At 46.4% G+C, this 281610-nt stretch overlaps 73 non-coding genes across 73 annotated transcripts; 2 read left to right on the top strand and 71 right to left on the bottom strand.

Annotated features, from left to right (window-relative positions):
- Window positions 1-1027: 1027 nt before the first annotated feature.
- Window positions 1028-1099, bottom strand: trnag-ucc (transfer RNA glycine (anticodon UCC)). Its single transcript has one exon. It is a non-coding gene; the product is annotated as a tRNA-Gly (tRNA).
- A 1613-nt stretch (window positions 1100-2712) lies between these two features.
- On the bottom strand, window positions 2713-2784 carry trnag-ucc (transfer RNA glycine (anticodon UCC)). Its single transcript has one exon. It is a non-coding gene; the product is annotated as a tRNA-Gly (tRNA).
- Window positions 2785-4397: 1613 nt separating this feature from the next.
- trnag-ucc (transfer RNA glycine (anticodon UCC)) lies at window positions 4398-4469 on the bottom strand. Its single transcript has one exon. It is a non-coding gene; the product is annotated as a tRNA-Gly (tRNA).
- A 1613-nt stretch (window positions 4470-6082) lies between these two features.
- On the bottom strand, window positions 6083-6154 carry trnag-ucc (transfer RNA glycine (anticodon UCC)). Its single transcript has one exon. It is a non-coding gene; the product is annotated as a tRNA-Gly (tRNA).
- A 1613-nt stretch (window positions 6155-7767) lies between these two features.
- On the bottom strand, window positions 7768-7839 carry trnag-ucc (transfer RNA glycine (anticodon UCC)). Its single transcript has one exon. It is a non-coding gene; the product is annotated as a tRNA-Gly (tRNA).
- Window positions 7840-8467: 628 nt separating this feature from the next.
- Window positions 8468-8582, bottom strand: LOC127980531 (U5 spliceosomal RNA). Its single transcript, XR_008159550.1, has one exon. It is a non-coding gene; the product is annotated as a U5 spliceosomal RNA (small nuclear RNA).
- Window positions 8583-9799: 1217 nt separating this feature from the next.
- On the bottom strand, window positions 9800-9871 carry trnag-ucc (transfer RNA glycine (anticodon UCC)). Its single transcript has one exon. It is a non-coding gene; the product is annotated as a tRNA-Gly (tRNA).
- A 1599-nt stretch (window positions 9872-11470) lies between these two features.
- On the bottom strand, window positions 11471-11542 carry trnag-ucc (transfer RNA glycine (anticodon UCC)). The gene has a single exon. It is a non-coding gene; the product is annotated as a tRNA-Gly (tRNA).
- Window positions 11543-13144: 1602 nt separating this feature from the next.
- On the bottom strand, window positions 13145-13216 carry trnag-ucc (transfer RNA glycine (anticodon UCC)). Its single transcript has one exon. It is a non-coding gene; the product is annotated as a tRNA-Gly (tRNA).
- A 1598-nt stretch (window positions 13217-14814) lies between these two features.
- On the bottom strand, window positions 14815-14886 carry trnag-ucc (transfer RNA glycine (anticodon UCC)). The gene has a single exon. It is a non-coding gene; the product is annotated as a tRNA-Gly (tRNA).
- Window positions 14887-16499: 1613 nt separating this feature from the next.
- On the bottom strand, window positions 16500-16571 carry trnag-ucc (transfer RNA glycine (anticodon UCC)). Its single transcript has one exon. It is a non-coding gene; the product is annotated as a tRNA-Gly (tRNA).
- Window positions 16572-18182: 1611 nt separating this feature from the next.
- Window positions 18183-18254, bottom strand: trnag-ucc (transfer RNA glycine (anticodon UCC)). The gene has a single exon. It is a non-coding gene; the product is annotated as a tRNA-Gly (tRNA).
- Window positions 18255-19867: 1613 nt separating this feature from the next.
- On the bottom strand, window positions 19868-19939 carry trnag-ucc (transfer RNA glycine (anticodon UCC)). Its single transcript has one exon. It is a non-coding gene; the product is annotated as a tRNA-Gly (tRNA).
- A 1613-nt stretch (window positions 19940-21552) lies between these two features.
- Window positions 21553-21624, bottom strand: trnag-ucc (transfer RNA glycine (anticodon UCC)). Its single transcript has one exon. It is a non-coding gene; the product is annotated as a tRNA-Gly (tRNA).
- Window positions 21625-22252: 628 nt separating this feature from the next.
- LOC127980532 (U5 spliceosomal RNA) lies at window positions 22253-22367 on the bottom strand. Its single transcript, XR_008159551.1, has one exon. It is a non-coding gene; the product is annotated as a U5 spliceosomal RNA (small nuclear RNA).
- A 1221-nt stretch (window positions 22368-23588) lies between these two features.
- On the bottom strand, window positions 23589-23660 carry trnag-ucc (transfer RNA glycine (anticodon UCC)). Its single transcript has one exon. It is a non-coding gene; the product is annotated as a tRNA-Gly (tRNA).
- Window positions 23661-25258: 1598 nt separating this feature from the next.
- Window positions 25259-25330, bottom strand: trnag-ucc (transfer RNA glycine (anticodon UCC)). The gene has a single exon. It is a non-coding gene; the product is annotated as a tRNA-Gly (tRNA).
- A 1603-nt stretch (window positions 25331-26933) lies between these two features.
- trnag-ucc (transfer RNA glycine (anticodon UCC)) lies at window positions 26934-27005 on the bottom strand. The gene has a single exon. It is a non-coding gene; the product is annotated as a tRNA-Gly (tRNA).
- A 1599-nt stretch (window positions 27006-28604) lies between these two features.
- On the bottom strand, window positions 28605-28676 carry trnag-ucc (transfer RNA glycine (anticodon UCC)). Its single transcript has one exon. It is a non-coding gene; the product is annotated as a tRNA-Gly (tRNA).
- Window positions 28677-30278: 1602 nt separating this feature from the next.
- On the bottom strand, window positions 30279-30350 carry trnag-ucc (transfer RNA glycine (anticodon UCC)). Its single transcript has one exon. It is a non-coding gene; the product is annotated as a tRNA-Gly (tRNA).
- A 5545-nt stretch (window positions 30351-35895) lies between these two features.
- Window positions 35896-35967, bottom strand: trnag-ucc (transfer RNA glycine (anticodon UCC)). Its single transcript has one exon. It is a non-coding gene; the product is annotated as a tRNA-Gly (tRNA).
- Window positions 35968-37405: 1438 nt separating this feature from the next.
- trnad-guc (transfer RNA aspartic acid (anticodon GUC)) lies at window positions 37406-37477 on the top strand. The gene has a single exon. It is a non-coding gene; the product is annotated as a tRNA-Asp (tRNA).
- A 449-nt stretch (window positions 37478-37926) lies between these two features.
- Window positions 37927-37998, bottom strand: trnag-ccc (transfer RNA glycine (anticodon CCC)). Its single transcript has one exon. It is a non-coding gene; the product is annotated as a tRNA-Gly (tRNA).
- A 1269-nt stretch (window positions 37999-39267) lies between these two features.
- Window positions 39268-39339, bottom strand: trnag-ucc (transfer RNA glycine (anticodon UCC)). The gene has a single exon. It is a non-coding gene; the product is annotated as a tRNA-Gly (tRNA).
- A 3302-nt stretch (window positions 39340-42641) lies between these two features.
- On the bottom strand, window positions 42642-42713 carry trnag-ucc (transfer RNA glycine (anticodon UCC)). The gene has a single exon. It is a non-coding gene; the product is annotated as a tRNA-Gly (tRNA).
- A 4428-nt stretch (window positions 42714-47141) lies between these two features.
- Window positions 47142-47213, bottom strand: trnag-ucc (transfer RNA glycine (anticodon UCC)). Its single transcript has one exon. It is a non-coding gene; the product is annotated as a tRNA-Gly (tRNA).
- A 4428-nt stretch (window positions 47214-51641) lies between these two features.
- trnag-ucc (transfer RNA glycine (anticodon UCC)) lies at window positions 51642-51713 on the bottom strand. Its single transcript has one exon. It is a non-coding gene; the product is annotated as a tRNA-Gly (tRNA).
- Window positions 51714-57272: 5559 nt separating this feature from the next.
- Window positions 57273-57344, bottom strand: trnag-ucc (transfer RNA glycine (anticodon UCC)). Its single transcript has one exon. It is a non-coding gene; the product is annotated as a tRNA-Gly (tRNA).
- A 1604-nt stretch (window positions 57345-58948) lies between these two features.
- On the bottom strand, window positions 58949-59020 carry trnag-ucc (transfer RNA glycine (anticodon UCC)). Its single transcript has one exon. It is a non-coding gene; the product is annotated as a tRNA-Gly (tRNA).
- Window positions 59021-60635: 1615 nt separating this feature from the next.
- On the bottom strand, window positions 60636-60707 carry trnag-ucc (transfer RNA glycine (anticodon UCC)). The gene has a single exon. It is a non-coding gene; the product is annotated as a tRNA-Gly (tRNA).
- A 6121-nt stretch (window positions 60708-66828) lies between these two features.
- trnag-ucc (transfer RNA glycine (anticodon UCC)) lies at window positions 66829-66900 on the bottom strand. Its single transcript has one exon. It is a non-coding gene; the product is annotated as a tRNA-Gly (tRNA).
- Window positions 66901-68512: 1612 nt separating this feature from the next.
- On the bottom strand, window positions 68513-68584 carry trnag-ucc (transfer RNA glycine (anticodon UCC)). The gene has a single exon. It is a non-coding gene; the product is annotated as a tRNA-Gly (tRNA).
- A 1615-nt stretch (window positions 68585-70199) lies between these two features.
- Window positions 70200-70271, bottom strand: trnag-ucc (transfer RNA glycine (anticodon UCC)). Its single transcript has one exon. It is a non-coding gene; the product is annotated as a tRNA-Gly (tRNA).
- A 1616-nt stretch (window positions 70272-71887) lies between these two features.
- On the bottom strand, window positions 71888-71959 carry trnag-ucc (transfer RNA glycine (anticodon UCC)). Its single transcript has one exon. It is a non-coding gene; the product is annotated as a tRNA-Gly (tRNA).
- Window positions 71960-78077: 6118 nt separating this feature from the next.
- trnag-ucc (transfer RNA glycine (anticodon UCC)) lies at window positions 78078-78149 on the bottom strand. The gene has a single exon. It is a non-coding gene; the product is annotated as a tRNA-Gly (tRNA).
- A 7257-nt stretch (window positions 78150-85406) lies between these two features.
- trnag-ucc (transfer RNA glycine (anticodon UCC)) lies at window positions 85407-85478 on the bottom strand. The gene has a single exon. It is a non-coding gene; the product is annotated as a tRNA-Gly (tRNA).
- A 13978-nt stretch (window positions 85479-99456) lies between these two features.
- trnag-ucc (transfer RNA glycine (anticodon UCC)) lies at window positions 99457-99528 on the bottom strand. The gene has a single exon. It is a non-coding gene; the product is annotated as a tRNA-Gly (tRNA).
- A 2980-nt stretch (window positions 99529-102508) lies between these two features.
- On the bottom strand, window positions 102509-102580 carry trnag-ucc (transfer RNA glycine (anticodon UCC)). The gene has a single exon. It is a non-coding gene; the product is annotated as a tRNA-Gly (tRNA).
- A 1616-nt stretch (window positions 102581-104196) lies between these two features.
- On the bottom strand, window positions 104197-104268 carry trnag-ucc (transfer RNA glycine (anticodon UCC)). The gene has a single exon. It is a non-coding gene; the product is annotated as a tRNA-Gly (tRNA).
- Window positions 104269-105876: 1608 nt separating this feature from the next.
- On the bottom strand, window positions 105877-105948 carry trnag-ucc (transfer RNA glycine (anticodon UCC)). Its single transcript has one exon. It is a non-coding gene; the product is annotated as a tRNA-Gly (tRNA).
- A 1605-nt stretch (window positions 105949-107553) lies between these two features.
- trnag-ucc (transfer RNA glycine (anticodon UCC)) lies at window positions 107554-107625 on the bottom strand. The gene has a single exon. It is a non-coding gene; the product is annotated as a tRNA-Gly (tRNA).
- A 2563-nt stretch (window positions 107626-110188) lies between these two features.
- Window positions 110189-110260, top strand: trnan-guu (transfer RNA asparagine (anticodon GUU)). The gene has a single exon. It is a non-coding gene; the product is annotated as a tRNA-Asn (tRNA).
- A 4053-nt stretch (window positions 110261-114313) lies between these two features.
- trnag-ucc (transfer RNA glycine (anticodon UCC)) lies at window positions 114314-114385 on the bottom strand. Its single transcript has one exon. It is a non-coding gene; the product is annotated as a tRNA-Gly (tRNA).
- A 2755-nt stretch (window positions 114386-117140) lies between these two features.
- trnag-ucc (transfer RNA glycine (anticodon UCC)) lies at window positions 117141-117212 on the bottom strand. The gene has a single exon. It is a non-coding gene; the product is annotated as a tRNA-Gly (tRNA).
- Window positions 117213-119965: 2753 nt separating this feature from the next.
- trnag-ucc (transfer RNA glycine (anticodon UCC)) lies at window positions 119966-120037 on the bottom strand. The gene has a single exon. It is a non-coding gene; the product is annotated as a tRNA-Gly (tRNA).
- Window positions 120038-121646: 1609 nt separating this feature from the next.
- trnag-ucc (transfer RNA glycine (anticodon UCC)) lies at window positions 121647-121718 on the bottom strand. The gene has a single exon. It is a non-coding gene; the product is annotated as a tRNA-Gly (tRNA).
- Window positions 121719-134828: 13110 nt separating this feature from the next.
- trnag-ucc (transfer RNA glycine (anticodon UCC)) lies at window positions 134829-134900 on the bottom strand. Its single transcript has one exon. It is a non-coding gene; the product is annotated as a tRNA-Gly (tRNA).
- A 1614-nt stretch (window positions 134901-136514) lies between these two features.
- trnag-ucc (transfer RNA glycine (anticodon UCC)) lies at window positions 136515-136586 on the bottom strand. Its single transcript has one exon. It is a non-coding gene; the product is annotated as a tRNA-Gly (tRNA).
- A 2749-nt stretch (window positions 136587-139335) lies between these two features.
- trnag-ucc (transfer RNA glycine (anticodon UCC)) lies at window positions 139336-139407 on the bottom strand. Its single transcript has one exon. It is a non-coding gene; the product is annotated as a tRNA-Gly (tRNA).
- Window positions 139408-141023: 1616 nt separating this feature from the next.
- On the bottom strand, window positions 141024-141095 carry trnag-ucc (transfer RNA glycine (anticodon UCC)). Its single transcript has one exon. It is a non-coding gene; the product is annotated as a tRNA-Gly (tRNA).
- Window positions 141096-143844: 2749 nt separating this feature from the next.
- Window positions 143845-143916, bottom strand: trnag-ucc (transfer RNA glycine (anticodon UCC)). The gene has a single exon. It is a non-coding gene; the product is annotated as a tRNA-Gly (tRNA).
- Window positions 143917-146660: 2744 nt separating this feature from the next.
- Window positions 146661-146732, bottom strand: trnag-ucc (transfer RNA glycine (anticodon UCC)). Its single transcript has one exon. It is a non-coding gene; the product is annotated as a tRNA-Gly (tRNA).
- An 8374-nt stretch (window positions 146733-155106) lies between these two features.
- trnag-ucc (transfer RNA glycine (anticodon UCC)) lies at window positions 155107-155178 on the bottom strand. Its single transcript has one exon. It is a non-coding gene; the product is annotated as a tRNA-Gly (tRNA).
- A 6127-nt stretch (window positions 155179-161305) lies between these two features.
- On the bottom strand, window positions 161306-161377 carry trnag-ucc (transfer RNA glycine (anticodon UCC)). Its single transcript has one exon. It is a non-coding gene; the product is annotated as a tRNA-Gly (tRNA).
- Window positions 161378-170861: 9484 nt separating this feature from the next.
- trnag-ucc (transfer RNA glycine (anticodon UCC)) lies at window positions 170862-170933 on the bottom strand. The gene has a single exon. It is a non-coding gene; the product is annotated as a tRNA-Gly (tRNA).
- A 1614-nt stretch (window positions 170934-172547) lies between these two features.
- trnag-ucc (transfer RNA glycine (anticodon UCC)) lies at window positions 172548-172619 on the bottom strand. Its single transcript has one exon. It is a non-coding gene; the product is annotated as a tRNA-Gly (tRNA).
- Window positions 172620-175908: 3289 nt separating this feature from the next.
- trnag-ucc (transfer RNA glycine (anticodon UCC)) lies at window positions 175909-175980 on the bottom strand. Its single transcript has one exon. It is a non-coding gene; the product is annotated as a tRNA-Gly (tRNA).
- Window positions 175981-177586: 1606 nt separating this feature from the next.
- On the bottom strand, window positions 177587-177658 carry trnag-ucc (transfer RNA glycine (anticodon UCC)). Its single transcript has one exon. It is a non-coding gene; the product is annotated as a tRNA-Gly (tRNA).
- A 1606-nt stretch (window positions 177659-179264) lies between these two features.
- trnag-ucc (transfer RNA glycine (anticodon UCC)) lies at window positions 179265-179336 on the bottom strand. Its single transcript has one exon. It is a non-coding gene; the product is annotated as a tRNA-Gly (tRNA).
- Window positions 179337-182627: 3291 nt separating this feature from the next.
- Window positions 182628-182699, bottom strand: trnag-ucc (transfer RNA glycine (anticodon UCC)). The gene has a single exon. It is a non-coding gene; the product is annotated as a tRNA-Gly (tRNA).
- Window positions 182700-184314: 1615 nt separating this feature from the next.
- Window positions 184315-184386, bottom strand: trnag-ucc (transfer RNA glycine (anticodon UCC)). The gene has a single exon. It is a non-coding gene; the product is annotated as a tRNA-Gly (tRNA).
- Window positions 184387-185992: 1606 nt separating this feature from the next.
- Window positions 185993-186064, bottom strand: trnag-ucc (transfer RNA glycine (anticodon UCC)). The gene has a single exon. It is a non-coding gene; the product is annotated as a tRNA-Gly (tRNA).
- Window positions 186065-187680: 1616 nt separating this feature from the next.
- On the bottom strand, window positions 187681-187752 carry trnag-ucc (transfer RNA glycine (anticodon UCC)). Its single transcript has one exon. It is a non-coding gene; the product is annotated as a tRNA-Gly (tRNA).
- Window positions 187753-190501: 2749 nt separating this feature from the next.
- trnag-ucc (transfer RNA glycine (anticodon UCC)) lies at window positions 190502-190573 on the bottom strand. Its single transcript has one exon. It is a non-coding gene; the product is annotated as a tRNA-Gly (tRNA).
- A 2739-nt stretch (window positions 190574-193312) lies between these two features.
- trnag-ucc (transfer RNA glycine (anticodon UCC)) lies at window positions 193313-193384 on the bottom strand. Its single transcript has one exon. It is a non-coding gene; the product is annotated as a tRNA-Gly (tRNA).
- A 1612-nt stretch (window positions 193385-194996) lies between these two features.
- Window positions 194997-195068, bottom strand: trnag-ucc (transfer RNA glycine (anticodon UCC)). Its single transcript has one exon. It is a non-coding gene; the product is annotated as a tRNA-Gly (tRNA).
- A 5554-nt stretch (window positions 195069-200622) lies between these two features.
- trnag-ucc (transfer RNA glycine (anticodon UCC)) lies at window positions 200623-200694 on the bottom strand. The gene has a single exon. It is a non-coding gene; the product is annotated as a tRNA-Gly (tRNA).
- A 6163-nt stretch (window positions 200695-206857) lies between these two features.
- On the bottom strand, window positions 206858-206929 carry trnag-ucc (transfer RNA glycine (anticodon UCC)). Its single transcript has one exon. It is a non-coding gene; the product is annotated as a tRNA-Gly (tRNA).
- A 1613-nt stretch (window positions 206930-208542) lies between these two features.
- Window positions 208543-208614, bottom strand: trnag-ucc (transfer RNA glycine (anticodon UCC)). Its single transcript has one exon. It is a non-coding gene; the product is annotated as a tRNA-Gly (tRNA).
- A 2741-nt stretch (window positions 208615-211355) lies between these two features.
- On the bottom strand, window positions 211356-211427 carry trnag-ucc (transfer RNA glycine (anticodon UCC)). The gene has a single exon. It is a non-coding gene; the product is annotated as a tRNA-Gly (tRNA).
- A 1612-nt stretch (window positions 211428-213039) lies between these two features.
- Window positions 213040-213111, bottom strand: trnag-ucc (transfer RNA glycine (anticodon UCC)). The gene has a single exon. It is a non-coding gene; the product is annotated as a tRNA-Gly (tRNA).
- A 6163-nt stretch (window positions 213112-219274) lies between these two features.
- Window positions 219275-219346, bottom strand: trnag-ucc (transfer RNA glycine (anticodon UCC)). The gene has a single exon. It is a non-coding gene; the product is annotated as a tRNA-Gly (tRNA).
- Window positions 219347-222087: 2741 nt separating this feature from the next.
- Window positions 222088-222159, bottom strand: trnag-ucc (transfer RNA glycine (anticodon UCC)). The gene has a single exon. It is a non-coding gene; the product is annotated as a tRNA-Gly (tRNA).
- Between the last annotated feature and the right edge of the window lie 59451 nt (window positions 222160-281610).

Genomic DNA, 281610 nt, shown 5'->3' on the forward strand with positions numbered 1-281610 from the left:
TCATGCCTCTATCTGAAAAGTTGGATAAAATCTTATATGAAAAAAAAAGTCTTTTAAAGAAATCCCTTATTCCGAGGTCACCGTAGCCACCAGATCCAGTCTGTATCCGCTTCAGTCACCCGGATCCAGTCCGTATCCAGAGAAGATGGTGGATCAACACCTAGAAAGGACCTCTATGGCCCAGAAACACAGCGGAGACCGTGACAACTAGATGAGCCGCAGATACAAATCCCTTGTAAAGACCACCTGGACAAGACCACAGGAAACAGATGATTCTTCTGCACAGTCTGACATTCCTGCAGCCTGGAGCTGATCTACTGGTTTCGTCTGACAAGGGGAGAACTGTCTCCCCGACTGAGCCTGGTTTCTCACCGGGTTTTTTCTCCATCCTTTCACCGATCGAGTTTTGGTTTCTTGCCTCTGTCGCTTCTGGCAGGCGGAGCTGGGGACACTTCATGTACAGCGATATCGTTGACTTGATTGCAAATTATTGCACAGATACTATTTAAACTGAACTTAGCTGAATGATGTCATCAAAGAGTTCAATAACGAAATGCCTTTAACTGTCATTTTGCTTTTTGACGCACTGTGTTCCTAATTAATGTTGTTCAGTTGCATTGACGCAATACTTTTTGTTTAAAGCGCAATTTAAAAAAAAAAAAAAAAAAAAAGAGTCCAAACAATGACCCCTGCTACGGGTAGTGTTCCAATTGTTATGCGACTTCAGCAAATGATGGGTCCATCAGAAATTTTACGGTGCTAGGGCTGGGTCTGCGTCAGAAGAAGCCATGCATTGTTTAGTTATGTCAGTGCAGTGCCGTCAGTTGGGGGAGAAACGGCAGCATGCACGGCTCCTCGTTAGTATAGTGGACAGTATCTCCGCCTGTCACGCGGAAGACCGGGGTTCGATTCCCCGACGGGGAGAGCTGGTTCTTTTCGTCTTCCGAATGATCCATCCAAAATGTTTGGTTGGAGTCGCAGGTCACAGAAGGAGTTCTGCTTCGACGTCAGCCCGAGCCAAAGGACATGCGTTGGCCGGGAATCGAACCCGGGTCAACTGCTTGGAAGGCAGCTATGCTCACCACTATACCACCAACGCAGGCGGAAGTCAGTAGCTTTATTGACGCACTGTGTTCCTAATAAATGTTGTTCAGTTGCATTGACACAATACTTTTTGTTTAAAGCGCAATTAAAAAAAAAAAAAAAAAAAAAAAGAGTCCAAACAATGACCCCTGCTACCGGTAGTGTTGCAAGTGTTATGCGACTTCAGCTAATGATGGGTCCATCCGAAATTATTCCATCCAAAAGTTTTGGGTGGAGGCACAGGTCACAGAGGGAGTTCTGCTTCGACGTCAGCCCGAGCCAAAGGATATGCGTTGGCCGGGAATCGAATCCGGGTCAACTGCTTGGAAGGCAGCTATGCTCACCACTATACCACCAACGCAGTCAGCAGTCAGCAACTTGCGCCGTCACTAAGAAGGCTCGAAGTGCACGAGTCGCCGATAGGGCTAGAGGAGCAGATGAGATCTTTGTTTGGACCCGTCACTAAAGAGAGCCTTCAAGAATTTGCATCCCGTCACGTACAAGAAAGCGCTGCCTTCCCATCCGGCTAAATAAACACGAAGTGGTCAAACGCAGAGAGTGCCTATAATAACCAAAAGCCCAATCAAGGCAATCTCTTTCTCATGCCTCTATCTGAAAAGTTGGATAAAATCTTATATGAAAAAAAAAGTCTTTTAAAGAAATCCCTTATTCCGAGGTCACCGTAGCCACCAGATCCAGTCTGTATCCGCTTCAGTCACCCGGATCCAGTCCGTATCCAGAGAAGATGGTGGATCAACACCTAGAAAGGACCTCTATGGCCCAGAAACACAGCGGAGACCGTGACAACTAGATGAGCCGCAGATACAAATCCCTTGTAAAGACCACCTGGACAAGACCACAGGAAACAGATGATTCTTCTGCACAGTCTGACATTCCTGCAGCCTGGAGCTGATCTACTGGTTTCGTCTGACAAGGGGAGAACTTTCTCCCCGACTGAGCCTGGTTTCTCACCGGGTTTTTTCTCCATCCTTTCACCGATCGAGTTTTGGTTTCTTGCCTCTGTCGCTTCTGGCAGGCGGAGCTGGGGACACTTCAAGTACAGCGATATCGTTGACTTGATTGCAAATTATTGCACAGATACTATTTAAACTGAACTTAGCTGAATGATGTCATCAAAGAGTTCAATAACGAAATGCCTTTAACTGTCATTTTGCTTTTTGACGCACTGTGTTCCTAATTAATGTTGTTCAGTTGCATTGACGCAATACTTTTTGTTTAAAGCGCAATTTAAAAAAAAAAAAAAAAAAAAAAAGAGTCCAAACAATGACCCCTGCTACGGGTAGTGTTCCAAGTGTTATGCGACTTCAGCTAATGATGGGTCCATCAGAAATTTTACGGTGCTAGGGCTGGGACTGCGTCAGAAGAAGCCATGCATTGTTTAGTTATGTCAGTGCAGTGCCGTCAGTTGGGGGAGAAACGGCAGCATGCACGGCTCCTCGTTAGTATAGTGGACAGTATCTCCGCCTGTCACGCGGAAGACCGGGGTTCGATTCCCCGACGGGGAGAGCTGGTTCTTTTCGTCTTCCGAATGATCCATCCAAAATGTTTGGTTGGAGTCGCAGGTCACAGAAGGAGTTCTGCTTCGACGTCAGCCCGAGCCAAAGGACATGCGTTGGCCGGGAATCGAACCCGGGTCAACTGCTTGGAAGGCAGCTATGCTCACCACTATACCACCAACGCAGGCGGAAGTCAGTAGCTTTATTGACGCACTGTGTTCCTAATAAATGTTGTTCAGTTGCATTGACACAATACTTTTTGTTTAAAGCGCAATTAAAAAAAAAAAAAAAAAAAAAAAGAGTCCAAACAATGACCCCTGCTACCGGTAGTGTTGCAAGTGTTATGCGACTTCAGCTAATGATGGGTCCATCCGAAATTATTCCATCCAAAAGTTTTGGGTGGAGGCACAGGTCACAGAGGGAGTTCTGCTTCGACGTCAGCCCGAGCCAAAGGATATGCGTTGGCCGGGAATCGAATCCGGGTCAACTGCTTGGAAGGCAGCTATGCTCACCACTATACCACCAACGCAGTCAGCAGTCAGCAACTTGCGCCGTCACTAAGAAGGCTCGAAGTGCACGAGTCGCCGATAGGGCTAGAGGAGCAGATGAGATCTTTGTTTGGACCCGTCACTAAAGAGAGCCTTCAAGAATTTGCATCCCGTCACGTACAAGAAAGCGCTGCCTTCCCATCCGGCTAAATAAACACGAAGTGGTCAAACGCAGAGAGTGCCTATAATAACCAAAAGCCCAATCAAGGCAATCTCTTTCTCATGCCTCTATCTGAAAAGTTGGATAAAATCTTATATGAAAAAAAAAGTCTTTTAAAGAAATCCCTTATTCCGAGGTCACCGTAGCCACCAGATCCAGTCTGTATCCGCTTCAGTCACCCGGATCCAGTCCGTATCCAGAGAAGATGGTGGATCAACACCTAGAAAGGACCTCTATGGCCCAGAAACACAGCGGAGACCGTGACAACTAGATGAGCCGCAGATACAAATCCCTTGTAAAGACCACCTGGACAAGACCACAGGAAACAGATGATTCTTCTGCACAGTCTAACATTCCTGCAGCCTGGAGCTGATCTACTGGTTTCGTCTGACAAGGGGAGAACTTTCTCCCCGACTGAGCCTGGTTTCTCACCGGGTTTTTTCTCCATCCTTTCACCGATCGAGTTTTGGTTTCTTGCCTCTGTCGCTTCTGGCAGGCGGAGCTGGGGACACTTCAAGTACAGCGATATCGTTGACTTGATTGCAAATTATTGCACAGATACTATTTAAACTGAACTTAGCTGAATGATGTCATCAAAGAGTTCAATAACGAAATGCCTTTAACTGTCATTTTGCTTTTTGACGCACTGTGTTCCTAATTAATGTTGTTCAGTTGCATTGACGCAATACTTTTTGTTTAAAGCGCAATTTAAAAAAAAAAAAAAAAAAAAAAAGAGTCCAAACAATGACCCCTGCTACGGGTAGTGTTCCAAGTGTTATGCGACTTCAGCTAATGATGGGTCCATCAGAAATTTTACGGTGCTAGGGCTGGGACTGCGTCAGAAGAAGCCATGCATTGTTTAGTTATGTCAGTGCAGTGCCGTCAGTTGGGGGAGAAACGGCAGCATGCACGGCTCCTCGTTAGTATAGTGGACAGTATCTCCGCCTGTCACGCGGAAGACCGGGGTTCGATTCCCCGACGGGGAGAGCTGGTTCTTTTCGTCTTCCGAATGATCCATCCAAAATGTTTGGTTGGAGTCGCAGGTCACAGAAGGAGTTCTGCTTCGACGTCAGCCCGAGCCAAAGGACATGCGTTGGCCGGGAATCGAACCCGGGTCAACTGCTTGGAAGGCAGCTATGCTCACCACTATACCACCAACGCAGGCGGAAGTCAGTAGCTTTATTGACGCACTGTGTTCCTAATAAATGTTGTTCAGTTGCATTGACACAATACTTTTTGTTTAAAGCGCAATTAAAAAAAAAAAAAAAAAAAAAAAGAGTCCAAACAATGACCCCTGCTACCGGTAGTGTTGCAAGTGTTATGCGACTTCAGCTAATGATGGGTCCATCCGAAATTATTCCATCCAAAAGTTTTGGGTGGAGGCACAGGTCACAGAGGGAGTTCTGCTTCGACGTCAGCCCGAGCCAAAGGATATGCGTTGGCCGGGAATCGAATCCGGGTCAACTGCTTGGAAGGCAGCTATGCTCACCACTATACCACCAACGCAGTCAGCAGTCAGCAACTTGCGCCGTCACTAAGAAGGCTCGAAGTGCACGAGTCGCCGATAGGGCTAGAGGAGCAGATGAGATCTTTGTTTGGACCCGTCACTAAAGAGAGCCTTCAAGAATTTGCATCCCGTCACGTACAAGAAAGCGCTGCCTTCCCATCCGGCTAAATAAACACGAAGTGGTCAAACGCAGAGAGTGCCTATAATAACCAAAAGCCCAATCAAGGCAATCTCTTTCTCATGCCTCTATCTGAAAAGTTGGATAAAATCTTATATGAAAAAAAAAGTCTTTTAAAGAAATCCCTTATTCCGAGGTCACCGTAGCCACCAGATCCAGTCTGTATCCGCTTCAGTCACCCGGATCCAGTCCGTATCCAGAGAAGATGGTGGATCAACACCTAGAAAGGACCTCTATGGCCCAGAAACACAGCGGAGACCGTGACAACTAGATGAGCCGCAGATACAAATCCCTTGTAAAGACCACCTGGACAAGACCACAGGAAACAGATGATTCTTCTGCACAGTCTGACATTCCTGCAGCCTGGAGCTGATCTACTGGTTTCGTCTGACAAGGGGAGAACTTTCTCCCCGACTGAGCCTGGTTTCTCACCGGGTTTTTTCTCCATCCTTTCACCGATCGAGTTTTGGTTTCTTGCCTCTGTCGCTTCTGGCAGGCGGAGCTGGGGACACTTCAAGTACAGCGATATCGTTGACTTGATTGCAAATTATTGCACAGATACTATTTAAACTGAACTTAGCTGAATGATGTCATCAAAGAGTTCAATAACGAAATGCCTTTAACTGTCATTTTGCTTTTTGACGCACTGTGTTCCTAATTAATGTTGTTCAGTTGCATTGACGCAATACTTTTTGTTTAAAGCGCAATTTAAAAAAAAAAAAAAAAAAAAAAAGAGTCCAAACAATGACCCCTGCTACGGGTAGTGTTCCAAGTGTTATGCGACTTCAGCTAATGATGGGTCCATCAGAAATTTTACGGTGCTAGGGCTGGGACTGCGTCAGAAGAAGCCATGCATTGTTTAGTTATGTCAGTGCAGTGCCGTCAGTTGGGGGAGAAACGGCAGCATGCACGGCTCCTCGTTAGTATAGTGGACAGTATCTCCGCCTGTCACGCGGAAGACCGGGGTTCGATTCCCCGACGGGGAGAGCTGGTTCTTTTCGTCTTCCGAATGATCCATCCAAAATGTTTGGTTGGAGTCGCAGGTCACAGAAGGAGTTCTGCTTCGACGTCAGCCCGAGCCAAAGGACATGCGTTGGCCGGGAATCGAACCCGGGTCAACTGCTTGGAAGGCAGCTATGCTCACCACTATACCACCAACGCAGGCGGAAGTCAGTAGCTTTATTGACGCACTGTGTTCCTAATAAATGTTGTTCAGTTGCATTGACACAATACTTTTTGTTTAAAGCGCAATTAAAAAAAAAAAAAAAAAAAAAAAGAGTCCAAACAATGACCCCTGCTACCGGTAGTGTTGCAAGTGTTATGCGACTTCAGCTAATGATGGGTCCATCCGAAATTATTCCATCCAAAAGTTTTGGGTGGAGGCACAGGTCACAGAGGGAGTTCTGCTTCGACGTCAGCCCGAGCCAAAGGATATGCGTTGGCCGGGAATCGAATCCGGGTCAACTGCTTGGAAGGCAGCTATGCTCACCACTATACCACCAACGCAGTCAGCAGTCAGCAACTTGCGCCGTCACTAAGAAGGCTCGAAGTGCACGAGTCGCCGATAGGGCTAGAGGAGCAGATGAGATCTTTGTTTGGACCCGTCACTAAAGAGAGCCTTCAAGAATTTGCATCCCGTCACGTACAAGAAAGCGCTGCCTTCCCATCCGGCTAAATAAACACGAAGTGGTCAAACGCAGAGAGTGCCTATAATAACCAAAAGCCCAATCAAGGCAATCTCTTTCTCATGCCTCTATCTGAAAAGTTGGATAAAATCTTATATGAAAAAAAAAGTCTTTTAAAGAAATCCCTTATTCCGAGGTCACCGTAGCCACCAGATCCAGTCTGTATCCGCTTCAGTCACCCGGATCCAGTCCGTATCCAGAGAAGATGGTGGATCAACACCTAGAAAGGACCTCTATGGCCCAGAAACACAGCGGAGACCGTGACAACTAGATGAGCCGCAGATACAAATCCCTTGTAAAGACCACCTGGACAAGACCACAGGAAACAGATGATTCTTCTGCACAGTCTGACATTCCTGCAGCCTGGAGCTGATCTACTGGTTTCGTCTGACAAGGGGAGAACTTTCTCCCCGACTGAGCCTGGTTTCTCACCGGGTTTTTTCTCCATCCTTTCACCGATCGAGTTTTGGTTTCTTGCCTCTGTCGCTTCTGGCAGGCGGAGCTGGGGACACTTCAAGTACAGCGATATCGTTGACTTGATTGCAAATTATTGCACAGATACTATTTAAACTGAACTTAGCTGAATGATGTCATCAAAGAGTTCAATAACGAAATGCCTTTAACTGTCATTTTGCTTTTTGACGCACTGTGTTCCTAATTAATGTTGTTCAGTTGCATTGACGCAATACTTTTTGTTTAAAGCGCAATTTAAAAAAAAAAAAAAAAAAAAAAAGAGTCCAAACAATGACCCCTGCTACGGGTAGTGTTCCAAGTGTTATGCGACTTCAGCTAATGATGGGTCCATCAGAAATTTTACGGTGCTAGGGCTGGGACTGCGTCAGAAGAAGCCATGCATTGTTTAGTTATGTCAGTGCAGTGCCGTCAGTTGGGGGAGAAACGGCAGCATGCACGGCTCCTCGTTAGTATAGTGGACAGTATCTCCGCCTGTCACGCGGAAGACCGGGGTTCGATTCCCCGACGGGGAGAGCTGGTTCTTTTCGTCTTCCGAATGATCCATCCAAAATGTTTGGTTGGAGTCGCAGGTCACAGAAGGAGTTCTGCTTCGACGTCAGCCCGAGCCAAAGGACATGCGTTGGCCGGGAATCGAACCCGGGTCAACTGCTTGGAAGGCAGCTATGCTCACCACTATACCACCAACGCAGGCGGAAGTCAGTAGCTTTATTGACGCACTGTGTTCCTAATAAATGTTGTTCAGTTGCATTGACACAATACTTTTTGTTTAAAGCGCAATTAAAAAAAAAAAAAAAAAAAAAGAGTCCAAACAATGACCCCTGCTACCGGTAGTGTTGCAAGTGTTATGCGACTTCAGCTAATGATGGGTCCATCCGAAATTATTCCATCCAAAAGTTTTGGGTGGAGGCACAGGTCACAGAGGGAGTTCTGCTTCGACGTCAGCCCGAGCCAAAGGATATGCGTTGGCCGGGAATCGAATCCGGGTCAACTGCTTGGAAGGCAGCTATGCTCACCACTATACCACCAACGCAGTCAGCAGTCAGCAACTTGCGCCGTCACTAAGAAGGCTCGAAGTGCACGAGTCGCCGATAGGGCTAGAGGAGCAGATGAGATCTTTGTTTGGACCCGTCACTAAAGAGAGCCTTCAAGAATTTGCATCCCGTCACGTACAAGAAAGCGCTGCCTTCCCATCCGGCTAAATAAACACGAAGTGGTCAAACGCAGAGAGTGCCTATTCAGACGATGACCAGTGGCAAGCCCTCTCGCAGCATGCTGCCGGACGGTCAAACTGATTCTGCTCTTGACATTTCGATGTAGCTCTGCTGTGAGCAGAGCACCCAAAAATACAGGTCACTCGCAAAAGTTCCCCTCCACGGAAATCTTTAGTAAAAGGCGAAAGATTTATGCGACAATGAAGAGAAACTCGAGCTGTGTCTCCAAACCCTCGGGCCTGTGCGCTGCCTCTGTTAAACTACTACGCTCGCCAAGGGTCATCAAGGGTGACAATGCCTGCCCACATGTGTTTAGTCAGCACCCCCCCCCCCCCCCCACTCCAAAAGGGAGGAGTAAAACTCAAAAAAGTCCTCTCGGTCCACCAATAACCAAAAGCCCAATCAAGGCAATCTCTTTCTCATGCCTCTATCTGAAAAGTTGGATAAAATCTTATATGAAAAAAAAAGTCTTTTAAAGAAATCCCTTATTCCGAGGTCACCGTAGCCACCAGATCCAGTCTGTATCCGCTTCAGTCACCCGGATCCAGTCCGTATCCAGAGAAGATGGTGGATCAACACCTAGAAAGGACCTCTATGGCCCAGAAACACAGCGGAGACCGTGACAACTAGATGAGCCGCAGATACAAATCCCTTGTAAAGACCACCTGGACAAGACCACAGGAAACAGATGATTCTTCTGCACAGTCTGACATTCCTGCAGCCTGGAGCTGATCTACTGGTTTCGTCTGACAAGGGGAGAACTGTCTCCCCGACTGAGCCTGGTTTCTCACCGGGTTTTTTCTCCATCCTTTCACCGATCGAGTTTTGGTTTCTTCCCTCTGTCGCTTCTGGCAGGCGGAGCTGGGGACACTTCATGTACAGCGATATCGTTGACTTGATTGCAAATTATTGCACAGATACTATTTAAACTGAACTTAGCTGAATGATGTCATCAAAGAGTTCAATAACGAAATGCCTTTAACTGTCATTTTGCTTTTTGACGCACTGTGTTCCTAATTAATGTTGTTCAGTTGCATTGACGCAATACTTTTTGTTTAAAGCGCAATTTAAAAAAAAAAAGAGTCCAAACAATGACCCCTGCTACGGGTAGTGTTCCAAGTGTTATGCGACTTCAGCTAATGATGGGTCCATCAGAAATTTTACGGTGCTAGGGCTGGGTCTGCGTCAGAAGAAGCCATGCATTGTTTAGTTATGTCAGTGCAGTGCCGTCAGTTGGGGGAGAAACGGCAGCATGCACGGCTCCTCGTTAGTATAGTGGACAGTATCTCCGCCTGTCACGCGGAAGACCGGGGTTCGATTCCCCGACGGGGAGAGCTGGTTCTTTTCGTCTTCCGAATGATCCATCCAAAATGTTTGGTTGGAGTCGCAGGTCACAGAAGGAGTTCTGCTTCGACGTCAGCCCGAGCCAAAGGACATGCGTTGGCCGGGAATCGAACCCGGGTCAACTGCTTGGAAGGCAGCTATGCTCACCACTATACCACCAACGCAGGCGGAAGTCAGTAGCTTTATTGACGCACTGTGTTCCTAATAAATGTTGTTCAGTTGCATTGACACAATACTTTTTGTTTAAAGCGCAATTAAAAAAAAAAAAAAAAAAAAAAGAGTCCAAACAATGACCCCTGCTACGGGTAGTGTTGCAAGTGTTATGCGACTTCAGCTAATGATGGGTCCATCCGAAATTATTCCATCCAAAATTTTGGGTGGAGGCACAGGTCACAGAGGGAGTTCTGCTTCGACGTCAGCCCGAGCCAAAGGACATGCGCACTGCTCTCTCCAACTGCTTGGAAGGCAGCTATGCTCACCACTATACCACCAACGCAGTCAGCAGTCAGCAACTTGCGCCGTCACTAAGAAGGCTCGAAGTGCACGAGTCGCCGATAGGGCTAGAGGAGCAGATGAGATCTTTGTTTGGACCCGTCACTAAAGAGAGCCTTCAAGAATTTGCATCCCGTCACGTACAAGAAAGCGCTGCCTTCCCATCCGGCTAAATAAACACGAAGTGGTCAAACGCAGAGAGTGCCTATAATAACCAAAAGCCCAATCAAGGCAATCTCTTTCTCATGCCTCTATCTGAAAAGTTGGATAAAATCTTATATGAAAAAAAAAGTCTTTTAAAGAAATCCCTTATTCCGAGGTCACCGTAGCCACCAGATCCAGTCTGTATCCGCTTCAGTCACCCGGATCCAGTCCGTATCCAGAGAAGATGGTGGATCAACACCTAGAAAGGACCTCTATGGCCCAGAAACACAGCGGAGACCGTGACAACTAGATGAGCCGCAGATACAAATCCCTTGTAAAGACCACCTGGACAAGACCACAGGAAACAGATGATTCTTCTGCACAGTCTGACATTCCTGCAGCCTGGAGCTGATCTACTGGTTTCGTCTGACAAGGGGAGAACTGTCTCCCCGACTGAGCCTGGTTTCTCACCGGGTTTTTTCTCCATCCTTTCACCGATCGAGTTTTGGTTTCTTGCCTCTGTCGCTTCTGGCAGGCGGAGCTGGGGACACTTCATGTACAGCGATATCGTTGACTTGATTGCAAATTATTGCACAGATACTATTTAAACTGAACTTAGCTGAATGATGTCATCAAAGAGTTCAATAACGAAATGCCTTTAACTGTCATTTTGCTTTTTGACGCACTGTGTTCCTAATTAATGTTGTTCAGTTGCATTGACGCAATACTTTCTGTTTAAAGCGCAATTTAAAAAAAAAAAAAAAAAAAAAAGAGTCCAAACAATGACCCCTGCTACGGGTAGTGTTCCAAGTGTTATGCGACTTCAGCAAATGATGGGTCCATCAGAAATTTTACGGTGCTAGGGCTGGGTCTGCGTCAGAAGAAGCCATGCATTGTTTAGTTATGTCAGTGCAGTGCCGTCAGTTGGGGGAGAAACGGCAGCATGCACGGCTCCTCGTTAGTATAGTGGACAGTATCTCCGCCTGTCACGCGGAAGACCGGGGTTCGATTCCCCGACGGGGAGAGCTGGTTCTTTTCGTCTTCCGAATGATCCATCCAAAATGTTTGGTTGGAGTCGCAGGTCACAGAAGGAGTTCTGCTTCGACGTCAGCCCGAGCCAAAGGACATGCGTTGGCCGGGAATCGAACCCGGGTCAACTGCTTGGAAGGCAGCTATGCTCACCACTATACCACCAACGCAGGCGGAAGTCAGTAGCTTTATTGACGCACTGTGTTCCTAATAAATGTTGTTCAGTTGCATTGACACAATACTTTTTGTTTAAAGCGCAATTAAAAAAAAAAAAAAAAAAAAAAAAGAGTCCAAACAATGACCCCTGCTACCGGTAGTGTTGCAAGTGTTATGCGACTTCAGCTAATGATGGGTCCATCCGAAATTATTCCATCCAAAAGTTTTGGGTGGAGGCACAGGTCACAGAGGGAGTTCTGCTTCGACGTCAGCCCGAGCCAAAGGATATGCGTTGGCCGGGAATCGAATCCGGGTCAACTGCTTGGAAGGCAGCTATGCTCACCACTATACCACCAACGCAGTCAGCAGTCAGCAACTTGCGCCGTCACTAAGAAGGCTCGAAGTGCACGAGTCGCCGATAGGGCTAGAGGAGCAGATGAGATCTTTGTTTGGACCCGTCACTAAAGAGAGCCTTCAAGAATTTGCATCCCGTCACGTACAAGAAAGCGCTGCCTTCCCATCCGGCTAAATAAACACGAAGTGGTCAAACGCAGAGAGTGCCTATAATAACCAAAAGCCCAATCAAGGCAATCTCTTTCTCATGCCTCTATCTGAAAAGTTGGATAAAATCTTATATGAAAAAAAAAGTCTTTTAAAGAAATCCCTTATTCCGAGGTCACCGTAGCCACCAGATCCAGTCTGTATCCGCTTCAGTCACCCGGATCCAGTCCGTATCCAGAGAAGATGGTGGATCAACACCTAGAAAGGACCTCTATGGCCCAGAAACACAGCGGAGACCGTGACAACTAGATGAGCCGCAGATACAAATCCCTTGTAAAGACCACCTGGACAAGACCACAGGAAACAGATGATTCTTCTGCACAGTCTGACATTCCTGCAGCCTGGAGCTGATCTACTGGTTTCGTCTGACAAGGGGAGAACTGTCTCCCCGACTGAGCCTGGTTTCTCACCGGGTTTTTTCTCCATCCTTTCACCGATCGAGTTTTGGTTTCTTCCCTCTGTCGCTTCTGGCAGGCGGAGCTGGGGACACTTCATGTACAGCGATATCGTTGACTTGATTGCAAATTATTGCACAGATACTATTTAAACTGAACTTAGCTGAATGATGTCATCAAAGAGTTCAATAACGAAATGCCTTTAACTGTCATTTTGCTTTTTGACGCACTGTGTTCCTAATTAATGTTGTTCAGTTGCATTGACGCAATACTTTTTGTTTAAAGCGCAATTTAAAAAAAAAAAGAGTCCAAACAATGACCCCTGCTACGGGTAGTGTTCCAAGTGTTATGCGACTTCAGCTAATGATGGGTCCATCAGAAATTTTACGGTGCTAGGGCTGGGTCTGCGTCAGAAGAAGCCATGCATTGTTTAGTTATGTCAGTGCAGTGCCGTCAGTTGGGGGAGAAACGGCAGCATGCACGGCTCCTCGTTAGTATAGTGGACAGTATCTCCGCCTGTCACGCGGAAGACCGGGGTTCGATTCCCCGACGGGGAGAGCTGGTTCTTTTCGTCTTCCGAATGATCCATCCAAAATGTTTGGTTGGAGTCGCAGGTCACAGAAGGAGTTCTGCTTCGACGTCAGCCCGAGCCAAAGGACATGCGTTGGCCGGGAATCGAACCCGGGTCAACTGCTTGGAAGGCAGCTATGCTCACCACTATACCACCAACGCAGGCGGAAGTCAGTAGCTTTATTGACGCACTGTGTTCCTAATAAATGTTGTTCAGTTGCATTGACACAATACTTTTTGTTTAAAGCGCAATTAAAAAAAAAAAAAAAAAAAAAAGAGTCCAAACAATGACCCCTGCTACGGGTAGTGTTGCAAGTGTTATGCGACTTCAGCTAATGATGGGTCCATCCGAAATTATTCCATCCAAAATTTTGGGTGGAGGCACAGGTCACAGAGGGAGTTCTGCTTCGACGTCAGCCCGAGCCAAAGGACATGCGCACTGCTCTCTCCAACTGCTTGGAAGGCAGCTATGCTCACCACTATACCACCAACGCAGTCAGCAGTCAGCAACTTGCGCCGTCACTAAGAAGGCTCGAAGTGCACGAGTCGCCGATAGGGCTAGAGGAGCAGATGAGATCTTTGTTTGGACCCGTCACTAAAGAGAGCCTTCAAGAATTTGCATCCCGTCACGTACAAGAAAGCGCTGCCTTCCCATCCGGCTAAATAAACACGAAGTGGTCAAACGCAGAGAGTGCCTATAATAACCAAAAGCCCAATCAAGGCAATCTCTTTCTCATGCCTCTATCTGAAAAGTTGGATAAAATCTTATATGAAAAAAAAAGTCTTTTAAAGAAATCCCTTATTCCGAGGTCACCGTAGCCACCAGATCCAGTCTGTATCCGCTTCAGTCACCCGGATCCAGTCCGTATCCAGAGAAGATGGTGGATCAACACCTAGAAAGGACCTCTATGGCCCAGAAACACAGCGGAGACCGTGACAACTAGATGAGCCGCAGATACAAATCCCTTGTAAAGACCACCTGGACAAGACCACAGGAAACAGATGATTCTTCTGCACAGTCTGACATTCCTGCAGCCTGGAGCTGATCTACTGGTTTCGTCTGACAAGGGGAGAACTGTCTCCCCGACTGAGCCTGGTTTCTCACCGGGTTTTTTCTCCATCCTTTCACCGATCGAGTTTTGGTTTCTTGCCTCTGTCGCTTCTGGCAGGCGGAGCTGGGGACACTTCATGTACAGCGATATCGTTGACTTGATTGCAAATTATTGCACAGATACTATTTAAACTGAACTTAGCTGAATGATGTCATCAAAGAGTTCAATAACGAAATGCCTTTAACTGTCATTTTGCTTTTTGACGCACTGTGTTCCTAATTAATGTTGTTCAGTTGCATTGACGCAATACTTTTTGTTTAAAGCGCAATTTAAAAAAAAAAAAAAAAAAAAAGAGTCCAAACAATGACCCCTGCTACGGGTAGTGTTCCAATTGTTATGCGACTTCAGCAAATGATGGGTCCATCAGAAATTTTACGGTGCTAGGGCTGGGTCTGCGTCAGAAGAAGCCATGCATTGTTTAGTTATGTCAGTGCAGTGCCGTCAGTTGGGGGAGAAACGGCAGCATGCACGGCTCCTCGTTAGTATAGTGGACAGTATCTCCGCCTGTCACGCGGAAGACCGGGGTTCGATTCCCCGACGGGGAGAGCTGGTTCTTTTCGTCTTCCGAATGATCCATCCAAAATGTTTGGTTGGAGTCGCAGGTCACAGAAGGAGTTCTGCTTCGACGTCAGCCCGAGCCAAAGGACATGCGTTGGCCGGGAATCGAACCCGGGTCAACTGCTTGGAAGGCAGCTATGCTCACCACTATACCACCAACGCAGGCGGAAGTCAGTAGCTTTATTGACGCACTGTGTTCCTAATAAATGTTGTTCAGTTGCATTGACACAATACTTTTTGTTTAAAGCGCAATTAAAAAAAAAAAAAAAAAAAAAAAGAGTCCAAACAATGACCCCTGCTACCGGTAGTGTTGCAAGTGTTATGCGACTTCAGCTAATGATGGGTCCATCCGAAATTATTCCATCCAAAAGTTTTGGGTGGAGGCACAGGTCACAGAGGGAGTTCTGCTTCGACGTCAGCCCGAGCCAAAGGATATGCGTTGGCCGGGAATCGAATCCGGGTCAACTGCTTGGAAGGCAGCTATGCTCACCACTATACCACCAACGCAGTCAGCAGTCAGCAACTTGCGCCGTCACTAAGAAGGCTCGAAGTGCACGAGTCGCCGATAGGGCTAGAGGAGCAGATGAGATCTTTGTTTGGACCCGTCACTAAAGAGAGCCTTCAAGAATTTGCATCCCGTCACGTACAAGAAAGCGCTGCCTTCCCATCCGGCTAAATAAACACGAAGTGGTCAAACGCAGAGAGTGCCTATAATAACCAAAAGCCCAATCAAGGCAATCTCTTTCTCATGCCTCTATCTGAAAAGTTGGATAAAATCTTATATGAAAAAAAAAGTCTTTTAAAGAAATCCCTTATTCCGAGGTCACCGTAGCCACCAGATCCAGTCTGTATCCGCTTCAGTCACCCGGATCCAGTCCGTATCCAGAGAAGATGGTGGATCAACACCTAGAAAGGACCTCTATGGCCCAGAAACACAGCGGAGACCGTGACAACTAGATGAGCCGCAGATACAAATCCCTTGTAAAGACCACCTGGACAAGACCACAGGAAACAGATGATTCTTCTGCACAGTCTGACATTCCTGCAGCCTGGAGCTGATCTACTGGTTTCGTCTGACAAGGGGAGAACTTTCTCCCCGACTGAGCCTGGTTTCTCACCGGGTTTTTTCTCCATCCTTTCACCGATCGAGTTTTGGTTTCTTGCCTCTGTCGCTTCTGGCAGGCGGAGCTGGGGACACTTCAAGTACAGCGATATCGTTGACTTGATTGCAAATTATTGCACAGATACTATTTAAACTGAACTTAGCTGAATGATGTCATCAAAGAGTTCAATAACGAAATGCCTTTAACTGTCATTTTGCTTTTTGACGCACTGTGTTCCTAATTAATGTTGTTCAGTTGCATTGACGCAATACTTTTTGTTTAAAGCGCAATTTAAAAAAAAAAAAAAAAAAAAAAAGAGTCCAAACAATGACCCCTGCTACGGGTAGTGTTCCAAGTGTTATGCGACTTCAGCTAATGATGGGTCCATCAGAAATTTTACGGTGCTAGGGCTGGGACTGCGTCAGAAGAAGCCATGCATTGTTTAGTTATGTCAGTGCAGTGCCGTCAGTTGGGGGAGAAACGGCAGCATGCACGGCTCCTCGTTAGTATAGTGGACAGTATCTCCGCCTGTCACGCGGAAGACCGGGGTTCGATTCCCCGACGGGGAGAGCTGGTTCTTTTCGTCTTCCGAATGATCCATCCAAAATGTTTGGTTGGAGTCGCAGGTCACAGAAGGAGTTCTGCTTCGACGTCAGCCCGAGCCAAAGGACATGCGTTGGCCGGGAATCGAACCCGGGTCAACTGCTTGGAAGGCAGCTATGCTCACCACTATACCACCAACGCAGGCGGAAGTCAGTAGCTTTATTGACGCACTGTGTTCCTAATAAATGTTGTTCAGTTGCATTGACACAATACTTTTTGTTTAAAGCGCAATTAAAAAAAAAAAAAAAAAAAAAAAGAGTCCAAACAATGACCCCTGCTACCGGTAGTGTTGCAAGTGTTATGCGACTTCAGCTAATGATGGGTCCATCCGAAATTATTCCATCCAAAAGTTTTGGGTGGAGGCACAGGTCACAGAGGGAGTTCTGCTTCGACGTCAGCCCGAGCCAAAGGATATGCGTTGGCCGGGAATCGAATCCGGGTCAACTGCTTGGAAGGCAGCTATGCTCACCACTATACCACCAACGCAGTCAGCAGTCAGCAACTTGCGCCGTCACTAAGAAGGCTCGAAGTGCACGAGTCGCCGATAGGGCTAGAGGAGCAGATGAGATCTTTGTTTGGACCCGTCACTAAAGAGAGCCTTCAAGAATTTGCATCCCGTCACGTACAAGAAAGCGCTGCCTTCCCATCCGGCTAAATAAACACGAAGTGGTCAAACGCAGAGAGTGCCTATAATAACCAAAAGCCCAATCAAGGCAATCTCTTTCTCATGCCTCTATCTGAAAAGTTGGATAAAATCTTATATGAAAAAAAAAGTCTTTTAAAGAAATCCCTTATTCCGAGGTCACCGTAGCCACCAGATCCAGTCTGTATCCGCTTCAGTCACCCGGATCCAGTCCGTATCCAGAGAAGATGGTGGATCAACACCTAGAAAGGACCTCTATGGCCCAGAAACACAGCGGAGACCGTGACAACTAGATGAGCCGCAGATACAAATCCCTTGTAAAGACCACCTGGACAAGACCACAGGAAACAGATGATTCTTCTGCACAGTCTGACATTCCTGCAGCCTGGAGCTGATCTACTGGTTTCGTCTGACAAGGGGAGAACTGTCTCCCCGACTGAGCCTGGTTTCTCACCGGGTTTTTTCTCCATCCTTTCACCGATCGAGTTTTGGTTTCTTGCCTCTGTCGCTTCTGGCAGGCGGAGCTGGGGACACTTCATGTACAGCGATATCGTTGACTTGATTGCAAATTATTGCACAGATACTATTTAAACTGAACTTAGCTGAATGATGTCATCAAAGAGTTCAATAACGAAATGCCTTTAACTGTCATTTTGCTTTTTGACGCACTGTGTTCCTAATTAATGTTGTTCAGTTGCATTGACGCAATACTTTTTGTTTAAAGCGCAATTTAAAAAAAAAAAAAAAAAAAAAGAGTCCAAACAATGACCCCTGCTACGGGTAGTGTTCCAATTGTTATGCGACTTCAGCAAATGATGGGTCCATCAGAAATTTTACGGTGCTAGGGCTGGGTCTGCGTCAGAAGAAGCCATGCATTGTTTAGTTATGTCAGTGCAGTGCCGTCAGTTGGGGGAGAAACGGCAGCATGCACGGCTCCTCGTTAGTATAGTGGACAGTATCTCCGCCTGTCACGCGGAAGACCGGGGTTCGATTCCCCGACGGGGAGAGCTGGTTCTTTTCGTCTTCCGAATGATCCATCCAAAATGTTTGGTTGGAGTCGCAGGTCACAGAAGGAGTTCTGCTTCGACGTCAGCCCGAGCCAAAGGACATGCGTTGGCCGGGAATCGAACCCGGGTCAACTGCTTGGAAGGCAGCTATGCTCACCACTATACCACCAACGCAGGCGGAAGTCAGTAGCTTTATTGACGCACTGTGTTCCTAATAAATGTTGTTCAGTTGCATTGACACAATACTTTTTGTTTAAAGCGCAATTAAAAAAAAAAAAAAAAAAAAAAAGAGTCCAAACAATGACCCCTGCTACCGGTAGTGTTGCAAGTGTTATGCGACTTCAGCTAATGATGGGTCCATCCGAAATTATTCCATCCAAAAGTTTTGGGTGGAGGCACAGGTCACAGAGGGAGTTCTGCTTCGACGTCAGCCCGAGCCAAAGGATATGCGTTGGCCGGGAATCGAATCCGGGTCAACTGCTTGGAAGGCAGCTATGCTCACCACTATACCACCAACGCAGTCAGCAGTCAGCAACTTGCGCCGTCACTAAGAAGGCTCGAAGTGCACGAGTCGCCGATAGGGCTAGAGGAGCAGATGAGATCTTTGTTTGGACCCGTCACTAAAGAGAGCCTTCAAGAATTTGCATCCCGTCACGTACAAGAAAGCGCTGCCTTCCCATCCGGCTAAATAAACACGAAGTGGTCAAACGCAGAGAGTGCCTATAATAACCAAAAGCCCAATCAAGGCAATCTCTTTCTCATGCCTCTATCTGAAAAGTTGGATAAAATCTTATATGAAAAAAAAAGTCTTTTAAAGAAATCCCTTATTCCGAGGTCACCGTAGCCACCAGATCCAGTCTGTATCCGCTTCAGTCACCCGGATCCAGTCCGTATCCAGAGAAGATGGTGGATCAACACCTAGAAAGGACCTCTATGGCCCAGAAACACAGCGGAGACCGTGACAACTAGATGAGCCGCAGATACAAATCCCTTGTAAAGACCACCTGGACAAGACCACAGGAAACAGATGATTCTTCTGCACAGTCTGACATTCCTGCAGCCTGGAGCTGATCTACTGGTTTCGTCTGACAAGGGGAGAACTTTCTCCCCGACTGAGCCTGGTTTCTCACCGGGTTTTTTCTCCATCCTTTCACCGATCGAGTTTTGGTTTCTTGCCTCTGTCGCTTCTGGCAGGCGGAGCTGGGGACACTTCAAGTACAGCGATATCGTTGACTTGATTGCAAATTATTGCACAGATACTATTTAAACTGAACTTAGCTGAATGATGTCATCAAAGAGTTCAATAACGAAATGCCTTTAACTGTCATTTTGCTTTTTGACGCACTGTGTTCCTAATTAATGTTGTTCAGTTGCATTGACGCAATACTTTTTGTTTAAAGCGCAATTTAAAAAAAAAAAAAAAAAAAAAAAGAGTCCAAACAATGACCCCTGCTACGGGTAGTGTTCCAAGTGTTATGCGACTTCAGCTAATGATGGGTCCATCAGAAATTTTACGGTGCTAGGGCTGGGACTGCGTCAGAAGAAGCCATGCATTGTTTAGTTATGTCAGTGCAGTGCCGTCAGTTGGGGGAGAAACGGCAGCATGCACGGCTCCTCGTTAGTATAGTGGACAGTATCTCCGCCTGTCACGCGGAAGACCGGGGTTCGATTCCCCGACGGGGAGAGCTGGTTCTTTTCGTCTTCCGAATGATCCATCCAAAATGTTTGGTTGGAGTCGCAGGTCACAGAAGGAGTTCTGCTTCGACGTCAGCCCGAGCCAAAGGACATGCGTTGGCCGGGAATCGAACCCGGGTCAACTGCTTGGAAGGCAGCTATGCTCACCACTATACCACCAACGCAGGCGGAAGTCAGTAGCTTTATTGACGCACTGTGTTCCTAATAAATGTTGTTCAGTTGCATTGACACAATACTTTTTGTTTAAAGCGCAATTAAAAAAAAAAAAAAAAAAAAAAAGAGTCCAAACAATGACCCCTGCTACCGGTAGTGTTGCAAGTGTTATGCGACTTCAGCTAATGATGGGTCCATCCGAAATTATTCCATCCAAAAGTTTTGGGTGGAGGCACAGGTCACAGAGGGAGTTCTGCTTCGACGTCAGCCCGAGCCAAAGGATATGCGTTGGCCGGGAATCGAATCCGGGTCAACTGCTTGGAAGGCAGCTATGCTCACCACTATACCACCAACGCAGTCAGCAGTCAGCAACTTGCGCCGTCACTAAGAAGGCTCGAAGTGCACGAGTCGCCGATAGGGCTAGAGGAGCAGATGAGATCTTTGTTTGGACCCGTCACTAAAGAGAGCCTTCAAGAATTTGCATCCCGTCACGTACAAGAAAGCGCTGCCTTCCCATCCGGCTAAATAAACACGAAGTGGTCAAACGCAGAGAGTGCCTATAATAACCAAAAGCCCAATCAAGGCAATCTCTTTCTCATGCCTCTATCTGAAAAGTTGGATAAAATCTTATATGAAAAAAAAAGTCTTTTAAAGAAATCCCTTATTCCGAGGTCACCGTAGCCACCAGATCCAGTCTGTATCCGCTTCAGTCACCCGGATCCAGTCCGTATCCAGAGAAGATGGTGGATCAACACCTAGAAAGGACCTCTATGGCCCAGAAACACAGCGGAGACCGTGACAACTAGATGAGCCGCAGATACAAATCCCTTGTAAAGACCACCTGGACAAGACCACAGGAAACAGATGATTCTTCTGCACAGTCTGACATTCCTGCAGCCTGGAGCTGATCTACTGGTTTCGTCTGACAAGGGGAGAACTTTCTCCCCGACTGAGCCTGGTTTCTCACCGGGTTTTTTCTCCATCCTTTCACCGATCGAGTTTTGGTTTCTTGCCTCTGTCGCTTCTGGCAGGCGGAGCTGGGGACACTTCAAGTACAGCGATATCGTTGACTTGATTGCAAATTATTGCACAGATACTATTTAAACTGAACTTAGCTGAATGATGTCATCAAAGAGTTCAATAACGAAATGCCTTTAACTGTCATTTTGCTTTTTGACGCACTGTGTTCCTAATTAATGTTGTTCAGTTGCATTGACGCAATACTTTTTGTTTAAAGCGCAATTTAAAAAAAAAAAAAAAAAAAAAAAGAGTCCAAACAATGACCCCTGCTACGGGTAGTGTTCCAAGTGTTATGCGACTTCAGCTAATGATGGGTCCATCAGAAATTTTACGGTGCTAGGGCTGGGACTGCGTCAGAAGAAGCCATGCATTGTTTAGTTATGTCAGTGCAGTGCCGTCAGTTGGGGGAGAAACGGCAGCATGCACGGCTCCTCGTTAGTATAGTGGACAGTATCTCCGCCTGTCACGCGGAAGACCGGGTTTCGATTCCCCGACGGGGAGAGCTGGTTCTTTTCGTCTTCCGAATGATCCATCCAAAATGTTTGGTTGGAGTCGCAGGTCACAGAAGGAGTTCTGCTTCGACGTCAGCCCGAGCCAAAGGACATGCGTTGGCCGGGAATCGAACCCGGGTCAACTGCTTGGAAGGCAGCTATGCTCACCACTATACCACCAACGCAGGCGGAAGTCAGTAGCTTTATTGACGCACTGTGTTCCTAATAAATGTTGTTCAGTTGCATTGACACAATACTTTTTGTTTAAAGCGCAATTAAAAAAAAAAAAAAAAAAAAAGAGTCCAAACAATGACCCCTGCTACCGGTAGTGTTGCAAGTGTTATGCGACTTCAGCTAATGATGGGTCCATCCGAAATTATTCCATCCAAAAGTTTTGGGTGGAGGCACAGGTCACAGAGGGAGTTCTGCTTCGACGTCAGCCCGAGCCAAAGGATATGCGTTGGCCGGGAATCGAATCCGGGTCAACTGCTTGGAAGGCAGCTATGCTCACCACTATACCACCAACGCAGTCAGCAGTCAGCAACTTGCGCCGTCACTAAGAAGGCTCGAAGTGCACGAGTCGCCGATAGGGCTAGAGGAGCAGATGAGATCTTTGTTTGGACCCGTCACTAAAGAGAGCCTTCAAGAATTTGCATCCCGTCACGTACAAGAAAGCGCTGCCTTCCCATCCGGCTAAATAAACACGAAGTGGTCAAACGCAGAGAGTGCCTATTCAGACGATGACCAGTGGCAAGCCCTCTCGCAGCATGCTGCCGGACGGTCAAACTGATTCTGCTCTTGACATTTCGATGTAGCTCTGCTGTGAGCAGAGCACCCAAAAATACAGGTCACTCGCAAAAGTTCCCCTCCACGGAAATCTTTAGTAAAAGGCGAAAGATTTATGCGACAATGAAGAGAAACTCGAGCTGTGTCTCCAAACCCTCGGGCCTGTGCGCTGCCTCTGTTAAACTACTACGCTCGCCAAGGGTCATCAAGGGTGACAATGCCTGCCCACATGTGTTTAGTCAGCACCCCCCCCCCCCCCCCCCCCACTCCAAAAGGGAGGAGTAAAACTCAAAAAAGTCCTCTCGGTCCACCAATAACCAAAAGCCCAATCAAGGCAATCTCTTTCTCATGCCTCTATCTGAAAAGTTGGATAAAATCTTATATGAAAAAAAAAGTCTTTTAAAGAAATCCCTTATTCCGAGGTCACCGTAGCCACCAGATCCAGTCTGTATCCGCTTCAGTCACCCGGATCCAGTCCGTATCCAGAGAAGATGGTGGATCAACACCTAGAAAGGACCTCTATGGCCCAGAAACACAGCGGAGACCGTGACAACTAGATGAGCCACAGATACAAATCCCTTGTAAAGACCACCTGGACAAGACCACAGGAAACAGATGATTCTTCTGCACAGTCTGACATTCCTGCAGCCTGGAGCTGATCTACTGGTTTCGTCTGACAAGGGGAGAACTGTCTCCCCGACTGAGCCTGGTTTCTCACCGGGTTTTTTCTCCATCCTTTCACCGATCGAGTTTTGGTTTCTTCCCTCTGTCGCTTCTGGCAGGCGGAGCTGGGGACACTTCATGTACAGCGATATCGTTGACTTGATTGCAAATTATTGCACAGATACTATTTAAACTGAACTTAGCTGAATGATGTCATCAAAGAGTTCAATAACGAAATGCCTTTAACTGTCATTTTGCTTTTTGACGCACTGTGTTCCTAATTAATGTTGTTCAGTTGCATTGACGCAATACTTTTTGTTTAAAGCGCAATTAAAAAAAAAAAAGAGTCCAAACAATGACCCCTGCTACGGGTAGTGTTCCAAGTGTTATGCGACTTCAGCTAATGATGGGTCCATCAGAAATTTTACGGTGCTAGGGCTGGGTCTGCGTCAGAAGAAGCCATGCATTGTTTAGTTATGTCAGTGCAGTGCCGTCAGTTGGGGGAGAAACGGCAGCATGCACGGCTCCTCGTTAGTATAGTGGACAGTATCTCCGCCTGTCACGCGGAAGACCGGGGTTCGATTCCCCGACGGGGAGAGCTGGTTCTTTTCGTCTTCCGAATGATCCATCCAAAATGTTTGGTTGGAGTCGCAGGTCACAGAAGGAGTTCTGCTTCGACGTCAGCCCGAGCCAAAGGACATGCGTTGGCCGGGAATCGAACCCGGGTCAACTGCTTGGAAGGCAGCTATGCTCACCACTATACCACCAACGCAGGCGGAAGTCAGTAGCTTTATTGACGCACTGTGTTCCTAATAAATGTTGTTCAGTTGCATTGACACAATACTTTTTGTTTAAAGCGCAATTAAAAAAAAAAAAAAAAAAAAAAGAGTCCAAACAATGACCCCTGCTACGGGTAGTGTTGCAAGTGTTATGCGACTTCAGCTAATGATGGGTCCATCCGAAATTATTCCATCCAAAATTTTGGGTGGAGGCACAGGTCACAGAGGGAGTTCTGCTTCGACGTCAGCCCGAGCCAAAGGACATGCGCACTGCTCTCTCCAACTGCTTGGAAGGCAGCTATGCTCACCACTATACCACCAACGCAGTCAGCAGTCAGCAACTTGCGCCGTCACTAAGAAGGCTCGAAGTGCACGAGTCGCCGATAGGGCTAGAGGAGCAGATGAGATCTTTGTTTGGACCCGTCACTAAAGAGAGCCTTCAAGAATTTGCATCCCGTCACGTACAAGAAAGCGCTGCCTTCCCATCCGGCTAAATAAACACGAAGTGGTCAAACGCAGAGAGTGCCTATAATAACCAAAAGCCCAATCAAGGCAATCTCTTTCTCATGCCTCTATCTGAAAAGTTGGATAAAATCTTATATGAAAAAAAAAGTCTTTTAAAGAAATCCCTTATTCCGAGGTCACCGTAGCCACCAGATCCAGTCTGTATCCGCTTCAGTCACCCGGATCCAGTCCGTATCCAGAGAAGATGGTGGATCAACACCTAGAAAGGACCTCTATGGCCCAGAAACACAGCGGAGACCGTGACAACTAGATGAGCCGCAGATACAAATCCCTTGTAAAGACCACCTGGACAAGACCACAGGAAACAGATGATTCTTCTGCACAGTCTGACATTCCTGCAGCCTGGAGCTGATCTACTGGTTTCGTCTGACAAGGGGAGAACTGTCTCCCCGACTGAGCCTGGTTTCTCACCGGGTTTTTTCTCCATCCTTTCACCGATCGAGTTTTGGTTTCTTGCCTCTGTCGCTTCTGGCAGGCGGAGCTGGGGACACTTCATGTACAGCGATATCGTTGACTTGATTGCAAATTATTGCACAGATACTATTTAAACTGAACTTAGCTGAATGATGTCATCAAAGAGTTCAATAACGAAATGCCTTTAACTGTCATTTTGCTTTTTGACGCACTGTGTTCCTAATTAATGTTGTTCAGTTGCATTGACGCAATACTTTCTGTTTAAAGCGCAATTTAAAAAAAAAAAAAAAAAAAAAGAGTCCAAACAATGACCCCTGCTACGGGTAGTGTTCCAAGTGTTATGCGACTTCAGCAAATGATGGGTCCATCAGAAATTTTACGGTGCTAGGGCTGGGTCTGCGTCAGAAGAAGCCATGCATTGTTTAGTTATGTCAGTGCAGTGCCGTCAGTTGGGGGAGAAACGGCAGCATGCACGGCTCCTCGTTAGTATAGTGGACAGTATCTCCGCCTGTCACGCGGAAGACCGGGGTTCGATTCCCCGACGGGGAGAGCTGGTTCTTTTCGTCTTCCGAATGATCCATCCAAAATGTTTGGTTGGAGTCGCAGGTCACAGAAGGAGTTCTGCTTCGACGTCAGCCCGAGCCAAAGGACATGCGTTGGCCGGGAATCGAACCCGGGTCAACTGCTTGGAAGGCAGCTATGCTCACCACTATACCACCAACGCAGGCGGAAGTCAGTAGCTTTATTGACGCACTGTGTTCCTAATAAATGTTGTTCAGTTGCATTGACACAATACTTTTTGTTTAAAGCGCAATTAAAAAAAAAAAAAAAAAAAAAAAAGAGTCCAAACAATGACCCCTGCTACCGGTAGTGTTGCAAGTGTTATGCGACTTCAGCTAATGATGGGTCCATCCGAAATTATTCCATCCAAAAGTTTTGGGTGGAGGCACAGGTCACAGAGGGAGTTCTGCTTCGACGTCAGCCCGAGCCAAAGGATATGCGTTGGCCGGGAATCGAATCCGGGTCAACTGCTTGGAAGGCAGCTATGCTCACCACTATACCACCAACGCAGTCAGCAGTCAGCAACTTGCGCCGTCACTAAGAAGGCTCGAAGTGCACGAGTCGCCGATAGGGCTAGAGGAGCAGATGAGATCTTTGTTTGGACCCGTCACTAAAGAGAGCCTTCAAGAATTTGCATCCCGTCACGTACAAGAAAGCGCTGCCTTCCCATCCGGCTAAATAAACACGAAGTGGTCAAACGCAGAGAGTGCCTATAATAACCAAAAGCCCAATCAAGGCAATCTCTTTCTCATGCCTCTATCTGAAAAGTTGGATAAAATCTTATATGAAAAAAAAAGTCTTTTAAAGAAATCCCTTATTCCGAGGTCACCGTAGCCACCAGATCCAGTCTGTATCCGCTTCAGTCACCCGGATCCAGTCCGTATCCAGAGAAGATGGTGGATCAACACCTAGAAAGGACCTCTATGGCCCAGAAACACAGCGGAGACCGTGACAACTAGATGAGCCGCAGATACAAATCCCTTGTAAAGACCACCTGGACAAGACCACAGGAAACAGATGATTCTTCTGCACAGTCTGACATTCCTGCAGCCTGGAGCTGATCTACTGGTTTCGTCTGACAAGGGGAGAACTGTCTCCCCGACTGAGCCTGGTTTCTCACCGGGTTTTTTCTCCATCCTTTCACCGATCGAGTTTTGGTTTCTTCCCTCTGTCGCTTCTGGCAGGCGGAGCTGGGGACACTTCATGTACAGCGATATCGTTGACTTGATTGCAAATTATTGCACAGATACTATTTAAACTGAACTTAGCTGAATGATGTCATCAAAGAGTTCAATAACGAAATGCCTTTAACTGTCATTTTGCTTTTTGACGCACTGTGTTCCTAATTAATGTTGTTCAGTTGCATTGACGCAATACTTTTTGTTTAAAGCGCAATTTAAAAAAAAAAAAGAGTCCAAACAATGACCCCTGCTACGGGTAGTGTTCCAAGTGTTATGCGACTTCAGCTAATGATGGGTCCATCAGAAATTTTACGGTGCTAGGGCTGGGTCTGCGTCAGAAGAAGCCATGCATTGTTTAGTTATGTCAGTGCAGTGCCGTCAGTTGGGGGAGAAACGGCAGCATGCACGGCTCCTCGTTAGTATAGTGGACAGTATCTCCGCCTGTCACGCGGAAGACCGGGGTTCGATTCCCCGACGGGGAGAGCTGGTTCTTTTCGTCTTCCGAATGATCCATCCAAAATGTTTGGTTGGAGTCGCAGGTCACAGAAGGAGTTCTGCTTCGACGTCAGCCCGAGCCAAAGGACATGCGTTGGCCGGGAATCGAACCCGGGTCAACTGCTTGGAAGGCAGCTATGCTCACCACTATACCACCAACGCAGGCGGAAGTCAGTAGCTTTATTGACGCACTGTGTTCCTAATAAATGTTGTTCAGTTGCATTGACACAATACTTTTTGTTTAAAGCGCAATTAAAAAAAAAAAAAAAAAAAAAAGAGTCCAAACAATGACCCCTGCTACGGGTAGTGTTGCAAGTGTTATGCGACTTCAGCTAATGATGGGTCCATCCGAAATTATTCCATCCAAAATTTTGGGTGGAGGCACAGGTCACAGAGGGAGTTCTGCTTCGACGTCAGCCCGAGCCAAAGGACATGCGCACTGCTCTCTCCAACTGCTTGGAAGGCAGCTATGCTCACCACTATACCACCAACGCAGTCAGCAGTCAGCAACTTGCGCCGTCACTAAGAAGGCTCGAAGTGCACGAGTCGCCGATAGGGCTAGAGGAGCAGATGAGATCTTTGTTTGGACCCGTCACTAAAGAGAGCCTTCAAGAATTTGCATCCCGTCACGTACAAGAAAGCGCTGCCTTCCCATCCGGCTAAATAAACACGAAGTGGTCAAACGCAGAGAGTGCCTATAATAACCAAAAGCCCAATCAAGGCAATCTCTTTCTCATGCCTCTATCTGAAAAGTTGGATAAAATCTTATATGAAAAAAAAAGTCTTTTAAAGAAATCCCTTATTCCGAGGTCACCGTAGCCACCAGATCCAGTCTGTATCCGCTTCAGTCACCCGGATCCAGTCCGTATCCAGAGAAGATGGTGGATCAACACCTAGAAAGGACCTCTATGGCCCAGAAACACAGCGGAGACCGTGACAACTAGATGAGCCGCAGATACAAATCCCTTGTAAAGACCACCTGGACAAGACCACAGGAAACAGATGATTCTTCTGCACAGTCTGACATTCCTGCAGCCTGGAGCTGATCTACTGGTTTCGTCTGACAAGGGGAGAACTGTCTCCCCGACTGAGCCTGGTTTCTCACCGGGTTTTTTCTCCATCCTTTCACCGATCGAGTTTTGGTTTCTTGCCTCTGTCGCTTCTGGCAGGCGGAGCTGGGGACACTTCATGTACAGCGATATCGTTGACTTGATTGCAAATTATTGCACAGATACTATTTAAACTGAACTTAGCTGAATGATGTCATCAAAGAGTTCAATAACGAAATGCCTTTAACTGTCATTTTGCTTTTTGACGCACTGTGTTCCTAATTAATGTTGTTCAGTTGCATTGACGCAATACTTTCTGTTTAAAGCGCAATTTAAAAAAAAAAAAAAAAAAAAAAGAGTCCAAACAATGACCCCTGCTACGGGTAGTGTTCCAAGTGTTATGCGACTTCAGCAAATGATGGGTCCATCAGAAATTTTACGGTGCTAGGGCTGGGTCTGCGTCAGAAGAAGCCATGCATTGTTTAGTTATGTCAGTGCAGTGCCGTCAGTTGGGGGAGAAACGGCAGCATGCACGGCTCCTCGTTAGTATAGTGGACAGTATCTCCGCCTGTCACGCGGAAGACCGGGGTTCGATTCCCCGACGGGGAGAGCTGGTTCTTTTCGTCTTCCGAATGATCCATCCAAAATGTTTGGTTGGAGTCGCAGGTCACAGAAGGAGTTCTCCTTCGACGTCAGCCCGAGCCAAAGGACATGCGTTGGCCGGGAATCGAACCCGGGTCAACTGCTTGGAAGGCAGCTATGCTCACCACTATACCACCAACGCAGGCGGAAGTCAGTAGCTTTATTGACGCACTGTGTTCCTAATAAATGTTGTTCAGTTGCATTGACACAATACTTTTTGTTTAAAGCGCAATTAAAAAAAAAAAAAAAAAAAAAAAAGAGTCCAAACAATGACCCCTGCTACCGGTAGTGTTGCAAGTGTTATGCGACTTCAGCTAATGATGGGTCCATCCGAAATTATTCCATCCAAAAGTTTTGGGTGGAGGCACAGGTCACAGAGGGAGTTCTGCTTCGACGTCAGCCCGAGCCAAAGGATATGCGTTGGCCGGGAATCGAATCCGGGTCAACTGCTTGGAAGGCAGCTATGCTCACCACTATACCACCAACGCAGTCAGCAGTCAGCAACTTGCGCCGTCACTAAGAAGGCTCGAAGTGCACGAGTCGCCGATAGGGCTAGAGGAGCAGATGAGATCTTTGTTTGGACCCGTCACTAAAGAGAGCCTTCAAGAATTTGCATCCCGTCACGTACAAGAAAGCGCTGCCTTCCCATCCGGCTAAATAAACACGAAGTGGTCAAACGCAGAGAGTGCCTATAATAACCAAAAGCCCAATCAAGGCAATCTCTTTCTCATGCCTCTATCTGAAAAGTTGGATAAAATCTTATATGAAAAAAAAAGTCTTTTAAAGAAATCCCTTATTCCGAGGTCACCGTAGCCACCAGATCCAGTCTGTATCCGCTTCAGTCACCCGGATCCAGTCCGTATCCAGAGAAGATGGTGGATCAACACCTAGAAAGGACCTCTATGGCCCAGAAACACAGCGGAGACCGTGACAACTAGATGAGCCGCAGATACAAATCCCTTGTAAAGACCACCTGGACAAGACCACAGGAAACAGATGATTCTTCTGCACAGTCTGACATTCCTGCAGCCTGGAGCTGATCTACTGGTTTCGTCTGACAAGGGGAGAACTGTCTCCCCGACTGAGCCTGGTTTCTCACCGGGTTTTTTCTCCATCCTTTCACCGATCGAGTTTTGGTTTCTTCCCTCTGTCGCTTCTGGCAGGCGGAGCTGGGGACACTTCATGTACAGCGATATCGTTGACTTGATTGCAAATTATTGCACAGATACTATTTAAACTGAACTTAGCTGAATGATGTCATCAAAGAGTTCAATAACGAAATGCCTTTAACTGTCATTTTGCTTTTTGACGCACTGTGTTCCTAATTAATGTTGTTCAGTTGCATTGACGCAATACTTTTTGTTTAAAGCGCAATTTAAAAAAAAAAAGAGTCCAAACAATGACCCCTGCTACGGGTAGTGTTCCAAGTGTTATGCGACTTCAGCTAATGATGGGTCCATCAGAAATTTTACGGTGCTAGGGCTGGGTCTGCGTCAGAAGAAGCCATGCATTGTTTAGTTATGTCAGTGCAGTGCCGTCAGTTGGGGGAGAAACGGCAGCATGCACGGCTCCTCGTTAGTATAGTGGACAGTATCTCCGCCTGTCACGCGGAAGACCGGGGTTCGATTCCCCGACGGGGAGAGCTGGTTCTTTTCGTCTTCCGAATGATCCATCCAAAATGTTTGGTTGGAGTCGCAGGTCACAGAAGGAGTTCTGCTTCGACGTCAGCCCGAGCCAAAGGACATGCGTTGGCCGGGAATCGAACCCGGGTCAACTGCTTGGAAGGCAGCTATGCTCACCACTATACCACCAACGCAGGCGGAAGTCAGTAGCTTTATTGACGCACTGTGTTCCTAATAAATGTTGTTCAGTTGCATTGACACAATACTTTTTGTTTAAAGCGCAATTAAAAAAAAAAAAAAAAAAAAAAGAGTCCAAACAATGACCCCTGCTACGGGTAGTGTTGCAAGTGTTATGCGACTTCAGCTAATGATGGGTCCATCCGAAATTATTCCATCCAAAATTTTGGGTGGAGGCACAGGTCACAGAGGGAGTTCTGCTTCGACGTCAGCCCGAGCCAAAGGACATGCGCACTGCTCTCTCCAACTGCTTGGAAGGCAGCTATGCTCACCACTATACCACCAACGCAGTCAGCAGTCAGCAACTTGCGCCGTCACTAAGAAGGCTCGAAGTGCACGAGTCGCCGATAGGGCTAGAGGAGCAGATGAGATCTTTGTTTGGACCCGTCACTAAAGAGAGCCTTCAAGAATTTGCATCCCGTCACGTACAAGAAAGCGCTGCCTTCCCATCCGGCTAAATAAACACGAAGTGGTCAAACGCAGAGAGTGCCTATAATAACCAAAAGCCCAATCAAGGCAATCTCTTTCTCATGCCTCTATCTGAAAAGTTGGATAAAATCTTATATGAAAAAAAAAGTCTTTTAAAGAAATCCCTTATTCCGAGGTCACCGTAGCCACCAGATCCAGTCTGTATCCGCTTCAGTCACCCGGATCCAGTCCGTATCCAGAGAAGATGGTGGATCAACACCTAGAAAGGACCTCTATGGCCCAGAAACACAGCGGAGACCGTGACAACTAGATGAGCCGCAGATACAAATCCCTTGTAAAGACCACCTGGACAAGACCACAGGAAACAGATGATTCTTCTGCACAGTCTGACATTCCTGCAGCCTGGAGCTGATCTACTGGTTTCGTCTGACAAGGGGAGAACTGTCTCCCCGACTGAGCCTGGTTTCTCACCGGGTTTTTTCTCCATCCTTTCACCGATCGAGTTTTGGTTTCTTGCCTCTGTCGCTTCTGGCAGGCGGAGCTGGGGACACTTCATGTACAGCGATATCGTTGACTTGATTGCAAATTATTGCACAGATACTATTTAAACTGAACTTAGCTGAATGATGTCATCAAAGAGTTCAATAACGAAATGCCTTTAACTGTCATTTTGCTTTTTGACGCACTGTGTTCCTAATTAATGTTGTTCAGTTGCATTGACGCAATACTTTTTGTTTAAAGCGCAATTTAAAAAAAAAAAAAAAAAAAAAGAGTCCAAACAATGACCCCTGCTACGGGTAGTGTTCCAATTGTTATGCGACTTCAGCAAATGATGGGTCCATCAGAAATTATTCCATCCAAAAGTTTTGGGTGGAGGCACAGGTCACAGAGGGAGTTCTGCTTCGACGTCAGCCCGAGCCAAAGGACATGCGCACTGCTTTCTCCAACTGCTTGGAAGGCAGCTATGCTCACCACTATACCACCAACGCAGTCAGCAGTCAGCAACTTGCGCCTCACTAAGAAGGCTCGAAGTGCACGAGTCGCCGATAGGGCTAGAGGAGCAGATGAGATCTTTGTTTGGACCCGTCACTAAAGAGAGCCTTCAAGAATTTGCATCCCGTCACGTACAAGAAAGCGCTGCCTTCCCATCCGGCTAAATAAACACGAAGTGGTCAAACGCAGAGAGTGCCTATAATAACCAAAAGCCCAATCAAGGCAATCTCTTTCTCATGCCTCTATCTGAAAAGTTGGATAAAATCTTATATGAAAAAAAAAAGTCTTTTAAAGAAATCCCTTATTCCGAGGTCACCGTAGCCACCAGATCCAGTCTGTATCCGCTTCAGTCACCCGGATCCAGTCCGTATACAGAGAAGATGGTGGATCAACACCTAGAAAGGACCTCTATGGCCCAGAAACACAGCGGAGACCGTGACAACTAGATGAGCCGCAGATACAAATCCCCTGTAAAGACCACCTGGACAAGACCACAGGAAACAGATGATTCTTCTGCACAGTCTGACATTCCTGCAGCCTGGAGCTGATCTACCTGTTTCGTCTGACAAGGGGAGAACTGTCTCCCCGATTGAGCCTGGTTTCTCACCGGGTTTTTTCTCCATCCTTTCACCGATCGAGTTTTGGTTTCTTCCCTCTGTCGCTTCTGGCAGGCGGAGCTGGGGACACTTCATGTACAGCGATATCGTTGACTTGATTGCAAATTATTGCACAGATACTATTTAAACTGAACTTAGCTGAATGATGTCATCAAAGAGTTCAATAACGAAATGCCTTTAACTGTCATTTTGCTTTTTGACGCACTGTGTTCCTAATTAATGTTGTTCAGTTGCATTGACGCAATACTTTCTGTTTAAAGCGCAATTTAAAAAAAAACAAAACAAAAAAAAAGAGTCCAAACAATGACCCCTGCTACGGGTAGTGTTCCAAGTGTTATGCGACTTCAGCTAATGATGGGTCCATCAGAAATTTTACAGTGCTAGGGCTGGGTCTGCGTCAGAAGAAGCCATGCATTGTTTAGTTATGTCAGTGCAGTGCCGTCAGTTGGGGGAGAAACGGCAGCATGCACGGCTCCTCGTTAGTATAGTGGACAGTATCTCCGCCTGTCACGCGGAAGACCGGGGTTCGATTCCCCGACGGGGAGAGCTGGTTCTTTTCGTCTTCCGAATGATCCATCCAAAATGTTTGGTTGGAGTCGCAGGTCACAGAAGGAGTTCTGCTTCGACGTCAGCCCGAGCCAAAGGACATGCGTTGGCCGGGAATCGAACCCGGGTCAACTGTTTGGAAGGCAGCTATGCTCACCACTATACCACCAACGCAGGCGGAAGACAGTAGCTTTATTGACGCACTGTGTTCCTAATAAATGTTGTTCAGTTGCATTGACACAATACTTTTTGTTTAAAGCGCAATAAAAAAAAAAAAAAAAAAAAAAAAGAGTCCAAACAATGACCCCTGCTACCGGTAGTGTTGCAAGTGTTATGCGACTTCAGCTAATGATGGGTCCATCCGAAATTATTCCATCCAAAAGTTTTGGGTGGAGGCACAGGTCACAGAGGGAGTTCTGCTTCGACGTCAGCCCGAGCCAAAGGATATGCGTTGGCCGGGAATCGAATCCGTGTCAACTGCTTGGAAGGCAGCTATGCTCACCACTATACCACCAACGCAGTCAGCAGTCAGCAACTTGCGCCGTCACTAAGAAGGCTCGAAGTGCACGAGTCGCCGATAGGGCTAGAGGAGCAGATGAGATCTTTGTTTGGACCCGTCACTAAAGAGAGCCTTCAAGAATTTGCATCCCGTCACGTACAAGAAAGCGCTGCCTTCCCATCCGGCTAAATAAACACGAAGTGGTCAAACGCAGAGCATGCCTATAATAACCAAAAGCCCAATCAAGGCAATCTCTTTCTCATGCCTCTATCTGAAAAGTTGGATAAAATCTTATATGAAAAAAAAAGTCTTTTAAAGAAATCCCTTATTCCGAGGTCACCGTAGCCACCAGATCCAGTCTGTATCCGCTTCAGTCACCCGGATCCAGTCCGTATACAGAGAAGATGGTGGATCAACACCTAGAAAGGACCTCTATGGCCCAGAAACACAGCGGAGACCGTGACAACTAGATGAGCCGCAGATACAAATCCCCTGTAAAGACCACCTGGACAAGACCACAGGAAACAGATGATTCTTCTGCACAGTCTGACATTCCTGCAGCCTGGAGCTGATCTACCTGTTTCGTCTGACAAGGGGAGAACTGTCTCCCCGATTGAGCCTGGTTTCTCACCGGGTTTTTTCTCCATCCTTTCACCGATCGAGTTTTGGTTTCTTGCCTCTGTCGCTTCTGGCAGGCGGAGCTGGGGACACTTCATGTACAGCGATATCGTTGACTTGATTGCGAATTATTGCACAGATACTATTTAAACTGAACTTAGCTGAATGATGTCATCAAAGAGTTCAATAACGAAATGCCTTTAACTGTCATTTTGCTTTTTGACGCACTGTGTTCCTAATAAATGTTGTTCAGTTGCATTGACACAATACTTTTTGTTTAAAGCGCAATTAAAAAAAAAAAAAAAAAAAAAAAGAGTCCAAACAATGACCCCTGCTACGGGTAGTGTTGCAAGTGTTATGCGACTTCAGCTAATGATGGGTCCATCCGAAATTATTCCATCCAAAAGTTTTGGGTGGAGGCACAGGTCACAGAGGGAGTTCTGCTTCGACGTCAGCCCGAGCCAAAGGACATGCGCACTGCTTTCTCCAACTGCTTGGAAGGCAGCTATGCTCACCACTATACCACCAACGCAGTCAGCAGTCAGCAACTTGCGCCGTCACTAAGAAGGCTCGAAGTGCACGAGTCGCCGATAGGGCTAGAGGAGCAGATGAGATCTTTGTTTGGACCCGTCACTAAAGAGAGCCTTCAAGAATTTGCATCCCGTCACGTACAAGAAAGCGCTGCCTTCCCATCCGGCTAAATAAACACGAAGTGGTCAAACGCAGAGAGTGCCTATAATAACCAAAAGCCCAATCAAGGCAATCTCTTTCTCATGCCTCTATCTGAAAAGTTGGATAAAATCTTATATGAAAAAAAAAAGTCTTTTAAAGAAATCCCTTATTCCGAGGTCACCGTAGCCACCAGATCCAGTCTGTATCCGCTTCAGTCACCCGGATCCAGTCCGTATACAGAGAAGATGGTGGATCAACACCTAGAAAGGACCTCTATGGCCCAGAAACACAGCGGAGACCGTGACAACTAGATGAGCCGCAGATACAAATCCCCTGTAAAGACCACCTGGACAAGACCACAGGAAACAGATGATTCTTCTGCACAGTCTGACATTCCTGCAGCCTGGAGCTGATCTACCTGTTTCGTCTGACAAGGGGAGAACTGTCTCCCCGATTGAGCCTGGTTTCTCACCGGGTTTTTTCTCCATCCTTTCACCGATCGAGTTTTGGTTTCTTCCCTCTGTCGCTTCTGGCAGGCGGAGCTGGGGACACTTCATGTACAGCGATATCGTTGACTTGATTGCAAATTATTGCACAGATACTATTTAAACTGAACTTAGCTGAATGATGTCATCAAAGAGTTCAATAACGAAATGCCTTTAACTGTCATTTTGCTTTTTGACGCACTGTGTTCCTAATTAATGTTGTTCAGTTGCATTGACGCAATACTTTCTGTTTAAAGCGCAATTTAAAAAAAAAAAAAAAAAAAAAAGAGTCCAAACAATGACCCCTGCTACGGGTAGTGTTCCAAGTGTTATGCGACTTCAGCTAATGATGGGTCCATCAGAAATTTTACGGTGCTAGGGCTGGGTCTGCGTCAGAAGAAGCCATGCATTGTTTAGTTATGTCAGTGCAGTGCCGTCAGTTGGGGGAGAAACGGCAGAATTCACTGCTCCTCGTTAGTATAGTGGACAGTATCTCCGCCTGTCACGCGGAAGACAGGGGTTCGATTCCCCGACGGGGAGAGCTGGTTCTTTTCGTCTTCCGAATGATCCATCCAAAATGTTTGGTTGGAGTCGCAGGTCACAGAAGGAGTTCTGCTTCGACGTCAGCCCGAGCCAAAGGACATGCGTTGGCCGGGAATCGAACCCGGGTCAACTGCTTGGAAGGCAGCTATGCTCACCACTATACCACCAACGCAGGCGGAAGACAGTAGCTTTATTGACGCACTGTGTTCCTAATAATTGTTGTTCAGTTGCATTGACACAATACTTTTTGTTTAAAGCGCAATAAAAAAAATAAAAAAAAAAAAAGAGTCCAAACAATGACCCCTGCTACCGGTAGTGTTGCAAGTGTTATGCGACTTCAGCTAATGATGGGTCCATCCGAAATTATTCCATCCAAAAGTTTTGGGTGGAGGCACAGGTCACAGAGGGAGTTCTGCTTCGACGTCAGCCCGAGCCAAAGGATATGCGTTGGCCGGGAATCGAATCCGTGTCAACTGCTTGGAAGGCAGCTATGCTCACCACTATACCACTAACGCAGTCAGCAGTCAGCAACTTGCGCCGTCACTAAGAAGGCTCGAAGTGCACGAGTCGCCGATAGGGCTAGAGGAGCAGATGAGATCTTTGTTTGGACCCGTCAATAAAGAGAGCCTTCAAGAATTTGCATCCCGTCACGTACAAGAAAGCGCTGCCTTCCCATCCGGCTAAATAAACACGAAGTGGTCAAACGCAGAGAGTGCCTATAATAACCAAAAGCCCAATCAAGGCAATCTCTTTCTCATGCCTCTATCTGAAAAGTTGGATAAAATCTTATATGAAAAAAAAGAGTCTTTTAAAGAAATCCCTTATTCCGAGGTCACCGTAGCCACCAGATCCAGTCTGTATCCGCTTCAGTCACCCGGATCCAGTCCGTATACAGAGAAGATGGTGGATCAACACCTAGAAAGGACCTCTATGGCCCAGAAACACAGCGGAGACCGTGACAACTAGATGAGCCGCAGATACAAATCCCCTGTAAAGACCACCTGGACAAGACCACAGGAAACAGATGATTCTTCTGCACAGTCTGACATTCCTGCAGCCTGGAGCTGATCTACCTGTTTCGTCTGACAAGGGGAGAACTGTCTCCCCGATTGAGCCTGGTTTCTCACCGGGTTTTTTCTCCATCCTTTCACCGATCGAGTTTTGGTTTCTTCCCTCTGTCGCTTCTGGCAGGCGGAGCTGGGGACACTTCATGTACAGCGATATCGTTGACTTGATTGCAAATTATTGCACAGATACTATTTAAACTGAACTTAGCTGAATGATGTCATCAAAGAGTTCAATAACGAAATGCCTTTAACTGTCATTTTGCTTTTTGACGAACTGTGTTCCTAATTAATGTTGTTCAGTTGCATTGACGCAATACTTTCTGTTTAAAGCGCAATTAAAAAAAAAACAAAACAAAAAAAAAGAGTCCAAACAATGACCCCTGCTACGGGTAGTGTTCCAAGTGTTATGCGACTTCAGCTAATGATGGGTCCATCAGAAATTTTACGGTGCTAGGGCTGGGTCTGCGTCAGAAGAAGCCATGCATTGTTTAGTTATGTCAGTGCAGTGCCGTCAGTTGGGGGAGAAACGGCAGCATGCACGGCTCCTCGTTAGTACAGTGGACAGTATCTCCGCCTGTCACGCGGAAGACCGGGGTTCGATTCCCCGACGGGGAGAGCTGGTTCTTTTCGTCTTCCGAATGATCCATCCAAAATGTTTGGTTGGAGTCGCAGGTCACAGAAGGAGTTCTGCTTCGACGTCAGCCCGAGCCAAAGGACATGCGTTGGCCGGGCATCGAACCCGGGTCAACTGCTTGGAAGGCAGCTATGCTCACCACTATACCACCAACGCAGGCGGAAGACAGTAGCTTTATTGACGCACTGTGTTCCTAATAAATGTTGTTCAGTTGCATTGACACAATACTTTTTGTTTAAAGCGCAATAAAAAAAATAAAAAATAAAAAAAAAGAGTCCAAACAATGACCCCTGCTACCGGTAGTGTTGCAAGTGTTATGCGACTTCAGCTAATGATGGGTCCATCCGAAATTATTCCATCCAAAAGTTTTGGGTGGAGGCACAGGTCACAGAGGGAGTTCTGCTTCGACGTCAGCCCGAGCCAAAGGATATGCGTTGGCCGGGAATCGAATCCGTGTCAACTGCTTGGGAGGCAGCTATGCTCACCACTATACCACCAACGCAGTCAGCAGTCAGCAACTTGCGCCGTCACTAAGAAGGCTCGAAGTGCACGAGTCGCCGATAGGGCTAGAGGAGCAGATGAGATCTTTGTTTGGACCCGTCACTAAAGAGAGCCTTCAAGAATTTGCATCCCGTCACGTACAAGAAAGCGCTGCCTTCCCATCCGGCTAAATAAACACGAAGTGGTCAAACGCAGAGAGTGCCTATAATAACCAAAAGCCCAATCAAGGCAATCTCTTTCTCATGCCTCTATCTGAAAAGTTGGATAAAATCTTATATGAAAAAAAAAGTCTTTTAAAGAAATCCCTTATTCCGAGGTCACCGTAGCCACCAGATCCAGTCTGTATCCGCTTCAGTCACCCGGATCCAGTCCGTATACAGAGAAGATGGTGGATCAACACCTAGAAAGGACCTCTATGGCCCAGAAACACAGCGGAGACCGTGACAACTAGATGAGCCGCAGATACAAATCCCCTGTAAAGACCACCTGGACAAGACCACAGGAAACAGATGATTCTTCTGCACAGTCTGACATTCCTGCAGCCTGGAGCTGATCTACCTGTTTCGTCTGACAAGGGGAGAACTGTCTCCCCGATTGAGCCTGGTTTCTCACCGGGTTTTTTCTCCATCCTTTCACCGATCGAGTTTTGGTTTCTTCCCTCTGTCGCTTCTGGCAGGCGGAGCTGGGGACACTTCATGTACAGCGATATCGTTGACTTGATTGCAAATTATTGCACAGATACTATTTAAACTGAACTTAGCTGAATGATGTCATCAAAGAGTTCAATAACGAAATGCCTTTAACTGTCATTTTGCTTTTTGACGCACTGTGTTCCTAATTAATGTTGTTCAGTTGCATTGACGCAATACTTTCTGTTTAAAGCGCAATTTAAAAAAAAACAAAACAAAAAAAAAGAGTCCAAACAATGACCCCTGCTACGGGTAGTGTTCCAAGTGTTATGCGACTTCAGCTAATGATGGGTCCATCAGAAATTTTACGGTGCTAGGGCTGGGTCTGCGTCAGAAGAAGCCATGCATTGTTTAGTTATGTCAGTGCAGTGCCGTCAGTTGGGGGAGAAACGGCAGCATGCACGGCTCCTCGTTAGTATAGTGGACAGTATCTCCGCCTGTCACGCGGAAGACCGGGGTTCGATTCCCCGACGGGGAGAGCTGGTTCTTTTCGTCTTCCGAATGATCCATCCAAAATGTTTGGTTGGAGTCGCAGGTCACAGAAGGAGTTCTGCTTCGACGTCAGCCCGAGCCAAAGGACATGCGTTGGCCGGGAATCGAACCCGGGTCAACTGCTTGGAAGGCAGCTATGCTCACCACTATACCACCAACGCAGGCGGAAGACAGTAGCTTTATTGACGCACTGTGTTCCTAATAAATGTTGTTCAGTTGCATTGACACAATACTTTTTGTTTAAAGCGCAATAAAAAAAAAAAAAAAAAAAAAAAAAAGAGTCCAAACAATGACCCCTGCTACCGGTAGTGTTGCAAGTGTTATGCGACTTCAGCTAATGATGGGTCCATCCGAAATTATTCCATCCAAAAGTTTTGGGTGGAGGCACAGGTCACAGAGGGAGTTCTGCTTCGACGTCAGCCCGAGCCAAAGGATATGCGTTGGCCGGGAATCGAATCCGTGTCAACTGCTTGGAAGGCAGCTATGCTCACCACTATACCACCAACGCAGTCAGCAGTCAGCAACTTGCGCCGTCACTAAGAAGGCTCGAAGTGCACGAGTCGCCGATAGGGCTAGAGGAGCAGATGAGATCTTTGTTTGGACCCGTCACTAAAGAGAGCCTTCAAGAATTTGCATCCCGTCACGTACAAGAAAGCGCTGCCTTCCCATCCGGCTAAATAAACACGAAGTGGTCAAACGCAGAGAGTGCCTATAATAACCAAAAGCCCAATCAAGGCAATCTCTTTCTCATGCCTCTATCTGAAAAGTTGGATAAAATCTTATATGAAAAAAAAAGTCTTTTAAAGAAATCCCTTATTCCGAGGTCACCGTAGCCACCAGATCCAGTCTGTATCCGCTTCAGTCACCCGGATCCAGTCCGTATACAGAGAAGATGGTGGATCAACACCTAGAAAGGACCTCTATGGCCCAGAAACACAGCGGAGACCGTGACAACTAGATGAGCCGCAGATACAAATCCCCTGTAAAGACCACCTGGACAAGACCACAGGAAACAGATGATTCTTCTGCACAGTCTGACATTCCTGCAGCCTGGAGCTGATCTACCTGTTTCGTCTGACAAGGGGAGAACTGTCTCCCCGATTGAGCCTGGTTTCTCACCGGGTTTTTTCTCCATCCTTTCACCGATCGAGTTTTGGTTTCTTCCCTCTGTCGCTTCTGGCAGGCGGAGCTGGGGACACTTCATGTACAGCGATATCGTTGACTTGATTGCAAATTATTGCACAGATACTATTTAAACTGAACTTAGCTGAATGATGTCATCAAAGAGTTCAATAACGAAATGCCTTTAACTGTCATTTTGCTTTTTGACGCACTGTGTTCCTAATTAATGTTGTTCAGTTGCATTGACGCAATACTTTCTGTTTAAAGCGCAATTTAAAAAAAAACAAAACAAAAAAAAAGAGTCCAAACAATGACCCCTGCTACGGGTAGTGTTCCAAGTGTTATGCGACTTCAGCTAATGATGGGTCCATCAGAAATTTTACGGTGCTAGGGCTGGGTCTGCGTCAGAAGAAGCCATGCATTGTTTAGTTATGTCAGTGCAGTGCCGTCAGTTGGGGGAGAAACGGCAGCATGCACGGCTCCTCGTTAGTATAGTGGACAGTATCTCCGCCTGTCACGCGGAAGACCGGGGTTCGATTCCCCGACGGGGAGAGCTGGTTCTTTTCGTCTTCCGAATGATCCATCCAAAATGTTTGGTTGGAGTCGCAGGTCACAGAAGGAGTTCTGCTTCGACGTCAGCCCGAGCCAAAGGATATGCGTTGGCCGGGAATCGAATCCGTGTCAACTGCTTGGAAGGCAGCTATGCTCACCACTATACCACCAACGCAGGCGGAAGACAGTAGCTTTATTGACGCACTGTGTTCCTAATAAATGTTGTTCAGTTGCATTGACACAATACTTTTTGTTTAAAGCGCAATAAAAAAAAAAATAAAAAAAAAAAAGAGTCCAAACAATGACCCCTGCTACCGGTAGTGTTGCAAGTGTTATGCGACTTCAGCTAATGATGGGTCCATCCGAAATTATTCCATCCAAAAGTTTTGGGTGGAGGCACAGGTCACAGAGGGAGTTCTGCTTCGACGTCAGCCCGAGCCAAAGGATATGCGTTGGCCGGGAATCGAATCCGTGTCAACCGCTTGGAAGGCAGCTATGCTCACCACTATACCACCAACGCAGTCAGCAGTCAGCAACTTGCGCCGTCACTAAGAAGGCTCGAAGTGCACGAGTCGCCGATAGGGCTAGAGGAGCAGATGAGATCTTTGTTTGGACCCGTCACTAAAGAGAGCCTTCAAGAATTTGCATCCCGTCACGTACAAGAAAGCGCTGCCTTCCCATCCGGCTAAATAAACACGAAGTGGTCAAACGCAGAGAGTGCCTATAATAACCAAAAGCCCAATCAAGGCAATCTCTTTCTCATGCCTCTATCTGAAAAGTTGGATAAAATCTTATATGAAAAAAAAAGTCTTTTAAAGAAATCCCTTATTCCGAGGTCACCGTAGCCACCAGATCCAGTCTGTATCCGCTTCAGTCACCCGGATCCAGTCCGTATACAGAGAAGATGGTGGATCAACACCTAGAAAGGACCTCTATGGCCCAGAAACACAGCGGAGACCGTGACAACTAGATGAGCCGCAGATACAAATCCCCTGTAAAGACCACCTGGACAAGACCACAGGAAACAGATGATTCTTCTGCACAGTCTGACATTCCTGCAGCCTGGAGCTGATCTACCTGTTTCGTCTGACAAGGGGAGAACTGTCTCCCCGATTGAGCCTGGTTTCTCACCGGGTTTTTTCTCCATCCTTTCACCGATCGAGTTTTGGTTTCTTCCCTCTGTCGCTTCTGGCAGGCGGAGCTGGGGACACTTCATGTACAGCGATATCGTTGACTTGATTGCAAATTATTGCACAGATACTATTTAAACTGAACTTAGCTGAATGATGTCATCAAAGAGTTCAATAACGAAATGCCTTTAACTGTCATTTTGCTTTTTGACGCACTGTGTTCCTAATTAATGTTGTTCAGTTGCATTGACGCAATACTTTCTGTTTAAAGCGCAATTTAAAAAAAAACAAAACAAAAAAAAAGAGTCCAAACAATGACCCCTGCTACGGGTAGTGTTCCAAGTGTTATGCGACTTCAGCTAATGATGGGTCCATCAGAAATTTTACGGTGCTAGGGCTGGGTCTGCGTCAGAAGAAGCCATGCATTGTTTAGTTATGTCAGTGCAGTGCCGTCAGTTGGGGGAGAAACGGCAGCATGCACGGCTCCTCGTTAGTATAGTGGACAGTATCTCCGCCTGTCACGCGGAAGACCGGGGTTTGATTCCCCGACGGGGAGAGCTGGTTCTTTTCGTCTTCCGAATGATCCATCCAAAATGTTTGGTTGGAGTCGCAGGTCACAGAAGGAGTTCTGCTTCGACGTCAGCCCGAGCCAAAGGACATGCGTTGGCCGGGAATCGAACCCGGGTCAACTGCTTGGAAGGCAGCTATGCTCACCACTATACCACCAACGCAGGCGGAAGACAGTAGCTTTATTGACGCACTGTGTTCCTAATAAATGTTGTTCAGTTGCATTGACACAATACTTTTTGTTTAAAGCGCAATAAAAAAAAAAAAAAAAAAAAAAAAAAGAGTCCAAACAATGACCCCTGCTACCGGTAGTGTTGCAAGTGTTATGCGACTTCAGCTAATGATGGGTCCATCCGAAATTATTCCATCCAAAAGTTTTGGGTGGAGGCACAGGTCACAGAGGGAGTTCTGCTTCGACGTCAGCCCGAGCCAAAGGATATGCGTTGGCCGGGAATCGAATCCGTGTCAACTGCTTGGAAGGCAGCTATGCTCACCACTATACCACCAACGCAGTCAGCAGTCAGCAACTTGCGCCGTCACTAAGAAGGCTCGAAGTGCACGAGTCGCCGATAGGGCTAGAGGAGCAGATGAGATCTTTGTTTGGACCCGTCACTAAAGAGAGCCTTCAAGAATTTGCATCCCGTCACGTACAAGAAAGCGCTGCCTTCCCATCCGGCTAAATAAACACGAAGTGGTCAAACGCAGAGAGTGCCTATAATAACCAAAAGCCCAATCAAGGCAATCTCTTTCTCATGCCTCTATCTGAAAAGTTGGATAAAATCTTATATGAAAAAAAAAGTCTTTTAAAGAAATCCCTTATTCCGAGGTCACCGTAGCCACCAGATCCAGTCTGTATCCGCTTCAGTCACCCGGATCCAGTCCGTATACAGAGAAGATGGTGGATCAACACCTAGAAAGGACCTCTATGGCCCAGAAACACAGCGGAGACCGTGACAACTAGATGAGCCGCAGATACAAATCCCCTGTAAAGACCACCTGGACAAGACCACAGGAAACAGATGATTCTTCTGCACAGTCTGACATTCCTGCAGCCTGGAGCTGATCTACCTGTTTCGTCTGACAAGGGGAGAACTGTCTCCCCGATTGAGCCTGGTTTCTCACCGGGTTTTTTCTCCATCCTTTCACCGATCGAGTTTTGGTTTCTTCCCTCTGTCGCTTCTGGCAGGCGGAGCTGGGGACACTTCATGTACAGCGATATCGTTGACTTGATTGCAAATTATTGCACAGATACTATTTAAACTGAACTTAGCTGAATGATGTCATCAAAGAGTTCAATAACGAAATGCCTTTAACTGTCATTTTGCTTTTTGACGCACTGTGTTCCTAATTAATGTTGTTCAGTTGCATTGACGCAATACTTTCTGTTTAAAGCGCAATTTAAAAAAAAACAAAACAAAAAAAAAGAGTCCAAACAATGACCCCTGCTACGGGTAGTGTTCCAAGTGTTATGCGACTTCAGCTAATGATGGGTCCATCAGAAATTTTACGGTGCTAGGGCTGGGTCTGCGTCAGAAGAAGCCATGCATTGTTTAGTTATGTCAGTGCAGTGCCGTCAGTTGGGGGAGAAACGGCAGCATGCACGGCTCCTCGTTAGTATAGTGGACAGTATCTCCGCCTGTCACGCGGAAGACCGGGGTTCGATTCCCCGACGGGGAGAGCTGGTTCTTTTCGTCTTCCGAATGATCCATCCAAAATGTTTGGTTGGAGTCGCAGGTCACAGAAGGAGTTCTGCTTCGACGTCAGCCCGAGCCAAAGGATATGCGTTGGCCGGGAATCGAATCCGTGTCAACTGCTTGGAAGGCAGCTATGCTCACCACTATACCACCAACGCAGGCGGAAGACAGTAGCTTTATTGACGCACTGTGTTCCTAATAAATGTTGTTCAGTTGCATTGACACAATACTTTTTGTTTAAAGCGCAATAAAAAAAAAAAAAAAAAAAAAAAAGAGTCCAAACAATGACCCCTGCTACCGGTAGTGTTGCAAGTGTTATGCGACTTCAGCTAATGATGGGTCCATCCGAAATTATTCCATCCAAAAGTTTTGGGTGGAGGCACAGGTCACAGAGGGAGTTCTGCTTCGACGTCAGCCCGAGCCAAAGGATATGCGTTGGCCGGGAATCGAATCCGTGTCAACCGCTTGGAAGGCAGCTATGCTCACCACTATACCACCAACGCAGTCAGCAACTTGCGCCGTCACTAAGAAGGCTCGAAGTGCACGAGTCGCCGATAGGGCTAGAGGAGCAGATGAGATCTTTGTTTGGACCCGTCACTAAAGAGAGCCTTCAAGAATTTGCATCCCGTCACGTACAAGAAAGCGCTGCCTTCCCATCCGGCTAAATAAACACGAAGTGGTCAAACGCAGAGAGTGCCTATAATAACCAAAAGCCCAATCAAGGCAATCTCTTTCTCATGCCTCTATCTGAAAAGTTGGATAAAATCTTATATGAAAAAAAAAGTCTTTTAAAGAAATCCCTTATTCCGAGGTCACCGTAGCCACCAGATCCAGTCTGTATCCGCTTCAGTCACCCGGATCCAGTCCGTATACAGAGAAGATGGTGAATCAACACCTAGAAAGGACCTCTATGGCCCAGAAACACAGCGGAGACCGTGACAACTAGATGAGCCGCAGATACAAATCCCCTGTAAAGACCACCTGGACAAGACCACAGGAAACAGATGATTCTTCTGCACAGTCTGACATTCCTGCAGCCTGGAGCTGATCTACCTGTTTCGTCTGACAAGGGGAGAACTGTCTCCCCGATTGAGCCTGGTTTCTCACCGGGTTTTTTCTCCATCCTTTCACCGATCGAGTTTTGGTTTCTTCCCTCTGTCGCTTCTGGCAGGCGGAGCTGGGGACACTTCATGTACAGCGATATCGTTGACTTGATTGCAAATTATTGCACAGATACTATTTAAACTGAACTTAGCTGAATGATGTCATCAAAGAGTTCAATAACGAAATGCCTTTAACTGTCATTTTGCTTTTTGACGCACTGTGTTCCTAATAAATGTTGTTCAGTTGCATTGACACAATACTTTTTGTTTAAAGCGCATTAAAAAAAAAAAAAAAAAAAAAAAAAAGAGTCCAAACAATGACCCCTGCTACGGGTAGTGTTGCAAGTGTTATGCGACTTCAGCTAATGATGGGTCCATCCGAAATTATTCCATCCAAAAGTTTTGGGTGGAGGCACAGGTCACAGAGGGAGTTCTGCTTCGACGTCAGCCCGAGCCAAAGGACATGCGCACTGCTTTCTCCAACTGCTTGGAAGGCAGCTATGCTCACCACTATACCACCAACGCAGTCAGCAGTCAGCAACTTGCGCCGTCACTTTAGAAGGCTCGAAGTGCACGAGTCGCCGATAGGGCTAGAGGAGCAGATGAGATCTTTGTTTGGACCCGTCACTAAAGAGAGCCTTCAAGAATTTGCATCCCGTCACGTACAAGAAAGCGCTGCCTTCCCATCCGGCTAAATAAACACGAAGTGGTCAAACGCAGAGAGTGCCTATAATAACCAAAAGCCCAATCAAGGCAATCTCTTTCTCATGCCTCTATCTGAAAAGTTGGATAAAATCTTATATGAAAAAAAAAGTCTTTTAAAGAAATCCCTTATTCCGAGGTCACCGTAGCCACCAGATCCAGTCTGTATCCGCTTCAGTCACCCGGATCCAGTCCGTATACAGAGAAGATGGTGGATCAACACCTAGAAAGGACCTCTATGGCCCAGAAACACAGCGGAGACCGTGACAACTAGATGAGCCGCAGATACAAATCCCCTGTAAAGACCACCTGGACAAGACCACAGGAAACAGATGATTCTTCTGCACAGTCTGACATTCCTGCAGCCTGGAGCTGATCTACCTGTTTCGTCTGACAAGGGGAGAACTGTCTCCCCGATTGAGCCTGGTTTCTCACCGGGTTTTTTCTCCATCCTTTCACCGATCGAGTTTTGGTTTCTTCCCTCTGTCGCTTCTGGCAGGCGGAGCTGGGGACACTTCATGTACAGCGATATCGTTGACTTGATTGCAAATTATTGCACAGATACTATTTAAACTGAACTTAGCTGAATGATGTCATCAAAGAGTTCAATAACGAAATGCCTTTAACTGTCATTTTGCTTTTTGACGCACTGTGTTCCTAATTAATGTTGTTCAGTTGCATTGACGCAATACTTTCTGTTTAAAGCGCAATTTAAAAAAAAACAAAACAAAAAAAAAGAGTCCAAACAATGACCCCTGCTACGGGTAGTGTTCCAAGTGTTATGCGACTTCAGCTAATGATGGGTCCATCAGAAATTTTACGGTGCTAGGGCTGGGTCTGCGTCAGAAGAAGCCATGCATTGTTTAGTTATGTCAGTGCAGTGCCGTCAGTTGGGGGAGAAACGGCAGCATGCACGGCTCCTCGTTAGTATAGTGGACAGTATCTCCGCCTGTCACGCGGAAGACCGGGGTTTGATTCCCCGACGGGGAGAGCTGGTTCTTTTCGTCTTCCGAATGATCCATCCAAAATGTTTGGTTGGAGTCGCAGGTCACAGAAGGAGTTCTGCTTCGACGTCAGCCCGAGCCAAAGGACATGCGTTGGCCGGGAATCGAACCCGGGTCAACTGCTTGGAAGGCAGCTATGCTCACCACTATACCACCAACGCAGGCGGAAGACAGTAGCTTTATTGACGCACTGTGTTCCTAATAAATGTTGTTCAGTTGCATTGACACAATACTTTTTGTTTAAAGCGCAATAAAAAAAAAAAAAAAAAAAAAAAAAAGAGTCCAAACAATGACCCCTGCTACCGGTAGTGTTGCAAGTGTTATGCGACTTCAGCTAATGATGGGTCCATCCGAAATTATTCCATCCAAAAGTTTTGGGTGGAGGCACAGGTCACAGAGGGAGTTCTGCTTCGACGTCAGCCCGAGCCAAAGGATATGCGTTGGCCGGGAATCGAATCCGTGTCAACTGCTTGGAAGGCAGCTATGCTCACCACTATACCACCAACGCAGTCAGCAGTCAGCAACTTGCGCCGTCACTAAGAAGGCTCGAAGTGCACGAGTCGCCGATAGGGCTAGAGGAGCAGATGAGATCTTTGTTTGGACCCGTCACTAAAGAGAGCCTTCAAGAATTTGCATCCCGTCACGTACAAGAAAGCGCTGCCTTCCCATCCGGCTAAATAAACACGAAGTGGTCAAACGCAGAGAGTGCCTATAATAACCAAAAGCCCAATCAAGGCAATCTCTTTCTCATGCCTCTATCTGAAAAGTTGGATAAAATCTTATATGAAAAAAAAAGTCTTTTAAAGAAATCCCTTATTCCGAGGTCACCGTAGCCACCAGATCCAGTCTGTATCCGCTTCAGTCACCCGGATCCAGTCCGTATACAGAGAAGATGGTGGATCAACACCTAGAAAGGACCTCTATGGCCCAGAAACACAGCGGAGACCGTGACAACTAGATGAGCCGCAGATACAAATCCCCTGTAAAGACCACCTGGACAAGACCACAGGAAACAGATGATTCTTCTGCACAGTCTGACATTCCTGCAGCCTGGAGCTGATCTACCTGTTTCGTCTGACAAGGGGAGAACTGTCTCCCCGATTGAGCCTGGTTTCTCACCGGGTTTTTTCTCCATCCTTTCACCGATCGAGTTTTGGTTTCTTCCCTCTGTCGCTTCTGGCAGGCGGAGCTGGGGACACTTCATGTACAGCGATATCGTTGACTTGATTGCAAATTATTGCACAGATACTATTTAAACTGAACTTAGCTGAATGATGTCATCAAAGAGTTCAATAACGAAATGCCTTTAACTGTCATTTTGCTTTTTGACGCACTGTGTTCCTAATTAATGTTGTTCAGTTGCATTGACGCAATACTTTCTGTTTAAAGCGCAATTTAAAAAAAAACAAAACAAAAAAAAAGAGTCCAAACAATGACCCCTGCTACGGGTAGTGTTCCAAGTGTTATGCGACTTCAGCTAATGATGGGTCCATCAGAAATTTTACGGTGCTAGGGCTGGGTCTGCGTCAGAAGAAGCCATGCATTGTTTAGTTATGTCAGTGCAGTGCCGTCAGTTGGGGGAGAAACGGCAGCATGCACGGCTCCTCGTTAGTATAGTGGACAGTATCTCCGCCTGTCACGCGGAAGACCGGGGTTCGATTCCCCGACGGGGAGAGCTGGTTCTTTTCGTCTTCCGAATGATCCATCCAAAATGTTTGGTTGGAGTCGCAGGTCACAGAAGGAGTTCTGCTTCGACGTCAGCCCGAGCCAAAGGATATGCGTTGGCCGGGAATCGAATCCGTGTCAACTGCTTGGAAGGCAGCTATGCTCACCACTATACCACCAACGCAGGCGGAAGACAGTAGCTTTATTGACGCACTGTGTTCCTAATAAATGTTGTTCAGTTGCATTGACACAATACTTTTTGTTTAAAGCGCAATAAAAAAAAAAAAAAAAAAAAAAAAGAGTCCAAACAATGACCCCTGCTACCGGTAGTGTTGCAAGTGTTATGCGACTTCAGCTAATGATGGGTCCATCCGAAATTATTCCATCCAAAAGTTTTGGGTGGAGGCACAGGTCACAGAGGGAGTTCTGCTTCGACGTCAGCCCGAGCCAAAGGATATGCGTTGGCCGGGAATCGAATCCGTGTCAACCGCTTGGAAGGCAGCTATGCTCACCACTATACCACCAACGCAGTCAGCAACTTGCGCCGTCACTAAGAAGGCTCGAAGTGCACGAGTCGCCGATAGGGCTAGAGGAGCAGATGAGATCTTTGTTTGGACCCGTCACTAAAGAGAGCCTTCAAGAATTTGCATCCCGTCACGTACAAGAAAGCGCTGCCTTCCCATCCGGCTAAATAAACACGAAGTGGTCAAACGCAGAGAGTGCCTATAATAACCAAAAGCCCAATCAAGGCAATCTCTTTCTCATGCCTCTATCTGAAAAGTTGGATAAAATCTTATATGAAAAAAAAAGTCTTTTAAAGAAATCCCTTATTCCGAGGTCACCGTAGCCACCAGATCCAGTCTGTATCCGCTTCAGTCACCCGGATCCAGTCCGTATACAGAGAAGATGGTGAATCAACACCTAGAAAGGACCTCTATGGCCCAGAAACACAGCGGAGACCGTGACAACTAGATGAGCCGCAGATACAAATCCCCTGTAAAGACCACCTGGACAAGACCACAGGAAACAGATGATTCTTCTGCACAGTCTGACATTCCTGCAGCCTGGAGCTGATCTACCTGTTTCGTCTGACAAGGGGAGAACTGTCTCCCCGATTGAGCCTGGTTTCTCACCGGGTTTTTTCTCCATCCTTTCACCGATCGAGTTTTGGTTTCTTCCCTCTGTCGCTTCTGGCAGGCGGAGCTGGGGACACTTCATGTACAGCGATATCGTTGACTTGATTGCAAATTATTGCACAGATACTATTTAAACTGAACTTAGCTGAATGATGTCATCAAAGAGTTCAATAACGAAATGCCTTTAACTGTCATTTTGCTTTTTGACGCACTGTGTTCCTAATAAATGTTGTTCAGTTGCATTGACACAATACTTTTTGTTTAAAGCGCATTAAAAAAAAAAAAAAAAAAAAAAAAAAGAGTCCAAACAATGACCCCTGCTACGGGTAGTGTTGCAAGTGTTATGCGACTTCAGCTAATGATGGGTCCATCCGAAATTATTCCATCCAAAAGTTTTGGGTGGAGGCACAGGTCACAGAGGGAGTTCTGCTTCGACGTCAGCCCGAGCCAAAGGACATGCGCACTGCTTTCTCCAACTGCTTGGAAGGCAGCTATGCTCACCACTATACCACCAACGCAGTCAGCAGTCAGCAACTTGCGCCGTCACTTTAGAAGGCTCGAAGTGCACGAGTCGCCGATAGGGCTAGAGGAGCAGATGAGATCTTTGTTTGGACCCGTCACTAAAGAGAGCCTTCAAGAATTTGCATCCCGTCACGTACAAGAAAGCGCTGCCTTCCCATCCGGCTAAATAAACACGAAGTGGTCAAACGCAGAGAGTGCCTATAATAACCAAAAGCCCAATCAAGGCAATCTCTTTCTCATGCCTCTATCTGAAAAGTTGGATAAAATCTTATATGAAAAAAAAAGTCTTTTAAAGAAATCCCTTATTCCGAGGTCACCGTAGCCACCAGATCCAGTCTGTATCCGCTTCAGTCACCCGGATCCAGTCCGTATACAGAGAAGATGGTGGATCAACACCTAGAAAGGACCTCTATGGCCCAGAAACACAGCGGAGACCGTGACAACTAGATGAGCCGCAGATACAAATCCCCTGTAAAGACCACCTGGACAAGACCACAGGAAACAGATGATTCTTCTGCACAGTCTGACATTCCTGCAGCCTGGAGCTGATCTACCTGTTTCGTCTGACAAGGGGAGAACTGTCTCCCCGATTGAGCCTGGTTTCTCACCGGGTTTTTTCTCCATCCTTTCACCGATCGAGTTTTGGTTTCTTCCCTCTGTCGCTTCTGGCAGGCGGAGCTGGGGACACTTCATGTACAGCGATATCGTTGACTTGATTGCAAATTATTGCACAGATACTATTTAAACTGAACTTAGCTGAATGATGTCATCAAAGAGTTCAATAACGAAATGCCTTTAACTGTCATTTTGCTTTTTGACGCACTGTGTTCCTAATTAATGTTGTTCAGTTGCATTGACGCAATACTTTCTGTTTAAAGCGCAATTTAAAAAAAAACAAAACAAAAAAAAAGAGTCCAAACAATGACCCCTGCTACGGGTAGTGTTCCAAGTGTTATGCGACTTCAGCTAATGATGGGTCCATCAGAAATTTTACGGTGCTAGGGCTGGGTCTGCGTCAGAAGAAGCCATGCATTGTTTAGTTATGTCAGTGCAGTGCCGTCAGTTGGGGGAGAAACGGCAGCATGCACGGCTCCTCGTTAGTATAGTGGACAGTATCTCCGCCTGTCACGCGGAAGACCGGGGTTTGATTCCCCGACGGGGAGAGCTGGTTCTTTTCGTCTTCCGAATGATCCATCCAAAATGTTTGGTTGGAGTCGCAGGTCACAGAAGGAGTTCTGCTTCGACGTCAGCCCGAGCCAAAGGACATGCGTTGGCCGGGAATCGAACCCGGGTCAACTGCTTGGAAGGCAGCTATGCTCACCACTATACCACCAACGCAGGCGGAAGACAGTAGCTTTATTGACGCACTGTGTTCCTAATAAATGTTGTTCAGTTGCATTGACACAATACTTTTTGTTTAAAGCGCAATAAAAAAAAAAAAAAATAAAAAAAAAAGAGTCCAAACAATGACCCCTGCTACCGGTAGTGTTGCAAGTGTTATGCGACTTCAGCTAATGATGGGTCCATCCGAAATTATTCCATCCAAAAGTTTTGGGTGGAGGCACAGGTCACAGAGGGAGTTCTGCTTCGACGTCAGCCCGAGCCAAAGGATATGCGTTGGCCGGGAATCGAATCCGTGTCAACTGCTTGGAAGGCAGCTATGCTCACCACTATACCACCAACGCAGTCAGCAGTCAGCAACTTGCGCCGTCACTAAGAAGGCTCGAAGTGCACGAGTCGCCGATAGGGCTAGAGGAGCAGATGAGATCTTTGTTTGGACCCGTCACTAAAGAGAGCCTTCAAGAATTTGCATCCCGTCACGTACAAGAAAGCGCTGCCTTCCCATCCGGCTAAATAAACACGAAGTGGTCAAACGCAGAGAGTGCCTATAATAACCAAAAGCCCAATCAAGGCAATCTCTTTCTCATGCCTCTATCTGAAAAGTTGGATAAAATCTTATATGAAAAAAAAAGTCTTTTAAAGAAATCCCTTATTCCGAGGTCACCGTAGCCACCAGATCCAGTCTGTATCCGCTTCAGTCACCCGGATCCAGTCCGTATACAGAGAAGATGGTGGATCAACACCTAGAAAGGACCTCTATGGCCCAGAAACACAGCGGAGACCGTGACAACTAGATGAGCCGCAGATACAAATCCCCTGTAAAGACCACCTGGACAAGACCACAGGAAACAGATGATTCTTCTGCACAGTCTGACATTCCTGCAGCCTGGAGCTGATCTACCTGTTTCGTCTGACAAGGGGAGAACTGTCTCCCCGATTGAGCCTGGTTTCTCACCGGGTTTTTTCTCCATCCTTTCACCGATCGAGTTTTGGTTTCTTCCCTCTGTCGCTTCTGGCAGGCGGAGCTGGGGACACTTCATGTACAGCGATATCGTTGACTTGATTGCAAATTATTGCACAGATACTATTTAAACTGAACTTAGCTGAATGATGTCATCAAAGAGTTCAATAACGAAATGCCTTTAACTGTCATTTTGCTTTTTGACGCACTGTGTTCCTAATTAATGTTGTTCAGTTGCATTGACGCAATACTTTCTGTTTAAAGCGCAATTTAAAAAAAAACAAAACAAAAAAAAAGAGTCCAAACAATGACCCCTGCTACGGGTAGTGTTCCAAGTGTTATGCGACTTCAGCTAATGATGGGTCCATCAGAAATTTTACGGTGCTAGGGCTGGGTCTGCGTCAGAAGAAGCCATGCATTGTTTAGTTATGTCAGTGCAGTGCCGTCAGTTGGGGGAGAAACGGCAGCATGCACGGCTCCTCGTTAGTATAGTGGACAGTATCTCCGCCTGTCACGCGGAAGACCGGGGTTCGATTCCCCGACGGGGAGAGCTGGTTCTTTTCGTCTTCCGAATGATCCATCCAAAATGTTTGGTTGGAGTCGCAGGTCACAGAAGGAGTTCTGCTTCGACGTCAGCCCGAGCCAAAGGATATGCGTTGGCCGGGAATCGAATCCGTGTCAACTGCTTGGAAGGCAGCTATGCTCACCACTATACCACCAACGCAGGCGGAAGACAGTAGCTTTATTGACGCACTGTGTTCCTAATAAATGTTGTTCAGTTGCATTGACACAATACTTTTTGTTTAAAGCGCAATAAAAAAAAAAAAAAATAAAAAAAAGAGTCCAAACAATGACCCCTGCTACCGGTAGTGTTGCAAGTGTTATGCGACTTCAGCTAATGATGGGTCCATCCGAAATTATTCCATCCAAAAGTTTTGGGTGGAGGCACAGGTCACAGAGGGAGTTCTGCTTCGACGTCAGCCCGAGCCAAAGGATATGCGTTGGCCGGGAATCGAATCCGTGTCAACCGCTTGGAAGGCAGCTATGCTCACCACTATACCACCAACGCAGTCAGCAACTTGCGCCGTCACTAAGAAGGCTCGAAGTGCACGAGTCGCCGATAGGGCTAGAGGAGCAGATGAGATCTTTGTTTGGACCCGTCACTAAAGAGAGCCTTCAAGAATTTGCATCCCGTCACGTACAAGAAAGCGCTGCCTTCCCATCCGGCTAAATAAACACGAAGTGGTCAAACGCAGAGAGTGCCTATAATAACCAAAAGCCCAATCAAGGCAATCTCTTTCTCATGCCTCTATCTGAAAAGTTGGATAAAATCTTATATGAAAAAAAAAGTCTTTTAAAGAAATCCCTTATTCCGAGGTCACCGTAGCCACCAGATCCAGTCTGTATCCGCTTCAGTCACCCGGATCCAGTCCGTATACAGAGAAGATGGTGAATCAACACCTAGAAAGGACCTCTATGGCCCAGAAACACAGCGGAGACCGTGACAACTAGATGAGCCGCAGATACAAATCCCCTGTAAAGACCACCTGGACAAGACCACAGGAAACAGATGATTCTTCTGCACAGTCTGACATTCCTGCAGCCTGGAGCTGATCTACCTGTTTCGTCTGACAAGGGGAGAACTGTCTCCCCGATTGAGCCTGGTTTCTCACCGGGTTTTTTCTCCATCCTTTCACCGATCGAGTTTTGGTTTCTTCCCTCTGTCGCTTCTGGCAGGCGGAGCTGGGGACACTTCATGTACAGCGATATCGTTGACTTGATTGCAAATTATTGCACAGATACTATTTAAACTGAACTTAGCTGAATGATGTCATCAAAGAGTTCAATAACGAAATGCCTTTAACTGTCATTTTGCTTTTTGACGCACTGTGTTCCTAATAAATGTTGTTCAGTTGCATTGACACAATACTTTTTGTTTAAAGCGCATTAAAAAAAAAAAAAAAAAAAAAAAAAAGAGTCCAAACAATGACCCCTGCTACGGGTAGTGTTGCAAGTGTTATGCGACTTCAGCTAATGATGGGTCCATCCGAAATTATTCCATCCAAAAGTTTTGGGTGGAGGCACAGGTCACAGAGGGAGTTCTGCTTCGACGTCAGCCCGAGCCAAAGGACATGCGCACTGCTTTCTCCAACTGCTTGGAAGGCAGCTATGCTCACCACTATACCACCAACGCAGTCAGCAGTCAGCAACTTGCGCCGTCACTTTAGAAGGCTCGAAGTGCACGAGTCGCCGATAGGGCTAGAGGAGCAGATGAGATCTTTGTTTGGACCCGTCACTAAAGAGAGCCTTCAAGAATTTGCATCCCGTCACGTACAAGAAAGCGCTGCCTTCCCATCCGGCTAAATAAACACGAAGTGGTCAAACGCAGAGAGTGCCTATAATAACCAAAAGCCCAATCAAGGCAATCTCTTTCTCATGCCTCTATCTGAAAAGTTGGATAAAATCTTATATGAAAAAAAAAGTCTTTTAAAGAAATCCCTTATTCCGAGGTCACCGTAGCCACCAGATCCAGTCTGTATCCGCTTCAGTCACCCGGATCCAGTCCGTATACAGAGAAGATGGTGGATCAACACCTAGAAAGGACCTCTATGGCCCAGAAACACAGCGGAGACCGTGACAACTAGATGAGCCGCAGATACAAATCCCCTGTAAAGACCACCTGGACAAGACCACAGGAAACAGATGATTCTTCTGCACAGTCTGACATTCCTGCAGCCTGGAGCTGATCTACCTGTTTCGTCTGACAAGGGGAGAACTGTCTCCCCGATTGAGCCTGGTTTCTCACCGGGTTTTTTCTCCATCCTTTCACCGATCGAGTTTTGGTTTCTTCCCTCTGTCGCTTCTGGCAGGCGGAGCTGGGGACACTTCATGTACAGCGATATCGTTGACTTGATTGCAAATTATTGCACAGATACTATTTAAACTGAACTTAGCTGAATGATGTCATCAAAGAGTTCAATAACGAAATGCCTTTAACTGTCATTTTGCTTTTTGACGCACTGTGTTCCTAATTAATGTTGTTCAGTTGCATTGACGCAATACTTTCTGTTTAAAGCGCAATTTTAAAAAAAAAAAAAAAAAAAAAAGAGTCCAAACAATGACCCCTGCTACGGGTAGTGTTCCAAGTGTTATGCGACTTCAGCTAATGATGGGTCCATCCGAAATTATTCCATCCAAAAGTTTTGGGTGGAGGCACAGGTCACAGAGGGAGTTCTGCTTCGACGTCAGCCCGAGCCAAAGGACATGCGCACTGCTTTCTCCAACTGCTTGGAAGGCAGCTATGCTCACCACTATACCACCAACGCAGTCAGCAGTCAGCAACTTGCGCCGTCATTAAGAAGGCTCGAAGTGCACGAGTCGCCGATAGGGCTAGAGGAGCAGATGAGATCTTTGTTTGGACCCGTCACTAAAGAGAGCCTTCAAGAATTTGCATCCCGTCACGTACAAGAAAGCGCTGCCTTCCCATCCGGCTAAATAAACACGAAGTGGTCAAACGCAGAGAGTGCCTATAATAACCAAAAGCCCAATCAAGGCAATCTCTTTCTCATGCCTCTATCTGAAAAGTTGGATAAAATCTTATATGAAAAAAAAAGTCTTTTAAAGAAATCCCTTATTCCGAGGTCACCGTAGCCACCAGATCCAGTCTGTATCCGCTTCAGTCACCCGGATCCAGTCCGTATACAGAGAAGATGGTGGATCAACACCTAGAAAGGACCTCTATGGCCCAGAAACACAGCGGAGACCGTGACAACTAGATGAGCCGCAGATACAAATCCCCTGTAAAGACCACCTGGACAAGACCACAGGAAACAGATGATTCTTCTGCACAGTCTGACATTCCTGCAGCCTGGAGCTGATCTACCTGTTTCGTCTGACAAGGGGAGAACTGTCTCCCCGATTGAGCCTGGTTTCTCACCGGGTTTTTTCTCCATCCTTTCACCGATCGAGTTTTGGTTTCTTCCCTCTGTCGCTTCTGGCAGGCGGAGCTGGGGACACTTCATGTACAGCGATATCGTTGACTTGATTGCAAATTATTGCACAGATACTATTTAAACTGAACTTAGCTGAATGATGTCATCAAAGAGTTCAATAACGAAATGCCTTTAACTGTCATTTTGCTTTTTGACGCACTGTGTTCCTAATTAATGTTGTTCAGTTGCATTGACGCAATACTTTCTGTTTAAAGCGCAATTTAAAAAAAAACAACAAAAAAAAAAAGAGTCCAAACAATGACCCCTGCTACGGGTAGTGTTCCAAGTGTTATGCGACTTCAGCTAATGATGGGTCCATCAGAAATTTTACGGTGCTAGGGCTGGGTCTGCGTCAGAAGAAGCCATGCATTGTTTAGTTATGTCAGTGCAGTGCCGTCAGTTGGGGGAGAAACGGCAGCATGCATGGCTCCTCGTTAGTATAGTGGACAGTATCTCCGCCTGTCACGCGGAAGACCGGGGTTCGATTCCCCGACGGGGAGAGCTGGTTCTTTTCGTCTTCCGAATGATCCATCCAAAATGTTTGGTTGGAGTCGCAGGTCACAGAAGGAGTTCTGCTTCGACGTCAGCCCGAGCCAAAGGACATGCGTTGGCCGGGAATCGAACCCGGGTCAACTGCTTGGAAGGCAGCTATGCTCACCACTATACCACCAACGCAGGCGGAAGACAGTAGCTTTATTGACGCACTGTGTTCCTAATAAATGTTGTTCAGTTGCATTGACACAATACTTTTTGTTTAAAGCGCAATAAAAAAAAAAAAAAAGAGTCCAAACAATGACCCCTGCTACCGGTAGTGTTGCAAGTGTTATGCGACTTCAGCTAATGATGGGTCCATCCGAAATTATTCCATCCAAAAGTTTTGGGTGGAGGCACAGGTCACAGAGGGAGTTCTGCTTCGACGTCAGCCCGAGCCAAAGGATATGCGTTGGCCGGGAATCGAATCCGTGTCAACTGCTTGGAAGGCAGCTATGCTCACCACTATACCACCAACGCAGTCAGCAGTCAGCAACTTGCGCCGTCACTAAGAAGGCTCGAAGTGCTCGAGTCGCCGATAGGGCTAGAGGAGCAGATGAGATCTTTGTTTGGACCCGTCACTAAAGAGAGCCTTCAAGAATTTGCATCCCGTCACGTACAAGAAAGCGCTGCCTTCCCATCCGGCTAAATAAACACGAAGTGGTCAAACGCAGAGAGTGCCTATAATAACCAAAAGCCCAATCAAGGCAATCTCTTTCTCATGCCTCTATCTGAAAAGTTGGATAAAATCTTATATGAAAAAAAAGTCTTTTAAAGAAATCCCTTATTCCGAGGTCACCGTAGCCACCAGATCCAGTCTGTATCCGCTTCAGTCACCCGGATCCAGTCCGTATACAGAGAAGATGGTGGATCAACACCTAGAAAGGACCTCTATGGCCCAGAAACACAGCGGAGACCGTGACAACTAGATGAGCCGCAGATACAAATCCCCTGTAAAGACCACCTGGACAAGACCACAGGAAACAGATGATTCTTCTGCACAGTCTGACATTCCTGCAGCCTGGAGCTGATCTACCTGTTTCGTCTGACAAGGGGAGAACTGTCTCCCCGATTGAGCCTGGTTTCTCACCGGGTTTTTTCTCCATCCTTTCACCGATCGAGTTTTGGTTTCTTCCCTCTGTCGCTTCTGGCAGGCGGAGCTGGGGACACTTCATGTACAGCGATATCGTTGACTTGATTGCAAATTATTGCACAGATACTATTTAAACTGAACTTAGCTGAATGATGTCATCAAAGAGTTCAATAACGAAATGCCTTTAACTGTCATTTTGCTTTTTGACGCACTGTGTTCCTAATTAATGTTGTTCAGTTGCATTGACGCAATACTTTCTGTTTAAAGCGCAATTTAAAAAAAAACAAAACAAAAAAAAAGAGTCCAAACAATGACCCCTGCTACGGGTAGTGTTCCAAGTGTTATGCGACTTCAGCTAATGATGGGTCCATCAGAAATTTTACGGTGCTAGGGCTGGGTCTGCGTCAGAAGAAGCCATGCATTGTTTAGTTATGTCAGTGCAGTGCCGTCAGTTGGGGGAGAAACGGCAGCATGCACGGCTCCTCGTTAGTATAGTGGACAGTATCTCCGCCTGTCACGCGGAAGACCGGGGTTCGATTCCCCGACGGGGAGAGCTGGTTCTTTTCGTCTTCCGAATGATCCATCCAAAATGTTTGGTTGGAGTCGCAGGTCACAGAAGGAGTTCTGCTTCGACGTCAGCCCGAGCCAAAGGACATGCGTTGGCCGGGAATCGAACCCGGGTCAACTGCTTGGAAGGCAGCTATGCTCACCACTATACCACCAACGCAGGCGGAAGACAGTAGCATTATTGACGCACTGTGTTCCTAATAAATGTTGTTCAGTTGCATTGACACAATACTTTTTGTTTAAAGCGCAATAAAAAAAAAAAAAAAAAAAAAAAAAAGAGTCCAAACAATGACCCCTGCTACCGGTAGTGTTGCAAGTGTTATGCGACTTCAGCTAATGATGGGTCCATCCGAAATTATTCCATCCAAAAGTTTTGGGTGGAGGCACAGGTCACAGAGGGAGTTCTGCTTCGACGTCAGCCCGAGCCAAAGGATATGCGTTGGCCGGGAATCGAATCCGTGTCAACTGCTTGGAAGGCAGCTATGCTCACCACTATACCACCAACGCAGTCAGCAGTCAGCAACTTGCGCCGTCACTAAGAAGGCTCGAAGTGCACGAGTCGCCGATAGGGCTAGAGGAGCAGATGAGATCTTTGTTTGGACCCGTCACTAAAGAGAGCCTTCAAGAATTTGCATCCCGTCACGTACAAGAAAGCGCTGCCTTCCCATCCGGCTAAATAAACACGAAGTGGTCAAACGCAGAGAGTGCCTATAATAACCAAAAGCCCAATCAAGGCAATCTCTTTCTCATGCCTCTATCTGAAAAGTTGGATAAAATCTTATATGAAAAAAAAGTCTTTTAAAGAAATCCCTTATTCCGAGGTCACCGTAGCCACCAGATCCAGTCTGTATCCGCTTCAGTCACCCGGATCCAGTCCGTATACAGAGAAGATGGTGGATCAACACCTAGAAAGGACCTCTATGGCCCAGAAACACAGCGGAGACCGTGACAACTAGATGAGCCGCAGATACAAATCCCCTGTAAAGACCACCTGGACAAGACCACAGGAAACAGATGATTCTTCTGCACAGTCTGACATTCCTGCAGCCTGGAGCTGATCTACCTGTTTCGTCTGACAAGGGGAGAACTGTCTCCCCGATTGAGCCTGGTTTCTCACCGGGTTTTTTCTCCATCCTTTCACCGATCGAGTTTTGGTTTCTTCCCTCTGTCGCTTCTGGCAGGCGGAGCTGGGGACACTTCATGTACAGCGATATCGTTGACTTGATTGCAAATTATTGCACAGATACTATTTAAACTGAACTTAGCTGAATGATGTCATCAAAGAGTTCAATAACGAAATGCCTTTAACTGTCATTTTGCTTTTTGACGCACTGTGTTCCTAATTAATGTTGTTCAGTTGCATTGACGCAATACTTTCTGTTTAAAGCGCAATTTAAAAAAAAACAAAACAAAAAAAAAGAGTCCAAACAATGACCCCTGCTACGGGTAGTGTTCCAAGTGTTATGCGACTTCAGCTAATGATGGGTCCATCAGAAATTTTACGGTGCTAGGGCTGGGTCTGCGTCAGAAGAAGCCATGCATTGTTTAGTTATGTCAGTGCAGTGCCGTCAGTTGGGGGAGAAACGGCAGCATGCACGGCTCCTCGTTAGTATAGTGGACAGTATCTCCGCCTGTCACGCGGAAGACCGGGGTTCGATTCCCCGACGGGGAGAGCTGGTTCTTTTCGTCTTCCGAATGATCCATCCAAAATGTTTGGTTGGAGTCGCAGGTCACAGAAGGAGTTCTGCTTCGACGTCAGCCCGAGCCAAAGGACATGCGTTGGCCGGGAATCGAACCCGGGTCAACTGCTTGGAAGGCAGCTATGCTCACCACTATACCACCAACGCAGGCGGAAGACAGTAGCATTATTGACGCACTGTGTTCCTAATAAATGTTGTTCAGTTGCATTGACACAATACTTTTTGTTTAAAGCGCAATAAAAAAAAAAAAAAAAAAAAAAAAAAAAGAGTCCAAACAATGACCCCTGCTACCGGTAGTGTTGCAAGTGTTATGCGACTTCAGCTAATGATGGGTCCATCCGAAATTATTCCATCCAAAAGTTTTGGGTGGAGGCACAGGTCACAGAGGGAGTTCTGCTTCGACGTCAGCCCGAGCCAAAGGATATGCGTTGGCCGGGAATCGAATCCGTGTCAACTGCTTGGAAGGCAGCTATGCTCACCACTATACCACCAACGCAGTCAGCAGTCAGCAACTTGCGCCGTCACTAAGAAGGCTCGAAGTGCACGAGTCGCCGATAGGGCTAGAGGAGCAGATGAGATCTTTGTTTGGACCCGTCACTAAAGAGAGCCTTCAAGAATTTGCATCCCGTCACGTACAAGAAAGCGCTGCCTTCCCATCCGGCTAAATAAACACGAAGTGGTCAAACGCAGAGAGTGCCTATAATAACCAAAAGCCCAATCAAGGCAATCTCTTTCTCATGCCTCTATCTGAAAAGTTGGATAAAATCTTATATGAAAAAAAAAGTCTTTTAAAGAAATCCCTTATTCCGAGGTCACCGTAGCCACCAGATCCAGTCTGTATCCGCTTCAGTCACCCGGATCCAGTCCGTATACAGAGAAGATGGTGGATCAACACCTAGAAAGGACCTCTATGGCCCAGAAACACAGCGGAGACCGTGACAACTAGATGAGCCGCAGATACAAATCCCCTGTAAAGACCACCTGGACAAGACCACAGGAAACAGATGATTCTTCTGCACAGTCTGACATTCCTGCAGCCTGGAGGTGATCTACCTGTTTCGTCTGACAAGGGGAGAACTGTCTCCCCGATTGAGCCTGGTTTCTCACCGGGTTTTTTCTCCATCCTTTCACCGATCGAGTTTTGGTTTCTTCCCTCTGTCGCTTCTGGCAGGCGGAGCTGGGGACACTTCATGTACAGCGATATCGTTGACTTGATTGCAAATTATTGCACAGATACTATTTAAACTGAACTTAGCTGAATGATGTCATCAAAGAGTTCAATAACGAAATGCCTTTAACTGTCATTTTGCTTTTTGACGCACTGTGTTCCTAATTAATGTTGTTCAGTTGCATTGACGCAATACTTTCTGTTTAAAGCGCAATTTAAAAAAAAACAAAACAAAAAAAAAGAGTCCAAACAATGACCCCTGCTACGGGTAGTGTTCCAAGTGTTATGCGACTTCAGCTAATGATGGGTCCATCAGAAATTTTACGGTGCTAGGGCTGGGTCTGCGTCAGAAGAAGCCATGCATTGTTTAGTTATGTCAGTGCAGTGCCGTCAGTTGGGGGAGAAACGGCAGCATGCACGGCTCCTCGTTAGTATAGTGGACAGTATCTCCGCCTGTCACGCGGAAGACCGGGGTTCGATTCCCCGACGGGGAGAGCTGGTTCTTTTCGTCTTCCGAATGATCCATCCAAAATGTTTGGTTGGAGTCGCAGGTCACAGAAGGAGTTCTGCTTCGACGTCAGCCCGAGCCAAAGGATATGCGTTGGCCGGGAATCGAATCCGTGTCAACTGCTTGGAAGGCAGCTATGCTCACCACTATACCACCAACGCAGGCGGAAGACAGTAGCTTTATTGACGCACTGTGTTCCTAATAAATGTTGTTCAGTTGCATTGACACAATACTTTTTGTTTAAAGCGCAATAAAAAAAAAAAAAAAAAAAAAAAAAGAGTCCAAACAATGACCCCTGCTACCGGTAGTGTTGCAAGTGTTATGCGACTTCAGCTAATGATGGGTCCATCCGAAATTATTCCATCCAAAAGTTTTGGGTGGAGGCACAGGTCACAGAGGGAGTTCTGCTTCGACGTCAGCCCGAGCCAAAGGATATGCGTTGGCCGGGAATCGAATCCGTGTCAACTGCTTGGAAGGCAGCTATGCTCACCACTATACCACCAACGCAGTCAGCAGTCAGCAACTTGCGCCGTCACTAAGAAGGCTCGAAGTGCACGAGTCGCCGATAGGGCTAGAGGAGCAGATGAGATCTTTGTTTGGACCCGTCACTAAAGAGAGCCTTCAAGAATTTGCATCCCGTCACGTACAAGAAAGCGCTGCCTTCCCATCCGGCTAAATAAACACGAAGTGGTCAAACGCAGAGAGTGCCTATAATAACCAAAAGCCCAATCAAGGCAATCTCTTTCTCATGCCTCTATCTGAAAAGTTGGATAAAATCTTATATGAAAAAAAAAGTCTTTTAAAGAAATCCCTTATTCCGAGGTCACCGTAGCCACCAGATCCAGTCTGTATCCGCTTCAGTCACCCGGATCCAGTCCGTATACAGAGAAGATGGTGGATCAACACCTAGAAAGGACCTCTATGGCCCAGAAACACAGCGGAGACCGTGACAACTAGATGAGCCGCAGATACAAATCCCCTGTAAAGACCACCTGGACAAGACCACAGGAAACAGATGATTCTTCTGCACAGTCTGACATTCCTGCAGCCTGGAGGTGATCTACCTGTTTCGTCTGACAAGGGGAGAACTGTCTCCCCGATTGAGCCTGGTTTCTCACCGGGTTTTTTCTCCATCCTTTCACCGATCGAGTTTTGGTTTCTTCCCTCTGTCGCTTCTGGCAGGCGGAGCTGGGGACACTTCATGTACAGCGATATCGTTGACTTGATTGCAAATTATTGCACAGATACTATTTAAACTGAACTTAGCTGAATGATGTCATCAAAGAGTTCAATAACGAAATGCCTTTAACTGTCATTTTGCTTTTTGACGCACTGTGTTCCTAATAAATGTTGTTCAGTTGCATTGACACAATACTTTTTGTTTAAAGCGCATTAAAAAAAAAAAAAAAAAAAAAAAAAAGAGTCCAAACAATGACCCCTGCTACGGGTAGTGTTGCAAGTGTTATGCGACTTCAGCTAATGATGGGTCCATCCGAAATTATTCCATCCAAAAGTTTTGGGTGGAGGCACAGGTCACAGAGGGAGTTCTGCTTCGACGTCAGCCCGAGCCAAAGGACATGCGCACTGCTTTCTCCAACTGCTTGGAAGGCAGCTATGCTCACCACTATACCACCAACGCAGTCAGCAGTCAGCAACTTGCGCCGTCACTAAGAAGGCTCGAAGTGCACGAGTCGCCGATAGGGCTAGAGGAGCAGATGAGATCTTTGTTTGGACCCGTCACTAAAGAGAGCCTTCAAGAATTTGCATCCCGTCACGTACAAGAAAGCGCTGCCTTCCCATCCGGCTAAATAAACACGAAGTGGTCAAACGCAGAGAGTGCCTATAATAACCAAAAGCCCAATCAAGGCAATCTCTTTCTCATGCCTCTATCTGAAAAGTTGGATAAAATCTTATATGAAAAAAAAAGTCTTTTAAAGAAATCCCTTATTCCGAGGTCACCGTAGCCACCAGATCCAGTCTGTATCCGCTTCAGTCACCCGGATCCAGTCCGTATACAGAGAAGATGGTGGATCAACACCTAGAAAGGACCTCTATGGCCCAGAAACACAGCGGAGACCGTGACAACTAGATGAGCCGCAGATACAAATCCCCTGTAAAGACCACCTGGACAAGACCACAGGAAACAGATGATTCTTCTGCACAGTCTGACATTCCTGCAGCCTGGAGCTGATCTACCTGTTTCGTCTGACAAGGGGAGAACTGTCTCCCCGATTGAGCCTGGTTTCTCACCGGGTTTTTTCTCCATCCTTTCACCGATCGAGTTTTGGTTTCTTCCCTCTGTCGCTTCTGGCAGGCGGAGCTGGGGACACTTCATGTACAGCGATATCGTTGACTTGATTGCAAATTATTGCACAGATACTATTTAAACTGAACTTAGCTGAATGATGTCATCAAAGAGTTCAATAACGAAATGCCTTTAACTGTCATTTTGCTTTTTGACGCACTGTGTTCCTAATTAATGTTGTTCAGTTGCATTGACGCAATACTTTCTGTTTAAAGCGCAATTTAAAAAAAAACAAAAAAAAAAAAAGAGTCCAAACAATGACCCCTGCTACGGGTAGTGTTCCAAGTGTTATGCGACTTCAGCTAATGATGGGTCCATCAGAAATTTTACTGTGCTAGGGCTGGGTCTGCGTCAGAAGAAGCCATGCATTGTTTAGTTATGTCAGTGCAGTGCCGTCAGTTGGGGGAGAAACGGCAGCATTCACGGCTCCTCGTTAGTATAGTGGACAGTATCTCCGCCTGTCACGCGGAAGACCGGGGTTCGATTCCCCGACGGGGAGAGCTGTTTCTTTTCGTCTTCCGAATGATCCATCCAAAATGTTTGGTTGGAGTCGCAGGTCACAGAAGGAGTTCTGCTTCGACGTCAGCCCGAGCCAAAGGACATGCGTTGGCCGGGAATCGAACCCGGGTCAACTGCTTGGAAGGCAGCTATGCTCACCAATATACCACCAACGCAGGCGGAAGACAGTAGCTTTATTGACGCACTGTGTTCCTAATAAATGTTGTTCAGTTGCATTGACACAATACTTTTTGTTTAAAGCGCAATAAAAAAAAAAAAAAAAAAAAAAAGAGTCCAAACAATGACCCCTGCTACCGGTAGTGTTGCAAGTGTTATGCGACTTCAGCTAATGATGGGTCCATCCGAAATTATTCCATCCAAAAGTTTTGGGTGGAGGCACAGGTCACAGAGGGAGTTCTGCTTCGACGTCAGCCCGAGCCAAAGGATATGCGTTGGCCGGGAATCGAATCCGTGTCAACTGCTTGGAAGGCAGCTATGCTCACCACTATACCACCAACGCAGTCAGCAGTCAGCAACTTGCGCCGTCACTAAGAAGGCTCGAAGTGCACGAGTCGCCGATAGGGCTAGAGGAGCAGATGAGATCTTTGTTTGGACCCGTCACTAAAGAGAGCCTTCAAGAATTTGCATCCCGTCACGTACAAGAAAGCGCTGCCTTCCCATCCGGCTAAATAAACACGAAGTGGTCAAACGCAGAGAGTGCCTATAATAACCAAAAGCCCAATCAAGGCAATCTCTTTCTCATGCCTCTATCTGAAAAGTTGGATAAAATCTTATATGAAAAAAAAAGTCTTTTAAAGAAATCCCTTATTCCGAGGTCACCGTAGCCACCAGATCCAGTCTGTATCCGCTTCAGTCACCCGGATCCAGTCCGTATACAGAGAAGATGGTGGATCAACACCTAGAAAGGACCTCTATGGCCCAGAAACACAGCGGAGACCGTGACAACTAGATGAGCCGCAGATACAAATCCCCTGTAAAGACCACCTGGACAAGACCACAGGAAACAGATGATTCTTCTGCACAGTCTGACATTCCTGCAGCCTGGAGCTGATCTACCTGTTTCGTCTGACAAGGGGAGAACTGTCTCCCCGATTGAGCCTGGTTTCTCACCGGGTTTTTTCTCCATCCTTTCACCGATCGAGTTTTGGTTTCTTCCCTCTGTCGCTTCTGGCAGGCGGAGCTGGGGACACTTCATGTACAGCGATATCGTTGACTTGATTGCAAATTATTGCACAGATACTATTTAAACTGAACTTAGCTGAATGATGTCATCAAAGAGTTCAATAACGAAATGCCTTTAACTGTCATTTTGCTTTTTGACGCACTGTGTTCCTAATTAATGTTGTTCAGTTGCATTGACGCAATACTTTCTGTTTAAAGCGCAATTTAAAAAAAAACAACAAAAAAAAAAAGAGTCCAAACAATGACCCCTGCTACGGGTAGTGTTCCAAGTGTTATGCGACTTCAGCTAATGATGGGTCCATCAGAAATTTTACGGTGCTAGGGCTGGGTCTGCGTCAGAAGAAGCCATGCATTGTTTAGTTATGTCAGTGCAGTGCCGTCAGTTGGGGGAGAAACGGCAGCATGCACGGCTCCTCGTTAGTATAGTGGACAGTATCTCCGCCTGTCACGCGGAAGACCGGGGTTCGATTCCCCGACGGGGAGAGCTGGTTCTTTTCGTCTTCCGAATGATCCATCCAAAATGTTTGGTTGGAGTCGCAGGTCACAGAAGGAGTTCTGCTTCGACGTCAGCCCGAGCCAAAGGACATGCGTTGGCCGGGAATCGAACCCGGGTCAACTGCTTGGAAGGCAGCTATGCTCACCACTATACCACCAACGCAGGCGGAAGACAGTAGCTTTATTGACGCACTGTGTTCCTAATAAATGTTGTTCAGTTGCATTGACACAATACTTTTTGTTTAAAGCGCAATAAAAAAAAAAAAAAAAAAAAAAAGAGTCCAAACAATGACCCCTGCTACCGGTAGTGTTGCAAGTGTTATGCGACTTCAGCTAATGATGGGTCCATCCGAAATTATTCCATCCAAAAGTTTTGGGTGGAGGCACAGGTCACAGAGGGAGTTCTGCTTCGACGTCAGCCCGAGCCAAAGGATATGCGTTGGCCGGGAATCGAATCCGTGTCAACTGCTTGGAAGGCAGCTATGCTCACCACTATACCACCAACGCAGTCAGCAGTCAGCAACTTGCGCCGTCACTAAGAAGGCTCGAAGTGCACGAGTCGCCGATAGGGCTAGAGGAGCAGATGAGATCTTTGTTTGGACCCGTCACTAAAGAGAGCCTTCAAGAATTTGCATCCCGTCACGTACAAGAAAGCGCTGCCTTCCCATCCGGCTAAATAAACACGAAGTGGTCAAACGCAGAGAGTGCCTATAATAACCAAAAGCCCAATCAAGGCAATCTCTTTCTCATGCCTCTATCTGAAAAGTTGGATAAAATCTTATATGAAAAAAAAAGTCTTTTAAAGAAATCCCTTATTCCGAGGTCACCGTAGCCACCAGATCCAGTCTGTATCCGCTTCAGTCACCCGGATCCAGTCCGTATACAGAGAAGATGGTGGATCAACACCTAGAAAGGACCTCTATGGCCCAGAAACACAGCGGAGACCGTGACAACTAGATGAGCCGCAGATACAAATCCCCTGTAAAGACCACCTGGACAAGACCACAGGAAACAGATGATTCTTCTGCACAGTCTGACATTCCTGCAGCCTGGAGCTGATCTACCTGTTTCGTCTGACAAGGGGAGAACTGTCTCCCCGATTGAGCCTGGTTTCTCACCGGGTTTTTTCTCCATCCTTTCACCGATCGAGTTTTGGTTTCTTCCCTCTGTCGCTTCTGGCAGGCGGAGCTGGGGACACTTCATGTACAGCGATATCGTTGACTTGATTGCAAATTATTGCACAGATACTATTTAAACTGAACTTAGCTGAATGATGTCATCAAAGAGTTCAATAACGAAATGCCTTTAACTGTCATTTTGCTTTTTGACGCACTGTGTTCCTAATTAATGTTGTTCAGTTGCATTGACGCAATACTTTCTGTTTAAAGCGCAATTTAAAAAAAAACAACAAAAAAAAAAGAGTCCAAACAATGACCCCTGCTACGGGTAGTGTTCCAAGTGTTATGCGACTTCAGCTAATGATGGGTCCATCAGAAATTTTACGGTGCTAGGGCTGGGTCTGCGTCAGAAGAAGCCATGCATTGTTTAGTTATGTCAGTGCAGTGCCGTCAGTTGGGGGAGAAACGGCAGCATGCACGGCTCCTCGTTAGTATAGTGGACAGTATCTCCGCCTGTCACGCGGAAGACCGGGGTTCGATTCCCCGACGGGGAGAGCTGGTTCTTTTCGTCTTCCGAATGATCCATCCAAAATGTTTGGTTGGAGTCGCAGGTCACAGAAGGAGTTCTGCTTCGACGTCAGCCCGAGCCAAAGGACATGCGTTGGCCGGGAATCGAACCCGGGTCAACTGCTTGGAAGGCAGCTATGCTCACCACTATACCACCAACGCAGGCGGAAGACAGTAGCATTATTGACGCACTGTGTTCCTAATAAATGTTGTTCAGTTGCATTGACACAATACTTTTTGTTTAAAGCGCAATAAAAAAAAAAAAAAAAAAAAAAAAAAGAGTCCAAACAATGACCCCTGCTACCGGTAGTGTTGCAAGTGTTATGCGACTTCAGCTAATGATGGGTCCATCCGAAATTATTCCATCCAAAAGTTTTGGGTGGAGGCACAGGTCACAGAGGGAGTTCTGCTTCGACGTCAGCCCGAGCCAAAGGATATGCGTTGGCCGGGAATCGAATCCGTGTCAACTGCTTGGAAGGCAGCTATGCTCACCACTATACCACCAACGCAGTCAGCAGTCAGCAACTTGCGCCGTCACTAAGAAGGCTCGAAGTGCACGAGTCGCCGATAGGGCTAGAGGAGCAGATGAGATCTTTGTTTGGACCCGTCACTAAAGAGAGCCTTCAAGAATTTGCATCCCGTCACGTACAAGAAAGCGCTGCCTTCCCATCCGGCTAAATAAACACGAAGTGGTCAAACGCAGAGAGTGCCTATAATAACCAAAAGCCCAATCAAGGCAATCTCTTTCTCATGCCTCTATCTGAAAAGTTGGATAAAATCTTATATGAAAAAAAAAGTCTTTTAAAGAAATCCCTTATTCCGAGGTCACCGTAGCCACCAGATCCAGTCTGTATCCGCTTCAGTCACCCGGATCCAGTCCGTATACAGAGAAGATGGTGGATCAACACCTAGAAAGGACCTCTATGGCCCAGAAACACAGCGGAGACCGTGACAACTAGATGAGCCGCAGATACAAATCCCCTGTAAAGACCACCTGGACAAGACCACAGGAAACAGATGATTCTTCTGCACAGTCTGACATTCCTGCAGCCTGGAGCTGATCTACCTGTTTCGTCTGACAAGGGGAGAACTGTCTCCCCGATTGAGCCTGGTTTCTCACCGGGTTTTTTCTCCATCCTTTCACCGATCGAGTTTTGGTTTCTTCCCTCTGTCGCTTCTGGCAGGCGGAGCTGGGGACACTTCATGTACAGCGATATCGTTGACTTGATTGCAAATTATTGCACAGATACTATTTAAACTGAACTTAGCTGAATGATGTCATCAAAGAGTTCAATAACGAAATGCCTTTAACTGTCATTTTGCTTTTTGACGCACTGTGTTCCTAATTAATGTTGTTCAGTTGCATTGACGCAATACTTTCTGTTTAAAGCGCAATTTAAAAAAAAACAACAAAAAAAAAAGAGTCCAAACAATGACCCCTGCTACGGGTAGTGTTCCAAGTGTTATGCGACTTCAGCTAATGATGGGTCCATCAGAAATTTTACGGTGCTAGGGCTGGGTCTGCGTCAGAAGAAGCCATGCATTGTTTAGTTATGTCAGTGCAGTGCCGTCAGTTGGGGGAGAAACGGCAGCATGCACGGCTCCTCGTTAGTATAGTGGACAGTATCTCCGCCTGTCACGCGGAAGACCGGGGTTCGATTCCCCGACGGGGAGAGCTGGTTCTTTTCGTCTTCCGAATGATCCATCCAAAATGTTTGGTTGGAGTCGCAGGTCACAGAAGGAGTTCTGCTTCGACGTCAGCCCGAGCCAAAGGACATGCGTTGGCCGGGAATCGAACCCGGGTCAACTGCTTGGAAGGCAGCTATGCTCACCACTATACCACCAACGCAGGCGGAAGACAGTAGCATTATTGACGCACTGTGTTCCTAATAAATGTTGTTCAGTTGCATTGACACAATACTTTTTGTTTAAAGCGCAATAAAAAAAAAAAAAAAAAAAAAAAAAAGAGTCCAAACAATGACCCCTGCTACCGGTAGTGTTGCAAGTGTTATGCGACTTCAGCTAATGATGGGTCCATCCGAAATTATTCCATCCAAAAGTTTTGGGTGGAGGCACAGGTCACAGAGGGAGTTCTGCTTCGACGTCAGCCCGAGCCAAAGGATATGCGTTGGCCGGGAATCGAATCCGTGTCAACTGCTTGGAAGGCAGCTATGCTCACCACTATACCACCAACGCAGTCAGCAGTCAGCAACTTGCGCCGTCACTAAGAAGGCTCGAAGTGCACGAGTCGCCGATAGGGCTAGAGGAGCAGATGAGATCTTTGTTTGGACCCGTCACTAAAGAGAGCCTTCAAGAATTTGCATCCCGTCACGTACAAGAAAGCGCTGCCTTCCCATCCGGCTAAATAAACACGAAGTGGTCAAACGCAGAGAGTGCCTATAATAACCAAAAGCCCAATCAAGGCAATCTCTTTCTCATGCCTCTATCTGAAAAGTTGGATAAAATCTTATATGAAAAAAAAAGTCTTTTAAAGAAATCCCTTATTCCGAGGTCACCGTAGCCACCAGATCCAGTCTGTATCCGCTTCAGTCACCCGGATCCAGTCTGTATACAGAGAAGATGGTGGATCAACACCTAGAAAGGACCTCTATGGCCCAGAAACACAGCGGAGACCGTGACAACTAGATGAGCCGCAGATACAAATCCCCTGTAAAGACCACCTGGACAAGACCACAGGAAACAGATGATTCTTCTGCACAGTCTGACATTCCTGCAGCCTGGAGCTGATCTACCTGTTTCGTCTGACAAGGGGAGAACTGTCTCCCCGATTGAGCCTGGTTTCTCACCGGGTTTTTTCTCCATCCTTTCACCGATCGAGTTTTGGTTTCTTCCCTCTGTCGCTTCTGGCAAGCGGAGCTGGGGACACTTCATGTACAGCGATATCGTTGACTTGATTGCAAATTATTGCACAGATACTATTTAAACTGAACTTAGCTGAATGATGTCATCAAAGAGTTCAATAACGAAATGCCTTTAACTGTCATTTTGCTTTTTGACGCACTGTGTTCCTAATTAATGTTGTTCAGTTGCATTGACGCAATACTTTCTGTTTAAAGCGCAATTTAAAAAAAAACAAAACAAAAAAAAAGAGTCCAAACAATGACCCCTGCTACGGGTAGTGTTCCAAGTGTTATGCGACTTCAGCTAATGATGGGTCCATCAGAAATTTTACGGTGCTAGGGCTGGGTCTGCGTCAGAAGAAGCCATGCATTGTTTAGTTATGTCAGTGCAGTGCCGTCAGTTGGGGGAGAAACGGCAGCATGCACGGCTCCTCGTTAGTATAGTGGACAGTATCTCCGCCTGTCACGCGGAAGACCGGGGTTCGATTCCCCGACGGGGAGAGCTGGTTCTTTTCGTCTTCCGAATGATCCATCCAAAATGTTTGGTTGGAGTCGCAGGTCACAGAAGGAGTTCTGCTTCGACGTCAGCCCGAGCCAAAGGACATGCGTTGGCCGGGAATCGAACCCGGGTCAACTGCTTGGAAGGCAGCTATGCTCACCACTATACCACCAACGCAGGCGGAAGACAGTAGCATTATTGACGCACTGTGTTCCTAATAAATGTTGTTCAGTTGCATTGACACAATACTTTTTGTTTAAAGCGCAATAAAAAAAAAAAAAAAAAAAAAAAAAAAGAGTCCAAACAATGACCCCTGCTACCGGTAGTGTTGCAAGTGTTATGCGACTTCAGCTAATGATGGGTCCATCCGAAATTATTCCATCCAAAAGTTTTGGGTGGAGGCACAGGTCACAGAGGGAGTTCTGCTTCGACGTCAGCCCGAGCCAAAGGATATGCGTTGGCCGGGAATCGAATCCGTGTCAACTGCTTGGAAGGCAGCTATGCTCACCACTATACCACCAACGCAGTCAGCAGTCAGCAACTTGCGCCGTCACTAAGAAGGCTCGAAGTGCACGAGTCGCCGATAGGGCTAGAGGAGCAGATGAGATCTTTGTTTGGACCCGTCACTAAAGAGAGCCTTCAAGAATTTGCATCCCGTCACGTACAAGAAAGCGCTGCCTTCCCATCCGGCTAAATAAACACGAAGTGGTCAAACGCAGAGAGTGCCTATAATAACCAAAAGCCCAATCAAGGCAATCTCTTTCTCATGCCTCTATCTGAAAAGTTGGATAAAATCTTATATGAAAAAAAAAGTCTTTTAAAGAAATCCCTTATTCCGAGGTCACCGTAGCCACCAGATCCAGTCTGTATCCGCTTCAGTCACCCGGATCCAGTCCGTATACAGAGAAGATGGTGGATCAACACCTAGAAAGGACCTCTATGGCCCAGAAACACAGCGGAGACCGTGACAACTAGATGAGCCGCAGATACAAATCCCCTGTAAAGACCACCTGGACAAGACCACAGGAAACAGATGATTCTTCTGCACAGTCTGACATTCCTGCAGCCTGGAGCTGATCTACCTGTTTCGTCTGACAAGGGGAGAACTGTCTCCCCGATTGAGCCTGGTTTCTCACCGGGTTTTTTCTCCATCCTTTCACCGATCGAGTTTTGGTTTCTTCCCTCTGTCGCTTCTGGCAGGCGGAGCTGGGGACACTTCATGTACAGCGATATCGTTGACTTGATTGCAAATTATTGCACAGATACTATTTAAACTGAACTTAGCTGAATGATGTCATCAAAGAGTTCAATAACGAAATGCCTTTAACTGTCATTTTGCTTTTTGACGCACTGTGCTCCTAATTAATGTTGTTCAGTTGCATTGACGCAATACTTTCTGTTTAAAGCGCAATTTAAAAAAAAACAAAACAAAAAAAAAGAGTCCAAACAATGACCCCTGCTACGGGTAGTGTTCCAAGTGTTATGCGACTTCAGCTAATGATGGGTCCATCAGAAATTTTACGGTGCTAGGGCTGGGTCTGCGTCAGAAGAAGCCATGCATTGTTTAGTTATGTCAGTGCAGTGCCGTCAGTTGGGGGAGAAACGGCAGCATGCACGGCTCCTCGTTAGTATAGTGGACAGTATCTCCGCCTGTCACGCGGAAGACCGGGGTTCGATTCCCCGACGGGGAGAGCTGGTTCTTTTCGTCTTCCGAATGATCCATCCAAAATGTTTGGTTGGAGTCGCAGGTCACAGAAGGAGTTCTGCTTCGACGTCAGCCCGAGCCAAAGGATATGCGTTGGCCGGGAATCGAATCCGTGTCAACTGCTTGGAAGGCAGCTATGCTCACCACTATACCACCAACGCAGGCGGAAGACAGTAGCTTTATTGACGCACTGTGTTCCTAATAAATGTTGTTCAGTTGCATTGACACAATACTTTTTGTTTAAAGCGCAATAAAAAAAAAAAAAAAAAAAAAAAAGAGTCCAAACAATGACCCCTGCTACCGGTAGTGTTGCAAGTGTTATGCGACTTCAGCTAATGATGGGTCCATCCGAAATTATTCCATCCAAAAGTTTTGGGTGGAGGCACAGGTCACAGAGGGAGTTCTGCTTCGACGTCAGCCCGAGCCAAAGGATATGCGTTGGCCGGGAATCGAATCCGTGTCAACTGCTTGGAAGGCAGCTATGCTCACCACTATACCACCAACGCAGTCAGCAGTCAGCAACTTGCGCCGTCACTAAGAAGGCTCGAAGTGCACGAGTCGCCGATAGGGCTAGAGGAGCAGATGAGATCTTTGTTTGGACCCGTCACTAAAGAGAGCCTTCAAGAATTTGCATCCCGTCACGTACAAGAAAGCGCTGCCTTCCCATCCGGCTAAATAAACACGAAGTGGTCAAACGCAGAGAGTGCCTATAATAACCAAAAGCCCAATCAAGGCAATCTCTTTCTCATGCCTCTATCTGAAAAGTTGGATAAAATCTTATATGAAAAAAAAAGTCTTTTAAAGAAATCCCTTATTCCGAGGTCACCGTAGCCACCAGATCCAGTCTGTATCCGCTTCAGTCACCCGGATCCAGTCCGTATACAGAGAAGATGGTGGATCAACACCTAGAAAGGACCTCTATGGCCCAGAAACACAGCGGAGACCGTGACAACTAGATGAGCCGCAGATACAAATCCCCTGTAAAGACCACCTGGACAAGACCACAGGAAACAGATGATTCTTCTGCACAGTCTGACATTCCTGCAGCCTGGAGCTGATCTACCTGTTTCGTCTGACAAGGGGAGAACTGTCTCCCCGATTGAGCCTGGTTTCTCACCGGGTTTTTTCTCCATCCTTTCACCGATCGAGTTTTGGTTTCTTCCCTCTGTCGCTTCTGGCAGGCGGAGCTGGGGACACTTCATGTACAGCGATATCGTTGACTTGATTGCAAATTATTGCACAGATACTATTTAAACTGAACTTAGCTGAATGATGTCATCAAAGAGTTCAATAACGAAATGCCTTTAACTGTCATTTTGCTTTTTGACGCACTGTGTTCCTAATAAATGTTGTTCAGTTGCATTGACACAATACTTTTTGTTTAAAGCGCATTAAAAAAAAAAAAAAAAAAAAAAAAAGAGTCCAAACAATGACCCCTGCTACGGGTAGTGTTGCAAGTGTTATGCGACTTCAGCTAATGATGGGTCCATCCGAAATTATTCCATCCAAAAGTTTTGGGTGGAGGCACAGGTCACAGAGGGAGTTCTGCTTCGACGTCAGCCCGAGCCAAAGGACATGCGCACTGCTTTCTCCAACTGCTTGGAAGGCAGCTATGCTCAACACTATACCACCAACGCAGTCAGCAGTCAGCAACTTGCGCCGTCACTAAGAAGGCTCGAAGTGCACGAGTCGCCGATAGGGCTAGAGGAGCAGATGAGATCTTTGTTTGGACCCGTCACTAAAGAGAGCCTTCAAGAATTTGCATCCCGTCACGTACAAGAAAGCGCTGCCTTCCCATCCGGCTAAATAAACACGAAGTGGTCAAACGCAGAGAGTGCCTATAATAACCAAAAGCCCAATCAAGGCAATCTCTTTCTCATGCCTCTATCTGAAAAGTTGGATAAAATCTTATATGAAAAAAAAAGTCTTTTAAAGAAATCCCTTATTCCGAGGTCACCGTAGCCACCAGATCCAGTCTGTATCCGCTTCAGTCACCCGGATCCAGTCCGTATACAGAGAAGATGGTGGATCAACACCTAGAAAGGACCTCTATGGCCCAGAAACACAGCGGAGACCGTGACAACTAGATGAGCCGCAGATACAAATCCCCTGTAAAGACCACCTGGACAAGACCAAAGGAAACAGATGATTCTTCTGCACAGTCTGACATTCCTGCAGCCTGGAGCTGATCTACCTGTTTCGTCTGACAAGGGGAGAACTGTCTCCCCGATTGAGCCTGGTTTCTCACCGGGTTTTTTCTCCATCCTTTCACCGATCGAGTTTTGGTTTCTTCCCTCTGTCGCTTCTGGCAGGCGGAGCTGGGGACACTTCATGTACAGCGATATCGTTGACTTGATTGCAAATTATTGCACAGATACTATTTAAACTGAACTTAGCTGAATGATGTCATCAAAGAGTTCAATAACGAAATGCCTTTAACTGTCATTTTGCTTTTTGACGCACTGTGTTCCTAATTAATGTTGTTCAGTTGCATTGACGCAATACTTTCTGTTTAAAGCGCAATTTAAAAAAAAAAAAAAAAAAAAAAAAGAGTCCAAACAATGACCCCTGCTACGGGTAGTGTTCCAAGTGTTATGCGACTTCAGCTAATGATGGGTCCATCAGAAATTTTACTGTGCTAGGGCTGGGTCTGCGTCAGAAGAAGCCATGCATTGTTTAGTTATGTCAGTGCAGTGCCGTCAGTTGGGGGAGAAACGGCAGCATTCACGGCTCCTCGTTAGTATAGTGGACAGTATCTCCGCCTGTCACGCGGAAGACCGGAGTTCGATTCCCCGACGGGGAGAGCTGTTTCTTTTCGTCTTCCGAATGATCCATCCAAAATGTTTGGTTGGAGTCGCAGGTCACAGAAGGAGTTCTGCTTCGACGTCAGCCCGAGCCAAAGGACATGCGTTGGCCGGGAATCGAACCCGGGTCAACTGCTTGGAAGGCAGCTATGCTCACCAATATACCACCAACGCAGGCGGAAGACAGTAGCTTTATTGACGCACTGTGTTCCTAATAAATGTTGTTCAGTTGCATTGACACAATACTTTTTGTTTAAAGCGCAATAAAAAAAAAAAAAAAAAAAAAAAGAGTCCAAACAATGACCCCTGCTACCGGTAGTGTTGCAAGTGTTATGCGACTTCAGCTAATGATGGTTCCATCCGAAATTATTCCATCCAAAAGTTTTGGGTGGAGGCACAGGTCACAGAGGGAGTTCTGCTTCGACGTCAGCCCGAGCCAAAGGATATGCGTTGGCCGGGAATCGAATCCGTGTCAACTGCTTGGAAGGCAGCTATGCTCACCACTATACCACCAACACAGTCAGCAGTCAGCAACTTGCGCCGTCACTAAGAAGGCTCGAAGTGCACGAGTCGCCGATAGGGCTAGAGGAGCAGATGAGATCTTTGTTTGGACCCGTCACTAAAGAGAGCCTTCAAGAATTTGCATCCCGTCACGTACAAGAAAGCGCTGCCTTCCCATCCGGCTAAATAAACACGAAGTGGTCAAACGCAGAGAGTGCCTATAATAACCAAAAGCCCAATCAAGGCAATCTCTTTCTCATGCCTCTATCTGAAAAGTTGGATAAAATCTTATATGAAAAAAAAAGTCTTTTAAAGAAATCCCTTATTCCGAGGTCACCGTAGCCACCAGATCCAGTCTGTATCCGCTTCAGTCACCCGGATCCAGTCCGTATACAGAGAAGATGGTGGATCAACACCTAGAAAGGACCTCTATGGCCCAGAAACACAGCGGAGACCGTGACAACTAGATGAGCCGCAGATACAAATCCCCTGTAAAGACCACCTGGACAAGACCACAGGAAACAGATGATTCTTCTGCACAGTCTGACATTCCTGCAGCCTGGAGCTGATCTACCTGTTTCGTCTGACAAGGGGAGAACTGTCTCCCCGATTGAGCCTGGTTTCTCACCGGGTTTTTTCTCCATCCTTTCACCGATCGAGTTTTGGTTTCTTCCCTCTGTCGCTTCTGGCAGGCGGAGCTGGGGACACTTCATGTACAGCGATATCGTTGACTTGATTGCAAATTATTGCACAGATACTATTTAAACTGAACTTAGCTGAATGATGTCATCAAAGAGTTCAATAACGAAATGCCTTTAACTGTCATTTTGCTTTTTGACGCACTGTGTTCCTAATTAATGTTGTTCAGTTGCATTGACGCAATACTTTCTGTTTAAAGCGCAATTTAAAAAAAAACAACAAAAAAAAAAGAGTCCAAACAATGACCCCTGCTACGGGTAGTGTTCCAAGTGTTATGCGACTTCAGCTAATGATGGGTCCATCAGAAATTTTACGGTGCTAGGGCTGGGTCTGCGTCAGAAGAAGCCATGCATTGTTTAGTTATGTCAGTGCAGTGCCGTCAGTTGGGGGAGAAACGGCAGCCTGCACGGCTCCTCGTTAGTATAGTGGACAGTATCTCCGCCTGTCACGCGGAAGACCGGGGTTCGATTCCCCGACGGGGAGAGCTGGTTCTTTTCGTCTTCCGAATGATCCATCCAAAATGTTTGGTTGGAGTCGCAGGTCACAGAAGGAGTTCTGCTTCGACGTCAGCCCGAGCCAAAGGACATGCGTTGGCCGGGAATCGAACCCGGGTCAACTGCTTGGAAGGCAGCTATGCTCACCACTATACCACCAACGCAGGCGGAAGACAGTAGCATTATTGACGCACTGTGTTCCTAATAAATGTTGTTCAGTTGCATTGACACAATACTTTTTGTTTAAAGCGCAATAAAAAAAAAAAAAAAAAAAAAAAAAGAGTCCAAACAATGACCCCTGCTACCGGTAGTGTTGCAAGTGTTATGCGACTTCAGCTAATGATGGGTCCATCCGAAATTATTCCATCCAAAAGTTTTGGGTGGAGGCACAGGTCACAGAGGGAGTTCTGCTTCGACGTCAGCCCGAGCCAAAGGATATGCGTTGGCCGGGAATCGAATCCGTGTCAACTGCTTGGAAGGCAGCTATGCTCACCACTATACCACCAACGCAGTCAGCAGTCAGCAACTTGCGCCGTCACTAAGAAGGCTCGAAGTGCACGAGTCGCCGATAGGGCTAGAGGAGCAGATGAGATCTTTGTTTGGACCCGTCACTAAAGAGAGCCTTCAAGAATTTGCATCCCGTCACGTACAAGAAAGCGCTGCCTTCCCATCCGGCTAAATAAACACGAAGTGGTCAAACGCAGAGAGTGCCTATAATAACCAAAAGCCCAATCAAGGCAATCTCTTTCTCATGCCTCTATCTGAAAAGTTGGATAAAATCTTATATGAAAAAAAAAGTCTTTTAAAGAAATCCCTTATTCCGAGGTCACCGTAGCCACCAGATCCAGTCTGTATCCGCTTCAGTCACCCGGATCCAGTCTGTATACAGAGAAGATGGTGGATCAACACCTAGAAAGGACCTCTATGGCCCAGAAACACAGCGGAGACCGTGACAACTAGATGAGCCGCAGATACAAATCCCCTGTAAAGACCACCTGGACAAGACCACAGGAAACAGATGATTCTTCTGCACAGTCTGACATTCCTGCAGCCTGGAGCTGATCTACCTGTTTCGTCTGACAAGGGGAGAACTGTCTCCCCGATTGAGCCTGGTTTCTCACCGGGTTTTTTCTCCATCCTTTCACCGATCGAGTTTTGGTTTCTTCCCTCTGTCGCTTCTGGCAAGCGGAGCTGGGGACACTTCATGTACAGCGATATCGTTGACTTGATTGCAAATTATTGCACAGATACTATTTAAACTGAACTTAGCTGAATGATGTCATCAAAGAGTTCAATAACGAAATGCCTTTAACTGTCATTTTGCTTTTTGACGCACTGTGTTCCTAATTAATGTTGTTCAGTTGCATTGACGCAATACTTTCTGTTTAAAGCGCAATTTAAAAAAAAACAAAACAAAAAAAAAGAGTCCAAACAATGACCCCTGCTACGGGTAGTGTTCCAAGTGTTATGCGACTTCAGCTAATGATGGGTCCATCAGAAATTTTACGGTGCTAGGGCTGGGTCTGCGTCAGAAGAAGCCATGCATTGTTTAGTTATGTCAGTGCAGTGCCGTCAGTTGGGGGAGAAACGGCAGCATGCACGGCTCCTCGTTAGTATAGTGGACAGTATCTCCGCCTGTCACGCGGAAGACCGGGGTTCGATTCCCCGACGGGGAGAGCTGGTTCTTTTCGTCTTCCGAATGATCCATCCAAAATGTTTGGTTGGAGTCGCAGGTCACAGAAGGAGTTCTGCTTCGACGTCAGCCCGAGCCAAAGGACATGCGTTGGCCGGGAATCGAACCCAGGTCAACTGCTTGGAAGGCAGCTATGCTCACCACTATACCACCAACGCAGGCGGAAGACAGTAGCATTATTGACGCACTGTGTTCCTAATAAATGTTGTTCAGTTGCATTGACACAATACTTTTTGTTTAAAGCGCAATAAAAAAAAAAAAAATAAATGAAAAAAAGAGTCCAAACAATGACCCCTGCTACCGGTAGTGTTGCAAGTGTTATGCGACTTCAGCTAATGATGGGTCCATCCGAAATTATTCCATCCAAAAGTTTTGGGTGGAGGCACAGGTCACAGAGGGAGTTCTGCTTCGACGTCAGCCCGAGCCAAAGGATATGCGTTGGCCGGGAATCGAATCCGTGTCAACTGCTTGGAAGGCAGCTATGCTCACCACTATACCACCAACGCAGTCAGCAGTCAGCAACTTGCGCCGTCACTAAGAAGGCTCGAAGTGCACGAGTCGCCGATAGGGCTAGAGGAGCAGATGAGATCTTTGTTTGGACCCGTCACTAAAGAGAGCCTTCAAGAATTTGCATCCCGTCACGTACAAGAAAGCGCTGCCTTCCCATCCGGCTAAATAAACACGAAGTGGTCAAACGCAGAGAGTGCCTATAATAACCAAAAGCCCAATCAAGGCAATCTCTTTCTCATGCCTCTATCTGAAAAGTTGGATAAAATCTTATATGAAAAAAAAAGTCTTTTAAAGAAATCCCTTATTCCGAGGTCACCGTAGCCACCAGATCCAGTCTGTATCCGCTTCAGTCACCCGGATCCAGTCCGTATACAGAGAAGATGGTGGATCAACACCTAGAAAGGACCTCTATGGCCCAGAAACACAGCGGAGACCGTGACAACTAGATGAGCCGCAGATACAAATCCCCTGTAAAGACCACATGGACAAGACCACAGGAAACAGATGATTCTTCTGCACAGTCTGACATTCCTGCAGCCTGGAGCTGATCTACCTGTTTCGTCTGACAAGGGGAGAACTGTCTCCCCGATTGAGCCTGGTTTCTCACCGGGTTTTTTCTCCATCCTTTCACCGATCGAGTTTTGGTTTCTTCCCTCTGTCGCTTCTGGCAGGCGGAGCTGGGGACACTTCATGTACAGCGATATCGTTGACTTGATTGCAAATTATTGCACAGATACTATTTAAACTGAACTTAGCTGAATGATGTCATCAAAGAGTTCAATAACGAAATGCCTTTAACTGTCATTTTGCTTTTTGACGCACTGTGTTCCTAATTAATGTTGTTCAGTTGCATTGACGCAATACTTTCTGTTTAAAGCGCAATTTAAAAAAAAACAAAACAAAAAAAAAGAGTCCAAACAATGACCCCTGCTACGGGTAGTGTTCCAAGTGTTATGCGACTTCAGCTAATGATGGGTCCATCAGAAATTTTACGGTGCTAGGGCTGGGTCTGCGTCAGAAGAAGCCATGCATTGTTTAGTTATGTCAGTGCAGTGCCGTCAGTTGGGGGAGAAACGGCAGCATGCACGGCTCCTCGTTAGTATAGTGGACAGTATCTCCGCCTGTCACGCGGAAGACCGGGGTTCGATTCCCCGACGGGGAGAGCTGGTTCTTTTCGTCTTCCGAATGATCCATCCAAAATGTTTGGTTGGAGTCGCAGGTCACAGAAGGAGTTCTGCTTCGACGTCAGCCCGAGCCAAAGGATATGCGTTGGCCGGGAATCGAATCCGTGTCAACTGCTTGGAAGGCAGCTATGCTCACCACTATACCACCAACGCAGGCGGAAGACAGTAGCTTTATTGACGCACTGTGTTCCTAATAAATGTTGTTCAGTTGCATTGACGCAATACTTTCTGTTTAAAGCGCAATAAAAAAAAAAAAAAAAAAAAAAAAAGAGTCCAAACAATGACCCCTGCTACCGGTAGTGTTGCAAGTGTTATGCGACTTCAGCTAATGATGGGTCCATCCGAAATTATTCCATCCAAAAGTTTTGGGTGGAGGCACAGGTCACAGAGGGAGTTCTGCTTCGACGTCAGCCCGAGCCAAAGGATATGCGTTGGCCGGGAATCGAATCCGTGTCAACTGCTTGGAAGGCAGCTATGCTCACCACTATACCACCAACGCAGTCAGCAGTCAGCAACTTGCGCCGTCACTAAGAAGGCTCGAAGTGCACGAGTCGCCGATAGGGCTAGAGGAGCAGATGAGATCTTTGTTTGGACCCGTCACTAAAGAGAGCCTTCAAGAATTTGCATCCCGTCACGTACAAGAAAGCGCTGCCTTCCCATCCGGCTAAATAAACACGAAGTGGTCAAACGCAGAGAGTGCCTATAATAACCAAAAGCCCAATCAAGGCAATCTCTTTCTCATGCCTCTATCTGAAAAGTTGGATAAAATCTTATATGAAAAAAAAAGTCTTTTAAAGAAATCCCTTATTCCGAGGTCACCGTAGCCACCAGATCCAGTCTGTATCCGCTTCAGTCACCCGGATCCAGTCCGTATACAGAGAAGATGGTGGATCAACACCTAGAAAGGACCTCTATGGCCCAGAAACACAGCGGAGACCGTGACAACTAGATGAGCCGCAGATACAAATCCCCTGTAAAGACCACCTGGACAAGACCACAGGAAACAGATGATTCTTCTGCACAGTCTGACATTCCTGCAGCCTGGAGCTGATCTACCTGTTTCGTCTGACAAGGAGAGAACTGTCTCCCCGATTGAGCCTGGTTTCTCACCGGGTTTTTTCTCCATCCTTTCACCGATCGAGTTTTGGTTTCTTCCCTCTGTCGCTTCTGGCAGGCGGAGCTGGGGACACTTCATGTACAGCGATATCGTTGACTTGATTGCAAATTATTGCACAGATACTATTTAAACTGAACTTAGCTGAATGATGTCATCAAAGAGTTCAATAACGAAATGCCTTTAACTGTCATTTTGCTTTTTGACGCACTGTGTTCCTAATAAATGTTGTTCAGTTGCATTGACACAATACTTTTTGTTTAAAGCGCATTAAAAAAAAAAAAAAAAAAAAAAAAAAAGAGTCCAAACAATGACCCCTGCTACGGGTAGTGTTGCAAGTGTTATGCGACTTCAGCTAATGATGGGTCCATCCGAAATTATTCCATCCAAAAGTTTTGGGTGGAGGCACAGGTCACAGAGGGAGTTCTGCTTCGACGTCAGCCCGAGCCAAAGGACATGCGCACTGCTTTCTCCAACTGCTTGGAAGGCAGCTATGCTCACCACTATACCACCAACGCAGTCAGCAGTCAGCAACTTGCGCCGTCACTAAGAAGGCTCGAAGTGCACGAGTCGCCGATAGGGCTAGAGGAGCAGATGAGATCTTTGTTTGGACCCGTCACTAAAGAGAGCCTTCAAGAATTTGCATCCCGTCACGTACAAGAAAGCGCTGCCTTCCCATCCGGCTAAATAAACACGACGTGGTCAAACGCAGAGAGTGCCTATAATAACCAAAAGCCCAATCAAGGCAATCTCTTTCTCATGCCTCTATCTGAAAAGTTGGATAAAATCTTATATGAAAAAAAAAGTCTTTTAAAGAAATCCCTTATTCCGAGGTCACCGTAGCCACCAGATCCAGTCTGTATCCGCTTCAGTCACCCGGATCCAGTCCGTATACAGAGAAGATGGTGGATCAACACCTAGAAAGGACCTCTATGGCCCAGAAACACAGCGGAGACCGTGACAACTAGATGAGCCGCAGATACAAATCCCCTGTAAAGACCACCTGGACAAGACCACAGGAAACAGATGATTCTTCTGCACAGTCTGACATTCCTGCAGCCTGGAGCTGATCTACCTGTTTCGTCTGACAAGGAGAGAACTGTCTCCCCGATTGAGCCTGGTTTCTCACCGGGTTTTTTCTCCATCCTTTCACCGATCGAGTTTTGGTTTCTTCCCTCTGTCGCTTCTGGCAGGCGGAGCTGGGGACACTTCATGTACAGCGATATCGTTGACTTGATTGCAAATTATTGCACAGATACTATTTAAACTGAACTTAGCTGAATGATGTCATCAAAGAGTTCAATAACGAAATGCCTTTAACTGTCATTTTGCTTTTTGACGCACTGTGCTCCTAATTAATGTTGTTCAGTTGCATTGACGCAATACTTTCTGTTTAAAGCGCAATTTAAAAAAAAAAAAAAAAAAAAAAAAGAGTCCAAACAATGACCCCTGCTACGGGTAGTGTTCCAAGTGTTATGCGACTTCAGCTAATGATGGGTCCATCCGAAATTATTCCATCCAAAAGTTTTGGGTGGAGGCACAGGTCACAGAGGGAGTTCTGCTTCGACGTCAGCCCGAGCCAAAGGACATGCGCACTGCTTTCTCCAACTGCTTGGAAGGCAGCTATGCTCACCACTATACCACCAACGCAGTCAGCAGTCAGCAACTTGCGCCGTCACTAAGAAGGCTCGAAGTGCACGAGTCGCCGATAGGGCTAGAGGAGCAGATGAGATCTTTGTTTGGACCCGTCACTAAAGAGAGCCTTCAAGAATTTGCATCCCGTCACGTACAAGAAAGCGCTGCCTTCCCATCCGGCTAAATAAACACGAAGTGGTCAAACGCAGAGAGTGCCTATAATAACCAAAAGCCCAATCAAGGCAATCTCTTTCTCATGCCTCTATCTGAAAAGTTGGATAAAATCTTATATGAAAAAAAAAAGTCTTTTAAAGAAATCCCTTATTCCGAGGTCACCGTAGCCACCAGATCCAGTCTGTATCCGCTTCAGTCACCCGGATCCAGTCCGTATACAGAGAAGATGGTGGATCAACACCTAGAAAGGACCTCTATGGCCCAGAAACACAGCGGAGACCGTGACAACTAGATGAGCCGCAGATACAAATCCCCTGTAAAGACCACCTGGACAAGACCACAGGAAACAGATGATTCTTCTGCACAGTCTGACATTCCTGCAGCCTGGAGCTGATCTACCTGTTTCGTCTGACAAGGGGAGAACTGTCTCCCCGATTGAGCCTGGTTTCTCACCGGGTTTTTTCTCCATCCTTTCACCGATCGAGTTTTGGTTTCTTCCCTCTGTCGCTTCTGGCAGGCGGAGCTGGGGACACTTCATGTACAGCGATATCGTTGACTTGATTGCAAATTATTGCACAGATACTATTTAAACTGAACTTAGCTGAATGATGTCATCAAAGAGTTCAATAACGAAATGCCTTTAACTGTCATTTTGCTTTTTGACGCACTGTGTTCCTAATTAATGTTGTTCAGTTGCATTGACGCAATACTTTCTGTTTAAAGCGCAATTTAAAAAAAAACAAAACAAAAAAAAAGAGTCCAAACAATGACCCCTGCTACGGGTAGTGTTCCAAGTGTTATGCGACTTCAGCTAATGATGGGTCCATCAGAAATTTTACGGTGCTAGGGCTGGGTCTGCGTCAGAAGAAGCCATGCATTGTTTAGTTATGTCAGTGCAGTGCCGTCAGTTGGGGGAGAAACGGCAGCATGCACGGCTCCTCGTTAGTATAGTGGACAGTATCTCCGCCTGTCATGCGGAAGACCGGGGTTCGATTCCCCGACGGGGAGAGCTGGTTCTTTTCGTCTTCCGAATGATCCATCCAAAATGTTTGGTTGGAGTCGCAGGTCACAGAAGGAGTTCTGCTTCGACGTCAGCCCGAGCCAAAGGACATGCGTTGGCCGGGAATCGAACCCGGGTCAACTGCTTGGAAGGCAGCTATGCTCACCACTATACCACCAACGCAGGCGGAAGACAGTAGCATTATTGACGCACTGTGTTCCTAATAAATGTTGTTCAGTTGCATTGACACAATACTTTTTGTTTAAAGCGCAATAAAAAAAAAAAAAAAAAAAAAAAAAAGAGTCCAAACAATGACCCCTGCTACCGGTAGTGTTGCAAGTGTTATGCGACTTCAGCTAATGATGGGTCCATCCGAAATTATTCCATCCAAAAGTTTTGGGTGGAGGCACAGGTCACAGAGGGAGTTCTGCTTCGACGTCAGCCCGAGCCAAAGGATATGCGTTGGCCGGGAATCGAATCCGTGTCAACTGCTTGGAAGGCAGCTATGCTCACCACTATACCACCAACGCAGTCAGCAGTCAGCAACTTGCGCCGTCACTAAGAAGGCTCGAAGTGCACGAGTCGCCGATAGGGCTAGAGGAGCAGATGAGATCTTTGTTTGGACCCGTCACTAAAGAGAGCCTTCAAGAATTTGCATCCCGTCACGTACAAGAAAGCGCTGCCTTCCCATCCGGCTAAATAAACACGAAGTGGTCAAACGCAGAGAGTGCCTATAATAACCAAAAGCCCAATCAAGGCAATCTCTTTCTCATGCCTCTATCTGAAAAGTTGGATAAAATCTTATATGAAAAAAAAAGTCTTTTAAAGAAATCCCTTATTCCGAGGTCACCGTAGCCACCAGATCCAGTCTGTATCCGCTTCAGTCACCCGGATCCAGTCCGTATACAGAGAAGATGGTGGATCAACACCTAGAAAGGACCTCTATGGCCCAGAAACACAGCGGAGACCGTGACAACTAGATGAGCCGCAGATACAAATCCCCTGTAAAGACCACCTGGACAAGACCACAGGAAACAGATGATTCTTCTGCACAGTCTGACATTCCTGCAGCCTGGAGCTGATCTACCTGTTTCGTCTGACAAGGGGAGAACTGTCTCCCCGATTGAGCCTGGTTTCTCACCGGGTTTTTTCTCCATCCTTTCACCGATCGAGTTTTGGTTTCTTCCCTCTGTCGCTTCTGGCAGGCGGAGCTGGGGACACTTCATGTACAGCGATATCGTTGACTTGATTGCAAATTATTGCACAGATACTATTTAAACTGAACTTAGCTGAATGATGTCATCAAAGAGTTCAATAACGAAATGCCTTTAACTGTCATTTTGCTTTTTGACGCACTGTGTTCCTAATTAATGTTGTTCAGTTGCATTGACGCAATACTTTCTGTTTAAAGCGCAATTTAAAAAAAAACAAAACAAAAAAAAAGAGTCCAAACAATGACCCCTGCTACGGGTAGTGTTCCAAGTGTTATGCGACTTCAGCTAATGATGGGTCCATCAGAAATTTTACGGTGCTAGGGCTGGGTCTGCGTCAGAAGAAGCCATGCATTGTTTAGTTATGTCAGTGCAGTGCCGTCAGTTGGGGGAGAAACAGCAGCATGCACGGCTCCTCGTTAGTATAGTGGACAGTATCTCCGCCTGTCACGCGGAAGACCGGGGTTCGATTCCCCGACGGGGAGAGCTGGTTCTTTTCGTCTTCCGAATGATCCATCCAAAATGTTTGGTTGGAGTCGCAGGTCACAGAAGGAGTTCTGCTTCGACGTCAGCCCGAGCCAAAGGATATGCGTTGGCCGGGAATCGAATCCGTGTCAACTGCTTGGAAGGCAGCTATGCTCACCACTATACCACCAACGCAGGCGGAAGACAGTAGCTTTATTGACGCACTGTGTTCCTAATAAATGTTGTTCAGTTGCATTGACACAATACTTTTTGTTTAAAGCGCAATAAAAAAAATAAAAATAAAAAAAAAGAGTCCAAACAATGACCCCTGCTACCGGTAGTGTTGCAAGTGTTATGCGACTTCAGCTAATGATGGGTCCATCCGAAATTATTCCATCCAAAAGTTTTGGGTGGAGGCACAGGTCACAGAGGGAGTTCTGCTTCGACGTCAGCCCGAGCCAAAGGATATGCGTTGGCCGGGAATCGAATCCGTGTCAACTGCTTGGAAGGCAGCTATGCTCACCACTATACCACCAACGCAGTCAGCAGTCAGCAACTTGCGCCGTCACTAAGAAGGCTCGAAGTGCACGAGTCGCCGATAGGGCTAGAGGAGCAGATGAGATCTTTGTTTGGACCCGTCACTAAAGAGAGCCTTCAAGAATTTGCATCCCGTCACGTACAAGAAAGCGCTGCCTTCCCATCCGGCTAAATAAACACGAAGTGGTCAAACGCAGAGAGTGCCTATAATAACCAAAAGCCCAATCAAGGCAATCTCTTTCTCATGCCTCTATCTGAAAAGTTGGATAAAATCTTATATGAAAAAAAAAGTCTTTTAAAGAAATCCCTTATTCCGAGGTCACCGTAGCCACCAGATCCAGTCTGTATCCGCTTCAGTCACCCGGATCCAGTCCGTATACAGAGAAGATGGTGGATCAACACCTAGAAAGGACCTCTATGGCCCAGAAACACAGCGGAGACCGTGACAACTAGATGAGCCGCAGATACAAATCCCCTGTAAAGACCACCTGGACAAGACCACAGGAAACAGATGATTCTTCTGCACAGTCTGACATTCCTGCAGCCTGGAGCTGATCTACCTGTTTCGTCTGACAAGGGGAGAACTGTCTCCCCGATTGAGCCTGGTTTCTCACCGGGTTTTTTCTCCATCCTTTCACCGATCGAGTTTTGGTTTCTTCCCTCTGTCGCTTCTGGCAGGCGGAGCTGGGGACACTTCATGTACAGCGATATCGTTGACTTGATTGCAAATTATTGCACAGATACTATTTAAACTGAACTTAGCTGAATGATGTCATCAAAGAGTTCAATAACGAAATGCCTTTAACTGTCATTTTGCTTTTTGACGCACTGTGTTCCTAATTAATGTTGTTCAGTTGCATTGACGCAATACTTTCTGTTTAAAGCGCAATTTAAAAAAAAAAAAAAAAAAAAAAGAGTCCAAACAATGACCCCTGCTACGGGTAGTGTTCCAAGTGTTATGCGACTTCAGCTAATGATGGGTCCATCCGAAATTATTCCATCCAAAAGTTTTGGGTGGAGGCACAGGTCACAGAGGGAGTTCTGCTTCGACGTCAGCCCGAGCCAAAGGACATGCGCACTGCTTTCTCCAACTGCTTGGAAGGCAGCTATGCTCACCACTATACCACCAACGCAGTCAGCAGTCAGCAACTTGCGCCGTCACTAAGAAGGCTCGAAGTGCACGAGTCGCCGATAGGGCTAGAGGAGCAGATGAGATCTTTGTTTGGACCCGTCACTAAAGAGAGCCTTCAAGAATTTGCATCCCGTCACGTACAAGAAAGCGCTGCCTTCCCATCCGGCTAAATAAACACGAAGTGGTCAAACGCAGAGAGTGCCTATAATAACCAAAAGCCCAATCAAGGCAATCTCTTTCTCATGCCTCTATCTGAAAAGTTGGATAAAATCTTATATGAAAAAAAAAAGTCTTTTAAAGAAATCCCTTATTCCGAGGTCACCGTAGCCACCAGATCCAGTCTGTATCCGCTTCAGTCACCCGGATCCAGTCCGTATACAGAGAAGATGGTGGATCAACACCTAGAAAGGACCTCTATGGCCCAGAAACACAGCGGAGACCGTGACAACTAGATGAGCCGCAGATACAAATCCCCTGTAAAGACCACCTGGACAAGACCACAGGAAACAGATGATTCTTCTGCACAGTCTGACATTCCTGCAGCCTGGAGCTGATCTACCTGTTTCGTCTGACAAGGGGAGAACTGTCTCCCCGATTGAGCCTGGTTTCTCACCGGGTTTTTTCTCCATCCTTTCACCGATCGAGTTTTGGTTTCTTCCCTCTGTCGCTTCTGGCAGGCGGAGCTGGGGACACTTCATGTACAGCGATATCGTTGACTTGATTGCAAATTATTGCACAGATACTATTTAAACTGAACTTAGCTGAATGATGTCATCAAAGAGTTCAATAACGAAATGCCTTTAACTGTCATTTTGCTTTTTGACGCACTGTGTTCCTAATTAATGTTGTTCAGTTGCATTGACGCAATACTTTCTGTTTAAAGCGCAATTTAAAAAAAAACAAAACAAAAAAAAAGAGTCCAAACAATGACCCCTGCTACGGGTAGTGTTCCAAGTGTTATGCGACTTCAGCTAATGATGGGTCCATCAGAAATTTTACGGTGCTAGGGCTGGGTCTGCGTCAGAAGAAGCCATGCATTGTTTAGTTATGTCAGTGCAGTGCCGTCAGTTGGGGGAGAAACAGCAGCATGCACGGCTCCTCGTTAGTATAGTGGACAGTATCTCCGCCTGTCACGCGGAAGACCGGGGTTCGATTCCCCGACGGGGAGAGCTGGTTCTTTTCGTCTTCCGAATGATCCATCCAAAATGTTTGGTTGGAGTCGCAGGTCACAGAAGGAGTTCTGCTTCGACGTCAGCCCGAGCCAAAGGATATGCGTTGGCCGGGAATCGAATCCGTGTCAACTGCTTGGAAGGCAGCTATGCTCACCACTATACCACCAACGCAGGCGGAAGACAGTAGCTTTATTGACGCACTGTGTTCCTAATAAATGTTGTTCAGTTGCATTGACACAATACTTTTTGTTTAAAGCGCAATAAAAAAAATAAAAATAAAAAAAAAGAGTCCAAACAATGACCCCTGCTACCGGTAGTGTTGCAAGTGTTATGCGACTTCAGCTAATGATGGGTCCATCCGAAATTATTCCATCCAAAAGTTTTGGGTGGAGGCACAGGTCACAGAGGGAGTTCTGCTTCGACGTCAGCCCGAGCCAAAGGATATGCGTTGGCCGGGAATCGAATCCGTGTCAACTGCTTGGAAGGCAGCTATGCTCACCACTATACCACCAACGCAGTCAGCAGTCAGCAACTTGCGCCGTCACTAAGAAGGCTCGAAGTGCACGAGTCGCCGATAGGGCTAGAGGAGCAGATGAGATCTTTGTTTGGACCCGTCACTAAAGAGAGCCTTCAAGAATTTGCATCCCGTCACGTACAAGAAAGCGCTGCCTTCCCATCCGGCTAAATAAACACGAAGTGGTCAAACGCAGAGAGTGCCTATAATAACCAAAAGCCCAATCAAGGCAATCTCTTTCTCATGCCTCTATCTGAAAAGTTGGATAAAATCTTATATGAAAAAAAAAGTCTTTTAAAGAAATCCCTTATTCCGAGGTCACCGTAGCCACCAGATCCAGTCTGTATCCGCTTCAGTCACCCGGATCCAGTCCGTATACAGAGAAGATGGTGGATCAACACCTAGAAAGGACCTCTATGGCCCAGAAACACAGCGGAGACCGTGACAACTAGATGAGCCGCAGATACAAATCCCCTGTAAAGACCACCTGGACAAGACCACAGGAAACAGATGATTCTTCTGCACAGTCTGACATTCCTGCAGCCTGGAGCTGATCTACCTGTTTCGTCTGACAAGGGGAGAACTGTCTCCCCGATTGAGCCTGGTTTCTCACCGGGTTTTTTCTCCATCCTTTCACCGATCGAGTTTTGGTTTCTTCCCTCTGTCGCTTCTGGCAGGCGGAGCTGGGGACACTTCATGTACAGCGATATCGTTGACTTGATTGCAAATTATTGCACAGATACTATTTAAACTGAACTTAGCTGAATGATGTCATCAAAGAGTTCAATAACGAAATGCCTTTAACTGTCATTTTGCTTTTTGACGCACTGTGTTCCTAATTAATGTTGTTCAGTTGCATTGACGCAATACTTTCTGTTTAAAGCGCAATTTAAAAAAAAAAAAAAAAAAAAAAGAGTCCAAACAATGACCCCTGCTACGGGTAGTGTTCCAAGTGTTATGCGACTTCAGCTAATGATGGGTCCATCCGAAATTATTCCATCCAAAAGTTTTGGGTGGAGGCACAGGTCACAGAGGGAGTTCTGCTTCGACGTCAGCCCGAGCCAAAGGACATGCGCACTGCTTTCTCCAACTGCTTGGAAGGCAGCTATGCTCACCACTATACCACCAACGCAGTCAGCAGTCAGCAACTTGCGCCGTCACTAAGAAGGCTCGAAGTGCACGAGTCGCCGATAGGGCTAGAGGAGCAGATGAGATCTTTGTTTGGACCCGTCACTAAAGAGAGCCTTCAAGAATTTGCATCCCGTCACGTACAAGAAAGCGCTGCCTTCCCATCCGGCTAAATAAACACGAAGTGGTCAAACGCAGAGAGTGCCTATAATAACCAAAAGCCCAATCAAGGCAATCTCTTTCTCATGCCTCTATCTGAAAAGTTGGATAAAATCTTATATGAAAAAAAAAAGTCTTTTAAAGAAATCCCTTATTCCGAGGTCACCGTAGCCACCAGATCCAGTCTGTATCCGCTTCAGTCACCCGGATCCAGTCCGTATACAGAGAAGATGGTGGATCAACACCTAGAAAGGACCTCTATGGCCCAGAAACACAGCGGAGACCGTGACAACTAGATGAGCCGCAGATACAAATCCCCTGTAAAGACCACCTGGACAAGACCACAGGAAACAGATGATTCTTCTGCACAGTCTGACATTCCTGCAGCCTGGAGCTGATCTACCTGTTTCGTCTGACAAGGGGAGAACTGTCTCCCCGATTGAGCCTGGTTTCTCACCGGGTTTTTTCTCCATCCTTTCACCGATCGAGTTTTGGTTTCTTCCCTCTGTCGCTTCTGGCAGGCGGAGCTGGGGACACTTCATGTACAGCGATATCGTTGACTTGATTGCAAATTATTGCACAGATACTATTTAAACTGAACTTAGCTGAATGATGTCATCAAAGAGTTCAATAACGAAATGCCTTTAACTGTCATTTTGCTTTTTGACGCACTGTGTTCCTAATTAATGTTGTTCAGTTGCATTGACGCAATACTTTCTGTTTAAAGCGCAATTTAAAAAAAAACAAAAAAAAAAAAAGAGTCCAAACAATGACCCCTGCTACGGGTAGTGTTCCAAGTGTTATGCGACTTCAGCTAATGATGGGTCCATCAGAAATTTTACTGTGCTAGGGCTGGGTCTGCGTCAGAAGAAGCCATGCATTGTTTAGTTATGTCAGTGCAGTGCCGTCAGTTGGGGGAGAAACGGCAGCATTCCCGCTCCTCGTTAGTATAGTGGACAGTATCTCCGCCTGTCACGCGGAAGACCGGGGTTCGATTCCCCGACGGGGAGAGCTGTTTCTTTTCGTCTTCCGAATGATCCATCCAAAATGTTTGGTTGGAGTCGCAGGTCACAGAAGGAGTTCTGCTTCGACGTCAGCCCGAGCCAAAGGACATGCGTTGGCCGGGAATCGAACCCGGGTCAACTGCTTGGAAGGCAGCTATGCTCACCAATATACCACCAACGCAGGCGGAAGACAGTAGCTTTATTGACGCACTGTGTTCCTAATAAATGTTGTTCAGTTGCATTGACACAATACTTTTTGTTTAAAGCGCAATAAAAAAAAAAAATAAAAAAAAAAGAGTCCAAACAATGACCCCTGCTACCGGTAGTGTTGCAAGTGTTATGCGACTTCAGCTAATGATGGGTCCATCCGAAATTATTCCATCCAAAAGTTTTGGGTGGAGGCACAGGTCACAGAGGGAGTTCTGCTTCGACGTCAGCCCGAGCCAAAGGATATGCGTTGGCCGGGAATCGAATCCGTGTCAACTGCTTGGAAGGCAGCTATGCTCACCACTATACCACCAACGCAGTCAGCAGTCAGCAACTTGCGCCGTCACTAAGAAGGCTCGAAGTGCACGAGTCGCCGATAGGGCTAGAGGAGCAGATGAGATCTTTGTTTGGACCCGTCACTAAAGAGAGCCTTCAAGAATTTGCATCCCGTCACGTACAAGAAAGCGCTGCCTTCCCATCCGGCTAAATAAACACGAAGTGGTCAAACGCAGAGAGTGCCTATAATAACCAAAAGCCCAATCAAGGCAATCTCTTTCTCATGCCTCTATCTGAAAAGTTGGATAAAATCTTATATGAAAAAAAAAGTCTTTTAAAGAAATCCCTTATTCCGAGGTCACCGTAGCCACCAGATCCAGTCTGTATCCGCTTCAGTCACCCGGATCCAGTCCGTATACAGAGAAGATGGTGGATCAACACCTAGAAAGGACCTCTATGGCCCAGAAACACAGCGGAGACCGTGACAACTAGATGAGCCGCAGATACAAATCCCCTGTAAAGACCACCTGGACAAGACCACAGGAAACAGATGATTCTTCTGCACAGTCTGACATTCCTGCAGCCTGGAGCTGATCTACCTGTTTCGTCTGACAAGGGGAGAACTGTCTCCCCGATTGAGCCTGGTTTCTCACCGGGTTTTTTCTCCATCCTTTCACCGATCGAGTTTTGGTTTCTTCCCTCTGTCGCTTCTGGCAGGCGGAGCTGGGGACACTTCATGTACAGCGATATCGTTGACTTGATTGCAAATTATTGCACAGATACTATTTAAACTGAACTTAGCTGAATGATGTCATCAAAGAGTTCAATAACGAAATGCCTTTAACTGTCATTTTGCTTTTTGACGCACTGTGTTCCTAATTAATGTTGTTCAGTTGCATTGACGCAATACTTTCTGTTTAAAGCGCAATTTAAAAAAAAACAACAAAAAAAAAAAGAGTCCAAACAATGACCCCTGCTATGGGTAGTGTTCCAAGTGTTATGCGACTTCAGCTAATGATGGGTCCATCAGAAATTTTACGGTGCTAGGGCTGGGTCTGCGTCAGAAGAAGCCATGCATTGTTTAGTTATGTCAGTGCAGTGCCGTCAGTTGGGGGAGAAACGGCAGCATGCACAGCTCCTCGTTAGTATAGTGGACAGTATCTCCGCCTGTCACGCGGAAGACCGGGGTTCGATTCCCCGACGGGGAGAGCTGTTTCTTTTCGTCTTCCGAATGATCCATCCAAAATGTTTGGTTGGAGTCGCAGGTCACAGAAGGAGTTCTGCTTCGACGTCAGCCCGAGCCAAAGGACATGCGTTGGCCGGGAATCGAACCCGGGTCAACTGCTTGGAAGGCAGCTATGTTCACCACTATACCACCAACGCAGGCGGAAGACAGTAGCTTTATTGACGCACTGTGTTCCTAATAAATGTTGTTCAGTTGCATTGACACAATACTTTTTGTTTAAAGCACAATAAAAAAAAAAAAAAAAAAAAAAAAGAGTCCAAACAATGACCCCTGCTACCGGTAGTGTTGCAAGTGTTATGCGACTTCAGCTAATGATGGGTCCATCCGAAATTATTCCATCCAAAAGTTTTGGGTGGAGGCACAGGTCACAGAGGGAGTTCTGCTTCGACGTCAGCCCGAGCCAAAGGACATGCGCACTGCTTTCTCCAACTGCTTGGAAGGCAGCTATGCTCACCACTATACCACCAACGCAGTCAGCAGTCAGCAACTTGCGCCGTCACTAAGAAGGCTCGAAGTGCACGAGTCGCCGATAGGGCTAGAGGAGCAGATGAGATCTTTGTTTGGACCCGTCACTAAAGAGAGCCTTCAAGAATTTGCATCCCGTCACGTACAAGAAAGCGCTGCCTTCCCATCCGGCTAAATAAACACGAAGTGGTCAAACGCAGAGAGTGCCTATAATAACCAAAAGCCCAATCAAGGCAATCTCTTTCTCATGCCTCTATCTGAAAAGTTGGATAAAATCTTATATGAAAAAAAAAAGTCTTTTAAAGAAATCCCTTATTCCGAGGTCACCGTAGCCACCAGATCCAGTCTGTATCCGCTTCAGTCACCCGGATCCAGTCCGTATACAGAGAAGATGGTGGATCAACACCTAGAAAGGACCTCTATGGCCCAGAAACACAGCGGAGACCGTGACAACTAGATGAGCCGCAGATACAAATCCCCTGTAAAGACCACCTGGACAAGACCACAGGAAACAGATGATTCTTCTGCACAGTCTGACATTCCTGCAGCCTGGAGCTGATCTACCTGTTTCGTCTGACAAGGGGAGAACTGTCTCCCCGATTGAGCCTGGTTTCTCACCGGGTTTTTTCTCCATCCTTTCACCGATCGAGTTTTGGTTTCTTCCCTCTGTCGCTTCTGGCAGGCGGAGCTGGGGACACTTCATGTACAGCGATATCGTTGACTTGATTGCAAATTATTGCACAGATACTATTTAAACTGAACTTAGCTGAATGATGTCATCAAAGAGTTCAATAACGAAATGCCTTTAACTGTCATTTTGCTTTTTGACGCACTGTGTTCCTAATTAATGTTGTTCAGTTGCATTGACGCAATACTTTCTGTTTAAAGCGCAATTTAAAAAAAAACAAAAAAAAAAAAGAGTCCAAACAATGACCCCTGCTACGGGTAGTGTTCCAAGTGTTATGCGACTTCAGCTAATGATGGGTCCATCAGAAATTTTACTGTGCTAGGGCTGGGTCTGCGTCAGAAGAAGCCATGCATTGTTTAGTTATGTCAGTGCAGTGCCGTCAGTTGGGGGAGAAACGGCAGCATGCACGGCTCCTCGTTAGTATAGTGGACAGTATCTCCGCCTGTCACGCGGAAGACCGGGGTTCGATTCCCCGACGGGGAGAGCTGTTTCTTTTCGTCTTCCGAATGATCCATCCAAAATGTTTGGTTGGAGTCGCAGGTCACAGAAGGAGTTCTGCTTCGACGTCAGCCCGAGCCAAAGGACATGCGTTGGCCGGGAATCGAACCCGGGTCAACTGCTTGGAAGGCAGCTATGCTCACCAATATACCACCAACGCAGGCGGAAGACAGTAGCTTTATTGACGCACTGTGTTCCTAATAAATGTTGTTCAGTTGCATTGACACAATACTTTTTGTTTAAAGCGCAATAAAAATAAAAAATAAAAAAAAAAGAGTCCAAACAATGACCCCTGCTACCGGTAGTGTTGCAAGTGTTATGCGACTTCAGCTAATGATGGGTCCATCCGAAATTATTCCATCCAAAAGGTTTGGGTGGAGGCACAGGTCACAGAGGGAGTTCTGCTTCGACGTCAGCCCGAGCCAAAGGATATGCGTTGGCCGGGAATCGAATCCGTGTCAACTGCTTGGAAGGCAGCTATGCTCACCACTATACCACCAACGCAGTCAGCAGTCAGCAACTTGCGCCGTCACTAAGAAGGCTCGAAGTGCACGAGTCGCCGATAGGGCTAGAGGAGCAGATGAGATCTTTGTTTGGACCCGTCACTAAAGAGAGCCTTCAAGAATTTGCATCCCGTCACGTACAAGAAAGCGCTGCCTTCCCATCCGGCTAAATAAACACGAAGTGGTCAAACGCAGAGAGTGCCTATAATAACCAAAAGCCCAATCAAGGCAATCTCTTTCTCATGCCTCTATCTGAAAAGTTGGATAAAATCTTATATGAAAAAAAAAGTCTTTTAAAGAAATCCCTTATTCCGAGGTCACCGTAGCCACCAGATCCAGTCTGTATCCGCTTCAGTCACCCGGATCCAGTCCGTATACAGAGAAGATGGTGGATCAACACCTAGAAAGGACCTCTATGGCCCAGAAACACAGCGGAGACCGTGACAACTAGATGAGCCGCAGATACAAATCCCCTGTAAAGACCACCTGGACAAGACCACAGGAAACAGATGATTCTTCTGCACAGTCTGACATTCCTGCAGCCTGGAGCTGATCTACCTGTTTCGTCTGACAAGGGGAGAACTGTCTCCCCGATTGAGCCTGGTTTCTCACCGGGTTTTTTCTCCATCCTTTCACCGATCGAGTTTTGGTTTCTTCCCTCTGTCGCTTCTGGCAGGCGGAGCTGGGGACACTTCATGTACAGCGATATCGTTGACTTGATTGCAAATTATTGCACAGATACTATTTAAACTGAACTTAGCTGAATGATGTCATCAAAGAGTTCAATAACGAAATGCCTTTAACTGTCATTTTGCTTTTTGACGCACTGTGTTCCTAATTAATGTTGTTCAGTTGCATTGACGCAATACTTTCTGTTTAAAGCGCAATTTAAAAAAAAACAACAAAAAAAAAAAGAGTCCAAACAATGACCCCTGCTACGGGTAGTGTTCCAAGTGTTATGCGACTTCAGCTAATGATGGGTCCATCAGAAATTTTACGGTGCTAGGGCTGGGTCTGCGTCAGAAGAAGCCATGCATTGTTTAGTTATGTCAGTGCAGTGCCGTCAGTTGGGGGAGAAACGGCAGCATGCACGGCTCCTCGTTAGTATAGTGGACAGTATCTCCGCCTGTCACGCGGAAGACCGGGGTTCGATTCCCCGACGGGGAGAGCTGGTTCTTTTCGTCTTCCGAATGATCCATCCAAAATGTTTGGTTGGAGTCGCAGGTCACAGAAGGAGTTCTGCTTCGACGTCAGCCCGAGCCAAAGGACATGCGTTGGCCGGGAATCGAACCCGGGTCAACTGCTTGGAAGGCAGCTATGTTCACCACTATACCACCAACGCAGGCGGAAGACAGTAGCTTTATTGACGCACTGTGTTCCTAATAAATGTTGTTCAGTTGCATTGACACAATACTTTTTGTTTAAAGCGCAATAAAAAAAAAAAAAAAAAAAAAAAAGAGTCCAAACAATGACCCCTGCTACCGGTAGTGTTGCAAGTGTTATGCGACTTCAGCTAATGATGGGTCCATCCGAAATTATTCCATCCAAAAGTTTTGGGTGGAGGCACAGGTCACAGAGGGAGTTCTGCTTCGACGTCAGCCCGAGCCAAAGGATATGCGTTGGCCGGGAATCGAATCCGTGTCAACTGCTTGGAAGGCAGCTATGCTCACCACTATACCACCAACGCAGTCAGCAGTCAGCAACTTGCGCCGTCACTAAGAAGGCTCGAAGTGCACGAGTCGCCGATAGGGCTAGAGGAGCAGATGAGATCTTTGTTTGGACCCGTCACTAAAGAGAGCCTTCAAGAATTTGCATCCCGTCACGTACAAGAAAGCGCTGCCTTCCCATCCGGCTAAATAAACACGAAGTGGTCAAACGCAGAGAGTGCCTATAATAACCAAAAGCCCAATCAAGGCAATCTCTTTCTCATGCCTCTATCTGAAAAGTTGGATAAAATCTTATATGAAAAAAAAAGTCTTTTAAAGAAATCCCTTATTCCGAGGTCACCGTAGCCACCAGATCCAGTCTGTATCCGCTTCAGTCACCCGGATCCAGTCCGTATACAGAGAAGATGGTGGATCAACACCTAGAAAGGACCTCTATGGCCCAGAAACACAGCGGAGACCGTGACAACTAGATGAGCCGCAGATACAAATCCCCTGTAAAGACCACCTGGACAAGACCACAGGAAACAGATGATTCTTCTGCACAGTCTGACATTCCTGCAGCCTGGAGCTGATCTACCTGTTTCGTCTGACAAGGGGAGAACTGTCTCCCCGATTGAGCCTGGTTTCTCACCGGGTTTTTTCTCCATCCTTTCACCGATCGAGTTTTGGTTTCTTCCCTCTGTCGCTTCTGGCAGGCGGAGCTGGGGACACTTCATGTACAGCGATATCGTTGACTTGATTGCAAATTATTGCACAGATACTATTTAAACTGAACTTAGCTGAATGATGTCATCAAAGAGTTCAATAACGAAATGCCTTTAACTGTCATTTTGCTTTTTGACGCACTGTGTTCCTAATTAATGTTGTTCAGTTGCATTGACGCAATACTTTCTGTTTAAAGCGCAATTTAAAAAAAAACAAAACAAAAAAAAAGAGTCCAAACAATGACCCCTGCTACGGGTAGTGTTCCAAGTGTTATGCGACTTCAGCTAATGATGGGTCCATCAGAAATTTTACGGTGCTAGGGCTGGGTCTGCGTCAGAAGAAGCCATGCATTGTTTAGTTATGTCAGTGCAGTGCCGTCAGTTGGGGGAGAAACGGCAGCATGCACGGCTCCTCGTTAGTATAGTGGACAGTATCTCCGCCTGTCACGCGGAAGACCGGGGTTCGATTCCCCGACGGGGAGAGCTGGTTCTTTTCGTCTTCCGAATGATCCATCCAAAATGTTTGGTTGGAGTCGCAGGTCACAGAAGGAGTTCTGCTTCGACGTCAGCCCGAGCCAAAGGACATGCGTTGGCCGGGAATCGAACCCGGGTCAACTGCTTGGAAGGCAGCTATGCTCACCACTATACCACCAACGCAGGCGGAAGACAGTAGCTTTATTGACGCACTGTGTTCCTAATAAATGTTGTTCAGTTGCATTGACACAATACTTTTTGTTTAAAGCGCAATAAAAAAAAAAAAAAAAAAAAAAAAAAGAGTCCAAACAATGACCCCTGCTACCGGTAGTGTTGCAAGTGTTATGCGACTTCAGCTAATGATGGGTCCATCCGAAATTATTCCATCCAAAAGTTTTGGGTGGAGGCACAGGTCACAGAGGGAGTTCTGCTTCGACGTCAGCCCGAGCCAAAGGATATGCGTTGGCCGGGAATCGAATCCGTGTCAACTGCTTGGAAGGCAGCTATGCTCACCACTATACCACCAACGCAGTCAGCAGTCAGCAACTTGCGCCGTCACTAAGAAGGCTCGAAGTGCACGAGTCGCCGATAGGGCTAGAGGAGCAGATGAGATCTTTGTTTGGACCCGTCACTAAAGAGAGCCTTCAAGAATTTGCATCCCGTCACGTACAAGAAAGCGCTGCCTTCCCATCCGGCTAAATAAACACGAAGTGGTCAAACGCAGAGAGTGCCTATAATAACCAAAAGCCCAATCAAGGCAATCTCTTTCTCATGCCTCTATCTGAAAAGTTGGATAAAATCTTATATGAAAAAAAAAGTCTTTTAAAGAAATCCCTTATTCCGAGGTCACCGTAGCCACCAGATCCAGTCTGTATCCGCTTCAGTCACCCGGATCCAGTCCGTATACAGAGAAGATGGTGGATCAACACCTAGAAAGGACCTCTATGGCCCAGAAACACAGCGGAGACCGTGACAACTAGATGAGCCGCAGATACAAATCCCCTGTAAAGACCACCTGGACAAGACCACAGGAAACAGATGATTCTTCTGCACAGTCTGACATTCCTGCAGCCTGGAGCTGATCTACCTGTTTCGTCTGACAAGGGGAGAACTGTCTCCCCGATTGAGCCTGGTTTCTCACCGGGTTTTTTCTCCATCCTTTCACCGATCGAGTTTTGGTTTCTTCCCTCTGTCGCTTCTGGCAGGCGGAGCTGGGGACACTTCATGTACAGCGATATCGTTGACTTGATTGCAAATTATTGCACAGATACTATTTAAACTGAACTTAGCTGAATGATGTCATCAAAGAGTTCAATAACGAAATGCCTTTAACTGTCATTTTGCTTTTTGACGCACTGTGTTCCTAATTAATGTTGTTCAGTTGCATTGACGCAATACTTTCTGTTTAAAGCGCAATTTAAAAAAAAACAAAACAAAAAAAAAGAGTCCAAACAATGACCCCTGCTACGGGTAGTGTTCCAAGTGTTATGCGACTTCAGCTAATGATGGGTCCATCAGAAATTTTACGGTGCTAGGGCTGGGTCTGCGTCAGAAGAAGCCATGCATTGTTTAGTTATGTCAGTGCAGTGCCGTCAGTTGGGGGAGAAACGGCAGCATGCACGGCTCCTCGTTAGTATAGTGGACAGTATCTCCGCCTGTCACGCGGAAGACCGGGGTTCGATTCCCCGACGGGGAGAGCTGGTTCTTTTCGTCTTCCGAATGATCCATCCAAAATGTTTGGTTGGAGTCGCAGGTCACAGAAGGAGTTCTGCTTCGACGTCAGCCCGAGCCAAATAAATGTTGTTCAGTTGCATTGACACAATACTTTTTGTTTAAAGCGCAATAAAAAAAAAAAAAAAAGAGTCCAAACAATGACCCCTGCTACCGGTAGTGTTGCAAGTGTTATGCGACTTCAGCTAATGATGGGTCCATCCGAAATTATTCCATCCAAAAGTTTTGGGTGGAGGCACAGGTCACAGAGGGAGTTCTGCTTCGACGTCAGCCCGAGCCAAAGGATATGCGTTGGCCAGGAATCGAATCCGTGTCAACTGCTTGGAAGGAAGCTATGCTCACCACTATACCACCAACGCAGTCAGCAGTCAGCAACTTGCGCCGTCACTAAGAAGGCTCGAAGTGCACGAGTCGCCGATAGGGCTAGAGGAGCAGATGAGATCTTTGTTTGGACCCGTCACTAAAGAGAGCCTTCAAGAATTTGCATCCCGTCACGTACAAGAAAGCGCTGCCTTCCCATCCGGCTAAATAAACACGAAGTGGTCAAACGCAGAGAGTGCCTATAATAACCAAAAGCCCAATCAAGGCAATCTCTTTCTCATGCCTCTATCTGAAAAGTTGGATAAAATCTTATATGAAAAAAAAAGTCTTTTAAAGAAATCCCTTATTCCGAGGTCACCGTAGCCACCAGATCCAGTCTGTATCCGCTTCAGTCACCCGGATCCAGTCCGTATACAGAGAAGATGGTGGATCAACACCTAGAAAGGACCTCTATGGCCCAGAAACACAGCGGAGACCGTGACAACTAGATGAGCCGCAGATACAAATCCCCTGTAAAGACCACCTGGACAAGACCACAGGAAACAGATGATTCTTCTGCACAGTCTGACATTCCTGCAGCCTGGAGCTGATCTACCTGTTTCGTCTGACAAGGGGAGAACTGTCTCCCCGATTGAGCCTGGTTTCTCACCGGGTTTTTTCTCCATCCTTTCACCGATCGACTTTTGGTTTCTTCCCTCTGTCGCTTCTGGCAGGCGGAGCTGGGGACACTTCATGTACAGCGATATCGTTGACTTGATTGCAAATTATTGCACAGATACTATTTAAACTGAACTTAGCTGAATGATGTCATCAAAGAGTTCAATAACGAAATGCCTTTAACTGTCATTTTGCTTTTTGACGCACTGTGTTCCTAATTAATGTTGTTCAGTTGCATTGACGCAATACTTTCTGTTTAAAGCGCAATTTAAAAAAAAACAAAACAAAAAAAAAGAGTCCAAACAATGACCCCTGCTACGGGTAGTGTTCCAAGTGTTATGCGACTTCAGCTAATGATGGGTCCATCAGAAATTTTACGGTGCTAGGGCTGGGTCTGCGTCAGAAGAAGCCATGCATTGTTTAGTTATGTCAGTGCAGTGCCGTCAGTTGGACATGCGTTGGCCGGGAATCGAACCCGGGTCAACTGCTTGGAAGGCAGCTATGCTCACCACTATACCACCAACGCAGGCGGAAGACAGTAGCTTTATTGACGCACTGTGTTCCTAATAAATGTTGTTCAGTTGCATTGACACAATACTTTTTGTTTAAAGCGCAATAAAAAAAAAACAAAAAAAAAAAAAAAGAGTCCAAACAATGACCCCTGCTACCGGTAGTGTTGCAAGTGTTATGCGACTTCAGCTAATGATGGGTCCATCCGAAATTATTCCATCCAAAAGTTTTGGGTGGAGGCACAGGTCACAGAGGGAGTTCTGCTTCGACGTCAGCCCGAGCCAAAGGATATGCGTTGGCCGGGAATCGAATCCGTGTCAACTGCTTGGAAGGCAGCTATGCTCACCACTATACCACCAACGCAGTCAGCAGTCAGCAACTTGCGCCGTCACTAAGAAGGCTCGAAGTGCACGAGTCGCCGATAGGGCTAGAGGAGCAGATGAGATCTTTGTTTGGACCCGTCACTAAAGAGAGCCTTCAAGAATTTGCATCCCGTCACGTACAAGAAAGCGCTGCCTTCCCATCCGGCTAAATAAACACGAAGTGGTCAAACGCAGAGAGTGCCTATAATAACCAAAAGCCCAATCAAGGCAATCTCTTTCTCATGCCTCTATCTGAAAAGTTGGATAAAATCTTATATGAAAAAAAAAGTCTTTTAAAGAAATCCCTTATTCCGAGGTCACCGTAGCCACCAGATCCAGTCTGTATCCGCTTCAGTCACCCGGATCCAGTCCGTATACAGAGAAGATGGTGGATCAACACCTAGAAAGGACCTCTATGGCCCAGAAACACAGCGGAGACCGTGACAACTAGATGAGCCGCAGATACAAATCCCCTGTAAAGACCACCTGGACAAGACCACAGGAAACAGATGATTCTTCTGCACAGTCTGACATTCCTGCAGCCTGGAGCTGATCTACCTGTTTCGTCTGACAAGGGGAGAACTGTCTCCCCGATTGAGCCTGGTTTCTCACCGGGTTTTTTCTCCATCCTTTCACCGATCGAGTTTTGGTTTCTTCCCTCTGTCGCTTCTGGCAGGCGGAGCTGGGGACACTTCATGTACAGCGATATCGTTGACTTGATTGCAAATTATTGCACAGATACTATTTAAACTGAACTTAGCTGAATGATGTCATCAAAGAGTTCAATAACGAAATGCCTTTAACTGTCATTTTGCTTTTTGACGCACTGTGTTCCTAATTAATGTTGTTCAGTTGCATTGACGCAATACTTTCTGTTTAAAGCGCAATTTAAAAAAAAACAAAACAAAAAAAATGAGTCCAAACAATGACCCCTGCTACGGGTAGTGTTCCAAGTGTTATGCGACTTCAGCTAATGATGGGTCCATCAGAAATTTTACGGTGCTAGGGCTGGGTCTGCGTCAGAAGAAGCCATGCATTGTTTAGTTATGTCAGTGCAGTGCCGTCAGTTGGGGGAGAAACGGCAGCATGCACGGCTCCTCGTTAGTATAGTGGACAGTATCTCCGCCTGTCACGCGGAAGACCGGGGTTCGATTCCCCGACGGGGAGAGCTGGTTCTTTTCGTCTTCCGAATGATCCATCCAAAATGTTTGGTTGGAGTCGCAGGTCACAGAAGGAGTTCTGCTTCGACGTCAGCCCGAGCCAAAGGACATGCGTTGGCCGGGAATCGAACCCGGGTCAACTGCTTGGAAGGCAGCTATGCTCACCACTATACCACCAACGCAGGCGGAAGACAGTAGCTTTATTGACGCACTGTGTTCCTAATAAATGTTGTTCAGTTGCATTGACACAATACTTTTTGTTTAAAGCGCAATAAAAAAAAAAAAAAAAAAGAGTCCAAACAATGACCCCTGCTACCGGTAGTGTTGCAAGTGTTATGCGACTTCAGCTAATGATGGGTCCATCCGAAATTATTCCATCCAAAAGTTTTGGGTGGAGGCACAGGTCACAGAGGGAGTTCTGCTTCGACGTCAGCCCGAGCCAAAGGATATGCGTTGGCCAGGAATCGAATCCGTGTCAACTGCTTGGAAGGAAGCTATGCTCACCACTATACCACCAACGCAGTCAGCAGTCAGCAACTTGCGCCGTCACTAAGAAGGCTCGAAGTGCACGAGTCGCCGATAGGGCTAGAGGAGCAGATGAGATCTTTGTTTGGACCCGTCACTAAAGAGAGCCTTCAAGAATTTGCATCCCGTCACGTACAAGAAAGCGCTGCCTTCCCATCCGGCTAAATAAACACGAAGTGGTCAAACGCAGAGAGTGCCTATAATAACCAAAAGCCCAATCAAGGCAATCTCTTTCTCATGCCTCTATCTGAAAAGTTGGATAAAATCTTATATGAAAAAAAAAGTATTTTAAAGAAATCCCTTATTCCGAGGTCACCGTAGCCACCAGATCCAGTCTGTATCCGCTTCAGTCACCCGGATCCAGTCCGTATACAGAGAAGATGGTGGATCAACACCTAGAAAGGACCTCTATGGCCCAGAAACACAGCGGAGACCGTGACAACTAGATGAGCCGCAGATACAAATCCCCTGTAAAGACCACCTGGACAAGACCACAGGAAACAGATGATTCTTCTGCACAGTCTGACATTCCTGCAGCCTGGAGCTGATCTACCTGTTTCGTCTGACAAGGGGAGAACTGTCTCCCCGATTGAGCCTGGTTTCTCACCGGGTTTTTTCTCCATCCTTTCACCGATCGAGTTTTGGTTTCTTCCCTCTGTCGCTTCTGGCAGGCGGAGCTGGGGACACTTCATGTACAGCGATATCGTTGACTTGATTGCAAATTATTGCACAGATACTATTTAAACTGAACTTAGCTGAATGATGTCATCAAAGAGTTCAATAACGAAATGCCTTTAACTGTCATTTTGCTTTTTGACGCACTGTGTTCCTAATTAATGTTGTTCAGTTGCATTGACGCAATACTTTCTGTTTAAAGCGCAATTTAAAAAAAAACAAAACAAAAAAAAAGAGTCCAAACAATGACCCCTGCTACGGGTAGTGTTCCAAGTGTTATGCGACTTCAGCTAATGATGGGTCCATCAGAAATTTTACGGTGCTAGGGCTGGGTCTGCGTCAGAAGAAGCCATGCATTGTTTAGTTATGTCAGTGCAGTGCCGTCAGTTGGGGGAGAAACGGCAGCATGCACGGCTCCTCGTTAGTATAGTGGACAGTATCTCCGCCTGTCACGCGGAAGACCGGGGTTCGATTCCCCGACGGGGAGAGCTGGTTCTTTTCGTCTTCCGAATGATCCATCCAAAATGTTTGGTTGGAGTCGCAGGTCACAGAAGGAGTTCTGCTTCGACGTCAGCCCGAGCCAAAGGACATGCGTTGGCCGGGAATCGAACCCGGGTCAACTGCTTGGAAGGCAGCTATGCTCACCACTATACCACCAACGCAGGCGGAAGACAGTAGCTTTATTGACGCACTGTGTTCCTAATAAATGTTGTTCAGTTGCATTGACACAATACTTTTTGTTTAAAGCGCAATAAAAAAAAAAAAACAAGAGTCCAAACAATGACCCCTGCTACCGGTAGTGTTGCAAGTGTTATGCGACTTCAGCTAATGATGGGTCCATCCGAAATTATTCCATCCAAAAGTTTTGGGTGGAGGCACAGGTCACAGAGGGAGTTCTGCTTCGACGTCAGCCCGAGCCAAAGGATATGCGTTGGCCAGGAATCGAATCCGTGTCAACTGCTTGGAAGGAAGCTATGCTCACCACTATACCACCAACGCAGTCAGCAGTCAGCAACTTGCGCCGTCACTAAGAAGGCTCGAAGTGCACGAGTCGCCGATAGGGCTAGAGGAGCAGATGAGATCTTTGTTTGGACCCGTCACTAAAGAGAGCCTTCAAGAATTTGCATCCCGTCACGTACAAGAAAGCGCTGCCTTCCCATCCGGCTAAATAAACACGAAGTGGTCAAACGCAGAGAGTGCCTATAATAACCAAAAGCCCAATCAAGGCAATCTCTTTCTCATGCCTCTATCTGAAAAGTTGGATAAAATCTTATATGAAAAAAAAGTCTTTTAAAGAAATCCCTTATTCCGAGGTCACCGTAGCCACCAGATCCAGTCTGTATCCGCTTCAGTCACCCGGATCCAGTCCGTATACAGAGAAGATGGTGGATCAACACCTAGAAAGGACCTCTATGGCCCAGAAACACAGCGGAGACCGTGACAACTAGATGAGCCGCAGATACAAATCCCCTGTAAAGACCACCTGGACAAGACCACAGGAAACAGATGATTCTTCTGCACAGTCTGACATTCCTGCAGCCTGGAGCTGATCTACCTGTTTCGTCTGACAAGGGGAGAACTGTCTCCCCGATTGAGCCTGGTTTCTCACCGGGTTTTTTCTCCATCCTTTCACCGATCGAGTTTTGGTTTCTTCCCTCTGTCGCTTCTGGCAGGCGGAGCTGGGGACACTTCATGTACAGCGATATCGTTGACTTGATTGCAAATTATTGCACAGATACTATTTAAACTGAACTTAGCTGAATGATGTCATCAAAGAGTTCAATAACGAAATGCCTTTAACTGTCATTTTGCTTTTTGACGCACTGTGTTCCTAATTAATGTTGTTCAGTTGCATTGACGCAATACTTTCTGTTTAAAGCGCAATTTAAAAAAAAACAAAACAAAAAAAAAGAGTCCAAACAATGACCCCTGCTACGGGTAGTGTTCCAAGTGTTATGCGACTTCAGCTAATGATGGGTCCATCAGAAATTTTACGGTGCTAGGGCTGGGTCTGCGTCAGAAGAAGCCATGCATTGTTTAGTTATGTCAGTGCAGTGCCGTCAGTTGGGGGAGAAACGGCAGCATGCACGGCTCCTCGTTAGTATAGTGGACAGTATCTCCGCCTGTCACGCGGAAGACCGGGGTTCGATTCCCCGACGGGGAGAGCTGGTTCTTTTCGTCTTCCGAATGATCCATCCAAAATGTTTGGTTGGAGTCGCAGGTCACAGAAGGAGTTCTGCTTCGACGTCAGCCCGAGCCAAAGGACATGCGTTGGCCGGGAATCGAACCCGGGTCAACTGCTTGGAAGGCAGCTATGCTCACCACTATACCACCAACGCAGGCGGAAGACAGTAGCTTTATTGACGCACTGTGTTCCTAATAAATGTTGTTCAGTTGCATTGACACAATACTTTTTGTTTAAAGCGCAATAAAAAAAAAAAAACAAGAGTCCAAACAATGACCCCTGCTACCGGTAGTGTTGCAAGTGTTATGCGACTTCAGCTAATGATGGGTCCATCCGAAATTATTCCATCCAAAAGTTTTGGGTGGAGGCACAGGTCACAGAGGGAGTTCTGCTTCGACGTCAGCCCGAGCCAAAGGATATGCGTTGGCCAGGAATCGAATCCGTGTCAACTGCTTGGAAGGAAGCTATGCTCACCACTATACCACCAACGCAGTCAGCAGTCAGCAACTTGCGCCGTCACTAAGAAGGCTCGAAGTGCACGAGTCGCCGATAGGGCTAGAGGAGCAGATGAGATCTTTGTTTGGACCCGTCACTAAAGAGAGCCTTCAAGAATTTGCATCCCGTCACGTACAAGAAAGCGCTGCCTTCCCATCCGGCTAAATAAACACGAAGTGGTCAAACGCAGAGAGTGCCTATAATAACCAAAAGCCCAATCAAGGCAATCTCTTTCTCATGCCTCTATCTGAAAAGTTGGATAAAATCTTATATGAAAAAAAAGTCTTTTAAAGAAATCCCTTATTCCGAGGTCACCGTAGCCACCAGATCCAGTCTGTATCCGCTTCAGTCACCCGGATCCAGTCCGTATACAGAGAAGATGGTGGATCAACACCTAGAAAGGACCTCTATGGCCCAGAAACACAGCGGAGACCGTGACAACTAGATGAGCCGCAGATACAAATCCCCTGTAAAGACCACCTGGACAAGACCACAGGAAACAGATGATTCTTCTGCACAGTCTGACATTCCTGCAGCCTGGAGCTGATCTACCTGTTTCGTCTGACAAGGGGAGAACTGTCTCCCCGATTGAGCCTGGTTTCTCACCGGGTTTTTTCTCCATCCTTTCACCGATCGAGTTTTGGTTTCTTCCCTCTGTCGCTTCTGGCAGGCGGAGCTGGGGACACTTCATGTACAGCGATATCGTTGACTTGATTGCAAATTATTGCACAGATACTATTTAAACTGAACTTAGCTGAATGATGTCATCAAAGAGTTCAATAACGAAATGCCTTTAACTGTCATTTTGCTTTTTGACGCACTGTGTTCCTAATTAATGTTGTTCAGTTGCATTGACGCAATACTTTCTGTTTAAAGCGCAATTTAAAAAAAAAAAAAAAAAAAAAAAGAGTCCAAACAATGACCCCTGCTACGGGTAGTGTTCCAAGTGTTATGCGACTTCAGCTAATGATGGGTCCATCCGAAATTATTCCATCCAAAAGTTTTGGGTGGAGGCACAGGTCACAGAGGGAGTTCTGCTTCGACGTCAGCCCGAGCCAAAGGACATGCGCACTGCTTTCTCCAACTGCTTGGAAGGCAGCTATGCTCACCACTATACCACCAACGCAGTCAGCAGTCAGCAACTTGCGCCGTCACTAAGAAGGCTCGAAGTGCACGAGTCGCCGATAGGGCTAGAGGAGCAGATGAGATCTTTGTTTGGACCCGTCACTAAAGAGAGCCTTCAAGAATTTGCATCCCGTCACGTACAAGAAAGCGCTGCCTTCCCATCCGGCTAAATAAACACGAAGTGGTCAAACGCAGAGAGTGCCTATAATAACCAAAAGCCCAATCAAGGCAATCTCTTTCTCATGCCTCTATCTGAAAAGTTGGATAAAATCTTATATGAAAAAAAAAAGTCTTTTAAAGAAATCCCTTATTCCGAGGTCACCGTAGCCACCAGATCCAGTCTGTATCCGCTTCAGTCACCCGGATCCAGTCCGTATCCAGAGAAGATGGTGGATCAACACCTAGAAAGGACCTCTATGGCCCAGAAACACAGTGGAGACCGTGACAACTAGATGAGCCGCAGATACAAATCCCTTGTAAAGACCACCTGGACAAGACCACAGGAAACAGATGATTCTTCTGCACAGTCTGACATTCCTGCAGCCTGGAGCTGATCTACTGGTTTCGTCTGACAAGGGGAGAACTGTCTCCCCGACTGAGCCTGGTTTCTCACCGGGTTTTTTCTCCATCCTTTCACCGATCGAGTTTTGGTTTCTTCCCTCTGTCGCTTCTGGCAGGCGGAGCTGGGGACACTTCATGTACAGCGATATCGTTGACTTGATTGCAAATTATTGCACAGATACTATTTAAACTGAACTTAGCTGAATGATGTCATCAAAGAGTTCAATAACGAAATGCCTTTAACTGTCATTTTGCTTTTTGACGCACTGTGTTCCTAATTAATGTTGTTCAGTTGCATTGACGCAATACTTTCTGTTTAAAGCGCAATTTAAAAAAAAAAAAAAAAAAAAAAAAAGAGTCCAAACAATGACCCCTGCTACGGGTAGTGTTGCAAGTGTTATGCGACTTCAGCTAATGATGGGTCCATCAGAAATTTTACGGTGCTAGGGCTGGGTCTGCGTCAGAAGAAGCCATGCATTGTTTAGTTATGTCAGTGCAGTGGCGTCAGTTGGGGGAGAAACGGCAGCATGCACGGCTCCTCGTTAGTATAGTGGACAGTATCTCCGCCTGTTACGCGGAAGACCGGGGTTCGATTCCCCGACGGGGAGAGCTGGTTCTTTTCGTCTTCCGAATGATCCATCCAAAATGTTTGTTTGGATTCGCAGGTCACAGAAGGAGTTCTGCTTCGACGTCAGCCCGAGCCAAAGGACATGCGTTGGCCGGGAATCGAACCCGGGTCAACTGCTTGGAAGGCAGCTATGCTCACCACTATACCAACAACGCAGGCGGAAGTCAGTAGCTTTATTGACGCACTGTGTTCCTAATAAATGTTGTTCAGTTGCATTGACACAATACTTTTTGTTTAAAGCGCAATTAAAAAAAAAAAAAAAAAAAAAAGAGTCCAAACAATGACCCCTGCTACGGGTAGTGTTGCAAGTGTTATGCGACTTCAGCTAATGATGGGTCCATCCGAAATTATTCCATCCAAAAGTTTTGGGTGGAGGCACAGGTCACAGAGGGAGTTCTGCTTCGACGTCAGCCCGAGCCAAAGGACATGCGCACTGCTCTCTCCAACTGCTTGGAAGGCAGCTATGCTCACCACTATACCACCAACGCAGTCAGCAGTCAGCAACTTGCGCCGTCACTAAGAAGGCTCGAAGTGCACGAGTCGCCGATAGGGCTAGAGGAGCAGATGAGATCTTTGTTTGGACCCGTCACTAAAGAGAGCCTTCAAGAATTTGCATCCCGTCACGTACAAGAAAGCGCTGCCTTCCCATCCGGCTAAATAAACACGAAGTGGTCAAACGCAGAGAGTGCCTATAATAACCAAAAGCCCAATCAAGGCAATCTCTTTCTCATGCCTCTATCTGAAAAGTTGGATAAAATCTTATATGAAAAAAAAAGTCTTTTAAAGAAATCCCTTATTCCGAGGTCACCGTAACCACCAGATCCAGTCTGTATCCGCTTCAGTCACCCGGATCCAGTCCGTATCCAGAGAAGATGGTGGATCAACACCTAGAAAGGACCTCTATGGCCCAGAAACACAGCGGAGACCGTGACAACTAGATGAGCCGCAGATACAAATCCCCTGTAAAGACCACCTGGACAAGACCACAGGAAACAGATGATTCTTCTGCACAGTCTGACATTCCTGCAGCCTGGAGCTGATCTACTGGTTTCGTCTGACAAGGGGAGAACTGTCTCCCCGACTGAGCCTGGTTTCTCACCGGGTTTTTTCTCCATCCTTTCACCGATCGAGTTTTGGTTTCTTGCCTCTGTCGCTTCTGGCAGGCGGAGCTGGGGACACTTCATGTACAGCGATATCGTTGACTTGATTGCAAATTATTGCACAGATACTATTTAAACTGAACTTAGCTGAATGATGTCATCAAAGAGTTCAATAACGAAATGCCTTTAACTGTCATTTTGCTTTTTGACGCACTGTGTTCCTAATTAATGTTTTTCAGTTGCATTGACACAATACTTTTTGTTTAAAGCGCAATTAAAAAAAAAAAAAAAAAAAGAGTCCAAACAATGACCCCTGCTACGGGTAGTGTTGCAAGTGTTATGCGACTTCAGCTAACGATGGGTCCATCCGAAATTATTCCATCCAAAAGTTTTGGGTGGAGGCACAGGTCACAGAGGGAGTTCTGCTTCGACGTCAGCCCGAGCCAAAGGATATGCTTTGGCCGGGAATCGAATCCGGGTCAACTGCTTGGAAGGCAGCTATGCTCACCACTATACCACCAACGCAGTCAGCAGTCAGCAACTTGCGCCGTCACTAAGAAGGCTCGAAGTGCACGAGTCGCCGATAGGGCTAGAGGAGCAGATGAGATCTTTGTTTGGACCCGTCACTAAAGAGAGCCTTCAAGAATTTGCATCCCGTCACGTACAAGAAAGCGCTGCCTTCCCATCCGGCTAAATAAACACGAAGTGGTCAAACGCAGAGAGTGCCTATAATAACCAAAAGCCCAATCAAGGCAATCTCTTTCTCATGCCTCTATCTGAAAAGTTGGATAAAATCTTATATGAAAAAAAAAGTCTTTTAAAGAAATCCCTTATTCCGAGGTCACCGTAACCACCAGATCCAGTCTGTATCCGCTTCAGTCACCCGGATCCAGTCCGTATCCAGAGAAGATGGTGGATCAACACCTAGAAAGGACCTCTATGGCCCAGAAACACAGCGGAGACCGTGACAACTAGATGAGCCGCAGATACAAATCCCCTGTAAAGACCACCTGGACAAGACCACAGGAAACAGATGATTCTTCTGCACAGTCTGACATTCCTGCAGCCTGGAGCTGATCTACTGGTTTCGTCTGACAAGGGGAGAACTGTCTCCCCGACTGAGCCTGGTTTCTCACCGGGTTTTTTCTCCATCCTTTCACCGATCGAGTTTTGGTTTCTTGACTCTGTCGCTTCTGGCAGGCGGAGCTGGGGACACTTCAAGTACAGCGATATCGTTGACTTGATTGCAAATTATTGCACAGATACTATTTAAACTGAACTTAGCTGAATGATGTCATCAAAGAGTTCAATAACGAAATGCCTTTAACTGTCATTTTGCTTTTTGACGCACTGTGTTCCTAATAAATGTTGTTCAGTTGCATTGACACAATACTTTTTGTTTAAAGCGCAATAAAAAAAAAAAAAAAAAAAAGAGTCCAAACAATGACCCCTGCTACGGGTAGTGTTGCAAGTGTTATGCGACTTCAGCTAACGATGGGTCCATCCGAAATTATTCCATCCAAAAGTTTTGGGTGGAGGCACAGGTCACAGAGGGAGTTCTGCTTCGACGTCAGCCCGAGCCAAAGGATATGCTTTGGCCGGGAATCGAATCCGGGTCAACTGCTTGGAAGGCAGCTATGCTCACCACTATACCACCAACGCAGTCAGCAGTCAGCAACTTGCGCCGTCACTAAGAAGGCTCGAAGTGCACGAGTCGCCGATAGGGCTAGAGGAGCAGATGAGATCTTTGTTTGGACCCGTCACTAAAGAGAGCCTTCAAGAATTTGCATCCCGTCACGTACAAGAAAGCGCTGCCTTCCCATCCGGCTAAATAAATACGAAGTGGTCAAACGCAGAGAGTGCCTATAATAACCAAAAGCCCAATCAAGGCAATCTCTTTCTCATGCCTCTATCTGAAAAGTTGGATAAAATCTTATATGAAAAAAAAAAGTCTTTTAAAGAAATCCCTTATTCCGAGGTCACCGTAGCCACCAGATCCAGTCTGTATCCGCTTCAGTCACCCGGATCCAGTCCGTATCCAGAGAAGATGGTGGATCAACACCTAGAAAGGACCTCTATGGCCCAGAAACACAGCGGAGACCGTGACAACTAGATGAGCCGCAGATACAAATCCCTTGTAAAGACCACCTGGACAAGACCACAGGAAACAGATGATTCTTCTGCACAGTCTGACATTCCTGCAGCCTGGACCTGATCTACTGGTTTCGTCTGACAAGGGGAGAACTGTCTCCCCGACTGAGCCTGGTTTCTCACCGGGTTTTTTCTCCATCCTTTCACCGATCGAGTTTTGGTTTCTTCCCTCTGTCGCTTCTGGCAGGCGGAGCTGGGGACACTTCATGTACAGCGATATCGTTGACTTGATTGCAAATTATTGCACAGATACTATTTAAACTGAACTTAGCTGAATGATGTCATCAAAGAGTTCAATAACGAAATGCCTTTAACTGTCATTTTGCTTTTTGACGCACTGTGTTCCTAATTAATGTTGTTCAGTTGCATTGACGCAATACTTTCTGTTTAAAGCGCAATTTAAAAAAAAAAAAAAAAAAAAAAAAAGAGTCCAAACAATGACCCCTGCTACGGGTAGTGTTCCAAGTGTTATGCGACTTCAGCTAATGATGGGTCCATCAGAAATTTTACGGTGCTAGGGCTGGGTGTGCGTCAGAAGAAGCCATGCATTGTTTAGTTATGTCAGTGCAGTGCCGTCAGTTGGGGGAGAAACGGCAGCATGCACGGCTCCTCGTTAGTATAGTGGACAGTATCTCCGCCTGTCACGCGGAAGACCGGGGTTCGATTCCCCGACGGGGAGAGCTGGTTCTTTTCGTCTTCCTAATGATCCATCCAAAATGTTTGGTTGGAGTCGCAGGTCACAGAAGGAGTTCTGCTTCGACGTCAGCCCGAGCCAAAGGACATGCGTTGGCCGGGAATCGAACCCGGGTCAACTGCTTGGAAGGCAGCTATGCTCACCACTATACCACCAACGCAGGCGGAAGTCAGTAGCTTTATTGACGCACTGTGTTCCTAATAAATGTTGTTCAGTTGCATTGACACAATACTTTTTGTTTAAAGCGCAATAAAAAAAAAAAAAAAAAAAAAAAAAGAGTCCAAACAATGACCCCTGCTACCGGTAGTGTTGCAAGTGTTATGCGACTTCAGCTAATGATGGGTCCATCCGAAATTATTCCATCCAAAAGTTTTGGGTGGAGGCACAGGTCACAGAGGGAGTTCTGCTTCGACGTCAGCCCGAGCCAAAGGATATGCGTTGGCCGGGAATCGAATCCGTGTCAACTGCTTGGAAGGCAGCTATGCTCACCACTATACCACCAACGCAGTCAGCAGTCAGCAACTTGCGCCGTCACTAAGAAGGCTCGAAGTGCACGAGTCGCCGATAGGGCTAGAGGAGCAGATGAGATCTTTGTTTGGACCCGTCACTAAAGAGAGCCTTCAAGAATTTGCATCCCGTCACGTACAAGAAAGCGCTGCCTTCCCATCCGGCTAAATAAACACGAAGTGGTCAAACGCAGAGAGTGCCTATAATAACCAAAAGCCCAATCAAGGCAATCTCTTTCTCATGCCTCTATCTGAAAAGTTGGATAAAATCTTATATGAAAAAAAAAGTCTTTTAAAGAAATCCCTTATTCCGAGGTCACCGTAGCCACCAGATCCAGTCTGTATCCGCTTCAGTCACCCGGATCCAGTCCGTATCCAGAGAAGATGGTGGATCAACACCTAGAAAGGACCTCTATGGCCCAGAAACACAGCGGAGACCGTGACAACTAGATGAGCCGCAGATACAAATCCCTTGTAAAGACCACCTGGACAAGACCACAGGAAACAGATGATTCTTCTGCACAGTCTGACATTCCTGCAGCCTGGAGCTGATCTACTGGTTTCGTCTGACAAGGGGAGAACTGTCTCCCCGACTGAGCCTGGTTTCTCACCGGGTTTTTTCTCCATCCTTTCACCGATCGAGTTTTGGTTTCTTCCCTCTGTCGCTTCTGGCAGGCGGAGCTGGGGACACTTCATGTACAGCGATATCGTTGACTTGATTGCAAATTATTGCACAGATACTATTTAAACTGAACTTAGCTGAATGATGTCATCAAAGAGTTCAATAACGAAATGCCTTTAACTGTCATTTTGCTTTTTGACGCACTGTGTTCCTAATAAATGTTGTTCAGTTGCATTGACACAATACTTTTTGTTTAAAGCGCAATTAAAAAAAAAAAAAAAAAAAGAGTCCAAACAATGACCCCTGCTACGGGTAGTGTTGCAAGTGTTATGCGACTTCAGCTAACGATGGGTCCATCCGAAATTATTCCATCCAAAAGTTTTGGGTGGAGGCACAGGTCACAGAGGGAGTTCTGCTTCGACGTCAGCCCGAGCCAAAGGATATGCTTTGGCCGGGAATCGAATCCGGGTCAACTGCTTGGAAGGCAGCTATGCTCACCACTATACCACCAACGCAGTCAGCAGTCAGCAACTTGCGCCGTCACTAAGAAGGCTCGAAGTGCACGAGTCGCCGATAGGGCTAGAGGAGCAGATGAGATCTTTGTTTGGACCCGTCACTAAAGAGAGCCTTCAAGAATTTGCATCCCGTCACGTACAAGAAAGCGCTGCCTTCCCATCCGGCTAAATAAATACGAAGTGGTCAAACGCAGAGAGTGCCTATAATAACCAAAAGCCCAATCAAGGCAATCTCTTTCTCATGCCTCTATCTGAAAAGTTGGATAAAATCTTATATGAAAAAAAAAAGTCTTTTAAAGAAATCCCTTATTCCGAGGTCACCGTAGCCACCAGATCCAGTCTGTATCCGCTTCAGTCACCCGGATCCAGTCCGTATCCAGAGAAGATGGTGGATCAACACCTAGAAAGGACCTCTATGGCCCAGAAACACAGCGGAGACCGTGACAACTAGATGAGCCGCAGATACAAATCCCTTGTAAAGACCACCTGGACAAGACCACAGGAAACAGATGATTCTTCTGCACAGTCTGACATTCCTGCAGCCTGGACCTGATCTACTGGTTTCGTCTGACAAGGGGAGAACTGTCTCCCCGACTGAGCCTGGTTTCTCACCGGGTTTTTTCTCCATCCTTTCACCGATCGAGTTTTGGTTTCTTCCCTCTGTCGCTTCTGGCAGGCGGAGCTGGGGACACTTCATGTACAGCGATATCGTTGACTTGATTGCAAATTATTGCACAGATACTATTTAAACTGAACTTAGCTGAATGATGTCATCAAAGAGTTCAATAACGAAATGCCTTTAACTGTCATTTTGCTTTTTGACGCACTGTGTTCCTAATTAATGTTGTTCAGTTGCATTGACGCAATACTTTCTGTTTAAAGCGCAATTTAAAAAAAAAAAAAAAAAAAAAAAAAAGAGTCCAAACAATGACCCCTGCTACGGGTAGTGTTCCAAGTGTTATGCGACTTCAGCTAATGATGGGTCCATCAGAAATTTTACGGTGCTAGGGCTGGGTGTGCGTCAGAAGAAGCCATGCATTGTTTAGTTATGTCAGTGCAGTGCCGTCAGTTGGGGGAGAAACGGCAGCATGCACGGCTCCTCGTTAGTATAGTGGACAGTATCTCCGCCTGTCACGCGGAAGAACGGGGTTCGATTCCCCGACGGGGAGAGCTGGTTCTTTTCGTCTTCCTAATGATCCATCCAAAATGTTTGGTTGGAGTCGCAGGTCACAGAAGGAGTTCTGCTTCGACGTCAGCCCGAGCCAAAGGACATGCGTTGGCCGGGAATCGAACCCGGGTCAACTGCTTGGAAGGCAGCTATGCTCACCACTATACCACCAACGCAGGCGGAAGTCAGTAGCTTTATTGACGCACTGTGTTCCTAATAAATGTTGTTCAGTTGCATTGACACAATACTTTTTGTTTAAAGCGCAATAAAAAAAAAAAAAAAAAAAAAAAAGAGTCCAAACAATGACCCCTGCTACCGGTAGTGTTGCAAGTGTTATGCGACTTCAGCTAATGATGGGTCCATCCGAAATTATTCCATCCAAAAGTTTTGGGTGGAGGCACAGGTCACAGAGGGAGTTCTGCTTCGACGTCAGCCCGAGCCAAAGGATATGCGTTGGCCGGGAATCGAATCCGTGTCAACTGCTTGGAAGGCAGCTATGCTCACCACTATACCACCAACGCAGTCAGCAGTCAGCAACTTGCGCCGTCACTAAGAAGGCTCGAAGTGCACGAGTCGCCGATAGGGCTAGAGGAGCAGATGAGATCTTTGTTTGGACCCGTCACTAAAGAGAGCCTTCAAGAATTTGCATCCCGTCACGTACAAGAAAGCGCTGCCTTCCCATCCGGCTAAATAAACACGAAGTGGTCAAACGCAGAGAGTGCCTATAATAACCAAAAGCCCAATCAAGGCAATCTCTTTCTCATGCCTCTATCTGAAAAGTTGGATAAAATCTTATATGAAAAAAAAAGTCTTTTAAAGAAATCCCTTATTCCGAGGTCACCGTAGCCACCAGATCCAGTCTGTATCCGCTTCAGTCACCCGGATCCAGTCCGTATCCAGAGAAGATGGTGGATCAACACCTAGAAAGGACCTCTATGGCCCAGAAACACAGCGGAGACCGTGACAACTAGATGAGCCGCAGATACAAATCCCTTGTAAAGACCACCTGGACAAGACCACAGGAAACAGATGATTCTTCTGCACAGTCTGACATTCCTGCAGCCTGGAGCTGATCTACTGGTTTCGTCTGACAAGGGGAGAACTGTCTCCCCGACTGAGCCTGGTTTCTCACCGGGTTTTTTCTCCATCCTTTCACCGATCGAGTTTTGGTTTCTTCCCTCTGTCGCTTCTGGCAGGCGGAGCTGGGGACACTTCATGTACAGCGATATCGTTGACTTGATTGCAAATTATTGCACAGATACTATTTAAACTGAACTTAGCTGAATGATGTCATCAAAGAGTTCAATAACGAAATGCCTTTAACTGTCATTTTGCTTTTTGACGCACTGTGTTCCTAATAAATGTTGTTCAGTTGCATTGACACAATACTTTTTGTTTAAAGCGCAATTAAAAAAAAAAAAAAAAAAAGAGTCCAAACAATGACCCCTGCTACGGGTAGTGTTGCAAGTGTTATGCGACTTCAGCTAACGATGGGTCCATCCGAAATTATTCCATCCAAAAGTTTTGGGTGGAGGCACAGGTCACAGAGGGAGTTCTGCTTCGACGTCAGCCCGAGCCAAAGGATATGCTTTGGCCGGGAATCGAATCCGGGTCAACTGCTTGGAAGGCAGCTATGCTCACCACTATACCACCAACGCAGTCAGCAGTCAGCAACTTGCGCCGTCACTAAGAAGGCTCGAAGTGCACGAGTCGCCGATAGGGCTAGAGGAGCAGATGAGATCTTTGTTTGGACCCGTCACTAAAGAGAGCCTTCAAGAATTTGCATCCCGTCACGTACAAGAAAGCGCTGCCTTCCCATCCGGCTAAATAAATACGAAGTGGTCAAACGCAGAGAGTGCCTATAATAACCAAAAGCCCAATCAAGGCAATCTCTTTCTCATGCCTCTATCTGAAAAGTTGGATAAAATCTTATATGAAAAAAAAAAGTCTTTTAAAGAAATCCCTTATTCCGAGGTCACCGTAGCCACCAGATCCAGTCTGTATCCGCTTCAGTCACCCGGATCCAGTCCGTATCCAGAGAAGATGGTGGATCAACACCTAGAAAGGACCTCTATGGCCCAGAAACACAGCGGAGACCGTGACAACTAGATGAGCCGCAGATACAAATCCCTTGTAAAGACCACCTGGACAAGACCACAGGAAACAGATGATTCTTCTGCACAGTCTGACATTCCTGCAGCCTGGACCTGATCTACTGGTTTCGTCTGACAAGGGGAGAACTGTCTCCCCGACTGAGCCTGGTTTCTCACCGGGTTTTTTCTCCATCCTTTCACCGATCGAGTTTTGGTTTCTTCCCTCTGTCGCTTCTGGCAGGCGGAGCTGGGGACACTTCATGTACAGCGATATCGTTGACTTGATTGCAAATTATTGCACAGATACTATTTAAACTGAACTTAGCTGAATGATGTCATCAAAGAGTTCAATAACGAAATGCCTTTAACTGTCATTTTGCTTTTTGACGCACTGTGTTCCTAATTAATGTTGTTCAGTTGCATTGACGCAATACTTTCTGTTTAAAGCGCAATTTAAAAAAAAAAAAAAAAAAAAAAAAAGAGTCCAAACAATGACCCCTGCTACGGGTAGTGTTCCAAGTGTTATGCGACTTCAGCTAATGATGGGTCCATCAGAAATTTTACGGTGCTAGGGCTGGGTGTGCGTCAGAAGAAGCCATGCATTGTTTAGTTATGTCAGTGCAGTGCCGTCAGTTGGGGGAGAAACGGCAGCATGCACGGCTCCTCGTTAGTATAGTGGACAGTATCTCCGCCTGTCACGCGGAAGAACGGGGTTCGATTCCCCGACGGGGAGAGCTGGTTCTTTTCGTCTTCCTAATGATCCATCCAAAATGTTTGGTTGGAGTCGCAGGTCACAGAAGGAGTTCTGCTTCGACGTCAGCCCGAGCCAAAGGACATGCGTTGGCCGGGAATCGAACCCGGGTCAACTGCTTGGAAGGCAGCTATGCTCACCACTATACCACCAACGCAGGCGGAAGTCAGTAGCTTTATTGACGCACTGTGTTCCTAATAAATGTTGTTCAGTTGCATTGACACAATACTTTTTGTTTAAAGCGCAATAAAAAAAAAAAAAAAAAAAAAAAAGAGTCCAAACAATGACCCCTGCTACCGGTAGTGTTGCAAGTGTTATGCGACTTCAGCTAATGATGGGTCCATCCGAAATTATTCCATCCAAAAGTTTTGGGTGGAGGCACAGGTCACAGAGGGAGTTCTGCTTCGACGTCAGCCCGAGCCAAAGGATATGCGTTGGCCGGGAATCGAATCCGTGTCAACTGCTTGGAAGGCAGCTATGCTCACCACTATACCACCAACGCAGTCAGCAGTCAGCAACTTGCGCCGTCACTAAGAAGGCTCGAAGTGCACGAGTCGCCGATAGGGCTAGAGGAGCAGATGAGATCTTTGTTTGGACCCGTCACTAAAGAGAGCCTTCAAGAATTTGCATCCCGTCACGTACAAGAAAGCGCTGCCTTCCCATCCGGCTAAATAAACACGAAGTGGTCAAACGCAGAGAGTGCCTATAATAACCAAAAGCCCAATCAAGGCAATCTCTTTCTCATGCCTCTATCTGAAAAGTTGGATAAAATCTTATATGAAAAAAAAAGTCTTTTAAAGAAATCCCTTATTCCGAGGTCACCGTAGCCACCAGATCCAGTCTGTATCCGCTTCAGTCACCCGGATCCAGTCCGTATCCAGAGAAGATGGTGGATCAACACCTAGAAAGGACCTCTATGGCCCAGAAACACAGCGGAGACCGTGACAACTAGATGAGCCGCAGATACAAATCCCTTGTAAAGACCACCTGGACAAGACCACAGGAAACAGATGATTCTTCTGCACAGTCTGACATTCCTGCAGCCTGGAGCTGATCTACTGGTTTCGTCTGACAAGGGGAGAACTGTCTCCCCGACTGAGCCTGGTTTCTCACCGGGTTTTTTCTCCATCCTTTCACCGATCGAGTTTTGGTTTCTTCCCTCTGTCGCTTCTGGCAGGCGGAGCTGGGGACACTTCATGTACAGCGATATCGTTGACTTGATTGCAAATTATTGCACAGATACTATTTAAACTGAACTTAGCTGAATGATGTCATCAAAGAGTTCAATAACGAAATGCCTTTAACTGTCATTTTGCTTTTTGACGCACTGTGTTCCTAATTAATGTTGTTCAGTTGCATTGACACAATACTTTCTGTTTAAAGCGCAATTTAAAAAAAAAAAAAAAAAAAGAGTCCAAACAATGACCCCTGCTACGGGTAGTGTTCCAAGTGTTATGCGACTTCAGCTAATGATGGGTCCATCAGAAATTTTACGGTGCTAGGGCTGGGTCTGCGTCAGAAGAAGCCATGCATTGTTTAGTTATGTCAGTGCAGTGCCGTCAGTTGGGGGAGAAACGGCAGCATGCACGGCTCCTCGTTAGTATAGTGGACAGTATCTCCGCCTGTCACGCGGAAGACCGGGGTTCGATTCCCCGACGGGGAGAGCTGGTTCTTTTCGTCTTCCGAATGATCCATCCAAAATGTTTGGTTGGAGTCGCAGGTCACAGAAGGAGTTCTGCTTCGACGTCAGCCCGAGCCAAAGGACATGCGTTGGCCGGGAATCGAACCCGGGTCAACTGCTTGGAAGGCAGCTATGCTCACCACTATACCACCAACGCAGGCGGAAGTCAGTAGCTTTATTGACGCACTGTGTTCCTAATAAATGTTGTTCAGTTGCATTGACACAATACTTTTTGTTTAAAGCGCAATAAAAAAAAAAAAAAAGAGTCCAAACAATGACCCCTGCTACCGGTAGTGTTGCAAGTGTTATGCGACTTCAGCTAATGATGGGTCCATCCGAAATTATTCCATCCAAAAGTTTTGGGTGGAGGCACAGGTCACAGAGGGAGTTCTGCTTCGACGTCAGCCCGAGCCAAAGGATATGCGTTGGCCGGGAATCGAATCCGTGTCAACTGCTTGGAAGGCAGCTATGCTCACCACTATACCACCAACGCAGTCAGCAGTCAGCAACTTGCGCCGTCACTAAGAAGGCTCGAAGTGCACGAGTCGCCGATAGGGCTAGAGGAGCAGATGAGATCTTTGTTTGGACCCGTAACTAAAGAGAGCCTTCAAGAATTTGCATCCCGTCACGTACAAGAAAGCGCTGCCTTCCCATCCGGCTAAATAAACACGAAGTGGTCAAACGCAGAGAGTGCCTATAATAACCAAAAGCCCAATCAAGGCAATCTCTTTCTCATGCCTCTATCTGAAAAGTTGGATAAAATCTTATATGAAAAAAAAAGTCTTTTAAAGAAATCCCTTATTCCGAGGTCACCGTAGCCACCAGATCCAGTCTGTATCCGCTTCAGTCACCCGGATCCAGTCCGTTTCCAGAGAAGATGGTGGATCAACACCTAGAAAGGACCTCTATGGCCCAGAAACACAGCGGAGACCGTGACAACTAGATGAGCCGCAGATACAAATCCCTTGTAAAGACCACCTGGAAAAGACCACAGGAAACAGATGATTCTTCTGCACAGTCTGACATTCCTGCAGCCTGGAGCTGATCTACTGGTTTCGTCTGACAAGGGGAGAACTGTCTCCCCGACTGAGCCTGGTTTCTCACCGGGTTTTTTCTCCATCCTTTCACCGATCGAGTTTTGGTTTCTTCCCTCTGTCGCTTCTGGCAGGCGGAGCTGGGGACACTTCATGTACAGCGATATCGTTGACTTGATTGCAAATTATTGCACAGATACTATTTAAACTGAACTTAGCTGAATGATGTCATCAAAGAGTTCAATAACGAAATGCCTTTAACTGTCATTTTGCTTTTTGACGCACTGTGTTCCTAATTAATGTTGTTCAGTTGCATTGACGCAATACTTTCTGTTTAAAGCGCAATTTAAAAAAAAAAAAAAAAAAAAAAAGAGTCCAAACAATGACCCCTGCTACGGGTAGTGTTCCAAGTGTTATGCGACTTCAGCTAATGATGGGTCCATCAGAAATTTTACGGTGCTAGGGCTGGGTCTGCGTCAGAAGAAGCCATGCATTGTTTAGTTATGTCAGTGCAGTGCCGTCAGTTGGGGGAGAAACGGCAGCATGCACGGCTCCTCGTTAGTATAGTGGACAGTATCTCCGCCTGTCACGCGGAAGACCGGGGTTCGATTCCCCGACGGGGAGAGCTGGTTCTTTTCGTCTTCCGAATGATCCATCCAAAATGTTTGGTTGGATTCGCAGGTCACAGAAGGAGTTCTGCTTCGACGTCAGCCCGAGCAAAAGGACATGCGTTGGCCGGGAATCGAACCCGGGTCAACTGCTTGGAAGGCAGCTATGCTCACCACTATACCAACAACGCAGGCGGAAGTCAGTAGCTTTATTGACGCACTGTGTTCCTAATAAATGTTGTTCAGTTGCATTGACACAATACTTTTTGTTTAAAGCGCAATTAAAAAAAAAAAAAAAAAAAAAAAAGAGTCCAAACAATGACCCCTGCTACGGGTAGTGTTGCAAGTGTTATGCGACTTCAGCTAATGATGGGTCCATCCGAAATTATTCCATCCAAAAGTTTTGGGTGGAGGCACATGTCACAGAGGGAGTTCTGCTTCGACGTCAGCCCGAGCCAAAGGACATGCGCACTGCTCTCTCCAACTGCTTGGAAGGCAGCTATGCTCACCACTATACCACCAACGCAGTCAGCAGTCAGCAACTTGCGCCGTCACTAAGAAGGCTCGAAGTGCACGAGTCGCCGATAGGGCTAGAGGAGCAGATGAGATCTTTGTTTGGACCCGTCACTAAAGAGAGCCTTCAAGAATTTGCATCCCGTCACGTACAAGAAAGCGCTGCCTTCCCATCCGGCTAAATAAACACGAAGTGGTCAAACGCAGAGAGTGCCTATAATAACCAAAAGCCCAATCAAGGCAATCTCTTTCTCATGCCTCTATCTGAAAAGTTGGATAAAATCTTATATGAAAAAAAAAGTCTTTTAAAGAAATCCCTTATTCCGAGGTCACCGTAGCCACCAGATCCAGTCTGTATCCGCTTCAGTCACCCGGATCCAGTCCGTATCCAGAGAAGATGGTGGATCAACACCTAGAAAGGACCTCTATGGCCCAGAAACACAGCGGAGACCGTGACAACTAGATGAGCCGCAGATACAAATCCCCTGTAAAGACCACCTGGACAAGACCACAGGAAACAGATGATTCTTCTGCACAGTCTGACATTCCTGCAGCCTGGAGCTGATCTACCTGTTTCGTCTGACAAGGGGAGAACTGTCTCCCCGATTGAGCCTGGTTTCTCACCGGGTTTTTTCTCCATCCTTTCACCGATCGAGTTTTGGTTTCTTGCCTCTGTCGCTTCTGGCAGGCGGAGCTGGGGACACTTCATGTACAGCGATATCGTTGACTTGATTGCAAATTATTGCACAGATACTATTTAAACTGAACTTAGCTGAATGATGTCATCAAAGAGTTCAATAACGAAATGCCTTTAACTGTCATTTTGCTTTTTGACGCACTGTGTTCCTAATAAATGTTGTTCAGTTGCATTGACACAATACTTTTTGTTTAAAGCGCAATTAAAAAAAAAAAAAAAAAAAAAAAAAAAAGAGTCCAAACAATGACCCCTGCTACGGGTAGTGTTGCAAGTGTTATGCGACTTCAGCTAATGATGGGTCCATCCGAAATTATTCCATCCAAAAGTTTTGGGTGGAGGCACAGGTCACAGAGGGAGTTCTGCTTCGACGTCAGCCCGAGCCAAAGGACATGCGCACTGCTTTCTCCAACTGCTTGGAAGGCAGCTATGCTCACCACTATACCACCAACGCAGTCAGCAGTCAGCAGTCAGCAACTTGCGCCGTCACTAAGAAGGCTCGAAGTGCACGAGTCGCCGATAGGGCTAGAGGAGCAGATGAGATCTTTGTTTGGACCCGTCACTAAAGAGAGCCTTCAAGAATTTGCATCCCGTCACGTACAAGAAAGCGCTGCCTTCCCATCCGGCTAAATAAACACGAAGTGGTCAAACGCAGAGAGTGCCTATAATAACCAAAAGCCCAATCAAGGCAATCTCTTTCTCATGCCTCTATCTGAAAAGTTGGATAAAATCTTATATGAAAAAAAAAGTCTTTTAAAGAAATCCCTTATTCCGAGGTCACCGTAGCCACCAGATCCAGTCTGTATCCGCTTCAGTCAGCCGGATCCAGTCCGTATACAGAGAAGATGGTGGATCAACACCTAGAAAGGACCTCTATGGCCCAGAAACACAGCGGAGACCGTGACAACTAGATGAGCCGCAGATACAAATCCCCTGTAAAGACCACCTGGACAAGACCACAGGAAACAGATGATTCTTCTGCACAGTCTGACATTCCTGCAGCCTGGAGCTGATCTACCTGTTTCGTCTGACAAGGGGAGAACTGTCTCCCCGATTGAGCCTGGTTTCTCACCGGGTTTTTTCTCCATCCTTTCACCGATCGAGTTTTGGTTTCTTGCCTCTGTTGCTTCTGGCAGGCGGAGCTGGGGACACTTCATGTACAGCGATATCGTTGACTTGATTGCAAATTATTGCACAGATACTATTTAAACTGAACTTAGCTGAATGATGTCATCAAAGAGTTCAATAACGAAATGCCTTTAACTGTCATTTTGCTTTTTGACGCACTGTGTTCCTAATAAATGTTGTTCAGTTGCATTGACACAATACTTTTTGTTTAAAGCGCAATAAAAAAAAAAAAAAAAAAAAAAGAGTCCAAACAATGACCCCTGCTACGGGTAGTGTTGCAAGTGTTATGCGACTTCAGCTAATGATGGGTCCATCCGAAATTATTCCATCCAAAAGTTTTGGGTGGAGGCACAGGTCACAGAGGGAGTTCTGCTTCGACGTCAGCCCGAGCCAAAGGACATGCGCACTGCTTTCTCCAACTGCTTGGAAGGCAGCTATGCTCACCACTATACCACCAACGCAGTCAGCAGTCAGCAACTTGCGCCGTCACTAAGAAGGCTCGAAGTGCACGAGTCGCCGATAGGGCTAGAGGAGCAGATGAGATCTTTGTTTGGACCCGTCACTAAAGAGAGCCTTCAAGAATTTGCATCCCGTCACGTACAAGAAAGCGCTGCCTTCCCATCCGGCTAAATAAACACGAAGTGGTCAAACGCAGAGAGTGCCTATAATAACCAAAAGCCCAATCAAGGCAATCTCTTTCTCATGCCTCTATCTGAAAGTTGGATAAAATCTTATATGAAAAAAAAAGTCTTTTAAAGAAATCCCTTATTCCGAGGTCACCGTAGCCACCAGATCCAGTCTGTATCCGCTTCAGTCACCCGGATCCAGTCCGTATACAGAGAAGATGGTGGATCAACACCTAGAAAGGACCTCTATGGCCCAGAAACACAGCGGAGACCGTGACAACTAGATGAGCCGCAGATACAAATCCCCTGTAAAGACCACCTGGACAAGACCACAGGAAACAGATGATTCTTCTGCACAGTCTGACATTCCTGCAGCCTGGAGCTGATCTACCTGTTTCGTCTGACAAGGGGAGAACTGTCTCCCCGATTGAGCCTGGTTTCTCACCGGGTTTTTTCTCCATCCTTTCACCGATCGAGTTTTGGTTTCTTCCCTCTGTCGCTTCTGGCAGGCGGAGCTGGGGACACTTCATGTACAGCGATATCGTTGACTTGATTGCAAATTATTGCACAGATACTATTTAAACTGAACTTAGCTGAATGATGTCATCAAAGAGTTCAATAACGAAATGCCTTTAACTGTCATTTTGCTTTTTGACGCACTGTGTTCCTAATTAATGTTGTTCAGTTGCATTGACGCAATACTTTCTGTTTAAAGCGCAATTTAAAAAAAAAAAAAAAAAAAAAAAGAGTCCAAACAATGACCCCTGCTACGGGTAGTGTTCCAAGTGTTATGCGACTTCAGCTAATGATGGGTCCATCAGAAATTTTACGGTGCTAGGGCTGGGTCTGCGTCAGAAGAAGCCATGCATTGTTTAGTTATGTCAGTGCAGTGCCGTCAGTTGGGGGAGAAACGGCAGCATGCACGGCTCCTCGTTAGTATAGTGGACAGTATCTCCGCCTGTCACGCGGAAGACCGGGGTTCGATTCCCCGACGGGGAGAGCTGGTTCTTTTCGTCTTCCGAATGATCCATCCAAAATGTTTGGTTGGAGTCGCAGGTCACAGAAGGAGTTCTGCTTCGACGTCAGCCCGAGCCAAAGGATATGCGTTGGCCGGGAATCGAATCCGTGTCAACTGCTTGGAAGGCAGCTATGCTCACCACTATACCACCAACGCAGTCAGCAGTCAGCAACTTGCGCCGTCACTAAGAAGGCTCGAAGTGCACGAGTCGCCGATAGGGCTAGAGGAGCAGATGAGATCTTTGTTTGGACCCGTCACTAAAGAGAGCCTTCAAGAATTTGCATCCCGTCACGTACAAGAAAGCGCTGCCTTCCCATCCGGCTAAATAAACACGAAGTGGTCAAACGCAGAGAGTGCCTATAATAACCAAAAGCCCAATCAAGGCAATCTCTTTCTCATGCCTCTATCTGAAAAGTTGGATAAAATCTTATATGAAAAAAAAAGTCTTTTAAAGAAATCCCTTATTCCGAGGTCACCGTAGCCACCAGATCCAGTCTGTATCCGCTTCAGTCACCCGGATCCAGTCCGTATACAGAGAAGATGGTGGATCAACACCTAGAAAGGACCTCTATGGCCCAGAAACACAGCGGAGACCGTGACAACTAGATGAGCCGCAGATACAAATCCCCTGTAAAGACCACCTGGACAAGACCACAGGAAACAGATGATTCTTCTGCACAGTCTGACATTCCTGCAGCCTGGAGCTGATCTACCTGTTTCGTCTGACAAGGGGAGAACTGTCTCCCCGATTGAGCCTGGTTTCTCACCGGGTTTTTTCTCCATCCTTTCACCGATCGAGTTTTGGTTTCTTCCCTCTGTCGCTTCTGGCAGGCGGAGCTGGGGACACTTCATGTACAGCGATATCGTTGACTTGATTGCAAATTATTGCACAGATACTATTTAAACTGAACTTAGCTGAATGATGTCATCAAAGAGTTCAATAACGAAATGCCTTTAACTGTCATTTTGCTTTTTGACGCACTGTGTTCCTAATTAATGTTGTTCAGTTGCATTGACGCAATACTTTCTGTTTAAAGCGCAATTTAAAAAAAAAAAAAAAAAAAAAAAAAGAGTCCAAACAATGACCCCTGCTACGGGTAGTGTTCCAAGTGTTATGCGACTTCAGCTAATGATGGGTCCATCCGAAATTATTCCATCCAAAAGTTTTGGGTGGAGGCACAGGTCACAGAGGGAGTTCTGCTTCGACGTCAGCCCGAGCCAAAGGACATGCGCACTGCTTTCTCCAACTGCTTGGAAGGCAGCTATGCTCACCACTATACCACCAACGCAGTCAGCAGTCAGCAACTTGCGCCGTCACTAAGAAGGCTCGAAGTGCACGAGTCGCCGATAGGGCTAGAGGAGCAGATGAGATCTTTGTTTGGACCCGTCACTAAAGAGAGCCTTCAAGAATTTGCATCCCGTCACGTACAAGAAAGCGCTGCCTTCCCATCCGGCTAAATAAACACGAAGTGGTCAAACGCAGAGAGTGCCTATAATAACCAAAAGCCCAATCAAGGCAATCTCTTTCTCATGCCTCTATCTGAAAAGTTGGATAAAATCTTATATGAAAAAAAAAGTCTTTTAAAGAAATCCCTTATTCCGAGGTCACCGTAGCCACCAGATCCAGTCTGTATCCGCTTCAGTCACCCGGATCCAGTCCGTATACAGAGAAGATGGTGGATCAACACCTAGAAAGGACCTCTATGGCCCAGAAACACAGCGGAGACCGTGACAACTAGATGAGCCGCAGATACAAATCCCCTGTAAAGACCACCTGGACAAGACCACAGGAAACAGATGATTCTTCTGCACAGTCTGACATTCCTGCAGCCTGGAGCTGATCTACCTGTTTCGTCTGACAAGGGGAGAACTGTCTCCCCGATTGAGCCTGGTTTCTCACCGGGTTTTTTCTCCATCCTTTCACCGATCGAGTTTTGGTTTCTTCCCTCTGTCGCTTCTGGCAGGCGGAGCTGGGGACACTTCATGTACAGCGATATCGTTGACTTGATTGCAAATTATTGCACAGATACTATTTAAACTGAACTTAGCTGAATGATGTCATCAAAGAGTTCAATAACGAAATGCCTTTAACTGTCATTTTGCTTTTTGACGCACTGTGTTCCTAATTAATGTTGTTCAGTTGCATTGACGCAATGCTTTCTGTTTAAAGCGCAATTTAAAAAAAAAAAAAAAAAAAAAAAGAGTCCAAACAATGACCCCTGCTACGGGTAGTGTTCCAAGTGTTATGCGACTTCAGCTAATGATGGGTCCATCAGAAATTTTACGGTGCTAGGGCTGGGTCTGCGTCAGAAGAAGCCATGCATTGTTTAGTTATGTCAGTGCAGTGCCGTCAGTTGGGGGAGAAACGGCAGCATGCACGGCTCCTCGTTAGTATAGTGGACAGTATCTCCGCCTGTCACGCGGAAGACCGGGGTTCGATTCCCCGACGGGGAGAGCTGGTTCTTTTCGTCTTCCGAATGATCCATCCAAAATGTTTGGTTGGAGTCGCAGGTCACAGAAGGAGTTCTGCTTCAACGTCAGCCCGAGCCAAAGGACATGCGTTGGCCGGGAATCGAACCCGGGTCAACTGTTTGGAAGGCAGCTATGCTCACCACTATACCACCAACGCAGGCGGAAGACAGTAGCTTTATTGACGCACTGTGTTCCTAATAAATGTTGTTCAGTTGCATTGACACAATACTTTTTGTTTAAAGCGCAATAAAAAAAAAAAAAAAAAAAAAAAGAGTCCAAACAATGACCCCTGCTACCGGTAGTGTTGCAAGTGTTATGCAACTTCAGCTAATGATGGGTCCATCCGAAATTATTCCATCCAAAAGTTTTGGGTGGAGGCACAGGTCACAGAGGGAGTTCTGCTTCGACGTCAGCCCGAGCCAAAGGATATGCGTTGGCCGGGAATCGAATCCGTGTCAACTGCTTGGAAGGCAGCTATGCTCACCACTATACCACCAACGCAGTCAGCAGTCAGCAACTTGCGCCGTCACTAAGAAGGCTCGAAGTGCACGAGTCGCCGATAGGGCTAGAGGAGCAGATGAGATCTTTGTTTGGACCCGTCACTAAAGAGAGCCTTCAAGAATTTGCATCCCGTCACGTACAAGAAAGCGCTGCCTTCCCATCCGGCTAAATAAACACGAAGTGGTCAAACGCAGAGAGTGCCTATAATAACCAAAAGCCCAATCAAGGCAATCTCTTTCTCATGCCTCTATCTGAAAAGTTGGATAAAATCTTATATGAAAAAAAAAGTCTTTTAAAGAAATCCCTTATTCCGAGGTCACCGTAGCCACCAGATCCAGTCTGTATCCGCTTCAGTCACCCGGATCCAGTCCGTATACAGAGAAGATGGTGGATCAACACCTAGAAAGGACCTCTATGGCCCAGAAACACAGCGGAGACCGTGACAACTAGATGAGCCGCAGATACAAATCCCCTGTAAAGACCACCTGGACAAGACCACAGGAAACAGATGATTCTTCTGCACAGTCTGACATTCCTGCAGCCTGGAGCTGATCTACCTGTTTCGTCTGACAAGGGGAGAACTGTCTCCCCGATTGAGCCTGGTTTCTCACCGGGTTTTTTCTCCATCCTTTCACCGATCGAGTTTTGGTTTCTTGCCTCTGTCGCTTCTGGCAGGCGGAGCTGGGGACACTTCATGTACAGCGATATCGTTGACTTGATTGCAAATTATTGCACAGATACTATTTAAACTGAACTTAGCTGAATGATGTCATCAAAGAGTTCAATAACGAAATGCCTTTAACTGTCATTTTGCTTTTTGACGCACTGTGTTCCTAATAAATGTTGTTCAGTTGCATTGACACAATACTTTTTGTTTAAAGCGCAATTAAAAAAAAAAAAAAAAAAAAAAAAGAGTCCAAACAATGACCCCTGCTACGGGTAGTGTTGCAAGTGTTATGCGACTTCAGCTAATGATGGGTCCATCCGAAATTATTCCATCCAAAAGTTTTGGGTGGAGGCACAGGTCACAGAGGGAGTTCTGCTTCGACGTCAGCCCGAGCCAAAGGACATGCGCACTGCTTTCTCCAACTGCTTGGAAGGCAGCTATGCTCACCACTATACCACCAACGCAGTCAGCAGTCAGCAACTTGCGCCGTCACTAAGAAGGCTCGAAGTGCACGAGTCGCCGATAGGGCTAGAGGAGCAGATGAGATCTTTGTTTGGACCCGTCACTAAAGAGAGCCTTCAAGAATTTGCATCCCGTCACGTACAAGAAAGCGCTGCCTTCCCATCCGGCTAAATAAACACGAAGTGGTCAAACGCAGAGAGTGCCTATAATAACCAAAAGCCCAATCAAGGCAATCTCTTTCTCATGCCTCTATCTGAAAAGTTGGATAAAATCTTATATGAAAAAAAAAAGTCTTTTAAAGAAATCCCTTATTCCGAGGTCACCGTAGCCACCAGATCCAGTCTGTATCCGCTTCAGTCACCCGGATCCAGTCCGTATACAGAGAAGATGGTGGATCAACACCTAGAAAGGACCTCTATGGCCCAGAAACACAGCGGAGACCGTGACAACTAGATGAGCCGCAGATACAAATCCCCTGTAAAGACCACCTGGACAAGACCACAGGAAACAGATGATTCTTCTGCACAGTCTGACATTCCTGCAGCCTGGAGCTGATCTACCTGTTTCGTCTGACAAGGGGAGAACTGTCTCCCCGATTGAGCCTGGTTTCTCACCGGGTTTTTTCTCCATCCTTTCACCGATCGAGTTTTGGTTTCTTCCCTCTGTCGCTTCTGGCAGGCGGAGCTGGGGACACTTCATGTACAGCGATATCGTTGACTTGATTGCAAATTATTGCACAGATACTATTTTAACTGAACTTAGCTGAATGATGTCATCAAAGAGTTCAATAACGAAATGCCTTTAACTGTCATTTTGCTTTTTGACGCACTGTGTTCCTAATTAATGTTGTTCAGTTGCATTGACGCAATACTTTCTGTTTAAAGCGCAATTTAAAAAAAAAAAAAAAAAAAAAAAGAGTCCAAACAATGACCCCTGCTACGGGTAGTGTTCCAAGTGTTATGCGACTTCAGCTAATGATGGGTCCATCCGAAATTATTCCATCCAAAAGTTTTGGGTGGAGGCACAGGTCACAGAGGGAGTTCTGCTTCGACGTCAGCCCGAGCCAAAGGACATGCGCACTGCTTTCTCCAACTGCTTGGAAGGCAGCTATGCTCACCACTATACCACCAACGCAGTCAGCAGTCAGCAACTTGCGCCGTCACTAAGAAGGCTCGAAGTGCACGAGTCGCCGATAGGGCTAGAGGAGCAGATGAGATCTTTGTTTGGACCCGTCACTAAAGAGAGCCTTCAAGAATTTGCATCCCGTCACGTACAAGAAAGCGCTGCCTTCCCATCCGGCTAAATAAACACGAAGTGGTCAAACGCAGAGAGTGCCTATAATAACCAAAAGCCCAATCAAGGCAATCTCTTTCTCATGCCTCTATCTGAAAAGTTGGATAAAATCTTATATGAAAAAAAAAAGTCTTTTAAAGAAATCCCTTATTCCGAGGTCACCGTAGCCACCAGATCCAGTCTGTATCCGCTTCAGTCACCCGGATCCAGTCCGTATACAGAGAAGATGGTGGATCAACACCTAGAAAGGACCTCTATGGCCCAGAAACACAGCGGAGACCGTGACAACTAGATGAGCCGCAGATACAAATCCCCTGTAAAGACCACCTGGACAAGACCACAGGAAACAGATGATTCTTCTGCACAGTCTGACATTCCTGCAGCCTGGAGCTGATCTACCTGTTTCGTCTGACAAGGGGAGAACTGTCTCCCCGATTGAGCCTGGTTTCTCACCGGGTTTTTTCTCCATCCTTTCACCGATCGAGTTTTGGTTTCTTCCCTCTGTCGCTTCTGGCAGGCGGAGCTGGGGACACTTCATGTACAGCGATATCGTTGACTTGATTGCAAATTATTGCACAGATACTATTTAAACTGAACTTAGCTGAATGATGTCATCAAAGAGTTCAATAACGAAATGCCTTTAACTGTCATTTTGCTTTTTGACGCACTGTGTTCCTAATTAATGTTGTTCAGTTGCATTGACACAATACTTTTTGTTTAAAGCGCAATAAAAAAAATAAAAAAAAAAAAAGAGTCCAAACAATGACCCCTGCTACCGGTAGTGTTGCAAGTGTTATGCGACTTCAGCTAATGATGGGTCCATCCGAAATTATTCCATCCAAAAGTTTTGGGTGGAGGCACAGGTCACAGAGGGAGTTCTGCTTCGACGTCAGCCCGAGCCAAAGGATATGCGTTGGCCGGGAATCGAATCCGTGTCAACTGCTTGGAAGGCAGCTATGCTCACCACTATACCACCAACGCAGTCAGCAGTCAGCAACTTGCGCCGTCACTAAGAAGGCTCGAAGTGCACGAGTCGCCGATAGGGCTAGAGGAGCAGATGAGATCTTTGTTTGGACCCGTCACTAAAGAGAGCCTTCAAGAATTTGCATCCCGTCACGTACAAGAAAGCGCTGCCTTCCCATCCGGCTAAATAAACACGAAGTGGTCAAACGCAGAGAGTGCCTATAATAACCAAAAGCCCAATCAAGGCAATCTCTTTCTCATGCCTCTATCTGAAAAGTTGGATAAAATCTTATATGAAAAAAAAGAGTCTTTTAAAGAAATCCCTTATTCCGAGGTCACCGTAGCCACCAGATCCAGTCTGTATCCGCTTCAGTCACCCGGATCCAGTCCGTATACAGAGAAGATGGTGGATCAACACCTAGAAAGGACCTCTATGGCCCAGAAACACAGCGGAGACCGTGACAACTAGATGAGCCGCAGATACAAATCCCCTGTAAAGACCACCTGGACAAGACCACAGGAAACAGATGATTCTTCTGCACAGTCTGACATTCCTGCAGCCTGGAGCTGATCTACCTGTTTCGTCTGACAAGGGGAGAACTGTCTCCCCGATTGAGCCTGGTTTCTCACCGGGTTTTTTCTCCATCCTTTCACCGATCGAGTTTTGGTTTCTTCCCTCTGTCGCTTCTGGCAGGCGGAGCTGGGGACACTTCATGTACAGCGATATCGTTGACTTGATTGCAAATTATTGCACAGATACTATTTAAACTGAACTTAGCTGAATGATGTCATCAAAGAGTTCAATAACGAAATGCCTTTAACTGTCATTTTGCTTTTTGACGAACTGTGTTCCTAATTAATGTTGTTCAGTTGCATTGACGCAATACTTTCTGTTTAAAGCGCAATTTAAAAAAAAACAAAACAAAAAAAAAGAGTCCAAACAATGACCCCTGCTACGGGTAGTGTTCCAAGTGTTATGCGACTTCAGCTAATGATGGGTCCATCAGAAATTTTACGGTGCTAGGGCTGGGTCTGCGTCAGAAGAAGCCATGCATTGTTTAGTTATGTCAGTGCAGTGCCGTCAGTTGGTGGAGAAACGGCAGCATGCACGGCTCCTCGTTAGTATAGTGGACAGTATCTCCGCCTGTCACGCGGAAGACCGGGGTTCGATTCCCCGACGGGGAGAGCTGGTTCTTTTCGTCTTCCGAATGATCCATCCAAAATGTTTGGTTGGAGTCGCAGGTCACAGAAGGAGTTCTGCTTCGACGTCAGCCCGAGCCAAAGGACATGCGTTGGCCGGGAATCGAACCCGGGTCAACTGCTTGGAAGGCAGCTATGCTCACCACTATACCACCAACGCAGGCGGAAGACAGTAGCTTTATTGACGCCCTGTGTTCCTAATAAATGTTGTTCAGTTGCATTGACACAATACTTTTTGTTTAAAGCGCAATAAAAAAAAAAAAAAAAAAAAAAAAGAGTCCAAACAATGACCCCTGCTACCGGTAGTGTTGCAAGTGTTATGCGACTTCAGCTAATGATGGGTCCATCCGAAATTATTCCATCCAAAAGTTTTGGGTGGAGGCACAGGTCACAGAGGGAGTTCTGCTTCGACGTCAGCCCGAGCCAAAGGATATGCGTTGGCCGGGAATCGAATCCGTGTCAACTGCTTGGAAGGCAGCTATGCTCACCACTATACCACCAACGCAGTCAGCAGTCAGCAACTTGCGCCGTCACTAAGAAGGCTCGAAGTGCACGAGTCGCCGATAGGGCTAGAGGAGCAGATGAGATCTTTGTTTGGACCCGTCACTAAAGAGAGCCTTCAAGAATTTGCATCCCGTCACGTACAAGAAAGCGCTGCCTTCCCATCCGGCTAAATAAACACGAAGTGGTCAAACGCAGAGAGTGCCTATAATAACCAAAAGCCCAATCAAGGCAATCTCTTTCTCATGCCTCTATCTGAAAAGTTGGATAAAATCTTATATGAAAAAAAAAGTCTTTTAAAGAAATCCCTTATTCCGAGGTCACCGTAGCCACCAGATCCAGTCTGTATCCGCTTCAGTCACCCGGATCCAGTCCGTATACAGAGAAGATGGTGGATCAACACCTAGAAAGGACCTCTATGGCCCAGAAACACAGCGGAGACCGTGACAACTAGATGAGCCGCAGATACAAATCCCCTGTAAAGACCACCTGGACAAGACCACAGGAAACAGATGATTCTTCTGCACAGTCTGACATTCCTGCAGCCTGGAGCTGATCTACCTGTTTCGTCTGACAAGGGGAGAACTGTCTCCCCGATTGAGCCTGGTTTCTCACCGGGTTTTTTCTCCATCCTTTCACCGATCGAGTTTTGGTTTCTTCCCTCTGTCGCTTCTGGCAGGCGGAGCTGGGGACACTTCATGTACAGCGATATCGTTGACTTGATTGCAAATTATTGCACAGATACTATTTAAACTGAACTTAGCTGAATGATGTCATCAAAGAGTTCAATAACGAAATGCCTTTAACTGTCATTTTGCTTTTTGACGCACTGTGTTCCTAATTAATGTTGTTCAGTTGCATTGACGCAATACTTTCTGTTTAAAGCGCAATTTAAAAAAAAACAAAACAAAAAAAAAGAGTCCAAACAATGACCCCTGCTACGGGTAGTGTTCCAAGTGTTATGCGACTTCAGCTAATGATGGGTCCATCAGAAATTTTACGGTGCTAGGGCTGGGTCTGCGTCAGAAGAAGCCATGCATTGTTTAGTTATGTCAGTGCAGTGCCGTCAGTTGGGGGAGAAACGGCAGCATGCACGGCTCCTCGTTAGTATAGTGGACAGTATCTCCGCCTGTCACGCGGAAGACCGGGGTTCGATTCCCCGACGGGGAGAGCTGGTTCTTTTCGTCTTCCGAATGATCCATCCAAAATGTTTGGTTGGAGTCGCAGGTCACAGAAGGAGTTCTGCTTCGACGTCAGCCCGAGCCAAAGGACATGCGTTGGCCGGGAATCGAACCCGGGTCAACTGCTTGGAAGGCAGCTATGCTCACCACTATACCACCAACGCAGGCGGAAGACAGTAGCTTTATTGACGCACTGTGTTCCTAATAAATGTTGTTCAGTTGCATTGACACAATACTTTTTGTTTAAAGCGCAATAAAAAAAAAAAAAAAAAAAAAAAAAAGAGTCCAAACAATGACCCCTGCTACCGGTAGTGTTGCAAGTGTTATGCGACTTCAGCTAATGATGGGTCCATCCGAAATTATTCCATCCAAAAGTTTTGGGTGGAGGCACAGGTCACAGAGGGAGTTCTGCTTCGACGTCAGCCCGAGCCAAAGGATATGCGTTGGCCGGGAATCGAATCCGTGTCAACTGCTTGGAAGGCAGCTATGCTCACCACTATACCACCAACGCAGTCAGCAGTCAGCAACTTGCGCCGTCACTAAGAAGGCTCGAAGTGCACGAGTCGCCGATAGGGCTAGAGGAGCAGATGAGATCTTTGTTTGGACCCGTCACTAAAGAGAGCCTTCAAGAATTTGCATCCCGTCACGTACAAGAAAGCGCTGCCTTCCCATCCGGCTAAATAAACACGAAGTGGTCAAACGCAGAGAGTGCCTATAATAACCAAAAGCCCAATCAAGGCAATCTCTTTCTCATGCCTCTATCTGAAAAGTTGGATAAAATCTTATATGAAAAAAAAAAGTCTTTTAAAGAAATCCCTTATTCCGAGGTCACCGTAGCCACCAGATCCAGTCTGTATCCGCTTCAGTCACCCGGATCCAGTCCGTATACAGAGAAGATGGTGGATCAACACCTAGAAAGGACCTCTATGGCCCAGAAACACAGCGGAGACCGTGACAACTAGATGAGCCGCAGATACAAATCCCCTGTAAAGACCACCTGGACAAGACCACAGGAAACAGATGATTCTTCTGCACAGTCTGACATTCCTGCAGCCTGGAGCTGATCTACCTGTTTCGTCTGACAAGGGGAGAACTGTCTCCCCGATTGAGCCTGGTTTCTCACCGGGTTTTTTCTCCATCCTTTCACCGATCGAGTTTTGGTTTCTTCCCTCTGTCGCTTCTGGCAGGCGGAGCTGGGGACACTTCATGTACAGCGATATCGTTGACTTGATTGCAAATTATTGCACAGATACTATTTAAACTGAACTTAGCTGAATGATGTCATCAAAGAGTTCAATAACGAAATGCCTTTAACTGTCATTTTGCTTTTTGACGCACTGTGTTCCTAATTAATGTTGTTCAGTTGCATTGACGCAATACTTTCTGTTTAAAGCGCAATTTAAAAAAAAAAAAAAAAAAAAAAAAGAGTCCAAACAATGACCCCTGCTACGGGTAGTGTTCCAAGTGTTATGCGACTTCAGCTAATGATGGGTCCATCCGAAATTATTCCATCCAAAAGTTTTGGGTGGAGGCACAGGTCACAGAGGGAGTTCTGCTTCGACGTCAGCCCGAGCCAAAGGACATGCGCACTGCTTTCTCCAACTGCTTGGAAGGCAGCTATGCTCACCACTATACCACCAACGCAGTCAGCAGTCAGCAACTTGCGCCTCACTAAGAAGGCTCGAAGTGCACGAGTCGCCGATAGGGCTAGAGGAGCAGATGAGATCTTTGTTTGGACCCGTCACTAAAGAGAGCCTTCAAGAATTTGCATCCCGTCACGTACAAGAAAGCGCTGCCTTCCCATCCGGCTAAATAAACACGAAGTGGTCAAACGCAGAGAGTGCCTATAATAACCAAAAGCCCAATCAAGGCAATCTCTTTCTCATGCCTCTATCTGAAAAGTTGGATAAAATCTTATATGAAAAAAAAAAGTCTTTTAAAGAAATCCCTTATTCCGAGGTCACCGTAGCCACCAGATCCAGTCTGTATCCGCTTCAGTCACCCGGATCCAGTCCGTATACAGAGAAGATGGTGGATCAACACCTAGAAAGGACCTCTATGGCCCAGAAACACAGCGGAGACCGTGACAACTAGATGAGCCGCAGATACAAATCCCCTGTAAAGACCACCTGGACAAGACCACAGGAAACAGATGATTCTTCTGCACAGTCTGACATTCCTGCAGCCTGGAGCTGATCTACCTGTTTCGTCTGACAAGGGGAGAACTGTCTCCCCGATTGAGCCTGGTTTCTCACCGGGTTTTTTCTCCATCCTTTCACCGATCGAGTTTTGGTTTCTTCCCTCTGTCGCTTCTGGCAGGCGGAGCTGGGGACACTTCATGTACAGCGATATCGTTGACTTGATTGCAAATTATTGCACAGATACTATTTAAACTGAACTTAGCTGAATGATGTCATCAAAGAGTTCAATAACGAAATGCCTTTAACTGTCATTTTGCTTTTTGACGCACTGTGTTCCTAATTAATGTTGTTCAGTTGCATTGACGCAATACTTTCTGTTTAAAGCGCAATTTAAAAAAAAACAAAACAAAAAAAAAGAGTCCAAACAATGACCCCTGCTACGGGTAGTGTTCCAAGTGTTATGCGACTTCAGCTAATGATGGGTCCATCAGAAATTTTACGGTGCTAGGGCTGGGTCTGCGTCAGAAGAAGCCATGCATTGTTTAGTTATGTCAGTGCAGTGCCGTCAGTTGGGGGAGAAACGGCAGCATGCACGGCTCCTCGTTAGTATAGTGGACAGTATCTCCGCCTGTCACGCGGAAGACCGGGGTTCGATTCCCCGACGGGGAGAGCTGGTTCTTTTCGTCTTCCGAATGATCCATCCAAAATGTTTGGTTGGAGTCGCAGGTCACAGAAGGAGTTCTGCTTCGACGTCAGCCCGAGCCAAAGGACATGCGTTGGCCGGGAATCGAACCCGGGTCAACTGCTTGGAAGGCAGCTATGCTCACCACTATACCACCAACGCAGGCGGAAGACAGTAGCTTTATTGACGCACTGTGTTCCTAATAAATGTTGTTCAGTTGCATTGACACAATACTTTTTGTTTAAAGCGCAATAAAAAAAAAAAAAAAAAAAAAAAAAGAGTCCAAACAATGACCCCTGCTACCGGTAGTGTTGCAAGTGTTATGCGACTTCAGCTAATGATGGGTCCATCCGAAATTATTCCATCCAAAAGTTTTGGGTGGAGGCACAGGTCACAGAGGGAGTTCTGCTTCGACGTCAGCCCGAGCCAAAGGATATGCGTTGGCCGGGAATCGAATCCGTGTCAACTGCTTGGAAGGCAGCTATGCTCACCACTATACCACCAACGCAGTCAGCAGTCAGCAACTTGCGCCGTCACTAAGAAGGCTCGAAGTGCACGAGTCGCCGATAGGGCTAGAGGAGCAGATGAGATCTTTGTTTGGACCCGTCACTAAAGAGAGCCTTCAAGAATTTGCATCCCGTCACGTACAAGAAAGCGCTGCCTTCCCATCCGGCTAAATAAACACGAAGTGGTCAAACGCAGAGAGTGCCTATAATAACCAAAAGCCCAATCAAGGCAATCTCTTTCTCATGCCTCTATCTGAAAAGTTGGATAAAATCTTATATGAAAAAAAAAAGTCTTTTAAAGAAATCCCTTATTCCGAGGTCACCGTAGCCACCAGATCCAGTCTGTATCCGCTTCAGTCACCCGGATCCAGTCCGTATACAGAGAAGATGGTGGATCAACACCTAGAAAGGACCTCTATGGCCCAGAAACACAGCGGAGACCGTGACAACTAGATGAGCCGCAGATACAAATCCCCTGTAAAGACCACCTGGACAAGACCACAGGAAACAGATGATTCTTCTGCACAGTCTGACATTCCTGCAGCCTGGAGCTGATCTACCTGTTTCGTCTGACAAGGGGAGAACTGTCTCCCCGATTGAGCCTGGTTTCTCACCGGGTTTTTTCTCCATCCTTTCACCGATCGAGTTTTGGTTTCTTCCCTCTGTCGCTTCTGGCAGGCGGAGCTGGGGACACTTCATGTACAGCGATATCGTTGACTTGATTGCAAATTATTGCACAGATACTATTTAAACTGAACTTAGCTGAATGATGTCATCAAAGAGTTCAATAACGAAATGCCTTTAACTGTCATTTTGCTTTTTGACGCACTGTGTTCCTAATTAATGTTGTTCAGTTGCATTGACGCAATACTTTCTGTTTAAAGCGCAATTTAAAAAAAAACAAAACAAAAAAAAAGAGTCCAAACAATGACCCCTGCTACGGGTAGTGTTCCAAGTGTTATGCGACTTCAGCTAATGATGGGTCCATCAGAAATTTTACGGTGCTAGGGCTGGGTCTGCGTCAGAAGAAGCCATGCATTGTTTAGTTATGTCAGTGCAGTGCCGTCAGTTGGGGGAGAAACGGCAGCATGCACGGCTCCTCGTTAGTATAGTGGACAGTATCTCCGCCTGTCACGCGGAAGACCGGGGTTCGATTCCCCGACGGGGAGAGCTGGTTCTTTTCGTCTTCCGAATGATCCATCCAAAATGTTTGGTTGGAGTCGCAGGTCACAGAAGGAGTTCTGCTTCGACGTCAGCCCGAGCCAAAGGACATGCGTTGGCCGGGAATCGAACCCGGGTCAACTGCTTGGAAGGCAGCTATGCTCACCACTATACCACCAACGCAGGCGGAAGACAGTAGCTTTATTGACGCACTGTGTTCCTAATAAATGTTGTTCAGTTGCATTGACACAATACTTTTTGTTTAAAGCGCAATAAAAAAAAAAAAAAAAAAAAAAAAAAGAGTCCAAACAATGACCCCTGCTACCGGTAGTGTTGCAAGTGTTATGCGACTTCAGCTAATGATGGGTCCATCCGAAATTATTCCATCCAAAAGTTTTGGGTGGAGGCACAGGTCACAGAGGGAGTTCTGCTTCGACGTCAGCCCGAGCCAAAGGATATGCGTTGGCCGGGAATCGAATCCGTGTCAACTGCTTGGAAGGCAGCTATGCTCACCACTATACCACCAACGCAGTCAGCAGTCAGCAACTTGCGCCGTCACTAAGAAGGCTCGAAGTGCACGAGTCGCCGATAGGGCTAGAGGAGCAGATGAGATCTTTGTTTGGACCCGTCACTAAAGAGAGCCTTCAAGAATTTGCATCCCGTCACGTACAAGAAAGCGCTGCCTTCCCATCCGGCTAAATAAACACGAAGTGGTCAAACGCAGAGAGTGCCTATAATAACCAAAAGCCCAATCAAGGCAATCTCTTTCTCATGCCTCTATCTGAAAAGTTGGATAAAATCTTATATGAAAAAAAAAAGTCTTTTAAAGAAATCCCTTATTCCGAGGTCACCGTAGCCACCAGATCCAGTCTGTATCCGCTTCAGTCACCCGGATCCAGTCCGTATACAGAGAAGATGGTGGATCAACACCTAGAAAGGACCTCTATGGCCCAGAAACACAGCGGAGACCGTGACAACTAGATGAGCCGCAGATACAAATCCCCTGTAAAGACCACCTGGACAAGACCACAGGAAACAGATGATTCTTCTGCACAGTCTGACATTCCTGCAGCCTGGAGCTGATCTACCTGTTTCGTCTGACAAGGGGAGAACTGTCTCCCCGATTGAGCCTGGTTTCTCACCGGGTTTTTTCTCCATCCTTTCACCGATCGAGTTTTGGTTTCTTCCCTCTGTCGCTTCTGGCAGGCGGAGCTGGGGACACTTCATGTACAGCGATATCGTTGACTTGATTGCAAATTATTGCACAGATACTATTTAAACTGAACTTAGCTGAATGATGTCATCAAAGAGTTCAATAACGAAATGCCTTTAACTGTCATTTTGCTTTTTGACGCACTGTGTTCCTAATTAATGTTGTTCAGTTGCATTGACGCAATACTTTCTGTTTAAAGCGCAATTTAAAAAAAAAAAAAAAAAAAAAAAAGAGTCCAAACAATGACCCCTGCTACGGGTAGTGTTCCAAGTGTTATGCGACTTCAGCTAATGATGGGTCCATCCGAAATTATTCCATCCAAAAGTTTTGGGTGGAGGCACAGGTCACAGAGGGAGTTCTGCTTCGACGTCAGCCCGAGCCAAAGGACATGCGCACTGCTTTCTCCAACTGCTTGGAAGGCAGCTATGCTCACCACTATACCACCAACGCAGTCAGCAGTCAGCAACTTGCGCCTCACTAAGAAGGCTCGAAGTGCACGAGTCGCCGATAGGGCTAGAGGAGCAGATGAGATCTTTGTTTGGACCCGTCACTAAAGAGAGCCTTCAAGAATTTGCATCCCGTCACGTACAAGAAAGCGCTGCCTTCCCATCCGGCTAAATAAACACGAAGTGGTCAAACGCAGAGAGTGCCTATAATAACCAAAAGCCCAATCAAGGCAATCTCTTTCTCATGCCTCTATCTGAAAAGTTGGATAAAATCTTATATGAAAAAAAAAAGTCTTTTAAAGAAATCCCTTATTCCGAGGTCACCGTAGCCACCAGATCCAGTCTGTATCCGCTTCAGTCACCCGGATCCAGTCCGTATACAGAGAAGATGGTGGATCAACACCTAGAAAGGACCTCTATGGCCCAGAAACACAGCGGAGACCGTGACAACTAGATGAGCCGCAGATACAAATCCCCTGTAAAGACCACCTGGACAAGACCACAGGAAACAGATGATTCTTCTGCACAGTCTGACATTCCTGCAGCCTGGAGCTGATCTACCTGTTTCGTCTGACAAGGGGAGAACTGTCTCCCCGATTGAGCCTGGTTTCTCACCGGGTTTTTTCTCCATCCTTTCACCGATCGAGTTTTGGTTTCTTCCCTCTGTCGCTTCTGGCAGGCGGAGCTGGGGACACTTCATGTACAGCGATATCGTTGACTTGATTGCAAATTATTGCACAGATACTATTTAAACTGAACTTAGCTGAATGATGTCATCAAAGAGTTCAATAACGAAATGCCTTTAACTGTCATTTTGCTTTTTGACGCACTGTGTTCCTAATTAATGTTGTTCAGTTGCATTGACGCAATACTTTCTGTTTAAAGCGCAATTTAAAAAAAAACAAAACAAAAAAAAAGAGTCCAAACAATGACCCCTGCTACGGGTAGTGTTCCAAGTGTTATGCGACTTCAGCTAATGATGGGTCCATCAGAAATTTTACGGTGCTAGGGCTGGGTCTGCGTCAGAAGAAGCCATGCATTGTTTAGTTATGTCAGTGCAGTGCCGTCAGTTGGGGGAGAAACGGCAGCATGCACGGCTCCTCGTTAGTATAGTGGACAGTATCTCCGCCTGTCACGCGGAAGACCGGGGTTCGATTCCCCGACGGGGAGAGCTGGTTCTTTTCGTCTTCCGAATGATCCATCCAAAATGTTTGGTTGGAGTCGCAGGTCACAGAAGGAGTTCTGCTTCGACGTCAGCCCGAGCCAAAGGACATGCGTTGGCCGGGAATCGAACCCGGGTCAACTGCTTGGAAGGCAGCTATGCTCACCACTATACCACCAACGCAGGCGGAAGACAGTAGCTTTATTGACGCACTGTGTTCCTAATAAATGTTGTTCAGTTGCATTGACACAATACTTTTTGTTTAAAGCGCAATAAAAAAAAAAAAAAAAAAAAAAAAAGAGTCCAAACAATGACCCCTGCTACCGGTAGTGTTGCAAGTGTTATGCGACTTCAGCTAATGATGGGTCCATCCGAAATTATTCCATCCAAAAGTTTTGGGTGGAGGCACAGGTCACAGAGGGAGTTCTGCTTCGACGTCAGCCCGAGCCAAAGGATATGCGTTGGCCGGGAATCGAATCCGTGTCAACTGCTTGGAAGGCAGCTATGCTCACCACTATACCACCAACGCAGTCAGCAGTCAGCAACTTGCGCCGTCACTAAGAAGGCTCGAAGTGCACGAGTCGCCGATAGGGCTAGAGGAGCAGATGAGATCTTTGTTTGGACCCGTCACTAAAGAGAGCCTTCAAGAATTTGCATCCCGTCACGTACAAGAAAGCGCTGCCTTCCCATCCGGCTAAATAAACACGAAGTGGTCAAACGCAGAGAGTGCCTATAATAACCAAAAGCCCAATCAAGGCAATCTCTTTCTCATGCCTCTATCTGAAAAGTTGGATAAAATCTTATATGAAAAAAAAAAGTCTTTTAAAGAAATCCCTTATTCCGAGGTCACCGTAGCCACCAGATCCAGTCTGTATCCGCTTCAGTCACCCGGATCCAGTCCGTATACAGAGAAGATGGTGGATCAACACCTAGAAAGGACCTCTATGGCCCAGAAACACAGCGGAGACCGTGACAACTAGATGAGCCGCAGATACAAATCCCCTGTAAAGACCACCTGGACAAGACCACAGGAAACAGATGATTCTTCTGCACAGTCTGACATTCCTGCAGCCTGGAGCTGATCTACCTGTTTCGTCTGACAAGGGGAGAACTGTCTCCCCGATTGAGCCTGGTTTCTCACCGGGTTTTTTCTCCATCCTTTCACCGATCGAGTTTTGGTTTCTTCCCTCTGTCGCTTCTGGCAGGCGGAGCTGGGGACACTTCATGTACAGCGATATCGTTGACTTGATTGCAAATTATTGCACAGATACTATTTAAACTGAACTTAGCTGAATGATGTCATCAAAGAGTTCAATAACGAAATGCCTTTAACTGTCATTTTGCTTTTTGACGCACTGTGTTCCTAATTAATGTTGTTCAGTTGCATTGACGCAATACTTTCTGTTTAAAGCGCAATTTAAAAAAAAAAAAAAAAAAAAGAGTCCAAACAATGACCCCTGCTACGGGTAGTGTTCCAAGTGTTATGCGACTTCAGCTAATGATGGGTCCATCCGAAATTATTCCATCCAAAAGTTTTGGGTGGAGGCACAGGTCACAGAGGGAGTTCTGCTTCGACGTCAGCCCGAGCCAAAGGACATGCGCACTGCTTTCTCCAACTGCTTGGAAGGCAGCTATGCTCACCACTATACCACCAACGCAGTCAGCAGTCAGCAACTTGCGCCTCACTAAGAAGGCTCGAAGTGCACGAGTCGCCGATAGGGCTAGAGGAGCAGATGAGATCTTTGTTTGGACCCGTCACTAAAGAGAGCCTTCAAGAATTTGCATCCCGTCACGTACAAGAAAGCGCTGCCTTCCCATCCGGCTAAATAAACACGAAGTGGTCAAACGCAGAGAGTGCCTATAATAACCAAAAGCCCAATCAAGGCAATCTCTTTCTCATGCCTCTATCTGAAAAGTTGGATAAAATCTTATATGAAAAAAAAAAGTCTTTTAAAGAAATCCCTTATTCCGAGGTCACCGTAGCCACCAGATCCAGTCTGTATCCGCTTCAGTCACCCGGATCCAGTCCGTATACAGAGAAGATGGTGGATCAACACCTAGAAAGGACCTCTATGGCCCAGAAACACAGCGGAGACCGTGACAACTAGATGAGCCGCAGATACAAATCCCCTGTAAAGACCACCTGGACAAGACCACAGGAAACAGATGATTCTTCTGCACAGTCTGACATTCCTGCAGCCTGGAGCTGATCTACCTGTTTCGTCTGACAAGGGGAGAACTGTCTCCCCGATTGAGCCTGGTTTCTCACCGGGTTTTTTCTCCATCCTTTCACCGATCGAGTTTTGGTTTCTTCCCTCTGTCGCTTCTGGCAGGCGGAGCTGGGGACACTTCATGTACAGCGATATCGTTGACTTGATTGCAAATTATTGCACAGATACTATTTAAACTGAACTTAGCTGAATGATGTCATCAAAGAGTTCAATAACGAAATGCCTTTAACTGTCATTTTGCTTTTTGACGCACTGTGTTCCTAATTAATGTTGTTCAGTTGCATTGACGCAATACTTTCTGTTTAAAGCGCAATTTAAAAAAAAACAAAACAAAAAAAAAGAGTCCAAACAATGACCCCTGCTACGGGTAGTGTTCCAAGTGTTATGCGACTTCAGCTAATGATGGGTCCATCAGAAATTTTACGGTGCTAGGGCTGGGTCTGCGTCAGAAGAAGCCATGCATTGTTTAGTTATGTCAGTGCAGTGCCGTCAGTTGGGGGAGAAACGGCAGCATGCACGGCTCCTCGTTAGTATAGTGGACAGTATCTCCGCCTGTCACGCGGAAGACCGGGGTTCGATTCCCCGACGGGGAGAGCTGGTTCTTTTCGTCTTCCGAATGATCCATCCAAAATGTTTGGTTGGAGTCGCAGGTCACAGAAGGAGTTCTGCTTCGACGTCAGCCCGAGCCAAAGGACATGCGTTGGCCGGGAATCGAACCCGGGTCAACTGCTTGGAAGGCAGCTATGCTCACCACTATACCACCAACGCAGGCGGAAGACAGTAGCTTTATTGACGCACTGTGTTCCTAATAAATGTTGTTCAGTTGCATTGACACAATACTTTTTGTTTAAAGCGCAATAAAAAAAAAAAAAAAAAAAAAAAAAGAGTCCAAACAATGACCCCTGCTACCGGTAGTGTTGCAAGTGTTATGCGACTTCAGCTAATGATGGGTCCATCCGAAATTATTCCATCCAAAAGTTTTGGGTGGAGGCACAGGTCACAGAGGGAGTTCTGCTTCGACGTCAGCCCGAGCCAAAGGATATGCGTTGGCCGGGAATCGAATCCGTGTCAACTGCTTGGAAGGCAGCTATGCTCACCACTATACCACCAACGCAGTCAGCAGTCAGCAACTTGCGCCGTCACTAAGAAGGCTCGAAGTGCACGAGTCGCCGATAGGGCTAGAGGAGCAGATGAGATCTTTGTTTGGACCCGTCACTAAAGAGAGCCTTCAAGAATTTGCATCCCGTCACGTACAAGAAAGCGCTGCCTTCCCATCCGGCTAAATAAACACGAAGTGGTCAAACGCAGAGAGTGCCTATAATAACCAAAAGCCCAATCAAGGCAATCTCTTTCTCATGCCTCTATCTGAAAAGTTGGATAAAATCTTATATGAAAAAAAAAAGTCTTTTAAAGAAATCCCTTATTCCGAGGTCACCGTAGCCACCAGATCCAGTCTGTATCCGCTTCAGTCACCCGGATCCAGTCCGTATACAGAGAAGATGGTGGATCAACACCTAGAAAGGACCTCTATGGCCCAGAAACACAGCGGAGACCGTGACAACTAGATGAGCCGCAGATACAAATCCCCTGTAAAGACCACCTGGACAAGACCACAGGAAACAGATGATTCTTCTGCACAGTCTGACATTCCTGCAGCCTGGAGCTGATCTACCTGTTTCGTCTGACAAGGGGAGAACTGTCTCCCCGATTGAGCCTGGTTTCTCACCGGGTTTTTTCTCCATCCTTTCACCGATCGAGTTTTGGTTTCTTCCCTCTGTCGCTTCTGGCAGGCGGAGCTGGGGACACTTCATGTACAGCGATATCGTTGACTTGATTGCAAATTATTGCACAGATACTATTTAAACTGAACTTAGCTGAATGATGTCATCAAAGAGTTCAATAACGAAATGCCTTTAACTGTCATTTTGCTTTTTGACGCACTGTGTTCCTAATTAATGTTGTTCAGTTGCATTGACGCAATACTTTCTGTTTAAAGCGCAATTTAAAAAAAAAAAAAAAAAAAAGAGTCCAAACAATGACCCCTGCTACGGGTAGTGTTCCAAGTGTTATGCGACTTCAGCTAATGATGGGTCCATCCGAAATTATTCCATCCAAAAGTTTTGGGTGGAGGCACAGGTCACAGAGGGAGTTCTGCTTCGACGTCAGCCCGAGCCAAAGGACATGCGCACTGCTTTCTCCAACTGCTTGGAAGGCAGCTATGCTCACCACTATACCACCAACGCAGTCAGCAGTCAGCAACTTGCGCCTCACTAAGAAGGCTCGAAGTGCACGAGTCGCCGATAGGGCTAGAGGAGCAGATGAGATCTTTGTTTGGACCCGTCACTAAAGAGAGCCTTCAAGAATTTGCATCCCGTCACGTACAAGAAAGCGCTGCCTTCCCATCCGGCTAAATAAACACGAAGTGGTCAAACGCAGAGAGTGCCTATAATAACCAAAAGCCCAATCAAGGCAATCTCTTTCTCATGCCTCTATCTGAAAAGTTGGATAAAATCTTATATGAAAAAAAAAAGTCTTTTAAAGAAATCCCTTATTCCGAGGTCACCGTAGCCACCAGATCCAGTCTGTATCCGCTTCAGTCACCCGGATCCAGTCCGTATACAGAGAAGATGGTGGATCAACACCTAGAAAGGACCTCTATGGCCCAGAAACACAGCGGAGACCGTGACAACTAGATGAGCCGCAGATACAAATCCCCTGTAAAGACCACCTGGACAAGACCACAGGAAACAGATGATTCTTCTGCACAGTCTGACATTCCTGCAGCCTGGAGCTGATCTACCTGTTTCGTCTGACAAGGGGAGAACTGTCTCCCCGATTGAGCCTGGTTTCTCACCGGGTTTTTTCTCCATCCTTTCACCGATCGAGTTTTGGTTTCTTCCCTCTGTCGCTTCTGGCAGGCGGAGCTGGGGACACTTCATGTACAGCGATATCGTTGACTTGATTGCAAATTATTGCACAGATACTATTTAAACTGAACTTAGCTGAATGATGTCATCAAAGAGTTCAATAACGAAATGCCTTTAACTGTCATTTTGCTTTTTGACGCACTGTGTTCCTAATTAATGTTGTTCAGTTGCATTGACGCAATACTTTCTGTTTAAAGCGCAATTTAAAAAAAAAAAAAAAAAAAAGAGTCCAAACAATGACCCCTGCTACGGGTAGTGTTCCAAGTGTTATGCGACTTCAGCTAATGATGGGTCCATCCGAAATTATTCCATCCAAAAGTTTTGGGTGGAGGCACAGGTCACAGAGGGAGTTCTGCTTCGACGTCAGCCCGAGCCAAAGGACATGCGCACTGCTTTCTCCAACTGCTTGGAAGGCAGCTATGCTCACCACTATACCACCAACGCAGTCAGCAGTCAGCAACTTGCGCCTCACTAAGAAGGCTCGAAGTGCACGAGTCGCCGATAGGGCTAGAGGAGCAGATGAGATCTTTGTTTGGACCCGTCACTAAAGAGAGCCTTCAAGAATTTGCATCCCGTCACGTACAAGAAAGCGCTGCCTTCCCATCCGGCTAAATAAACACGAAGTGGTCAAACGCAGAGAGTGCCTATAATAACCAAAAGCCCAATCAAGGCAATCTCTTTCTCATGCCTCTATCTGAAAAGTTGGATAAAATCTTATATGAAAAAAAAAAGTCTTTTAAAGAAATCCCTTATTCCGAGGTCACCGTAGCCACCAGATCCAGTCTGTATCCGCTTCAGTCACCCGGATCCAGTCCGTATACAGAGAAGATGGTGGATCAACACCTAGAAAGGACCTCTATGGCCCAGAAACACAGCGGAGACCGTGACAACTAGATGAGCCGCAGATACAAATCCCCTGTAAAGACCACCTGGACAAGACCACAGGAAACAGATGATTCTTCTGCACAGTCTGACATTCCTGCAGCCTGGAGCTGATCTACCTGTTTCGTCTGACAAGGGGAGAACTGTCTCCCCGATTGAGCCTGGTTTCTCACCGGGTTTTTTCTCCATCCTTTCACCGATCGAGTTTTGGTTTCTTCCCTCTGTCGCTTCTGGCAGGCGGAGCTGGGGACACTTCATGTACAGCGATATCGTTGACTTGATTGCAAATTATTGCACAGATACTATTTAAACTGAACTTAGCTGAATGATGTCATCAAAGAGTTCAATAACGAAATGCCTTTAACTGTCATTTTGCTTTTTGACGCACTGTGTTCCTAATTAATGTTGTTCAGTTGCATTGACGCAATACTTTCTGTTTAAAGCGCAATTTAAAAAAAAACAAAACAAAAAAAAAGAGTCCAAACAATGACCCTGCTACGGGTAGTGTTCCAAGTGTTATGCGACTTCAGCTAATGATGGGTCCATCAGAAATTTTACGGTGCTAGGGCTGGGTCTGCGTCAGAAGAAGCCATGCATTGTTTAGTTATGTCAGTGCAGTGCCGTCAGTTGGGGGAGAAACGGCAGCATGCACGGCTCCTCGTTAGTATAGTGGACAGTATCTCCGCCTGTCACGCGGAAGACCGGGGTTCGATTCCCCGACGGGGAGAGCTGGTTCTTTTCGTCTTCCGAATGATCCATCCAAAATGTTTGGTTGGAGTCGCAGGTCACAGAAGGAGTTCTGCTTCGACGTCAGCCCGAGCCAAAGGACATGCGTTGGCCGGGAATCGAACCCGGGTCAACTGTTTGGAAGGCAGCTATGCTCACCACTATACCACCAACGCAGGCGGAAGACAGTAGCTTTATTGACGCACTGTGTTCCTAATAAATGTTGTTCAGTTGCATTGACACAATACTTTTTGTTTAAAGCGCAATAAAAAAAAAAAAAAAAAAAAAAAAAAGAGTCCAAACAATGACCCCTGCTACCGGTAGTGTTGCAAGTGTTATGCGACTTCAGCTAATGATGGGTCCATCCGAAATTATTCCATCCAAAAGTTTTGGGTGGAGGCACAGGTCACAGAGGGAGTTCTGCTTCGACGTCAGCCCGAGCCAAAGGATATGCGTTGGCCGGGAATCGAATCCGTGTCAACTGCTTGGAAGGCAGCTATGCTCACCACTATACCACCAACGCAGTCAGCAGTCAGCAACTTGCGCCGTCACTAAGAAGGCTCGAAGTGCACGAGTCGCCGATAGGGCTAGAGGAGCAGATGAGATCTTTGTTTGGACCCGTCACTAAAGAGAGCCTTCAAGAATTTGCATCCCGTCACGTACAAGAAAGCGCTGCCTTCCCATCCGGCTAAATAAACACGAAGTGGTCAAACGCAGAGAGTGCCTATAATAACCAAAAGCCCAATCAAGGCAATCTCTTTCTCATGCCTCTATCTGAAAAGTTGGATAAAATCTTATATGAAAAAAAAAGTCTTTTAAAGAAATCCCTTATTCCGAGGTCACCGTAGCCACCAGATCCAGTCTGTATCCGCTTCAGTCACCCGGATCCAGTCCGTATACAGAGAAGATGGTGGATCAACACCTAGAAAGGACCTCTATGGCCCAGAAACACAGCGGAGACCGTGACAACTAGATGAGCCGCAGATACAAATCCCCTGTAAAGACCACCTGGACAAGACCACAGGAAACAGATGATTCTTCTGCACAGTCTGACATTCCTGCAGCCTGGAGCTGATCTACCTGTTTCGTCTGACAAGGGGAGAACTGTCTCCCCGATTGAGCCTGGTTTCTCACCGGGTTTTTTCTCCATCCTTTCACCGATCGAGTTTTGGTTTCTTGCCTCTGTCGCTTCTGGCAGGCGGAGCTGGGGACACTTCATGTACAGCGATATCGTTGACTTGATTGCGAATTATTGCACAGATACTATTTAAACTGAACTTAGCTGAATGATGTCATCAAAGAGTTCAATAACGAAATGCCTTTAACTGTCATTTTGCTTTTTGACGCACTGTGTTCCTAATAAATGTTGTTCAGTTGCATTGACACAATACTTTTTGTTTAAAGCGCAATTAAAAAAAAAAAAAAAAAAAAAAAAGAGTCCAAACAATGACCCCTGCTACGGGTAGTGTTGCAAGTGTTATGCGACTTCAGCTAATGATGGATCCATCCGAAATTATTCCATCCAAAAGTTTTGGGTGGAGGCACAGGTCACAGAGGGAGTTCTGCTTCGACGTCAGCCCGAGCCAAAGGACATGCGCACTGCTTTCTCCAACTGCTTGGAAGGCAGCTATGCTCACCACTATACCACCAACGCAGTCAGCAGTCAGCAACTTGCGCCGTCACTAAGAAGGCTCGAAGTGCACGAGTCGCCGATAGGGCTAGAGGAGCAGATGAGATCTTTGTTTGGACCCGTCACTAAAGAGAGCCTTCAAGAATTTGCATCCCGTCACGTACAAGAAAGCGCTGCCTTCCCATCCGGCTAAATAAACACGAAGTGGTCAAACGCAGAGAGTGCCTATAATAACCAAAAGCCCAATCAAGGCAATCTCTTTCTCATGCCTCTATCTGAAAAGTTGGATAAAATCTTATATGAAAAAAAAAAGTCTTTTAAAGAAATCCCTTATTCCGAGGTCACCGTAGCCACCAGATCCAGTCTGTATCCGCTTCAGTCACCCGGATCCAGTCCGTATACAGAGAAGATGGTGGATCAACACCTAGAAAGGACCTCTATGGCCCAGAAACACAGCGGAGACCGTGACAACTAGATGAGCCGCAGATACAAATCCCCTGTAAAGACCACCTGGACAAGACCACAGGAAACAGATGATTCTTCTGCACAGTCTGACATTCCTGCAGCCTGGAGCTGATCTACCTGTTTCGTCTGACAAGGGGAGAACTGTCTCCCCGATTGAGCCTGGTTTCTCACCGGGTTTTTTCTCCATCCTTTCACCGATCGAGTTTTGGTTTCTTCCCTCTGTCGCTTCTGGCAGGCGGAGCTGGGGACACTTCATGTACAGCGATATCGTTGACTTGATTGCAAATTATTGCACAGATACTATTTAAACTGAACTTAGCTGAATGATGTCATCAAAGAGTTCAATAACGAAATGCCTTTAACTGTCATTTTGCTTTTTGACGCACTGTGTTCCTAATTAATGTTGTTCAGTTGCATTGACGCAATACTTTCTGTTTAAAGCGCAATTTAAAAAAAAACAAAAAAAAAAAAAAGAGTCCAAACAATGACCCCTGCTACGGGTAGTGTTCCAAGTGTTATGCGACTTCAGCTAATGATGGGTCCATCAGAAATTTTACTGTGCTAGGGCTGGGTCTGCGTCAGAAGAAGCCATGCATTGTTTAGTTATGTCAGTGCAGTGCCGTCAGTTGGGGGAGAAACGGCAGCATTCACGGCTCCTCGTTAGTATAGTGGACAGTATCTCCGCCTGTCACGCGGAAGACCGGAGTTCGATTCCCCGACGGGGAGAGCTGTTTCTTTTCGTCTTCCGAATGATCCATCCAAAATGTTTGGTTGGAGTCGCAGGTCACAGAAGGAGTTCTGCTTCGACGTCAGCCCGAGCCAAAGGACATGCGTTGGCCGGGAATCGAACCCGGGTCAACTGCTTGGAAGGCAGCTATGCTCACCAATATACCACCAACGCGGGCGGAAGACAGTAGCTTTATTGACGCACTGTGTTCCTAATAAATGTTGTTCAGTTGCATTGACACAATACTTTTTGTTTAAAGCGCAATAAAAAAAAAAAAAAAAAAAAAAAGAGTCCAAACAATGACCCCTGCTACCGGTAGTGTTGCAAGTGTTATGCGACTTCAGCTAATGATGGGTCCATCCGAAATTATTCCATCCAAAAGTTTTGGGTGGAGGCACAGGTCACAGAGGGAGTTCTGCTTCGACGTCAGCCCGAGCCAAAGGATATGCGTTGGCCGGGAATCGAATCCGTGTCAACTGCTTGGAAGGCAGCTATGCTCACCACTATACCACCAACGCAGTCAGCAGTCAGCAACTTGCGCCGTCACTAAGAAGGCTCGAAGTGCACGAGTCGCCGATAGGGCTAGAGGAGCAGATGAGATCTTTGTTTGGACCCGTCACTAAAGAGAGCCTTCAAGAATTTGCATCCCGTCACGTACAAGAAAGCGCTGCCTTCCCATCCGGCTAAATAAACACGAAGTGGTCAAACGCAGAGAGTGCCTATAATAACCAAAAGCCCAATCAAGGCAATCTCTTTCTCATGCCTCTATCTGAAAAGTTGGATAAAATCTTATATGAAAAAAAAAGTCTTTTAAAGAAATCCCTTATTCCGAGGTCACCGTAGCCACCAGATCCAGTCTGTATCCGCTTCAGTCACCCGGATCCAGTCCGTATACAGAGAAGATGGTGGATCAACACCTAGAAAGGACCTCTATGGCCCAGAAACACAGCGGAGACCGTGACAACTAGATGAGCCGCAGATACAAATCCCCTGTAAAGACCACCTGGACAAGACCACAGGAAACAGATGATTCTTCTGCACAGTCTGACATTCCTGCAGCCTGGAGCTGATCTACCTGTTTCGTCTGACAAGGGGAGAACTGTCTCCCCGATTGAGCCTGGTTTCTCACCGGGTTTTTTCTCCATCCTTTCACCGATCGAGTTTTGGTTTCTTCCCTCTGTCGCTTCTGGCAGGCGGAGCTGGGGACACTTCATGTACAGCGATATCGTTGACTTGATTGCAAATTATTGCACAGATACTATTTAAACTGAACTTAGCTGAATGATGTCATCAAAGAGTTCAATAACGAAATGCCTTTAACTGTCATTTTGCTTTTTGACGCACTGTGTTCCTAATTAATGTTGTTCAGTTGCATTGACGCAATACTTTCTGTTTAAAGCGCAATTTAAAAAAAAACAACAAAAAAAAAGAGTCCAAACAATGACCCCTGCTACGGGTAGTGTTCCAAGTGTTATGCGACTTCAGCTAATGATGGGTCAATCAGAAATTTTACGGTGCTAGGGCTGGGTCTGCGTCAGAAGAAGCCATGCATTGTTTAGTTATGTCAGTGCAGTGCCGTCAGTTGGGGGAGAAACGGCAGCATGCACGGCTCCTCGTTAGTATAGTGGACAGTATCTCCGCCTGTCACGCGGAAGACCGGGGTTCGATTCCCCGACGGGGAGAGCTGGTTCTTTTCGTCTTCCGAATGATCCATCCAAAATGTTTGGTTGGAGTCGCAGGTCACAGAAGGAGTTCTGCTTCGACGTCAGCCCGAGCCAAAGGACATGCGTTGGCCGGGAATCGAACCCGGGTCAACTGCTTGGAAGGCAGCTATGCTCACCACTATACCACCAACGCAGGCGGAAGACAGTAGCATTATTGACGCACTGTGTTCCTAATAAATGTTGTTCAGTTGCATTGACACAATACTTTTTGTTTAAAGCGCAATAAAAAAAAAAAAAAAAAAAAAAAAAGAGTCCAAACAATGACCCCTGCTACCGGTAGTGTTGCAAGTGTTATGCGACTTCAGCTAATGATGGGTCCATCCGAAATTATTCCATCCAAAAGTTTTGGGTGGAGGCACAGGTCACAGAGGGAGTTCTGCTTCGACGTCAGCCCGAGCCAAAGGATATGCGTTGGCCGGGAATCGAATCCGTGTCAACTGCTTGGAAGGCAGCTATGCTCACCACTATACCACCAACGCAGTCAGCAGTCAGCAACTTGCGCCGTCACTAAGAAGGCTCGAAGTGCACGAGTCGCCGATAGGGCTAGAGGAGCAGATGAGATCTTTGTTTGGACCCGTCACTAAAGAGAGCCTTCAAGAATTTGCATCCCGTCACGTACAAGAAAGCGCTGCCTTCCCATCCGGCTAAATAAACACGAAGTGGTCAAACGCAGAGAGTGCCTATAATAACCAAAAGCCCAATCAAGGCAATCTCTTTCTCATGCCTCTATCTGAAAAGTTGGATAAAATCTTATATGAAAAAAAAAGTCTTTTAAAGAAATCCCTTATTCCGAGGTCACCGTAGCCACCAGATCCAGTCTGTATCCGCTTCAGTCACCCGGATCCAGTCTGTATACAGAGAAGATGGTGGATCAACACCTAGAAAGGACCTCTATGGCCCAGAAACACAGCGGAGACCGTGACAACTAGATGAGCCGCAGATACAAATCCCCTGTAAAGACCACCTGGACAAGACCACAGGAAACAGATGATTCTTCTGCACAGTCTGACATTCCTGCAGCCTGGAGCTGATCTACCTGTTTCGTCTGACAAGGGGAGAACTGTCTCCCCGATTGAGCCTGGTTTCTCACCGGGTTTTTTCTCCATCCTTTCACCGATCGAGTTTTGGTTTCTTCCCTCTGTCGCTTCTGGCAAGCGGAGCTGGGGACACTTCATGTACAGCGATATCGTTGACTTGATTGCAAATTATTGCACAGATACTATTTAAACTGAACTTAGCTGAATGATGTCATCAAAGAGTTCAATAACGAAATGCCTTTAACTGTCATTTTGCTTTTTGACGCACTGTGTTCCTAATTAATGTTGTTCAGTTGCATTGACGCAATACTTTCTGTTTAAAGCGCAATTTAAAAAAAAACAAAACAAAAAAAAAGAGTCCAAACAATGACCCCTGCTACGGGTAGTGTTCCAAGTGTTATGCGACTTCAGCTAATGATGGGTCCATCAGAAATTTTACGGTGCTAGGGCTGGGTCTGCGTCAGAAGAAGCCATGCATTGTTTAGTTATGTCAGTGCAGTGCCGTCAGTTGGGGGAGAAACGGCAGCATGCACGGCTCCTCGTTAGTATAGTGGACAGTATCTCCGCCTGTCACGCGGAAGACCGGGGTTCGATTCCCCGACGGGGAGAGCTGGTTCTTTTCGTCTTCCGAATGATCCATCCAAAATGTTTGGTTGGAGTCGCAGGTCACAGAAGGAGTTCTGCTTCGACGTCAGCCCGAGCCAAAGGATATGCGTTGGCCGGGAATCGAATCCGTGTCAACTGCTTGGAAGGCAGCTATGCTCACCACTATACCACCAACGCAGGCGGTAGACAGTAGCTTTATTGACGCACTGTGTTCCTAATAAATGTTGTTCAGTTGCATTGACACAATACTTTTTGTTTAAAGCGCAATAAAAAAAAAAAAAAAAAAAAAAAAGAGTCCAAACAATGACCCCTGCTACCGGTAGTGTTGCAAGTGTTATGCGACTTCAGCTAATGATGGGTCCATCCGAAATTATTCCATCCAAAAGTTTTGGGTGGAGGCACAGGTCACAGAGGGAGTTCTGCTTCGACGTCAGCCCGAGCCAAAGGATATGCGTTGGCCGGGAATCGAATCCGTGTCAACTGCTTGGAAGGCAGCTATGCTCACCACTATACCACCAACGCAGTCAGCAGTCAGCAACTTGCGCCGTCACTAAGAAGGCTCGAAGTGCACGAGTCGCCGATAGGGCTAGAGGAGCAGATGAGATCTTTGTTTGGACCCGTCACTAAAGAGAGCCTTCAAGAATTTGCATCCCGTCACGTACAAGAAAGCGCTGCCTTCCCATCCGGCTAAATAAACACGAAGTGGTCAAACGCAGAGAGTGCCTATAATAACCAAAAGCCCAATCAAGGCAATCTCTTTCTCATGCCTCTATCTGAAAAGTTGGATAAAATCTTATATGAAAAAAAAAGTCTTTTAAAGAAATCCCTTATTCCGAGGTCACCGTAGCCACCAGATCCAGTCTGTATCCGCTTCAGTCACCCGGATCCAGTCCGTATACAGAGAAGATGGTGGATCAACACCTAGAAAGGACCTCTATGGCCCAGAAACACAGCGGAGACCGTGACAACTAGATGAGCCGCAGATACAAATCCCCTGTAAAGACCACCTGGACAAGACCACAGGAAACAGATGATTCTTCTGCACAGTCTGACATTCCTGCAGCCTGGAGCTGATCTACCTGTTTCGTCTGACAAGGGGAGAACTGTCTCCCCGATTGAGCCTGGTTTCTCACCGGGTTTTTTCTCCATCCTTTCACCGATCGAGTTTTGGTTTCTTCCCTCTGTCGCTTCTGGCAGGCGGAGCTGGGGACACTTCATGTACAGCGATATCGTTGACTTGATTGCAAATTATTGCACAGATACTATTTAAACTGAACTTATCTGAATGATGTCATCAAAGAGTTCAATAACGAAATGCCTTTAACTGTCATTTTGCTTTTTGACGCACTGTGTTCCTAATAAATGTTGTTCAGTTGCATTGACACAATACTTTTTGTTTAAAGCGCATTAAAAAAAAAAAAAAAAAAAAAAAAAAGAGTCCAAACAATGACCCCTGCTACGGGTAGTGTTGCAAGTGTTATGCGACTTCAGCTAATGATGGGTCCATCCGAAATTATTCCATCCAAAAGTTTTGGGTGGAGGCACAGGTCACAGAGGGAGTTCTGCTTCGACGTCAGCCCGAGCCAAAGGACATGCGCACTGCTTTCTCCAACTGCTTGGAAGGCAGCTATGCTCAACACTATACCACCAACGCAGTCAGCAGTCAGCAACTTGCGCCGTCACTAAGAAGGCTCGAAGTGCACGAGTCGCCGATAGGGCTAGAGGAGCAGATGAGATCTTTGTTTGGACCCGTCACTAAAGAGAGCCTTCAAGAATTTGCATCCCGTCACGTACAAGAAAGCGCTGCCTTCCCATCCGGCTAAATAAACACGAAGTGGTCAAACGCAGAGAGTGCCTATAATAACCAAAAGCCCAATCAAGGCAATCTCTTTCTCATGCCTCTATCTGAAAAGTTGGATAAAATCTTATATGAAAAAAAAAGTCTTTTAAAGAAATCCCTTATTCCGAGGTCACCGTAGCCACCAGATCCAGTCTGTATCCGCTTCAGTCACCCGGATCCAGTCCGTATACAGAGAAGATGGTGGATCAACACCTAGAAAGGACCTCTATGGCCCAGAAACACAGCGGAGACCGTGACAACTAGATGAGCCGCAGATACAAATCCCCTGTAAAGACCACCTGGACAAGACCACAGGAAACAGATGATTCTTCTGCACAGTCTGACATTCCTGCAGCCTGGAGCTGATCTACCTGTTTCGTCTGACAAGGGGAGAACTGTCTCCCCGATTGAGCCTGGTTTCTCACCGGGTTTTTTCTCCATCCTTTCACCGATCGAGTTTTGGTTTCTTCCCTCTGTCGCTTCTGGCAGGCGGAGCTGGGGACACTTCATGTACAGCGATATCGTTGACTTGATTGCAAATTATTGCACAGATACTATTTAAACTGAACTTAGCTGAATGATGTCATCAAAGAGTTCAATAACGAAATGCCTTTAACTGTCATTTTGCTTTTTGACGCACTGTGTTCCTAATTAATGTTGTTCAGTTGCATTGACGCAATACTTTCTGTTTAAAGCGCAATTTAAAAAAAAACAAAACAAAAAAAAAGAGTCCAAACAATGACCCCTGCTACGGGTAGTGTTCCAAGTGTTATGCGACTTCAGCTAATGATGGGTCCATCAGAAATTTTACGGTGCTAGGGCTGGGTCTGCGTCAGAAGAAGCCATGCATTGTTTAGTTATGTCAGTGCAGTGCCGTCAGTTGGGGGAGAAACGGCAGCATTCACGGCTCCTCGTTAGTATAGTGGACAGTATCTCTGCCTGTCACGCGGAAGACCGGGGTTCGATTCCCCGACGGGGAGAGCTGGTTCTTTTCGTCTTCCGAATGATCCATCCAAAATGTTTGGTTGGAGTCGCAGGTCACAGAAGGAGTTCTGCTTCGACGTCAGCCCGAGCCAAAGGACATGCGTTGGCCGGGAATCGAACCCGGGTCAACTGCTTGGAAGGCAGCTATGCTCACCAATATACCACCAACGCAGGCGGAAGACAGTAGCTTTATTGACGCACTGTGTTCCTAATAAATGTTGTTCAGTTGCATTGACACAATACTTTTTGTTTAAAGCGCAATAAAAAAAAAAAAAAAAAAAAAAAGAGTCCAAACAATGACCCCTGCTACCGGTAGTGTTGCAAGTGTTATGCGACTTCAGCTAATGATGGGTCCATCCGAAATTATTCCATCCAAAAGTTTTGGGTGGAGGCACAGGTCACAGAGGGAGTTCTGCTTCGACGTCAGCCCGAGCCAAAGGATATGCGTTGGCCGGGAATCGAATCCGTGTCAACTGCTTGGAAGGCAGCTATGCTCACCACTATACCACCAACGCAGTCAGCAGTCAGCAACTTGCGCCGTCACTAAGAAGGCTCGAAGTGCACGAGTCGCCGATAGGGCTAGAGGAGCAGATGAGATCTTTGTTTGGACCCGTCACTAAAGAGAGCCTTCAAGAATTTGCATCCCGTCACGTACAAGAAAGCGCTGCCTTCCCATCCGGCTAAATAAACACGAAGTGGTCAAACGCAGAGAGTGCCTATAATAACCAAAAGCCCAATCAAGGCAATCTCTTTCTCATGCCTCTATCTGAAAAGTTGGATAAAATCTTATATGAAAAAAAAAGTCTTTTAAAGAAATCCCTTATTCCGAGGTCACCGTAGCCACCAGATCCAGTCTGTATCCGCTTCAGTCACCCGGATCCAGTCCGTATACAGAGAAGATGGTGGATCAACACCTAGAAAGGACCTCTATGGCCCAGAAACACAGCGGAGACCGTGACAACTAGATGAGCCGCAGATACAAATCCCCTGTAAAGACCACCTGGACAAGACCACAGGAAACAGATGATTCTTCTGCACAGTCTGACATTCCTGCAGCCTGGAGCTGATCTACCTGTTTCGTCTGACAAGGGGAGAACTGTCTCCCCGATTGAGCCTGGTTTCTCACCGGGTTTTTTCTCCATCCTTTCACCGATCGAGTTTTGGTTTCTTCCCTCTGTCGCTTCTGGCAGGCGGAGCTGGGGACACTTCATGTACAGCGATATCGTTGACTTGATTGCAAATTATTGCACAGATACTATTTAAACTGAACTTAGCTGAATGATGTCATCAAAGAGTTCAATAACGAAATGCCTTTAACTGTCATTTTGCTTTTTGACGCACTGTGTTCCTAATTAATGTTGTTCAGTTGCATTGACGCAATACTTTCTGTTTAAAGCGCAATTTAAAAAAAAAACAACAAAAAAAAAAGAGTCCAAACAATGACCCCTGCTACGGGTAGTGTTCCAAGTGTTATGCGACTTCAGCTAATGATGGGTCCATCAGAAATTTTACGGTGCTAGGGCTGGGTCTGCGTCAGAAGAAGCCATGCATTGTTTAGTTATGTCAGTGCAGTGCCGTCAGTTGGGGGAGAAACGGCAGCATGCACGGCTCCTCGTTAGTATAGTGGACAGTATCTCCGCCTGTCACGCGGAAAACCGGGGTTCGATTCCCCGACGGGGAGAGCTGGTTCTTTTCGTCTTCCGAATGATCCATCCAAAATGATCCATCCAAAATGTTGGAGTCGCAGGTCACAGAAGGAGTTCTGCTTCGACGTCAGCCCGAGCCAAAGGACATGCGTTGGCCGGGAATCGAACCCGGGTCAACTGCTTGGAAGGCAGCTATGCTCACCACTATACCACCAACGCAGGCGGAAGACAGTAGCATTATTGACGCACTGTGTTCCTAATAAATGTTGTTCAGTTGCATTGACACAATACTTTTTGTTTAAAGCGCAATAAAAAAAAAAAAAAAAAAAAAAAAAAAAAGAGTCCAAACAATGACCCCTGCTACCGGTAGTGTTGCAAGTGTTATGCGACTTCAGCTAATGATGGGTCCATCCGAAATTATTCCATCCAAAAGTTTTGGGTGGAGGCACAGGTCACAGAGGGAGTTCTGCTTCGACGTCAGCCCGAGCCAAAGGATATGCGTTGGCCGGGAATCGAATCCGTGTCAACTGCTTGGAAGGCAGCTATGCTCACCACTATACCACCAACGCAGTCAGCAGTCAGCAACTTGCGCCGTCACTAAGAAGGCTCGAAGTGCACGAGTCGCCGATAGGGCTAGAGGAGCAGATGAGATCTTTGTTTGGACCCGTCACTAAAGAGAGCCTTCAAGAATTTGCATCCCGTCACGTACAAGAAAGCGCTGCCTTCCCATCCGGCTAAATAAACACGAAGTGGTCAAACGCAGAGAGTGCCTATAATAACCAAAAGCCCAATCAAGGCAATCTCTTTCTCATGCCTCTATCTGAAAAGTTGGATAAAATCTTATATGAAAAAAAAGTCTTTTAAAGAAATCCCTTATTCCGAGGTCACCGTAGCCACCAGATCCAGTCTGTATCCGCTTCAGTCACCCGGATCCAGTCTGTATACAGAGAAGATGGTGGATCAACACCTAGAAAGGACCTCTATGGCCCAGAAACACAGCGGAGACCGTGACAACTAGATGAGCCGCAGATACAAATCCCCTGTAAAGACCACCTGGACAAGACCACAGGAAACAGATGATTCTTCTGCACAGTCTGACATTCCTGCAGCCTGGAGCTGATCTACCTGTTTCGTCTGACAAGGGGAGAACTGTCTCCCCGATTGAGCCTGGTTTCTCACCGGGTTTTTTCTCCATCCTTTCACCGATCGAGTTTTGGTTTCTTCCCTCTGTCGCTTCTGGCAAGCGGAGCTGGAGACACTTCATGTACAGCGATATCGTTGACTTGATTGCAAATTATTGCACAGATACTATTTAAACTGAACTTAGCTGAATGATGTCATCAAAGAGTTCAATAACGAAATGCCTTTAACTGTCATTTTGCTTTTTGACGCACTGTGTTCCTAATTAATGTTGTTCAGTTGCATTGACGCAATACTTTCTGTTTAAAGCGCAATTTAAAAAAAAACAAAACAAAAAAAAAGAGTCCAAACAATGACCCCTGCTACGGGTAGTGTTCCAAGTGTTATGCGACTTCAGCTAATGATGGGTCCATCAGAAATTTTACGGTGCTAGGGCTGGGTCTGCGTCAGAAGAAGCCATGCATTGTTTAGTTATGTCAGTGCAGTGCCGTCAGTTGGGGGAGAAACGGCAGCATGCACGGCTCCTCGTTAGTATAGTGGACAGTATCTCCGCCTGTCACGCGGAAGACCGGGGTTCGATTCCCCGACGGGGAGAGCTGGTTCTTTTCGTCTTCCGAATGATCCATCCAAAATGTTTGGTTGGAGTCGCAGGTCACAGAAGGAGTTCTGCTTCGACGTCAGCCCGAGCCAAAGGACATGCGTTGGCCGGGAATCGAACCCAGGTCAACTGCTTGGAAGGCAGCTATGCTCACCACTATACCACCAACGCAGGCGGAAGACAGTAGCATTATTGACGCACTGTGTTCCTAATAAATGTTGTTCAGTTGCATTGACACAATACTTTTTGTTTAAAGCGCAATAAAAAAAAAATAAAAAAAAAAAAAAAAAAGAGTCCAAACAATGACCCCTGCTACCGGTAGTGTTGCAAGTATTATGCGACTTCAGCTAATGATGGGTCCATCCGAAATTATTCCATCCAAAAGTTTTGGGTGGAGGCACAGGTCACAGAGGGAGTTCTGCTTCGACGTCAGCCCGAGCCAAAGGATATGCGTTGGCCGGGAATCGAATCCGTGTCAACTGCTTGGAAGGCAGCTATGCTCACCACTATACCACCAACGCAGTCAGCAGTCAGCAACTTGCGCCGTCACTAAGAAGGCTCGAAGTGCACGAGTCGCCGATAGGGCTAGAGGAGCAGATGAGATCTTTGTTTGGACCCGTCACTAAAGAGAGCCTTCAAGAATTTGCATCCCGTCACGTACAAGAAAGCGCTGCCTTCCCATCCGGCTAAATAAACACGAAGTGGTCAAACGCAGAGAGTGCCTATAATAACCAAAAGCCCAATCAAGGCAATCTCTTTCTCATGCCTCTATCTGAAAAGTTGGATAAAATCTTATATGAAAAAAAAGTCTTTTAAAGAAATCCCTTATTCCGAGGTCACCGTAGCCACCAGATCCAGTCTGTATCCGCTTCAGTCACCCGGATCCAGTCCGTATACAGAGAAGATGGTGGATCAACACCTAGAAAGGACCTCTATGGCCCAGAAACACAGCGGAGACCGTGACAACTAGATGAGCCGCAGATACAAATCCCCTGTAAAGACCACATGGACAAGACCACAGGAAACAGATGATTCTTCTGCACAGTCTGACATTCCTGCAGCCTGGAGCTGATCTACCTGTTTCGTCTGACAAGGGGAGAACTGTCTCCCCGATTGAGCCTGGTTTCTCACCGGGTTTTTTCTCCATCCTTTCACCGATCGAGTTTTGGTTTCTTCCCTCTGTCGCTTCTGGCAGGCGGAGCTGGGGACACTTCATGTACAGCGATATCGTTGACTTGATTGCAAATTATTGCACAGATACTATTTAAACTGAACTTAGCTGAATGATGTCATCAAAGAGTTCAATAACGAAATGCCTTTAACTGTCATTTTGCTTTTTGACGCACTGTGTTCCTAATTAATGTTGTTCAGTTGCATTGACGCAATACTTTCTGTTTAAAGCGCAATTTAAAAAAAAACAAAACAAAAAAAAAGAGTCCAAACAATGACCCCTGCTACGGGTAGTGTTCCAAGTGTTATGCGACTTCAGCTAATGATGGGTCCATCAGAAATTTTACGGTGCTAGGGCTGGGTCTGCGTCAGAAGAAGCCATGCATTGTTTAGTTATGTCAGTGCAGTGCCGTCAGTTGGGGGAGAAACAGCAGCATGCACGGCTCCTCGTTAGTATAGTGGACAGTATCTCCGCCTGTCACGCGGAAGACCGGGGTTCGATTCCCCGACGGGGAGAGCTGGTTCTTTTCGTCTTCCGAATGATCCATCCAAAATGTTTGGTTGGAGTCGCAGGTCACAGAAGGAGTTCTGCTTCGACGTCAGCCCGAGCCAAAGGATATGCGTTGGCCGGGAATCGAATCCGTGTCAACTGCTTGGAAGGCAGCTATGCTCACCACTATACCACCAACGCAGGCGGAAGACAGTAGCTTTATTGACGCACTGTGTTCCTAATAAATGTTGTTCAGTTGCATTGACACAATACTTTTTGTTTAAAGCGCAATAAAAAAAAATAAAATAAAAAAAAAGAGTCCAAACAATGACCCCTGCTACCGGTAGTGTTGCAAGTGTTATGCGACTTCAGCTAATGATGGGTCCATCCGAAATTATTCCATCCAAAAGTTTTGGGTGGAGGCACAGGTCACAGAGGGAGTTCTGCTTCGACGTCAGCCCGAGCCAAAGGATATGCGTTGGCCGGGAATCGAATCCGTGTCAACTGCTTGGAAGGCAGCTATGCTCACCACTATACCACCAACGCAGTCAGCAGTCAGCAACTTGCGCCGTCACTAAGAAGGCTCGAAGTGCACGAGTCGCCGATAGGGCTAGAGGAGCAGATGAGATCTTTGTTTGGACCCGTCACTAAAGAGAGCCTTCAAGAATTTGCATCCCGTCACGTACAAGAAAGCGCTGCCTTCCCATCCGGCTAAATAAACACGAAGTGGTCAAACGCAGAGAGTGCCTATAATAACCAAAAGCCCAATCAAGGCAATCTCTTTCTCATGCCTCTATCTGAAAAGTTGGATAAAATCTTATATGAAAAAAAAAGTCTTTTAAAGAAATCCCTTATTCCGAGGTCACCGTAGCCACCAGATCCAGTCTGTATCCGCTTCAGTCACCCGGATCCAGTCCGTATACAGAGAAGATGGTGGATCAACACCTAGAAAGGACCTCTATGGCCCAGAAACACAGCGGAGACCGTGACAACTAGATGAGCCGCAGATACAAATCCCCTGTAAAGACCACCTGGACAAGACCACAGGAAACAGATGATTCTTCTGCACAGTCTGACATTCCTGCAGCCTGGAGCTGATCTACCTGTTTCGTCTGACAAGGGGAGAACTGTCTCCCCGATTGAGCCTGGTTTCTCACCGGGTTTTTTCTCCATCCTTTCACCGATCGAGTTTTGGTTTCTTCCCTCTGTCGCTTCTGGCAGGCGGAGCTGGGGACACTTCATGTACAGCGATATCGTTGACTTGATTGCAAATTATTGCACAGATACTATTTAAACTGAACTTAGCTGAATGATGTCATCAAAGAGTTCAATAACGAAATGCCTTTAACTGTCATTTTGCTTTTTGACGCACTGTGTTCCTAATTAATGTTGTTCAGTTGCATTGACGCAATACTTTCTGTTTAAAGCGCAATTTAAAAAAAAAAAAAAAAAAAAAAGAGTCCAAACAATGACCCCTGCTACGGGTAGTGTTCCAAGTGTTATGCGACTTCAGCTAATGATGGGTCCATCCGAAATTATTCCATCCAAAAGTTTTGGGTGGAGGCACAGGTCACAGAGGGAGTTCTGCTTCGACGTCAGCCCGAGCCAAAGGACATGCGCACTGCTTTCTCCAACTGCTTGGAAGGCAGCTATGCTCACCACTATACCACCAACGCAGTCAGCAGTCAGCAACTTGCGCCGTCACTAAGAAGGCTCGAAGTGCACGAGTCGCCGATAGGGCTAGAGGAGCAGATGAGATCTTTGTTTGGACCCGTCACTAAAGAGAGCCTTCAAGAATTTGCATCCCGTCACGTACAAGAAAGCGCTGCCTTCCCATCCGGCTAAATAAACACGAAGTGGTCAAACGCAGAGAGTGCCTATAATAACCAAAAGCCCAATCAAGGCAATCTCTTTCTCATGCCTCTATCTGAAAAGTTGGATAAAATCTTATATGAAAAAAAAAGTCTTTTAAAGAAATCCCTTATTCCGAGGTCACCGTAGCCACCAGATCCAGTCTGTATCCGCTTCAGTCACCCGGATCCAGTCCGTATACAGAGAAGATGGTGGATCAACACCTAGAAAGGACCTCTATGGCCCAGAAACACAGCGGAGACCGTGACAACTAGATGAGCCGCAGATACAAATCCCCTGTAAAGACCACCTGGACAAGACCACAGGAAACAGATGATTCTTCTGCACAGTCTGACATTCCTGCAGCCTGGAGCTGATCTACCTGTTTCGTCTGACAAGGGGAGAACTGTCTCCCCGATTGAGCCTGGTTTCTCACCGGGTTTTTTCTCCATCCTTTCACCGATCGAGTTTTGGTTTCTTCCCTCTGTCGCTTCTGGCAGGCGGAGCTGGGGACACTTCATGTACAGCGATATCGTTGACTTGATTGCAAATTATTGCACAGATACTATTTAAACTGAACTTAGCTGAATGATGTCATCAAAGAGTTCAATAACGAAATGCCTTTAACTGTCATTTTGCTTTTTGACGCACTGTGTTCCTAATTAATGTTGTTCAGTTGCATTGACGCAATACTTTCTGTTTAAAGCGCAATTTAAAAAAAAACAACAAAAAAAAAAAGAGTCCAAACAATGACCCCTGCTACGGGTAGTGTTCCAAGTGTTATGCGACTTCAGCTAATGATGGGTCCATCAGAAATTTTACGGTGCTAGGGCTGGGTCTGCGTCAGAAGAAGCCATGCATTGTTTAGTTATGTCAGTGCAGTGCCGTCAGTTGGGGGAGAAACGGCAGCATGCACGGCTCCTCGTTAGTATAGTGGACAGTATCTCCGCCTGTCACGCGGAAGACCGGGGTTCGATTCCCCGACGGGGAGAGCTGGTTCTTTTCGTCTTCCGAATGATCCATCCAAAATGTTTGGTTGGAGTCGCAGGTCACAGAAGGAGTTCTGCTTCGACGTCAGCCCGAGCCAAAGGACATGCGTTGGCCGGGAATCGAACCCGGGTCAACTGCTTGGAAGGCAGCTATGTTCACCACTATACCACCAACGCAGGCGGAAGACAGTAGCTTTATTGACGCACTGTGTTCCTAATAAATGTTGTTCAGTTGCATTGACACAATACTTTTTGTTTAAAGCACAATAAAAAAAAAAAAAAAAAAAAAAAAGAGTCCAAACAATGACCCCTGCTACCGGTAGTGTTGCAAGTGTTATGCGACTTCAGCTAATGATGGGTCCATCCGAAATTATTCCATCCAAAAGTTTTGGGTGGAGGCACAGGTCACAGAGGGAGTTCTGCTTCGACGTCAGCCCGAGCCAAAGGACATGCGCACTGCTTTCTCCAACTGCTTGGAAGGCAGCTATGCTCACCACTATACCACCAACGCAGTCAGCAGTCAGCAACTTGCGCCGTCACTAAGAAGGCTCGAAGTGCACGAGTCGCCGATAGGGCTAGAGGAGCAGATGAGATCTTTGTTTGGACCCGTCACTAAAGAGAGCCTTCAAGAATTTGCATCCCGTCACGTACAAGAAAGCGCTGCCTTCCCATCCGGCTAAATAAACACGAAGTGGTCAAACGCAGAGAGTGCCTATAATAACCAAAAGCCCAATCAAGGCAATCTCTTTCTCATGCCTCTATCTGAAAAGTTGGATAAAATCTTATATGAAAAAAAAAAGTCTTTTAAAGAAATCCCTTATTCCGAGGTCACCGTAGCCACCAGATCCAGTCTGTATCCGCTTCAGTCACCCGGATCCAGTCCGTATACAGAGAAGATGGTGGATCAACACCTAGAAAGGACCTCTATGGCCCAGAAACACAGCGGAGACCGTGACAACTAGATGAGCCGCAGATACAAATCCCCTGTAAAGACCACCTGGACAAGACCACAGGAAACAGATGATTCTTCTGCACAGTCTGACATTCCTGCAGCCTGGAGCTGATCTACCTGTTTCGTCTGACAAGGGGAGAACTGTCTCCCCGATTGAGCCTGGTTTCTCACCGGGTTTTTTCTCCATCCTTTCACCGATCGAGTTTTGGTTTCTTCCCTCTGTCGCTTCTGGCAGGCGGAGCTGGGGACACTTCATGTACAGCGATATCGTTGACTTGATTGCAAATTATTGCACAGATACTATTTAAACTGAACTTAGCTGAATGATGTCATCAAAGAGTTCAATAACGAAATGCCTTTAACTGTCATTTTGCTTTTTGACGCACTGTGTTCCTAATTAATGTTGTTCAGTTGCATTGACGCAATACTTTCTGTTTAAAGCGCAATTTAAAAAAAAACAAAAAAAAAAAAAGAGTCCAAACAATGACCCCTGCTACGGGTAGTGTTCCAAGTGTTATGCGACTTCAGCTAATGATGGGTCCATCAGAAATTTTACTGTGCTAGGGCTGGGTCTGCGTCAGAAGAAGCCATGCATTGTTTAGTTATGTCAGTGCAGTGCCGTCAGTTGGGGGAGAAACGGCAGCATGCACGGCTCCTCGTTAGTATAGTGGACAGTATCTCCGCCTGTCACGCGGAAGACCGGGGTTCGATTCCCCGACGGGGAGAGCTGTTTCTTTTCGTCTTCCGAATGATCCATCCAAAATGTTTGGTTGGAGTCGCAGGTCACAGAAGGAGTTCTGCTTCGACGTCAGCCCGAGCCAAAGGACATGCGTTGGCCGGGAATCGAACCCGGGTCAACTGCTTGGAAGGCAGCTATGCTCACCAATATACCACCAACGCAGGCGGAAGACAGTAGCTTTATTGACGCACTGTGTTCCTAATAAATGTTGTTCAGTTGCATTGACACAATACTTTTTGTTTAAAGCGCAATAAAAAAATAAAATAAAAAAAAAAGAGTCCAAACAATGACCCCTGCTACCGGTAGTGTTGCAAGTGTTATGCGACTTCAGCTAATGATGGGTCCATCCGAAATTATTCCATCCAAAAGGTTTGGGTGGAGGCACAGGTCACAGAGGGAGTTCTGCTTCGACGTCAGCCCGAGCCAAAGGATATGCGTTGGCCGGGAATCGAATCCGTGTCAACTGCTTGGAAGGCAGCTATGCTCACCACTATACCACCAACGCAGTCAGCAGTCAGCAACTTGCGCCGTCACTAAGAAGGCTCGAAGTGCACGAGTCGCCGATAGGGCTAGAGGAGCAGATGAGATCTTTGTTTGGACCCGTCACTAAAGAGAGCCTTCAAGAATTTGCATCCCGTCACGTACAAGAAAGCGCTGCCTTCCCATCCGGCTAAATAAACACGAAGTGGTCAAACGCAGAGAGTGCCTATAATAACCAAAAGCCCAATCAAGGCAATCTCTTTCTCATGCCTCTATCTGAAAAGTTGGATAAAATCTTATATGAAAAAAAAAGTCTTTTAAAGAAATCCCTTATTCCGAGGTCACCGTAGCCACCAGATCCAGTCTGTATCCGCTTCAGTCACCCGGATCCAGTCCGTATACAGAGAAGATGGTGGATCAACACCTAGAAAGGACCTCTATGGCCCAGAAACACAGCGGAGACCGTGACAACTAGATGAGCCGCAGATACAAATCCCCTGTAAAGACCACCTGGACAAGACCACAGGAAACAGATGATTCTTCTGCACAGTCTGACATTCCTGCAGCCTGGAGCTGATCTACCTGTTTCGTCTGACAAGGGGAGAACTGTCTCCCCGATTGAGCCTGGTTTCTCACCGGGTTTTTTCTCCATCCTTTCACCGATCGAGTTTTGGTTTCTTCCCTCTGTCGCTTCTGGCAGGCGGAGCTGGGGACACTTCATGTACAGCGATATCGTTGACTTGATTGCAAATTATTGCACAGATACTATTTAAACTGAACTTAGCTGAATGATGTCATCAAAGAGTTCAATAACGAAATGCCTTTAACTGTCATTTTGCTTTTTGACGCACTGTGTTCCTAATTAATGTTGTTCAGTTGCATTGACGCAATACTTTCTGTTTAAAGCGCAATTTAAAAAAAAACAACAAAAAAAAAAAGAGTCCAAACAATGACCCCTGCTACGGGTAGTGTTCCAAGTGTTATGCGACTTCAGCTAATGATGGGTCCATCAGAAATTTTACGGTGCTAGGGCTGGGTCTGCGTCAGAAGAAGCCATGCATTGTTTAGTTATGTCAGTGCAGTGCCGTCAGTTGGGGGAGAAACGGCAGCATGCACGGCTCCTCGTTAGTATAGTGGACAGTATCTCCGCCTGTCACGCGGAAGACCGGGGTTCGATTCCCCGACGGGGAGAGCTGGTTCTTTTCGTCTTCCGAATGATCCATCCAAAATGTTTGGTTGGAGTCGCAGGTCACAGAAGGAGTTCTGCTTCGACGTCAGCCCGAGCCAAAGGACATGCGTTGGCCGGGAATCGAACCCGGGTCAACTGCTTGGAAGGCAGCTATGCTCACCACTATACCACCAACGCAGGCGGAAGACAGTAGCTTTATTGACGCACTGTGTTCCTAATAAATGTTGTTCAGTTGCATTGACACAATACTTTTTGTTTAAAGCGCAATAAAAAAAAAAAAAAAAAAAAAAAAGAGTCCAAACAATGACCCCTGCTACCGGTAGTGTTGCAAGTGTTATGCGACTTCAGCTAATGATGGGTCCATCCGAAATTATTCCATCCAAAAGTTTTGGGTGGAGGCACAGGTCACAGAGGGAGTTCTGCTTCGACGTCAGCCCGAGCCAAAGGATATGCGTTGGCCGGGAATCGAATCCGTGTCAACTGCTTGGAAGGCAGCTATGCTCACCACTATACCACCAACGCAGTCAGCAGTCAGCAACTTGCGCCGTCACTAAGAAGGCTCGAAGTGCACGAGTCGCCGATAGGGCTAGAGGAGCAGATGAGATCTTTGTTTGGACCCGTCACTAAAGAGAGCCTTCAAGAATTTGCATCCCGTCACGTACAAGAAAGCGCTGCCTTCCCATCCGGCTAAATAAACACGAAGTGGTCAAACGCAGAGAGTGCCTATAATAACCAAAAGCCCAATCAAGGCAATCTCTTTCTCATGCCTCTATCTGAAAAGTTGGATAAAATCTTATATGAAAAAAAAAGTCTTTTAAAGAAATCCCTTATTCCGAGGTCACCGTAGCCACCAGATCCAGTCTGTATCCGCTTCAGTCACCCGGATCCAGTCCGTATACAGAGAAGATGGTGGATCAACACCTAGAAAGGACCTCTATGGCCCAGAAACACAGCGGAGACCGTGACAACTAGATGAGCCGCAGATACAAATCCCCTGTAAAGACCACCTGGACAAGACCACAGGAAACAGATGATTCTTCTGCACAGTCTGACATTCCTGCAGCCTGGAGCTGATCTACCTGTTTCGTCTGACAAGGGGAGAACTGTCTCCCCGATTGAGCCTGGTTTCTCACCGGGTTTTTTCTCCATCCTTTCACCGATCGAGTTTTGGTTTCTTCCCTCTGTCGCTTCTGGCAGGCGGAGCTGGGGACACTTCATGTACAGCGATATCGTTGACTTGATTGCAAATTATTGCACAGATACTATTTAAACTGAACTTAGCTGAATGATGTCATCAAAGAGTTCAATAACGAAATGCCTTTAACTGTCATTTTGCTTTTTGATGCACTGTGTTCCTAATTAATGTTGTTCAGTTGCATTGACGCAATACTTTCTGTTTAAAGCGCAATTTAAAAAAAAACAAAACAAAAAAAAAGAGTCCAAACAATGACCCCTGCTACGGGTAGTGTTCCAAGTGTTATGCGACTTCAGCTAATGATGGGTCCATCAGAAATTTTACGGTGCTAGGGCTGGGTCTGCGTCAGAAGAAGCCATGCATTGTTTAGTTATGTCAGTGCAGTGCCGTCAGTTGGGGGAGAAACGGCAGCATGCACGGCTCCTCGTTAGTATAGTGGACAGTATCTCCGCCTGTCACGCGGAAGACCGGGGTTCGATTCCCCGACGGGGAGAGCTGGTTCTTTTCGTCTTCCGAATGATCCATCCAAAATGTTTGGTTGGAGTCGCAGGTCACAGAAGGAGTTCTGCTTCGACGTCAGCCCGAGCCAAAGGACATGCGTTGGCCGGGAATCGAACCCGGGTCAACTGCTTGGAAGGCAGCTATGCTCACCACTATACCACCAACGCAGGCGGAAGACAGTAGCTTTATTGACGCACTGTGTTCCTAATAAATGTTGTTCAGTTGCATTGACACAATACTTTTTGTTTAAAGCGCAATAAAAAAAAAAAAAAAGAGTCCAAACAATGACCCCTGCTACCGGTAGTGTTGCAAGTGTTATGCGACTTCAGCTAATGATGGGTCCATCCGAAATTATTCCATCCAAAAGTTTTGGGTGGAGGCACAGGTCACAGAGGGAGTTCTGCTTCGACGTCAGCCCGAGCCAAAGGATATGCGTTGGCCAGGAATCGAATCCGTGTCAACTGCTTGGAAGGAAGCTATGCTCACCACTATACCACCAACGCAGTCAGCAGTCAGCAACTTGCGCCGTCACTAAGAAGGCTCGAAGTGCACGAGTCGCCGATAGGGCTAGAGGAGCAGATGAGATCTTTGTTTGGACCCGCCACTAAAGAGAGCCTTCAAGAATTTGCATCCCGTCACGTACAAGAAAGCGCTGCCTTCCCATCCGGCTAAATAAACACGAAGTGGTCAAACGCAGAGAGTGCCTATAATAACCAAAAGCCCAATCAAGGCAATCTCTTTCTCATGCCTCTATCTGAAAAGTTGGATAAAATCTTATATGAAAAAAAAAGTCTTTTAAAGAAATCCCTTATTCCGAGGTCACCGTAGCCACCAGATCCAGTCTGTATCCGCTTCAGTCACCCGGATCCAGTCCGTATACAGAGAAGATGGTGGATCAACACCTAGAAAGGACCTCTATGGCCCAGAAACACAGCGGAGACCGTGACAACTAGATGAGCCGCAGATACAAATCCCCTGTAAAGACCACCTGGACAAGACCACAGGAAACAGATGATTCTTCTGCACAGTCTGACATTCCTGCAGCCTGGAGCTGATCTACCTGTTTCGTCTGACAAGGGGAGAACTGTCTCCCCGATTGAGCCTGGTTTCTCACCGGGTTTTTTCTCCATCCTTTCACCGATCGAGTTTTGGTTTCTTCCCTCTGTCGCTTCTGGCAGGCGGAGCTGGGGACACTTCATGTACAGCGATATCGTTGACTTGATTGCAAATTATTGCACAGATACTATTTAAACTGAACTTAGCTGAATGATGTCATCAAAGAGTTCAATAACGAAATGCCTTTAACTGTCATTTTGCTTTTTGACGCACTGTGTTCCTAATTAATGTTGTTCAGTTGCATTGACGCAATACTTTCTGTTTAAAGCGCAATTTAAAAAAAAACAAAAAAAAAAAAAGAGTCCAAACAATGACCCCTGCTACGGGTAGTGTTCCAAGTGTTATGCGACTTCAGCTAATGATGGGTCCATCAGAAATTTTACTGTGCTAGGGCTGGGTCTGCGTCAGAAGAAGCCATGCATTGTTTAGTTATGTCAGTGCAGTGCCGTCAGTTGGGGGAGAAACGGCAGCATGCACGGCTCCTCGTTAGTATAGTGGACAGTATCTCCGCCTGTCACGCGGAAGACCGGGGTTCGATTCCCCGACGGGGAGAGCTGTTTCTTTTCGTCTTCCGAATGATCCATCCAAAATGTTTGGTTGGAGTCGCAGGTCACAGAAGGAGTTCTGCTTCGACGTCAGCCCGAGCCAAAGGACATGCGTTGGCCGGGAATCGAACCCGGGTCAACTGCTTGGAAGGCAGCTATGCTCACCAATATACCACCAACGCAGGCGGAAGACAGTAGCTTTATTGACGCACTGTGTTCCTAATAAATGTTGTTCAGTTGCATTGACACAATACTTTTTGTTTAAAGCGCAATAAAAAAAAAAAAAAAAAAAAAAAGAGTCCAAACAATGACCCCTGCTACCGGTAGTGTTGCAAGTGTTATGCGACTTCAGCTAATGATGGGTCCATCCGAAATTATTCCATCCAAAAGTTTTGGGTGGAGGCACAGGTCACAGAGGGAGTTCTGCTTCGACGTCAGCCCGAGCCAAAGGATATGCGTTGGCCGGGAATCGAATCCGTGTCAACTGCTTGGAAGGCAGCTATGCTCACCACTATACCACCAACGCAGTCAGCAGTCAGCAACTTGCGCCGTCACTAAGAAGGCTCGAAGTGCACGAGTCGCCGATAGGGCTAGAGGAGCAGATGAGATCTTTGTTTGGACCCGTCACTAAAGAGAGCCTTCAAGAATTTGCATCCCGTCACGTACAAGAAAGCGCTGCCTTCCCATCCGGCTAAATAAACACGAAGTGGTCAAACGCAGAGAGTGCCTATAATAACCAAAAGCCCAATCAAGGCAATCTATTTCTCATGCCTCTATCTGAAAAGTTGGATAAAATCTTATATGAAAAAAAAAGTCTTTTAAAGAAATCCCTTATTCCGAGGTCACCGTAGCCACCAGATCCAGTCTGTATCCGCTTCAGTCACCCGGATCCAGTCCGTATACAGAGAAGATGGTGGATCAACACCTAGAAAGGACCTCTATGGCCCAGAAACACAGCGGAGACCGTGACAACTAGATGAGCCGCAGATACAAATCCCCTGTAAAGACCACCTGGACAAGACCACAGGAAACAGATGATTCTTCTGCACAGTCTGACATTCCTGCAGCCTGGAGCTGATCTACCTGTTTCGTCTGACAAGGGGAGAACTGTCTCCCCGATTGAGCCTGGTTTCTCACCGGGTTTTTTCTCCATCCTTTCACCGATCGAGTTTTGGTTTCTTCCCTCTGTCGCTTCTGGCAGGCGGAGCTGGGGACACTTCATGTACAGCGATATCGTTGACTTGATTGCAAATTATTGCACAGATACTATTTAAACTGAACTTAGCTGAATGATGTCATCAAAGAGTTCAATAACGAAATGCCTTTAACTGTCATTTTGCTTTTTGACGCACTGTGTTCCTAATTAATGTTGTTCAGTTGCATTGACGCAATACTTTCTGTTTAAAGCGCAATTTAAAAAAAAACAAAACAAAAAAAAAGAGTCCAAACAATGACCCCTGCTACGGGTAGTGTTCCAAGTGTTATGCGACTTCAGCTAATGATGGGTCCATCAGAAATTTTACGGTGCTAGGGCTGGGTCTGCGTCAGAAGAAGCCATGCATTGTTTAGTTATGTCAGTGCAGTGCCGTCAGTTGGGGGAGAAACGGCAGCATGCACGGCTCCTCGTTAGTATAGTGGACAGTATCTCCGCCTGTCACGCGGAAGACCGGGGTTCGATTCCCCGACGGGGAGAGCTGGTTCTTTTCGTCTTCCGAATGATCCATCCAAAATGTTTGGTTGGAGTCGCAGGTCACAGAAGGAGTTCTGCTTCGACGTCAGCCCGAGCCAAAGGACATGCGTTGGCCGGGAATCGAACCCGGGTCAACTGCTTGGAAGGCAGCTATGCTCACCACTATACCACCAACGCAGGCGGAAGACAGTAGCTTTATTGACGCACTGTGTTCCTAATAAATGTTGTTCAGTTGCATTGACACAATACTTTTTGTTTAAAGCGCAATAAAAAAAAAAAAAAAAGAGTCCAAACAATGACCCCTGCTACCGGTAGTGTTGCAAGTGTTATGCGACTTCAGCTAATGATGGGTCCATCCGAAATTATTCCATCCAAAAGTTTTGGGTGGAGGCACAGGTCACAGAGGGAGTTCTGCTTCGACGTCAGCCCGAGCCAAAGGATATGCGTTGGCCAGGAATCGAATCCGTGTCAACTGCTTGGAAGGAAGCTATGCTCACCACTATACCACCAACGCAGTCAGCAGTCAGCAACTTGCGCCGTCACTAAGAAGGCTCGAAGTGCACGAGTCGCCGATAGGGCTAGAGGAGCAGATGAGATCTTTGTTTGGACCCGTCACTAAAGAGAGCCTTCAAGAATTTGCATCCCGTCACGTACAAGAAAGCGCTGCCTTCCCATCCGGCTAAATAAACACGAAGTGGTCAAACGCAGAGAGTGCCTATAATAACCAAAAGCCCAATCAAGGCAATCTCTTTCTCATGCCTCTATCTGAAAAGTTGGATAAAATCTTATATGAAAAAAAAAGTCTTTTAAAGAAATCCCTTATTCCGAGGTCACCGTAGCCACCAGATCCAGTCTGTATCCGCTTCAGTCACCCGGATCCAGTCCGTATACAGAGAAGATGGTGGATCAACACCTAGAAAGGACCTCTATGGCCCAGAAACACAGCGGAGACCGTGACAACTAGATGAGCCGCAGATACAAATCCCCTGTAAAGACCACCTGGACAAGACCACAGGAAACAGATGATTCTTCTGCACAGTCTGACATTCCTGCAGCCTGGAGCTGATCTACCTGTTTCGTCTGACAAGGGGAGAACTGTCTCCCCGATTGAGCCTGGTTTCTCACCGGGTTTTTTCTCCATCCTTTCACCGATCGAGTTTTGGTTTCTTCCCTCTGTCGCTTCTGGCAGGCGGAGCTGGGGACACTTCATGTACAGCGATATCGTTGACTTGATTGCAAATTATTGCACAGATACTATTTAAACTGAACTTAGCTGAATGATGTCATCAAAGAGTTCAATAACGAAATGCCTTTAACTGTCATTTTGCTTTTTGACGCACTGTGTTCCTAATTAATGTTGTTCAGTTGCATTGACGCAATACTTTCTGTTTAAAGCGCAATTTAAAAAAAAACAAAACAAAAAAAAAGAGTCCAAACAATGACCCCTGCTACGGGTAGTGTTCCAAGTGTTATGCGACTTCAGCTAATGATGGGTCCATCAGAAATTTTACGGTGCTAGGGCTGGGTCTGCGTCAGAAGAAGCCATGCATTGTTTAGTTATGTCAGTGCAGTGCCGTCAGTTGGGGGAGAAACGGCAGCATGCACGGCTCCTCGTTAGTATAGTGGACAGTATCTCCGCCTGTCACGCGGAAGACCGGGGTTCGATTCCCCGACGGGGAGAGCTGGTTCTTTTCGTCTTCCGAATGATCCATCCAAAATGTTTGGTTGGAGTCGCAGGTCACAGAAGGAGTTCTGCTTCGACGTCAGCCCGAGCCAAAGGACATGCGTTGGCCGGGAATCGAACCCGGGTCAACTGCTTGGAAGGCAGCTATGCTCACCACTATACCACCAACGCAGGCGGAAGACAGTAGCTTTATTGACGCACTGTGTTCCTAATAAATGTTGTTCAGTTGCATTGACACAATACTTTTTGTTTAAAGCGCAATAAAAAAAAAAAAAAAAGAGTCCAAACAATGACCCCTGCTACCGGTAGTGTTGCAAGTGTTATGCGACTTCAGCTAATGATGGGTCCATCCGAAATTATTCCATCCAAAAGTTTTGGGTGGAGGCACAGGTCACAGAGGGAGTTCTGCTTCGACGTCAGCCCGAGCCAAAGGATATGCGTTGGCCAGGAATCGAATCCGTGTCAACTGCTTGGAAGGAAGCTATGCTCACCACTATACCACCAACGCAGTCAGCAGTCAGCAACTTGCGCCGTCACTAAGAAGGCTCGAAGTGCACGAGTCGCCGATAGGGCTAGAGGAGCAGATGAGATCTTTGTTTGGACCCGTCACTAAAGAGAGCCTTCAAGAATTTGCATCCCGTCACGTACAAGAAAGCGCTGCCTTCCCATCCGGCTAAATAAACACGAAGTGGTCAAACGCAGAGAGTGCCTATAATAACCAAAAGCCCAATCAAGGCAATCTCTTTCTCATGCCTCTATCTGAAAAGTTGGATAAAATCTTATATGAAAAAAAAAGTCTTTTAAAGAAATCCCTTATTCCGAGGTCACCGTAGCCACCAGATCCAGTCTGTATCCGCTTCAGTCACCCGGATCCAGTCCGTATACAGAGAAGATGGTGGATCAACACCTAGAAAGGACCTCTATGGCCCAGAAACACAGCGGAGACCGTGACAACTAGATGAGCCGCAGATACAAATCCCCTGTAAAGACCACCTGGACAAGACCACAGGAAACAGATGATTCTTCTGCACAGTCTGACATTCCTGCAGCCTGGAGCTGATCTACCTGTTTCGTCTGACAAGGGGAGAACTGTCTCCCCGATTGAGCCTGGTTTCTCACCGGGTTTTTTCTCCATCCTTTCACCGATCGAGTTTTGGTTTCTTCCCTCTGTCGCTTCTGGCAGGCGGAGCTGGGGACACTTCATGTACAGCGATATCGTTGACTTGATTGCAAATTATTGCACAGATACTATTTAAACTGAACTTAGCTGAATGATGTCATCAAAGAGTTCAATAACGAAATGCCTTTAACTGTCATTTTGCTTTTTGACGCACTGTGTTCCTAATTAATGTTGTTCAGTTGCATTGACGCAATACTTTCTGTTTAAAGCGCAATTTAAAAAAAAACAAAACAAAAAAAAAGAGTCCAAACAATGACCCCTGCTACGGGTAGTGTTCCAAGTGTTATGCGACTTCAGCTAATGATGGGTCCATCAGAAATTTTACGGTGCTAGGGCTGGGTCTGCGTCAGAAGAAGCCATGCATTGTTTAGTTATGTCAGTGCAGTGCCGTCAGTTGGGGGAGAAACGGCAGCATGCACGGCTCCTCGTTAGTATAGTGGACAGTATCTCCGCCTGTCACGCGGAAGACCGGGGTTCGATTCCCCGACGGGGAGAGCTGGTTCTTTTCGTCTTCCGAATGATCCATCCAAAATGTTTGGTTGGAGTCGCAGGTCACAGAAGGAGTTCTGCTTCGACGTCAGCCCGAGCCAAAGGACATGCGTTGGCCGGGAATCGAACCCGGGTCAACTGCTTGGAAGGCAGCTATGCTCACCACTATACCACCAACGCAGGCGGAAGACAGTAGCTTTATTGACGCACTGTGTTCCTAATAAATGTTGTTCAGTTGCATTGACACAATACTTTTTGTTTAAAGCGCAATAAAAAAAAAAAAACAAGAGTCCAAACAATGACCCCTGCTACCGGTAGTGTTGCAAGTGTTATGCGACTTCAGCTAATGATGGGTCCATCCGAAATTATTCCATCCAAAAGTTTTGGGTGGAGGCACAGGTCACAGAGGGAGTTCTGCTTCGACGTCAGCCCGAGCCAAAGGATATGCGTTGGCCAGGAATCGAATCCGTGTCAACTGCTTGGAAGGAAGCTATGCTCACCACTATACCACCAACGCAGTCAGCAGTCAGCAACTTGCGCCGTCACTAAGAAGGCTCGAAGTGCACGAGTCGCCGATAGGGCTAGAGGAGCAGATGAGATCTTTGTTTGGACCCGTCACTAAAGAGAGCCTTCAAGAATTTGCATCCCGTCACGTACAAGAAAGCGCTGCCTTCCCATCCGGCTAAATAAACACGAAGTGGTCAAACGCAGAGAGTGCCTATAATAACCAAAAGCCCAATCAAGGCAATCTCTTTCTCATGCCTCTATCTGAAAAGTTGGATAAAATCTTATATGAAAAAAAAGTCTTTTAAAGAAATCCCTTATTCCGAGGTCACCGTAGCCACCAGATCCAGTCTGTATCCGCTTCAGTCACCCGGATCCAGTCCGTATACAGAGAAGATGGTGGATCAACACCTAGAAAGGACCTCTATGGCCCAGAAACACAGCGGAGACCGTGACAACTAGATGAGCCGCAGATACAAATCCCCTGTAAAGACCACCTGGACAAGACCACAGGAAACAGATGATTCTTCTGCACAGTCTGACATTCCTGCAGCCTGGAGCTGATCTACCTGTTTCGTCTGACAAGGGGAGAACTGTCTCCCCGATTGAGCCTGGTTTCTCACCGGGTTTTTTCTCCATCCTTTCACCGATCGAGTTTTGGTTTCTTCCCTCTGTCGCTTCTGGCAGGCGGAGCTGGGGACACTTCATGTACAGCGATATCGTTGACTTGATTGCAAATTATTGCACAGATACTATTTAAACTGAACTTAGCTGAATGATGTCATCAAAGAGTTCAATAACGAAATGCCTTTAACTGTCATTTTGCTTTTTGACGCACTGTGTTCCTAATTAATGTTGTTCAGTTGCATTGACGCAATACTTTCTGTTTAAAGCGCAATTTAAAAAAAAACAACAAAAAAAAAAAGAGTCCAAACAATGACCCCTGCTACGGGTAGTGTTCCAAGTGTTATGCGACTTCAGCTAATGATGGGTCCATCAGAAATTTTACGGTGCTAGGGCTGGGTCTGCGTCAGAAGAAGCCATGCATTGTTTAGTTATGTCAGTGCAGTGCCGTCAGTTGGGGGAGAAACGGCAGCATGCACGGCTCCTCGTTAGTATAGTGGACAGTATCTCCGCCTGTCACGCGGAAGACCGGGGTTCGATTCCCCGACGGGGAGAGCTGGTTCTTTTCGTCTTCCGAATGATCCATCCAAAATGTTTGGTTGGAGTCGCAGGTCACAGAAGGAGTTCTGCTTCGACGTCAGCCCGAGCCAAAGGACATGCGTTGGCCGGGAATCGAACCCGGGTCAACTGCTTGGAAGGCAGCTATGTTCACCACTATACCACCAACGCAGGCGGAAGACAGTAGCTTTATTGACGCACTGTGTTCCTAATAAATGTTGTTCAGTTGCATTGACACAATACTTTTTGTTTAAAGCGCAATAAAAAAAAAAAAAAAAAAAAAAAAGAGTCCAAACAATGACCCCTGCTACCGGTAGTGTTGCAAGTGTTATGCGACTTCAGCTAATGATGGGTCCATCCGAAATTATTCCATCCAAAAGTTTTGGGTGGAGGCACAGGTCACAGAGGGAGTTCTGCTTCGACGTCAGCCCGAGCCAAAGGATATGCGTTGGCCGGGAATCGAATCCGTGTCAACTGCTTGGAAGGCAGCTATGCTCACCACTATACCACCAACGCAGTCAGCAGTCAGCAACTTGCGCCGTCACTAAGAAGGCTCGAAGTGCACGAGTCGCCGATAGGGCTAGAGGAGCAGATGAGATCTTTGTTTGGACCCGTCACTAAAGAGAGCCTTCAAGAATTTGCATCCCGTCACGTACAAGAAAGCGCTGCCTTCCCATCCGGCTAAATAAACACGAAGTGGTCAAACGCAGAGAGTGCCTATAATAACCAAAAGCCCAATCAAGGCAATCTCTTTCTCATGCCTCTATCTGAAAAGTTGGATAAAATCTTATATGAAAAAAAAAGTCTTTTAAAGAAATCCCTTATTCCGAGGTCACCGTAGCCACCAGATCCAGTCTGTATCCGCTTCAGTCACCCGGATCCAGTCCGTATACAGAGAAGATGGTGGATCAACACCTAGAAAGGACCTCTATGGCCCAGAAACACAGCGGAGACCGTGACAACTAGATGAGCCGCAGATACAAATCCCCTGTAAAGACCACCTGGACAAGACCACAGGAAACAGATGATTCTTCTGCACAGTCTGACATTCCTGCAGCCTGGAGCTGATCTACCTGTTTCGTCTGACAAGGGGAGAACTGTCTCCCCGATTGAGCCTGGTTTCTCACCGGGTTTTTTCTCCATCCTTTCACCGATCGAGTTTTGGTTTCTTCCCTCTGTCGCTTCTGGCAGGCGGAGCTGGGGACACTTCATGTACAGCGATATCGTTGACTTGATTGCAAATTATTGCACAGATACTATTTAAACTGAACTTAGCTGAATGATGTCATCAAAGAGTTCAATAACGAAATGCCTTTAACTGTCATTTTGCTTTTTGACGCACTGTGTTCCTAATTAATGTTGTTCAGTTGCATTGACGCAATACTTTCTGTTTAAAGCGCAATTTAAAAAAAAACAAAACAAAAAAAAAGAGTCCAAACAATGACCCCTGCTACGGGTAGTGTTCCAAGTGTTATGCGACTTCAGCTAATGATGGGTCCATCAGAAATTTTACGGTGCTAGGGCTGGGTCTGCGTCAGAAGAAGCCATGCATTGTTTAGTTATGTCAGTGCAGTGCCGTCAGTTGGGGGAGAAACGGCAGCATGCACGGCTCCTCGTTAGTATAGTGGACAGTATCTCCGCCTGTCACGCGGAAGACCGGGGTTCGATTCCCCGACGGGGAGAGCTGGTTCTTTTCGTCTTCCGAATGATCCATCCAAAATGTTTGGTTGGAGTCGCAGGTCACAGAAGGAGTTCTGCTTCGACGTCAGCCCGAGCCAAAGGACATGCGTTGGCCGGGAATCGAACCCGGGTCAACTGCTTGGAAGGCAGCTATGCTCACCACTATACCACCAACGCAGGCGGAAGACAGTAGCTTTATTGACGCACTGTGTTCCTAATAAATGTTGTTCAGTTGCATTGACACAATACTTTTTGTTTAAAGCGCAATAAAAAAAAAAAAAAAAAAAAAAAAAGAGTCCAAACAATGACCCCTGCTACCGGTAGTGTTGCAAGTGTTATGCGACTTCAGCTAATGATGGGTCCATCCGAAATTATTCCATCCAAAAGTTTTGGGTGGAGGCACAGGTCACAGAGGGAGTTCTGCTTCGACGTCAGCCCGAGCCAAAGGATATGCGTTGGCCGGGAATCGAATCCGTGTCAACTGCTTGGAAGGCAGCTATGCTCACCACTATACCACCAACGCAGTCAGCAGTCAGCAACTTGCGCCGTCACTAAGAAGGCTCGAAGTGCACGAGTCGCCGATAGGGCTAGAGGAGCAGATGAGATCTTTGTTTGGACCCGTCACTAAAGAGAGCCTTCAAGAATTTGCATCCCGTCACGTACAAGAAAGCGCTGCCTTCCCATCCGGCTAAATAAACACGAAGTGGTCAAACGCAGAGAGTGCCTATAATAACCAAAAGCCCAATCAAGGCAATCTCTTTCTCATGCCTCTATCTGAAAAGTTGGATAAAATCTTATATGAAAAAAAAAGTCTTTTAAAGAAATCCCTTATTCCGAGGTCACCGTAGCCACCAGATCCAGTCTGTATCCGCTTCAGTCACCCGGATCCAGTCCGTATACAGAGAAGATGGTGGATCAACACCTAGAAAGGACCTCTATGGCCCAGAAACAGAGCGGAGACCGTGACAACTAGATGAGCCGCAGATACAAATCCCCTGTAAAGACCACCTGGACAAGACCACAGGAAACAGATGATTCTTCTGCACAGTCTGACATTCCTGCAGCCTGGAGCTGATCTACCTGTTTCGTCTGACAAGGGGAGAACTGTCTCCCCGATTGAGCCTGGTTTCTCACCGGGTTTTTTCTCCATCCTTTCACCGATCGAGTTTTGGTTTCTTCCCTCTGTCGCTTCTGGCAGGCGGAGCTGGGGACACTTCATGTACAGCGATATCGTTGACTTGATTGCAAATTATTGCACAGATACTATTTAAACTGAACTTAGCTGAATGATGTCATCAAAGAGTTCAATAACGAAATGCCTTTAACTGTCATTTTGCTTTTTGTCGCACTGTGTTCCTAATTAATGTTGTTCAGTTGCATTGACGCAATACTTTCTGTTTAAAGCGCAATTTAAAAAAAAACAAAACAAAAAAAAAGAGTCCAAACAATGACCCCTGCTACGGGTAGTGTTCCAAGTGTTATGCGACTTCAGCTAATGATGGGTCCATCAGAAATTTTACGGTGCTAGGGCTGGGTCTGCGTCAGAAGAAGCCATGCATTGTTTAGTTATGTCAGTGCAGTGCCGTCAGTTGGGGGAGAAACGGCAGCATGCACGGCTCCTCGTTAGTATAGTGGACAGTATCTCCGCCTGTCACGCGGAAGACCGGGGTTCGATTCCCCGACGGGGAGAGCTGGTTCTTTTCGTCTTCCGAATGATCCATCCAAAATGTTTGGTTGGAGTCGCAGGTCACAGAAGGAGTTCTGCTTCGACGTCAGCCCGAGCCAAAGGACATGCGTTGGCCGGGAATCGAACCCGGGTCAACTGCTTGGAAGGCAGCTATGCTCACCACTATACCACCAACGCAGGCGGAAGACAGTAGCTTTATTGACGCACTGTGTTCCTAATAAATGTTGTTCAGTTGCATTGACACAATACTTTTTGTTTAAAGCGCAATAAAAAAAAAAAAAAAAGAGTCCAAACAATGACCCCTGCTACCGGTAGTGTTGCAAGTGTTATGCGACTTCAGCTAATGATGGGTCCATCCGAAATTATTCCATCCAAAAGTTTTGGGTGGAGGCACAGGTCACAGAGGGAGTTCTGCTTCGACGTCAGCCCGAGCCAAAGGATATGCGTTGGCCAGGAATCGAATCCGTGTCAACTGCTTGGAAGGAAGCTATGCTCACCACTATACCACCAACGCAGTCAGCAGTCAGCAACTTGCGCCGTCACTAAGAAGGCTCGAAGTGCACGAGTCGCCGATAGGGCTAGAGGAGCAGATGAGATCTTTGTTTGGACCCGTCACTAAAGAGAGCCTTCAAGAATTTGCATCCCGTCACGTACAAGAAAGCGCTGCCTTCCCATCCGGCTAAATAAACACGAAGTGGTCAAACGCAGAGAGTGCCTATAATAACCAAAAGCCCAATCAAGGCAATCTCTTTCTCATGCCTCTATCTGAAAAGTTGGATAAAATCTTATATGAAAAAAAAAGTCTTTTAAAGAAATCCCTTATTCCGAGGTCACCGTAGCCACCAGATCCAGTCTGTATCCGCTTCAGTCACCCGGATCCAGTCCGTATACAGAGAAGATGGTGGATCAACACCTAGAAAGGACCTCTATGGCCCAGAAACAAAGCGGAGACCGTGACAACTAGATGAGCCGCAGATACAAATCCCCTGTAAAGACCACCTGGACAAGACCACAGGAAACAGATGATTCTTCTGCACAGTCTGACATTCCTGCAGCCTGGAGCTGATCTACCTGTTTCGTCTGACAAGGGGAGAACTGTCTCCCCGATTGAGCCTGGTTTCTCACCGGGTTTTTTCTCCATCCTTTCACCGATCGAGTTTTGGTTTCTTCCCTCTGTCGCTTCTGGCAGGCGGAGCTGGGGACACTTCATGTACAGCGATATCGTTGACTTGATTGCAAATTATTGCACAGATACTATTTAAACTGAACTTAGCTGAATGATGTCATCAAAGAGTTCAATAACGAAATGCCTTTAACTGTCATTTTGCTTTTTGACGCACTGTGTTCCTAATTAATGTTGTTCAGTTGCATTGATGCAATACTTTCTGTTTAAAGCGCAATTTAAAAAAAAACAAAACAAAAAAAAAGAGTCCAAACAATGACCCCTGCTACGGGTAGTGTTCCAAGTGTTATGCGACTTCAGCTAATGATGGGTCCATCAGAAATTTTACGGTGCTAGGGCTGGGTCTGCGTCAGAAGAAGCCATGCATTGTTTAGTTATGTCAGTGCAGTGCCGTCAGTTGGGGGAGAAACGGCAGCATGCACGGCTCCTCGTTAGTATAGTGGACAGTATCTCCGCCTGTCACGCGGAAGACCGGGGTTCGATTCCCCGACGGGGAGAGCTGGTTCTTTTCGTCTTCCGAATGATCCATCCAAAATGTTTGGTTGGAGTCGCAGGTCACAGAAGGAGTTCTGCTTCGACGTCAGCCCGAGCCAAAGGACATGCGTTGGCCGGGAATCGAACCCGGGTCAACTGCTTGGAAGGCAGCTATGCTCACCACTATACCACCAACGCAGGCGGAAGACAGTAGCTTTATTGACGCACTGTGTTCCTAATAAATGTTGTTCAGTTGCATTGACACAATACTTTTTGTTTAAAGCGCAATAAAAAAAAAACAAAAAAAAAAAAAAAGAGTCCAAACAATGACCCCTGCTACCGGTAGTGTTGCAAGTGTTATGCGACTTCAGCTAATGATGGGTCCATCCGAAATTATTCCATCCAAAAGTTTTGGGTGGAGGCACAGGTCACAGAGGGAGTTCTGCTTCGACGTCAGCCCGAGCCAAAGGATATGCGTTGGCCGGGAATCGAATCCGTGTCAACTGCTTGGAAGGCAGCTATGCTCACCACTATACCACCAACGCAGTCAGCAGTCAGCAACTTGCGCCGTCACTAAGAAGGCTCGAAGTGCACGAGTCGCCGATAGGGCTAGAGGAGCAGATGAGATCTTTGTTTGGACCCGTCACTAAAGAGAGCCTTCAAGAATTTGCATCCCGTCACGTACAAGAAAGCGCTGCCTTCCCATCCGGCTAAATAAACACGAAGTGGTCAAACGCAGAGAGTGCCTATAATAACCAAAAGCCCAATCAAGGCAATCTCTTTCTCATGCCTCTATCTGAAAAGTTGGATAAAATCTTATATGAAAAAAAAAGTCTTTTAAAGAAATCCCTTATTCCGAGGTCACCGTAGCCACCAGATCCAGTCTGTATCCGCTTCAGTCACCCGGATCCAGTCCGTATACAGAGAAGATGGTGGATCAACACCTAGAAAGGACCTCTATGGCCCAGAAACACAGCGGAGACCGTGACAACTAGATGAGCCGCAGATACAAATCCCCTGTAAAGACCACCTGGACAAGACCACAGGAAACAGATGATTCTTCTGCACAGTCTGACATTCCTGCAGCCTGGAGCTGATCTACCTGTTTCGTCTGACAAGGGGAGAACTGTCTCCCCGATTGAGCCTGGTTTCTCACCGGGTTTTTTCTCCATCCTTTCACCGATCGAGTTTTGGTTTCTTCCCTCTGTCGCTTCTGGCAGGCGGAGCTGGGGACACTTCATGTACAGCGATATCGTTGACTTGATTGCAAATTATTGCACAGATACTATTTAAACTGAACTTAGCTGAATGATGTCATCAAAGAGTTCAATAACGAAATGCCTTTAACTGTCATTTTGCTTTTTGACGCACTGTGTTCCTAATTAATGTTGTTCAGTTGCATTGACGCAATACTTTCTGTTTAAAGCGCAATTTAAAAAAAAACAAAACAAAAAAAAAGAGTCCAAACAATGACCCCTGCTACGGGTAGTGTTCCAAGTGTTATGCGACTTCAGCTAATGATGGGTCCATCAGAAATTTTACGGTGCTAGGGCTGGGTCTGCGTCAGAAGAAGCCATGCATTGTTTAGTTATGTCAGTGCAGTGCCGTCAGTTGGGGGAGAAACGGCAGCATGCACGGCTCCTCGTTAGTATAGTGGACAGTATCTCCGCCTGTCACGCGGAAGACCGGGGTTCGATTCCCCGACGGGGAGAGCTGGTTCTTTTCGTCTTCCGAATGATCCATCCAAAATGTTTGGTTGGAGTCCTAGGTCACAGAAGGAGTTCTGCTTCGACGTCAGCCCGAGCCAAAGGACATGCGTTGGCCGGGAATCGAACCCGGGTCAACTGCTTGGAAGGCAGCTATGCTCACCACTATACCACCAACGCAGGCGGAAGACAGTAGCTTTATTGACGCACTGTGTTCCTAATAAATGTTGTTCAGTTGCATTGACACAATACTTTTTGTTTAAAGCGCAATAAAAAAAAAAAAAAAAGAGTCCAAACAATGACCCCTGCTACCGGTAGTGTTGCAAGTGTTATGCGACTTCAGCTAATGATGGGTCCATCCGAAATTATTCCATCCAAAAGTTTTGGGTGGAGGCACAGGTCACAGAGGGAGTTCTGCTTCGACGTCAGCCCGAGCCAAAGGATATGCGTTGGCCAGGAATCGAATCCGTGTCAACTGCTTGGAAGGAAGCTATGCTCACCACTATACCACCAACGCAGTCAGCAGTCAGCAACTTGCGCCGTCACTAAGAAGGCTCGAAGTGCACGAGTCGCCGATAGGGCTAGAGGAGCAGATGAGATCTTTGTTTGGACCCGTCACTAAAGAGAGCCTTCAAGAATTTGCATCCCGTCACGTACAAGAAAGCGCTGCCTTCCCATCCGGCTAAATAAACACGAAGTGGTCAAACGCAGAGAGTGCCTATAATAACCAAAAGCCCAATCAAGGCAATCTCTTTCTCATGCCTCTATCTGAAAAGTTGGATAAAATCTTATATGAAAAAAAAAGTCTTTTAAAGAAATCCCTTATTCCGAGGTCACCGTAGCCACCAGATCCAGTCTGTATCCGCTTCAGTCACCCGGATCCAGTCCGTATACAGAGAAGATGGTGGATCAACACCTAGAAAGGACCTCTATGGCCCAGAAACACAGCGGAGACCGTGACAACTAGATGAGCCGCAGATACAAATCCCCTGTAAAGACCACCTGGACAAGACCACAGGAAACAGATGATTCTTCTGCACAGTCTGACATTCCTGCAGCCTGGAGCTGATCTACCTGTTTCGTCTGACAAGGGGAGAACTGTCTCCCCGATTGAGCCTGGTTTCTCACCGGGTTTTTTCTCCATCCTTTCACCGATCGAGTTTTGGTTTCTTCCCTCTGTCGCTTCTGGCAGGCGGAGCTGGGGACACTTCATGTACAGCGATATCGTTGACTTGATTGCAAATTATTGCACAGATACTATTTAAACTGAACTTAGCTGAATGATGTCATCAAAGAGTTCAATAACGAAATGCCTTTAACTGTCATTTTGCTTTTTGACGCACTGTGTTCCTAATAAATGTTGTTCAGTTGCATTGACACAATACTTTTTGTTTAAAGCGCAATAAAAAAAAAACAAAAAAAAAAAAAAAGAGTCCAAACAATGACCCCTGCTACCGGTAGTGTTGCAAGTGTTATGCGACTTCAGCTAATGATGGGTCCATCCGAAATTATTCCATCCAAAAGTTTTGGGTGGAGGCACAGGTCACAGAGGGAGTTCTGCTTCGACGTCAGCCCGAGCCAAAGGATATGCGTTGGCCGGGAATCGAATCCGTGTCAACTGCTTGGAAGGCAGCTATGCTCACCACTATACCACCAACGCAGTCAGCAGTCAGCAACTTGCGCCGTCACTAAGAAGGCTCGAAGTGCACGAGTCGCCGATAGGGCTAGAGGAGCAGATGAGATCTTTGTTTGGACCCGTCACTAAAGAGAGCCTTCAAGAATTTGCATCCCGTCACGTACAAGAAAGCGCTGCCTTCCCATCCGGCTAAATAAACACGAAGTGGTCAAACGCAGAGAGTGCCTATAATAACCAAAAGCCCAATCAAGGCAATCTCTTTCTCATGCCTCTATCTGAAAAGTTGGATAAAATCTTATATGAAAAAAAAAGTCTTTTAAAGAAATCCCTTATTCCGAGGTCACCGTAGCCACCAGATCCAGTCTGTATCCGCTTCAGTCACCCGGATCCAGTCCGTATACAGAGAAGATGGTGGATCAACACCTAGAAAGGACCTCTATGGCCCAGAAACACAGCGGAGACCGTGACAACTAGATGAGCCGCAGATACAAATCCCCTGTAAAGACCACCTGGACAAGACCACAGGAAACAGATGATTCTTCTGCACAGTCTGACATTCCTGCAGCCTGGAGCTGATCTACCTGTTTCGTCTGACAAGGGGAGAACTGTCTCCCCGATTGAGCCTGGTTTCTCACCGGGTTTTTTCTCCATCCTTTCACCGATCGAGTTTTGGTTTCTTCCCTCTGTCGCTTCTGGCAGGCGGAGCTGGGGACACTTCATGTACAGCGATATCGTTGACTTGATTGCAAATTATTGCACAGATACTATTTAAACTGAACTTAGCTGAATGATGTCATCAAAGAGTTCAATAACGAAATGCCTTTAACTGTCATTTTGCTTTTTGACGCACTGTGTTCCTAATTAATGTTGTTCAGTTGCATTGACGCAATACTTTCTGTTTAAAGCGCAATTTAAAAAAAAACAAAACAAAAAAAAAGAGTCCAAACAATGACCCCTGCTACGGGTAGTGTTCCAAGTGTTATGCGACTTCAGCTAATGATGGGTCCATCAGAAATTTTACGGTGCTAGGGCTGGGTCTGCGTCAGAAGAAGCCATGCATTGTTTAGTTATGTCAGTGCAGTGCCGTCAGTTGGGGGAGAAACGGCAGCATGCACGGCTCCTCGTTAGTATAGTGGACAGTATCTCCGCCTGTCACGCGGAAGACCGGGGTTCGATTCCCCGACGGGGAGAGCTGGTTCTTTTCGTCTTCCGAATGATCCATCCAAAATGTTTGGTTGGAGTCGTAGGTCACAGAAGGAGTTCTGCTTCGACGTCAGCCCGAGCCAAAGGACATGCGTTGGCCGGGAATCGAACCCGGGTCAACTGCTTGGAAGGCAGCTATGCTCACCACTATACCACCAACGCAGGCGGAAGACAGTAGCTTTATTGACGCACTGTGTTCCTAATAAATGTTGTTCAGTTGCATTGACACAATACTTTTTGTTTAAAGCGCAATAAAAAAAAAAAAAAAAAGAGTCCAAACAATGACCCCTGCTACCGGTAGTGTTGCAAGTGTTATGCGACTTCAGCTAATGATGGGTCCATCCGAAATTATTCCATCCAAAAGTTTTGGGTGGAGGCACAGGTCACAGAGGGAGTTCTGCTTCGACGTCAGCCCGAGCCAAAGGATATGCGTTGGCCAGGAATCGAATCCGTGTCAACTGCTTGGAAGGAAGCTATGCTCACCACTATACCACCAACGCAGTCAGCAGTCAGCAACTTGCGCCGTCACTAAGAAGGCTCGAAGTGCACGAGTCGCCGATAGGGCTAGAGGAGCAGATGAGATCTTTGTTTGGACCCGTCACTAAAGAGAGCCTTCAAGAATTTGCATCCCGTCACGTACAAGAAAGCGCTGCCTTCCCATCCGGCTAAATAAACACGAAGTGGTCAAACGCAGAGAGTGCCTATAATAACCAAAAGCCCAATCAAGGCAATCTCTTTCTCATGCCTCTATCTGAAAAGTTGGATAAAATCTTATATGAAAAAAAAAGTCTTTTAAAGAAATCCCTTATTCCGAGGTCACCGTAGCCACCAGATCCAGTCTGTATCCGCTTCAGTCACCCGGATCCAGTCCGTATACAGAGAAGATGGTGGATCAACACCTAGAAAGGACCTCTATGGCCCAGAAACACAGCGGAGACCGTGACAACTAGATGAGCCGCAGATACAAATCCCCTGTAAAGACCACCTGGACAAGACCACAGGAAACAGATGATTCTTCTGCACAGTCTGACATTCCTGCAGCCTGGAGCTGATCTACCTGTTTCGTCTGACAAGGGGAGAACTGTCTCCCCGATTGAGCCTGGTTTCTCACCGGGTTTTTTCTCCATCCTTTCACCGATCGAGTTTTGGTTTCTTCCCTCTGTCGCTTCTGGCAGGCGGAGCTGGGGACACTTCATGTACAGCGATATCGTTGACTTGATTGCAAATTATTGCACAGATACTATTTAAACTGAACTTAGCTGAATGATGTCATCAAAGAGTTCAATAACGAAATGCCTTTAACTGTCATTTTGCTTTTTGACGCACTGTGTTCCTAATTAATGTTGTTCAGTTGCATTGACGCAATACTTTCTGTTTAAAGCGCAATTTAAAAAAAAACAAAACAAAAAAAAAGAGTCCAAACAATGACCCCTGCTACGGGTAGTGTTCCAAGTGTTATGCGACTTCAGCTAATGATGGGTCCATCCGAAATTATTCCATCCAAAAGTTTTGGGTGGAGGCACAGGTCACAGAGGGAGTTCTGCTTCGACGTCAGCCCGAGCCAAAGGACATGCGCACTGCTTTCTCCAACTGCTTGGAAGGCAGCTATGCTCACCACTATACCACCAACGCAGTCAGCAGTCAGCAACTTGCGCCGTCACTAAGAAGGCTCGAAGTGCACGAGTCGCCGATAGGGCTAGAGGAGCAGATGAGATCTTTGTTTGGACCCGTCACTAAAGAGAGCCTTCAAGAATTTGCATCCCGTCACGTACAAGAAAGCGCTGCCTTCCCATCCGGCTAAATAAACACGAAGTGGTCAAACGCAGAGAGTGCCTATAATAACCAAAAGCCCAATCAAGGCAATCTCTTTCTCATGCCTCTATCTGAAAAGTTGGATAAAATCTTATATGAAAAAAAAAGTCTTTTAAAGAAATCCCTTATTCCAAGGTCACCGTAGCCACCAGATCCAGTCTGTATCCGCTTCAGTCACCCGGATCCAGTCCGTATACAGAGAAGATGGTGGATCAACACCTAGAAAGGACCTCTATGGCCCAGAAACACAGCGGAGACCGTGACAACTAGATGAGCCGCAGATACAAATCCCCTGTAAAGACCACCTGGACAAGACCACAGGAAACAGATGATTCTTCTGCACAGTCTGACATTCCTGCAGCCTGGAGCTGATCTACCTGTTTCGTCTGACAAGGGGAGAACTGTCTCCCCGATTGAGCCTGGTTTCTCACCGGGTTTTTTCTCCATCCTTTCACCGATCGAGTTTTGGTTTCTTCCCTCTGTCGCTTCTCGCAGGCGGAGCTGGGGACACTTCATGTACAGCGATATCGTTGACTTGATTGCAAATTATTGCACAGATACTATTTAAACTGAACTTAGCTGAATGATGTCATCAAAGAGTTCAATAACGAAATGCCTTTAACTGTCATTTTGCTTTTTGACGCACTGTGTTCCTAATTAATGTTGTTCAGTTGCATTGACGCAATACTTTCTGTTTAAAGCGCAATTTAAAAAAAAAAAAAAAAAAAAAAAAGAGTCCAAACAATGACCCCTGCTACGGGTAGTGTTCCAAGTGTTATGCGACTTCAGCTAATGATGGGTCCATCAGAAATTTTACGGTGCTAGGGCTGGGTCTGCGTCAGAAGAAGCCATGCATTGTTTAGTTATGTCAGTGCAGTGCCGTCAGTTGGGGGAGAAACGGCAGCATTCACGGCTCCTCGTTAGTATAGTGGACAGTATCTCCGCCTGTCACGCGGAAGACCGGGGTTCGATTCCCCGACGGGGAGAGCTGGTTCTTTTCGTCTTCCGAATGATCCATCCAAAATGTTTGGTTGGAGTCGCAGGTCACAGAAGGAGTTCTGCTTCGACGTCAGCCCGAGCCAAAGGACATGCGTTGGCCGGGAATCGAACCCGGGTCAACTGCTTGGAAGGCAGCTATGCTCACCACTATACCACCAACGCAGGCGGAAGACAGTAGCTTTATTGACGCACTGTGTTCCTAATAAATGTTGTTCAGTTGCATTGACACAATACTTTTTGTTTAAAGCGCAATAAAAAAAAAAAAAAAAAAAAAAAGAGTCCAAACAATGACCCCTGCTACCGGTAGTGTTGCAAGTGTTATGCGACTTCAGCTAATGATGGGTCCATCCGAAATTATTCCATCCAAAAGTTTTGGGTGGAGGCACAGGTCACAGAGGGAGTTCTGCTTCGACGTCAGCCCGAGCCAAAGGATATGCGTTGGCCGGGAATCGAATCCGTGTCAACTGCTTGGAAGGCAGCTATGCTCACCACTATACCACCAACGCAGTCAGCAGTCAGCAACTTGCGCCGTCACTAAGAAGGCTCGAAGTGCACGAGTCGCCGATAGGGCTAGAGGAGCAGATGAGATCTTTGTTTGGACCCGTCACTAAAGAGAGCCTTCAAGAATTTGCATCCCGTCACGTACAAGAAAGCGCTGCCTTCCCATCCGGCTAAATAAACACGAAGTGGTCAAACGCAGAGAGTGCCTATAATAACCAAAAGCCCAATCAAGGCAATCTCTTTCTCATGCCTCTATCTGAAAAGTTGGATAAAATCTTATATGAAAAAAAAAGTCTTTTAAAGAAATCCCTTATTCCGAGGTCACCGTAGCCACCAGATCCAGTCTGTATCCGCTTCAGTCACCCGGATCCAGTCCGTATACAGAGAAGATGGTGGATCAACACCTAGAAAGGACCTCTATGGCCCAGAAACACAGCGGAGACCGTGACAACTAGATGAGCCGCAGATACAAATCCCCTGTAAAGACCACCTGGACAAGACCACAGGAAACAGATGATTCTTCTGCACAGTCTGACATTCCTGCAGCCTGGAGCTGATCTACCTGTTTCGTCTGACAAGGGGAGAACTGTCTCCCCGATTGAGCCTGGTTTCTCACCGGGTTTTTTCTCCATCCTTTCACAGATCGAGTTTTGGTTTCTTCCCTCTGTCGCTTCTGGCAGGCGGAGCTGGGGACACTTCATGTACAGCGATATCGTTGACTTGATTGCAAATTATTGCACAGATACTATTTAAACTGAACTTAGATGAATGATGTCATCAAAGAGTTCAATAACGAAATGCCTTTAACTGTCATTTTGCTTTTTGACGAACTGTGTTCCTAATTAATGTTGTTCAGTTGCATTGACGCAATACTTTCTGTTTAAAGCGCAATTTAAAAAAAAACAAAACAAAAAAAAGAGTCCAAACAATGACCCCTGCTACGGGTAGTGTTCCAAGTGTTATGCGACTTCAGCTAATGATGGGTCCATCAGAAATTTTACGGTGCTAGGGCTGGGTCTGCGTCAGAAGAAGCCATGCATTGTTTAGTTATGTCAGTGCAGTGCCGTCAGTTGGGGGAGAAACGGCAGCATGCACGGCTCCTCGTTAGTATAGTGGACAGTATCTCCGCCTGTCACGCGGAAGACCGGGGTTCGATTCCCCGACGGGGAGAGCTGGTTCTTTTCGTCTTCCGAATGATCCATCCAAAATATTTGGTTGGAGTCGCAGGTCACAGAAGGAGTTCTGCTTCGACGTCAGCCCGAGCCAAAGGACATGCGTTGGCCGGGAATCGAACCCGGGTCAACTGCTTGGAAGGCAGCTATGCTCACCACTATACCACCAACGCAGGCGGAAGACAGTAGCTTTATTGACGCACTGTGTTGCTAATAAATGTTGTTCAGTTGCATTGACACAATACTTTTTGTTTAAAGCGCAATAAAAAAAAAAAAACAAAACAAAAAAAAGAGTCCAAACAATGACCCCTGCTACCGGTAGTGTTGCAAGTGTTATGCGACTTCAGCTAATGATGGGTCCATCCGAAATTATTCCATCCAAAAGTTTTGGGTGGAGGCACAGGTCACAGAGGGAGTTCTGCTTCGACGTCAGCCCGAGCCAAAGGATATGCGTTGGCCGGGAATCGAATCCGTGTCAACTGCTTGGAAGGCAGCTATGCTCACCACTATACCACCAACGCAGTCAGCAGTCAGCAACTTGCGCCGTCACTAAGAAGGCTCGAAGTGCACGAGTCGCCGATAGGGCTAGAGGAGCAGATGAGATCTTTGTTTGGACCCGTCACTAAAGAGAGCCTTCAAGAATTTGCATCCCGTCACGTACAAGAAAGCGCTGCCTTCCCATCCGGCTAAATAAACACGAAGTGGTCAAACGCAGAGAGTGCCTATAATAACCAAAAGCCCAATCAAGGCAATCTCTTTCTCATGCCTCTATCTGAAAAGTTGGATAAAATCTTATATGAAAAAAAAAGTCTTTTAAAGAAATCCCTTATTCCGAGGTCACCGTAGCCACCAGATCCAGTCTGTATCCGCTTCAGTCACCCGGATCCAGTCCGTATACAGAGAAGATGGTGGATCAACACCTAGAAAGGACCTCTATGGCCCAGAAACACAGCGGAGACCGTGACAACTAGATGAGCCGCAGATACAAATCCCCTGTAAAGACCACCTGGACAAGACCACAGGAAACAGATGATTTTTCTGCACAGTCTGACATTCCTGCAGCCTGGAGCTGATCTACCTGTTTCGTCTGACAAGGGGAGAACTGTCTCCCCGATTGAGCCTGGTTTCTCACCGGGTTTTTTCTCCATCCTTTCACCGATCGAGTTTTGGTTTCTTCCCTCTGTCGCTTCTGGCAGGCGGAGCTGGGGACACTTCATGTACAGCGATATCGTTGACTTGATTGCAAATTATTGCACAGATACTATTTAAACTGAACTTAGCTGAATGATGTCATCAAAGAGTTCAATAACGAAATGCCTTTAACTGTCATTTTGCTTTTTGACGCACTGTGTTCCTAATTAATGTTGTTCAGTTGCATTGACGCAATACTTTCTGTTTAAAGCGCAATTTAAAAAAAAACAAAACAAAAAAAAAGAGTCCAAACAATGACCCCTGCTACGGGTAGTGTTCCAAGTGTTATGCGACTTCAGCTAATGATGGGTCCATCAGAAATTTTACGGTGCTAGGGCTGGGTCTGCGTCAGAAGAAGCCATGCATTGTTTAGTTATGTCAGTGCAGTGCCGTCAGTTGGGGGAGAAACGGCAGCATGCACGGCTCCTCGTTAGTATAGTGGACAGTATCTCCGCCTGTCACGCGGAAGACCGGGGTTCGATTCCCCGACGGGGAGAGCTGGTTCTTTTCGTCTTCCGAATGATCCATCCAAAATGTTTGGTTGGAGTCGCAGGTCACAGAAGGAGTTCTGCTTCGACGTCAGCCCGAGCCAAAGGATATGCGTTGGCCGGGAATCGAATCCGTGTCAACTGCTTGGAAGGCAGCTATGCTCACCACTATACCACCAACGCAGGCGGAAGACAGTAGCTTTATTGACGCACTGTGTTCCTAATAAATGTTGTTCAGTTGCATTGACACAATACTTTTTGTTTAAAGCGCAATAAAAAAAAAAAAAAAAAAAAAAAAGAGTCCAAACAATGACCCCTGCTACCGGTAGTGTTGCAAGTGTTATGCGACTTCAGCTAATGATGGGTCCATCCGAAATTATTCCATCCAAAAGTTTTGGGTGGAGGCACAGGTCACAGAGGGAGTTCTGCTTCGACGTCAGCCCGAGCCAAAGGATATGCGTTGGCCGGGAATCGAATCCGTGTCAACTGCTTGGAAGGCAGCTATGCTCACCACTATACCACCAACGCAGTCAGCAGTCAGCAACTTGCGCCGTCACTAAGAAGGCTCGAAGTGCACGAGTCGCCGATAGGGCTAGAGGAGCAGATGAGATCTTTGTTTGGACCCGTCACTAAAGAGAGCCTTCAAGAATTTGCATCCCGTCACGTACAAGAAAGCGCTGCCTTCCCATCCGGCTAAATAAACACGAAGTGGTCAAACGCAGAGAGTGCCTATAATAACCAAAAGCCCAATCAAGGCAATCTCTTTCTCATGCCTCTATCTGAAAAGTTGGATAAAATCTTATATGAAAAAAAAGTCTTTTAAAGAAATCCCTTATTCCGAGGTCACCGTAGCCACCAGATCCAGTCTGTATCCGCTTCAGTCACCCGGATCCAGTCCGTATACAGAGAAGATGGTGGATCAACACCTAGAAAGGACCTCTATGGCCCAGAAACACAGCGGAGACCGTGACAACTAGATGAGCCGCAGATACAAATCCCCTGTAAAGACCACCTGGACAAGACCACAGGAAACAGATGATTCTTCTGCACAGTCTGACATTCCTGCAGCCTGGAGCTGATCTACCTGTTTCGTCTGACAAGGGGAGAACTGTCTCCCCGATTGAGCCTGGTTTCTCACCGGGTTTTTTCTCCATCCTTTCACCGATCGAGTTTTGGTTTCTTCCCTCTGTCGCTTCTGGCAGGCGGAGCTGGGGACACTTCATGTACAGCGATATCGTTGACTTGATTGCAAATTATTGCACAGATACTATTTAAACTGAACTTAGCTGAATGATGTCATCAAAGAGTTCAATAACGAAATGCCTTTAACTGTCATTTTGCTTTTTGACGCACTGTGTTCCTAATAAATGTTGTTCAGTTGCATTGACACAATACTTTTTGTTTAAAGCGCAATAAAAAAAAAAAAAAAAAAAAAAAAGAGTCCAAACAATGACCCCTGCTACGGGTAGTGTTGCAAGTGTTATGCGACTTCAGCTAATGATGGGTCCATCCGAAATTATTCCATCCAAAAGTTTTGGGTGGAGGCACAGGTCACAGAGGGAGTTCTGCTTCGACGTCAGCCCGAGCCAAAGGACATGCGCACTGCTTTCTCCAACTGCTTGGAAGGCAGCTATGCTCACCACTATACCACCAACGCAGTCAGCAGTCAGCAACTTGCGCCGTCACTAAGAAGGCTCGAAGTGCACGAGTCGCCGATAGGGCTAGAGGAGCAGATGAGATCTTTGTTTGGACCCGTCACTAAAGAGAGCCTTCAAGAATTTGCATCCCGTCACGTACAAGAAAGCGCTGCCTTCCCATCCGGCTAAATAAACACGAAGTGGTCAAACGCAGAGAGTGCCTATAATAACCAAAAGCCCAATCAAGGCAATCTCTTTCTCATGCCTCTATCTGAAAAGTTGGATAAAATCTTATATGAAAAAAAAAGTCTTTTAAAGAAATCCCTTATTCCGAGGTCACCGTAGCCACCAGATCCAGTCTGTATCCGCTTCAGTCACCCGGATCCAGTCCGTATACAGAGAAGATGGTGGATCAACACCTAGAAAGGACCTCTATGGCCCAGAAACACAGCGGAGACCGTGACAACTAGATGAGCCGCAGATACAAATCCCCTGTAAAGACCACCTGGACAAGACCACAGGAAACAGATGATTCTTCTGCACAGTCTGACATTCCTGCAGCCTGGAGCTGATCTACCTGTTTCGTCTGACAAGGGGAGAACTGTCTCCCCGATTGAGCCTGGTTTCTCACCGGGTTTTTTCTCCATCCTTTCACCGATCGAGTTTTGGTTTCTTCCCTCTGTCGCTTCTGGCAGGCGGAGCTGGGGACACTTCATGTACAGCGATATCGTTGACTTGATTGCAAATTATTGCACAGATACTATTTAAACTGAACTTAGCTGAATGATGTCATCAAAGAGTTCAATAACGAAATGCCTTTAACTGTCATTTTGCTTTTTGACGCACTGTGTTCCTAATTAATGTTGTTCAGTTGCATTGACGCAATACTTTCTGTTTAAAGCGCAATTTAAAAAAAAAAAAAAAAAAAAAAAGAGTCCAAACAATGACCCCTGCTACGGGTAGTGTTCCAAGTGTTATGCGACTTCAGCTAATGATGGGTCCATCCGAAATTATTCCATCCAAAAGTTTTGGGTGGAGGCACAGGTCACAGAGGGAGTTCTGCTTCGACGTCAGCCCGAGCCAAAGGACATGCGCACTGCTTTCTCCAACTGCTTGGAAGGCAGCTATGCTCACCACTATACCACCAACGCAGTCAGCAACTTGCGCCGTCACTAAGAAGGCTCGAAGTGCACGAGTCGCCGATAGGGCTAGAGGAGCAGATGAGATCTTTGTTTGGACCCGTCACTAAAGAGAGCCTTCAAGAATTTGCATCCCGTCACGTACAAGAAAGCGCTGCCTTCCCATCCGGCTAAATAAACACGAAGTGGTCAAACGCAGAGAGTGCCTATAATAACCAAAAGCCCAATCAAGGCAATCTCTTTCTCATGCCTCTATCTGAAAAGTTGGATAAAATCTTATATGAAAAAAAAAGTCTTTTAAAGAAATCCCTTATTCCGAGGTCACCGTAGCCACCAGATCCAGTCTGTATCCGCTTCAGTCACCCGGATCCAGTCCGTATACAGAGAAGATGGTGGATCAACACCTAGAAAGGACCTCTATGGCCCAGAAACACAGCGGAGACCGTGACAACTAGATGAGCCGCAGATACAAATCCCCTGTAAAGACCACCTGGACAAGACCACAGGAAACAGATGATTCTTCTGCACAGTCTGACATTCCTGCAGCCTGGAGCTGATCTACCTGTTTCGTCTGACAAGGGGAGAACTGTCTCCCCGATTGAGCCTGGTTTCTCACCGGGTTTTTTCTCCATCCTTTCACCGATCGAGTTTTGGTTTCTTCCCTCTGTCGCTTCTGGCAGGCGGAGCTGGGGACACTTCATGTACAGCGATATCGTTGACTTGATTGCAAATTATTGCACAGATACTATTTAAACTGAACTTAGCTGAATGATGTCATCAAAGAGTTCAATAACGAAATGCCTTTAACTGTCATTTTGCTTTTTGACGCACTGTGTTCCTAATTAATGTTGTTCAGTTGCATTGACGCAATACTTTCTGTTTAAAGCGCAATTTAAAAAAAAAAAAAAAAAAAAAAGAGTCCAAACAATGACCCCTGCTACGGGTAGTGTTCCAAGTGTTATGCGACTTCAGCTAATGATGGGTCCATCAGAAATTTTACGGTGCTAGGGCTGGGTCTGCGTCAGAAGAAGCCATGCATTGTTTAGTTATGTCAGTGCAGTGCCGTCAGTTGGGGGAGAAACGGCAGCATGCACGGCTCCTCGTTAGTATAGTGGACAGTATCTCCGCCTGTCACGCGGAAGACCGGGGTTCGATTCCACGACGGGGAGAGCTGGTTCTTTTCGTCTTCCGAATGATCCATCCAAAATGTTTGGTTGGAGTCGCAGGTCACAGAAGGAGTTCTGCTTCGACGTCAGCCCGAGCCAAAGGACATGCGTTGGCCGGGAATCGAACCCGGGTCAACTGCTTGGAAGGCAGCTATGCTCACCACTATACCACCAACGCAGGCGGAAGACAGTAGCTTTATTGACGCACTGTGTTCCTAATAAATGTTGTTCAGTTGCATTGACACAATACTTTTTGTTTAAAGCGCAATAAAAAAAAAAAAAAAAAAAAAAAAAGAGTCCAAACAATGACCCCTGCTACCGGTAGTGTTGCAAGTGTTATGCGACTTCAGCTAATGATGGGTCCATCCGAAATTATTCCATCCAAAAGTTTTGGGTGGAGGCACAGGTCACAGAGGGAGTTCTGCTTCGACGTCAGCCCGAGCCAAAGGATATGCGTTGGCCGGGAATCGAATCCGTGTCAACTGCTTGGAAGGCAGCTATGCTCACCACTATACCACCAACGCAGTCAGCAGTCAGCAACTTGCGCCGTCACTAAGAAGGCTCGAAGTGCACGAGTCGCCGATAGGGCTAGAGGAGCAGATGAGATCTTTGTTTGGACCCGTCACTAAAGAGAGCCTTCAAGAATTTGCATCCCGTCACGTACAAGAAAGCGCTGCCTTCCCATCCGGCTAAATAAACACGAAGTGGTCAAACGCAGAGAGTGCCTATAATAACCAAAAGCCCAATCAAGGCAATCTCTTTCTCATGCCTCTATCTGAAAAGTTGGATAAAATCTTATATGAAAAAAAAAGTCTTTTAAAGAAATCCCTTATTCCGAGGTCACCGTAGCCACCAGATCCAGTCTGTATCCGCTTCAGTCACCCGGATCCAGTCCGTATACAGAGAAGATGGTGGATCAACACCTAGAAAGGACCTCTATGGCCCAGAAACACAGCGGAGACCGTGACAACTAGATGAGCCGCAGATACAAATCCCCTGTAAAGACCACCTGGACAAGACCACAGGAAACAGATGATTCTTCTGCACAGTCTGACATTCCTGCAGCCTGGAGCTGATCTACCTGTTTCGTCTGACAAGGGGAGAACTGTCTCCCCGATTGAGCCTGGTTTCTCACCGGGTTTTTTCTCCATCCTTTCACCGATCGAGTTTTGGTTTCTTCCCTCTGTCGCTTCTGGCAGGCGGAGCTGGGGACACTTCATGTACAGCGATATCGTTGACTTGATTGCAAATTATTGCACAGATACTATTTAAACTGAACTTAGCTGAATGATGTCATCAAAGAGTTCAATAACGAAATGCCTTTAACTGTCATTTTGCTTTTTGACGCACTGTGTTCCTAATAAATGTTGTTCAGTTGCATTGACACAATACTTTTTGTTTAAAGCGCATTAAAAAAAAAAAAAAAAAAAAAAAGAGTCCAAACAATGACCCCTGCTACCGGTAGTGTTGCAAGTGTTATGCGACTTCAGCTAATGATGGGTCCATCCGAAATTATTCCATCCAAAAGTTTTGGGTGGAGGCACAGGTCACAGAGGGAGTTCTGCTTCGACGTCAGCCCGAGCCAAAGGATATGCGTTGGCCGGGAATCGAATCCGTGTCAACTGCTTGGAAGGCAGCTATGCTCACCACTATACCACCAACGCAGTCAGCAGTCAGCAACTTGCGCCGTCACTAAGAAGGCTCGAAGTGCACGAGTCGCCGATAGGGCTAGAGGAGCAGATGAGATCTTTGTTTGGACCCGTCACTAAAGAGAGCCTTCAAGAATTTGCATCCCGTCACGTACAAGAAAGCGCTGCCTTCCCATCCGGCTAAATAAACACGAAGTGGTCAAACGCAGAGAGTGCCTATAATAACCAAAAGCCCAATCAAGGCAATCTCTTTCTCATGCCTCTATCTGAAAAGTTGGATAAAATCTTATATGAAAAAAAAAGTCTTTTAAAGAAATCCCTTATTCCGAGGTCACCGTAGCCACCAGATCCAGTCTGTATCCGCTTCAGTCACCCGGATCCAGTCCGTATACAGAGAAGATGGTGGATCAACACCTAGAAAGGACCTCTATGGCCCAGAAACACAGCGGAGACCGTGACAACTAGATGAGCCGCAGATACAAATCCCCTGTAAAGACCACCTGGACAAGACCACAGGAAACAGATGATTCTTCTGCACAGTCTGACATTCCTGCAGCCTGGAGCTGATCTACCTGTTTCGTCTGACAAGGGGAGAACTGTCTCCCCGATTGAGCCTGGTTTCTCACCGGGTTTTTTCTCCATCCTTTCACCGATCGAGTTTTGGTTTCTTCCCTCTGTCGCTTCTGGCAGGCGGAGCTGGGGACACTTCATGTACAGCGATATCGTTGACTTGATTGCAAATTATTGCACAGATACTATTTAAACTGAACTTAGCTGAATGATGTCATCAAAGAGTTCAATAACGAAATGCCTTTAACTGTCATTTTGCTTTTTGACGCACTGTGTTCCTAATAAATGTTGTTCAGTTGCATTGACACAATACTTTTTGTTTAAAGCGCATTAAAAAAAAAAAAAAAAAAAAAAAGAGTCCAAACAATGACCCCTGCTACCGGTAGTGTTGCAAGTGTTATGCGACTTCAGCTAATGATGGGTCCATCCGAAATTATTCCATCCAAAAGTTTTGGGTGGAGGCACAGGTCACAGAGGGAGTTCTGCTTCGACGTCAGCCCGAGCCAAAGGATATGCGTTGGCCGGGAATCGAATCCGTGTCAACTGCTTGGAAGGCAGCTATGCTCACCACTATACCACCAACGCAGTCAGCAGTCAGCAACTTGCGCCGTCACTAAGAAGGCTCGAAGTGCACGAGTCGCCGATAGGGCTAGAGGAGCAGATGAGATCTTTGTTTGGACCCGTCACTAAAGAGAGCCTTCAAGAATTTGCATCCCGTCACGTACAAGAAAGCGCTGCCTTCCCATCCGGCTAAATAAACACGAAGTGGTCAAACGCAGAGAGTGCCTATAATAACCAAAAGCCCAATCAAGGCAATCTCTTTCTCATGCCTCTATCTGAAAAGTTGGATAAAATCTTATATGAAAAAAAAAGTCTTTTAAAGAAATCCCTTATTCCGAGGTCACCGTAGCCACCAGATCCAGTCTGTATCCGCTTCAGTCACCCGGATCCAGTCCGTATACAGAGAAGATGGTGGATCAACACCTAGAAAGGACCTCTATGGCCCAGAAACACAGCGGAGACCGTGACAACTAGATGAGCCGCAGATACAAATCCCCTGTAAAGACCACCTGGACAAGACCACAGGAAACAGATGATTCTTCTGCACAGTCTGACATTCCTGCAGCCTGGAGCTGATCTACCTGTTTCGTCTGACAAGGGGAGAACTGTCTCCCCGATTGAGCCTGGTTTCTCACCGGGTTTTTTCTCCATCCTTTCACCGATCGAGTTTTGGTTTCTTCCCTCTGTCGCTTCTGGCAGGCGGAGCTGGGGACACTTCATGTACAGCGATATCGTTGACTTGATTGCAAATTATTGCACAGATACTATTTAAACTGAACTTAGCTGAATGATGTCATCAAAGAGTTCAATAACGAAATGCCTTTAACTGTCATTTTGCTTTTTGACGCACTGTGTTCCTAATAAATGTTGTTCAGTTGCATTGACACAATACTTTTTGTTTAAAGCGCATTAAAAAAAAAAAAAAAAAAAAAAAGAGTCCAAACAATGACCCCTGCTACCGGTAGTGTTGCAAGTGTTATGCGACTTCAGCTAATGATGGGTCCATCCGAAATTATTCCATCCAAAAGTTTTGGGTGGAGGCACAGGTCACAGAGGGAGTTCTGCTTCGACGTCAGCCCGAGCCAAAGGATATGCGTTGGCCGGGAATCGAATCCGTGTCAACTGCTTGGAAGGCAGCTATGCTCACCACTATACCACCAACGCAGTCAGCAGTCAGCAACTTGCGCCGTCACTAAGAAGGCTCGAAGTGCACGAGTCGCCGATAGGGCTAGAGGAGCAGATGAGATCTTTGTTTGGACCCGTCACTAAAGAGAGCCTTCAAGAATTTGCATCCCGTCACGTACAAGAAAGCGCTGCCTTCCCATCCGGCTAAATAAACACGAAGTGGTCAAACGCAGAGAGTGCCTATAATAACCAAAAGCCCAATCAAGGCAATCTCTTTCTCATGCCTCTATCTGAAAAGTTGGATAAAATCTTATATGAAAAAAAAAGTCTTTTAAAGAAATCCCTTATTCCGAGGTCACCGTAGCCACCAGATCCAGTCTGTATCCGCTTCAGTCACCCGGATCCAGTCCGTATACAGAGAAGATGGTGGATCAACACCTAGAAAGGACCTCTATGGCCCAGAAACACAGCGGAGACCGTGACAACTAGATGAGCCGCAGATACAAATCCCCTGTAAAGACCACCTGGACAAGACCACAGGAAACAGATGATTCTTCTGCACAGTCTGACATTCCTGCAGCCTGGAGCTGATCTACCTGTTTCGTCTGACAAGGGGAGAACTGTCTCCCCGATTGAGCCTGGTTTCTCACCGGGTTTTTTCTCCATCCTTTCACCGATCGAGTTTTGGTTTCTTCCCTCTGTCGCTTCTGGCAGGCGGAGCTGGGGACACTTCATGTACAGCGATATCGTTGACTTGATTGCAAATTATTGCACAGATACTATTTAAACTGAACTTAGCTGAATGATGTCATCAAAGAGTTCAATAACGAAATGCCTTTAACTGTCATTTTGCTTTTTGACGCACTGTGTTCCTAATAAATGTTGTTCAGTTGCATTGACACAATACTTTTTGTTTAAAGCGCATTAAAAAAAAAAAAAAAAAAAAAAAGAGTCCAAACAATGACCCCTGCTACGGGTAGTGTTGCAAGTGTTATGCGACTTCAGCTAATGATGGGTCCATCCGAAAATATTCCATCCAAAAGTTTTTGGTGGAGGCACAGGTCACAGAGGGAGTTCTGCTTCAACGTCAGCCCGAGCCAAAGGACATGCGCACTGCTTTCTCCAACTGCTTGGAAGGCAGCTATGCTCACCACTATACCACCAACGCAGTCAGCAGTCAGCAACTTGCGCCGTCACTAAGAAGGCTCGAAGTGCACGAGTCGCCGATAGGGCTAGAGGAGCAGATGAGATCTTTGTTTGGACCCGTCACTAAAGAGAGCCTTCAAGAATTTGCATCCCGTCACGTACAAGAAAGCGCTGCCTTCCCATCCGGCTAAATAAACACGAAGTGGTCAAACGCAGAGAGTGCCTATAATAACCAAAAGCCCAATCAAGGCAATCTCTTTCTCATGCCTCTATCTGAAAAGTTGGATAAAATCTTATATGAAAAAAAAAGTCTTTTAAAGAAATCCCTTATTCCGAGGTCACCGTAGCCACCAGATCCAGTCTGTATCCGCTTCAGTCACCCGGATCCAGTCCGTATACAGAGAAGATGGTGGATCAACACCTAGAAAGGACCTCTATGGCCCAGAAACACAGCGGAGACCGTGACAACTAGATGAGCCGCAGATACAAATCCCCTGTAAAGACCACCTGGACAAGACCACAGGAAACAGATGATTCTTCTGCACAGTCTGACATTCCTGCAGCCTGGAGCTGATCTACCTGTTTCGTCTGACAAGGGGAGAACTGTCTCCCCGATTGAGCCTGGTTTCTCACCGGGTTTTTTCTCCATCCTTTCACCGATCGAGTTTTGGTTTCTTCCCTCTGTCGCTTCTGGCAGGCGGAGCTGGGGACACTTCATGTACAGCGATATCGTTGACTTGATTGCAAATTATTGCACAGATACTATTTAAACTGAACTTAGCTGAATGATGTCATCAAAGAGTTCAATAACGAAATGCCTTTAACTGTCATTTTGCTTTTTGACGCACTGTGTTCCTAATTAATGTTGTTCAGTTGCATTGACGCAATACTTTCTGTTTAAAGCGCAATTTAAAAAAAAAAAAAAAAAAAAAAAGAGTCCAAACAATGACCCCTGCTACGGGTAGTGTTCCAAGTGTTATGCGACTTCAACTAATGATGGGTCCATCAGAAATTTTACGGTGCTAGGGCTGGGTCTGCGTCAGAAGAAGCCATGCATTGTTTAGTTATGTCAGTGCAGTGCCGTCAGTTGGGGGAGAAACGGCAGCATGCACGGCTCCTCGTTAGTATAGTGGACAGTATCTCCGCCTGTCACGCGGAAGACCGGGGTTCGATTCCCCGACGGGGAGAGCTGGTTCTTTTCGTCTTCCGAATGATCCATCCAAAATGTTTGGTTGGAGTCGCAGGTCACAGAAGGAGTTCTGCTTCGACGTCAGCCCGAGCCAAAGGACATGCGTTGGCCGGGAATCGAACCCGGGTCAACTGCTTGGAAGGCAGCTATGCTCACCACTATACCACCAACGCAGGCGGAAGACAGTAGCTTTATTGACGCACTGTGTTCCTAATAAATGTTGTTCAGTTGCATTGACACAATACTTTTTGTTTAAAGCGCAATAAAAAAAAAAAAAAAAAAAAAAAAGAGTCCAAACAATGACCCCTGCTACCGGTAGTGTTGCAAGTGTTATGCGACTTCAGCTAATGATGGGTCCATCCGAAATTATTCCATCCAAAAGTTTTGGGTGGAGGCACAGGTCACAGAGGGAGTTCTGCTTCGACGTCAGCCCGAGCCAAAGGATATGCGTTGGCCGGGAATCGAATCCGTGTCAACTGCTTGGAAGGCAGCTATGCTCACCACTATACCACCAACGCAGTCAGCAGTCAGCAACTTGCGCCGTCACTAAGAAGGCTCGAAGTGCACGAGTCGCCGATAGGGCTAGAGGAGCAGATGAGATCTTTGTTTGGACCCGTCACTAAAGAGAGCCTTCAAGAATTTGCATCCCGTCACGTACAAGAAAGCGCTGCCTTCCCATCCGGCTAAATAAACACGAAGTGGTCAAACGCAGAGAGTGCCTATAATAACCAAAAGCCCAATCAAGGCAATCTCTTTCTCATGCCTCTATCTGAAAAGTTGGATAAAATCTTATATGAAAAAAAAAGTCTTTTAAAGAAATCCCTTATTCCGAGGTCACCGTAGCCACCAGATCCAGTCTGTATCCGCTTCAGTCACCCGGATCCAGTCCGTATACAGAGAAGATGGTGGATCAACACCTAGAAAGGACCTCTATGGCCCAGAAACACAGCGGAGACCGTGACAACTAGATGAGCCGCAGATACAAATCCCCTGTAAAGACCACCTGGACAAGACCACAGGAAACAGATGATTCTTCTGCACAGTCTGACATTCCTGCAGCCTGGAGCTGATCTACCTGTTTCGTCTGACAAGGGGAGAACTGTCTCCCCGATTGAGCCTGGTTTCTCACCGGGTTTTTTCTCCATCCTTTCACCGATCGAGTTTTGGTTTCTTCCCTCTGTCGCTTCTGGCAGGCGGAGCTGGGGACACTTCATGTACAGCGATATCGTTGACTTGATTGCAAATTATTGCACAGATACTATTTAAACTGAACTTAGCTGAATGATGTCATCAAAGAGTTCAATAACGAAATGCCTTTAACTGTCATTTTGCTTTTTGACGCACTGTGTTCCTAATTAATGTTGTTCAGTTGCATTGACGCAATACTTTCTGTTTAAAGCGCAATTTAAAAAAAAAAAAAAAAAAAAAAAGAGTCCAAACAATGACCCCTGCTACGGGTAGTGTTCCAAGTGTTATGCGACTTCAACTAATGATGGGTCCATCAGAAATTTTACGGTGCTAGGGCTGGGTCTGCGTCAGAAGAAGCCATGCATTGTTTAGTTATGTCAGTGCAGTGCCGTCAGTTGGGGGAGAAACGGCAGCATGCACGGCTCCTCGTTAGTATAGTGGACAGTATCTCCGCCTGTCACGCGGAAGACCGGGGTTCGATTCCCCGACGGGGAGAGCTGGTTCTTTTCGTCTTCCGAATGATCCATCCAAAATGTTTGGTTGGAGTCGCAGGTCACAGAAGGAGTTCTGCTTCGACGTCAGCCCGAGCCAAAGGACATGCGTTGGCCGGGAATCGAACCCGGGTCAACTGCTTGGAAGGCAGCTATGCTCACCACTATACCACCAACGCAGGCGGAAGACAGTAGCTTTATTGACGCACTGTGTTCCTAATAAATGTTGTTCAGTTGCATTGACACAATACTTTTTGTTTAAAGCGCAATAAAAAAAAAAAAAAAAAAAAAAAAGAGTCCAAACAATGACCCCTGCTACCGGTAGTGTTGCAAGTGTTATGCGACTTCAGCTAATGATGGGTCCATCCGAAATTATTCCATCCAAAAGTTTTGGGTGGAGGCACAGGTCACAGAGGGAGTTCTGCTTCGACGTCAGCCCGAGCCAAAGGATATGCGTTGGCCGGGAATCGAATCCGTGTCAACTGCTTGGAAGGCAGCTATGCTCACCACTATACCACCAACGCAGTCAGCAGTCAGCAACTTGCGCCGTCACTAAGAAGGCTCGAAGTGCACGAGTCGCCGATAGGGCTAGAGGAGCAGATGAGATCTTTGTTTGGACCCGTCACTAAAGAGAGCCTTCAAGAATTTGCATCCCGTCACGTACAAGAAAGCGCTGCCTTCCCATCCGGCTAAATAAACACGAAGTGGTCAAACGCAGAGAGTGCCTATAATAACCAAAAGCCCAATCAAGGCAATCTCTTTCTCATGCCTCTATCTGAAAAGTTGGATAAAATCTTATATGAAAAAAAAAGTCTTTTAAAGAAATCCCTTATTCCGAGGTCACCGTAGCCACCAGATCCAGTCTGTATCCGCTTCAGTCACCCGGATCCAGTCCGTATACAGAGAAGATGGTGGATCAACACCTAGAAAGGACCTCTATGGCCCAGAAACACAGCGGAGACCGTGACAACTAGATGAGCCGCAGATACAAATCCCCTGTAAAGACCACCTGGACAAGACCACAGGAAACAGATGATTCTTCTGCACAGTCTGACATTCCTGCAGCCTGGAGCTGATCTACCTGTTTCGTCTGACAAGGGGAGAACTGTCTCCCCGATTGAGCCTGGTTTCTCACCGGGTTTTTTCTCCATCCTTTCACCGATCGAGTTTTGGTTTCTTCCCTCTGTCGCTTCTGGCAGGCGGAGCTGGGGACACTTCATGTACAGCGATATCGTTGACTTGATTGCAAATTATTGCACAGATACTATTTAAACTGAACTTAGCTGAATGATGTCATCAAAGAGTTCAATAACGAAATGCCTTTAACTGTCATTTTGCTTTTTGACGCACTGTGTTCCTAATAAATGTTGTTCAGTTGCATTGACACAATACTTTTTGTTTAAAGCGCATTAAAAAAAAAAAAAAAAAAAAAAGAGTCCAAACAATGACCCCTGCTACGGGTAGTGTTGCAAGTGTTATGCGACTTCAGCTAATGATGGGTCCATCCGAAAATATTCCATCCAAAAGTTTTTGGTGGAGGCACAGGTCACAGAGGGAGTTCTGCTTCAACGTCAGCCCGAGCCAAAGGACATGCGCACTGCTTTCTCCAACTGCTTGGAAGGCAGCTATGCTCACCACTATACCACCAACGCAGTCAGCAGTCAGCAACTTGCGCCGTCACTAAGAAGGCTCGAAGTGCACGAGTCGCCGATAGGGCTAGAGGAGCAGATGAGATCTTTGTTTGGACCCGTCACTAAAGAGAGCCTTCAAGAATTTGCATCCCGTCACGTACAAGAAAGCGCTGCCTTCCCATCCGGCTAAATAAACACGAAGTGGTCAAACGCAGAGAGTGCCTATAATAACCAAAAGCCCAATCAAGGCAATCTCTTTCTCATGCCTCTATCTGAAAAGTTGGATAAAATCTTATATGAAAAAAAAAGTCTTTTAAAGAAATCCCTTATTCCGAGGTCACCGTAGCCACCAGATCCAGTCTGTATCCGCTTCAGTCACCCGGATCCAGTCCGTATACAGAGAAGATGGTGGATCAACACCTAGAAAGGACCTCTATGGCCCAGAAACACAGCGGAGACCGTGACAACTAGATGAGCCGCAGATACAAATCCCCTGTAAAGACCACCTGGACAAGACCACAGGAAACAGATGATTCTTCTGCACAGTCTGACATTCCTGCAGCCTGGAGCTGATCTACCTGTTTCGTCTGACAAGGGGAGAACTGTCTCCCCGATTGAGCCTGGTTTCTCACCGGGTTTTTTCTCCATCCTTTCACCGATCGAGTTTTGGTTTCTTCCCTCTGTCGCTTCTGGCAGGCGGAGCTGGGGACACTTCATGTACAGCGATATCGTTGACTTGATTGCAAATTATTGCACAGATACTATTTAAACTGAACTTAGCTGAATGATGTCATCAAAGAGTTCAATAACGAAATGCCTTTAACTGTCATTTTGCTTTTTGACGCACTGTGTTCCTAATTAATGTTGTTCAGTTGCATTGACGCAATACTTTCTGTTTAAAGCGCAATTTAAAAAAAAAAAAAAAAAAAAAAAGAGTCCAAACAATGACCCCTGCTACGGGTAGTGTTCCAAGTGTTATGCGACTTCAGCTAATGATGGGTCCATCAGAAATTTTACGGTGCTAGGGCTGGGTCTGCGTCAGAAGAAGCCATGCATTGTTTAGTTATGTCAGTGCAGTGCCGTCAGTTGGGGGAGAAACGGCAGCATGCACGGCTCCTCGTTAGTATAGTGGACAGTATCTCCGCCTGTCACGCGGAAGACCGGGGTTCGATTCCCCGACGGGGAGAGCTGGTTCTTTTCGTCTTCCGAATGATCCATCCAAAATGTTTGGTTGGAGTCGCAGGTCACAGAAGGAGTTCTGCTTCGACGTCAGCCCGAGCCAAAGGACATGCGTTGGCCGGGAATCGAACCCGGGTCAACTGCTTGGAAGGCAGCTATGCTCACCACTATACCACCAACGCAGGCGGAAGACAGTAGCTTTATTGACGCACTGTGTTCCTAATAAATGTTGTTCAGTTGCATTGACACAATACTTTTTGTTTAAAGCGCAATAAAAAAAAAAAAAAAAAAAAAAAAGAGTCCAAACAATGACCCCTGCTACCGGTAGTGTTGCAAGTGTTATGCGACTTCAGCTAATGATGGGTCCATCCGAAATTATTCCATCCAAAAGTTTTGGGTGGAGGCACAGGTCACAGAGGGAGTTCTGCTTCGACGTCAGCCCGAGCCAAAGGATATGCGTTGGCCGGGAATCGAATCCGTGTCAACTGCTTGGAAGGCAGCTATGCTCACCACTATACCACCAACGCAGTCAGCAGTCAGCAACTTGCGCCGTCACTAAGAAGGCTCGAAGTGCACGAGTCGCCGATAGGGCTAGAGGAGCAGATGAGATCTTTGTTTGGACCCGTCACTAAAGAGAGCCTTCAAGAATTTGCATCCCGTCACGTACAAGAAAGCGCTGCCTTCCCATCCGGCTAAATAAACACGAAGTGGTCAAACGCAGAGAGTGCCTATAATAACCAAAAGCCCAATCAAGGCAATCTCTTTCTCATGCCTCTATCTGAAAAGTTGGATAAAATCTTATATGAAAAAAAAAGTCTTTTAAAGAAATCCCTTATTCCGAGGTCACCGTAGCCACCAGATCCAGTCTGTATCCGCTTCAGTCACCCGGATCCAGTCCGTATACAGAGAAGATGGTGGATCAACACCTAGAAAGGACCTCTATGGCCCAGAAACACAGCGGAGACCGTGACAACTAGATGAGCCGCAGATACAAATCCCCTGTAAAGACCACCTGGACAAGACCACAGGAAACAGATGATTCTTCTGCACAGTCTGACATTCCTGCAGCCTGGAGCTGATCTACCTGTTTCGTCTGACAAGGGGAGAACTGTCTCCCCGATTGAGCCTGGTTTCTCACCGGGTTTTTTCTCCATCCTTTCACCGATCGAGTTTTGGTTTCTTCCCTCTGTCGCTTCTGGCAGGCGGAGCTGGGGACACTTCATGTACAGCGATATCGTTGACTTGATTGCAAATTATTGCACAGATACTATTTAAACTGAACTTAGCTGAATGATGTCATCAAAGAGTTCAATAACGAAATGCCTTTAACTGTCATTTTGCTTTTTGACGCACTGTGTTCCTAATTAATGTTGTTCAGTTGCATTGACGCAATACTTTCTGTTTAAAGCGCAATTTAAAAAAAAAAAAAAAAAAAAAAGAGTCCAAACAATGACCCCTGCTACGGGTAGTGTTCCAAGTGTTATGCGACTTCAGCTAATGATGGGTCCATCAGAAATTTTACGGTGCTAGGGCTGGGTCTGCGTCAGAAGAAGCCATGCATTGTTTAGTTATGTCAGTGCAGTGCCGTCAGTTGGGGGAGAAACAGCAGCATGCACGGCTCCTCGTTAGTATAGTGGACAGTATCTCCGCCTGTCACGCGGAAGACCGGGGTTCGATTCCACGACGGGGAGAGCTGGTTCTTTTCGTCTTCCGAATGATCCATCCAAAATGTTTGGTTGGAGTCGCAGGTCACAGAAGGAGTTCTGCTTCGACGTCAGCCCGAGCCAAAGGACATGCGTTGGCCGGGAATCGAACCCGGGTCAACTGCTTGGAAGGCAGCTATGCTCACCACTATACCACCAACGCAGGCGGAAGACAGTAGCTTTATTGACGCACTGTGTTCCTAATAAATGTTGTTCAGTTGCATTGACACAATACTTTTTGTTTAAAGCGCAATAAAAAAAAAAAAAAAAAAAAAAAAAGAGTCCAAACAATGACCCCTGCTACCGGTAGTGTTGCAAGTGTTATGCGACTTCAGCTAATGATGGGTCCATCCGAAATTATTCCATCCAAAAGTTTTGGGTGGAGGCACAGGTCACAGAGGGAGTTCTGCTTCGACGTCAGCCCGAGCCAAAGGATATGCGTTGGCCGGGAATCGAATCCGTGTCAACTGCTTGGAAGGCAGCTATGCTCACCACTATACCACCAACGCAGTCAGCAGTCAGCAACTTGCGCCGTCACTAAGAAGGCTCGAAGTGCACGAGTCGCCGATAGGGCTAGAGGAGCAGATGAGATCTTTGTTTGGACCCGTCACTAAAGAGAGCCTTCAAGAATTTGCATCCCGTCACGTACAAGAAAGCGCTGCCTTCCCATCCGGCTAAATAAACACGAAGTGGTCAAACGCAGAGAGTGCCTATAATAACCAAAAGCCCAATCAAGGCAATCTCTTTCTCATGCCTCTATCTGAAAAGTTGGATAAAATCTTATATGAAAAAAAAAGTCTTTTAAAGAAATCCCTTATTCCGAGGTCACCGTAGCCACCAGATCCAGTCTGTATCCGCTTCAGTCACCCGGATCCAGTCCGTATACAGAGAAGATGGTGGATCAACACCTAGAAAGGACCTCTATGGCCCAGAAACACAGCGGAGACCGTGACAACTAGATGAGCCGCAGATACAAATCCCCTGTAAAGACCACCTGGACAAGACCACAGGAAACAGATGATTCTTCTGCACAGTCTGACATTCCTGCAGCCTGGAGCTGATCTACCTGTTTCGTCTGACAAGGGGAGAACTGTCTCCCCGATTGAGCCTGGTTTCTCACCGGGTTTTTTCTCCATCCTTTCACCGATCGAGTTTTGGTTTCTTCCCTCTGTCGCTTCTGGCAGGCGGAGCTGGGGACACTTCATGTACAGCGATATCGTTGACTTGATTGCAAATTATTGCACAGATACTATTTAAACTGAACTTAGCTGAATGATGTCATCAAAGAGTTCAATAACGAAATGCCTTTAACTGTCATTTTGCTTTTTGACGCACTGTGTTCCTAATAAATGTTGTTCAGTTGCATTGACACAATACTTTTTGTTTAAAGCGCATTAAAAAAAAAAAAAAAAAAAAAAAGAGTCCAAACAATGACCCCTGCTACCGGTAGTGTTGCAAGTGTTATGCGACTTCAGCTAATGATGGGTCCATCCGAAATTATTCCATCCAAAAGTTTTGGGTGGAGGCACAGGTCACAGAGGGAGTTCTGCTTCGACGTCAGCCCGAGCCAAAGGATATGCGTTGGCCGGGAATCGAATCCGTGTCAACTGCTTGGAAGGCAGCTATGCTCACCACTATACCACCAACGCAGTCAGCAGTCAGCAACTTGCGCCGTCACTAAGAAGGCTCGAAGTGCACGAGTCGCCGATAGGGCTAGAGGAGCAGATGAGATCTTTGTTTGGACCCGTCACTAAAGAGAGCCTTCAAGAATTTGCATCCCGTCACGTACAAGAAAGCGCTGCCTTCCCATCCGGCTAAATAAACACGAAGTGGTCAAACGCAGAGAGTGCCTATAATAACCAAAAGCCCAATCAAGGCAATCTCTTTCTCATGCCTCTATCTGAAAAGTTGGATAAAATCTTATATGAAAAAAAAAGTCTTTTAAAGAAATCCCTTATTCCGAGGTCACCGTAGCCACCAGATCCAGTCTGTATCCGCTTCAGTCACCCGGATCCAGTCCGTATACAGAGAAGATGGTGGATCAACACCTAGAAAGGACCTCTATGGCCCAGAAACACAGCGGAGACCGTGACAACTAGATGAGCCGCAGATACAAATCCCCTGTAAAGACCACCTGGACAAGACCACAGGAAACAGATGATTCTTCTGCACAGTCTGACATTCCTGCAGCCTGGAGCTGATCTACCTGTTTCGTCTGACAAGGGGAGAACTGTCTCCCCGATTGAGCCTGGTTTCTCACCGGGTTTTTTCTCCATCCTTTCACCGATCGAGTTTTGGTTTCTTCCCTCTGTCGCTTCTGGCAGGCGGAGCTGGGGACACTTCATGTACAGCGATATCGTTGACTTGATTGCAAATTATTGCACAGATACTATTTAAACTGAACTTAGCTGAATGATGTCATCAAAGAGTTCAATAACGAAATGCCTTTAACTGTCATTTTGCTTTTTGACGCACTGTGTTCCTAATAAATGTTGTTCAGTTGCATTGACACAATACTTTTTGTTTAAAGCGCATTAAAAAAAAAAAAAAAAAAAAAAAGAGTCCAAACAATGACCCCTGCTACCGGTAGTGTTGCAAGTGTTATGCGACTTCAGCTAATGATGGGTCCATCCGAAATTATTCCATCCAAAAGTTTTGGGTGGAGGCACAGGTCACAGAGGGAGTTCTGCTTCGACGTCAGCCCGAGCCAAAGGATATGCGTTGGCCGGGAATCGAATCCGTGTCAACTGCTTGGAAGGCAGCTATGCTCACCACTATACCACCAACGCAGTCAGCAGTCAGCAACTTGCGCCGTCACTAAGAAGGCTCGAAGTGCACGAGTCGCCGATAGGGCTAGAGGAGCAGATGAGATCTTTGTTTGGACCCGTCACTAAAGAGAGCCTTCAAGAATTTGCATCCCGTCACGTACAAGAAAGCGCTGCCTTCCCATCCGGCTAAATAAACACGAAGTGGTCAAACGCAGAGAGTGCCTATAATAACCAAAAGCCCAATCAAGGCAATCTCTTTCTCATGCCTCTATCTGAAAAGTTGGATAAAATCTTATATGAAAAAAAAAGTCTTTTAAAGAAATCCCTTATTCCGAGGTCACCGTAGCCACCAGATCCAGTCTGTATCCGCTTCAGTCACCCGGATCCAGTCCGTATACAGAGAAGATGGTGGATCAACACCTAGAAAGGACCTCTATGGCCCAGAAACACAGCGGAGACCGTGACAACTAGATGAGCCGCAGATACAAATCCCCTGTAAAGACCACCTGGACAAGACCACAGGAAACAGATGATTCTTCTGCACAGTCTGACATTCCTGCAGCCTGGAGCTGATCTACCTGTTTCGTCTGACAAGGGGAGAACTGTCTCCCCGATTGAGCCTGGTTTCTCACCGGGTTTTTTCTCCATCCTTTCACCGATCGAGTTTTGGTTTCTTCCCTCTGTCGCTTCTGGCAGGCGGAGCTGGGGACACTTCATGTACAGCGATATCGTTGACTTGATTGCAAATTATTGCACAGATACTATTTAAACTGAACTTAGCTGAATGATGTCATCAAAGAGTTCAATAACGAAATGCCTTTAACTGTCATTTTGCTTTTTGACGCACTGTGTTCCTAATAAATGTTGTTCAGTTGCATTGACACAATACTTTTTGTTTAAAGCGCATTAAAAAAAAAAAAAAAAAAAAAAAGAGTCCAAACAATGACCCCTGCTACCGGTAGTGTTGCAAGTGTTATGCGACTTCAGCTAATGATGGGTCCATCCGAAATTATTCCATCCAAAAGTTTTGGGTGGAGGCACAGGTCACAGAGGGAGTTCTGCTTCGACGTCAGCCCGAGCCAAAGGATATGCGTTGGCCGGGAATCGAATCCGTGTCAACTGCTTGGAAGGCAGCTATGCTCACCACTATACCACCAACGCAGTCAGCAGTCAGCAACTTGCGCCGTCACTAAGAAGGCTCGAAGTGCACGAGTCGCCGATAGGGCTAGAGGAGCAGATGAGATCTTTGTTTGGACCCGTCACTAAAGAGAGCCTTCAAGAATTTGCATCCCGTCACGTACAAGAAAGCGCTGCCTTCCCATCCGGCTAAATAAACACGAAGTGGTCAAACGCAGAGAGTGCCTATAATAACCAAAAGCCCAATCAAGGCAATCTCTTTCTCATGCCTCTATCTGAAAAGTTGGATAAAATCTTATATGAAAAAAAAAGTCTTTTAAAGAAATCCCTTATTCCGAGGTCACCGTAGCCACCAGATCCAGTCTGTATCCGCTTCAGTCACCCGGATCCAGTCCGTATACAGAGAAGATGGTGGATCAACACCTAGAAAGGACCTCTATGGCCCAGAAACACAGCGGAGACCGTGACAACTAGATGAGCCGCAGATACAAATCCCCTGTAAAGACCACCTGGACAAGACCACAGGAAACAGATGATTCTTCTGCACAGTCTGACATTCCTGCAGCCTGGAGCTGATCTACCTGTTTCGTCTGACAAGGGGAGAACTGTCTCCCCGATTGAGCCTGGTTTCTCACCGGGTTTTTTCTCCATCCTTTCACCGATCGAGTTTTGGTTTCTTCCCTCTGTCGCTTCTGGCAGGCGGAGCTGGGGACACTTCATGTACAGCGATATCGTTGACTTGATTGCAAATTATTGCACAGATACTATTTAAACTGAACTTAGCTGAATGATGTCATCAAAGAGTTCAATAACGAAATGCCTTTAACTGTCATTTTGCTTTTTGACGCACTGTGTTCCTAATAAATGTTGTTCAGTTGCATTGACACAATACTTTTTGTTTAAAGCGCATTAAAAAAAAAAAAAAAAAAAAAAAGAGTCCAAACAATGACCCCTGCTACGGGTAGTGTTGCAAGTGTTATGCGACTTCAGCTAATGATGGGTCCATCCGAAAATATTCCATCCAAAAGTTTTTGGTGGAGGCACAGGTCACAGAGGGAGTTCTGCTTCAACGTCAGCCCGAGCCAAAGGACATGCGCACTGCTTTCTCCAACTGCTTGGAAGGCAGCTATGCTCACCACTATACCACCAACGCAGTCAGCAGTCAGCAACTTGCGCCGTCACTAAGAAGGCTCGAAGTGCACGAGTCGCCGATAGGGCTAGAGGAGCAGATGAGATCTTTGTTTGGACCCGTCACTAAAGAGAGCCTTCAAGAATTTGCATCCCGTCACGTACAAGAAAGCGCTGCCTTCCCATCCGGCTAAATAAACACGAAGTGGTCAAACGCAGAGAGTGCCTATAATAACCAAAAGCCCAATCAAGGCAATCTCTTTCTCATGCCTCTATCTGAAAAGTTGGATAAAATCTTATATGAAAAAAAAAGTCTTTTAAAGAAATCCCTTATTCCGAGGTCACCGTAGCCACCAGATCCAGTCTGTATCCGCTTCAGTCACCCGGATCCAGTCCGTATACAGAGAAGATGGTGGATCAACACCTAGAAAGGACCTCTATGGCCCAGAAACACAGCGGAGACCGTGACAACTAGATGAGCCGCAGATACAAATCCCCTGTAAAGACCACCTGGACAAGACCACAGGAAACAGATGATTCTTCTGCACAGTCTGACATTCCTGCAGCCTGGAGCTGATCTACCTGTTTCGTCTGACAAGGGGAGAACTGTCTCCCCGATTGAGCCTGGTTTCTCACCGGGTTTTTTCTCCATCCTTTCACCGATCGAGTTTTGGTTTCTTCCCTCTGTCGCTTCTGGCAGGCGGAGCTGGGGACACTTCATGTACAGCGATATCGTTGACTTGATTGCAAATTATTGCACAGATACTATTTAAACTGAACTTAGCTGAATGATGTCATCAAAGAGTTCAATAACGAAATGCCTTTAACTGTCATTTTGCTTTTTGACGCACTGTGTTCCTAATTAATGTTGTTCAGTTGCATTGACGCAATACTTTCTGTTTAAAGCGCAATTTAAAAAAAAAAAAAAAAAAAAAAAGAGTCCAAACAATGACCCCTGCTACGGGTAGTGTTCCAAGTGTTATGCGACTTCAACTAATGATGGGTCCATCAGAAATTTTACGGTGCTAGGGCTGGGTCTGCGTCAGAAGAAGCCATGCATTGTTTAGTTATGTCAGTGCAGTGCCGTCAGTTGGGGGAGAAACGGCAGCATGCACGGCTCCTCGTTAGTATAGTGGACAGTATCTCCGCCTGTCACGCGGAAGACCGGGGTTCGATTCCCCGACGGGGAGAGCTGGTTCTTTTCGTCTTCCGAATGATCCATCCAAAATGTTTGGTTGGAGTCGCAGGTCACAGAAGGAGTTCTGCTTCGACGTCAGCCCGAGCCAAAGGACATGCGTTGGCCGGGAATCGAACCCGGGTCAACTGCTTGGAAGGCAGCTATGCTCACCACTATACCACCAACGCAGGCGGAAGACAGTAGCTTTATTGACGCACTGTGTTCCTAATAAATGTTGTTCAGTTGCATTGACACAATACTTTTTGTTTAAAGCGCAATAAAAAAAAAAAAAAAAAAAAAAAAGAGTCCAAACAATGACCCCTGCTACCGGTAGTGTTGCAAGTGTTATGCGACTTCAGCTAATGATGGGTCCATCCGAAATTATTCCATCCAAAAGTTTTGGGTGGAGGCACAGGTCACAGAGGGAGTTCTGCTTCGACGTCAGCCCGAGCCAAAGGATATGCGTTGGCCGGGAATCGAATCCGTGTCAACTGCTTGGAAGGCAGCTATGCTCACCACTATACCACCAACGCAGTCAGCAGTCAGCAACTTGCGCCGTCACTAAGAAGGCTCGAAGTGCACGAGTCGCCGATAGGGCTAGAGGAGCAGATGAGATCTTTGTTTGGACCCGTCACTAAAGAGAGCCTTCAAGAATTTGCATCCCGTCACGTACAAGAAAGCGCTGCCTTCCCATCCGGCTAAATAAACACGAAGTGGTCAAACGCAGAGAGTGCCTATAATAACCAAAAGCCCAATCAAGGCAATCTCTTTCTCATGCCTCTATCTGAAAAGTTGGATAAAATCTTATATGAAAAAAAAAGTCTTTTAAAGAAATCCCTTATTCCGAGGTCACCGTAGCCACCAGATCCAGTCTGTATCCGCTTCAGTCACCCGGATCCAGTCCGTATACAGAGAAGATGGTGGATCAACACCTAGAAAGGACCTCTATGGCCCAGAAACACAGCGGAGACCGTGACAACTAGATGAGCCGCAGATACAAATCCCCTGTAAAGACCACCTGGACAAGACCACAGGAAACAGATGATTCTTCTGCACAGTCTGACATTCCTGCAGCCTGGAGCTGATCTACCTGTTTCGTCTGACAAGGGGAGAACTGTCTCCCCGATTGAGCCTGGTTTCTCACCGGGTTTTTTCTCCATCCTTTCACCGATCGAGTTTTGGTTTCTTCCCTCTGTCGCTTCTGGCAGGCGGAGCTGGGGACACTTCATGTACAGCGATATCGTTGACTTGATTGCAAATTATTGCACAGATACTATTTAAACTGAACTTAGCTGAATGATGTCATCAAAGAGTTCAATAACGAAATGCCTTTAACTGTCATTTTGCTTTTTGACGCACTGTGTTCCTAATAAATGTTGTTCAGTTGCATTGACACAATACTTTTTGTTTAAAGCGCATTAAAAAAAAAAAAAAAAAAAAAAGAGTCCAAACAATGACCCCTGCTACGGGTAGTGTTGCAAGTGTTATGCGACTTCAGCTAATGATGGGTCCATCCGAAAATATTCCATCCAAAAGTTTTTGGTGGAGGCACAGGTCACAGAGGGAGTTCTGCTTCAACGTCAGCCCGAGCCAAAGGACATGCGCACTGCTTTCTCCAACTGCTTGGAAGGCAGCTATGCTCACCACTATACCACCAACGCAGTCAGCAGTCAGCAACTTGCGCCGTCACTAAGAAGGCTCGAAGTGCACGAGTCGCCGATAGGGCTAGAGGAGCAGATGAGATCTTTGTTTGGACCCGTCACTAAAGAGAGCCTTCAAGAATTTGCATCCCGTCACGTACAAGAAAGCGCTGCCTTCCCATCCGGCTAAATAAACACGAAGTGGTCAAACGCAGAGAGTGCCTATAATAACCAAAAGCCCAATCAAGGCAATCTCTTTCTCATGCCTCTATCTGAAAAGTTGGATAAAATCTTATATGAAAAAAAAAGTCTTTTAAAGAAATCCCTTATTCCGAGGTCACCGTAGCCACCAGATCCAGTCTGTATCCGCTTCAGTCACCCGGATCCAGTCCGTATACAGAGAAGATGGTGGATCAACACCTAGAAAGGACCTCTATGGCCCAGAAACACAGCGGAGACCGTGACAACTAGATGAGCCGCAGATACAAATCCCCTGTAAAGACCACCTGGACAAGACCACAGGAAACAGATGATTCTTCTGCACAGTCTGACATTCCTGCAGCCTGGAGCTGATCTACCTGTTTCGTCTGACAAGGGGAGAACTGTCTCCCCGATTGAGCCTGGTTTCTCACCGGGTTTTTTCTCCATCCTTTCACCGATCGAGTTTTGGTTTCTTCCCTCTGTCGCTTCTGGCAGGCGGAGCTGGGGACACTTCATGTACAGCGATATCGTTGACTTGATTGCAAATTATTGCACAGATACTATTTAAACTGAACTTAGCTGAATGATGTCATCAAAGAGTTCAATAACGAAATGCCTTTAACTGTCATTTTGCTTTTTGACGCACTGTGTTCCTAATTAATGTTGTTCAGTTGCATTGACGCAATACTTTCTGTTTAAAGCGCAATTTAAAAAAAAAAAAAAAAAAAAAAAGAGTCCAAACAATGACCCCTGCTACGGGTAGTGTTCCAAGTGTTATGCGACTTCAGCTAATGATGGGTCCATCAGAAATTTTACGGTGCTAGGGCTGGGTCTGCGTCAGAAGAAGCCATGCATTGTTTAGTTATGTCAGTGCAGTGCCGTCAGTTGGGGGAGAAACGGCAGCATGCACGGCTCCTCGTTAGTATAGTGGACAGTATCTCCGCCTGTCACGCGGAAGACCGGGGTTCGATTCCCCGACGGGGAGAGCTGGTTCTTTTCGTCTTCCGAATGATCCATCCAAAATGTTTGGTTGGAGTCGCAGGTCACAGAAGGAGTTCTGCTTCGACGTCAGCCCGAGCCAAAGGACATGCGTTGGCCGGGAATCGAACCCGGGTCAACTGCTTGGAAGGCAGCTATGCTCACCACTATACCACCAACGCAGGCGGAAGACAGTAGCTTTATTGACGCACTGTGTTCCTAATAAATGTTGTTCAGTTGCATTGACACAATACTTTTTGTTTAAAGCGCAATAAAAAAAAAAAAAAAAAAAAAAAAGAGTCCAAACAATGACCCCTGCTACCGGTAGTGTTGCAAGTGTTATGCGACTTCAGCTAATGATGGGTCCATCCGAAATTATTCCATCCAAAAGTTTTGGGTGGAGGCACAGGTCACAGAGGGAGTTCTGCTTCGACGTCAGCCCGAGCCAAAGGATATGCGTTGGCCGGGAATCGAATCCGTGTCAACTGCTTGGAAGGCAGCTATGCTCACCACTATACCACCAACGCAGTCAGCAGTCAGCAACTTGCGCCGTCACTAAGAAGGCTCGAAGTGCACGAGTCGCCGATAGGGCTAGAGGAGCAGATGAGATCTTTGTTTGGACCCGTCACTAAAGAGAGCCTTCAAGAATTTGCATCCCGTCACGTACAAGAAAGCGCTGCCTTCCCATCCGGCTAAATAAACACGAAGTGGTCAAACGCAGAGAGTGCCTATAATAACCAAAAGCCCAATCAAGGCAATCTCTTTCTCATGCCTCTATCTGAAAAGTTGGATAAAATCTTATATGAAAAAAAAAGTCTTTTAAAGAAATCCCTTATTCCGAGGTCACCGTAGCCACCAGATCCAGTCTGTATCCGCTTCAGTCACCCGGATCCAGTCCGTATACAGAGAAGATGGTGGATCAACACCTAGAAAGGACCTCTATGGCCCAGAAACACAGCGGAGACCGTGACAACTAGATGAGCCGCAGATACAAATCCCCTGTAAAGACCACCTGGACAAGACCACAGGAAACAGATGATTCTTCTGCACAGTCTGACATTCCTGCAGCCTGGAGCTGATCTACCTGTTTCGTCTGACAAGGGGAGAACTGTCTCCCCGATTGAGCCTGGTTTCTCACCGGGTTTTTTCTCCATCCTTTCACCGATCGAGTTTTGGTTTCTTCCCTCTGTCGCTTCTGGCAGGCGGAGCTGGGGACACTTCATGTACAGCGATATCGTTGACTTGATTGCAAATTATTGCACAGATACTATTTAAACTGAACTTAGCTGAATGATGTCATCAAAGAGTTCAATAACGAAATGCCTTTAACTGTCATTTTGCTTTTTGACGCACTGTGTTCCTAATAAATGTTGTTCAGTTGCATTGACACAATACTTTTTGTTTAAAGCGCATTAAAAAAAAAAAAAAAAAAAAAAAAAAAAGAGTCCAAACAATGACCCCTGCTACGGGTAGTGTTGCAAGTGTTATGCGACTTCAGCTAATGATGGGTCCATCCGAAAATATTCCATCCAAAAGTTTTTGGTGGAGGCACAGGTCACAGAGGGAGTTCTGCTTCAACGTCAGCCCGAGCCAAAGGACATGCGCACTGCTTTCTCCAACTGCTTGGAAGGCAGCTATGCTCACCACTATACCACCAACGCAGTCAGCAGTCAGCAACTTGCGCCGTCACTAAGAAGGCTCGAAGTGCACGAGTCGCCGATAGGGCTAGAGGAGCAGATGAGATCTTTGTTTGGACCCGTCACTAAAGAGAGCCTTCAAGAATTTGCATCCCGTCACGTACAAGAAAGCGCTGCCTTCCCATCCGGCTAAATAAACACGAAGTGGTCAAACGCAGAGAGTGCCTATAATAACCAAAAGCCCAATCAAGGCAATCTCTTTCTCATGCCTCTATCTGAAAAGTTGGATAAAATCTTATATGAAAAAAAAAGTCTTTTAAAGAAATCCCTTATTCCGAGGTCACCGTAGCCACCAGATCCAGTCTGTATCCGCTTCAGTCACCCGGATCCAGTCCGTATACAGAGAAGATGGTGGATCAACACCTAGAAAGGACCTCTATGGCCCAGAAACACAGCGGAGACCGTGACAACTAGATGAGCCGCAGATACAAATCCCCTGTAAAGACCACCTGGACAAGACCACAGGAAACAGATGATTCTTCTGCACAGTCTGACATTCCTGCAGCCTGGAGCTGATCTACCTGTTTCGTCTGACAAGGGGAGAACTGTCTCCCCGATTGAGCCTGGTTTCTCACCGGGTTTTTTCTCCATCCTTTCACCGATCGAGTTTTGGTTTCTTGCCTCTGTCGCTTCTGGCAGGCGGAGCTGGGGACACTTCATGTACAGCGATATCGTTGACTTGATTGCAAATTATTGCACAGATACTATTTAAACTGAACTTAGCTGAATGATGTCATCAAAGAGTTCAATAACGAAATGCCTTTAACTGTCATTTTGCTTTTTGACGCACTGTGTTCCTAATAAATGTTGTTCAGTTGCATTGACACAATACTTTTTGTTTAAAGCGCAATTAAAAAAAAAAAAAAAAAAAAAAAAAAAAGAGTCCAAACAATGACCCCTGCTACGGGTAGTGTTCCAAGTGTTATGCGACTTCAGCTAATGATGGGTCCATCCGAAATTATTCCATCCAAAAGTTTTGGGTGGAGGCACAGGTCACAGAGGGAGTTCTGCTTCGACGTCAGCCCGAGCCAAAGGACATGCGCACTGCTTTCTCCAACTGCTTGGAAGGCAGCTATGCTCACCACTATACCACCAACGCAGTCAGCAGTCAGCAACTTGCGCCGTCACTAAGAAGGCTCGAAGTGCACGAGTCGCCGATAGGGCTAGAGGAGCAGATGAGATCTTTGTTTGGACCCGTCACTACAGAGAGCCTTCAAGAATTTGCATCCCGTCACGTACAAGAAAGCGATGCCTTCCCATCCGGCTAAATAAACACGAAGTGGTCAAACGCAGAGAGTGCCTATAATAACCAAAAGCCCAATCAAGGCAATCTCTTTCTCATGCCTCTATCTGAAAAGTTGGATAAAATCTTATATGAGAAAAAAAGTCTTTTAAAGAAATCCCTTATTCCGAGGTCACCGTAGCCACCAGATCCAGTCTGTATCCGCTTCAGTCACCCGGATCCAGTCCGTATACAGAGAAGATGGTGGATCAACACCTAGAAAGGACCTCTATGGCCCAGAAACACAGCGGAGACCGTGACAACTAGATGAGCCGCAGATACAAATCCCCTGTAAAGACCACCTGGACAAGACCACAGGAAACAGATGATTCTTCTGCACAGTCTGACATTCCTGCAGCCTGGAGCTGATCTACCTGTTTCGTCTGACAAGGGGAGAACTGTCTCCCCGATTGAGCCTGGTTTCTCACCGGGTTTTTTCTCCATCCTTTCACCGATCGAGTTTTGGTTTCTTGCCTCTGTCGCTTCTGGCAGGCGGAGCTGGGGACACTTCATGTACAGCGATATCGTTGACTTGATTGCAAATTATTGCACAGATACTATTTAAACTGAACTTAGCTGAATGATGTCATCAAAGAGTTCAATAACGAAATGCCTTTAACTGTCATTTTGCTTTTTGACGCACTGTGTTCCTAATAAATGTTGTTCAGTTGCATTGACACAATACTTTTTGTTTAAAGCGCAATTAAAAAAAAAAATTAAAAAAAAAAAAGAGTCCAAACAATGACCCCTGCTACGGGTAGTGTTGCAAGTGTTATGCGACTTCAGCTAATGATGGGTCCATCCGAAATTATTCCATCCAAAAGTTTTGGGTGGAGGCACAGGTCACAGAGGGAGTTCTGCTTCGACGTCAGCCCGAGCCAAAGGACATGCGCACTGCTTTCTCCAACTGCTTGGAAGGCAGCTATGCTCACCACTATACCACCAACGCAGTCAGCAGTCAGCAACTTGCGCCGTCACTAAGAAGGCTCGAAGTGCACGAGTCGCCGATAGGGCTAGAGGAGCAGATGAGATCTTTGTTTGGACCCGTCACTAAAGAGAGCCTTCAAGAATTTGCATCCCGTCACGTACAAGAAAGCGCTGCCTTCCCATCCGGCTAAATAAACACGAAGTGGTCAAACGCAGAGAGTGCCTATAATAACCAAAAGCCCAATCAAGGCAATCTCTTTCTCATGCCTCTATCTGAAAAGTTGGATAAAATCTTATATGAAAAAAAAAGTCTTTTAAAGAAATCCCTTATTCCGAGGTCACCGTAGCCACCAGATCCAGTCTGTATCCGCTTCAGTCACCCGGATCCAGTCCGTATACAGAGAAGATGGTGGATCAACACCTAGAAAGGACCTCTATGGCCCAGAAACACAGCGGAGACCGTGACAACTAGATGAGCCGCAGATACAAATCCCCTGTAAAGACCACCTGGACAAGACCACAGAAAACAGATGATTCTTCTGCACAGTCTGACATTCCTGCAGCCTGGAGCTGATCTACCTGTTTCGTCTGACAAGGGGAGAACTGTCTCCCCGATTGAGCCTGGTTTCTCACCGGGTTTTTTCTCCATCCTTTCACCGATCGAGTTTTGGTTTCTTCCCTCTGTCGCTTCTGGCAGGCGGAGCTGGGGACACTTCATGTACAGCGATATCGTTGACTTGATTGCAAATTATTGCACAGATACTATTTAAACTGAACTTAGCTGAATGATGTCATCAAAGAGTTCAATAACGAAATGCCTTTAACTGTCATTTTGCTTTTTGACGCACTGTGTTCCTAATTAATGTTGTTCAGTTGCATTGACGCAATACTTTCTGTTTAAAGCGCAATTTAAAAAAAAAAAAAAAAAAAAAAAGAGTCCAAACAATGACCCCTGCTACGGGTAGTGTTCCAAGTGTTATGCGACTTCAGCTAATGATGGGTCCATCCGAAATTATTCCATCCAAAAGTTTTGGGTGGAGGCACAGGTCACAGAGGGAGTTCTGCTTCGACGTCAGCCCGAGCCAAAGGACATGCGCACTGCTTTCTCCAACTGCTTGGAAGGCAGCTATGCTCACCACTATACCACCAACGCAGTCAGCAGTCAGCAACTTGCGCCGTCACTAAGAAGGCTCGAAGTGCACGAGTCGCCGATAGGGCTAGAGGAGCAGATGAGATCTTTGTTTGGACCCGTCACTAAAGAGAGCCTTCAAGAATTTGCATCCCGTCACGTACAAGAAAGCGCTGCCTTCCCATCCGGCTAAATAAACACGAAGTGGTCAAACGCAGAGAGTGCCTATAATAACCAAAAGCCCAATCAAGGCAATCTCTTTCTCATGCCTCTATCTGAAAAGTTGGATGAAATCTTATATGAAAAAAAAAAGTCTTTTAAAGAAATCCCTTATTCCGAGGTCACCGTAGCCACCAGATCCAGTCTGTATCCGCTTCAGTCACCCGGATCCAGTCCGTATACAGAGAAGATGGTGGATCAACACCTAGAAAGGACCTCTATGGCCCAGAAACACAGCGGAGACCGTGACAACTAGATGAGCCGCAGATACAAATCCCCTGTAAAGACCACCTGGACAAGACCACAGGAAACAGATGATTCTTCTGCACAGTCTGACATTCCTGCAGCCTGGAGCTGATCTACCTGTTTCGTCTGACAAGGGGAGAACTGTCTCCCCGATTGAGCCTGGTTTCTCACCGGGTTTTTTCTCCATCCTTTCACCGATCGAGTTTTGGTTTCTTCCCTCTGTCGCTTCTGGCAGGCGGAGCTGGGGACACTTCATGTACAGCGATATCGTTGACTTGATTGCAAATTATTGCACAGATACTATTTAAACTGAACTTAGCTGAATGATGTCATCAAAGAGTTCAATAACGAAATGCCTTTAACTGTCATTTTGCTTTTTGACGCACTGTGTTCCTAATTAATGTTGTTCAGTTGCATTGACGCAATACTTTCTGTTTAAAGCGCAATTTAAAAAAAAAAAAAAAAAAAAAAAGAGTCCAAACAATGACCCCTGCTACGGGTAGTGTTCCAAGTGTTATGCGACTTCTATACCACCAACGCAGTCAGCAGTCAGCAACTTGCGCCGTCACTAAGAAGGCTCGAAGTGCACGAGTCGCCGATAGGGCTAGAGGAGCAGATGAGATCTTTGTTTGGACCCGTCACTAAAGAGAGCCTTCAAGAATTTGCATCCCGTCACGTACAAGAAAGCGCTGCCTTCCCATCCGGCTAAATAAACACGAAGTGGTCAAACGCAGAGAGTGCCTATAATAACCAAAAGCCCAATCAAGGCAATCTCTTTCTCATGCCTCTATCTGAAAAGTTGGATAAAATCTTATATGAAAAAAAAAGTCTTTTAAAGAAATCCCTTATTCCGAGGTCACCGTAGCCACCAGATCGAGTCTGTATCCGCTTCAGTCACCCGGATCCAGTCCGTATACAGAGAAGATGGTGGATCAACACCTAGAAAGGACCTCTATGGCCCAGAAACACAGCGGAGACCGTGACAACTAGATGAGCCGCAGATACAAATCCCCTGTAAAGACCACCTGGACAAGACCACAGGAAACAGATGATTCTTCTGCACAGTCTGACATTCCTGCAGCCTGGAGCTGATCTACCTGTTTCGTCTGACAAGGGGAGAACTGTCTCCCCGATTGAGCCTGGTTTCTCACCGGGTTTTTTCTCCATCCTTTCACCGATCGAGTTTTGGTTTCTTGCCTCTGTCGCTTCTGGCAGGCGGAGCTGGGGACACTTCATGTACAGCGATATCGTTGACTTGATTGCAAATTATTGCACAGATACTATTTAAACTGAACTTAGCTGAATGATGTCATCAAAGAGTTCAATAACGAAATGCCTTTAACTGTCATTTTGCTTTTTGACGCACTGTGTTCCTAATAAATGTTGTTCAGTTGCATTGACACAATACTTTTTGTTTAAAGCGCAATTAAAAAAAAAAAAAAAAAAAAAAAAAAAAGAGTCCAAACAATGACCCCTGCTACGGGTAGTGTTCCAAGTGTTATGCGACTTCAGCTAATGATGGGTCCATCCGAAATTATTCCATCCAAAAGTTTTGGGTGGAGGCACAGGTCACAGAGGGAGTTCTGCTTCGACGTCAGCCCGAGCCAAAGGACATGCGCACTGCTTTCTCCAACTGCTTGGAAGGCAGCTATGCTCACCACTATACCACCAACGCAGTCAGCAGTCAGCAACTTGCGCCGTCACTAAGAAGGCTCGAAGTGCACGAGTCGCCGATAGGGCTAGAGGAGCAGATGAGATCTTTGTTTGGACCCGTCACTAAAGAGAGCCTTCAAGAATTTGCATCCCGTCACGTACAAGAAAGCGCTGCCTTCCCATCCGGCTAAATAAACACGAAGTGGTCAAACGCAGAGAGTGCCTATAATAACCAAAAGCCCAATCAAGGCAATCTCTTTCTCATGCCTCTATCTGAAAAGTTGGATAAAATCTTATATGAAAAAAAAAGTCTTTTAAAGAAATCCCTTATTCCGAGGTCACCGTAGCCACCAGATCCAGTCTGTATCCGCTTCAGTCACCCGGATCCAGTCCGTATACAGAGAAGATGGTGGATCAACACCTAGAAAGGACCTCTATGGCCCAGAAACACAGCGGAGACCGTGACAACTAGATGAGCCGCAGATACAAATCCCCTGTAAAGACCACCTGGACAAGACCACAGAAAACAGATGATTCTTCTGCACAGTCTGACATTCCTGCAGCCTGGAGCTGATCTACCTGTTTCGTCTGACAAGGGGAGAACTGTCTCCCCGATTGAGCCTGGTTTCTCACCGGGTTTTTTCTCCATCCTTTCACCGATCGAGTTTTGGTTTCTTCCCTCTGTCGCTTCTGGCAGGCGGAGCTGGGGACACTTCATGTACAGCGATATCGTTGACTTGATTGCAAATTATTGCACAGATACTATTTAAACTGAACTTAGCTGAATGATGTCATCAAAGAGTTCAATAACGAAATGCCTTTAACTGTCATTTTGCTTTTTGACGCACTGTGTTCCTAATTAATGTTGTTCAGTTGCATTGACGCAATACTTTCTGTTTAAAGCGCAATTTAAAAAAAAAAAAAAAAAAAAAAAGAGTCCAAACAATGACCCCTGCTACGGGTAGTGTTCCAAGTGTTATGCGACTTCAGCTAATGATGGGTCCATCCGAAATTATTCCATCCAAAAGTTTTGGGTGGAGGCACAGGTCACAGAGGGAGTTCTGCTTCGACGTCAGCCCGAGCCAAAGGACATGCGCACTGCTTTCTCCAACTGCTTGGAAGGCAGCTATGCTCACCACTATACCACCAACGCAGTCAGCAGTCAGCAACTTGCGCCGTCACTAAGAAGGCTCGAAGTGCACGAGTCGCCGATAGGGCTAGAGGAGCAGATGAGATCTTTGTTTGGACCCGTCACTAAAGAGAGCCTTCAAGAATTTGCATCCCGTCACGTACAAGAAAGCGCTGCCTTCCCATCCGGCTAAATAAACACGAAGTGGTCAAACGCAGAGAGTGCCTATAATAACCAAAAGCCCAATCAAGGCAATCTCTTTCTCATGCCTCTATCTGAAAAGTTGGATGAAATCTTATATGAAAAAAAAAAGTCTTTTAAAGAAATCCCTTATTCCGAGGTCACCGTAGCCACCAGATCCAGTCTGTATCCGCTTCAGTCACCCGGATCCAGTCCGTATACAGAGAAGATGGTGGATCAACACCTAGAAAGGACCTCTATGGCCCAGAAACACAGCGGAGACCGTGACAACTAGATGAGCCGCAGATACAAATCCCCTGTAAAGACCACCTGGACAAGACCACAGAAAACAGATGATTCTTCTGCACAGTCTGACATTCCTGCAGCCTGGAGCTGATCTACCTGTTTCGTCTGACAAGGGGAGAACTGTCTCCCCGATTGAGCCTGGTTTCTCACCGGGTTTTTTCTCCATCCTTTCACCGATCGAGTTTTGGTTTCTTCCCTCTGTCGCTTCTGGCAGGCGGAGCTGGGGACACTTCATGTACAGCGATATCGTTGACTTGATTGCAAATTATTGCACAGATACTATTTAAACTGAACTTAGCTGAATGATGTCATCAAAGAGTTCAATAACGAAATGCCTTTAACTGTCATTTTGCTTTTTGACGCACTGTGTTCCTAATTAATGTTGTTCAGTTGCATTGACGCAATACTTTCTGTTTAAAGCGCAATTTAAAAAAAAAAAAAAAAAAAAAAAGAGTCCAAACAATGACCCCTGCTACGGGTAGTGTTCCAAGTGTTATGCGACTTCTATACCACCAACGCAGTCAGCAGTCAGCAACTTGCGCCGTCACTAAGAAGGCTCGAAGTGCACGAGTCGCCGATAGGGCTAGAGGAGCAGATGAGATCTTTGTTTGGACCCGTCACTAAAGAGAGCCTTCAAGAATTTGCATCCCGTCACGTACAAGAAAGCGCTGCCTTCCCATCCGGCTAAATAAACACGAAGTGGTCAAACGCAGAGAGTGCCTATAATAACCAAAAGCCCAATCAAGGCAATCTCTTTCTCATGCCTCTATCTGAAAAGTTGGATAAAATCTTATATGAAAAAAAAAGTCTTTTAAAGAAATCCCTTATTCCGAGGTCACCGTAGCCACCAGATCGAGTCTGTATCCGCTTCAGTCACCCGGATCCAGTCCGTATACAGAGAAGATGGTGGATCAACACCTAGAAAGGACCTCTATGGCCCAGAAACACAGCGGAGACCGTGACAACTAGATGAGCCGCAGATACAAATCCCCTGTAAAGACCACCTGGACAAGACCACAGGAAACAGATGATTCTTCTGCACAGTCTGACATTCCTGCAGCCTGGAGCTGATCTACCTGTTTCGTCTGACAAGGGGAGAACTGTCTCCCCGATTGAGCCTGGTTTCTCACCGGGTTTTTTCTCCATCCTTTCACCGATCGAGTTTTGGTTTCTTGCCTCTGTCGCTTCTGGCAGGCGGAGCTGGGGACACTTCATGTACAGCGATATCGTTGACTTGATTGCAAATTATTGCACAGATACTATTTAAACTGAACTTAGCTGAATGATGTCATCAAAGAGTTCAATAACGAAATGCCTTTAACTGTCATTTTGCTTTTTGACGCACTGTGTTCCTAATAAATGTTGTTCAGTTGCATTGACACAATACTTTTTGTTTAAAGCGCAATTAAAAAAAAAAAAAAAAAAAAAAAAAAAAGAGTCCAAACAATGACCCCTGCTACGGGTAGTGTTCCAAGTGTTATGCGACTTCAGCTAATGATGGGTCCATCCGAAATTATTCCATCCAAAAGTTTTGGGTGGAGGCACAGGTCACAGAGGGAGTTCTGCTTCGACGTCAGCCCGAGCCAAAGGACATGCGCACTGCTTTCTCCAACTGCTTGGAAGGCAGCTATGCTCACCACTATACCACCAACGCAGTCAGCAGTCAGCAACTTGCGCCGTCACTAAGAAGGCTCGAAGTGCACGAGTCGCCGATAGGGCTAGAGGAGCAGATGAGATCTTTGTTTGGACCCGTCACTAAAGAGAGCCTTCAAGAATTTGCATCCCGTCACGTACAAGAAAGCGCTGCCTTCCCATCCGGCTAAATAAACACGAAGTGGTCAAACGCAGAGAGTGCCTATAATAACCAAAAGCCCAATCAAGGCAATCTCTTTCTCATGCCTCTATCTGAAAAGTTGGATAAAATCTTATATGAAAAAAAAAGTCTTTTAAAGAAATCCCTTATTCCGAGGTCACCGTAGCCACCAGATCCAGTCTGTATCCGCTTCAGTCACCCGGATCCAGTCCGTATACAGAGAAGATGGTGGATCAACACCTAGAAAGGACCTCTATGGCCCAGAAACACAGCGGAGACCGTGACAACTAGATGAGCCGCAGATACAAATCCCCTGTAAAGACCACCTGGACAAGACCACAGAAAACAGATGATTCTTCTGCACAGTCTGACATTCCTGCAGCCTGGAGCTGATCTACCTGTTTCGTCTGACAAGGGGAGAACTGTCTCCCCGATTGAGCCTGGTTTCTCACCGGGTTTTTTCTCCATCCTTTCACCGATCGAGTTTTGGTTTCTTCCCTCTGTCGCTTCTGGCAGGCGGAGCTGGGGACACTTCATGTACAGCGATATCGTTGACTTGATTGCAAATTATTGCACAGATACTATTTAAACTGAACTTAGCTGAATGATGTCATCAAAGAGTTCAATAACGAAATGCCTTTAACTGTCATTTTGCTTTTTGACGCACTGTGTTCCTAATTAATGTTGTTCAGTTGCATTGACGCAATACTTTCTGTTTAAAGCGCAATTTAAAAAAAAAAAAAAAAAAAAAAAGAGTCCAAACAATGACCCCTGCTACGGGTAGTGTTCCAAGTGTTATGCGACTTCAGCTAATGATGGGTCCATCCGAAATTATTCCATCCAAAAGTTTTGGGTGGAGGCACAGGTCACAGAGGGAGTTCTGCTTCGACGTCAGCCCGAGCCAAAGGACATGCGCACTGCTTTCTCCAACTGCTTGGAAGGCAGCTATGCTCACCACTATACCACCAACGCAGTCAGCAGTCAGCAACTTGCGCCGTCACTAAGAAGGCTCGAAGTGCACGAGTCGCCGATAGGGCTAGAGGAGCAGATGAGATCTTTGTTTGGACCCGTCACTAAAGAGAGCCTTCAAGAATTTGCATCCCGTCACGTACAAGAAAGCGCTGCCTTCCCATCCGGCTAAATAAACACGAAGTGGTCAAACGCAGAGAGTGCCTATAATAACCAAAAGCCCAATCAAGGCAATCTCTTTCTCATGCCTCTATCTGAAAAGTTGGATGAAATCTTATATGAAAAAAAAAAGTCTTTTAAAGAAATCCCTTATTCCGAGGTCACCGTAGCCACCAGATCCAGTCTGTATCCGCTTCAGTCACCCGGATCCAGTCCGTATACAGAGAAGATGGTGGATCAACACCTAGAAAGGACCTCTATGGCCCAGAAACACAGCGGAGACCGTGACAACTAGATGAGCCGCAGATACAAATCCCCTGTAAAGACCACCTGGACAAGACCACAGAAAACAGATGATTCTTCTGCACAGTCTGACATTCCTGCAGCCTGGAGCTGATCTACCTGTTTCGTCTGACAAGGGGAGAACTGTCTCCCCGATTGAGCCTGGTTTCTCACCGGGTTTTTTCTCCATCCTTTCACCGATCGAGTTTTGGTTTCTTCCCTCTGTCGCTTCTGGCAGGCGGAGCTGGGGACACTTCATGTACAGCGATATCGTTGACTTGATTGCAAATTATTGCACAGATACTATTTAAACTGAACTTAGCTGAATGATGTCATCAAAGAGTTCAATAACGAAATGCCTTTAACTGTCATTTTGCTTTTTGACGCACTGTGTTCCTAATTAATGTTGTTCAGTTGCATTGACGCAATACTTTCTGTTTAAAGCGCAATTTAAAAAAAAAAAAAAAAAAAAAAGAGTCCAAACAATGACCCCTGCTACGGGTAGTGTTCCAAGTGTTATGCGACTTCAGCTAATGATGGGTCCATCCGAAATTATTCCATCCAAAAGTTTTGGGTGGAGGCACAGGTCACAGAGGGAGTTCTGCTTCGACGTCAGCCCGAGCCAAAGGACATGCGCACTGCTTTCTCCAACTGCTTGGAAGGCAGCTATGCTCACCACTATACCACCAACGCAGTCAGCAGTCAGCAACTTGCGCCGTCACTAAGAAGGCTCGAAGTGCACGAGTCGCCGATAGGGCTAGAGGAGCAGATGAGATCTTTGTTTGGACCCGTCACTAAAGAGAGCCTTCAAGAATTTGCATCCCGTCACGTACAAGAAAGCGCTGCCTTCCCATCCGGCTAAATAAACACGAAGTGGTCAAACGCAGAGAGTGCCTATAATAACCAAAAGCCCAATCAAGGCAATCTCTTTCTCATGCCTCTATCTGAAAAGTTGGATGAAATCTTATATGAAAAAAAAAAGTCTTTTAAAGAAATCCCTTATTCCGAGGTCACCGTAGCCACCAGATCCAGTCTGTATCCGCTTCAGTCACCCGGATCCAGTCCGTATACAGAGAAGATGGTGGATCAACACCTAGAAAGGACCTCTATGGCCCAGAAACACAGCGGAGACCGTGACAACTAGATGAGCCGCAGATACAAATCCCCTGTAAAGACCACCTGGACAAGACCACAGGAAACAGATGATTCTTCTGCACAGTCTGACATTCCTGCAGCCTGGAGCTGATCTACCTGTTTCGTCTGACAAGGGGAGAACTGTCTCCCCGATTGAGCCTGGTTTCTCACCGGGTTTTTTCTCCATCCTTTCACCGATCGAGTTTTGGTTTCTTCCCTCTGTCGCTTCTGGCAGGCGGAGCTGGGGACACTTCATGTACAGCGATATCGTTGACTTGATTGCAAATTATTGCACAGATACTATTTAAACTGAACTTAGCTGAATGATGTCATCAAAGAGTTCAATAACGAAATGCCTTTAACTGTCATTTTGCTTTTTGACGCACTGTGTTCCTAATAAATGTTGTTCAGTTGCATTGACACAATACTTTTTGTTTAAAGCGCAATTAAAAAAAAAAAAAAAAAAAAAAGAGTCCAAACAATGACCCCTGCTACGGGTAGTGTTGCAAGTGTTATGCGACTTCAGCTAATGATGGGTCCATCCGAAATTATTCCATCCAAAAGTTTTGGGTGGAGGCACAGGTCACAGAGGGAGTTCTGCTTCGACGTCAGCCCGAGCCAAAGGACATGCGCACTGCTTTCTCCAACTGCTTGGAAGGCAGCTATGCTCACCACTATACCACCAACGCAGTCAGCAGTCAGCAACTTGCGCCGTCACTAAGAAGGCTCGAAGTGCACGAGTCGCCGATAGGGCTAGAGGAGCAGATGAGATCTTTGTTTGGACCCGTCACTAAAGAGAGCCTTCAAGAATTTGCATCCCGTCACGTACAAGAAAGCGCTGCCTTCCCATCCGGCTAAATAAACACGAAGTGGTCAAACGCAGAGAGTGCCTATAATAACCAAAAGCCCAATCAAGGCAATCTCTTTCTCATGCCTCTATCTGAAAAGTTGGATAAAATCTTATATGAAAAAAAAAGTCTTTTAAAGAAATCCCTTATTCCGAGGTCACCGTAGCCACCAGATCCAGTCTGTATCCGCTTCAGTCACCCGGATCCAGTCCGTATACAGAGAAGATGGTGGATCAACACCTAGAAAGGACCTCTATGGCCCAGAAACACAGCGGAGACCGTGACAACTAGATGAGCCGCAGATACAAATCCCCTGTAAAGACCACCTGGACAAGACCACAGGAAACAGATGATTCTTCTGCACAGTCTGACATTCCTGCAGCCTGGAGCTGATCTACCTGTTTCGTCTGACAAGGGGAGAACTGTCTCCCCGATTGAGCCTGGTTTCTCACCGGGTTTTTTCTCCATCCTTTCACCGATCAAGTTTTGGTTTCTTGCCTCTGTCGCTTCTGGCAGGCGGAGCTGGGGACACTTCATGTACAGCGATATCGTTGACTTGATTGCAAATTATTGCACAGATACTATTTAAACTGAACTTAGCTGAATGATGTCATCAAAGAGTTCAATAACGAAATGCCTTTAACTGTCATTTTGCTTTTTGACGCACTGTGTTCCTAATTAATGTTGTTCAGTTGCATTGACGCAATACTTTCTGTTTAAAGCGCAATTTAAAAAAAAAAAAAAAAAAAAAAAGAGTCCAAACAATGACCCCTGCTACGGGTAGTGTTCCAAGTGTTATGCGACTTCAGCTAATGATGGGTCCATCCGAAATTATTCCATCCAAAAGTTTTGGGTGGAGGCACAGGTCACAGAGGGAGTTCTGCTTCGACGTCAGCCCGAGCCAAAGGACATGCGCACTGCTTTCTCCAACTGCTTGGAAGGCAGCTATGCTCACCACTATACCACCAACGCAGTCAGCAGTCAGCAACTTGCGCCGTCACTAAGAAGGCTCGAAGTGCACGAGTCGCCGATAGGGCTAGAGGAGCAGATGAGATCTTTGTTTGGACCCGTCACTAAAGAGAGCCTTCAAGAATTTGCATCCCGTCACGTACAAGAAAGCGCTGCCTTCCCATCCGGCTAAATAAACACGAAGTGGTCAAACGCAGAGAGTGCCTATAATAACCAAAAGCCCAATCAAGGCAATCTCTTTCTCATGCCTCTATCTGAAAAGTTGGATGAAATCTTATATGAAAAAAAAAGTCTTTTAAAGAAATCCCTTATTCCGAGGTCACCGTAGCCACCAGATCCAGTCTGTATCCGCTTCAGTCACCCGGATCCAGTCCGTATACAGAGAAGATGGTGGATCAACACCTAGAAAGGACCTCTATGGCCCAGAAACACAGCGGAGACCGTGACAACTAGATGAGCCGCAGATACAAATCCCCTGTAAAGACCACCTGGACAAGACCACAGAAAACAGATGATTCTTCTGCACAGTCTGACATTCCTGCAGCCTGGAGCTGATCTACCTGTTTCGTCTGACAAGGGGAGAACTGTCTCCCCGATTGAGCCTGGTTTCTCACCGGGTTTTTTCTCCATCCTTTCACCGATCGAGTTTTGGTTTCTTCCCTCTGTCGCTTCTGGCAGGCGGAGCTGGGGACACTTCATGTACAGCGATATCGTTGACTTGATTGCAAATTATTGCACAGATACTATTTAAACTGAACTTAGCTGAATGATGTCATCAAAGAGTTCAATAACGAAATGCCTTTAACTGTCATTTTGCTTTTTGACGCACTGTGTTCCTAATTAATGTTGTTCAGTTGCATTGACGCAATACTTTCTGTTTAAAGCGCAATTTAAAAAAAAAAAAAAAAAAAAAAAGAGTCCAAACAATGACCCCTGCTACGGGTAGTGTTCCAAGTGTTATGCGACTTCAGCTAATGATGGGTCCATCCGAAATTATTCCATCCAAAAGTTTTGGGTGGAGGCACAGGTCACAGAGGGAGTTCTGCTTCGACGTCAGCCCGAGCCAAAGGACATGCGCACTGCTTTCTCCAACTGCTTGGAAGGCAGCTATGCTCACCACTATACCACCAACGCAGTCAGCAGTCAGCAACTTGCGCCGTCACTAAGAAGGCTCGAAGTGCACGAGTCGCCGATAGGGCTAGAGGAGCAGATGAGATCTTTGTTTGGACCCGTCACTAAAGAGAGCCTTCAAGAATTTGCATCCCGTCACGTACAAGAAAGCGCTGCCTTCCCATCCGGCTAAATAAACACGAAGTGGTCAAACGCAGAGAGTGCCTATAATAACCAAAAGCCCAATCAAGGCAATCTCTTTCTCATGCCTCTATCTGAAATGTTGGATGAAATCTTATATGAAAAAAAAAAGTCTTTTAAAGAAATCCCTTATTCCGAGGTCACCGTAGCCACCAGATCCAGTCTGTATCCGCTTCAGTCACCCGGATCCAGTCCGTATACAGAGAAGATGGTGGATCAACACCTAGAAAGGACCTCTATGGCCCAGAAACACAGCGGAGACCGTGACAACTAGATGAGCCGCAGATACAAATCCCCTGTAAAGACCACCTGGACAAGACCACAGGAAACAGATGATTCTTCTGCACAGTCTGACATTCCTGCAGCCTGGAGCTGATCTACCTGTTTCGTCTGACAAGGGGAGAACTGTCTCCCCGATTGAGCCTGGTTTCTCACCGGGTTTTTTCTCCATCCTTTCACCGATCGAGTTTTGGTTTCTTCCCTCTGTCGCTTCTGGCAGGCGGAGCTGGGGACACTTCATGTACAGCGATATCGTTGACTTGATTGCAAATTATTGCACAGATACTATTTAAACTGAACTTAGCTGAATGATGTCATCAAAGAGTTCAATAACGAAATGCCTTTAACTGTCATTTTGCTTTTTGACGCACTGTGTTCCTAATAAATGTTGTTCAGTTGCATTGACACAATACTTTTTGTTTAAAGCGCAATTAAAAAAAAAAAAAAAAAAAAAAAGAGTCCAAACAATGACCCCTGCTACGGGTAGTGTTGCAAGTGTTATGCGACTTCAGCTAATGATGGGTCCATCCGAAATTATTCCATCCAAAAGTTTTGGGTGGAGGCACAGGTCACAGAGGGAGTTCTGCTTCGACGTCAGCCCGAGCCAAAGGACATGCGCACTGCTTTCTCCAACTGCTTGGAAGGCAGCTATGCTCACCACTATACCACCAACGCAGTCAGCAGTCAGCAACTTGCGCCGTCACTAAGAAGGCTCGAAGTGCACGAGTCGCCGATAGGGCTAGAGGAGCAGATGAGATCTTTGTTTGGACCCGTCACTACAGAGAGCCTTCAAGAATTTGCATCCCGTCACGTACAAGAAAGCGCTGCCTTCCCATCCGGCTAAATAAACACGAAGTGGTCAAACGCAGAGAGTGCCTATAATAACCAAAAGCCCAATCAAGGCAATCTCTTTCTCATGCCTCTATCTGAAAAGTTGGATAAAATCTTATATGAAAAAAAAAGTCTTTTAAAGAAATCCCTTATTCCGAGGTCACCGTAGCCACCAGATCCAGTCTGTATCCGCTTCAGTCACCCGGATCCAGTCCGTATACAGAGAAGATGGTGGATCAACACCTAGAAAGGACCTCTATGGCCCAGAAACACAGCGGAGACCGTGACAACTAGATGAGCCGCAGATACAAATCCCCTGTAAAGACCACCTGGACAAGACCACAGGAAACAGATGATTCTTCTGCACAGTCTGACATTCCTGCAGCCTGGAGCTGATCTACCTGTTTCGTCTGACAAGGGGAGAACTGTCTCCCCGATTGAGCCTGGTTTCTCACCGGGTTTTTTCTCCATCCTTTCACCGATCGAGTTTTGGTTTCTTGCCTCTGTCGCTTCTGGCAGGCGGAGCTGGGGACACTTCATGTACAGCGATATCGTTGACTTGATTGCAAATTATTGCACAGATACTATTTAAACTGAACTTAGCTGAATGATGTCATCAAAGAGTTCAATAACGAAATGCCTTTAACTGTCATTTTGCTTTTTGACGCACTGTGTTCCTAATAAATGTTGTTCAGTTGCATTGACACAATACTTTTTGTTTAAAGCGCAATTAAAAAAAAATTTAAAAAAAAAAGAGTCCAAACAATGACCCCTGCTACGGGTAGTGTTGCAAGTGTTATGCGACTTCAGCTAATGATGGGTCCATCCGAAATTATTCCATCCAAAAGTTTTGGGTGGAGGCACAGGTCACAGAGGGAGTTCTGCTTCGACGTCAGCCCGAGCCAAAGGACATGCGCACTGCTTTCTCCAACTGCTTGGAAGGCAGCTATGCTCACCACTATACCACCAACGCAGTCAGCAGTCAGCAACTTGCGCCGTCACTAAGAAGGCTCGAAGTGCACGAGTCGCCGATAGGGCTAGAGGAGCAGATGAGATCTTTGTTTGGACCCGTCACTAAAGAGAGCCTTCAAGAATTTGCATCCCGTCACGTACAAGAAAGCGCTGCCTTCCCATCCGGCTAAATAAACACGAAGTGGTCAAACGCAGAGAGTGCCTATAATAACCAAAAGCCCAATCAAGGCAATCTCTTTCTCATGCCTCTATCTGAAAAGTTGGATAAAATCTTATATGAAAAAAAAAGTCTTTTAAAGAAATCCCTTATTCCGAGGTCACCGTAGCCACCAGATCCAGTCTGTATCCGCTTCAGTCACCCGGATCCAGTCCGTATACAGAGAAGATGGTGGATCAACACCTAGAAAGGACCTCTATGGCCCAGAAACACAGCGGAGACCGTGACAACTAGATGAGCCGCAGATACAAATCCCCTGTAAAGACCACCTGGACAAGACCACAGAAAACAGATGATTCTTCTGCACAGTCTGACATTCCTGCAGCCTGGAGCTGATCTACCTGTTTCGTCTGACAAGGGGAGAACTGTCTCCCCGATTGAGCCTGGTTTCTCACCGGGTTTTTTCTCCATCCTTTCACCGATCGAGTTTTGGTTTCTTCCCTCTGTCGCTTCTGGCAGGCGGAGCTGGGGACACTTCATGTACAGCGATATCGTTGACTTGATTGCAAATTATTGCACAGATACTATTTAAACTGAACTTAGCTGAATGATGTCATCAAAGAGTTCAATAACGAAATGCCTTTAACTGTCATTTTGCTTTTTGACGCACTGTGTTCCTAATTAATGTTGTTCAGTTGCATTGACGCAATACTTTCTGTTTAAAGCGCAATTTAAAAAAAAAAAAAAAAAAAAAAAGAGTCCAAACAATGACCCCTGCTACGGGTAGTGTTGCAAGTGTTATGCGACTTCAGCTAATGATGGGTCCATCCGAAATTATTCCATCCAAAAGTTTTGGGTGGAGGCACAGGTCACAGAGGGAGTTCTGCTTCGACGTCAGCCCGAGCCAAAGGACATGCGCACTGCTTTCTCCAACTGCTTGGAAGGCAGCTATGCTCACCACTATACCACCAACGCAGTCAGCAGTCAGCAACTTGCGCCGTCACTAAGAAGGCTCGAAGTGCACGAGTCGCCGATAGGGCTAGAGGAGCAGATGAGATCTTTGTTTGGACCCGTCACTAAAGAGAGCCTTCAAGAATTTGCATCCCGTCACGTACAAGAAAGCGCTGCCTTCCCATCCGGCTAAATAAACACGAAGTGGTCAAACGCAGAGAGTGCCTATAATAACCAAAAGCCCAATCAAGGCAATCTCTTTCTCATGCCTCTATCTGAAAAGTTGGATAAAATCTTATATGAAAAAAAAAGTCTTTTAAAGAAATCCCTTATTCCGAGGTCACCGTAGCCACCAGATCCAGTCTGTATCCGCTTCAGTCACCCGGATCCAGTCCGTATACAGAGAAGATGGTGGATCAACACCTAGAAAGGACCTCTATGGCCCAGAAACACAGCGGAGACCGTGACAACTAGATGAGCCGCAGATACAAATCCCCTGTAAAGACCACCTGGACAAGACCACAGAAAACAGATGATTCTTCTGCACAGTCTGACATTCCTGCAGCCTGGAGCTGATCTACCTGTTTCGTCTGACAAGGGGAGAACTGTCTCCCCGATTGAGCCTGGTTTCTCACCGGGTTTTTTCTCCATCCTTTCACCGATCGAGTTTTGGTTTCTTCCCTCTGTCGCTTCTGGCAGGCGGAGCTGGGGACACTTCATGTACAGCGATATCGTTGACTTGATTGCAAATTATTGCACAGATACTATTTAAACTGAACTTAGCTGAATGATGTCATCAAAGAGTTCAATAACGAAATGCCTTTAACTGTCATTTTGCTTTTTGACGCACTGTGTTCCTAATTAATGTTGTTCAGTTGCATTGACGCAATACTTTCTGTTTAAAGCGCAATTTAAAAAAAAAAAAAAAAAAAAAAAAAAAGAGTCCAAACAATGACCCCTGCTACGGGTAGTGTTCCAAGTGTTATGCGACTTCAGCTAATGATGGGTCCATCCGAAATTATTCCATCCAAAAGTTTTGGGTGGAGGCACAGGTCACAGAGGGAGTTCTGCTTCGACGTCAGCCCGAGCCAAAGGACATGCGCACTGCTTTCTCCAACTGCTTGGAAGGCAGCTATGCTCACCACTATACCACCAACGCAGTCAGCAGTCAGCAACTTGCGCCGTCACTAAGAAGGCTCGAAGTGCACGAGTCGCCGATAGGGCTAGAGGAGCAGATGAGATCTTTGTTTGGACCCGTCACTAAAGAGAGCCTTCAAGAATTTGCATCCCGTCACGTACAAGAAAGCGCTGCCTTCCCATCCGGCTAAATAAACACGAAGTGGTCAAACGCAGAGAGTGCCTATAATAACCAAAAGCCCAATCAAGGCAATCTCTTTCTCATGCCTCTATCTGAAAAGTTGGATGAAATCTTATATGAAAAAAAAAAGTCTTTTAAAGAAATCCCTTATTCCGAGGTCACCGTAGCCACCAGATCCAGTCTGTATCCGCTTCAGTCACCCGGATCCAGTCCGTATACAGAGAAGATGGTGGATCAACACCTAGAAAGGACCTCTATGGCCCAGAAACACAGCGGAGACCGTGACAACTAGATGAGCCGCAGATACAAATCCCCTGTAAAGACCACCTGGACAAGACCACAGGAAACAGATGATTCTTCTGCACAGTCTGACATTCCTGCAGCCTGGAGCTGATCTACCTGTTTCGTCTGACAAGGGGAGAACTGTCTCCCCGATTGAGCCTGGTTTCTCACCGGGTTTTTTCTCCATCCTTTCACTGATCGAGTTTTGGTTTCTTCCCTCTGTCGCTTCTGGCAGGCGGAGCTGGGGACACTTCATGTACAGCGATATCGTTGACTTGATTGCAAATTATTGCACAGATACTATTTAAACTGAACTTAGCTGAATGATGTCATCAAAGAGTTCAATAACGAAATGCCTTTAACTGTCATTTTGCTTTTTGACGCACTGTGTTCCTAATAAATGTTGTTCAGTTGCATTGACACAATACTTTTTGTTTAAAGCGCAATTAAAAAAAAAAATTAAAAAAAAAAAGAGTCCAAACAATGACCCCTGCTACGGGTAGTGTTGCAAGTGTTATGCGACTTCTGCTAATGTTGGGTCCATCCGAAATTATTCCATCCAAAAGTTTTGGGTGGAGGCACAGGTCACAGAGGGAGTTCTGCTTTGACGTCAGCCCGAGCCAAAGGACATGCGCACTGCTTTCTCCAACTGCTTGGAAGGCAGCTATGCTCACCACTATACCACCAACGCAGTCAGCAGTCAGCAACTTGCGCCGTCACTAAGAAGGCTCGAAGTGCACGAGTCGCCGATAGGGCTAGAGGAGCAGATGAGATCTTTGTTTGGACCCGTCACTAAAGAGAGCCTTCAAGAATTTGCATCCCGTCACGTACAAGAAAGCGCTGCCTTCCCATCCGGCTAAATAAACACGAAGTGGTCAAACGCAGAGAGTGCCTATAATAACCAAAAGCCCAATCAAGGCAATCTCTTTCTCATGCCTCTATCTGAAAAGTTGGATAAAATCTTATATGAAAAAAAAAGTCTTTTAAAGAAATCCCTTATTCCGAGGTCACCGTAGCCACCAGATCCAGTCTGTATCCGCTTCAGTCACCCGGATCCAGTCCGTATACAGAGAAGATGGTGGATCAACACCTAGAAAGGACCTCTATGGCCCAGAAACACAGCGGAGACCGTGACAACTAGATGAGCCGCAGATACAAATCCCCTGTAAAGACCACCTGGACAAGACCACAGGAAACAGATGATTCTTCTGCACAGTCTGACATTCCTGCAGCCTGGAGCTGATCTACCTGTTTCGTCTGACAAGGGGAGAACTGTCTCCCCGATTGAGCCTGGTTTCTCACCGGGTTTTTTCTCCATCCTTTCACCGATCGAGTTTTGGTTTCTTCCCTCTGTCGCTTCTGGCAGGCGGAGCTGGGGACACTTCATGTACAGCGATATCGTTGACTTGATTGCAAATTATTGCACAGATACTATTTAAACTGAACTTAGCTGAATGATGTCATCAAAGAGTTCAATAACGAAATGCCTTTAACTGTCATTTTGCTTTTTGACGCACTATGTTCCTAATAAATGTTGTTCAGTTGCATTGACACAATACTTTTTGTTTAAAGCGCAATTAAAAAAAAAAAAAAAAAAAAAAAGAGTCCAAACAATGACCCCTGCTACGGGTAGTGTTGCAAGTGTTATGCGACTTCAGCTAATGATGGGTCCATCCGAAATTATTCCATCCAAAAGTTTTGGGTGGAGGCACAGGTCACAGAGGGAGTTCTGCTTCGACGTCAGCCCGAGCCAAAGGACATGCGCACTGCTTTCTCCAACTGCTTGGAAGGCAGCTATGCTCACCACTATACCACCAACGCAGTCAGCAGTCAGCAACTTGCGCCGTCACTAAGAAGGCTCGAAGTGCACGAGTCGCCGATAGGGCTAGAGGAGCAGATGAGATCTTTGTTTGGACCCGTCACTACAGAGAGCCTTCAAGAATTTGCATCCCGTCACGTACAAGAAAGCGCTGCCTTCCCATCCGGCTAAATAAACACGAAGTGGTCAAACGCAGAGAGTGCCTATAATAACCAAAAGCCCAATCAAGGCAATCTCTTTCTCATGCCTCTATCTGAAAAGTTGGATAAAATCTTATATGAAAAAAAAAGTCTTTTAAAGAAATCCCTTATTCCGAGGTCACCGTAGCCACCAGATCCAGTCTGTATCCGCTTCAGTCACCCGGATCCAGTCCGTATACAGAGAAGATGGTGGATCAACACCTAGAAAGGACCTCTATGGCCCAGAAACACAGCGGAGACCGTGACAACTAGATGAGCCGCAGATACAAATCCCCTGTAAAGACCACCTGGACAAGACCACAGGAAACAGATGATTCTTCTGCACAGTCTGACATTCCTGCAGCCTGGAGCTGATCTACCTGTTTCGTCTGACAAGGGGAGAACTGTCTCCCCGATTGAGCCTGGTTTCTCACCGGGTTTTTTCTCCATCCTTTCACCGATCGAGTTTTGGTTTCTTGCCTCTGTCGCTTCTGGCAGGCGGAGCTGGGGACACTTCATGTACAGCGATATCGTTGACTTGATTGCAAATTATTGCACAGATACTATTTAAACTGAACTTAGCTGAATGATGTCATCAAAGAGTTCAATAACGAAATGCCTTTAACTGTCATTTTGCTTTTTGACGCACTGTGTTCCTAATAAATGTTGTTCAGTTGCATTGACACAATACTTTTTGTTTAAAGCGCAATTAAAAAAAAATTTAAAAAAAAAAGAGTCCAAACAATGACCCCTGCTACGGGTAGTGTTGCAAGTGTTATGCGACTTCAGCTAATGATGGGTCCATCCGAAATTATTCCATCCAAAAGTTTTGGGTGGAGGCACAGGTCACAGAGGGAGTTCTGCTTCGACGTCAGCCCGAGCCAAAGGACATGCGCACTGCTTTCTCCAACTGCTTGGAAGGCAGCTATGCTCACCACTATACCACCAACGCAGTCAGCAGTCAGCAACTTGCGCCGTCACTAAGAAGGCTCGAAGTGCACGAGTCGCCGATAGGGCTAGAGGAGCAGATGAGATCTTTGTTTGGACCCGTCACTAAAGAGAGCCTTCAAGAATTTGCATCCCGTCACGTACAAGAAAGCGCTGCCTTCCCATCCGGCTAAATAAACACGAAGTGGTCAAACGCAGAGAGTGCCTATAATAACCAAAAGCCCAATCAAGGCAATCTCTTTCTCATGCCTCTATCTGAAAAGTTGGATAAAATCTTATATGAAAAAAAAAGTCTTTTAAAGAAATCCCTTATTCCGAGGTCACCGTAGCCACCAGATCCAGTCTGTATCCGCTTCAGTCACCCGGATCCAGTCCGTATACAGAGAAGATGGTGGATCAACACCTAGAAAGGACCTCTATGGCCCAGAAACACAGCGGAGACCGTGACAACTAGATGAGCCGCAGATACAAATCCCCTGTAAAGACCACCTGGACAAGACCACAGAAAACAGATGATTCTTCTGCACAGTCTGACATTCCTGCAGCCTGGAGCTGATCTACCTGTTTCGTCTGACAAGGGGAGAACTGTCTCCCCGATTGAGCCTGGTTTCTCACCGGGTTTTTTCTCCATCCTTTCACCGATCGAGTTTTGGTTTCTTCCCTCTGTCGCTTCTGGCAGGCGGAGCTGGGGACACTTCATGTACAGCGATATCGTTGACTTGATTGCAAATTATTGCACAGATACTATTTAAACTGAACTTAGCTGAATGATGTCATCAAAGAGTTCAATAACGAAATGCCTTTAACTGTCATTTTGCTTTTTGACGCACTGTGTTCCTAATTAATGTTGTTCAGTTGCATTGACGCAATACTTTCTGTTTAAAGCGCAATTTAAAAAAAAAAAAAAAAAAAAAAAGAGTCCAAACAATGACCCCTGCTACGGGTAGTGTTGCAAGTGTTATGCGACTTCAGCTAATGATGGGTCCATCCGAAATTATTCCATCCAAAAGTTTTGGGTGGAGGCACAGGTCACAGAGGGAGTTCTGCTTCGACGTCAGCCCGAGCCAAAGGACATGCGCACTGCTTTCTCCAACTGCTTGGAAGGCAGCTATGCTCACCACTATACCACCAACGCAGTCAGCAGTCAGCAACTTGCGCCGTCACTAAGAAGGCTCGAAGTGCACGAGTCGCCGATAGGGCTAGAGGAGCAGATGAGATCTTTGTTTGGACCCGTCACTAAAGAGAGCCTTCAAGAATTTGCATCCCGTCACGTACAAGAAAGCGCTGCCTTCCCATCCGGCTAAATAAACACGAAGTGGTCAAACGCAGAGAGTGCCTATAATAACCAAAAGCCCAATCAAGGCAATCTCTTTCTCATGCCTCTATCTGAAAAGTTGGATAAAATCTTATATGAAAAAAAAAGTCTTTTAAAGAAATCCCTTATTCCGAGGTCACCGTAGCCACCAGATCCAGTCTGTATCCGCTTCAGTCACCCGGATCCAGTCCGTATACAGAGAAGATGGTGGATCAACACCTAGAAAGGACCTCTATGGCCCAGAAACACAGCGGAGACCGTGACAACTAGATGAGCCGCAGATACAAATCCCCTGTAAAGACCACCTGGACAAGACCACAGAAAACAGATGATTCTTCTGCACAGTCTGACATTCCTGCAGCCTGGAGCTGATCTACCTGTTTCGTCTGACAAGGGGAGAACTGTCTCCCCGATTGAGCCTGGTTTCTCACCGGGTTTTTTCTCCATCCTTTCACCGATCGAGTTTTGGTTTCTTCCCTCTGTCGCTTCTGGCAGGCGGAGCTGGGGACACTTCATGTACAGCGATATCGTTGACTTGATTGCAAATTATTGCACAGATACTATTTAAACTGAACTTAGCTGAATGATGTCATCAAAGAGTTCAATAACGAAATGCCTTTAACTGTCATTTTGCTTTTTGACGCACTGTGTTCCTAATTAATGTTGTTCAGTTGCATTGACGCAATACTTTCTGTTTAAAGCGCAATTTAAAAAAAAAAAAAAAAAAAAAAAAAAGAGTCCAAACAATGACCCCTGCTACGGGTAGTGTTCCAAGTGTTATGCGACTTCAGCTAATGATGGGTCCATCCGAAATTATTCCATCCAAAAGTTTTGGGTGGAGGCACAGGTCCCAGAGGGAGTTCTGCTTCGACGTCAGCCCGAGCCAAAGGACATGCGCACTGCTTTCTCCAACTGCTTGGAAGGCAGCTATGCTCACCACTATACCACCAACGCAGTCAGCAGTCAGCAACTTGCGCCGTCACTAAGAAGGCTCGAAGTGCACGAGTCGCCGATAGGGCTAGAGGAGCAGATGAGATCTTTGTTTGGACCCGTCACTAAAGAGAGCCTTCAAGAATTTGCATCCCGTCACGTACAAGAAAGCGCTGCCTTCCCATCCGGCTAAATAAACACGAAGTGGTCAAACGCAGAGAGTGCCTATAATAACCAAAAGCCCAATCAAGGCAATCTCTTTCTCATGCCTCTATCTGAAAAGTTGGATGAAATCTTATATGAAAAAAAAAAGTCTTTTAAAGAAATCCCTTATTCCGAGGTCACCGTAGCCACCAGATCCAGTCTGTATCCGCTTCAGTCACCCGGATCCAGTCCGTATACAGAGAAGATGGTGGATCAACACCTAGAAAGGACCTCTATGGCCCAGAAACACAGCGGAGACCGTGACAACTAGATGAGCCGCAGATACAAATCCCCTGTAAAGACCACCTGGACAAGACCACAGGAAACAGATGATTCTTCTGCACAGTCTGACATTCCTGCAGCCTGGAGCTGATCTACCTGTTTCGTCTGACAAGGGGAGAACTGTCTCCCCGATTGAGCCTGGTTTCTCACCGGGTTTTTTCTCCATCCTTTCACCGATCGAGTTTTGGTTTCTTCCCTCTGTCGCTTCTGGCAGGCGGAGCTGGGGACACTTCATGTACAGCGATATCGTTGACTTGATTGCAAATTATTGCACAGATACTATTTAAACTGAACTTAGCTGAATGATGTCATCAAAGAGTTCAATAACGAAATGCCTTTAACTGTCATTTTGCTTTTTGACGCACTGTGTTCCTAATAAATGTTGTTCAGTTGCATTGACACAATACTTTTTGTTTAAAGCGCAATTAAAAAAAAAAATTTAAAAAAAAAAGAGTCCAAACAATGACCCCTGCTACGGGTAGTGTTGCAAGTGTTATGCGACTTCTGCTAATGTTGGGTCCATCCGAAATTATTCCATCCAAAAGTTTTGGGTGGAGGCACAGGTCACAGAGGGAGTTCTGCTTTGACGTCAGCCCGAGCCAAAGGACATGCGCACTGCTTTCTCCAACTGCTTGGAAGGCAGCTATGCTCACCACTATACCACCAACGCAGTCAGCAGTCAGCAACTTGCGCCGTCACTAAGAAGGCTCGAAGTGCACGAGTCGCCGATAGGGCTAGAGGAGCAGATGAGATCTTTGTTTGGACCCGTCACTAAAGAGAGCCTTCAAGAATTTGCATCCCGTCACGTACAAGAAAGCGCTGCCTTCCCATCCGGCTAAATAAACACGAAGTGGTCAAACGCAGAGAGTGCCTATAATAACCAAAAGCCCAATCAAGGCAATCTCTTTCTCATGCCTCTATCTGAAAAGTTGGATAAAATCTTATATGAAAAAAAAAGTCTTTTAAAGAAATCCCTTATTCCGAGGTCACCGTAGCCACCAGATCCAGTCTGTATCCGCTTCAGTCACCCGGATCCAGTCCGTATACAGAGAAGATGGTGGATCAACACCTAGAAAGGACCTCTATGGCCCAGAAACACAGCGGAGACCGTGACAACTAGATGAGCCGCAGATACAAATCCCCTGTAAAGACCACCTGGACAAGACCACAGGAAACAGATGATTCTTCTGCACAGTCTGACATTCCTGCAGCCTGGAGCTGATCTACCTGTTTCGTCTGACAAGGGGAGAACTGTCTCCCCGATTGAGCCTGGTTTCTCACCGGGTTTTTTCTCCATCCTTTCACCGATCGAGTTTTGGTTTCTTCCCTCTGTCGCTTCTGGCAGGCGGAGCTGGGGACACTTCATGTACAGCGATATCGTTGACTTGATTGCAAATTATTGCACAGATACTATTTAAACTGAACTTAGCTGAATGATGTCATCAAAGAGTTCAATAACGAAATGCCTTTAACTGTCATTTTGCTTTTTGACGCACTGTGTTCCTAATTAATGTTGTTCAGTTGCATTGACGCAATACTTTCTGTTTAAAGCGCAATTTAAAAAAAAAAAAAAAAAAAAAAAAGAGTCCAAACAATGACCCCTGCTACGGGTAGTGTTCCAAGTGTTATGCGACTTCAGCTAATGATGGGTCCATCCGAAATTATTCCATCCAAAAGTTTTGGTGGAGGCACAGGTCACAGAGGGAGTTCTGCTTCGACGTCAGCCCGAGCCAAAGGACATGCGCACTGCTTTCTCCAACTGCTTGGAAGGCAGCTATGCTCACCACTATACCACCAACGCAGTCAGCAGTCAGCAACTTGCGCCGTCACTAAGAAGGCTCGAAGTGCACGAGTCGCCGATAGGGCTAGAGGAGCAGATGAGATCTTTGTTTGGACCCGTCACTAAAGAGAGCCTTCAAGAATTTGCATCCCGTCACGTACAAGAAAGCGCTGCCTTCCCATCCGGCTAAATAAACACGAAGTGGTCAAACGCAGAGAGTGCCTATAATAACCAAAAGCCCAATCAAGGCAATCTCTTTCTCATGCCTCTATCTGAAAAGTTGGATGAAATCTTATATGAAAAAAAAAAGTCTTTTAAAGAAATCCCTTATTCCGAGGTCACCGTAGCCACCAGATCCAGTCTGTATCCGCTTCAGTCACCCGGATCCAGTCCGTATACAGAGAAGATGGTGGATCAACACCTAGAAAGGACCTCTATGGCCCAGAAACACAGCGGAGACCGTGACAACTAGATGAGCCGCAGATACAAATCCCCTGTAAAGACCACCTGGACAAGACCACAGGAAACAGATGATTCTTCTGCACAGTCTGACATTCCTGCAGCCTGGAGCTGATCTACCTGTTTCGTCTGACAAGGGGAGAACTGTCTCCCCGATTGAGCCTGGTTTCTCACCGGGTTTTTTCTCCATCCTTTCACCGATCGAGTTTTGGTTTCTTCCCTCTGTCGCTTCTGGCAGGCGGAGCTGGGGACACTTCATGTACAGCGATATCGTTGACTTGATTGCAAATTATTGCACAGATACTATTTAAACTGAACTTAGCTGAATGATGTCATCAAAGAGTTCAATAACGAAATGCCTTTAACTGTCATTTTGCTTTTTGACGCACTGTGTTCCTAATTAATGTTGTTCAGTTGCATTGACGCAATACTTTCTGTTTAAAGCGCAATTTAAAAAAAAAAAAAAAAAAAAAAAAGAGTCCAAACAATGACCCCTGCTACGGGTAGTGTTCCAAGTGTTATGCGACTTCAGCTAATGATGGGTCCATCCGAAATTATTCCATCCAAAAGTTTTGGGTGGAGGCACAGGTCACAGAGGGAGTTCTGCTTCGACGTCAGCCCGAGCCAAAGGACATGCGCACTGCTTTCTCCAACTGCTTGGAAGGCAGCTATGCTCACCACTATACCACCAACGCAGTCAGCAGTCAGCAACTTGCGCCGTCACTAAGAAGGCTCGAAGTGCACGAGTCGCCGATAGGGCTAGAGGAGCAGATGAGATCTTTGTTTGGACCCGTCACTAAAGAGAGCCTTCAAGAATTTGCATCCCGTCACGTACAAGAAAGCGCTGCCTTCCCATCCGGCTAAATAAACACGAAGTGGTCAAACGCAGAGAGTGCCTATAATAACCAAAAGCCCAATCAAGGCAATCTCTTTCTCATGCCTCTATCTGAAAAGTTGGATGAAATCTTATATGAAAAAAAAAAGTCTTTTAAAGAAATCCCTTATTCCGAGGTCACCGTAGCCACCAGATCCAGTCTGTATCCGCTTCAGTCACCCGGATCCAGTCCGTATACAGAGAAGATGGTGGATCAACACCTAGAAAGGACCTCTATGGCCCAGAAACACAGCGGAGACCGTGACAACTAGATGAGCCGCAGATACAAATCCCCTGTAAAGACCACCTGGACAAGACCACAGGAAACAGATGATTCTTCTGCACAGTCTGACATTCCTGCAGCCTGGAGCTGATCTACCTGTTTCGTCTGACAAGGGGAGAACTGTCTCCCCGATTGAGCCTGGTTTCTCACCGGGTTTTTTCTCCATCCTTTCACCGATCGAGTTTTGGTTTCTTCCCTCTGTCGCTTCTGGCAGGCGGAGCTGGGGACACTTCATGTACAGCGATATCGTTGACTTGATTGCAAATTATTGCACAGATACTATTTAAACTGAACTTAGCTGAATGATGTCATCAAAGAGTTCAATAACGAAATGCCTTTAACTGTCATTTTGCTTTTTGACGCACTGTGTTCCTAATTAATGTTGTTCAGTTGCATTGACGCAATACTTTCTGTTTAAAGCGCAATTTAAAAAAAAAAAAAAAAAAAAAAAGAGTCCAAACAATGACCCCTGCTACGGGTAGTGTTCCAAGTGTTATGCGACTTCAGCTAATGATGGGTCCATCCGAAATTATTCCATCCAAAAGTTTTGGGTGGAGGCACAGGTCACAGAGGGAGTTCTGCTTCGACGTCAGCCCGAGCCAAAGGACATGCGCACTGCTTTCTCCAACTGCTTGGAAGGCAGCTATGCTCACCACTATACCACCAACGCAGTCAGCAGTCAGCAACTTGCGCCGTCACTAAGAAGGCTCGAAGTGCACGAGTCGCCGATAGGGCTAGAGGAGCAGATGAGATCTTTGTTTGGACCCGTCACTAAAGAGAGCCTTCAAGAATTTGCATCCCGTCACGTACAAGAAAGCGCTGCCTTCCCATCCGGCTAAATAAACACGAAGTGGTCAAACGCAGAGAGTGCCTATAATAACCAAAAGCCCAATCAAGGCAATCTCTTTCTCATGCCTCTATCTGAAAAGTTGGATGAAATCTTATATGAAAAAAAAAAGTCTTTTAAAGAAATCCCTTATTCCGAGGTCACCGTAGCCACCAGATCCAGTCTGTATCCGCTTCAGTCACCCGGATCCAGTCCGTATACAGAGAAGATGGTGGATCAACACCTAGAAAGGACCTCTATGGCCCAGAAACACAGCGGAGACCGTGACAACTAGATGAGCCGCAGATACAAATCCCCTGTAAAGACCACCTGGACAAGACCACAGGAAACAGATGATTCTTCTGCACAGTCTGACATTCCTGCAGCCTGGAGCTGATCTACCTGTTTCGTCTGACAAGGGGAGAACTGTCTCCCCGATTGAGCCTGGTTTCTCACCGGGTTTTTTCTCCATCCTTTCACCGATCGAGTTTTGGTTTCTTCCCTCTGTCGCTTCTGGCAGGCGGAGCTGGGGACACTTCATGTACAGCGATATCGTTGACTTGATTGCAAATTATTGCACAGATACTATTTAAACTGAACTTAGCTGAATGATGTCATCAAAGAGTTCAATAACGAAATGCCTTTAACTGTCATTTTGCTTTTTGACGCACTGTGTTCCTAATAAATGTTGTTCAGTTGCATTGACACAATACTTTTTGTTTAAAGCGCAATTAAAAAAAAAAAAAAAAAAAAAAAGAGTCCAAACAATGACCCCTGCTACGGGTAGTGTTGCAAGTGTTATGCGACTTCAGCTAATGATGGGTCCATCCGAAATTATTCCATCCAAAAGTTTTGGGTGGAGGCACAGGTCACAGAGGGAGTTCTGCTTCGACGTCAGCCCGAGCCAAAGGACATGCGCACTGCTTTCTCCAACTGCTTGGAAGGCAGCTATGCTCACCACTATACCACCAACGCAGTCAGCAGTCAGCAACTTGCGCCGTCACTAAGAAGGCTCGAAGTGCACGAGTCGCCGATAGGGCTAGAGGAGCAGATGAGATCTTTGTTTGGACCCGTCACTAAAGAGAGCCTTCAAGAATTTGCATCCCGTCACGTACAAGAAAGCGCTGCCTTCCCATCCGGCTAAATAAACACGAAGTGGTCAAACGCAGAGAGTGCCTATAATAACCAAAAGCCCAATCAAGGCAATCTCTTTCTCATGCCTCTATCTGAAAAGTTGGATGAAATCTTATATGAAAAAAAAAAGTCTTTTAAAGAAATCCCTTATTCCGAGGTCACCGTAGCCACCAGATCCAGTCTGTATCCGCTTCAGTCACCCGGATCCAGTCCGTATACAGAGAAGATGGTGGATCAACACCTAGAAAGGACCTCTATGGCCCAGAAACACAGCGGAGACCGTGACAACTAGATGAGCCGCAGATACAAATCCCCTGTAAAGACCACCTGGACAAGACCACAGGAAACAGATGATTCTTCTGCACAGTCTGACATTCCTGCAGCCTGGAGCTGATCTACCTGTTTCGTCTGACAAGGGGAGAACTGTCTCCCCGATTGAGCCTGGTTTCTCACCGGGTTTTTTCTCCATCCTTTCACCGATCGAGTTTTGGTTTCTTCCCTCTGTCGCTTCTGGCAGGCGGAGCTGGGGACACTTCATGTACAGCGATATCGTTGACTTGATTGCAAATTATTGCACAGATACTATTTAAACTGAACTTAGCTGAATGATGTCATCAAAGAGTTCAATAACGAAATGCCTTTAACTGTCATTTTGCTTTTTGACGCACTGTGTTCCTAATAAATGTTGTTCAGTTGCATTGACACAATACTTTTTGTTTAAAGCGCAATAAAAAAAAAAAAAAAAAAAAAAAAAGAGTCCAAACAATGACCCCTGCTACGGGTAGTGTTGCAAGTGTTATGCGACTTCAGCTAATGATGGGTCCATCCGAAATTATTCCATCCAAAAGTTTTGGGTGGAGGCACAGGTCACAGAGGGAGTTCTGCTCCGACGTCAGCCCGAGCCAAAGGACATGCGCACTGCTTTCTCCAACTGCTTGGAAGGCAGCTATGCTCACCACTATACCACCAACGCAGTCAGCAGTCAGCAACTTGCGCCGTCACTAAGAAGGCTCGAAGTGCACGAGTCGCCGATAGGGCTAGAGGAGCAGATGAGATCTTTGTTTGGACCCGTCACTAAAGAGAGCCTTCAAGAATTTGCATCCCGTCACGTACAAGAAAGCGCTGCCTTCCCATCCGGCTAAATAAACACGAAGTGGTCAAACGCAGAGAGTGCCTATAATAACCAAAAGCCCAATCAAGGCAATCTCTTTCTCATGCCTCTATCTGAAAAGTTGGATAAAATCTTATATGAAAAAAAAAGTCTTTTAAAGAAATCCCTTATTCCGAGGTCACCGTAGCCACCAGATCCAGTCTGTATCCGCTTCAGTCACCCGGATCCAGTCCGTATACAGAGAAGATGGTGGATCAACACCTAGAAAGGACCTCTATGGCCCAGAAACACAGCGGAGACCGTGACAACTAGATGAGCCGCAGATACAAATCCCCTGTAAAGACCACCTGGACAAGACCACAGGAAACAGATGATTCTTCTGCACAGTCTGACATTCCTGCAGCCTGGAGCTGATCTACCTGTTTCGTCTGACAAGGGGAGAACTGTCTCCCCGATTGAGCCTGGTTTCTCACCGGGTTTTTTCTCCATCCTTTCACCGATCGAGTTTTGGTTTCTTCCCTCTGTCGCTTCTGGCAGGCGGAGCTGGGGACACTTCATGTACAGCGATATCGTTGACTTGATTGCAAATTATTGCACAGATACTATTTAAACTGAACTTAGCTGAATGATGTCATCAAAGAGTTCAATAACGAAATGCCTTTAACTGTCATTTTGCTTTTTGACGCACTGTGTTCCTAATTAATGTTGTTCAGTTGCATTGACGCAATACTTTCTGTTTAAAGCGCAATTTAAAAAAAAAAAAAAAAAAAAAAAAGAGTCCAAACAATGACCCCTGCTACGGGTAGTGTTCCAAGTGTTATGCGACTTCAGCTAATGATGGGTCCATCCGAAATTATTCCATCCAAAAGTTTTGGGTGGAGGCACAGGTCACAGAGGGAGTTCTGCTTCGACGTCAGCCCGAGCCAAAGGACATGCGCACTGCTTTCTCCAACTGCTTGGAAGGCAGCTATGCTCACCACTATACCACCAACGCAGTCAGCAGTCAGCAACTTGCGCCGTCACTAAGAAGGCTCGAAGTGCACGAGTCGCCGATAGGGCTAGAGGAGCAGATGAGATCTTTGTTTGGACCCGTCACTAAAGAGAGCCTTCAAGAATTTGCATCCCGTCACGTACAAGAAAGCGCTGCCTTCCCATCCGGCTAAATAAACACGAAGTGGTCAAACGCAGAGAGTGCCTATAATAACCAAAAGCCCAATCAAGGCAATCTCTTTCTCATGCCTCTATCTGAAAAGTTGGATGAAATCTTATATGAAAAAAAAAAGTCTTTTAAAGAAATCCCTTATTCCGAGGTCACCGTAGCCACCAGATCCAGTCTGTATCCGCTTCAGTCACCCGGATCCAGTCCGTATACAGAGAAGATGGTGGATCAACACCTAGAAAGGACCTCTATGGCCCAGAAACACAGCGGAGACCGTGACAACTAGATGAGCCGCAGATACAAATCCCCTGTAAAGACCACCTGGACAAGACCACAGGAAACAGATGATTCTTCTGCACAGTCTGACATTCCTGCAGCCTGGAGCTGATCTACCTGTTTCGTCTGACAAGGGGAGAACTGTCTCCCCGATTGAGCCTGGTTTCTCACCGGGTTTTTTCTCCATCCTTTCACCGATCGAGTTTTGGTTTCTTCCCTCTGTTGCTTCTGGCAGGCGGAGCTGGGGACACTTCATGTACAGCGATATCGTTGACTTGATTGCAAATTATTGCACAGATACTATTTAAACTGAACTTAGCTGAATGATGTCATCAAAGAGTTCAATAACGAAATGCCTTTAACTGTCATTTTGCTTTTTGACGCACTGTGTTCCTAATTAATGTTGTTCAGTTGCATTGACGCAATACTTTCTGTTTAAAGCGCAATTTAAAAAAAAAAAAAAAAAAAAAAAAGAGTCCAAACAATGACCCCTGCTACGGGTAGTGTTCCAAGTGTTATGCGACTTCAGCTAATGATGGGTCCATCCGAAATTATTCCATCCAAAAGTTTTGGGTGGAGGCACAGGTCACAGAGGGAGTTCTGCTTCGACGTCAGCCCGAGCCAAAGGACATGCGCACTGCTTTCTCCAACTGCTTGGAAGGCAGCTATGCTCACCACTATACCACCAACGCAGTCAGCAGTCAGCAACTTGCGCCGTCACTAAGAAGGCTCGAAGTGCACGAGTCGCCGATAGGGCTAGAGGAGCAGATGAGATCTTTGTTTGGACCCGTCACTAAAGAGAGCCTTCAAGAATTTGCATCCCGTCACGTACAAGAAAGCGCTGCCTTCCCATCCGGCTAAATAAACACGAAGTGGTCAAACGCAGAGAGTGCCTATAATAACCAAAAGCCCAATCAAGGCAATCTCTTTCTCATGCCTCTATCTGAAAAGTTGGATGAAATCTTATATGAAAAAAAAAAGTCTTTTAAAGAAATCCCTTATTCCGAGGTCACCGTAGCCACCAGATCCAGTCTGTATCCGCTTCAGTCACCCGGATCCAGTCCGTATACAGAGAAGATGGTGGATCAACACCTAGAAAGGACCTCTATGGCCCAGAAACACAGCGGAGACCGTGACAACTAGATGAGCCGCAGATACAAATCCCCTGTAAAGACCACCTGGACAAGACCACAGGAAACAGATGATTCTTCTGCACAGTCTGACATTCCTGCAGCCTGGAGCTGATCTACCTGTTTCGTCTGACAAGGGGAGAACTGTCTCCCCGATTGAGCCTGGTTTCTCACCGGGTTTTTTCTCCATCCTTTCACCGATCGAGTTTTGGTTTCTTCCCTCTGTCGCTTCTGGCAGGCGGAGCTGGGGACACTTCATGTACAGCGATATCGTTGACTTGATTGCAAATTATTGCACAGATACTATTTAAACTGAACTTAGCTGAATGATGTCATCAAAGAGTTCAATAACGAAATGCCTTTAACTGTCATTTTGCTTTTTGACGCACTGTGTTCCTAATTAATGTTGTTCAGTTGCATTGACGCAATACTTTCTGTTTAAAGCGCAATTTAAAAAAAAAAAAAAAAAAAAAAAGAGTCCAAACAATGACCCCTGCTACGGGTAGTGTTCCAAGTGTTATGCGACTTCAGCTAATGATGGGTCCATCCGAAATTATTCCATCCAAAAGTTTTGGGTGGAGGCACAGGTCACAGAGGGAGTTCTGCTTCGACGTCAGCCCGAGCCAAAGGACATGCGCACTGCTTTCTCCAACTGCTTGGAAGGCAGCTATGCTCACCACTATACCACCAACGCAGTCAGCAGTCAGCAACTTGCGCCGTCACTAAGAAGGCTCGAAGTGCACGAGTCGCCGATAGGGCTAGAGGAGCAGATGAGATCTTTGTTTGGACCCGTCACTAAAGAGAGCCTTCAAGAATTTGCATCCCGTCACGTACAAGAAAGCGCTGCCTTCCCATCCGGCTAAATAAACACGAAGTGGTCAAACGCAGAGAGTGCCTATAATAACCAAAAGCCCAATCAAGGCAATCTCTTTCTCATGCCTCTATCTGAAAAGTTGGATGAAATCTTATATGAAAAAAAAAAGTCTTTTAAAGAAATCCCTTATTCCGAGGTCACCGTAGCCACCAGATCCAGTCTGTATCCGCTTCAGTCACCCGGATCCAGTCCGTATACAGAGAAGATGGTGGATCAACACCTAGAAAGGACCTCTATGGCCCAGAAACACAGCGGAGACCGTGACAACTAGATGAGCCGCAGATACAAATCCCCTGTAAAGACCACCTGGACAAGACCACAGGAAACAGATGATTCTTCTGCACAGTCTGACATTCCTGCAGCCTGGAGCTGATCTACCTGTTTCGTCTGACAAGGGGAGAACTGTCTCCCCGATTGAGCCTGGTTTCTCACCGGGTTTTTTCTCCATCCTTTCACCGATCGAGTTTTGGTTTCTTCCCTCTGTCGCTTCTGGCAGGCGGAGCTGGGGACACTTCATGTACAGCGATATCGTTGACTTGATTGCAAATTATTGCACAGATACTATTTAAACTGAACTTAGCTGAATGATGTCATCAAAGAGTTCAATAACGAAATGCCTTTAACTGTCATTTTGCTTTTTGACGCACTGTGTTCCTAATAAATGTTGTTCAGTTGCATTGACACAATACTTTTTGTTTAAAGCGCAATTAAAAAAAAAAAAAAAAAAAAAAAGAGTCCAAACAATGACCCCTGCTACGGGTAGTGTTGCAAGTGTTATGCGACTTCAGCTAATGATGGGTCCATCCGAAATTATTCCATCCAAAAGTTTTGGGTGGAGGCACAGGTCACAGAGGGAGTTCTGCTTCGACGTCAGCCCGAGCCAAAGGACATGCGCACTGCTTTCTCCAACTGCTTGGAAGGCAGCTATGCTCACCACTATACCACCAACGCAGTCAGCAGTCAGCAACTTGCGCCGTCACTAAGAAGGCTCGAAGTGCACGAGTCGCCGATAGGGCTAGAGGAGCAGATGAGATCTTTGTTTGGACCCGTCACTAAAGAGAGCCTTCAAGAATTTGCATCCCGTCACGTACAAGAAAGCGCTGCCTTCCCATCCGGCTAAATAAACACGAAGTGGTCAAACGCAGAGAGTGCCTATAATAACCAAAAGCCCAATCAAGGCAATCTCTTTCTCATGCCTCTATCTGAAAAGTTGGATGAAATCTTATATGAAAAAAAAAAGTCTTTTAAAGAAATCCCTTATTCCGAGGTCACCGTAGCCACCAGATCCAGTCTGTATCCGCTTCAGTCACCCGGATCCAGTCCGTATACAGAGAAGATGGTGGATCAACACCTAGAAAGGACCTCTATGGCCCAGAAACACAGCGGAGACCGTGACAACTAGATGAGCCGCAGATACAAATCCCCTGTAAAGACCACCTGGACAAGACCACAGGAAACAGATGATTCTTCTGCACAGTCTGACATTCCTGCAGCCTGGAGCTGATCTACCTGTTTCGTCTGACAAGGGGAGAACTGTCTCCCCGATTGAGCCTGGTTTCTCACCGGGTTTTTTCTCCATCCTTTCACCGATCGAGTTTTGGTTTCTTCCCTCTGTCGCTTCTGGCAGGCGGAGCTGGGGACACTTCATGTACAGCGATATCGTTGACTTGATTGCAAATTATTGCACAGATACTATTTAAACTGAACTTAGCTGAATGATGTCATCAAAGAGTTCAATAACGAAATGCCTTTAACTGTCATTTTGCTTTTTGACGCACTGTGTTCCTAATAAATGTTGTTCAGTTGCATTGACACAATACTTTTTGTTTAAAGCGCAATAAAAAAAAAAAAAAAAAAAAAAAAAGAGTCCAAACAATGACCCCTGCTACGGGTAGTGTTGCAAGTGTTATGCGACTTCAGCTAATGATGGGTCCATCCGAAATTATTCCATCCAAAAGTTTTGGGTGGAGGCACAGGTCACAGAGGGAGTTCTGCTCCGACGTCAGCCCGAGCCAAAGGACATGCGCACTGCTTTCTCCAACTGCTTGGAAGGCAGCTATGCTCACCACTATACCACCAACGCAGTCAGCAGTCAGCAACTTGCGCCGTCACTAAGAAGGCTCGAAGTGCACGAGTCGCCGATAGGGCTAGAGGAGCAGATGAGATCTTTGTTTGGACCCGTCACTAAAGAGAGCCTTCAAGAATTTGCATCCCGTCACGTACAAGAAAGCGCTGCCTTCCCATCCGGCTAAATAAACACGAAGTGGTCAAACGCAGAGAGTGCCTATAATAACCAAAAGCCCAATCAAGGCAATCTCTTTCTCATGCCTCTATCTGAAAAGTTGGATAAAATCTTATATGAAAAAAAAAGTCTTTTAAAGAAATCCCTTATTCCGAGGTCACCGTAGCCACCAGATCCAGTCTGTATCCGCTTCAGTCACCCGGATCCAGTCCGTATACAGAGAAGATGGTGGATCAACACCTAGAAAGGACCTCTATGGCCCAGAAACACAGCGGAGACCGTGACAACTAGATGAGCCGCAGATACAAATCCCCTGTAAAGACCACCTGGACAAGACCACAGGAAACAGATGATTCTTCTGCACAGTCTGACATTCCTGCAGCCTGGAGCTGATCTACCTGTTTCGTCTGACAAGGGGAGAACTGTCTCCCCGATTGAGCCTGGTTTCTCACCGGGTTTTTTCTCCATCCTTTCACCGATCGAGTTTTGGTTTCTTCCCTCTGTCGCTTCTGGCAGGCGGAGCTGGGGACACTTCATGTACAGCGATATCGTTGACTTGATTGCAAATTATTGCACAGATACTATTTAAACTGAACTTAGCTGAATGATGTCATCAAAGAGTTCAATAACGAAATGCCTTTAACTGTCATTTTGCTTTTTGACGCACTGTGTTCCTAATTAATGTTGTTCAGTTGCATTGACGCAATACTTTCTGTTTAAAGCGCAATTTAAAAAAAAAAAAAAAAAAAAAAAGAGTCCAAACAATGACCCCTGCTACGGGTAGTGTTCCAAGTGTTATGCGACTTCAGCTAATGATGGGTCCATCCGAAATTATTCCATCCAAAAGTTTTGGGTGGAGGCACAGGTCACAGAGGGAGTTCTGCTTCGACGTCAGCCCGAGCCAAAGGACATGCGCACTGCTTTCTCCAACTGCTTGGAAGGCAGCTATGCTCACCACTATACCACCAACGCAGTCAGCAGTCAGCAACTTGCGCCGTCACTAAGAAGGCTCGAAGTGCACGAGTCGCCGATAGGGCTAGAGGAGCAGATGAGATCTTTGTTTGGACCCGTCACTAAAGAGAGCCTTCAAGAATTTGCATCCCGTCACGTACAAGAAAGCGCTGCCTTCCCATCCGGCTAAATAAACACGAAGTGGTCAAACGCAGAGAGTGCCTATAATAACCAAAAGCCCAATCAAGGCAATCTCTTTCTCATGCCTCTATCTGAAAAGTTGGATGAAATCTTATATGAAAAAAAAAAGTCTTTTAAAGAAATCCCTTATTCCGAGGTCACCGTAGCCACCAGATCCAGTCTGTATCCGCTTCAGTCACCCGGATCCAGTCCGTATACAGAGAAGATGGTGGATCAACACCTAGAAAGGACCTCTATGGCCCAGAAACACAGCGGAGACCGTGACAACTAGATGAGCCGCAGATACAAATCCCCTGTAAAGACCACCTGGACAAGACCACAGGAAACAGATGATTCTTCTGCACAGTCTGACATTCCTGCAGCCTGGAGCTGATCTACCTGTTTCGTCTGACAAGGGGAGAACTGTCTCCCCGATTGAGCCTGGTTTCTCACCGGGTTTTTTCTCCATCCTTTCACCGATCGAGTTTTGGTTTCTTCCCTCTGTCGCTTCTGGCAGGCGGAGCTGGGGACACTTCATGTACAGCGATATCGTTGACTTGATTGCAAATTATTGCACAGATACTATTTAAACTGAACTTAGCTGAATGATGTCATCAAAGAGTTCAATAACGAAATGCCTTTAACTGTCATTTTGCTTTTTGACGCACTGTGTTCCTAATAAATGTTGTTCAGTTGCATTGACACAATACTTTTTGTTTAAAGCGCAATAAAAAAAAAAAAAAAAAAAAAAAAAGAGTCCAAACAATGACCCCTGCTACGGGTAGTGTTGCAAGTGTTATGCGACTTCAGCTAATGATGGGTCCATCCGAAATTATTCCATCCAAAAGTTTTGGGTGGAGGCACAGGTCACAGAGGGAGTTCTGCTCCGACGTCAGCCCGAGCCAAAGGACATGCGCACTGCTTTCTCCAACTGCTTGGAAGGCAGCTATGCTCACCACTATACCACCAACGCAGTCAGCAGTCAGCAACTTGCGCCGTCACTAAGAAGGCTCGAAGTGCACGAGTCGCCGATAGGGCTAGAGGAGCAGATGAGATCTTTGTTTGGACCCGTCACTAAAGAGAGCCTTCAAGAATTTGCATCCCGTCACGTACAAGAAAGCGCTGCCTTCCCATCCGGCTAAATAAACACGAAGTGGTCAAACGCAGAGAGTGCCTATAATAACCAAAAGCCCAATCAAGGCAATCTCTTTCTCATGCCTCTATCTGAAAAGTTGGATAAAATCTTATATGAAAAAAAAAGTCTTTTAAAGAAATCCCTTATTCCGAGGTCACCGTAGCCACCAGATCCAGTCTGTATCCGCTTCAGTCACCCGGATCCAGTCCGTATACAGAGAAGATGGTGGATCAACACCTAGAAAGGACCTCTATGGCCCAGAAACACAGCGGAGACCGTGACAACTAGATGAGCCGCAGATACAAATCCCCTGTAAAGACCACCTGGACAAGACCACAGGAAACAGATGATTCTTCTGCACAGTCTGACATTCCTGCAGCCTGGAGCTGATCTACCTGTTTCGTCTGACAAGGGGAGAACTGTCTCCCCGATTGAGCCTGGTTTCTCACCGGGTTTTTTCTCCATCCTTTCACCGATCGAGTTTTGGTTTCTTCCCTCTGTCGCTTCTGGCAGGCGGAGCTGGGGACACTTCATGTACAGCGATATCGTTGACTTGATTGCAAATTATTGCACAGATACTATTTAAACTGAACTTAGCTGAATGATGTCATCAAAGAGTTCAATAACGAAATGCCTTTAACTGTCATTTTGCTTTTTGACGCACTGTGTTCCTAATTAATGTTGTTCAGTTGCATTGACGCAATACTTTCTGTTTAAAGCGCAATTTAAAAAAAAAAAAAAAAAAAAAAAGAGTCCAAACAATGACCCCTGCTACGGGTAGTGTTCCAAGTGTTATGCGACTTCAGCTAATGATGGGTCCATCCGAAATTATTCCATCCAAAAGTTTTGGGTGGAGGCACAGGTCACAGAGGGAGTTCTGCTTCGACGTCAGCCCGAGCCAAAGGACATGCGCACTGCTTTCTCCAACTGCTTGGAAGGCAGCTATGCTCACCACTATACCACCAACGCAGTCAGCAGTCAGCAACTTGCGCCGTCACTAAGAAGGCTCGAAGTGCACGAGTCGCCGATAGGGCTAGAGGAGCAGATGAGATCTTTGTTTGGACCCGTCACTAAAGAGAGCCTTCAAGAATTTGCATCCCGTCACGTACAAGAAAGCGCTGCCTTCCCATCCGGCTAAATAAACACGAAGTGGTCAAACGCAGAGAGTGCCTATAATAACCAAAAGCCCAATCAAGGCAATCTCTTTCTCATGCCTCTATCTGAAAAGTTGGATGAAATCTTATATGAAAAAAAAAAGTCTTTTAAAGAAATCCCTTATTCCGAGGTCACCGTAGCCACCAGATCCAGTCTGTATCCGCTTCAGTCACCCGGATCCAGTCCGTATACAGAGAAGATGGTGGATCAACACCTAGAAAGGACCTCTATGGCCCAGAAACACAGCGGAGACCGTGACAACTAGATGAGCCGCAGATACAAATCCCCTGTAAAGACCACCTGGACAAGACCACAGGAAACAGATGATTCTTCTGCACAGTCTGACATTCCTGCAGCCTGGAGCTGATCTACCTGTTTCGTCTGACAAGGGGAGAACTGTCTCCCCGATTGAGCCTGGTTTCTCACCGGGTTTTTTCTCCATCCTTTCACCGATCGAGTTTTGGTTTCTTCCCTCTGTCGCTTCTGGCAGGCGGAGCTGGGGACACTTCATGTACAGCGATATCGTTGACTTGATTGCAAATTATTGCACAGATACTATTTAAACTGAACTTAGCTGAATGATGTCATCAAAGAGTTCAATAACGAAATGCCTTTAACTGTCATTTTGCTTTTTGACGCACTGTGTTCCTAATAAATGTTGTTCAGTTGCATTGACACAATACTTTTTGTTTAAAGCGCAATTAAAAAAAAAAAAAAAAAAAAAAAGAGTCCAAACAATGACCCCTGCTACGGGTAGTGTTGCAAGTGTTATGCGACTTCAGCTAATGATGGGTCCATCCAAAATTATTCCATCCAAAAGTTTTGGGTGGAGGCACAGGTCACAGAGGGAGTTCTGCTTCGACGTCAGCCCGAGCCAAAGGACATGCGCACTGCTTTCTCCAACTGCTTGGAAGGCAGCTATGCTCACCACTATACCACCAACGCAGTCAGCAGTCAGCAACTTGCGCCGTCACTAAGAAGGCTCGAAGTGCACGAGTCGCCGATAGGGCTAGAGGAGCAGATGAGATCTTTGTTTGGACCCGTCACTAAAGAGAGCCTTCAAGAATTTGCATCCCGTCACGTACAAGAAAGCGCTGCCTTCCCATCCGGCTAAATAAACACGAAGTGGTCAAACGCAGAGAGTGCCTATAATAACCAAAAGCCCAATCAAGGCAATCTCTTTCTCATGCCTCTATCTGAAAAGTTGGATGAAATCTTATATGAAAAAAAAAAGTCTTTTAAAGAAATCCCTTATTCCGAGGTCACCGTAGCCACCAGATCCAGTCTGTATCCGCTTCAGTCACCCGGATCCAGTCCGTATACAGAGAAGATGGTGGATCAACACCTAGAAAGGACCTCTATGGCCCAGAAACACAGCGGAGACCGTGACAACTAGATGAGCCGCAGATACAAATCCCCTGTAAAGACCACCTGGACAAGACCACAGGAAACAGATGATTCTTCTGCACAGTCTGACATTCCTGCAGCCTGGAGCTGATCTACCTGTTTCGTCTGACAAGGGGAGAACTGTCTCCCCGATTGAGCCTGGTTTCTCACCGGGTTTTTTCTCCATCCTTTCACCGATCGAGTTTTGGTTTCTTCCCTCTGTCGCTTCTGGCAGGCGGAGCTGGGGACACTTCATGTACAGCGATATCGTTGACTTGATTGCAAATTATTGCACAGATACTATTTAAACTGAACTTAGCTGAATGATGTCATCAAAGAGTTCAATAACGAAATGCCTTTAACTGTCATTTTGCTTTTTGACGCACTGTGTTCCTAATAAATGTTGTTCAGTTGCATTGACACAATACTTTTTGTTTAAAGCGCAATAAAAAAAAAAAAAAAAAAAAAAAAAGAGTCCAAACAATGACCCCTGCTACGGGTAGTGTTGCAAGTGTTATGCGACTTCAGCTAATGATGGGTCCATCCGAAATTATTCCATCCAAAAGTTTTGGGTGGAGGCACAGGTCACAGAGGGAGTTCTGCTCCGACGTCAGCCCGAGCCAAAGGACATGCGCACTGCTTTCTCCAACTGCTTGGAAGGCAGCTATGCTCACCACTATACCACCAACGCAGTCAGCAGTCAGCAACTTGCGCCGTCACTAAGAAGGCTCGAAGTGCACGAGTCGCCGATAGGGCTAGAGGAGCAGATGAGATCTTTGTTTGGACCCGTCACTAAAGAGAGCCTTCAAGAATTTGCATCCCGTCACGTACAAGAAAGCGCTGCCTTCCCATCCGGCTAAATAAACACGAAGTGGTCAAACGCAGAGAGTGCCTATAATAACCAAAAGCCCAATCAAGGCAATCTCTTTCTCATGCCTCTATCTGAAAAGTTGGATAAAATCTTATATGAAAAAAAAAGTCTTTTAAAGAAATCCCTTATTCCGAGGTCACCGTAGCCACCAGATCCAGTCTGTATCCGCTTCAGTCACCCGGATCCAGTCCGTATACAGAGAAGATGGTGGATCAACACCTAGAAAGGACCTCTATGGCCCAGAAACACAGCGGAGACCGTGACAACTAGATGAGCCGCAGATACAAATCCCCTGTAAAGACCACCTGGACAAGACCACAGGAAACAGATGATTCTTCTGCACAGTCTGACATTCCTGCAGCCTGGAGCTGATCTACCTGTTTCGTCTGACAAGGGGAGAACTGTCTCCCCGATTGAGCCTGGTTTCTCACCGGGTTTTTTCTCCATCCTTTCACCGATCGAGTTTTGGTTTCTTCCCTCTGTCGCTTCTGGCAGGCGGAGCTGGGGACACTTCATGTACAGCGATATCGTTGACTTGATTGCAAATTATTGCACAGATACTATTTAAACTGAACTTAGCTGAATGATGTCATCAAAGAGTTCAATAACGAAATGCCTTTAACTGTCATTTTGCTTTTTGACGCACTGTGTTCCTAATTAATGTTGTTCAGTTGCATTGACGCAATACTTTCTGTTTAAAGCGCAATTTAAAAAAAAAAAAAAAAAAAAAAAGAGTCCAAACAATGACCCCTGCTACGGGTAGTGTTCCAAGTGTTATGCGACTTCAGCTAATGATGGGTCCATCCGAAATTATTCCATCCAAAAGTTTTGGGTGGAGGCACAGGTCACAGAGGGAGTTCTGCTTCGACGTCAGCCCGAGCCAAAGGACATGCGCACTGCTTTCTCCAACTGCTTGGAAGGCAGCTATGCTCACCACTATACCACCAACGCAGTCAGCAGTCAGCAACTTGCGCCGTCACTAAGAAGGCTCGAAGTGCACGAGTCGCCGATAGGGCTAGAGGAGCAGATGAGATCTTTGTTTGGACCCGTCACTAAAGAGAGCCTTCAAGAATTTGCATCCCGTCACGTACAAGAAAGCGCTGCCTTCCCATCCGGCTAAATAAACACGAAGTGGTCAAACGCAGAGAGTGCCTATAATAACCAAAAGCCCAATCAAGGCAATCTCTTTCTCATGCCTCTATCTGAAAAGTTGGATGAAATCTTATATGAAAAAAAAAAGTCTTTTAAAGAAATCCCTTATTCCGAGGTCACCGTAGCCACCAGATCCAGTCTGTATCCGCTTCAGTCACCCGGATCCAGTCCGTATACAGAGAAGATGGTGGATCAACACCTAGAAAGGACCTCTATGGCCCAGAAACACAGCGGAGACCGTGACAACTAGATGAGCCGCAGATACAAATCCCCTGTAAAGACCACCTGGACAAGACCACAGAAAACAGATGATTCTTCTGCACAGTCTGACATTCCTGCAGCCTGGAGCTGATCTACCTGTTTCGTCTGACAAGGGGAGAACTGTCTCCCCGATTGAGCCTGGTTTCTCACCGGGTTTTTTCTCCATCCTTTCACCGATCGAGTTTTGGTTTCTTCCCTCTGTCGCTTCTGGCAGGCGGAGCTGGGGACACTTCATGTACAGCGATATCGTTGACTTGATTGCAAATTATTGCACAGATACTATTTAAACTGAACTTAGCTGAATGATGTCATCAAAGAGTTCAATAACGAAATGCCTTTAACTGTCATTTTGCTTTTTGACGCACTGTGTTCCTAATTAATGTTGTTCAGTTGCATTGACGCAATACTTTCTGTTTAAAGCGCAATTTAAAAAAAAAAAAAAAAAAAAAAAGAGTCCAAACAATGACCCCTGCTACGGGTAGTGTTCCAAGTGTTATGCGACTTCAGCTAATGATGGGTCCATCCGAAATTATTCCATCCAAAAGTTTTGGGTGGAGGCACAGGTCACAGAGGGAGTTCTGCTTCGACGTCAGCCCGAGCCAAAGGACATGCGCACTGCTTTCTCCAACTGCTTGGAAGGCAGCTATGCTCACCACTATACCACCAACGCAGTCAGCAGTCAGCAACTTGCGCCGTCACTAAGAAGGCTCGAAGTGCACGAGTCGCCGATAGGGCTAGAGGAGCAGATGAGATCTTTGTTTGGACCCGTCACTAAAGAGAGCCTTCAAGAATTTGCATCCCGTCACGTACAAGAAAGCGCTGCCTTCCCATCCGGCTAAATAAACACGAAGTGGTCAAACGCAGAGAGTGCCTATAATAACCAAAAGCCCAATCAAGGCAATCTCTTTCTCATGCCTCTATCTGAAAAGTTGGATGAAATCTTATATGAAAAAAAAAAGTCTTTTAAAGAAATCCCTTATTCCGAGGTCACCGTAGCCACCAGATCCAGTCTGTATCCGCTTCAGTCACCCGGATCCAGTCCGTATACAGAGAAGATGGTGGATCAACACCTAGAAAGGACCTCTATGGCCCAGAAACACAGCGGAGACCGTGACAACTAGATGAGCCGCAGATACAAATCCCCTGTAAAGACCACCTGGACAAGACCACAGAAAACAGATGATTCTTCTGCACAGTCTGACATTCCTGCAGCCTGGAGCTGATCTACCTGTTTCGTCTGACAAGGGGAGAACTGTCTCCCCGATTGAGCCTGGTTTCTCACCGGGTTTTTTCTCCATCCTTTCACCGATCGAGTTTTGGTTTCTTCCCTCTGTCGCTTCTGGCAGGCGGAGCTGGGGACACTTCATGTACAGCGATATCGTTGACTTGATTGCAAATTATTGCACAGATACTATTTAAACTGAACTTAGCTGAATGATGTCATCAAAGAGTTCAATAACGAAATGCCTTTAACTGTCATTTTGCTTTTTGACGCACTGTGTTCCTAATTAATGTTGTTCAGTTGCATTGACGCAATACTTTCTGTTTAAAGCGCAATTTAAAAAAAAAAAAAAAAAAAAAAAGAGTCCAAACAATGACCCCTGCTACGGGTAGTGTTCCAAGTGTTATGCGACTTCAGCTAATGATGGGTCCATCCGAAATTATTCCATCCAAAAGTTTTGGGTGGAGGCACAGGTCACAGAGGGAGTTCTGCTTCGACGTCAGCCCGAGCCAAAGGACATGCGCACTGCTTTCTCCAACTGCTTGGAAGGCAGCTATGCTCACCACTATACCACCAACGCAGTCAGCAGTCAGCAACTTGCGCCGTCACTAAGAAGGCTCGAAGTGCACGAGTCGCCGATAGGGCTAGAGGAGCAGATGAGATCTTTGTTTGGACCCGTCACTAAAGAGAGCCTTCAAGAATTTGCATCCCGTCACGTACAAGAAAGCGCTGCCTTCCCATCCGGCTAAATAAACACGAAGTGGTCAAACGCAGAGAGTGCCTATAATAACCAAAAGCCCAATCAAGGCAATCTCTTTCTCATGCCTCTATCTGAAAAGTTGGATGAAATCTTATATGAAAAAAAAAAGTCTTTTAAAGAAATCCCTTATTCCGAGGTCACCGTAGCCACCAGATCCAGTCTGTATCCGCTTCAGTCACCCGGATCCAGTCCGTATACAGAGAAGATGGTGGATCAACACCTAGAAAGGACCTCTATGGCCCAGAAACACAGCGGAGACCGTGACAACTAGATGAGCCGCAGATACAAATCCCCTGTAAAGACCACCTGGACAAGACCACAGGAAACAGATGATTCTTCTGCACAGTCTGACATTCCTGCAGCCTGGAGCTGATCTACCTGTTTCGTCTGACAAGGGGAGAACTGTCTCCCCGATTGAGCCTGGTTTCTCACCGGGTTTTTTCTCCATCCTTTCACCGATCGAGTTTTGGTTTCTTCCCTCTGTCGCTTCTGGCAGGCGGAGCTGGGGACACTTCATGTACAGCGATATCGTTGACTTGATTGCAAATTATTGCACAGATACTATTTAAACTGAACTTAGCTGAATGATGTCATCAAAGAGTTCAATAACGAAATGCCTTTAACTGTCATTTTGCTTTTTGACGCACTGTGTTCCTAATAAATGTTGTTCAGTTGCATTGACACAATACTTTTTGTTTAAAGCGCAATTAAAAAAAAAAAAAAAAAAAAAAAAAAAAGAGTCCAAACAATGACCCCTGCTACGGGTAGTGTTCCAAGTGTTATGCGACTTCAGCTAATGATGGGTCCATCCGAAATTATTCCATCCAAAAGTTTTGGGTGGAGGCACAGGTCACAGAGGGAGTTCTGCTTCGACGTCAGCCCGAGCCAAAGGACATGCGCACTGCTTTCTCCAACTGCTTGGAAGGCAGCTATGCTCACCACTATACCACCAACGCAGTCAGCAGTCAGCAACTTGCGCCGTCACTAAGAAGGCTCGAAGTGCACGAGTCGCCGATAGGGCTAGAGGAGCAGATGAGATCTTTGTTTGGACCCGTCACTAAAGAGAGCCTTCAAGAATTTGCATCCCGTCACGTACAAGAAAGCGCTGCCTTCCCATCCGGCTAAATAAACACGAAGTGGTCAAACGCAGAGAGTGCCTATAATAACCAAAAGCCCAATCAAGGCAATCTCTTTCTCATGCCTCTATCTGAAAAGTTGGATAAAATCTTATATGAAAAAAAAAGTCTTTTAAAGAAATCCCTTATTCCGAGGTCACCGTAGCCACCAGATCCAGTCTGTATCCGCTTCAGTCACCCGGATCCAGTCCGTATACAGAGAAGATGGTGGATCAACACCTAGAAAGGACCTCTATGGCCCAGAAACACAGCGGAGACCGTGACAACTAGATGAGCCGCAGATACAAATCCCCTGTAAAGACCACCTGGACAAGACCACAGAAAACAGATGATTCTTCTGCACAGTCTGACATTCCTGCAGCCTGGAGCTGATCTACCTGTTTCGTCTGACAAGGGGAGAACTGTCTCCCCGATTGAGCCTGGTTTCTCACCGGGTTTTTTCTCCATCCTTTCACCGATCGAGTTTTGGTTTCTTCCCTCTGTCGCTTCTGGCAGGCGGAGCTGGGGACACTTCATGTACAGCGATATCGTTGACTTGATTGCAAATTATTGCACAGATACTATTTAAACTGAACTTAGCTGAATGATGTCATCAAAGAGTTCAATAACGAAATGCCTTTAACTGTCATTTTGCTTTTTGACGCACTGTGTTCCTAATTAATGTTGTTCAGTTGCATTGACGCAATACTTTCTGTTTAAAGCGCAATTTAAAAAAAAAAAAAAAAAAAAAAAGAGTCCAAACAATGACCCCTGCTACGGGTAGTGTTCCAAGTGTTATGCGACTTCAGCTAATGATGGGTCCATCCGAAATTATTCCATCCAAAAGTTTTGGGTGGAGGCACAGGTCACAGAGGGAGTTCTGCTTCGACGTCAGCCCGAGCCAAAGGACATGCGCACTGCTTTCTCCAACTGCTTGGAAGGCAGCTATGCTCACCACTATACCACCAACGCAGTCAGCAGTCAGCAACTTGCGCCGTCACTAAGAAGGCTCGAAGTGCACGAGTCGCCGATAGGGCTAGAGGAGCAGATGAGATCTTTGTTTGGACCCGTCACTAAAGAGAGCCTTCAAGAATTTGCATCCCGTCACGTACAAGAAAGCGCTGCCTTCCCATCCGGCTAAATAAACACGAAGTGGTCAAACGCAGAGAGTGCCTATAATAACCAAAAGCCCAATCAAGGCAATCTCTTTCTCATGCCTCTATCTGAAAAGTTGGATGAAATCTTATATGAAAAAAAAAAGTCTTTTAAAGAAATCCCTTATTCCGAGGTCACCGTAGCCACCAGATCCAGTCTGTATCCGCTTCAGTCACCCGGATCCAGTCCGTATACAGAGAAGATGGTGGATCAACACCTAGAAAGGACCTCTATGGCCCAGAAACACAGCGGAGACCGTGACAACTAGATGAGCCGCAGATACAAATCCCCTGTAAAGACCACCTGGACAAGACCACAGGAAACAGATGATTCTTCTGCACAGTCTGACATTCCTGCAGCCTGGAGCTGATCTACCTGTTTCGTCTGACAAGGGGAGAACTGTCTCCCCGATTGAGCCTGGTTTCTCACCGGGTTTTTTCTCCATCCTTTCACCGATCGAGTTTTGGTTTCTTCCCTCTGTCGCTTCTGGCAGGCGGAGCTGGGGACACTTCATGTACAGCGATATCGTTGACTTGATTGCAAATTATTGCACAGATACTATTTAAACTGAACTTAGCTGAATGATGTCATCAAAGAGTTCAATAACGAAATGCCTTTAACTGTCATTTTGCTTTTTGACGCACTGTGTTCCTAATAAATGTTGTTCAGTTGCATTGACACAATACTTTTTGTTTAAAGCGCAATTAAAAAAAAAAAAAAAAAAAAAAAGAGTCCAAACAATGACCCCTGCTACGGGTAGTGTTGCAAGTGTTATGCGACTTCAGCTAATGATGGGTCCATCCGAAATTATTCCATCCAAAAGTTTTGGGTGGAGGCACAGGTCACAGAGGGAGTTCTGCTTCGACGTCAGCCCGAGCCAAAGGACATGCGCACTGCTTTCTCCAACTGCTTGGAAGGCAGCTATGCTCACCACTATACCACCAACGCAGTCAGCAGTCAGCAACTTGCGCCGTCACTAAGAAGGCTCGAAGTGCACGAGTCGCCGATAGGGCTAGAGGAGCAGATGAGATCTTTGTTTGGACCCGTCACTAAAGAGAGCCTTCAAGAATTTGCATCCCGTCACGTACAAGAAAGCGCTGCCTTCCCATCCGGCTAAATAAACACGAAGTGGTCAAACGCAGAGAGTGCCTATAATAACCAAAAGCCCAATCAAGGCAATCTCTTTCTCATGCCTCTATCTGAAAAGTTGGATAAAATCTTATATGAAAAAAAAAGTCTTTTAAAGAAATCCCTTATTCCGAGGTCACCGTAGCCACCAGATCCAGTCTGTATCCGCTTCAGTCACCCGGATCCAGTCCGTATACAGAGAAGATGGTGGATCAACACCTAGAAAGGACCTCTATGGCCCAGAAACACAGCGGAGACCGTGACAACTAGATGAGCCGCAGATACAAATCCCCTGTAAAGACCACCTGGACAAGACCACAGGAAACAGATGATTCTTCTGCACAGTCTGACATTCCTGCAGCCTGGAGCTGATCTACCTGTTTCGTCTGACAAGGGGAGAACTGTCTCCCCGATTGAGCCTGGTTTCTCACCGGGTTTTTTCTCCATCCTTTCACCGATCAAGTTTTGGTTTCTTGCCTCTGTCGCTTCTGGCAGGCGGAGCTGGGGACACTTCATGTACAGCGATATCGTTGACTTGATTGCAAATTATTGCACAGATACTATTTAAACTGAACTTAGCTGAATGATGTCATCAAAGAGTTCAATAACGAAATGCCTTTAACTGTCATTTTGCTTTTTGACGCACTGTGTTCCTAATTAATGTTGTTCAGTTGCATTGACGCAATACTTTCTGTTTAAAGCGCAATTTAAAAAAAAAAAAAAAAAAAAAAAGAGTCCAAACAATGACCCCTGCTACGGGTAGTGTTCCAAGTGTTATGCGACTTCAGCTAATGATGGGTCCATCCGAAATTATTCCATCCAAAAGTTTTGGGTGGAGGCACAGGTCACAGAGGGAGTTCTGCTTCGACGTCAGCCCGAGCCAAAGGACATGCGCACTGCTTTCTCCAACTGCTTGGAAGGCAGCTATGCTCACCACTATACCACCAACGCAGTCAGCAGTCAGCAACTTGCGCCGTCACTAAGAAGGCTCGAAGTGCACGAGTCGCCGATAGGGCTAGAGGAGCAGATGAGATCTTTGTTTGGACCCGTCACTAAAGAGAGCCTTCAAGAATTTGCATCCCGTCACGTACAAGAAAGCGCTGCCTTCCCATCCGGCTAAATAAACACGAAGTGGTCAAACGCAGAGAGTGCCTATAATAACCAAAAGCCCAATCAAGGCAATCTCTTTCTCATGCCTCTATCTGAAAAGTTGGATGAAATCTTATATGAAAAAAAAAGTCTTTTAAAGAAATCCCTTATTCCGAGGTCACCGTAGCCACCAGATCCAGTCTGTATCCGCTTCAGTCACCCGGATCCAGTCCGTATACAGAGAAGATGGTGGATCAACACCTAGAAAGGACCTCTATGGCCCAGAAACACAGCGGAGACCGTGACAACTAGATGAGCCGCAGATACAAATCCCCTGTAAAGACCACCTGGACAAGACCACAGAAAACAGATGATTCTTCTGCACAGTCTGACATTCCTGCAGCCTGGAGCTGATCTACCTGTTTCGTCTGACAAGGGGAGAACTGTCTCCCCGATTGAGCCTGGTTTCTCACCGGGTTTTTTCTCCATCCTTTCACCGATCGAGTTTTGGTTTCTTCCCTCTGTCGCTTCTGGCAGGCGGAGCTGGGGACACTTCATGTACAGCGATATCGTTGACTTGATTGCAAATTATTGCACAGATACTATTTAAACTGAACTTAGCTGAATGATGTCATCAAAGAGTTCAATAACGAAATGCCTTTAACTGTCATTTTGCTTTTTGACGCACTGTGTTCCTAATTAATGTTGTTCAGTTGCATTGACGCAATACTTTCTGTTTAAAGCGCAATTTAAAAAAAAAAAAAAAAAAAAAAAGAGTCCAAACAATGACCCCTGCTACGGGTAGTGTTCCAAGTGTTATGCGACTTCAGCTAATGATGGGTCCATCCGAAATTATTCCATCCAAAAGTTTTGGGTGGAGGCACAGGTCACAGAGGGAGTTCTGCTTCGACGTCAGCCCGAGCCAAAGGACATGCGCACTGCTTTCTCCAACTGCTTGGAAGGCAGCTATGCTCACCACTATACCACCAACGCAGTCAGCAGTCAGCAACTTGCGCCGTCACTAAGAAGGCTCGAAGTGCACGAGTCGCCGATAGGGCTAGAGGAGCAGATGAGATCTTTGTTTGGACCCGTCACTAAAGAGAGCCTTCAAGAATTTGCATCCCGTCACGTACAAGAAAGCGCTGCCTTCCCATCCGGCTAAATAAACACGAAGTGGTCAAACGCAGAGAGTGCCTATAATAACCAAAAGCCCAATCAAGGCAATCTCTTTCTCATGCCTCTATCTGAAAAGTTGGATGAAATCTTATATGAAAAAAAAAAGTCTTTTAAAGAAATCCCTTATTCCGAGGTCACCGTAGCCACCAGATCCAGTCTGTATCCGCTTCAGTCACCCGGATCCAGTCCGTATACAGAGAAGATGGTGGATCAACACCTAGAAAGGACCTCTATGGCCCAGAAACACAGCGGAGACCGTGACAACTAGATGAGCCGCAGATACAAATCCCCTGTAAAGACCACCTGGACAAGACCACAGGAAACAGATGATTCTTCTGCACAGTCTGACATTCCTGCAGCCTGGAGCTGATCTACCTGTTTCGTCTGACAAGGGGAGAACTGTCTCCCCGATTGAGCCTGGTTTCTCACCGGGTTTTTTCTCCATCCTTTCACCGATCGAGTTTTGGTTTCTTCCCTCTGTCGCTTCTGGCAGGCGGAGCTGGGGACACTTCATGTACAGCGATATCGTTGACTTGATTGCAAATTATTGCACAGATACTATTTAAACTGAACTTAGCTGAATGATGTCATCAAAGAGTTCAATAACGAAATGCCTTTAACTGTCATTTTGCTTTTTGACGCACTGTGTTCCTAATAAATGTTGTTCAGTTGCATTGACACAATACTTTTTGTTTAAAGCGCAATTAAAAAAAAAAAAAAAAAAAAAAAGAGTCCAAACAATGACCCCTGCTACGGGTAGTGTTGCAAGTGTTATGCGACTTCAGCTAATGATGGGTCCATCCGAAATTATTCCATCCAAAAGTTTTGGGTGGAGGCACAGGTCACAGAGGGAGTTCTGCTTCGACGTCAGCCCGAGCCAAAGGACATGCGCACTGCTTTCTCCAACTGCTTGGAAGGCAGCTATGCTCACCACTATACCACCAACGCAGTCAGCAGTCAGCAACTTGCGCCGTCACTAAGAAGGCTCGAAGTGCACGAGTCGCCGATAGGGCTAGAGGAGCAGATGAGATCTTTGTTTGGACCCGTCACTAAAGAGAGCCTTCAAGAATTTGCATCCCGTCACGTACAAGAAAGCGCTGCCTTCCCATCCGGCTAAATAAACACGAAGTGGTCAAACGCAGAGAGTGCCTATAATAACCAAAAGCCCAATCAAGGCAATCTCTTTCTCATGCCTCTATCTGAAAAGTTGGATAAAATCTTATATGAAAAAAAAAGTCTTTTAAAGAAATCCCTTATTCCGAGGTCACCGTAGCCACCAGATCCAGTCTGTATCCGCTTCAGTCACCCGGATCCAGTCCGTATACAGAGAAGATGGTGGATCAACACCTAGAAAGGACCTCTATGGCCCAGAAACACAGCGGAGACCGTGACAACTAGATGAGCCGCAGATACAAATCCCCTGTAAAGACCACCTGGACAAGACCACAGGAAACAGATGATTCTTCTGCACAGTCTGACATTCCTGCAGCCTGGAGCTGATCTACCTGTTTCGTCTGACAAGGGGAGAACTGTCTCCCCGATTGAGCCTGGTTTCTCACCGGGTTTTTTCTCCATCCTTTCACCGATCAAGTTTTGGTTTCTTGCCTCTGTCGCTTCTGGCAGGCGGAGCTGGGGACACTTCATGTACAGCGATATCGTTGACTTGATTGCAAATTATTGCACAGATACTATTTAAACTGAACTTAGCTGAATGATGTCATCAAAGAGTTCAATAACGAAATGCCTTTAACTGTCATTTTGCTTTTTGACGCACTGTGTTCCTAATTAATGTTGTTCAGTTGCATTGACGCAATACTTTCTGTTTAAAGCGCAATTTAAAAAAAAAAAAAAAAAAAAAAAGAGTCCAAACAATGACCCCTGCTACGGGTAGTGTTCCAAGTGTTATGCGACTTCAGCTAATGATGGGTCCATCCGAAATTATTCCATCCAAAAGTTTTGGGTGGAGGCACAGGTCACAGAGGGAGTTCTGCTTCGACGTCAGCCCGAGCCAAAGGACATGCGCACTGCTTTCTCCAACTGCTTGGAAGGCAGCTATGCTCACCACTATACCACCAACGCAGTCAGCAGTCAGCAACTTGCGCCGTCACTAAGAAGGCTCGAAGTGCACGAGTCGCCGATAGGGCTAGAGGAGCAGATGAGATCTTTGTTTGGACCCGTCACTAAAGAGAGCCTTCAAGAATTTGCATCCCGTCACGTACAAGAAAGCGCTGCCTTCCCATCCGGCTAAATAAACACGAAGTGGTCAAACGCAGAGAGTGCCTATAATAACCAAAAGCCCAATCAAGGCAATCTCTTTCTCATGCCTCTATCTGAAAAGTTGGATGAAATCTTATATGAAAAAAAAAGTCTTTTAAAGAAATCCCTTATTCCGAGGTCACCGTAGCCACCAGATCCAGTCTGTATCCGCTTCAGTCACCCGGATCCAGTCCGTATACAGAGAAGATGGTGGATCAACACCTAGAAAGGACCTCTATGGCCCAGAAACACAGCGGAGACCGTGACAACTAGATGAGCCGCAGATACAAATCCCCTGTAAAGACCACCTGGACAAGACCACAGAAAACAGATGATTCTTCTGCACAGTCTGACATTCCTGCAGCCTGGAGCTGATCTACCTGTTTCGTCTGACAAGGGGAGAACTGTCTCCCCGATTGAGCCTGGTTTCTCACCGGGTTTTTTCTCCATCCTTTCACCGATCGAGTTTTGGTTTCTTCCCTCTGTCGCTTCTGGCAGGCGGAGCTGGGGACACTTCATGTACAGCGATATCGTTGACTTGATTGCAAATTATTGCACAGATACTATTTAAACTGAACTTAGCTGAATGATGTCATCAAAGAGTTCAATAACGAAATGCCTTTAACTGTCATTTTGCTTTTTGACGCACTGTGTTCCTAATTAATGTTGTTCAGTTGCATTGACGCAATACTTTCTGTTTAAAGCGCAATTTAAAAAAAAAAAAAAAAAAAAAAAGAGTCCAAACAATGACCCCTGCTACGGGTAGTGTTCCAAGTGTTATGCGACTTCAGCTAATGATGGGTCCATCCGAAATTATTCCATCCAAAAGTTTTGGGTGGAGGCACAGGTCACAGAGGGAGTTCTGCTTCGACGTCAGCCCGAGCCAAAGGACATGCGCACTGCTTTCTCCAACTGCTTGGAAGGCAGCTATGCTCACCACTATACCACCAACGCAGTCAGCAGTCAGCAACTTGCGCCGTCACTAAGAAGGCTCGAAGTGCACGAGTCGCCGATAGGGCTAGAGGAGCAGATGAGATCTTTGTTTGGACCCGTCACTAAAGAGAGCCTTCAAGAATTTGCATCCCGTCACGTACAAGAAAGCGCTGCCTTCCCATCCGGCTAAATAAACACGAAGTGGTCAAACGCAGAGAGTGCCTATAATAACCAAAAGCCCAATCAAGGCAATCTCTTTCTCATGCCTCTATCTGAAAAGTTGGATGAAATCTTATATGAAAAAAAAAAGTCTTTTAAAGAAATCCCTTATTCCGAGGTCACCGTAGCCACCAGATCCAGTCTGTATCCGCTTCAGTCACCCGGATCCAGTCCGTATACAGAGAAGATGGTGGATCAACACCTAGAAAGGACCTCTATGGCCCAGAAACACAGCGGAGACCGTGACAACTAGATGAGCCGCAGATACAAATCCCCTGTAAAGACCACCTGGACAAGACCACAGGAAACAGATGATTCTTCTGCACAGTCTGACATTCCTGCAGCCTGGAGCTGATCTACCTGTTTCGTCTGACAAGGGGAGAACTGTCTCCCCGATTGAGCCTGGTTTCTCACCGGGTTTTTTCTCCATCCTTTCACCGATCGAGTTTTGGTTTCTTCCCTCTGTCGCTTCTGGCAGGCGGAGCTGGGGACACTTCATGTACAGCGATATCGTTGACTTGATTGCAAATTATTGCACAGATACTATTTAAACTGAACTTAGCTGAATGATGTCATCAAAGAGTTCAATAACGAAATGCCTTTAACTGTCATTTTGCTTTTTGACGCACTGTGTTCCTAATAAATGTTGTTCAGTTGCATTGACTCAATACTTTTTGTTTAAAGCGCAATTAAAAAAAAAAAAAAAAAAAAAAAGAGTCCAAACAATGACCCCTGCTACGGGTAGTGTTGCAAGTGTTATGCGACTTCAGCTAATGATGGGTCCATCCGAAATTATTCCATCCAAAAGTTTTGGGTGGAGGCACAGGTCACAGAGGGAGTTCTGCTTCGACGTCAGCCCGAGCCAAAGGACATGCGCACTGCTTTCTCCAACTGCTTGGAAGGCAGCTATGCTCACCACTATACCACCAACGCAGTCAGCAGTCAGCAACTTGCGCCGTCACTAAGAAGGCTCGAAGTGCACGAGTCGCCGATAGGGCTAGAGGAGCAGATGAGATCTTTGTTTGGACCCGTCACTACAGAGAGCCTTCAAGAATTTGCATCCCGTCACGTACAAGAAAGCGCTGCCTTCCCATCCGGCTAAATAAACACGAAGTGGTCAAACGCAGAGAGTGCCTATAATAACCAAAAGCCCAATCAAGGCAATCTCTTTCTCATGCCTCTATCTGAAAAGTTGGATAAAATCTTATATGAAAAAAAAAGTCTTTTAAAGAAATCCCTTATTCCGAGGTCACCGTAGCCACCAGATCCAGTCTGTATCCGCTTCAGTCACCCGGATCCAGTCCGTATACAGAGAAGATGGTGGATCAACACCTAGAAAGGACCTCTATGGCCCAGAAACACAGCGGAGACCGTGACAACTAGATGAGCCGCAGATACAAATCCCCTGTAAAGACCACCTGGACAAGACCACAGGAAACAGATGATTCTTCTGCACAGTCTGACATTCCTGCAGCCTGGAGCTGATCTACCTGTTTCGTCTGACAAGGGGAGAACTGTCTCCCCGATTGAGCCTGGTTTCTCACCGGGTTTTTTCTCCATCCTTTCACCGATCGAGTTTTGGTTTCTTGCCTCTGTCGCTTCTGGCAGGCGGAGCTGGGGACACTTCATGTACAGCGATATCGTTGACTTGATTGCAAATTATTGCACAGATACTATTTAAACTGAACTTAGCTGAATGATGTCATCAAAGAGTTCAATAACGAAATGCCTTTAACTGTCATTTTGCTTTTTGACGCACTGTGTTCCTAATAAATGTTGTTCAGTTGCATTGACACAATACTTTTTGTTTAAAGCGCAATTAAAAAAAAATTTAAAAAAAAAAGAGTCCAAACAATGACCCCTGCTACGGGTAGTGTTGCAAGTGTTATGCGACTTCAGCTAATGATGGGTCCATCCGAAATTATTCCATCCAAAAGTTTTGGGTGGAGGCACAGGTCACAGAGGGAGTTCTGCTTCGACGTCAGCCCGAGCCAAAGGACATGCGCACTGCTTTCTCCAACTGCTTGGAAGGCAGCTATGCTCACCACTATACCACCAACGCAGTCAGCAGTCAGCAACTTGCGCCGTCACTAAGAAGGCTCGAAGTGCACGAGTCGCCGATAGGGCTAGAGGAGCAGATGAGATCTTTGTTTGGACCCGTCACTAAAGAGAGCCTTCAAGAATTTGCATCCCGTCACGTACAAGAAAGCGCTGCCTTCCCATCCGGCTAAATAAACACGAAGTGGTCAAACGCAGAGAGTGCCTATAATAACCAAAAGCCCAATCAAGGCAATCTCTTTCTCATGCCTCTATCTGAAAAGTTGGATAAAATCTTATATGAAAAAAAAAGTCTTTTAAAGAAATCCCTTATTCCGAGGTCACCGTAGCCACCAGATCCAGTCTGTATCCGCTTCAGTCACCCGGATCCAGTCCGTATACAGAGAAGATGGTGGATCAACACCTAGAAAGGACCTCTATGGCCCAGAAACACAGCGGAGACCGTGACAACTAGATGAGCCGCAGATACAAATCCCCTGTAAAGACCACCTGGACAAGACCACAGAAAACAGATGATTCTTCTGCACAGTCTGACATTCCTGCAGCCTGGAGCTGATCTACCT

The sequence above is a fragment of the Carassius gibelio genome, chromosome B19 (assembly GCF_023724105.1).
Source record: "Carassius gibelio isolate Cgi1373 ecotype wild population from Czech Republic chromosome B19, carGib1.2-hapl.c, whole genome shotgun sequence".
In the NCBI taxonomy this organism is placed as follows: Eukaryota; Metazoa; Chordata; class Actinopteri; order Cypriniformes; family Cyprinidae; genus Carassius; species Carassius gibelio.